Source organism: Ambystoma mexicanum, chromosome 8, assembly GCF_040938575.1.
Source record: "Ambystoma mexicanum isolate Mex_15411 chromosome 8, UKY_AmexF1_1, whole genome shotgun sequence".
NCBI classification, from domain to species: domain Eukaryota; kingdom Metazoa; phylum Chordata; class Amphibia; order Caudata; family Ambystomatidae; genus Ambystoma; species Ambystoma mexicanum.
In genome coordinates this window covers 540,441,367-540,729,724 of record NC_090929.1, presented here as the reverse complement: position 1 = coordinate 540,729,724, position 288,358 = coordinate 540,441,367, and the positions used below count along the sequence as shown (strand labels likewise).

General features: G+C 46.9%; 1 protein-coding gene across 2 annotated transcripts; it reads left to right on the top strand.

Annotated features, from left to right (window-relative positions):
* The first annotated feature begins 69,409 nt into the window (after nt 1-69,409).
* LOC138472198 (ephrin type-A receptor 2-like) lies at nt 69,410-266,909 on the top strand. 2 transcript variants are annotated; one of them, XM_069610246.1, is made up of 11 exons: nt 69,449-69,627; nt 162,436-162,503; nt 174,206-174,866; nt 225,845-226,000; nt 226,898-227,230; nt 227,660-227,784; nt 229,567-229,726; nt 256,822-256,946; nt 259,229-259,388; nt 264,392-264,516; nt 266,358-266,909. In XM_069610246.1, exons 1-11 carry the CDS (start codon nt 69,474-69,476, stop codon nt 266,529-266,531), a joined length of 2,241 nt encoding a protein of 746 aa, XP_069466347.1. In that variant the 5' UTR covers nt 69,449-69,473; the 3' UTR covers nt 266,532-266,909. The 2 variants fall into 2 exon arrangements, with proteins under 2 accessions (XP_069466348.1, XP_069466347.1); XM_069610247.1 differs by lacking the exons at nt 227,660-227,784; nt 229,567-229,726 and having other exon boundaries at nt 69,410-69,627; nt 266,358-266,678.
* Nucleotides 266,910-288,358: the final 21,449 nt, after the last annotated feature.

Sequence of the window (288,358 nt, the reverse complement as noted above, 5' to 3'; positions counted from 1 at the left end):
GGCTCGACCGGTAGAGGCCTATACTTCTTAGTAGTGACAGACCAGTGGTCGAGGTACCCGGAGGTGGAACTCGTGGAATCCACCGCCAGCGACCACACCATCCTGGCCATGGACAAAATCTTCGCCACCCACGGCTTCCCACTCGAGATCTGCTCAGACAATGGAGCCCCGTTCCAAGGGCAGCGTTTTGCCAGATACTGCGCAGAACGAGGCATCAAGCACCGCAAGGTGACCCCGCTGTGGCCGAGGGCCAATGGAGAGGTTAAGCGTTTCATGCGGACGCTTAACAAAATTTTTCGCATCTCTGTCAATGGGGGAGAAGACCTGCGCCACAACCTAATTGACTTTCTCCGTGAGTACCGGTCCACCCCACATCAGTCCACCGGAATCGCGCCCGCCGAGGTACTGTTCAAGCGAATACCCAGAGGGCTGATACCGGAAGCGGGTGAACGATGCCCTGGGGTGATCGACGACGCACAGGTGGCAGCAGACAGGGCCGCGAGAAACGAGAGTGAAACAACGAGGCGGAAGCTGCCGGAGAAAGAGATAGCAGTAGGAGACACCGTCCTTGTCCGAAACAGGAAGCCGGAGGGGAAACTCTCAATGACTTATGAAACACAACCGATGGGAGTAACCCACGTCAAAGGATCCATGGTCACGGCGGCAAACGCGCGTGGGACGGTGACCAGAAATGTGTCCTTCTTTAAACGCATAGGACCAACAACCTCAGAAGAAGAACGGGGTCTCGGCCAAGGGCTGGCGGCAGAAGCGCCGCCGGAAAACGTTGAACCGCCCAGAGATCCTGGAAGGCCAGAGAACCTCGAAAGGGGCCCGCCCAGATACCCCCGCAGGGAAGGGCGCCGCCCCCCACAAAGGTTCCAAGACTTCATTATGGACTCAGCAGCCTGAGCAATCAAGTCTGTTAAGTATAAAATGTTTTGAGCCACGTTGGCTCCCCATGTTTAGTGTTTTGTTGTTTGAGGGGAAAAAGGAGGGATGTTGTGTACGTGGTACACGCGACGCGCATGCGCGGCCCGCGAGCCGGCGCATGCGCGCTAGTTAATAAAGGCGACGCCCGGCGGCAGTTCGCGCCGGAGCGCCGGAACAGGCGGACGTCTCCAGTGTCCGTTCTTGCGCGATTCGCCTGCGCGCAGGGCCCAGATCTAGGAGGGCCCCGCACTCCACCACAGTGGGCCCTCTGATCGTAACACTGAGGATTCATGACCATGGCTGTGGGGCAGGCCTTCCGGGTCAAAGTGACATGAGATTGGGTGGCAGAGGCAACACACAGAAGCAAGCAGGTGATTACATTTTTGTATGTATGTGCGACTTGTAGTGCATATGTTTTTGTTTCAAGTTTCTTCTTAGTGCCAGTAGCAAAGAAAATAATTAGTATGCATAGTAAATAGGAAGCCTTCGTGTAATGCCATAGAATGTAAAGCCCACCTGTTCCCCCATGTTCGATTTCAGAGATATGAGTGAGAAGGAGGTCTCCTCACTTCTCCAATCCATCAAACAATCAAATTGTAAGGGTGATGCCTGCCCCGCACAAGTCATCAAGGACTGTGCACCCTCCCTAGTCCCTATAATCACAGCATTCATCAATGCCTCTTTCCGTTCTGGCTATGTCCCTGTGGGACTCAAGGAAGCGTGGGTTCGTCCGCTCCTAAAAAAGCCGTCCCTCGACCCCTCCAACCCAGGCAATTACAGGCCCATCACCACCGTCCCAATTCTGCTGAAAATTCTGGATAAAGCAGCCCACCTGCAAATTCAGAAATTTCTAGAAGACAACCTCCTCCTAGGACTCAGGCAATTGGGATTCAGACCTCGCCATGGGACCGAGACAGCTCTCCTTGACCTCAAAAACCAAATCGATGATCTCAGAGACGCAGGCAAACCTGCACTTCTCCTGCTGCTGGACCACTCAGCAGCTTTCGATCTGGTAGACCACAGAACCCTCTGCCAGTACCTCTCGTCAGTAGCCAATTTCCCTGATAGAGCCTGCCAATGGATTGACTCATTTCTTAAGGACCGAGTAATGATGGTCTTCTCTGACTCTTCTAGTGCCAACCCCAGCACCATCAAACGTGGGGTCCCGCAAGGCTCCTGCACAGCTCCCACCCTCTACAACCTCTTCACGAGGCCTCTGTTCATAATCCTGGATTCCCTGGGCATCTCATACACAAACTATGCTGATTACACCCAGGTACTCATCCCACTCTAAAGGGATTACCAGGCCGACCAGAACACCCTCAACTCCATCTACACAGCAATCCAATCTTGGATGGCAGAAAACTGGCTATGTCTCAACAGTGAGCAAACCGAACTACTGCTAGTTGGTTCCCCCTCCACCCTGAGGAGCAAATTGGATAACAAATATTCCACCTCCTCCATTGACAATATGCCCATCACTGTGTCACCCTCCATCAAAACACTAGGCGTTTACCTCGAACCAGACCTAACCATGGAGAGGCAGGTCAATGCCATAGCCTCCTCATCTGCCTATTATTCTAAACACATTAACGCAGTCAGACCATTCCTGTCTCAACAGAACTGTCTCTCCATCGCCAGGGCCATAATTGGCTCCAGGCTTGACTACTGCAATGCACTACTCATCGGTACTTCTGCCAAGAATGTCGCCAAACTCCAAATCGTTCAAAACAACGCACTTAGAGCCGCCACCGGCCACATGCGCAAAGAACACATTTCGGTACTTAGAAGACAGGTCCACTGGCTCCCAGTCAAGGAGAAGATCACATTCAAAGCCCTGTCTCTGACTCACAAGTGCCTTCACGACCTTACCCCCCCCCCTACTTGTCATGCAGAATCACCAAACCTGCCTCCCTTAGACCTTCCAGATCCCATTACTTCAACCTCCTTGCTGTCCCTAGAACCCACAACGCCCGAGCAGGCGGCTCCAGCTTCCCTGCAGTCACCCCACGACTCTGGAAAAGCTGCTCCTTGCACATGGAGTGCACTGCAGCAACATCGTCGGCATCGCTGTAGAAGGGCAGGCCTGCCTGACCCTGTCCCAAGAATGTGCCTGTATCCCGCATGCCGGGCGCCGCGCGGCACGACAACAAGGCTGAACCTCGTTTGCAGCAGATTTGAATTGGAAACATCTGCCGGTAGGCGGAGTCGCCGGTGGCCAGCCACGAAGGCCACACAAAGGCCCTGTTTTGCGCCTGTGTCCCCCATTCAATCCTGCTTCGCATAGGGCAGAGGGCAGGAGCCCCCCCATCCCTGAAGCTGCTCCTTGCACATGGAGTGCACTGCAGCAACATCGCCGGCATCGCTGTAGAATGGCAGGCCTGCCTGTCCCTGTCCCAAGAAGGTGCCTGACTCCCGCATGCCGGGCGCCGCGCGGCACGACCACGAGGCTGAACCTCGTTTGTAGCAGATTTGAATTGGAAACATCCGCCGGTAGGCGGAGTCACCGGTGGCCAGCCACGAAGGCCACACAAAGGCCCTCTTTTGTGCCTGTTCGGCGCATGGGAGGCGCGGCGTGGCCCACTCCTTTGTCCCTGCTTCCCAAAAATATCTCGCAAGGAACCTTGCTTTCCGCCATGATGGACCCACATAACCATGGTAAGCCTTGGGGATTTTTCTTGCACCTTTAGCAGGGAAACCAGAAATCTGTAAATTTGAGACTTATCTGCCACTCACTAACAAAGGGCCACTCTACAACCTTTGTTGCACTTCGGCAAGATGTGCTGATTTGCCCCTGCCCACTATCTTGCAGCTTATAAAGTACTAATGCATGAGGTTAGCCATGCCATAATGACCACTTTGCTTCACTAAGATCCTCCCCACCTGTGCTGAAACCAACCTCTACATAAGCTACCTATGGCTGCCCACTAAAGTACAATTGGGAGCCACACCGTGCTATCCCCTCGCCTAGCCAATGTCTTGGGTAACCTGCAAGCCTATGCTGATCTTTGCCCACTGTGCCTTTGTGTATTTTAGTCACTGCAGCCCACTGTGCCTCTGTGTAATTTAGTCATTGCCTATGCTGATCTATGCCCACTGTGCCTCTGTGTAACTTAGTCATTGCATATGCTGATCTATGCCCACTGTGCCTCTGTGTAATTTAGTCTTTGCCTATGCTGATATATGCCCACTGTGCCTTTGTGCAACTTAGTCATTGCCTATGCTGATCTATGCCCACTGTGCCTTTGTGCAACTTAGTCATTGCCCATGCTGATCTATGCCCACTGTGCCTTTGCACAACTTAGTCATTGCCTATGCTGATCTATGCCCACAGTGCCTTTGTGCAACTTAGTCATTGCCTATGCTGATCATTGCCCACTGTGCCTTTGTGTACTTTAGTCATTGCCTATGCTGATCTTTGCCCACTGTGCCTCTGTGTAATTTAGTCATGGCCTATGCTGATCTATGCCCACTGTGCCTTTGTGCAACTTAGTCATTGCCTATGCTGATCTATGCCCACTGTGCCTTTGTGCAACTTAGTCATTGCCTATGCTGATCTTTGCCCACTGTGCCTTTGTGCAACTTAGTCATTGCCTATGCTGATCTTTGCCCACTGTGCCTTTGTGCAACTTAGTCATTGCCTATGCTGATCTTTGTCCACTGTGACTTTGTGTATTTTAGTTACTGCAGCCCACTGTGCCTTTGTGTAATTCAGTTAATGCAGCTTACTGTGCTCATGCTATTTGAACCTTAGTCATTGTAGCTCACTGAGCCTATGCTACCTTCTGCCCATCTGAAGCTGCCTACCCATTCCACTGTGTTTACTGGAACTTAGTTCTACATCATGAGTAGCACACCTTGCAGCCTGCTATTGTACTTACTTCTAATTATCCTCCACCATAGAGAGGATAGTAGCTTCCCTACAGTGCTCATGAGACCCCTAAATAATTCTATCATGACCATCGTCTCTACCGACACCAGTATGGAACACCCGGGTCTGAGTCCCTCAACTGAGTTTCCTAGCAATGTAGTCTACTCCGTAGAGATTCCAGGCTGAGAGCTAGACTCTCGAAACTCCATGAGCCTCTGACTAGAACCCTACCTCCTACTAACAAAAGATCTAACACCAGAAGGCTAATACCGCCCATCTCAATAACAGGAGACTTCCTCCTACCTATACCAAAATTGAACCGTCTCATCCGATAGCACCCCCCCCTCAAAGGGTGATTAATAAATGCCAGATCCCTGACAGCACATGCTACAGACATCTGCGATTTGATAGTGCTCGATAACTTGGGCTTTATCGCTATTACAGAGTCTTGGCTGCATGACGCAGCAGGACCCATACTCTCCTTAGCTATCCCAGAAGACTTTACTATACTCAGGCAAGATTGAACCAATATGCGTGGTGGCGGTATTGCTATCATCGCAAAGACTAGCTTAGGTATGAGAATCTCACCTACAATAGCATCGGATTCATGTGAATCGCTTACCATTAAACTTCCACTAGCTAGCTCCCAAACATTGACTATCCACCTCATCTACAGACCACCTGGGACATTCGAGGATGATCTCCACAACTTACTCTCCAACAACATTAAAACCTCCTCCCAATTACTTGTCCTAGGGGACTTCAATTTGGGCTTCAATGACCCCTCAAACAAAAATGCCACCATCATTGGCAATTCCCTCTCCAATCTGGATATAACACAAAAAAACTCTAGAACCCACTCACAATAAAGGAAGAATCCTCGATTGGCTAGTAGACTACAACTGTACTGCCAACATCAAAGCCATTATCCCTCAACCTTGGACAGACCATTTCTTCCTGTCATTTGAATTATCCACCTCCACCAGCTCCTATCATGGCCCCGCCTTGCCTAACAAGAAATAAAAAGAGCATCACCAGAGATAAAGTGATCCCGGCCATTCTACCTACCCTCAACGGATTAGAGGATCATTTAGACCCAGAAACATTAGTCAATGAGTATAACAAAATTACGTTAACCACCCTGGACAACATCGCACCTCTGAAACTCAAAGTAAACCCAAATCTCACCTAAACAAATGGTTTACCCCTGAACTAAAGGATCTGCGACTACTTAAGAGGAACTGCGAAACAGCCTGGAGGCTTACCCCTTCAGTAGATCATAAAATGAAACTTACAGAAATCTCCTCCCAATGTAAAAAAGAAATCCATTTGGCCAAACAGAACTCTTTGAATAAGCCTATTTCCAACGCCAATTCAAGCATGAGGAAACTGTTCACCATCCTCAAGGAACTAGAGTCCCCCATTCCCATTCCGGATATATGCACCATAGGTAAAACTTGGTGCTCCGACATTCAGCAAGCCTTATCAAATAAAATGTCCTTACTCCAAACGAAAATAGCCAAAAAGAAAGCCTCCCTTACACAACCATCTAAGACCAACAACTCCAATATAGACCTTGCCCCAAAGGCTCAGGACCCAGCTATACGGTTCATGTTCTCTAAAACCTCTATTCTTGAGGTGGAGAAAGTCATCCTCTCTCTTAAACCGTCAAACTGCCAGGGCGATTCCTGCCCTGCCCAGCTTATAAAAGATGCTGCTAGGGATCTCTTCCCGTTTATTGCCAAACTTGTCAACTCCTCATTCACGTCCGGTACGGTGCCCACCAATCTAAAACAATCCTGGGTACAACCACTGCTCAAAAAGCAAACGCTAGACCCTCTTATACCCACAAACTACCATCCCATTACGACAGTCCCCTTCCTGCTTAAAATCTTGCATAAGATTGCCTATAATCAAATCCAAAGTTTTCTGGAAAAACATAAACTCTTAGGAGAGCGCCAATCAGGATTCCGTCCACAACACGACACAGACTGCTCTCATTGACCTAAAGGCACAAATAGATGAACTAAGAGATAAAGGAAAAATGGCTCTCCTCTTGCTGCTGGACCTCTCGGCGGCATTCGACCTCGTGGACCATGGGGTACTTTGCAGCCATTTAGACTCTGCCGCACATTTCTCCAGAGAGGCCATAACTTGGATTGAATCCTTTCTTAGTGACAGGACCATGAGGGTGTTCTCCCCATCGGCAGCGGCTGACCCAATCCCCATTCGGTGGGGAGTTCCTCAGGGCTCGTGTGTCTCCCCGACTCTTTACAACATATTCACTAAGCCCCTTTTTGATGATCTGGACCATCTCTGTATCACCTACACTAACTATGCAGATGATACCCAGATTCTCCTCCCACTTTACGGGGATTACAACAAGGATTTGGCCTTGGTGAATAGGGTGTATATCATCGTCCAGGCATGGATGGCAACCCACTGTCTATGCCTGAACGATGACAAAACAGAGTTGATCATCCTAGGGACACATTCTAACATTAAAAAACTTAGCCAGGACTATACCTCATTTGAAATTGATGGGAATATCATCAAGGTATCTAAAGATGTGAAGACGCTTGGCTGCTATCTGGATGCCACCCTCTCTTTCGACAAGCAGGTCATTGGCTTCGGCCACCGCCTACACATGCAAGCTCATTAGAGCAGGCAAGCACTTTCACTCTGACAACTGCCTTATCCTAGCGAGAGAACTATTCCTCTTGAGGCTTGACTATTGTAATGCCCTCTACATTGGAGCAAATAAATCCATCACCCACCAAATTCAAATTCTACAAAACAATGCCCTACGAGCCGCCCTCGGTGTGTCTAAAGGATCGCATATTTCAAAGATCAGGCGTCAAAACAACTGGCTGTCCACCCAAAACAAAATCCACTTAAAAGTAGCGTCCCTGGTTCACAAAGCCCTGAACAATGCCGCACCAATCTATCACTGTAATAAACTCACAAAAAGAAACCACACAATTACGTGCCAAAGAGAGCTCAGATAGCCAGAGACACACTTTGATCCACAACAGACAGGAAGATGGGTGGGTTTTAGTAGCACATGTTTTCACCCCTTTACCTTTCCTGTCGCAAAGTACTCTGGTTATGACCACCCGTATAACAGAAGATTGTTGGTGGGGACGTATGATTGGTTCCTTAAATTAGGCTTAGCCTGCACCAATCGCTGTGGCCCATTTGGCTTTAAAAGAGGGCTGAGCCCCTCTCTTAGCAGATCAACTGATGACTTTGAAAGGAGTAAGAATAATTACTCATTTGGACCCTGGCTGAAGGTACAGTCTGCCTTACAGCTTCCGCCAGTGAACAAAGGCCAGGATTTCCGAGGGGGAAGCAGGATCCCTCCCCTAAACATCTCCCAGGGAACATAGGGAGATACCAACCTCAGAGGACCTGTCCAGTAGCTCCAGAACCGGCACCCAGCCAGCACACAGCGTGCCCTTCTAGGTTCTGCCAGCAAGCTTCCTAGGTGGAAAGTGCCAGAGAGCCTCGGAAGAAAGGACAAGGCCGTTGCCAGCCAAAACTCTCCTCAGCTTTGGGCCGTCTGTCTTAAAGGACAACACGAGCCCAGCAAAGAAATTAGGAGTGCCACAACAAGCATCAACTAGCGTCCATCGGACATTTTCGAGGTAGTTGGGCCCTCGAACCGCGACTGGCTGCACCACTGACTGTTGTCACACTGCAGTCACTAAAGCCATCCGAGACGACTCAACCAGCTTTCCAGATCTGCCAACCAGCACAAAGACAGCGATTCTTGACCCTGAGCCACCGTGTAGGCCAGCCTGCAGTCATCCGTTCAGCCTTGCTTGCCGAACGGCCTGCTGCCTGATACCCGCAGCGGTCTATCGTCTTGAACTGTCACAGGAGTTGCAAAGCATCTTGGAACCGACTCGATGCTGTCGAGCATCAAGATCATCTCAAGCACCAGGTACACTGTGATTCTGTCCCCCTGGTCCTTCTCCGAAGGTGCCTAGGGACATTCACAACTTTTTGCTCACTTGGTGCTGAAACCAAATAACCTTGAACAGTTAAGACTGATTGCTTTGCTGACTACACTCCTGTCAGTATCCAGAGTGCATCCCTTTTCTTCGTGAATCCGACAACTCAGGGAACGGTAAGGAAGACGCCGGTCCTTGCCAACTTCTAAGCATTAAAAATGAGGCAAATACAAATAAAGGTTCGGGTATCACGCCGGTCCTTGCCAACTTCTAAGCATTAAAAATGAGGCAAATACAAATAAAGGTTCGAACATTTGGGAATTAATTTTAATTTTGTCGAAATCGAATGAATAGGAATTGGTAAAGAGGAAACCAACATTAATAAAAAAAAGTTACATCCATAACTACCAAATTTGCAAACAAAAGCTAGCACACAATAATTTCAATTGTGTATAAAGTCCAACATGGGACTATCCCTCCTGAAGATCTGTCATTCTAATGACAGTGAAACACGTGTAGAGGGTTCATTTATTTTGAGAAAATCAGAACATTTAATAAGTTTGACAACAAACAATAAAAAACTTTGGAAAAAATGACATGAGGACTTTTGTCTAAATTTATATTCACAGCAAAGCAGAAAAAACTACCAACGAATAGCGTGCACAAAATTGGGTTCTACTTATTAGCATTTATCAGTTTAATTTTCTGATCAGCCTCAGAACAAGAACCTAAGTGCAGCTGCTTCCTAAGTACAATAATTTCTAACAATTTTCCAGCACCAACAACTGTTAAAATCCTCAGAGTTCGCCATATGTTGTAAAAATGCTGCTTTTGGACTTTCACCTTTCCTTCGTGAAACTGTCTGTCCTCTGTGTTCCTTTGTCCTCTGTGTTCCTTTACAGGGTGGATTGTATTTTGTAGTGTGCAAACTGTCTGTTGTAATAATAATAATGTAAATATGTGTATACAACCTTGACTGAACAGTCCCTTTTATCATTGGGTAATTGTATTTTCGCTGTGTTGCAACTAGCCAATGATCCAAGACCTTGCAGAGATAAGCCTGCCGTAACGCCTATGTTACCAAAATTGTACAAGGAGGTTAATAATGAACCTGTGTTTTCAATCTGTTCTAATCCCTTCTGGTGTACTAGAGGCGTGGGAATGATTGGTTTAGAAACCGATATTCATCCGTGCACCACTGGTGCCCCGGAAGTTGATTCCTCACAAGCGTACCATTCGTAAAAGCAAAGTCTTATCTACATTGCTTTTACATGTAGCAAACATTGCCCAGCCACGTTAAACATGTAGAAACAGGGCACACTTCATCGAATGCTACTTCTACACACTGAGGAGCATTGCACCTCCAACAAGAATCTCTGTCTTTCCTAATGTTCCATATTTAATAAAATGAAACATAAATAACACTTGTTATTACAAAGCAGCAACTGATTTTGCAGAGTTTGTTTTATGTAAATGATTTATATGCCTGGCCTCTTCTTCGTGTGGCTGTCATTTAATAGTAAATGCTCAGATCAACTGATTAGATGGCTCAGTGGGTTTACATGCTGCATCCCGCATCTGTGTTTTAAAAGTGTTCAGTTTGAGCAGATGCTCTCTGCCTGCTAGTCCTTACAATTATTTTTGTAAGGTAATTATTTTTAGGTACGTATTCTGCAGGAAGTGAGAGCCGGGTACCTCTGCTTAGTGAACTAATTTCAACTGAAACTTGGTGGATTTCGCAACGATGATATAGGCAATCACGTGCCGATACAAATATGCATTGAATCACTTTTTGCTCCAATGATCGATCAGTGAGCCATCGTGTTTGAGAGAAAGTGTTTTGACCAATTTTCCAATTTAAATATCTCACGCGCCTTATAATCCTTCTGAATTCAGGCAGGGAAACTCATCCTTTCGTCCTTATGAGGATGGACAAATTTGTACAATTGTGCTAAGGTTAATTGTTATTTCTGTAAACCCAAAGGGATAATTCATTCATCCCACCACCTGACTAGTAGCCTCTAGGCTATGTACAGACCTTTGGTAGAAGTGTTGGATTCTGCCCTGCCAGTTGAAAACCCTTACTGACCCCTATCATCTGAAATGAGCCGTTGTCAGAATCTGAGCTTGCAATTAAAACTCCATCACAACCTAAATGTTGAATTTGCCTCTTGTAAATAGCACCAAACAGGCAGCTAACTGTCCTTTCAACATGTTAGCTGAAACTTTTAACCATGCCACTCGAATTCTAAAAATGTATGTTCTAACACTAACAATAACATACAAATTCAGGTAGCTGGGAGTTTACTGCAAGTGTTTTGCCTATAACTACTTGATAACTTTTGAAGCAGCACGTGGCAGAGGATGTGTTCCAGACAGCAACTTTCTTCCGTTCCATCATCCATGGAAGCACAATGTGCAACATCATGGTGGTTGCCACAACATTAATATTGGTGATGTCCCAAGCCACCTCTTCGGAAACTAGAGTAAAGTTTAGGTGATCGAAAATGCCCCAACATTGTTCACTAAAATGGCAACTTCCAAATCATGCAGGACCTTATTTACGGAAGGGTAAACTTTGCAACCTTTGCTGAAATCTAAGTATGCTTGTGTGTATGCATGCATGTGATGTGAAGGACTGTGTGTCTTATCTGTGTGCATATTATTTTATGAATCTCCAAAATGTGTGGCTTTAGAAAAGGTTGCTCTGCAGGGCGACACCTTCCAATCCCTTAAATTGGTAATGCACAACTGTTGAATCTTAGGTGAAACTTTTGTGTAGCCATCAAAGATACGATCCAGGATGTCGCGGGTCAACTGTATGTGGACGGTAACAAAAGCCTAACCATCACCAAAAACAGTATATAGTCGAAAAAGAATACAGGACTCAGCGCCATCAAGATATTTATATATATTTTATATCTTATTCCTTTGTTAAACATCAAACGTTGAGCCCATATGCGATAACATGTTTCGTCTCTGCTGAGCCTTTTTCAAATCCGGGCTAAATATAATTTTCAATTACATCCCCAACACATTATTATATGCGATGAGCACAAAGAAACACAACATCCCATGAGCCAAAAATCATTCAAATATATAACATTTTTAAAAGACCATTGCCCCGGCATTCAAGCATCATGCCTAACAATGTACATCATAACGTACTGAAAATGTGTGCCAAAATTAGACAGAAAAACAAGGATGGGCGTAGGGAAGGATTCATGGGTGTAGAAAGAAACAGACACATATCATGTTATATTATTAAATATGAGCAATACATAAAAGGACAAAACAAAGAGAAAAGTAAATCAAATCATTAATCTTAATACATCGAATTATAAATGCTGTAATCACATTATTCCAATGACCCATAAAAAGGTCCAGAAGTTTATGCAAACTAGTCTGATATCCTTACCCGAAATTAGATGTAACCAATTCGTAGGACTAATGTCCATGTAGTAATAACGGGGTATGATCCCCAGTGACAATCTAAAACAGGATGAAGATAAGGACAAGGATATAGTGTGGTATTTTACGCCCCAAAGTGCACTTCTCAAATGTTGGTCGTTCTTTAACATTGTACTAGTTCCTGGTCTAAATTGCATCTATAAGAATACCTCTGAATTCAAAGATGAGCATAACTATTATCACATGCACAAATATTCCTTTACCCGTTACAAACGATCAGATTAGCCAATGTAATCCACAAACCAACGCTGTATATCGGTGTGGTTCAGGAAATACATACTGTAACAATATAACTATGCCTGAGACGAAAGCACTGGATTCATATGGCTTTCTTTATTCCATGCCGTATACCATAATCTGCTATTGATGAAAGCATTTAAACGAACAGCAACAAAAGTATGCTTAGCTTTTAAAAATGTTATATATATGAATGATTTTTGGCTCATGGGATGTTGTGTTTCTTTGTGCTCATCGCATATAATAATGTGTTGGGGATGTAATTGAAAATTATATTTAGCCCGGATTTGAAAAAGGCTCAGCAGAGCCGAAACATGTTATTGTATATGGGCTCAACGTTTGATGTTTAACAAAGGAATAAGATATAAAATATATATATATCTTGATGGCGCCGAGTCCTGTATTCTTTTTGACTATATAATGTTATTTTATGAGTTCAGTTTGAGTGGCTGCATGTTATTTGTATTTATTTATTTATATAGCGCGCCTGGCCCGAAGGTATCTGGGCGCATTTCTTCAGGTTACAAGGAATACAGATAACATTAGAGGCATGCCACAATGAAGTCTACTTACAGGGTATATACAAGTACTTACACAGGTGAAGGTCAGCTCATAACCAGTACACATTACAGAGTAGTTATACAATAGTTACAGAATGAAGGTCGAGACGCAGGGCCGGCTGAACAGCCAGTCAAGTAACTAGCAAGCAATGTTAGTTGTTACCCTCAGTGGGGTAGATGTGTGCCTTGCGAATCCTGCTCAAGGAGCCATGTTTTGGTTTTACTTTTGAAAGCATGGTAAAATGGTTCAGATCTGAGTGGACTGGGGAGTGAGTTTCATAATTTGGAGGCGAGAACTGGATCGCTGGACCCCCCTGCTTTCTGGAGCTTTAACCTCGGCAGTGAAAGGCAGTGTGCCTGGGCAGATCTCAGACGGGGGATGGAAGTATGAGGTGTGAAACGGTTCGCCAAGTATACTGGGGCCTGGTTAGCAATGTTAATGTGTGCGATTGAATTTGTGAATGAATGATAATGTGTGTGAAGGAGCAGCGAGGGTTGGAGTTTGAGAGGAGAATGAAGAACGAGCTGCCGGCCAATCATGTATTTCATTTAGTTCTTGTTTAATCACAAAACCTAAGTAAATTTACATCCCCAGTGCATGGATTGGGTGTCATTCATTTTTATGAAAATCTGGTTGGCGCTATTGTTAAATTGGTGAAGTGCTGACCATGGGAGTGTCTGGTTCTTTATTTCTAATGCACATGTTACTAATTGTGACCATGCCTATATAATTTCTTTCTGTTTATTTTGGCTGTTTTGTCATGGAATCAAAAGTACTTTAACATACTTTTTCTTTTTTTTTATAGAGGAGAATCTCTGAATATACTTAGAGGTGGCTTGTTCCTTGGTGCTCCTAAACACTTTATTCAGTACAAAAGCTGAATGCTTGTGGTCTTCATTGTATTATGCTGAGCACGCTTCACTTCATGTTGGCAATGTTTTGTGTCCTTAAAATGTGCAAAGTTGAAAATCTGTTGCACCTTCACTACATTTTGTGGATATCACTGCACAACTGAATAAATTTAATAATCTAACAGTTTTCTCCTCCTCTGTGCATTTAAACTGGCAAAGTGAATTGCCTTAAGGATAAAGAACATGACAAACATTTTAGAACACGTTGCACCAATGTCAGGTGGTAATCCCAGTTTGTAACCACATCTGAAGTTCCTGAACATGTTTTCTGATGTAGCTACAAATTTGTTTTACACAAGAAGAATACTGGCACATATTGTGAGCCTAGGCATCATGGAACTGCTCTTGTGTGCTATTGGTGACCTGGCATCTGTTAGAATTGTTCGTGTTATCCTACAAACTGATGGTAAATTGTATGGCTTTTTTCGTAATTGTTTTCCAAAAATGGTGCTATTAAAAAATATTCTCGTTTAACTCATGTTTAAAAATAATTCTGGGAGGCAGAAGCCCTCACTCCTCCTTGCTCTGGGTGTTGACATTTTCCAAGATGTTTGGATCCAAGACAGTTTGTTGGTAAGGGGAGCATTATCTTGCTGTGACCAGTGGGTGGTACCTACATCATTGCAGAGCCTGGTTTTGAACCATGCCCTTGATGCAGCCACTGCATGTCCTAGTGGGCTTCACACATTTCAAATCTTGCATGAGGTTGCCTACTGGCCGCATATGGGCCAGGACCTTGACACTCACCTAAAGGGTGGTGGCTTGTGTGTGCTCAACTTCAACCCATTTCACTCGCACACAGAGCTTCCCTACAAAAGAGTGGAATGGCACTGCTTTTGCCAGATTTGCAAGTCAATTAAAATCGGGCCTATGATTCGCTTCTCTAGAGGAAACAAGTACATGTTGACTGTGACCTGCTTGTTCACAAAGTGGGTAGAATGTCTTCCAGCCTGGAAATCTAAGGCGGAGACAGCTGCTGCCCTAATAATCAACCACATCTTCTCTTGTTTCGGCCTCCCGCAAAGGATTGAGTCGGATTGATGAAGCCATTGAACAGAATCCAAGTGATTTGCCCGCGGCTGAAAGTACCGCGGGCAAAACGTTTGCATGAGAAAGGTGCGAACTACCAAAAGTTTGCATCTTTCTCATGTGAACACACTTAAATTCACACACCCACACACACAATACACCCATAACACCCCCTCCACCCACACCCTTAGCACACCCCCACCCCCAACATAAACAAACCCCACTTACCTTCATCTTCACACTGGTTCCCTGCAGTGCCAGTTCCCTTTCACTTCCGTGATCTGGAACCAGCGCTGCAGGGTCCTTTTCTTTTCTTTTTTAACAGAAGGCTGCGGGGGTGTCCCCCGCAGCTCCTGCTCACTATACCATAAAGTATAGTGAGCGGGGCGATGCGGGAGACACCCCTGCAGCCCCCGTTCCTTTTTTTTCTTTTTTTTCCTTTTTTTTTAAATGGAAGGCTGTGGGCCAGCCCCCGCTCACTATACCATAAAGTATAGTGAGTGGGGCGCTGCGGGGGACACCCCCGCAGCCCCTGTTTTTTTTTTAAGAATGCTACCACCAAAGGTTCAAACTTTTGGTGTTCGAACCTTTGGTGGTAGCATTTTTAGAACTTTTAGTTGATGCGACCATTATTATTAGGGAAAATCGTCCTAAAACATTGAACAGTGAGGTGATTGTGAAGATGTGGGAGTAAAAAGAAAGCTCCACATTGCCTACCACTTGGCCTCAAGCAGGGGGTTAGAGAGAGAGATACAAAACAATTGTGAGTATCTTGACGTTCGTAGCAGACTCTGGACCCAGTTGGGATATCCGATTATCACTTGTCCTGATGGCTATAAGGTCTACACCATCTTCTGCAACAAAGATGTCTACATTTGAGCTCATGATCATACAAAAAATTGTGTTACCTCAGCATCTGCTCTACAAAACTCTGGAGCAGATGCTGATAAATGCATCCACTACTCATGGGCACATTGAAAAGTTAAGGAAGCACCTCCAGCACACGTTTGCCTATGCTGAGCGCAATTTAGAAAAATCAGCTGGTGGAATTAAGACCCATTATGATCTAAAGACCACCAAGAAAGAGTATGAAGTAGGGGACAAGGTTTACCTGTACAATTTTCAAAGGAATGGGACCATGGAGCGGAAGTTTCTCCTGTCTTGGTGTGGTTCCTTTGAAGTTGTAGATAGAATATCCGCTGTTGCCTCCAAGATTCGTACTCCAAAAAGAGTATGGACAGAAGAAATATGGGTCCACATCAATCGGTTGAAAGGCTGTCATCCCAGACCAGCGTTAGGATTGGTTGAGGAGCCAAATGAAAGTCGAGCAGAGGAACCATCTGAGGAATGAAAGGATAAAAAATCGGATAAAAAAGACCTGTGTGTATGTATATATATATATATATATATAAGAACAAAAAAAGAAGAAAATGAAAGCGGAATACCGCTTCCTGGACGGCACTCTTCCTCAATCATAAAAATCCCCCAGATACGTCAAAAAAGGATCTCCATCAAACGTCCTTTATTTGTTAAGTACAGTGGACAAGTTGCTCAGGAGAGAACTAAAACAACTACGCGTTTCACCCAAACGGGCTTCGTCTGGTTGTAAACATAAATGACAGGCTTCTCATTTAAACACTTGTGCATACGAGAAAAGAGTCCTTCTTTGCTTTCCCTTGAGTTTCCCTCTCAGACCTAATGCGTGTTTCTCTGAGTGACATCTTGGAATGGTAAAAGGTATATACATATATATTTTACATCCAATGTGTTGCTTTTAAAGATGTTACAAAATACCAACCAAGATACTCATAGGCTAATATATTATCCCCATATCAATCGTATTTTTAATTATACATTATTTAGCAATATTTAGCGTTTTCCTGTGTTTTTTTTCATATGTTTTTTTGTTTTGACAACAAACATTGCAATCCCCAAATTGTCCATAATGACTCATTTATAGAGATACTGCCTTATCTTCTTCCCTTATTGCAATTTCCATATATCTAAAGTGCCTTGCGCTTTCAATAAAGTGCATTGTGCAATATGACAATATGTGTTTCCACACTTCTCAAACAATTCGTGCTGTCATAGGTCATGTATTAACAGGATATCAAAAATATGACCAACATTCTTTTGAGAGAAGGTCACTTCCATTTAGGTTACCACAGCGTAAAATCTCAAATGCCATTACCAAAGTGCAGTGTGCATTATAGCTGCCGATGTTTCCAATTTTTCCAAGTTTCTATTACCTTGAATAAAGTGCTTAGTGCATGATAGCATCGATTAAAATACTTTTGGCAACAAAATGTCTCTCAGTATTACAAGGGGTAAAAACAATCATTTTTCATCCTTAAAAATAGAATGCAGTATGCATCATAATAGTCAATATTTCACCACCTCCACTGTTGCTTAAATGCTGGGTAAAGTGCATTATGCGTAATAGCAGCAGATATTCTGTGTCATATAAGTGACAAATGCTACAAATAAAGTGCTTAGTGCAACACAACAATCTTGCAAAGGTTTTCTCTGATTATAAAAAAGGTCTTCTTATCAGAATAAAGTGCTTAGTGCATTCAGTATATAACTTGACTAGGATGTTTATAAGTACCATGTGTGATAAAACACAATATTCATGCCACAGTTTTCCCTGATTAATAAAAGCCTCTTTGCCCAAAATAAGGTACTTAATGCTTTCACTATATATGGTCACTCCTTAACCGGAGGGAAGAAAAGCAGACCTACAGTGGCCTCATGTTCTGGGATAAAGCATTCATATTCTTATATCTCTTCTCTATTTTGCTTTATGTGTGTCTATATATACACACACACACACACACACACACACACACACACTCACACTCACACTCACACTCTCACACACACACTCTCACACTCTCACACTCTCACACACACACACTCTCACACTCTCACACACACACTCTCACACTCACTCACACACACTCTCACACTCACTCACACACTCTGAATACTTTACTTAGTGCTTATTGTAAAAAGAAATACAATGAATAAATACAGTTTTGTGAAATAGTGAAAATCTCTTGTGTTATAATTATATGCTGTTGTTTTTTGGCAATTCTGTGTAAATCCTCTGGGGAAATATGTTGTGGGAAAAGTACTGAACCTCTTTTTTTCTTCTTCAATTTGCTAGATAATTAAATACTTTCACTTCCAGCCTGGAGACAAGCGGGGGCTCTGGGGAGGACCCCAGAGATGCCAGAAAGGATGAAAAGGGATGCCGTGCTACACCCCCAACCAAAAGATGCAAGGAGAGGCTGGAGTGCTCACTCCCTAATAAAGGAAATTGAGCTGGATGGGCTCCAACAAAAGGAAAAATATGAGAAGAAAAAAAAACATCTGTCCTGCTCTTCCCCACGAAAGAATCATGGAAAAACAGGGCGGGGGCATATGGGGTGTAATGAAAGGCCCCAAACCAATGGACCTGAAAGGCCCACTGGGAAAATTACCTGCCATCATTCAGAAACCTGCACGCTGAAAAGGGGCCTATTTAGGCAGAACATGTGGGTGTTTTTCTACAGTGGAAATCCTGCAAAAGCTAAAACAACCATGTAATCTGAGTGCAGATTGGAAAAGCACATCACATTACTGGCTGATAAATAAATGCAGCATTTTCACTGCCACTGCCACCCATTAAAGGGTGGTGCACTGTGGCAATTCATAGCTGCTTTTCAGCAGATAATTTAAAGTGTATTTTATTAATGACTGAAAGAAACAGCCCTATACTTTCAGCGCAAAATCAAAGTGAACCGTGATCAATAAAACACCCCATATGCCAAAGAATCGAGGCTGATGTTAGAAAATTGAATATGTGCATTCCTTTCAGCCAAGGACAAATGGTGGGTGTCTGGGCAAACTGCACAAAGGACTCCCACTCCCCGCCCCCACACTGAAAACGTGGTTTGTACATCCCAACGGTTTACAACTGTAATAAAATGTGGCCTGCATGAAGGGTGTTAAAATCTGAGTGTCCCAAGAATTGGAGCCTCTGAAAGCTCATGTCTGTGCAGGGCAGATGGCCTAGCTGGTGCATGACTAGAATGTAGCGGGGAGGTGTGAAAACAGGGGCTGCAATAAAGGCTGAACTTTGAAAAATAGAGGAAAAGAGAAGATTTTAAGAACACAAAGGGTCGTCCCCCTTCAGATAAGAGTAAGGGATGCAAGATGTCAGCGGTGGGGGATCTCTGTGTTGGCCAGTGCATCCCGATCTGCAGCCTACACTTCAAACAACAAAGAGATGAATGAAAAAAACTCTGGTCACAGGCTGGCCCAGAGTGTCAAATGGCCTCAAGACTGAGAGCTACAATTTGTATAACATGAAGATATGCAATTAATTTTAAGGGACTATTATCATTTAGCCATTTTTCTCAGCAACCATAAGTTGTACTGCCTTAATTTATGTGTAATTTCTTAGATAATTTTTTGGATAATTTCCAGGCGATTTTGTTGAAATAAAATTCCTACACCTGCGACCTCTCAAAGGTGTTCCTGGTTACTCTGAACATGTTCAAAATTTGAGAGTTTGTGAAGTGGTGGAGAATCAAGTTAGGAATGTGGGGAATAAATTGCATGTTCCTAACGATTATGCTTTTTGTAAAAACTGTGAAAAATTGCCAAACACCCATGCTAAATAGTGCAGACCCGGCTGTTGTATTATTTCATTGGCCATGATTAGCTGATTCGAAAAATATATATATTTTTGCAGTTACTACTAAATTCTGAAGATTTGCCACATAACACATTTTTGCAAAAAAAGTTGACTTGAAAACAAAAGGGTAAATTGGGAATTGTCATCTGTCTGCTCCAGACTCCTAAAGAGAGAGGCTGGACTTGGAGGTAGAGAGAAGGTTAACTGTCCAATCCTGGTTGCGAGAATTCCTGCAGGCCATCACCCAGTATTGAAATCTTGATGGGGTTATCACTGATATATAAAGTGGATGCACTATGAGGAAAGGGGAGAGCTGCTGAAAATGACCATCTGACAGCCACAAGTGAACACCAGAAGAGATTGCTGAGATTGTATGTTGGTGGAGCTGTCAATTTCTGGCGAGGCCTAAAAGCTGACTGGGTCTTATGGTGAAAAGCTGGGGACCATCCCTGAGAGTGGTATGACCATACCCATGCCCTGTCCTCCAAGAGAGTGCTAAAATGCAGCTGGCTTTCCTGAACTTTAAACAGGGACTTTCAATTTAAGTAGAATTGAGCCAATTGAAACCAAAAGTGGGGGAATCTGCTTGCCTTAAATCTTTTCCCTTTTTAGTGAGCGGCAGGAACAAAACTGTGTCGATCCTTCGCCTATTCAACTAAAAATATTGATGTAATTAACTCCCTTTGGCAGAACACCACGGGGTGATTTTTGTTAAAGTTTGAAATTAACAAAGTTTGTTCCCAGTGTGCTCTGAAAAATATAGACTGTAATTTAATTAGGTAATCCTATGGGTTCAGCTTCCCCAAAACAGGCTTTTAAACGGAGGGGGTCTGAAATCCTAAATTCTCAAATCCTACCAATGTTTACTGCCCAACTCTATTTGCACAACTCTATAAACCGAACTGCTAGCCTTTTAGGCACATAGGTAGTGCTGTGCAATTTCGATTTTCCTATGTAAATTGCTTCTGTTCATTGACCAGTTTTTCTTGAAGTGAATCTGTATGAAGTAAAGTATTGTGATTTGTGTTTTTCCCAACCAACTTGCGTGATTTATTTGTGTAACAAGAGGTTTAATTGTGTGTCTTTTTAGTGTGATCTCTATTACCTATCTTCCAAATAAATACAAATATATTTCCTATACCCGACCTGGTTCTTGGTTCACTGTGGGCACAGGGGAGGGAGATTTGTGAGACTGACTCTTCAGTAATGCCAGCGCTAAAACGAGTATTGCAGGGCTCCTTGATTGGGGGTGGGAAGGAACTCCCCAAGTTAAGGGTAGTCCCAATATAATGCAACAGCCTCCATTCCAGTCGGTGACCACAAACCCTACAAATGCAATAAAAGACGGCAGAAATGCAATTCTCTAGTTACAAAGCCTAACCTGAATGCAATCATAATGACAGAAATGCTCACTTCAATGATATTCGCGTAGTTTGTACTTCCTGTCATATTTGCTAAGTTTCCCTTGCATCTGTGCATTTCCCCCTCTAGTTGAGTTATCAACTAACCCACATTTCTCATATGTTTTATCAAAGACTGTTTCGGGCACCCACACATTAAAAAATGTTTTCATTCTCTTGTATTTTCTTCTGGGCTGCACTGTAATAAAGAACTATCACCATCAGCTGTTGGGCCAACATATGCTTCAATGTTGTTCTCAGGGTCATTTGGGCATGTTAATAAAGTTTCCTCAGGACCAATGGGGTGTTCTATTCATAGCATGCATGGAAGATCGTCCTGGGGGATCCATGTATCAGTTTGGGCATTTTGTGCAGGTAGTTCATTGACAGTCTGTATTGAGTGATATCATGGGTGTTACTTTACTCAGCATCTTCTTGCAACACCCTAGGAATAGTTTGCAAGTGCAGAAAATACCCAGTGAGCATATCTAGGACATAACAATTCTGTAAGGTGGTTATTCATATAGCCTGTGGTTCTTCCTTAATGGCATTGATCTCGTTCTGTGTGGTTTGCCAATTGAAGGAGTTCCCATATGGTAATTTGAAGCCATTTGGCATTCCTTCCTGTTTGCACTCCAGGAGCAAAAAAAGATGCAAAAACATTTTCGCATGGCTAAACAGCCTGTACTCCTGCAGGGTCACATTTAGATTGTTACTTGATTCTTGAGACAAATAGTTACTTCGTCTTTGATGACTCGGGCTCAAAGAATGGTGCACTCCCTGATGCAGTAGATACATGGGCTTGCTCATCAGATGCTTGTGGATGATTGTAAGATTGACGTCTGGTATGATCAACACAGGTGCTTGCAAAGTTGCCATGGCACAGACACCTCCCCAGGACGGTGGTATTTGCGTATAGGCCCGTCCCCCGCACACCCAATAAATGTCCATAATCTCTGCTATGTCCCCTCGGAGATCAGGAAGATCAACAATGGTGTTGCAATTATTATTCACCCCAGGACATGGTTGTTGCATGGCACCCCTGTGAGGGGCCATGGTACGTTCCATGGAGGTATGTGGTCACATGGTTACCCATGTGACCAACCTAATAAAAGGTCCGAGCCGCTTCCGGCTCGGCAGTCACGAGTGAACCTGACTCCGCGTGGTGTGTTGTGCTGGTGCCTGGGGGGGTGCCTCGCCACGTGTGCTGGGCCCAAGGTCGGGGCCCAGCTGGAGGACGGTGCCCCTGCCGGGCAACGCCGTCCGGACGGTGCCCCTGCCGGGCAACGCCGTCCCTGTGGGTCCCCCAACCATGTGAGGCGGGTTGGGGTGCGACCCCGGCCTGGGTGCCCCCAGAGCCGGGGCCGCGGTGGCCAGGTGGACCTGGCCACGTGTGTGGAGCTCCGGTGTCCCGGAGCGGGTGGGATGAACCCCCACCCTTCATCAAGCGGCGTGATCGCCGCACTGCAGCGTGTGTCGTCGGGTGCTGCCCGACCCGAGTACGGGGCTGCCCGGTGATCCGGGACAGCCCCCAACAATGGCGACGAGGTCGGCCCTGCGTGCCCCGAGGATCGAGTGCACGGGTGGGCCCATCATCAACTGGGCCCACTATGCAGATGGGTGCGGAGGTGGCCGCGCGGGCTGCCCCCCCTCCCATCTGGGGGAGGTACGATCTGCGGCGTCGGCCACAGTGAGGAGGCGACGCCATGCCCGCGATCCGCGGGCCGAAATGGGAGCGGCGAGGGACGCCGCATGAAGGAGGCGGGCCCAACACCAGCGGGGCCCGCAAGGATATCAGGGTGGGCGAGCGGCCCGCCCGTCCCCTGAGGGAGACGGAAGATGTTCGCGGCATCGGCCGCGTGGGTGACTGCGCCCTTCCCCCACCACCATCGGGAAGGGAATTGCTAGCGGCGTCGGCCGCACCGGGCTGGCGGAGGCAGCGAGGACTAGCACACGCGGTGGGCCGGATGGAGAGGTGAGCGGCCCCTCCCCCAGCATGCCAGCTGGCCGCCCACCACAGCGTGGCTGCCCCCATCGGCCCGCGGTAGAGGGAGACATGAGGCGGGCCCAAAACCAGCTGGGCCCGCGTGGAAAAAAAAAAAAAAAAAAGGAACGAAGGAGGCGGGCCCAGCACCAGCTGGGCTCGCAAGCACAATAGAGTGCTCGCCCCGAGGAGCGGGCGGAGAGCTGCCTGCCCCCCCACCCGCAGGCCGCGGCAAACATCGTCGCAAAAAAAAAAAAAAAAAAAAAAAAAAAAAAAGAGGCGGGCCCATCATCAGCTGGGCCCGCGATGAGAAAAAAAAAGGGGAGTGCTCGCTCTGAGGAGCGGGCAGAGGAGCTGCCCGCCCTGCCCCTACTGGCAATGGAGCGGCATCCGCCGCAGTGGGGAAGTCAGCTGCCCCTCCGCTGTCCCCACTCCCATCTGAAGGGGGACGGCCCGCGAGGGTGGGTGTGTGTGCCCACTCCGAGGAGCAAGGAAAAGAGGAGTGGTGGCGGCTGCAGCTGCAACAACGAAGGGGGGCCTCCTCCGGAGACTTTGGACTTGGCCGATGTGGCCCCTGGGCCTACCCAGGTGCGGCTTTGCCGGTGTTGTGTGACGGTGTTGTGACTGTCCTAAATGAACTCTGGTGAGGGTGCAAGCTGGTTTCCGGCGACTCCATACGGAAGGTGGACCTCATGAGTGACATTCCCCCGGAAGACTGTGAGCCGGCAGACATGGACTTGCTTAAAATGGTCCAGTTAGTGGGCAATGTTGTGTGGTGCCCACCTGCAGGCTCCGAGTGCTTTATGTGGTGCCAGTAGCCCTCACTGGTGCTGTTTAGTGACATGAGAGCCACTCACCCAGGTTAATAAAGGGTGTGTAAAGTAGTGGAGTGGCTCCAGTAGTAGTAGTGGTAGTCGTGGTGGAATTTTGGAGTTTTTGCATTGTGTTATGAAAAAGGAGGAGTGTTGCATGGCACCCCTGTGAGGGGCCATGGTACGTTCCATGGAGGTATGTGGTCACATGGTTACCCATGTGACCAACCTAATAAAAGGTCCGAGCCGCTTCCGGCTCGGCAGTCACGAGTGAACCTGACTCCGCGTGGTGTGTTGTGCTGGTGCCTGGGGGGGTGCCTCGCCACGTGTGCTGGGCCCAAGGTCGGGGCCCAGCTGGAGGACGGTGCCCCTGCCGGGCAACGCCGTCCGGACGGTGCCCCTGCCGGGCAACGCCGTCCCTGTGGGTCCCCCAACCATGTGAGGCGGGTTGGGGTGCGACCCCGGCCTGGGTGCCCCCAGAGCCGGGGCCGCGGTGGCCAGGTGGACCTGGCCACGTGTGTGGAGCTCCGGTGTCCCGGAGCGGGTGGGATGAACCCCCACCCTTCATCAAGCGGCGTGATCGCCGCACTGCAGCGTGTGTCGTCGGGTGCTGCCCGACCCGAGTACGGGGCTGCCCGGTGATCCGGGACAGCCCCCAACAATGGTGCCATTGCTTCTGAAAGTGAAAATCGAGACATTTTCATAATCTTAGCAGGGAGTTTACGTTGATCAATCCACGTTAAACTGTTTATATACTTGCCCCATGTTGCAGAGCAAGTTTTCATTTATTTTTAAAACCACACTCTTGGGTAGCCCAAACATCCCTCCTGCCCTACATTCAGCCAACCCTTCCAGCCATTTGCCCTTATGAAACACAGCACTTTTCATCTGTATCCTAGGTGCACCGCCACAAGCCCTATGTCATCAGAACACTTGGACGGATATGATGCTGTGAAAACAAACTCACCATTTCTAAGGCTTGTCATGTGTGCCTGTCCCCTTCCTTCATACATCTGTATGAGATCACTCAAACCCTTGTCCTTCATCACCTTCAACCTCACAACATTGTCATATGCTCTTGTGTTTATCCCCACCCACTGTATCTGCACCTGGTTTAGGGCTACTTGTTCGAAAATATTTGACCTTTTCCAATTTTACCTATTTTTTTGGGTCGGAAAATGCGGGGGGAGTCCCCCTGTACCTTCACCCCACTTCCCCCGCTGTAACATATTCCCGTACCTTTCCCCATATATTTATTTAATTTAATTTGACTGAAAAAATGGATCAAAAGAATTTGGTCAGATTGAAAAGGTCAAATGTTTTTCGATCAAGTATGCCAATACCTCTGCACCTTATGTCCCTGAACAGTGCCTCACACCCTGCATGAAGCCAAATTAACTAAACAACTTGCTACCTCTGGTGCCATCTCTTGAGGCAAAAAACAACCTGAGTGTGGCTACTGCATAAGGAATCAATATACAGACAAAACAGGGTTCTTTCGATTTCTCCCTCCCCACTGCCTGCATATGGCAGTACCCAGTATTATCTTTGGCATGGTGGTGTACATCATCAGATCTACTTGGAATAACACTTGGATTAGGACTATACCTCCTAACTCCATTCACAGAAACATTAAACTGATCAGTGTTAGTACTATTGTATTACCTAACATTCCTAGGATGAAAACACATTAAATATAACATGAAAATCAAGAAGATGCAAAAGAGCAAATAACAAAAGGCATAGAGTCTCTCAGATTTCTGTGTTTTTTCCGGTGTTGCAGTAAAATCTCCATCCTGTCTATACGTCCAAATGGATGCAAAGACGTTATTGGATTTAAAAATGTTAAGTAAATACTCTCCTTCATTCTCCAACCCCCCCCTCTCTCTTTTCCTTTCTGCTGCTGGAGTGGGATGATGGAACACTTGTTCTTGTGAACGTCACTGAGATGAATCCATTGTTTTCTTCCTGATACTTTGACGGTGGTGTGAGTAGCATAGACCACGTCACGTCGAATGTGCCGTCGAAGCACTGTACCTTCCACTTAAGCACAAAGTTCTGTTTAAATACTGTGTTGCCGGGGAATAGATGCAACTATGCTTGCGATGAGTCCTGTTTATGCTGTGATGAGGTGCTAGGCAGTGGTGGGTGGAGCTAGCTCTTGTCGTTGACGTCTGACATGGCGAGATGTAAACCTGACAGATTTTGTTAGTTCTCTAAGATGTCCCTGAAACTCTTCTCCTAAAATCTGTGCAGACTTATGTGCATCACATGCTGTGCTTTTGGGTGTGAGAGGAGTGTGCATCCTCCTGCCTCTTACTATTTCATGTGGAGTAAGGTGATGGTTTGACTCTGGCTGTTTGTGCAGTGCGAAAAGGGCAATAGGCAAACCATGTAATCAAGGACGTTTCAATGTATTGCAGAGTTTAGCAAGTCTTTTTTAGTAAGCTATTCATTCTCACAACCCTATTGACCAGGGGGTGATAAATAGAAGAACATTTGTTTTATTCCTTGCAGAAAGGACATTTCATTAAACATGCCATTAAAGAAATGGGGTCCATTGTGTAAATGGACAAACCACGAGAATAAGATACCGATAGTAACTGCACCTGTTAATCATGTCAACATAGTTGATGTGTAGGTGTCGAAGGATCCTCATGGGCGGGGCAAGGTCGCTTTGAGAGTCTTGAGGGTGCGACCAGTGGTATACTTTTGGCATATGATACAGTTTGTTACAAAATCAGCAACACGCTCTTGGAGATTTCGGTTAAACCATTCCTTCTATAAATCTGCAGCAGTATATTCCCTGGACATGTGTGCTGGGAAGTGTAATTGTTTGAGGGCAACAGTGAGCAGTATTTGCGGCAGAACAGGTTTCCCTGAAATATTTCTTCACCAAAGGTCAGTCGGAGAAAGAAGGCAACCTCTCTTGGTCCACAAATCCTTTTTCTTCTGAGGTGCTTGTTATTTGATAATGTGGGCTAGGGAAAGGGCATTGTAAGGAACTCTGATATCTACGGATTGTAAAGACAATTCAAGGAAAGAATATTCTATATTTTCTGGGGGTTTTAAGTATGCTGCTTCTTTGCCTGTGGAATAGGCTCTTCTATTGCCATAAGCAATGTGGTCTGTATTGTTTGCATGTGCCTCATATTTCACTACTACGACTGCTCTGGATAATGCATATATCAACCGGGATAGTAACATGGCATTTTAGACAGGTGTGCTGGCTGATTTTCTTTTTTTCCTTATTTTCTTTTTAAACCCCTCTGGCACCATCTAGATATGTATTATGGATGTGACATAAGCAGAGTATGAATATATGGCGTTGGGACATCCTTGGGATAGTTCTAATGTTCTTATTGGGCCACAAGCTCTGCTGCCTGCACAGAATAACTTGGTGGTAGGGGCACCTTCGCCAACACAATTTATTGCCCTTTCTCAAGACTCACTACTGTTGCCCCTGTGCACCTGACACCGTCACTCTGATTAATGGTTGATGAACCATCAACAAAGAGCACCTTCTCTCCTTCAAGCGCATCTTCCTTAACGTGAACTGGCTCATCCGTGTTGTCCTCATAGGTTGCGCAATCGTGTACTAGGATTTTTGCCAGCACCGGCTACACAATTAACATTGCTGGGTTGACTTGGGGGACCTTACAATGTGAATAGAGGAGTTTGACAGTATTATTTCATATCTTGATGCACGATGGGTAGTGAGTCTAGATTTTGACTTCCCTAGAATTGCAAAGACTGCATGCTCTACATATAGAGTTGCTGGACATCATTGTAATGGTGGCTGATTTCTGCATGGCAAATGCGGTGGCTGCCAAAGCCTACTTGCATGGGAAATGTCCCTGTATGACTGGGTCCAGGAAACCCCTGTAATAAGCCAGAGGCTTCTGTCCCAGTAATGCCTTCCATGCGAGGACAGCTTCATCACTTGACCATTGGAATGGGAGAACAAAAATAAATTTTTTTCATAATCTGGTGTGGCTAAAACAGAGGCACTGCTGATTGCTCTTTTAAGTTCTTGAAATGATTTGATCATGTGATCTGGCCAAACACTTGCCCCTTTCTCTTTCTGTGCTTCTTTTAGTCCTTGCAGTAAAGGTTTGGTGTATGTTGATTAGTCCAATATCTATGCTCGACAATAATTGCATAAACGTGGAAACTGCTGCATCTGCTTCACTGTGATCGGCTATTTTGTATTCTGCACTGCTGTATCCCTCTTCTATTATTTTTTACGCCGCTGTTATCTGTCCTAGATACACAACCTCTTGCTGATAATAATGCAATTTAGTCTTGTCTACCTTATAACTCTTCTCTGTCAATAGGGTCAAAAGGTCCACTGAGTCTCTCCTGCATAACTGATTAGTCGCGCTGCAGATCAAAATGTCATTCAAGTACTGGATGACTGTGCTTTGTACATGTAAGTTCCCTCAATCTGTTTGCAGTACTCTATTAAAGATGCTGGGGAATTCACAGTACCCCTGAGGCAAACAAGTGTGTTTGAATCTTTGTCCTCTATAAGCAAATGATGTGAGGTACTGGCACTCTGAGTACAATGGGATCAAGAAAAGGACATTTTTTAGGTGTATCACAGGAAAATATGTGGCGTCTGAGGGCTTGTTACACTAAATGGTGGCAGGGTTGCGGACCACTGAAAATTCTGCCTCTACAATGTTTAACAGGCTCAAATCCTGTACCATCCTCCAAATTGACCCTTTTGCCTTTTTGACAGGTTAAATAGCTGTGTTAGATGGTGATACTGGTGGCTGTATTATACTCACAATGCCATAATGGTGGAATAGATATCTTTCTCTGCTTCCTTTGACATGGGGTATTGTTTCACACAGGGCGAAACTGTGCCTGGTTTCAGCTTGATGCGCACCACCGCAACACTTTTTAATAGCCCTACATCATACAGGCCACTTGCCCACAACTGACTAGGCACTTTATGTAAATCTTCCTGCAAGTATGGTGATAGTCTTTAAGTTAAACGTAGGGTGTGGGGTACCTCTGTTTCTCAGTACTACCAGAGAAGGGATTGAGATCTGAAATACTATTTCCCCCTTTTCTTCAGTGTCCTCAAACAGCCGCTCCTCAAACATATCTTAATCGCTGTGCTCGGCCGATACACAGGCCCGTGCGCCACTCAAAATCCTCCTCGTCCAGACCGATGACAGGTACACGTTCTTCCCTGGTCATTATTGCCTCCAAGTGTAACATGATGGTGCCTGGCGCCCATTCTTGTTCGACTGTTGTATTGTATTTTGTTATTTATATAGTGCTCGTTCCCCCCTTGTGTGGGCTCAATGCTCTTTTTCCTTGGTTGAACGCCCTTGGTGACCGTAGTCGATGTTGTTGGAGAGTTCTAGGGGTTAGTTTAGGAGATGCGTGTGTGCAAGTTGCCGATCTAGGACTTGGGTGGCTGGCAAGGCTCGACTAAGCAGCCTGAGAGAGGTCAGACACATGAGTGGGTGCTGTTGAGGGTTAGAGATAGATTGCTATTGTTGAGAGTTTATGTGGGTCAGCTATACCAAATTCCTTTTGGGTGGTGGTCGCTGCATGCTAGTGGTAGAGGTGATGAGGTACGTTAGGTGTTTTAGTCTGGACGGCTATGTGTGCATTAGGCCGGATGTGCTTAGCCGTAGGTGTATTCTATCATGCATGGATGCTTGGCCGTGCCTGGGGCCTGTGTCCACGCTAGTGGTGTGAGATATACGTACCGTAGATTCGAGAGTCCTGTATAGTGGGAGAGAGGCTTTCACCTGACAATGCAATGGAGTACAAGGCTAAACAAGCTACAACCTACACTAACAGTGCAATTTGAGTAGAGGGCCAAGTAGGGAGTCCTTGAGAAGAGTCTCGGATATCCCCCTGCAGTATGTTTTGCCATATAGTAAGCCAAGAGAGCCTGCGCCAAAATTGAGAATCCTCTATGGTTGGCAGGCAGCCCCGGTCTCCTGGTGCTCGGGGGGTCTGCATCTAAAATGAACAAATGGAGGGGGCCACCCCATGATTCGTGGAGGTGGAAGGGGGCCCTAGGCATGAAAGGCCGTATGTTACAGCCTATTGTATAGAGAATATACATAATGTAACAGTCATCAAGGGCTTGTTGGACCTAGCTCGGGGAGTAGGGATGTGGAGGGGGATTGCTAGTGGTGGGTGCTTCCCAGGGTGAGCGTTGCGGGTTAACAGTGGCAGTGAAAAGTTAATGTGTGTGCTAGCCAGAGCCCCTATCTAATTGTTAATTGTCTCTCGTGGACTGGTGGGCAGGGTTTTGCGGTGAGTGTGATGCGACTGTAGCCACAGCGAAGGCTGCTGACTTAGCTCGGGTGTTTGTAGGGTTGGAATGTTGTTGTGGGAGGGATGTTGGTGGATCAGGAAAGCCACAACGAAAGCTGCCGTCTAACCTGGAGTTCTAGAAGGCAGGCAATGTTGTTGAGAGTGGTGGTGTGTCAGGTGAAACCGCGGCGAGAGCTGCCAGACCGCGGGTTGTGATCTAAAGCGGAGGCAGATATTAGTGTAGTATTCACGGGGTGCAGTGGCTTAGGAGAAAATTGAGAAGCGCCAGGTTTTAAGGGCCTTCCTGAATTTCAGGTGGTTTTCAATATTGCCAATGTGTAGGGGGGATGGAATTCCTGATGATTGGCGCTTCGATGGAGAAGGAAGAGCCGCAAAGTCTTATGGAGCTATGCAGTGGGATCACTAGGCGAAATGCATTGCGAGATCTGAGGTTCCTGGATGGTTGGTAAGGGACAAATTTTGTCTCGTAGGAATTCAGGGCCAGTGTTGTGGATTGCGTGATGGGTGATACACATGGCTTTGAAGGTGGTGCGTCGAGCAATGGGGAGCCAGTGGATGACTCTCAGGGTAGTGCTGATGGGTTCTCTGGCGGGTAGGTTAATGAGCAGGCGTGCTGCCGCATTTTGGATTCTTTGGAGTTTCCGTAGTTGAGATGCAGGGGGCTCCTAGGTAGAGGCAATTTGCATAGTCAAGGTGGGAGAGGATGATGGAGTTGATGGCCTAGAAACGGTGGGGATAGGTGAGGTAGGGGAAAATCCGCCTAAGGATACGTAAATGAAAGAAACTGGTTTTGGATAAGTTGGTGGTGTGTTTGGTGAGGGATAGATCTGAGTGGAATTCGCATACAAGGTTTTTAACCACGTTTGAGGGTGCTGCTGCTTGTCCTAGTGATTTGGGACAAGGGATAGGTTGGCGGATGAGGGATGTTTTCCCGCAGAGTCGGATTTCAGTTTTCCCAGGGTTGAGGATGAGGTGGTTGGTCGTCATCCAGTGATGAATATCAGAGAGGCACGATGCTAGGTCCGGGCTGCAGGATCCTTCGGAATTTGGGATTTTGAGGATGATCTGGTTATCATCTGTGTAATTGTAGCATGTAAGGTTATACGAACGGATGATTGCGGGAATGGGTTGCATGTAGAAATTGAAGATTAGCGGTGACATGGATGCTCCTTGGGGAACACCTTTGCAGACTGGACGTGATATGGATGGGAATTGGTCGAGGGGCATGATTTGCGACCGGTTAGGATCGAATGAAGAGATCCACTACAGGGCTGTGTTTTTGATTCCTAGTGTTTGTAGTCTGTCTAATAGAATGATGTGATCGATGGTATCGAAACTGCGGACAGGTCGAGAAGGAGGAGGACCGCACACCTGTCTGCATCTGCTGTTCTTTTTAGGTCATCCCAGATGGAGACTAGGGAGGCTTCTGTTCCCCTTAGTGGTCTGAAACCTGATCGGGCTGTTTCTAGGAGGTTATTGGATTCAGCAAAATGGTCAAGCTGTTTGTAAGCCGCCCAGTCAATCAGTTTGGTGATGAAGCGTGTATTGGAGATAGGTCGGTAGTTTTGGGGAAGAAGTGGGTCGAGCGTCGGTTTTTTAAGAATGTGAGAATGGGTTTGGTGTAGGATGTTATTAGGGCTTTCGGGAAGGTTCCTGAAGTGAGTGAGTGGCTAAGTATTGCGCGAGCGACGTTGCCTGCACAGGTGGCGCTTAGTATTTTCTTGAACAATGTCAGTGGTCATGTGTCTTCTGAGGAGCCTGACGGGTGGCTGGTCGCTAACAGTGAGAGGAAATCTTGGTGTGTGATCGGAGAGAAGGAGTCAAAAGAAGTTTGAGATTGGGGTGGGGTGAGGTTTGTGTGGGGCACTTTGGGTGGGTGGGCTTTATGGTGGAAGGATTTTGGCCTGAAGAAAAACTCAGCTGGTATGCACACTATTTTGTTCTGAATCCCTGACATGTGCTTTAACATGATTGTAATACCATAGAGGAACACATTTGGATGGAGTGGTACATCTCCAAGTGTGCCGTGGGCACAGAGTGCTTCTATTACTGTGGCGGCCCTTGTGTGGTACATGCTGGTTGTTGAACACACTTTTCCTTCAACTGCAAATGAGATGGTCACGTTCAGTTTGCTCATTAGGTCTCTACCCAGGAGATTAGTTGGAGAGTCTCTTAACTATATCAACGCGGCTGATGGTTCATGTGTACGCACGATAATGGGCAATTCTTCAGTATAAGGAGAGATACAACAGCCCCAGAAATCCCTGCATGTCCATTATTTTGTCTGACATAGGGAACAACACCTCCTAAATGCAGGATTTGGTTGCTCCTGTGTCGACCAAAAAGGAGAATGTTCTGTCCCCTATCTTCACTCCCACCTGAGGTTTCTTATCTGGGTTGGTAGTTAATGATAGTACCGGGCATACCAGAGCTCCTGGTGGGCTGCCCTATTGGGAAAATGCATTTGATCCTGGGAGCAGGAAAGGGTTGCCCACTAAAATGCTTGCCCCCATGTTTTGAGCTATTGTGCCCTGTGGCAGGGAGTTCTATTCCAATAGCTGAGCAGGTGTCTCAGTGAAATGTGGTGTTGTGGATTGAATTTGCTGCTGTACCGGGCCTGAGGCAAAAACAAAGGAGTTTGAGGCCTATGGGGTGAACTGCAGTTCTGGGCTGTACGAGGCCTACGGGGTGAACTGCAGTTCTGGGCTGTACAGGGGCTGTGGGTGGGAAGCGGGCAGTATGCTGGGACATTGTAATTGAAGGACACTGCTTGTTTGCTCCTACATTCTCGTTCAAAATGACCCATCTTCCCACAGGACAAACACTGCCCCATTTGAGTCCTCATGCTACCAAATCTGCTCCCTCTTCCCCTTTGGAAACATCCTCTTCCTCTCTGAACCCCTCCCTCACCCCATTTCCCTCCTAACATCAGAGTCCTTCTGCACATCCCTGTGGGGCCCTTATTTAGGTGGTTCTTCTGTAGTTCTAGTTATTACCACCCCTTCCACACCTATCTTTTTCGGCACCAACTTTGCCTCTGCCCTTTGTGCTTGCTCTGGCTGGTCCTTATCCTTCTCTTGAATTTGACGACAAAATGTGTGCCTGTATCTCTGGCCACCCTTTGGCTTACAATCTTATTTAAATCTGCTTGTACGTCTGCGAGTTGACCACAGCGCAACAATAATATTCTTGTCCCATGCCTCCCCTGTCTCTGTCCGATATGTTTCCTGAATCTGCTGTATATAAGCTGCAGTGTCTTCATCTACCTTCATTGTGAGGGCCATGATGGAATGCAAATCGGCTCTTTCGGGATACATATCCCTCCACTCTTTCCACATGTGCGCTCTGCACTTATAAAATGGTAAAACGGGCGCCATCATGAGTGGTGTTACTTAAAGTTACTCCTGCATACCCGGCCTTTCTCCAAATTTCATCTGCCTGTTCTCCTAGCAGGGATGCAAACCTACTGTTCATGTGTCTCACAGCTAAAGTAATGCCTGCTGTATGTTTCTCCAGGGCATAGATCTGCTTGCCTGCTCCCACGCTAAGGCCCACATCTAGTTTTCCCAATCCATGTGGGGCAGACACTGTTGTCTCCCAACCCCATTTTGAAGCAATATTAACTGCATTCCCAGTTTTTTGGGTCGGATGACCCGCATCCGCTTCTTTGTTTTACCTAAGACCATCTGACCGGGCAGCGGTCGAAGACTTCCCCTGCATGGTGTTACTACCTCCCCCTCGGTTTCGCACCCATCTTTGTTGTCCTCTTTTCACTCCCCAAATCCACTGTCCCTTTCCTCGTCCATATCCATCTCTAGCGATCCCTCACATGCGCTGCACATGCTACCAATATCGTATAGGGACGTCTGGGCAGCAGTCATCTGGGGGTTGTTGACCACTTTACCATCGTTCTTAAGAGTATCTGTCCTGCCCTCCTTTGATCCGCGCATATAGGCGCCCAATGCCCCTCCGCTTGTCTCTGTTGTATGCTTTGATTCTGCACTGCTCGTGATAGCTGCCTCTCTATGATCTGTATTGTCTCCTCTAACTGTTGGTGACCCTTGTTTTTGATTTCTGCAATTAACGAAAGTTGGGTGGCTGTACCCAACTCCCCCCCCTGCTGCTTTACTTGCAGGTGGAGAACACTGGGAGTTGGTATATCCTATAGATGTCTGCAAGGGGTAGGACCCGAATGGGGGTGGCAGGGCACTTGCTTGTGGAAGTGGCAGGGCATTTGCTTGTTTAACCGCGATGGTGGATCCCTTCCTGCCACTGTCGGGTTTCTTTTCTACAAACATTTTCCATAAATCTAGACTTCTTTGCCAATTCTTCAACTGTTTCCCGTTATTGGTTGATGACAAATATGTATGCACACGTTCAATAAACTCTTATCATGTGTGCCTTCTTCAGGTCATGGTGTAAACATTTTCTCCACAGTGCCCTTCACCCACTCCCTGGGATTCTTCAAAATCTTTTCTTTATACTGCGAGAGTGCTTTATACATGTGCTCCAATGGTGTGTACTACTTACCACAAAACTCTGCCAATCTCCGGCCTAATGGTCACACCTTTTATCATAAAGTCACAAGTTCCTATCTCCAGTACTCACAATCTAACAAAAAAAGATTCACGCACATGTCTGCTAAAACCTCACCAACACAAAACACCTTTGTTTGCTCAATCACCTCAAATATCTGACTCCAAAGACTTTAGTCTACACAATTACTAACAATATCTAATAATCTGTATGTACACAAGTGCTAGCAGCCTATAACAATAAATGCTTTTCTCCAGCACAGGGGTCATACATGGATTCACATGCTGATGAATATTCCTCGTCGTCTGGCTAGGAATCATTGGTAACAAAAACCAGTTTAGCTGTAAACTAAAACTGCATGTCACTTGTATACCCTATTGCTGTCATTTTGGGTCATACTGGCCCAGCCAATGCCATCCGTCCACCTTAGGTCCACTCCTGGCGGCCCTCTTCAGATTTTTACTGCCCGTTTTGGTGTCTGAGTCCTCAAGTTTCGCTTTTCAGGTTCTTGTCTATGTCTGTATAAATTTATTTTGAAATGTTTCCATCAGTCATGTTGTGACTTGTGGGAACGTGAATCCGTTGCCGGTAGTGGTTTTGGGTTTTCTCAGTTGTATGGAGCCGTTGCCCCAGACTTGGGCTTACTACATGAGGTATGGTGGACGCATCGAAAAAGACTCTCTTCAGGGCATGTTCGAAACACGGTCTAGTGAACATCTTTTTGGGAGATTGCCATCAGATGAGCATCTACTGCCTTCATCCAGACCATGATGCAGATGGATGTCCGATCTGCCAGTCATCTCCAAGATGTGGAAACGAACCCTCTGACTCAGTGGCTGTGTGCAGTCATCCTTCTACCAGGACAAGCAGACCCACAGAGGTCTGGCAAGAAGACTGGCTACTTTCAGGACACTTCCAAGGATAAGGTGGCTCTGTCAATTTTCTGCTTTTTGAAGGCCGCACATAAAAAAGACAGATTTATTTCCATTATGCGCGGCCCTCAAAAAGCCAAAATTGCCTGAATTCTGGGGTTTTCAACCTCTATACGCCCCTTCCTCCTTTCATTCCCCCTCCACTGCCTCCTCTTGCCACAGGCATACACATTCAATCACCCACCATATTCACACTCATACACGCAAACCAGTTATATTTACCCCCTCCCCCTTCACAAACATTCCTTTTGCACACATACACACCAACATACAATCACCCACACACTCGCCTCTGTCTCCTGCGACTTCCTCTCAGTCCCTCCATGCCTGTCAGCCCCTGTGTGCGTCGCAGGGGCTAACAAACCGATTTAGAAAGACCGCTCTTTTTTCGAATCGATTTCCAGTTATCGATTTGTTCATTTAGTACCGGGGAAGATGGAGAAAAAGGCAAAGTTGTCCCACGCTCTGACTTCTTTATCAACAAGTACTGTGATTGCAATGTCTTTGTCAACAGGGTTGACTACGACCACAAAGATGATGCCTTCGCCGGAAGGCCGGGGATCATCAACTTTGTCACCAGTGATGGTTCAGGCAGTGTTGACGGGCATTCTGTCAATGAAACATAAGACTTCATCAACGACCAAAGAGGTGGTGCCAGCTTCTATCCCGTCTATGGCGGTTACAGTTTCCTCAGTGACGGCTGCTTCCAAGGTAACCCTGCCTCCAAGTCCTCAGTCAGCCACAACAGGGGCTACGCTGCCCATGCTTGCATCACCTGCTGGAGCACCAGTGATTGACTCCTTTCCTAGGGGTTCCAGTATAGAGAAAGAGTTGCCACCAGCACTTGATATTCTCCCTAGGCCAACCAGGCCTGTGCCACCCTGCACATTGTCTCTGGGACAGCCTCTAAAGGTGTCACCTCCTGCTCCATCACTTCAAACATCCACTCTGTTGGGGGGGCGTGGCTTGGAAGCCATGTGAGAGGACGCGCTCTTGGGAGAGCTCCCGGAGATCCTACATTCATCCTGTGCAATAGTGCATTGGCACTAACTCCCGCGGGCCAGAAACGAGAGTACCTGTCCATGAATATGAGCTGCACAACTATGGAAGAGCTGAAACCTCCACAAGCCCGGCAACGGTAGATAAATGCCATCGAAGTTCCTGGAGTCGCGGACCGGACGGAGTGAAAATGGCGGCCACACCGGACAATGGAGGGGACACAAACGCGTTGAAAGGAACACCCTCGCGGTGATCGGCGGCGACGTGGGCGGTGCAGGCCGTGGAGATACAGATAAGCCTTTGGGAGAGCGTCAGCGCGTCTCTGTGGGCACCGATGACCTAACGCGGGCCGGGGAAACGGTCGGCGACGGTCGGCGGTCGGCACTAGGACCCGCCTGAGCTGACTGGTGCAACGGACTACGTGCTTTGGCCCTGACCTTTGGGGGACACTCGGATAGTGGCTGATCCTACGACGGGGTCGCGTGTACGGGCCCACGGCTTACAGCGGCTGTGGAATGGCGAACAAGGCCGTCAGACAGAGAGCAAAACAGCCCACATTGGACGAGTTTACCAAGACACCGACGGGCCCAGAGAGTGCTCGGACCAAGGAGAAGCCACTCATGGCCGCGGCTAGCCCAAATCAGGACGTGCTGGCTGCTCTCGCTGAACTGAAAGCGGACTTGAAAAGCGCTTGGGAGGCCAAGCTTGAAATGGTGGTGGCGGACCTGAAAACAGCGCTCGACCTCAAAGTCGGAGAAGTTCGGGAGGAGGTGAACCTACTTCGACAGGATGTGAAGGCCCTATCGGAGCGCACAGAGAGTCTGGAAAAGGAGGGCAGCGCCAACACGGCAGATTGTGCCTCACACAAGGCCGATCTGCATATTTTGGAACAGAAAGTACGCAACTTGGAGAACAGGGCCGAAGAAGCGGAGGGGCGCGCCCGAAGGAACAATATCCGTGTTGTGGGCATCCCGGAAGGATTGGAGGGTCATAACCCCACGGACTTCATTGAAAATATGTTGCTTCAAGAGATCACCGGGGGTGCGCTGTCGCAGGGTTTTGCGGTGGAGCGAGCACATAGAGCATTGGCTAGGAGGCCTCCACCGGGCGGTCCGCCCAGGCCAATGATAGCCAAAATCCTTAACTACCGTGACCGGGAAAGGATTTTAGAGCATTTTCGTAAAGGAGGAACCATCAAAAGGGGGGAGGCCACTATAACGGCCTACCCAGACTACACCATGATGGTGCAGAGGAGTCGGATGAACTTCGGGGCGGTCAAGAGAAGATTGAGAGAGGCAGGGAAGAAATATATGCTCCTCTACCCGGCCAAATTAAAGGTGATCCACAATAATAGATCCCTGTTTTTTGAGTCACCGGAGGAAGCCATGGGTTGGCTGGACATGCAGGGCAGCCCCCAGGAGTCGGAGGTCCGGGCGGATGAAGGTGGCAATGAGAGATAAGTGCTCTACGACGAGAGAGGGTGTTGCCGGAGACTATGGGACTTGACTATAGTTATTGCTATGGCCTGGGGAGGTCGGGCCTGGAACTGGATGTTAAATGCACTGTTTGCACTGTAATTGTTGTCGTACATGGGAGCCTTTCGGGGCTGGTCCATTCACCCCTGTTTAGTATTTCTTAGTTAAGTGGCCGCTAGGGCGACTTTACCCTACTGGGCTCTGTGTGTAACAGCCGGAACTAGATGTGGGGGGGCCTGAGTTCCCGGGATGGAGCTGGGCAACAGTTGGGGAGGGAGTTGGGGGGGAGGGGATGGGCAGGGGGAATGGGGGGCGTGGGGGCAGTTGGGGTGTACATAGTGTTGGGAGGTTTGAATAGGATCGCGAGCCCTGAGGGAAGATTTTGGATGAGACTTCTGGATAGCATGAACGAGCAGGGATGGTCGGGGGGGAGAGTGCAAGATATCAGTACATCATGGGGGAGCTAAAATTGTTAACATGGAACGTCAGGGGCCTCAATAGCTATCTTAAACGGAACAAAGTTATGTTGTACTTGAGGCGACAAAAGATAGACGTCGCATTACTGCAAGAGACGCATTTGACCCGAGACAAATTAGAGCTGGTGAAGAAAAAGTGGGGTGGAACGGTGGTAGGATCCGCGTACTCAGCTTATGCTAGAGGCGTGCTGATCTGGGTGGCGCCGCATGTCCCGTTTCAACTGCAGCAGGAACGTGTGGATACTGAGGGTCGTCTGGCTATGGTGAGAGGGGTAGTTGAGAACAGAGAGATGTGTGTAGTGAACACGTATGCCCCGAACCAGGGCACGGCAGAGTACTTCCGGACCGGACCATGAGTACCAACTTGAGTTGGTGTGTGGGGAGTGCGGTGTTCTGGGGAGGGGATTTTAACTGTGTGTTGAACCCGGGGATGGATAGATCCGACGATAAGGTGATTAGGCCCGCCCCGGCAGCCCGGGTGCTGCGGACGCTGCTGCGGGACTTTGAGCTCGATGACGTGTGGAGGACCAAGCACCCCAATGAGAGACAGTACTCGCATTACTCGGCCCCGCAGCGGTTGCACACTAGGCTAGACTATATTTTTGCCACGTCGGACGTCTTGGGGGATGTGTCTAGTGCGGAATATAGAGCGAGGGTCCTCTCGGACCACTCGCCTATGGTGGTGGGATGGCAATATGGCCGCCCCAGAGCGCGGATCCCGACGTGGCGCCTGCGCGCAGAGGCGCTTAAAGACCAGGCCTTTAGGGAAGACATGCGGGAGGAAATAGTTAGCTATTTCGATACCAACACTGGCAGCGTTGACTCGGCGGGAACTATGTGGGAGGCCTTTAAGGTTGTGGTACGAGGGGTGGCGATTGCTAAATCGAAAGGTTTGCAGAATGGGGCCCTGGTCGATTTACAGAAGGCGGAGAGAGAGCTGGAAAAGGTGCTGAAGAGCGAGCATATAGATAACGAACTGGTGCTTAAACTGCAGCAGCAGTGTACAGAACATTGGGGGAGGCTCTGTAATCTAAATTACAAAAAGTATATTGAAAGGCAACATGCGGGAGGAGATAAAACGGGTCGTCTTTTGGCATGGTTATATAAAAGAGAAACCCCGAGGTCCCCGATTAGGACAATAATTAGAGAGGATGGGGAGCAGATAGATACCCAGGAGGGTGTCAATGAGGAATTCGTAAATTACTACAAAGCATTGTATGGGGATCCGGGTGGCGGCGACCGGGAGGAAATGTTGGAGACCCTGCAAGATATCGGGCTGCCCAGGATGAGCACGGAGGAGAGAGAGGAACTAGATGCCCCAATAACACTAGGGGAGTTGGAGGCGGTCGTCCGGCAGCTACCCACTAGCAAGACCCCAGGAACGGACGGCCTGCCCAGTGAATTTTATAAAACTTTTGGAGCGGAAGTACTCCCCCCGATGCTTGATATGCTTAATGAGGCGTTCGAGAAGGGGAGGTTGCCGGAATCGCTCAGGGAAGCGATTATTATACCGCTCCCTAAGCCTAATAAACCCGCGCATAGTTGTGGGTCGTACAGACCAATATCTATGCTGAATCAGGACAGCAAAATACTAACGGCTGTCCTGGCCAACAGACTGCGGAGGGTGATAGGCAAACTGGTACACCCGGACCAAACGGGATATGTCCCGGGGAGAAACATTGCCCAAAACCATAGACGACTCCACCGGGTGATTGAAATGGGATCTAACAGTGATGGGGAAATGGCGATAGTGTCGTTGGACGCTGTTAAAGCCTTCGACTCGGTTAATTGGAAGTGGCTGCTGGCGGCCTTGAGAGAATACGGACTGGGACCAGGATATATTAGATGGGCGGAGCTGCTGTACAGCGCTCCGCTGGCTAGAGTTCGGACGGGCATGATTATATCCGAGAGATGGCAGCTTAGTAGAGGCACTAGACAGGGGTGTCCTTGGTCCCCGATGTTGTATATCTTGGCCCTGGAGCCTCTGGCACTGTACTTGCGGCAGCAGTATGATATCGTGGGCATTGAGGTGGGGGGAGAAAACCATCTGATATCCCTGTATGCGGATGACTTGTTATTGTACTTGAGTCATCCGGAGGAGAATTTACAATATATCCTGGACGTGATGGGAAGATATGCGAGGTTGTCGGGCATAGCGGTCAACCCCCAGAAATCGTACATTTTCCCGTTGGGCTGCTATAGGGGTGTTCCCACGGAGCGGCTGCCGGTGCTCCAGGTGCCCTGGTCAGTCAATACATTCCGTTACCTGGGAATAGATATCTACCACACGGTGGAGGAAGAAAACAAGCGCAACACAGAGATGGCTGTTGAGAAGATACGCGCATGTATGAGCTTTTGGCAGAAGTTGCCCCTAGCGATGATGGGGCGTGGGGCGATGATCAAGATGGTAGTTCTGCCTAGGCTGCTACATTACTTTAGCAACATCCCATACATGATCCCTAAGGGTTTTTTCGCTAAAATAAATGGGGTTTGCAGAGAGTTTCTGTGGCATGGTACTCGTAACAGAGTAGCGCTCTGGAAGTTACAGAACTTTCATGAAAAGGGGGGAGTCAAACTCCCAAACTTTGAGGCGTATTACATAGCGAGCCAACTACAGTTTGTGTCTAAATGGCTGTCCGACGAAGAGACCCCAGAACTCAGACTATTCGGGCAAGATTGTGTCCCATTTTTCTTGAAGGAGGTCATTTGGTTGCCCGAGGATGTCACGAGAAGGTACCCGGCGATGGTGAAGCTGGGGTGGAAGGTGTGGAGACGGGCATGTACAATGATGGGTGACCCACTTCCGTGTTCTCCGCAAATTCCACTGGTTGCCCTGGCGGGGGTGGATGGACAGCTGAGGGAGATTATTAGGACCTACTGGGAATCGGTGGGGTTGGTGACATTGGGCGATGTGTGGCAGGAGGGCGCTATTAAGGGGTTTGTGGAACTTAGCGAGGAGATTGGATTGCACGAAGGCCAATATGTTACATACCACAGATTGGGGAAGAAAATTCGGGAACTGTGGCCTGAGAATATCATGGCAGACGAATCGGAGGTTACGATGGCGGGGATATATGATACAACGGAAGGGGGACATGAAATTTCTAGGCTGTATGAGATGGTGATGTTGAAAGTTGGGAAGGAACTGACATGCCTACGATTGGAATGGGAGAGTGAGGTGGGGATCGAAATGGGAGATGGGATGTGGGAACGGGCTTTGGGGTACCACAGGAAAGTGTCTCGAAATGCCAGACTGCAGCAAATACAACTGTACGTCACGCACAGAGCGTACATGACCCCTCTGAGGATATCCAAATTTCGGAATGCAGGCAGACAGGCGTGCCCCAAATGCGACGAAGAAAATGCGGACATGACGCATATGTTTTGGGCGTGCCCAGTGATTGAGGGGTTCTGGAGGGAGGCGGCGCGCAAGCTGAGAGAGAGAGGGGTCACGTTTGCCATAGACACCGCCTGGGCATGCCTTCTGGGTGGGTTTCCCAGACCTCGACAGCAGAAACATGTAAGCAAACTGAAAGACTTAGCGTATGTGCTGGCCAAACGACGAATAGCCATGGGCTGGAAAAAATGTAGCAAGCCACGGGTTGAGGTGTGGTGGAATGACCTACAGAAATGGGCGGAGGCTGAGACAGCGGTGTGGCAAGAGGCGAGTTGTATGTCTTGGGAGGAGGAACTGGGCTCTTTGATGGCATGGAAGACATTGATATCCTGCATATTCGGGACAGGGGTTTTGGGAGATCCAGATGATGACGATGCTCGCTCATGTGCAACAGAAGCGGAACAAGACATGGAAAATGGCTCGCGAGGGGGGAGGGATCAGGGGAGTAGTGCGCACTAATGGTTAAATGTTTATTGGAATATTGTTTATTGCACTGCTGTTTGGTTTGTATCGTTGTTTGTGTTGAAAAATCAATAAAAATCTATTTAAAAAAAAAAAAAAAAAAAACATCCACTCTGTTAGATGATGATTTTCCCGGAGGGTGTTTTTTTTCAGAGACGGTGGCCAGCATGACCCTCATCCTCTACCAACTCCGCATGATACACTGCCACCTCGTCCCACAAGCCCTTGGCCTCATGTTCCAATACTGACACCTGCTGCTCCCCAGGATGTGTCCATGGACTTTTTGACCACTCTCCATACTTTGGTCTCTGAGATCCAGCAGCATCTTCCACCTGTTGTTCCCAGTGCTCCAGTGCGTCCCAGCCGAGCTCCGGCAGGAAGCCCTACGAGACCGCCCTGGTCTCGTCAGATGCCACCACATCCAGATCCTACTGTTCCTCAACAGCCACCTGTTCCATGCCCCCCTGTTCTGGGGGAGCCTGATTTTACAGGCAAAGATAGAAACACTGACACCAACCTCGATACGGATGCTGCTCAGGGGACAGGTAAGTATGATTTCTACATCCATGCAGATGCTGTGCTGCCTGATGCAGACATGCTGACTGGAGACTCCCCTCTGGATGAGATTGGATCCTTTCAAGCCATGATATTTTGGTCTGTAGAGCTGTTTAACCTCATCCCTGGAGAGAAAAAGAAGGAAGGTTTTCTTTTTCAACTTTGTAAGTCCTCCAGGAAGGCGACCGTCTCTTTCCCCTTGCTTGACGACGTCTGGGAGGACAGCTTGGTGGTGATGAGAAACTCCTACTGTGATTCTCCCAAGAAGGATCATTTGAAGAAGAAATGCAGGGTCCCAGATATTGCACCCAAGTTCCTCAGGTCCCATCCCATGCCAGACTCTGTGGTCTCCACTGCAACAAGGAAAAGGCCAACCAGCATGTCTGTGTCCTGTCCTGTACTGTCCTGCCAGCTCAGGTGGGGAAGAAGTTAGATGCTGCAGGAAAATGCATCACTACGACTGCAGCATTCACTATGAAAGCCACCAATGCCTCACCCATTCTCTTGCGTTATGACCAAGAGCTTTGTTACAAGCTTGGCCCCCAGATGACAAGAAGGCATAGGCTCTAGCCATCTTCTGTGAAGGCAAAGTGGCCTCCGACCATGCTACCACAATTGTCCTAGACATCACAGAGTCTGGGTTCTGGCAAATGGGGAATGTAGTGGGTTTACGTCAACAAGGCTTGCTCAAAGCCACTAGTTTCCGCCCGGATGTGCAAGGTAAGGTGGTGGACATGCCGTTTGATGGGGACAACCTCTTTTCAGCAAAGCACTGGAGGAGAGTATTTTAGCGATCAAAACGGTCACCGAGACTGCCTGTTCTTTTAGCACCCTTCAGCTGAGGAAGCAGTCCTTTCACTTGTCTGGACCTCCAAGGTTCTCAGTACAGCCGACCGTCAACTTTCACAATCCTCCATGCAGGAAAAGTATAGGGGATGTTTGCATGCCTACAGGGGAGGGGCCCAACATCATTGCGCCTCAGTGGCCAGGATGCCAACTGCCAAAGAAGCCTGACCTGGCCCACCTTCGCACCCTGGTGAGAGGGCAGCTGTCTCAATTTGTCGACCAGTGGTGCAACATCTGCATGGACAAATTAGGGCTCAATATCATCCAACATGTTCACAACTTGAAGTTTCAAAGCAAATGCCCATGCATCCCTCCCACCGCAAGGCAGGAGCAGCATAGGGCATAGCTACTCAAGGAAGTCCAAGCCATGTTGCTGAAAGGGGAAATAGAACCTCTCCCTCTACGACTTAGGGGCTACGGAGTGAACGCCAGATGCTTTTTGGTTCAGAAGAAGTCTAGAGGGTGGAGACCCATCCTGGATTTAAAAATCCCAGAAGTTCAGGATGATCACGTTGTAGCTCGTGCTCGGGTAGCTAGAAAGAGGGGGTTTCCTGGCGTTCCTGGATTTGGAGGACATGTATTTTCACACCCACATCCATCCAAGACACCGAAAGTTCCTGCGGTTCATCATTCAAGGAAGACACTATCAGTTCAAGGCACTTCCCTTCGGCCTGAAATTGTCCCCAAGGTTCCTCACCAAGTGCTTGGCTCTGGTGGCAGATGTTTTTCGCTGCAAGGTGGTTTATGTCTATCCATACTTGGACTGGTTAATCCGATCCCTCTCTCACGACCTGGCAGTATGGCAGACAGCAGAAACTATCCAAACCCTGACCTCGCTGGGATTCTCAAATTATCCCAAATCCTGCACTGTGCCATCCTAGAAAGCACTATTTCTGGATTCCCGTCTCAACACAGTCTCATGCCTGGCAACTCTGTCGGAAGACAGGATAAAGACCATCCTGGGGAAGGTTCAGCAGCTGTCAGCGGCAACGATTGTGACAGTCTGGTCCATCAGGTCCCTCTTCAGGATAATGTCCTCTTGTATTCATCTGGTTCCTCATTGCAGGCTGCAGATGAGGCCTCTTCAGGAATTCCTGCATGCCAGAGGGAAATGGTTCATGAGCTCCTGGACCAACAAGATCGCCCTCAATTGGGCATTCTGTCAGGTCCTGCACTGGTGGTCCTTTTGCCGTACTTCTCACAGGGGGCACCCTTTCAGATCCCTGCGTATCACAAGACGGTCACCACCTACACCTCTCTGGAAGGTTAGGGTGCCCCCAGGGGCCTATCCTACTATCCAACTCCAGAGGCCTTTGGCTCCCGAAGGATAAGGAGTTGCACATCAATGTCCTGAAACTACTGGCGATCTTCTGCATCTTAACAGCCTCTGCTCCAGGTGAAGGTGGCATGAGTCTTCACAGAAAACACCACCACCATGTTTTACATCAGCAAGCCGGGGCAGGACACATTCACCTGTTCTCTCTCTGGAGGCACAGAATCTGTGGCTCTGGGCCATTGCTCAATGGATGTTTCTCGTTGTCATGACACGTTCAGTCTTACCTACATTACGGTCGGCTCCCTGAAGGCATGAAGGCTGCCTTGGCGTCTCGCGCAACGCCAGTATAGGAACAACTACATTTCCCTGCATTCCAGGGTAAAGGGCGAGCATGTGACTCGCATGCGACGTTCCCCTCATTTGCTTTACTGTGCATCTTTATATACAACCCAGGAACGCCGCTCGAGTGCTCCTTAACAGTTGCATTCCTGCTATTTCGTTAAGTCGTGCTTCTTTCCTGCCTGATCCATTGGTTTCCTGATTTCCGACTTGTGTACTGACTACGTGTTATGGATTGTCCTATAATTGTGTCCCCGGCGCCTGGTTTCCTTCCCCCTTAATTGCTCGCCTTACTACCGGACCCCTGGCTCCTCCATCTGACTTCTCTACTGCCTTTCCCCTGAATTGTATTTGCTGTTTTTTCTACGTTGCCATCTGAACATGAACGCTGCGCACTGGCCCCCACCCTTCTACTTTGTAAGTAGCTGCTGCGCTTGGATTCAAGATTCTGCTCGCTGTATAACAACTGTGTACAGCCCTGGGTGTTTGCTTCTGATTTCCACACACAAAGAACGTCTGGCTGTTAGTCCTATGCCAGCATAAAGCCTTCTACCTCTCAAGTGACCACTGGACGCTGTGCTGATTTAACACTTGGTCACTGCCTTTCATTTTTTGTGGATTTAATTTTTTGGGACGCTTTGCTGTTTTCTTATTGGGATTCTACTGAGGACGCTTTGCTGATTTATTTGGATATTCTTGGGACGCTCTGCTGTGACACCTTTGGAGTTGATTTGCTTTTGTAGTTGCGCCCTCGTGCCGTTCGGGTTAGTTATATTGGACTTTTCACTCCTGGGAACTATTGAACACTTACTCACCGTTGTCAACATCCCTTTTTTCATGAACACTGCAGGTAAGAGTGGGGTTTCTGAGGTTGGTGCAGATGGGACTCATTGGTGTAATAAATGCTCATGGTATCCATAATCTCTGTCTTTTTCCCTTAGCTCTGTTGCTGCTCCTGACTTTTCACCCAAACTCATGGCCTGTCAGGTGTCTTTAGTCCTGCAAGCTGCGCTCTTGGGGGGAAGGTTTATTCTGTCTACAGTCTACTGTTCATTGTTCTCGTTCTGAAAGCAAACAGTTACCCGAGGGAACGCTATTGTGATTGCCTTCACTGGATCACGACACTCGTGCCATTTCATTTAGCAGGCGTTCAAAACATCATTGCAATCCTGCCACGAGTGGGATCTCCAGCGAGTGCCTCATCTCTTCAACTAGTGGGGTTACCCTCAGATTGACCTCTTTGTGACAGTGGCCAACACCAAGTGCCAAAGATTTACCAGCAGGTATCCTCAAGCCAGTTGTCTGGGAGACGCCTCCTCATTCCCTTGGGAGGGCCTCTTCCTGTATGCTTTCCCGCTGATTCCTCTGTTGCTACGACTGAACAACACACTCCAATGGCAGGCAGATCTCTTACTCGGACCATCCCCATCTGTCTGCGGTTTCAGCCATCCGATTGCCTCCTCTTTCAGACTTACTCTCCAGAGAAGGAGCGTCAATACTGCACCATGCCCCAGCATCTGAGCCTAGCAGCCTGGCCCTTCCAGCCTTAGAATTCAGACACTATTATCTGTCTTCGGAATCCAAGGACATGCTAGCCAAAGCCAGAGCTCCATCTACACTTCTCTGCTACAAACACAAGTAATAGAACTTTACAGTGTGGTGTCAGTCTCAAAACATGTCTCCATAATGCATAACTGCACCGCAGCTTTTTCCTTATTTGCTCTCACAAGTCATGTTTGGCCTGGCCTATGCATCATCAAAGTACACATGACTGCCATTTCCCGGCACACCCGTACCCCGAGCAAGCTCTCCCTGTGGTTGCACAATCTTGTTAAGGAGTTCCACAAGGGCCTCTTCAGAAGGTTCCCTCAGGTGAAGGATCTTGATGGGTACTGAATGTGGTGCTGTCAAAGCTGATGGGTCCTCCGTTCAAACCTATGCATCAGACTTCCTTGAAGTTTCTCTCTTGGACGACCGTCTTTCTTGTAGCCATCACCTCTGCCAGGCGGGTTGGAGAAATACAGGCTCTCTCATGATAGCCTCAATATTTGCCGTTCCACTCTGCTAAGGTGGTTCTACAAATACATCCTTTGTTTATGCCAAAGGTCCTGTCGCACCTTCACGTTAAATGAGCCTTTAGGTCTACTGGTTTTCTTTGCACCCCCTTCTACACCTGCTGAAAGACCTTTGCTTTCACTGGACGTTCTGCGTGCCTTGAAATTCTATGTTACACGCACCAATGACTTTCGAAAGACTTCTCAACTTTTCATCAATTTTGGACCAGTGGGACCTAGGAAGGCCCTGTCCAAGACTTCCAGCTCCAGGTGGCTTTCTGGTTCATTCATTGCCATCAGCTGGCCAACAGACCATTCCTAGGCCAGCAGAGAGACCATTCGACCAGAGCCATTGTGTTCACAGCGGTTTTCCTCTCTGGTGTTCCCCTGCTGGATATCTGCAGGCAGCTACGTGGAGATCTATACACACCTTCACAAGATTCTACTGTGTCGTCAGGGATTCAAGGGAGGAGTCTCATGTCGGGAAAGTGGTGCTTCGCAACCTGTTTGCGTGAGGTAAGTCTGTTCCAGGGGTAAGTGTATTGCTTCTGTTGAGCCTTGCTACCTCACGTGGTTGTGTAAGTGTACTGCTGTGTAATCACATTCATGAGCATGTGAATCCATGTAAGACCCCATGCTGGAGAAGGAAAAAGTTACTTACCTGTAACTCTTGTTCTCCAGCATGGGTCTTGCAAGGATTCACATGCAAACCCTTCCTCCTTCCCATCTCCGCTCTTCTTGGTTCCTACTGCCACTTTATGTGCATAACCAAATCTGAAGATGCCCACTAGAGGTGGAGCTAACGAGGACTGATGTAATTCGCTTTGGCAGTATTACAAAACTTGACAGCAATAGGCTATACAAGCGACATGCAGGTTAGTTTAAAGCAAAACTGCTTTTTGTTACAGAGGATTCCCAGCCTGACGACAGGGAATATTCATGAGCATGTGAATCCATGTAAAACGCATGCTGGAGAACCAGAGTTACAGGTAAGTAACTTGTTCCTCAATTTACACAATGATGTAGATCCTTCCTCTGTCTCCTTACCTCGAGACGAGGGTACTCAAAACCTCCCAAAGTTCCCTTGCACCTCGGAACCCAGGGATATCCCTTCCTTTCAATATAAAGGAGTGTCATTATACTATGTTGTCTTTGCCCGTTAAGAAGAGCTTTCCCACACTATTCCATTCATATGCCTGCAATAGTAAAAAGAATATCAAGGAAAAGAGAGAGAAACTCAATGTATTTTGCTCAACAAGTGCACTCTTCTTACTATGTGATCTCCCGTCATCCTAACACTGCGCCGCTGTGTACAGCTTGCAAGGCCCGGCTTGGCGCTCTCTTTGCAGAAACCAAGCACACTTTTAGACAACACATCGTCTGCTAACCTTTCCTCAGGTGTGTGCACCAACTGCTTTCTGAAGGCAAGTGCCGGAGCATGTGGTTGGGGGACCCCCTGTGTCCTCCGGAGGCACCGGAAATCACATCAGGGTCACTATCTGTAGGCCCGTAGTGATTTTCGGGAAACAATGAGATGCACGTGTGCAAGAAAACAGTTTTAATGCAATGCAAAGTAATGATGGCCGGGAGGTCAGTTTGTCTCCTGAGACAGAAAGACTGAGACCTCAACCCGCCCATTCTGGGCTACAGAAGTTAGACAACATCCACAAAATTAGAATACATTCTGGACATTACATGTATGTTAATTTTCATTCCATCCCCTACCTAAGTAAAACATAAGTTGCCCTGCTCTAATTGGATAGTACTTTAATATGTGACATCAGATGTGTAACCCACCAGGTGTCCAATTAAGTGAAGAGTGGAGAGGGCGTAACTTACCCCCACCTCCCTCCATGGTAATAAACTAGATAGAGTGAAAGCTACATCACGTGTGACCAGACATCTTGCTATTTGTTTTGCTCACAAATTCTGGGTGTCGGGTAATATTATCCCCACCAAAAATATCACTGTATGTATGTTAGTCAGGAACGGCCATAGGTGATATTTTTAGTGGGGATAATATTAGGGTTTTTTGGGAGCAGGGTTTGCGGGGGTGTCCCCCGTTCCTTTTAAAATAATAGGGAGGTTGAGGGGGTGTCCCCCGCAGGTTCCATGCCTTAATATCGCCGCAAAAATATGGCAATATTTTTGTATGTGACATTTTTGCAGGGATATTAACACATGGAACCAAATTCTGCAGCTGCCCTTCAGCCTATTGGAACCCGTCCTTGCCACTATATCTTTGTCTGCATATGCCAAGGACACAAAACCCATCCGCTCATTGTGCCTTAACTATTATTTCATTGCATAATTGAGTTTCTGTGGAAAGGTGTTCTTGGGAAATGCAACTATGTCCTAATTCTTCAGACATATCTCATACTTGCCCTGCTCCCATTCAGCCACAAACATGGCAACCAATTAAGGATCCTTTTAATGCTGCAGAAATGAAACCTAATTCAGTAAATGGCAAGAACAGTAAATGCAATAAAAGTTGGTGGAAATGCAATTCTGTAGTTACTGCCGAACATGGATGTAATCAAAATGGCGGAAATGCTCCCTTGGTTTAGGACGTTTTGACCGCATGCAAAAGTTTGCATGATCAGAAAGTCCTAAAAATGCTACCACCAAAGGTTCGAACCTTAGGTGGTAGCATTATAGGTAAGTATAACAAAAAAGAAAAGACTGCGAGGGTGTCCCCCACAACACCCCGCTCACTATACTGTGTGGTATAGTGAGTGGGGTGTTGCGGGGGAAATCCCTGCAACACACCCGAAAAAAACCAAAAAACACGGGGGCTACAGGAGTGTCCCCCGTAACACCCTTGCTCACTATACTTTAGTGAGCAGGGGTTGCGGGGGACACCCCTGCAGCCCCCGTAGTATGTAAGTGTGTTCGCATGAGAAAGGTGCAAACTTTTGGTAGTTCGCACCTTTCTCATGCCAACGATTTGCCCGCTGTAATTTCAGCCGTGGGCACATCACTCGGATTCGCTCCCTTCAATAATATTCACATAGTTTGTACTTCCTGCCAAGTTTGTGACGCTGCACTTGCTTCTGTACAGATGGGAAGGTAGGGGGTCAAGTAGGGATGAGGTGGGGTGTACACGAGAGAGAAAAGAGGCGGCTGTCAATGTCAGAGAGGATTGAAATACAAATCAGATGATGGTGCAAAAGGAAGGGAGAGGTACGGAGGGGGGCAGCAGAGGAAAGCGAAAATGAAAGTAGACCGATTTTGTTCGTGAAAAAGTTAGCAATATCTGAAGGGGAGAATGAACAAGACAGAGAATGCGATTGAGGATTGAAATACACAAGTAAGGAGAGAGTGACAAAGGATGAGTCTACAGAGTGCTTTTTTGCCAGTGATGAGGGATCAATCGTAGTCAAAGGCGCAAGGGCCGATAATTGAATTTTTCCACCTTCTCTCAGCACATTGTAGCACTGAGTGACTAACAAAATCTGGAGTAGTCCAAGGTTGATCAGGTTTGTGGGAAGTGCCAAAGGAATGGGAAGGAAGTAGAGAATCGAGAGTCAAAGTTTTGCCGAATTGAGAGAGCAGACACGATGGGGAGTAGTGACAATTCAGAGAGGAAGATAAGGCACAGATTGGAAGGAATCCTGGAGGAATGAAGGGTTAGGCGTTAGAATGCATCAGGGGAGTCTGAGGGTGCAAGATCAGAAGAGGCTGAAAGGAAAAGTCAATGAGGTGAGGAAGTAAAAGGAGCCAGATAGACTGGACGGGTCAGAAGGCTATTGGACAAACTGGAATGAGTCAAGGAAAGAGACAAAGGAGGTTGGAGCATGTGGGGTAGAAGGGTGGAGATTGAAAATCAACAAGGAGGGAACATGGAAAAGGAGAAGGTAGGAAGTAAGGAGTGAGTCAAGATCAAAGAAAGAATAAAGGGGGCTGATATAGGATGAAGTTTATGGAAAGAGGCATAGTGAAATTCAAAGGATGAAGAAGAAGGCAGAGGTGACAGTGGAGCACTAGGAATGTAAACAGAGTGATGAGTTGAGGTGGCAGAACCAGCATTCTCTATCCTTCAGTCATTCTCACAGGGTGGAGTGGGAGACATTCAAAAGAGAGCTGGAAAGAATGGCTGCAGTGACAGAGTTCGAGGAGGGTAGGGGATTCCAGGTATCTGTAAAACAAAGTGGAGATTGAGTCAAATAATATGCCTATTGTCAAATGAAATGAATACCAGAAGGAGTGTTTAGACGCCCAATAGAAACTGTGGGGAAGGCTCTGAAGCGCTGTGAACTAAACAAGCCAACAATAATCCAGGGGAAGGGAACTCCTATTTCAATAATGTTCCAAATTAGACCATGATTGAATTAGGTTGTGGGGGCACTCACTCGCCTGCAGTTGCAGGAACGTGGCTTCCTGTCCAATGCTCGAGGCAGGTACCCTGTGCTCCCTTGTGTGTGGCAGGGCAGAGAGGGTCCTGCGTTGCAGAGTTTGTTAATGTTGTGTTGCTCGAACTCCATTTTGTGCGTACACTTGATGCTCCGGAGACCCGCACACTATCTTCCACAGAAAGCAACTCACAGATTGCCCGCACTCACCATGCAGTGTTTAATATCATTTTCTGAAAGTGATCGCACCCGTTTACGCCCCAAAATGACAGACGTGGGAAAGAGCCAGGGAGACCTTTTAATAGTTGGCGTGCTTTCGGGCCTCGCTCGCCTTCATGGCTTTCCCGTTACTGCTGAACCCATATGCATGCATACTTATACATTACCGATCCCATACCCTCACCCAGAATATGTCTCACACATTGTTTGTCAAGTGTTGGCAATAAAAGGCCGTAGGTTATATTGTACAGATATAGTTATGCAGATAACAAAAATCACATATCATGATAGTATCATACTTTTGGGCACCGGGTCTTGCGGTTATCCTCTCTGGCTCATGCCGCCACACGTGGGCAGGTTGACGGCTGACCGCGTTCCCCCAAAAGTATTTCTTATTTACAACCCCTGGAGGCTAGAGTTGCTGTCATTTCTCGAAAGAAGTATTCCATACCCTTGATAGATAAGTGGGTGCCGTCTTTGTGAAAAAGGACCGGGTCACCCAATGTAATGGCTGGGTGCTTTATGAAGCCCAGTCCTTTTGCTGTGCAACATTTTTCTAACCCCCTGTTGATTTTTCATCTAGAAATGTCTACAGATTTGTAGCAGTTGGCCCCTTGCCATTTCTTTCTGGGTAGGATGGCCGAGGAATATATTTCCAGTCCTTTCCAATTGTGTGAGATACCTGCAAACGAGGAGCACATGTCCTCAAATAACTTTCTCCTCCCAAAGGATACTAGGTCTTTGCCCGCTAGGTGTATGATCAGAAATTCTGGCGGGTCTCTGTATGCGACCAGATCTGCTAATGTTTCGTGGATTTCTGCCCATCGTAGGCCTCTGTAACCTCGCCATGATGAAATGATGTTCCTGAACGGTGGCCTTTCTTTGGTCTCCTCTGCCCATCGGCCCGTCCTGAAGATAAAAGAGTGGCCGACTATCCATGCTGATTGACGCGTGGTCTTCCCTTTGCCTGGTGTTTCTGTATGAAGGGAGGGGAGAAAGAAAAAGGGGTGAGGGTGGCTGGCTAGATTAATTGCGGTCTGATGTACCTTTTGTAACAATCTGATTTCCAGCCCCTATGTTTTTCAGTTGTTGGGGGCTAAACCTCCCTGCCATGCTGAGGTGGCGGCACCTATTCTGAAGGAATGGGTGCCAAAACCCCTGGGGTCCCACCTGGCATTGTTGATTGCCTTCATCAGCACCCCTTTAAATTGGTAGCGGCTTAGTGCCGAGGCATCCTTATGGATCAAGAACCTCCCCCCAACCTTGGGTCTTTGTGCATAATAGAGGTTGGTAATACATACCGGGCAGTTTACTGCCTCATTGATACAACAAATGTTGATGGTTCTTTTTGCCCCAGTTTTTGATTGTTGGATTTCTATGCTGATGCTCTCCTGTCTGACCCTGACTTCCATGACGCCCAGCCGTTGCTGGCCTTGGTGCTGGAAGCAATGAGTTCACCCACACGGAAAGCCCCGAAGTATGCCAGAAAAAAGGCTGTTCTGAACAGTAAGATCTCATATGGATGCCAGCATATGGCTTCCAGCTGGTTTGCAATTTGGACCAGTTTGCAGAAATCAGGGGGGGCGGCGGGTGTCTACCTGGGGCCCTCTATTCTGCCCCAGCCTTTTAAAGCATAAGTAATGAGGGGACTTTGGATGGGGACTGAATCACCCCGTATTTTTGAGAAATATGAGACTGCGACTAAATGTCTTTTAGCCCAGTCTCTCTTAAAGCCTTGTTCATGCGCCCATTTTAAGAATATTTCTATGTCTTTAATCGTTATTAACTCTATGTGTTTTATGCCTGTGGCTTTAAAAACTGTTTGCAAGCACTTACTGTACTGAGCTGCGGTGGTGCTTGCCAGTGCTTTCCCTGCCATCTCCGTGAGGAAGCCTAGGGAGTTGTTGGCACCCGTCTTTGAGGTGCCTGGTTCTTGTTGGACATCCCAGCCTTGGCTCTCTGGCACTGGCGTTGATGCCGTTATTTTATTGGCACCTGCTTTTGAGGTACCTGGTGTTTGTTGGGCATCCCGGCCTGGGCTCTCTGGCGCTGGCGTTGATGCTGTTATATTATTGGCACCCATTTTTGAGGTGCCTGGTTCTTGTTGGGCATCCCGGCCTGTGCTCTCTGGCGCTACCGTTGATGCCTTTTTTTTAATTTCCCATTATTTCTCAGCATTCCGCCGGTATCGGGTTCATCTGTTCCTGGGCGTGCGGTGCTAGTTCCCGGAATCTTGGCCACTGAAAGCGAGATAAAGCATCTGCTATGTTATTATCTGCACCGGCAATGTGCTTTGCTTTGACTACAATGTTTTCTTGTAGTGTGATTGCTGTGATGGATCGTAGGACTTTTAGCACTAAAGGGCATTTGGTAGACCATCTGTTTATGGAGCCTACTACTGCCATGTTGTCACACCAGACCAAGAGCTCCGTGTTAGCTAGCTGCCTGCCCCAGATGTATAATGTTAGCCAGATGGGAAATATTTCTAGGAGGGTGAAGTTTTTTTGTCCACCCTGTCTGTTGCCATGAGTTGGGCCAGTGTCCTGCCACCCATTCTGAGTCTAGTATGGCTCCAAACCCTTGCTCCCCGCTGCATCGGTGAAAAGGACCCTTTTTGTCCATGTGTTCAAAGGCGTTCGCCAAAGTGAGATCCCATTAAAATTTTTGAGGAAATTCCCCCAAATTTCCAGAACTTGTTTCACCTCTGCGCCTAGTCGGATGTGTAAGTGGAGTTTGGTAAATGATTTGGTTTTCAGTTCCAGGCTTCTGGAAAAAACCCTCCCTTGCAGGATTATTCTGGCAGCGAAATTAAGACTGCCTGCTAATGATTGAATTTCTTTAACTGTGCCCTTGTCTTTTATTGTCAGGGCTTGTATTTTCTTCAGGAGTTCTGCATTTTTTGATTTCGGGATCTTACATAGTCCTTGTGCAGAGTCACTCTCAATGCCTAAGAAAATTATATTGGTGGCTGGTTTGGTCGTTTTTTCTATTGCTAGAGGTATGCCCCATTGTGCAGCCATTCTTTCAAGTTTCAACAGGGCCCGTGGCATTCTTCTGAGTTTGCTGGGCCCCTAACCATAAAATCATCTAGGTAGTGTACTACTTTGGCCCCTGGTCTCCCTTTCTGAAAAGCCCATTGGAAAAAGGAGCTGAATTGCTCTAATAGGGCGCAGGATACTGCGCATCCCATGGGGAGGCATCTGTCAACATAGAATTTGTTGTTAAAAGTGAAACCTAACCATTGCTGGGAATCTGGATGGACTGTTAACAGTCTGAAGGCAGATTCAATGTCTAGTTTGGCCATCAGGGCGTTCCTACCACATTCTTGTATGAGTCTTACCGCCTCCTGGAATTGTGTGTAGGATTCTGCCGATACTGTGTGTGGAATGCCGTCATTCAGTGATTGGCCTTTGGGGTAGGATAGGTGGTGAATTAGCCTTATTTTCCCTGGTTCTTTTTTAGGGACCAGGCCTAAAGGTGATATTAAGTAATCCTTCAGAGGCATATGGTCCCAGGGTCCTGCAATCCTGCCTAATAGCAGTTCTTTCTTGATTTTTCTCCACAATTTGGGTGTTGTTCCTGGCCGACTTTAGGTTCAATGGGATGTTCTGTGACCCTGTACCCTTAAAGGGGATGCTAAAGCCCTTGGTAAGGCCCAGCCAGATTGCCTCGCTGGTTTCCCTGTCTGGGTAGTTGATGAGTGCTTCTCTAAAATTGTTTGGGTTGATGGGAGTTCTGCCTGGTGCCATTTTAGGGTTTGGGAAATGGTTGTTGCTAATCTTTTGAATTTTTGGCTGGCAGTCTGGTGCAACTGCTTGCTGCGTGGTCGCCGTTGCAGTTTGTGCAACCGTGTTTGTACCAGCATTCTTTACCCCAGGTGCACTGGTTCTTTCCAAAATTCCTGCATGGGATGTTGGCTTTTGCAGAGTGGTTTTTGTTCTGCTTGTGGGTATTGATCTCGCCACCCATGGCTGGTTCTTCCGAAAAAGCTGTTCGCCCTTTTTGTGCTTGTCATTTTCATTGTTTCTGGGACCTTGGGTATTTTTATTATGTCTGGAGGAGTTCTGTGGTGCCTCTTCTTCTGCTGGAGGCTCAGTGTTTAACATATATAAATCATTTTGGACCTCGTCCCATTCTATGGCTGGCCTCTCTGACATGCTTCTCCTAAACCTGATATCATGAGCTAGCCATGTCTTCCCTTTCTGAGCGACTTTCACTTCCCTTATTTTATCCATGTAAACCCATAGTTTTCTGCCATAATTGGGGAATTTCTCCTCATATATTGTTGCCAGGATGGCGAAAGCCTGCAGCCAGTTGTCCCAATTTTGTTCTACTTGGGCGTTTCTGGCTATGGCTTTCTCTTCTATTTTTTTGGGATCCCCGAAGGCATCCTTACCTTTACATTGGGCTTCTACCCATGAAAATATTTCTATGAATTCTTTGGCCCATATGGCTTCTTTGATTGTGGTATCAATGTTCCATGCTAGGCATCTTTTATATCTATTCAGTATTTCAGTCTGAAAGAATTTCAATTTTAATTCTAATTGGTCATTGCAGATCTTTGCTATGTCTGGATTGCAATTGATTTGTCCAGTTTGCCCCACTGGTTCTGTCCTGGGGGTTGCCCATGCTTTCAAAGCACCTGTTGGGTCTGCTGCGGCTGCTGCTGGATCAGTTGTGCTGACTGCAGCTGGCGTTGTTGGCGCTTGTGCCAATGGTGTGGCTGGGGCTGTTATATGTGTTGTTGTTGATGCAGGGGGGGGTCACCAATATGATAGGTTCAAGGGTTATATTGTGATTTGTGGGCCCCAGATCCCCTGGTTGAGGAACTTGCTTCTCCCTCATTTCCCGCAATATCTGTTGCATTTCTGACATATTATTACACAATTTTGCCCGTTTCTTTGTTACCTTTTCTGGGGCCATCTGTCAGTTTCTGCCTCTTTGATGGAGGTATGACGTCCTCTTGACTGGGCGGTGAGGGGGTCCCATCCCGTTGTAGGCTGTACATATTTTCCCTTACCCATGCCCAACCATAGTGTTCTGCTGCCTCGAGGGCTGCCAGCAGGTGGGGTGATTTGGGCTTCAGTGCTGGTGTTTTGGGTTCTCGTGCTTTTCGTTTGGGACCCATGCTTTCCTTTCCGCCTGTTTTGATTAAAAAGGTAAAATTGAAAAGAGGCTGTGTTTGGCCCTGTGGGATTTTGCACCCATGTCAGCAGTCTCTGTACAGATGTCAAAATACGCTTTCTAATTGCTGTGTAATTGCAATGGCTGTCATGCGCTTGTTTGCGTATAGTTTTGCATTTAACTAATGCTATGCGTTAAAAAAGGCAGTGTTTTTCCCAGCCGGGATTGGTTCTGCACGGATGTCAAAAGCGCGAGCTCTACTCGCTGTGCTATGTAACAATTCGGATTTGGTGCTGGGGTTACCCGTGCTGGGTAACTGCTTATGTTGTCCACAAAGGATTATTCGGTTTTACATCTCTTAAAAAATGTCAAGCTTGTATTTTTGGGAGCACACCGTAATAATTCGTGCGTGCCCGCTTTTGGCATGGGATTTTTTATAATCACCCGATCGTTGAATGCCAGAAGGAATTCATCTAACACGTGACCAAGTCTATATTCTTGAATCAAGTAGGAAGCTTGTTTCAGGATTTTGTTTTAACCAAAGAATAATGTCCCCCGGCCCGGGGTTTCCTCGCGGCCTCTGTGTGATCAAATTTGCTGCTTTTATAGTAAAATAGGACACGCTGCGTGCGGTCGAAACTCCGCCGGGGAAAGCGGCTGACTCGCGGATATTTATTTAAATTGTCCGTGATTGGAAACAGTGTTCCTATTGCGTGTTCGGCGCCCGGCGAGGTGGCTTACCTTGGAGATTGACACGTTTTCTTGCGGAGGCCGCCTCCGACGGGCTTTGCTGCAGGTTTCTTCATTCGCGCTGGTAAGTGGAAACTCCCTGCTCTGCCTCTGTGTGTGTTTGTTTCAAAAACGCTGCTCGTTTCCCGGCCGTGGAAAGTTCATGAGCAGTACAATGCTCACATGAATAAAGACGCTGCGAATACAGCGAACTTAAAGTTTGCTAAAGAAGCAAAGGTTTTGGAAGGCACTGAGTAAACGGTGCACCTCCTGTGTGTTTGGGTCCCCGTTCAGGGTCCACAAACTGTTTGTGTTTTCTCAGAGCATGTTGCTCTGTATTTATAAGACCCGGGGGAGCCCTGGATCTTTATTGTGCATAGTAGTGGGGGCTGTTCTGTTTCAGCCCCCGGCCAGATAGCCGACTATCTGGCCCCCCGTGGGGGCAGGTCTTTGAACCTGGTCCCTGCCTGCCTGTTGGTTTCCTTAGGTGCTTAGCACCTTGCTGCATGGAGGAAGGGTGAGGTGATTGCTCACACTTCACCCTTCCTCGGCATTGTGTTGCCCAGACTGCGTGTCTGTTTGACTTGGGGGGAGGAGAGGAGCAGTGAGGGGGAGAGGTTTGGCTGCCCCTCTCCGGGCCTGCTGATGGTAACAGCAGTTACCCTGCCTCGCTTTGTGCGGCACTGCAGCATTGCCCATAACTTCTGAACCCATATGCATGCATACTTATACATTACTGATCCCATACCCTCACCCAGAATGATATGTCTCACACATTGTTTGTCAAGTGTTGGCAATAAAAGGCCGTAGGTTTTATTGTACAGATATGGTTATGCAGATAACAATAATCACATATCATGATAGTAATATACTTTTGGGCACCGGGTCTTGCGGTTACCCCCTCTGGCCCATGCCGCCACACGTGGGCAGGTTGATGGCTGACCGCGTTCCCCCAAAAGTATTTCTTATTTACAACCCCTGGAGGCTAGAGTTGCTGTAATTTCTCGAAAGAAGTATTCCATGCCCTTGATAGATAAGTGGGTGCCGTCTTTGTGAAAAAGGACCGGGTCACCCAATGTAATGGCTGGGTGCTTTATGAAGCCCAGTCCTCTTACTGTGCAAAGTTTTTCTAACCCCCTGTTGATTTTTCGTCTAGAAATGTCTACAGATTTTAGCACCTTGCTGCATGGAGGAAGGGTGAGGTGATTGCTCACACTTCACCCTTCCTCAGCATTGTGCTGCCCAGACTGCGTGTCTCTTCGACTTGGGGGGAGGAGAGGAGCAGTGAGGGGGAGAAGTTTGGCTGCCCCACTCCGGGCCTGCTGATGGTAACAGCAGTTACCCTGCCTCGCTTTGTGCGGCACTGCAGCATTGCCCAAAATTGCAGCTTTGGATGTTACTGGGCTGGGAAGTGGGAAATGTGATGCACATGTGAGCAGACACAAGCACATGTCTGGGATCCCCTGGCCCATCTGCATCTTGCTAAGCACCTAGAATCTACCTGCTTAGTGGCATGCTGGTGCTGTGCCTCACACGGACAGCTGTCCTGCTGACTGGGGGCATTTAGGCATGCCGGGGGCATACTCCAGCACTACGCTTCACCAAATCTTCACTTGTCTGGTAGCTTTCTACACCACAAGGAAAGAGTTCAATGTGGCTCCAGAAGACCTTGTTTTAGGCAAAAGCCAAGGTGGTATTCTTGAAATGGATTCTGGTATTTGTAGTCTTTCAAGATGGGGGCTGGAGGATGTCACAATTGTACACGTTTTGCCTAACATATCTATGTTTATGAAAGAAGGCATGAAAAGTACACAAGATTAGGAGGTAGGGTTGGCACCGCATAATTATAAGATAATTCAGCAATTTCACTCTTTGTTCCTCAATTATTTATGGGGGCTCACCCTTCAACCTAGGCACCAGGTTACAGCAATATCCACAAAGAAGGGACGGACAACTTCCATCCCTGGATGAGCTCGCTCTCAATTCCCTTGTCGGGTTTCAATCAACTTTAGAAATAATTAGTTCTTCTTTAGGCAGTTATATTTCAAATCATCAATCCACAGTTCTTTGTACGGTTTTATCAAATATTCTTATTTATTGCTGACCAGTCAGTGTCACAATATCATTGCCAATGCATTTCGGACCTCCGTCCATCATCTGGGCTGTTAACACTACTATTAATAAATAAGTGACAATACCATCATTGTAATCCATTCCCAATTATTCACCATGAAGTGAAATCCGTAAAGAAAATTGCACATACCAGATTATAGTTGTGATCCAAAGTGAAATTCACAGAGAGCAGCAATACAAGAGACACAAAGAGATTCATTGTAGATCATTGTCATTAAGCGCTGTCTGTTATTATATTTGTTATAAGTATACACTTAAAGATCTCTACCTGTTTATCTTCTATTCCCCATAGTGTATGTTAACCTCTGTTGTATCTACTTCCGTTCAGCACGTGTTCTGTAAATTTAAATGTCCATGTTTAACTCTCCCATATGACTGAGTTATATCCCTTCTGCAACCCATTGTTTTGTCCTCCTCATCTTCATCCTTACCTTGTGCTTGCTTCGCTACACCGACACGCTGGGTGCTTAAAAGGAGCTGCCGCCGTCTGAACTGGCGTTTATAAACGCTACTCACTAACGCGCATGCGCGCAATGACCTGTTCCCTGCTATTACTCACTTTCGCGTGTGCGCGTGATGTAGAGTCCTGTGCTGCCGATCCTCATATTACAGAAGCTGCTTATGGTTGGCAGATTTGTGTACCCAATCGCATGTACATTACTTGTTAACTATTCTTTGGGGATTAAAGATTCCAAAGATATTGTTTTGTGTGTAAATGTTTCATGTATATATGTTTTACGTGCATGCGCGCACGTTATCCACTATATTAACGGGATCCCGAGTGTGCGCATGGGTCCCGAGTGTAGTGTCACTCCTATGTTCCACAAAGAGGAGAACCTTTATGAAATCACCTGTTTCTCTATCTATATTGCAGTACCCATTATCCTAACTTATGTATGTGCAGTTACCAGGGTAGTATACATTCAAAGATAGATTAACAACCTGTTCTAATCGTAAAAGGACTGAGTCTAGTGTTGTTCACATACCAATCTCTTAGTCTCGAACTCACTGATCCTAATCTAAGTTGTACACTTGGATGTACTATAGCGCTGCCCATTCCCCCTGTAAATACAACAGTGCACATCTTTCTCCCCCATTGACTTAAACAATTATATCCATAGTTAAATTATGGGCATCCACTACCTGGCAGTGGGACACTGCCTTACGTCCCACAGGCGGTTGATTCCCTGCGGAATATAACATGGATCCTCTATAGGTACTTTATTGGGCACACTGTATTACCAAACTACTGCAAACTCTCCTTCAAATTGTTCATTTTGTCTAAAATTTCACAGAAAACACATGAAGTTCAACTCCTCATTTATAACCCCTGGTCTCAGGGAGTCAAGTCAATCTATCCAAAATGACTCTCGTTGATTCAATCTTCTTCCCAAATCTTCATGTGTATTTTGTTGTCGAATAACTTCAAGAACCTGTATCCTCATCTGGCTGATATTATGCTTCATTGAGTTCCAGTGTCTAGCCACCGCTGAGTTCACATTATTGTTCCGAATGACGATCTATGCTCATTCCATCGCAGCTTTCCTAGGTCTCCTTGATTGACCTACATAATAGATGCCTGTTACGCTCACCTGGCTCCCACAGAGGCGTCGATCTGGACTGGACTGCTGCGGTCTCCACCAATGTGACGCGTAGGGCCGAGATGACGGACTGGACTGGCCCACCTAGCTTTGTTTGCTTGGCCCGTAGGAATATTCTTCTGCAAATGGAGAAAGGGGATTAACCACCCCTGGAGTTGAGCGTAAATCCTCCCACCCCGCTGTTCTCCCCACTGATCACCTTGGACGTCCCCTCTTATAGTCTCACCTGATGATTTGAAAAGATGAGCTCTCCATCCTGCATTGAGCGCAGGGGCGCGTAGATAACCAGTTGCTTCACTAGCTCGAAGGAATTGGTGAGTTCCAAGACAATATTGACTCCGATATTCCCGGCAAGATGCCGTAAGTATGTAGTTCGTAAGAGTTCAAATGCCTGACTTTCACTCTTGTCCGATTCCTTGCAGGTTGCAGCTTGACCCTACTGAAGAGTTCCTCGTGGCAACAGGTAATGTTCTGGTAAGGATTTGTATTATCCAACACAGTTCGCTAAAATAATGTCCATATGTAACCTGTTGCTTTCTCCCTTATTCAGGCGCTGAGAGAAAGTATGAAGTCTCGGGGAATAATGCCTCCGGCGGTAAAATCAGGTAAGTCTTTTGTGGTGAGGAGGGTTCCCCTTGTTAGTCCCTTGTTTCACCTTGCTGTCCTTTTGTTTACCCTTAGGGGCCGGGATTCGGCTAGGATGCAGTTGAAGCTGCGCCGACCCATGAAGAAGAATAGTACCCCCGGTGGTAAAATCAGATAAGTCTATGGGGGTATTCCTCTGTGTATTCCCTTGGCTCACCTTTGCTGTTCTTGTCTTCTCCTTAGGTGCTGGAGTGCGGGGGGATCATGCAGGAGGATGCGGTGAAATGTGAAGATGCTGTGAAGGCCGGTGTGTTCAGCGCGGTGCTGCAGCAGGCGAGGCGACGCACATAAAATAACTTCTTTCTTCCAGCTCGAAGGCGCGATGGATCGGGAATTCAGGTAAGGATCAAAGGTATTGCTCTTGTTCTTACCTTTTCTCCTTCTTTCTCCCTTTTTCTAGGAGCTCCAAACTCGAGGCGGGCGGGGCAGAAGACTGGATGCAGACTTGCAGGCACGGTGAGCGTTACGCTGCTGGATGCAGAATAACACGAAGCGTGTGCTGCTCTTCGGGCGTGGTTTAAATAGCCTCCAAAGTAGTCCCAGGTAAGTATTCCTCCCCAGCCCCACCCGAGTAAAAAAATAGTCCCTAGGTAAAATAGTCCCTTCCAATCCTTGTTTGGCTTGGGGCTCTTGCAGCATGGTCTGCATCAGGTAAGTTTGCAGCATGGTCTGCATCAGGTAGGTTTTAATGGTTTATAGGCATAATTTCGAAATCAAAAATTTCGAAAGTCGAAAAAAAAAATGTCGAAAAAAATAATGTCGAATTTATTTTTTATGACTTTTTTTTCGAAATGGGGGGTTCCCCCCTAACCCCCGTTTTTTCTTTTTTTTTTTTGTTTTTACCTATTTTTTTTATATAAACTAGAGCCCAAAAAAAAATATCAAAAAAAAAAATAATTCGACATTTTTTTTCTTCGACATTTTTGATTCGACTTTTTTGACATTCGAAATTTTGTATTCGATATTATGACTGGACACCGGTTTTAATCTATGAGCCTGGCGCCTATGGCGCCAGGACTGACTCTCCATATGAGCCTGGCGCCATTGGCACCAGGACTGCACCCAAATAGCCCCTAGCGGGGGTTGTTGGGCTTGCTTGGGGTAACTTGATGCCTGCTTCCGGGGTTGCTGGACTTGGTCTGGGTCCCCGGGGGTAGGCATCATGACAATGCCACACGGGCATTTGATCCCATATATTATGTTGGGTGTGTCACATGTAGCATATCCTCTTAGTTTTATCTTTTCGCCTGTACGGGGTGATCTTCGGTATCTCCTTTTGTTATAGAGTTACAGTTGCTACAGTGTAAACAAGGATATGTCCCTTTACTTGTTGTCTCTAGTGATTTCTTCCCAGGTCTTGTTTTCACCAATCTATCTCTTAGGTTCGCACTGCTTTTGTACGCAAAGGTGAGTGGTTCTCTAAACAAATGTTCAACTCTCATGTCATTTGTCAATGTGCTCCAATTTTTCTTGATTACACTCTTAATCCTGTTACTCTGTACTGAGTAACATGAGACGTGCACCATTTTAGGATCTTTCTTTTCTTTCTTCGTATCACTGTTTGGGGGTTCCCTCACACGCTCTTTGGCTGCCTCTATCTCTGCAAGTTTATACCCTCTTGCCTCAAATCTTTTCCCCATGTTCTCAATTTCTGTTTCACATGTCCTTGGGTCATTGACAATCCGCTTTACTCTCATCATCTGGCTGAAGGGTAGATTCCTGATTAGACTTGGTTGATGAAAGCTGAGACGGTGGAGTAGATTATTGCGATCTGTCTCTTTCCTGTAAATGTATGTCAAGAAACTGTTATTTTGAATTTGTATGGCCACGTCCAGGAAATTAATTTGAGTTTTCGACGTTTCATGTGTAAATTGTATGCGCTCGTCAATATTGTTGAGGCATGCAAAAAAGTCATTAAGAGCTTCCTCTGTGCCGATCCATATTCCAAAAATGTTGTCAATAAACCTGACCCGCATCGAAATGTAATTTCTCCATATTGCATGGTCAAGAACATAGTCCTTTTCAAATTTATGCATAAAGGTGTTTGCATACGTTGGGGCCATTGAGGCCCCAATAGCTGTGCTGGATGTTTGAATAAAGAATTTATTCCTGTATTGGAAATACGAATTTTCTGAGATAAATTGTAATAATACCAAGATGAATTCCTTAATTGCCTTCAAATCTCCTTCCTTGAGGAGTAGCCATTCTATTGCTTCCATGCCCAGATTGTGCGGGATAGACGCGTAAAGACTCTTTACATCAATGGTGAACATAATCAAATTGGCTGTATATTTATTCTTTCTCAATAACTCCAAAAAGTGAGTGGTATCCTTGATATAGGTATCTGTTTTTTGTATCAATGGTTGTAAGAATTGGTCGATATATTGTCCTAATGGTTGTAGCACGCTATCCACACCGGAAACTATGGGTCTGCCTGGTGGGTTGATCAGACTCTTATGTATTTTAGGCAGTGTATAGAAGTTTGGTATTCTTGGATGTCTGTTAGTAAGAAAAGATCTTGTTTTTTCACTTATCCATCCAAGTTCTTCTGCCTTCTCTAAAAGTTCTTCCAGGTTCTTCAGTATTTCACTTGTGGGATCATTATCCAGCTCTGAGTACACATCAGTATTCTTGAGTTAGTCCATACATTCGTTGTGGTAAACCTGACTGTTCATAATTACAAGTGCTCCCCCTTTGTCCGCTGGACGTATGGTTATGACATCAGTGGGAAGAGAATCTAGGGCAGCACCAATTTTTTTAGAACGAGAGACAGGAAGAAAAGAACGAGATGTGGCAAAAGAAAAAGAAAATCAAAATCAAAGAGTGGAGACCAGGGGAGCGAGACAGAAGAAAACTTAGTTGTGAATATATCATCAAGAATACTAACCAAGGACGAGGAACTATTACTCCAGAAGGGCCTAAGTTATGTCCCCACACACAGCACAACTTTGTTTGAGACTAAGATTGACTTATTTAAATTGGTCAGAAAACTGAAATTAAAAGTGTTTTTTGATGAACTTGACACGACCCAATTTAAAGAGCAAGATCCAGAAGAATTACAAGAATTTAGAAAGAAAAGCAACTTCATGCCACTGATTAGTGTTCCATCTAAAAACATTTTTCATAGACAGTACTCAAAGATTTGAAAAACATTTCATTTAAACAAACGAAGTATGGGAATTTGAAACCAAATGAATTCAACTTGCTTAAAGGTTTGTATGGAGATGATGACATAACTATACGTCCAGCGGACAAAGGGGAGCACTTGTAATTATGAACAGTCAGGATTACCACAACGAATGTATGGACTAACTCAAGAATACTGATGTGTACTCAGAGCTGGATAATGATCCCACAAGTGAAATACTGAAGAACCTGGAAGAACTTTTAGAGAAGGCAGAAGAACTAGGATGGATAAATGAAAAAACAAGATCTTTTCTTACTAACAGACATCCAAGAATACCAAACTTCTATACACTGCCTAAAATACATAAGAGTCTGATCAAACCACCAGGCAGACCCATAGTTTCCGGTGTGGATAGCGTGCTACAACCATTAGGACAATATATCGACCAATTCTTACAACCATTGATACAAAAAACAGATACCTATATCAAGGATACCACTCACTTTTTGGAGTTATTGAGAAAGAATAAATATACAGCCAATTCGATTATGTTCACCATTGATGTAAAGAGTCTTTACACGTCTATCCCGCACAATCTGGGCATGGAAGCAATAGAATGGCTACTCCTCAAGGAAGGAGATTTGAAGGCAATTAAGGAATTCATCTTGGTATTATTACAATTTATCTCTGAAAATTTGTATTTCCAATACAGGAATAAATTCTTTATTCAAACATCCGGCACAGCTACGGGGGCCTCAATGGCCCCAACGTATGCAAACACCTTTATGCATAAATTTGAAAAGGACTATGTTCTTGACCATGCAATATGGAGAAATTACATTTCGATGTGGGTCAGGTTTATTGACGACATTTTTGGAATATGGATCGGCACAGAGGAATCGCTTAATGACTTTTTTGCATACCTCAACAATATTGACGAGCGCATACAATTTACACATGAAACATCGAAAACTCAAATTCATTTCCTGGGCGTGGCCATACAAATTCAAAATAACAGTTTCTTGACCAACATTTACAGGAAAGAGACAGATCGCCATAATCTACTCCACCGTCTCAGCTTTCATCAACCAAGTCTAATCAGGAATCTACCCTTCAGCCAGATGATGAGAGTAAAGCGGATTGTCAATGACCCAAGGACATGTGAAACAGAAATTGAGAACATGGGGAAAATATTTGAGGCAAGAGGGTATAAACTTGCAGAGATAGAGGCAGCCAAAGAGCGTGTGAGGGAACCCCCAAACAGTGATACGAAGAAAGAAAATAAAGATCTTAAAATGGTGCACATCTCATGTTACTCAGTACAGAGTAACAGGATTAAGAGTGTAATCAAGACAATTTGGAGCACATTGACAAATGACATGAGAGTTGAACATTTGTTTTTCGAGAACCACCCACCTTTGCGTACAAAAGGACTGCGAACCTCAGAGATAGATTGGTGAAAACAAGACCTGGGAAGACATCACTAGAGACAACAAGAAAAGGGACATATCCTTGTTTACACTGTAGCAACTGTAAACAAAATGAGATACCGTAGATCACCCCCATACGGGCGAAAAGATAAAACTAAGAGGATATGCTACATGTGACACACCCAACATAATATATGACATCAAATGCCTGTGTGGCATCTATTATGTAGGTCAATCAAGGAGACCAGGAAAGCTATGATGGAATGAGCACAGATTGTGCATTCGGAACAATAATGTGAACTCAGCGGTGTCTAGACAATGGAACTCAATGAAGCATAATATCAGCCAGATGAGGATACAGGTTCTTGAAGTCATTCGACAACAAAATGCACATGAAGATTTGGAAAGAAGATTGAATCAACGAGAGTCGTTTTGTATAGATCGACTTGACTCCCTGAGACCAGGGGGTATAAATGAGGAGTTGAACTTCATGTGTTTTCTGTGAAATTTTAGACAAAATGAACAATTTGAAGGAGAGTTTGCAGTAGTTTGGTAATACAGTGTTCCCAATACAGTACCTATAGAGGATCCACGTTATATCCCGCAGGGAATCAAGCCCTGTGGGACGTAAGGCAGTGTCCCAATGCCAGGTAGTGGATGCTCATAATTTAACTATGGATACAATTGTTTAAGTCAATGGGGGAGAACGATGTGCACTGTTGTATTTACAGGGGGAATGGGGAGAGCTATAGTACATCCAAGTGTACAACTTAGATTAGGATCAGTGAGTTCGAGACTAAGAGATTGGTATGTGAACAACACTAGACTCAGTCCTTTTACGATTAGAACAGGTTGTTAATCTATCTTTGAATGTATATTACCCTGGTAACTGCACATACATAAGTTAGGATAATGGGTACTGCAATATAGATAGAGAAACAGGTGATTTTCATAAAGGTTCTCCCTTTTTGTGGAACATAGGAGTGACACTACACTCGGGACCCCTGCGCACGCTCGGGATCCCGTTAGTATAGTGGATAACGTGTGCGCACGCGCGTAAAACATGTATACATGAAACATTTACACACAAAACAATATCTTCGGAATCTTTAATCCCCAAAGAATAGTTAACAAGTAATGTACATGCGATTGGGTACACCAATCTGCCAACCATAAGCAGCTTCTGCAATATGAGGATCGGCAGCACGGGACTATACATCACGCGCACGTGCGAAAGTGAGTAGCAGCAGGGAACAGGTCATCGCGCGCATGTGCGTTAGTGAGTAACGTTTATAAATGCCAATTCAGACGGCAGCAGCTCCTTTTGAGCAGCCAGCGCATCGGAGTAGCGAAGTAAGCACAAGGTAAGGATGAGGGTGAGGAGGACAAAACAATGGGTTGCAGAAGGGATATAACTCAATCATATGGGAGAGTTAAACATGGGTATTTAAATGTACAGAACACGTGCTGCCGGAAGTAGATACAACAGAGGTGAACATACACTCTGGGGAATAGAAGATAAACAGGTAGAGATCTTTAAGTGTATACTTATAACAAATATAATAACAGACAGTGCTTAATAACAATGATCTACAATTAATCTCTTTGTGTCTCTTGTATTGCTGCTGTGAATTTCACTTTGGATCACAACTATAATCTGGTATGTGCAATTTTCTTTACGGATTTCACTTCATGGTGAATAATTGGGAATGGATTACAATGATGGTATTGTCACTGATTTATTAATAGTAGTGTTAACAGCCCTGATGATGGACGGGGGTCCGGAATGCACTGGCAATGATATTGTGACACTGACTGGTCAGGAACAAATAAGAATATTTGATAAAACTGTACAAAGAACTGTGGATTGATGATTTGAAATATGACTACCTAAAGAACAACTAATTATTTCTAAAGTTGATTGAAACCTGACAAGGGAATTGATAGAGCTCATTCAGGGATGGAAGTTGTCGGTCCCTTCTTTATGAAAAGTACACAAACCATAGTAAGGTACGTACACAAATATATAAATCTATATATTTATATATTTGTGTGCATACCTTACTGTTTTTTTTTTACTTTTCACGACATCTTTTATAAAGCAGAGGCTTGTTGAAAGCCAAACGGTGGCGAGGAAGGGAGATGATGACTGCAAGTGAGTCGTGAATAATTGCCCAGGATGTCACGTGGCAAGAGTTCTTGCAATTCTGGAGACTGCACCTCATCAGATGATGATGGGACCCCAAAGTGATTTTAAAGTGGCAATAATAATAATAAATAATAAATAATAAATGATAACATACTTTTGGGTACACCACTGCCATGGAAGTGATTTCAAGTTGAATTGTGGAGTTTGGAAAAGAAGCAGAATGAAAGAAATTTCACCATTTTAAAACTATTATTTTGAACATTTCCTTTGAACAGAGTTTAACTGCCAGCTGTGCCCCCTCAGAATCTCGCCTCCTACTTTAGGCCACGCCCATTAGGTCGTAGACCACGCCCATCGTGCAAGCCACACCCCCAAATGAGGACCCCCCCCCTCAATTTCTAACCCCACTTAAAGCACTGGGCACAAGCAAGAATCGAGAGGAAGTCCGAAGGGCTGGCAATGCTGGGGCAGCGTCGAGAAGCAGGGACGACGACAGAGGAGCCGAGGGGAGGCTGCCGGGGCAAGATGAGGGTCCCACGAGTGCTCGCTCTCCTCCTCGTCCTCGCCTTCCTATCCCCCGAGTCTGTTGGCGGATCACCGCAGAGCATTGAAGGTGAGCCCGGCGCAGATCAGGCTGGAGGGGGCGCTGCCGCGGGCTGGAAGGTGCCGGCTGGCAGCTAAAAGTCTAGGTGGACGAGTCCTGTAGCCCTATGTTTAAGGGGTCGTGGTGGGTCCCTGAATAGCTGGGGAATCTCGAGGCGTCGTGTTCCCTTCAACTTTCATATATACATGAGTCGGTGGGCGTAGAGCGGTAGTAGAGCCTTTAAATGTCTGACATCTGCTTATGAAACATACTGATTGCCCCGTCTCTTGGGTAAGAGGTGGCATGGAGAGATGCCCCCCACGCCCCTTCACGCTTCACAAAGTTTGCATGCTGGAGGTGAAATTGCTGGGTGAGGGAAGTTTGGGGCACCACACTCCAACACACGAGCACACACCTGGCGGGGCTTTTTGCCAGGGCCATCTATGGACAGACAATTGCCCCCCCACCCCTCCCCACTCAAGAATTAAAAGACGAATTAACCGCAGCTGAGGCTGCTCTTACCAGGCACAAAGAACGGCTGCTCCTTCTGGGCACGTTGTGACCCACCTGGTGTATTGCGCTGGTTTGGAAGTCTGAACCTTTTCTATGTTTGGTGCAATGGTGGCTTTTCGGCAGGATCCCAGTGTTGCTTCTTTGGGTCATCATTACTAACAACCCCGATATATGAATGCGCTGCTCGCTGCCCTGTCAAGTGGAGTCCCGAAAAAAGCGCGCGCGATAGGAGACACGAGTACGGCGCCCAACGGTGTCTGTGTAGGGTAGTGGCGCACCCTGCGATCGGTGGGACTTGGTACTTTTCCAGCTATTGGTGTATCTGAGACTGGGGTCTGTCGGCGCGGGAGCCTTTGGGCACAGCGCTGGCTGGGGTCTTATATTGGCGATATCGTGCTGGCCTACTCGAGGTTGGACATTGCTGGGAGCTATTGAGCTCCTGCACGAAGCGCCTAGTTAGCTTGAAAACGAACAGCTGCTAGGAGCTACCTTTGGCTCATCGGCAGCGCGGCTGCCTTTCAAATGCGCACATGTGGCCTTCACGTTGAGTATGTTAATAAAGAAAAACCAGCACACACCCGGTACACTTATCTCATGTGGATTTGCAATGCCATGGGTACTCGCCCCTGGTATTCCCAGTGGTAGCTCGTGTCTACTTGGTGATGCCCGATGCCCAGGAGTTGGTTTTAACTCCTGCTCAGCGAATCTTAATTTCCAACCCTGTATCCTGGCTGGCATGTGTGGCACGCTTGTTGCAATGGCACACTGGGGGTACGGGTGCAAGCGGTCACGTTTGCACCCGTGGCTTATTTTTGCTATAGAACACGTCCATGGGCATCTTGGCTTTGTTGGCACATCGGCTGCAGTGGCTCACTGGGGTGGTGCATTGCCATGGTGCATTGAGCATGATGCCACCTCGGTTACGTGGATACCGATGATTGGGATGGCATGTTGGTGCTGCGGCGTATGGCATGATGTGCCGGGGTGCTAAGCCAGTATTGGCATATGGGTTAGGGCAGAATAGTGCTTTGACTATGATGGCACATTAGCAGTGATGACACTTTGGGCATGTTGCCTTAAGGAGTGCATTGTCACTCTTTGGTCTCTGGGGCCACATTGATTTCAATGGCATGTTGTCTGTGATGGCACATTACCCATAGCACGGTGGCAATGGCAGGTGATTGGTTGGACTGTGTTGCTGGTTGGGTAGGGTCAGGTGGTGTGCTGCTACCTTGGCCACGGTGGTAATAATGGCGCGCAGGTTAAGGTAGCATGCTGGTCCTGCTGGAACAGAGTGGCAGAGGCTGATTTCTTTGTGCTATTGTATGGTGGTGTGGGGGGGGGTACTTTACGTGTGCCCCTCGCCCTCCACCCCTTGATCTCTACACCCACAATAGGCTTGATTTCTCTTTCTGATTTCACCCACTGCTACTATGTTCCCTTGCATGCTTATAAAGTTGACATGGGGTCCTGGTGCACCCCACCCCACCCCCTGCTCTTTCGTTCCCTTGGAAACAGGTCCTCGGCCCCTCATCAAGTTAGGAAACCTCTTCAAATCTCCCTGATGATAGAGTGGGGGCCACCCCTGTGCATAGGAGGCACATGTATTGCATTTGTCATTTGTATAGCGCCAATTTTACCATTGTTATAGTTTCAATGCGCTGTATATGCTAGCTAATGTACGCACAGGTCATGCTGTTGTTTTTAGCTCTTCTAGTGAGCGACCATTATTTCCAGGAATTGTGCATATAAATGGCAAAAGGCCTATCTTTCCAAGGACGTGTGCCAATGCGGTAATTTAAAGTTTTAGATGGGGGCATTGCCAAAAGCAAACAGTTGACGTCACATGTGTGTATGGCAATAGCCAGGCCGGCTGAAGATTATGTGTGGGGTCCCCTTTCGGCTTGATGGTACCCCCATTGCGGAAAGCAGCCCGAGGCACCCACGGGGTGCATACATTATAATGGAGACAGAGAAATGCAGCCAGGCTTTATAACCACTGATCACCAGATGGCCACCCAGCAGGGAGATGAAACACCAAATGCCCCTGAAAAGCTAGATCTCCTTCTTTGTCAATAGGTGGCTGATGTGGAGAAGCCAGTGTGCTCAGGAAACCAGGTGATAACACTTCTGTGTACCCTGAGGGAAGTGACATCCGGCAAACAGCTTGTAAGGCGAGTGCTGCCAAGCACCCATTTAGTTTAGTTTAGTTTGTTTATTTGTATACCACATTCAAACCCCGGGTAACTGGGCGCATTAAATTTGTGGAGCAACATGGGTTACAGAAGGTTGCACAGCAAAAACGATACTGTAAGATAAATAACGATAGCAATATAAAAATGAATATATTGCTATGTTTTAAGGCTGCTGACTGGCACCACTGGGGCAGTTGCTGCCCCCTCAAGCTCGAGGCTCCTTTCAACTGAATAAGTTGAAACTAGAGCTTTTTCAGGTTGACATTGTTTCTTATTAGGTACGCCGTCCCTGGCACCCACTGTCCTGACTTCCATTACAGCTCCTAGCAGGCCTGTGGAGCTAGCCTGGCCCTTTTTTTTTTAGAACTCTGCCAGTTGGCTTCGGCCTGGTGCCCCCATTATTCGGGGACCGGATCTTTAGGATATCCGGGCTTAGTGCGCACGCCGCCGGGAGTCACTCCTGCTCTGTCACTAACGTTTATTCAACGAGAATATGCGCCGGTAGGGCGCGGAGCGGGCCGTCTGATCCGGGAGGGTTCATGGTTACCTCCCTAGGAATGCCGAGGCAGGGGACGGGGATTAGCCGGTCGCTGTGGTGAAATTGGGAGACCCGATCCCAAATCAAACATGTTTATCGCAAAAGTTTTAGACAAACCATATAACGACTTTAACAATACAAATATGCAAACGATTACCCCATTGCATCTCCGCCTTTCTAAAACATTCTATGTTCCCCTTTAAACACCAGCGTTAATCCTGGCCTACCCAGATTCCTAGGAACTAACTGTGTGATGCGGGGCAAATCCCTTCAGCACTGCTGAAAAATGAAAGCTCCTACAACCTGGCGACCAAGATTCAGATTCATTTTATATAAACAAAAAAAATAAGGGCTCGTGGAGTGCCCCCGACAAGAACTCGGCTCTCGCATGACGTAGACCCATTTCATTTAGTGAATATGCCCTTCAGGTATGGAGAAGCACCAAGAAGTGGCCCATTACCCGTTCACCGACAAGGCATTTTGTGATGTTCATGATAGAGGCCTTCAGTACAAGAGCGTTTCTAAAGCCGGCTCATTGAATAATAACTACGCATTTAAACGCCAGAAGATAACTCCGTGTGCTCCGTTATTATTACATTTTCAAAGATAAAAGTAGGCCTTTTAAAGTATTGGCTTTTATTGTTCTTGAATCCTGCATTTTTTAAACCAACCTTAACCTGGTATTCTTGCTACAAAATGGGCCTCGTTGAGATAGTCATCTGTAAAAATCACCATATGTTTGCCTGGATTGCATATTGCAACGTTCGACTTTTTTTGCATTTGGTTTTGTAATGCTTACCTCGTATTTGTTCCATTGCAGCTAAGACTACCACTCCCACAATGCACGAGTTTGTTAAATGAAAGACCAGTACTGGAAAAATTGTGACGCTAGATGCTCCGCCTAGCGACTGTGCTTTGGGCAGAAATGACCCCTCCCACCCTCCCCCCGCTGTAGTCATAAAGGCCATAATAGTAACTGCTGAACCCATATGCATGCATTAGTATTGGCCGACCCCCAAGCCCTCACCTGTAATAATTGGCTCACAAGTTGTGTCAAGTGTTGGCAATAAAAGGCCGTAGGATTTTATTGTACAGATATGGTTATGGCAGTACACAATACCACATATCATAATAGTATCATTCTTTTGGGCACCGGGTCCTGAGGTTACCCCCTCTGGCCTGTGCCGCCACACACGGGCAGGTTGGGCGGCTGACCGTGTTCCCCCAGAAGTATGCCCTAAAGACAACCCCTGGAGGTGAGAGTGGCAGTGATTTCTCGAAAGAAATGCTCCATGCCCTTGTTAGATAAATGGGTGCTGTCGTGGAGAAAGAGGTCCGGGTTGCCTAATGTAATGGCTGGGTGTTTTATGAAGCCCAGTCCTCTTGTCGTACAAAATCTTTCTATCCCCCAGTTCAATTTTCTTCTAGAGATGTCCACAGATTTGTAGCAGTTGGCCCCTAGCCATTTCTTTCTGGGTAGGATGGCTGAGAAGTATATTTCTGTACCCCTCCAATTGTGTGAAATGCCTGCTAGGGAGGAGCAGATTTCCTCGCGTAGAATTCTTCTACCCGTGTTGACTAGGTCATTGCCCCCTAGTGGATGATCAGGAATTCTGGGGGGTCCCTGTATGCCACTAGTTCTGCTAGCGTTTCGTGGATGTCGGCCAACTGTAGGCCTCTGTATCCCCACCATGAAGCAATGGTGTTTCTGAAAGGTGGACCTTCTTTGGTCTCTTCTGCCCATCTGCCTGTCCTGAAGACGAATGAGTGGCCGACTATCCATGCTGATCGGAGTGCTGTCCTCCCTTCGCATGTCGTTTCTTTAAGGGGAGGGGGGGAGAAAAGATAACGTAAATTGAGGGAGGATGGCTATATCAGTTGTGGTCTGATATATCTTTTGTAACAGTCTGACTTCCATCCCCCTATGATTTTTAGTTGTTGCAGTGCTAGGCCTCCCTGCCATGCTGCAGTGGTGGCACCCATCCTGAAGGAGTGGGTGCCGAAACCCTTGGGCTTCCACCCTGCTTTGCTGATTGCTTTCATCAGCACCCCTTTAAATTGGTAGCGGCTTAGCACCGATGAGTCCTTGTGGATTAAGAAACCCTCCCCACCTTGGGTCGTTGTGCGTAATAGAGATTAGTGATGCAAACCGGACAGTTTGTTGCTTCATCAATGCAACAAATGTTAATGGTTCTTTTGGGACCCGTTTTTGACTTGCATTTCTATGTTAACACTCTCTTGTCTCACCCTGACCTCCATGGCACCCAGGCCGTTTGTGGCCTTGGTGCTGGAAGCGATGAGTTCTCTTACCCGGAAAGCCCCAAAGTAGGCTAGGAAAAATGCTGTTTTAAATAAAATTATCTCGTATGGGTGCCAACATATGGCTTCCAGCTGGCTTGCTATCTGCACAAGCTTGTTGAAATCAAGGGGTCGGCGGGTGTCCACTTGGGGACCCTCTATTCTGCCCCATCCTTTCATTGCATAGGAGATAAGGGCGTTCTGGGTGTGATCTGAATCGCCCCATATTTTTCTAAAGTATGAGATTGCCACCAGGTGTCTTTTTGCCCAATCTCTTTTGAACCCTTGTTCCCGAGCCCATTTTAAAAATACTTCCATGTCTTTAATCGTTATCAACTCTACATGGTTTAAACCTGTGGCTTTAAATACTTTTTGTATGTAAACACTTACTGTACTGTGCTGCGGTAGTGCTTGCCACTGCTCTCTCTGCCATTTCCGTTAGGAAACCTGTGAGGTTGTTGGCACCCGTTTTTGACGTGCCTGATTCTTGTTGGGCATCCCGGCCTGGGCTCTCTGGCGCTGGCGTTGATGCCAATGTGTTTTTGGCGCCCGTTTTAGAGGTGCCTGGTTTCCGTTGGGCATCCCGGCCTGAGCTCTCTGGCGCTGGCGTTGATGCCAATGTGTTTTTGGCGCCCGTTTTAGAGGTGCCTGGTTTCCGTTGGGCATCCCGGCCTGAGCTCTCTGGCGCTGGCCTTGATGCCATTATTCTTGTCTTCCCATTATTGCCCAGCATTCTGCTGGTATTGGCGTCATGCGTTCTTGGGCATGTGGCACTAGCTCTCGGAATCTTGTCCACTGGAAGCGAGATAAAGCATCAGCGATGTTATTATCTGCCCCTGAAATGTGCTTCGCTTTGACCACAATGTTTTCTTGTAGTGTGACTGCTGTAATGGCTCGTAAGACTTTCAGCACTAAAGGGCATTTTGTAGACCTTCTGTTTATGGAGCCCACTACAGCCATGTTATCGCACCAGATCAAAAGTTATGTGTTCGCTAGCTGCCTGCCGCAGATGTGTAATGTTAGCCAGATGGGAAATATTTCTAGGAGGATGATGTTTTTTGTCCACCCTGCTTGTTGCCATGAATTGGGCCAGTGTCCTGCCACCCATTCAGAGTCTAGTATGGCTCCAAAACCCTTGCTCCCGGCTGCATTGGTGAATAGGACCCTGTTTGTCCAGGTGTTTAAAGGCGTTCGCCAAAGTATAGTCCCGTTGAACTCTCTGAGGAACTTTGCCCATGTTTCCAAGTCCTCTTTAACCTCTTTGCCTAGCCGGATGTCCAAGTGGTGTTTGGTGAATGATTTGATTTTGAATTCTAGGCTTCTGGAAAATATCCTCCCTTGGGGTATTATTCTGAATGCGAAATTGAGACTACCTGCTAGGGATTGTATTTCTTTTACTGTCCCCTTATCTTTAGTTATCAGGTTTTGTATTTTTAACAAGAGTTCTGTTATTTTTGTTTTGGGGATTCTGCAAAACCCCTTTGCAGAGTCTATTTCGATACCCAGGAAAATTATGCTGGTGTCTGGCTTGGTGGTTTTCTCCTTCGCCAGGGGAATTCCCCATTGCGCGGCCATATGTTCCAGTTTTGCTAAAGCCCTGCCACATTCACCAGAGTTTGGTGGTCCCAATACCATGAAGTCATCAAGGCAATGTACTATTTTTGTCCCTGGTCTCTGCTTTTGGAAAGCCCATTGAAAAAAGGAGCTGAATTGCTCAAATAGTGCACCGGATACTGCGCACCCCATGGGGAGGCATCTGTCTACATAGAATTTGTTGTTAAAAGTGAAACCTAGCCACTGCTGTGAATCTGGGTGGACTGGTAAGAGTCTAAAAGCGGTTTCGATGTCCAGCTTTGTCATCAGGGCGTTCCTGCCACATTCCCACATTAGTCTTACCGCCTCTTGGAAATGTGTGTAAGATACGGCAGATTCCGTGTGTGGGATGCCATCGTTTAATGATTGGCCTTTGGGGTAGGAAAGATGATGGATTAGCCTCATTTTTCCGGGTTCTTTTTTGGGGACCAAGCCTAGTGGGGATATTAAGTAGTTATTTAATGGCATGTGGTCCCAGGGACCGGCTATCCTACCTAGTTGCAGTTCTTTCTTGATTTTGGTTTCCACCGTCAGGGGATTATCCCTGCTGACTTCAGGTTCATCGGGACGGTTTGTGACCCTGTGCCCTTGAATGGGATGGAAAAACCATTGGTGAAACCCTGCCATATTGCCATGCTGGTTTCTTTGTCTGGGTAGTTGTTAAGGGCTTCTCTAAAATTGCCCGGATTGATGGGTGTTCTTCCTGGTTCTAAAATTGGGATGTCATTCTTTCTTGGCTGGTAGTCTGGTGCAGTTGCTTGCTGCATGGTCACCTTTGCAGTATGTGCAGGTGTGTTTGTACCAGCATTCTTTGCCCCATGTACACTCGTTTTTCCCAAAGTTTCTGCATGGGATGTTGGATTTGGCAGCTTGGTTTTTGTTCTGTCTGTGGGCATTATTTTTAGCCGCCCATGGCTGGTTCTTCCAAAAGGGCTGTTCCCCTTTCTTGGTTTTATCATTATCATTGAACCTGTTACCCTGAGAATTTTTGTTATTTTTGGAGGATGATTGCGTGGTATCTTCCTCCGGTGGGGGCTCAGCGTTGAGGGTATATAAGTCATTCTGAACCTCATCCCATTCAATGGCTGGCCTTTCTGACATGCTCCTCCTGAATCTGATATCATATGCTATCCATGTCTTCCCCCTCTGGGTTACTTTTACTTCCCTTATTTTATCAACATATGCCCAGAGTTTCCTACAATCCATGGGGAATTTTTCTTCATATATTGTTGCTAGGATGGCAAAAGCCTGTAACCAGTTGTCCCAATTTTGTTCCACCTGGGCATTTCTGGCAATAGCTTTTTCTTCTATCTTTTTGGGATCTCTGAAAGCATCTTTCCCTTTGCGCTGGGCTTCTATTAACGAAAGGATTTCTATGAATTCTTTGGCCCATATGGCTTCTTTGATTGTGGTATCAATGTTCCATGCCAGGCATCTTTTGTATCTATTTAATATCTCTGTTTGGAAAGATTTCATTTTTTGCTCCAAATGTGCGTTACAGATCGTTACAATGTCTGTTGTGCTGTTGCCGGGTGTCCCTGTCATGCCAGTGTTGTCTGCGGTGGGGGTTGCCCATGCTTTTAATGACCCTGCTGGGTTTGTTGATGGAGATGTTGGGGCTATTGCATTTATTGCTGTGGGTGCTACTGGCACCTGCTGTACCTGCTGTGGCAGGGTTGCTGTAGGTGGCGTTACCGGGGTGTTGACTATTGTTATTGCAGGTTCTAGTGCCATGGTGGAGTTTGGGTCCCCAGGTTCCCCTGCGGGTGGTGTTTGTTTCCCCCTTACTTCTAGCATTAATTGCTGCAATTCCGCTACATTCTCGCATAGTTTTGACAATTTCTTGGTACCTTTTTTGGCACCTTCTGATAGTTTTCTCCTTTTTGATGGTGCAGTGCCCTCCTCTTGGCTGGATGGCCTGGCAATTCCTTCCCTGGGTAGGCCGTACATTTTTTCTCTAACCCATGCCCATCCGTAGTGCTCTGCTGCTTCAATGGCTGCTAACAGCTGTGGTGATTTGGGCTTTTGTACCGGTGTTGTGGGCGCCTGCGTTTTCCGTTTGGGCTCCATGTTCCTTTTTGGCCTGTTACAGGGAAAGGAAAAAAACATTTTACCAAGGTTTAGGGCTGTTGTTATCGGCGCGCTCCTTTGACCTTGTTCTATTTGTTGCCCGTGTTGGGTAACTGGTAGCTGTTGCCCTCATGTTGCTAGCATATGTTTCTGCTAGCTCTTTTGTTAAAGAAAATGCATCTACATTTGTTAATTCTATGGAGGGTTCAGGGAAATGTCTCCTATTACCCACCGTGTGTGGTGCTTATTTAACTAAATGGGCAGCCCCTAGAATTGTTTCGTGTTTCTCTGTTATTTAAATAAATGGTTTTGCTGTGGGGGCGCCCGCATAAAAATTTAGAAAATATTTTTTTTAGTCGGCAGTATTTGGCCCCCGCCGGGATTGAACTTGCGTCAGAAGGCTCTGTCTGGATTTCAAAGCAAACTCTCATCTCGCCGTGCTACTTGGCTGGCTGAGATTCTTTCTGTATTTATCACAGGGTTGTGTTTATCCTGCACAGCATACTTTGCGGCGCGGGGGCTCAGAGCAAATGTATCTCTTCCCGAACACAGTGTTTACTTTTTCCTCGCCCGTAGTCCCAGCGCGGCGGCTTATCTGACAAATGTTGAAACTGACAACGTCCGCGCTGGGTTGCTCGGGTGCCTCTTTTTCCTTCGTTCGAGACTGGGTTGAAGGTTTCACAAGGCACGCGCCCTTGTTTGTTTCAATTAGTTTCAGAAGCGCTCGCCACTCGCTTGCCCATTCTGCAAAGATGTTGAAACTGACACCATCTGCGCTGGCTGCTCGGATGCCTCTTCTTCCTTCGTTAGGGCTGGAAATTGTTTTTGAACAGTAACAATGTTCAGGAAGGAAAAAGATGCTGCGGAGTACAGCAAACCTTCATAGGATTTGCTAAAGAAGCAAACATTTTGGAAGACACTGAGTAAACAGTGAACCTCCTGTTTGTTTGGGTCCCCGTTCAGGGTCCATATACAGATTGTGTGTACTCAGAGCATGCTGCTCTTATTTATAGGACCCAGGGAGGCCCTGGGTCTTTGTTATGTATGTAGTGGGGGCTGCTGTTGTCACAGCCCCCGGCCGAATAGCCGACTGTCTGGCCCCTTGATGGGGGCAGGTCTTTCAACCTGGGCCCTGTCTGACTGTTGGTTTCCTTATGGTGCTTAGCACCTTGCTGTTTGGAGGAAGGGTGAGGCGACTGTTCACACCTCACCCTTCCTTGGCTTTGTGCTGCAGACACTGCGTGTCTCTGGAGCTGGGGGGAGTAGAGGAGCAGGCTGAGATACGGTTGGGGCTGCCCCTCGCTGAGGCTGATGATGGTAACAGCAGTTACCCTGCCTCGCTTTTGGGATGCCCTGCAGCATTGCCCAGACTCTGCCCCTCTGTGCAATCCAACAGTACCGCAGCCCAGGCGCAGAAACTCTGACCGAGGAAGCAAGGCACTCGGACTGCATGTCTAATGGTTTTGGACATTGTTGGACCCAGTGGGCGCTTTACTGGATCTAAGGAATCGCGTTGCCGATTGCATCGGCTTTTGGCGCATAACGTACAATGGCCCGAATGGGTAAAAGATGGGCACAGTTTAACGAACCGCTGAATGCAGCAAACGTTCTATTCCAGGGAGCAGAATCAACGTAATGGCCGGATTATTTACCGTCAATCTTCGTGACGAAGAAGCCCGACGAAACGGCACTGACGTTTTAGGTCCTTGTTAAGGCAGTTCAGGAAATGTTACACAGAAGGCTGTTGCATTTAGCGCCCCTGATAGCACAATTCTATTCCAGTATTCATCCTTAAAAATGGCTCCAACTAGAGCCACCCCCCACCCCCTCTCTGGCATCTGGGGCTGCTAAGACTAAAAGGTGCACACCTCTTATTCCTGAAAAGTTCACGCTTGGAGGAAATACCTACTTCAGACACTAGGCAGTCGGGCTGATGTTCTGATGTGAAGCACCGGTCTCAGATCCTTCGAGGTAGTACGTCTCCTCATGTCTCCCCCGTTAGAATAGTGCATGTTGACTTCAAAACTAGGCTCTCTTGCCTAAGCCAGGCCTCCATCATAGGGGGGTCTACCGGCAAGCGTGACATGCACGAGTATACTTAGTAAAGGCTCTTGTTATGTAAACGCGCCTTTAAAATACCTGGACACGGGACGTATGTTTTTGGGCTTACTGCACAAAAATAGCCAGACTCGCTCTTAAGTGGAAAAGGTCGCTTTAATGTGACAGGCCACAGCTCACAAAAACGCGAACCCAGCTCCTTGGCTTTACAGACTAACATATCCATTTTAACAAATTGCCAAACAAATAAATAAACAATTTCCATTCCCCCACACTGAAATAATTAAAGCATTTCAAATTCCTCTCTTACTATCCTTTGCTCCCTTCCGTCGTCTTAAAATCCTCTCAACCTTCCTTCCCGCTTTCTCCCATCTTCTCCCCGAGGCCACGCCCCTCCTTCTTCAATACCTCTTCCTCCTCTTTGTACCCCCGGGGTAGTCCGTTCGTGCAAACAGCCCCACCCCTTCCTTTACCGCGATAGTACCCCATTGTGCTTCTCCCACCCCTCCTCCAAAGGGCCATGTCCCCGGCACCAGAAAAGCCCTCCCCTGAGGTGTTCTTTCTGCCCCACATTTCCTACCCTAGGTTTCCTCTATTACCAACCTTTTATTATGTCTTCCACCGCCAACCTAAGTCCACTAGGTAATAACTGTTTCCGTATACTGAGAGATGCACTCCTCCCGGAAAACTGAAAAATCCTCCTAAATTAATTCCCGATGCACCAGCGCTTGCACTACAAAACTTCCCCATCTCCCTGTTATTCTTCTTCCCGTCCTTTCCACTGCCCCTTCATTCACTGCACCCCTCCATACTCTCCTTGGTAATAACTTTCTCCAAACCAGCCTTACCTTTGGCCATATCTCCCTTACCCAGCTAAGGCCCCTTTTCATCTTCCTTAACGGCGATACTCCTGTGTCTCTCACTATGTCATTCTCACCTGCATGCACAATTATTCCCTCTGGAACCCCATGGTGCTCCCTCAATCCCGCTAACATGGGCAGCAATTGGTCCCACCTAAGCCCCCCTACCCCCGACCATCTCGATAAGGCAATGTTGTAGCTGCAACCCAGTTGTGTCCCAAAAATCCTCTTTCCCGCCTTTTTCCCTGCCCATTTTACAATTGAATGTCCACAAATCCATATCTGCAGCAACTCACCCCTCCTCCGTGCCACATCTGCAAATGAAAAATTGTTATGAGTTTCTCTCCGCCACTGCCAAACCCCCCCTGTCCCCTGCTCTTGTCTACATTCCTACTCGTACCCTTTCCCAAAGTCTCTGATGTACCCCTTGTACTTTACCAAACTCCAGAGCCCCAGCCATTTAACCTCCTTCTCTGATAACCCCATCCTGCTACCTTCTGCTGCCGCCCACCATCGTGAAAGACTGGGTTTCCAAACCACAACTCCTTGCTACCTCTATCCAGAAGAACCCCAACAGCCCTTTCCTTTCTGGTCCGGGTTCGATCTTCAGATCTTTATCCACCTATCTATCTGCTCTCTCTTACCCAACCCTCCTGCACCGTACGTCCCTATCATCATGTTTCCCCCACTGCACCAGGTGCCTTCCGTGCGGCCCCGTCCATGCAGTTCCATCTCATCGCTGTTCCACTCCACTGCACCAGGGGCCAACATGCACCCCGTCCATGCAGTTCCCTTTCAATGCTGTTCTCCCCCCTTCCCCTATGCACCAGGGGCCAAACGTGCACCCCCGTCAATGCAGTCCACCACATACCCAGCCACTTCACTTAGCATCTCTGCACACTTATCCCCTTGTATGCCGCTCTTCTTCTGCTCCTTCACCCGAGCACCAAACTCTGATATAACCCCTTTATGCCCCCAGTAAATACTTCCAATACTAGCCAAACTTGCAATCCTCACTGACCGCTCCTGTCAACCTCCCCTTGTGATGTGGGTACTTAGCTCCCGCCATAGCCCATGCCATGTCTTCTACCAAAATGCGAACAGGCCCCTACCAGTCACTCCCAATTGGTATACCCCCTTAACCTCTGTATATCTCTAAGTATTATTTTCCAGGCCGCTATCCCCCTCTCGAGCAAACCTACAAGCCTGCTCACCTTGTCGAAGCGCGAGGTCCCGGCCCCCGCATACAACTCCCTCCCTAGAAAGGTCAACCCCCCCACCAGCTCTTCAGTTATGTCCTACTGCCACGGCACTCCCCATTCCTGCCTTAATGTCTGGCGACCTCCACATCCTCTGACATTCCTGTTCTCTGCCCGCTTCACTGAAAATCGTCCCGCTAATGCACCCTCCTTCAGAAACCAGACTGTAAGTAAACCCGCTGCACCAACAGAGCTAAAGCGTGTAACCATGCACCTGAAAATGCCCAACCCCTATGCAACTATTTGACCACATACTTTGCCCTTTGAACTGGCTCAGCCGCATCCTTGGACCTCGATAACTTACTTAAAACCGTCGAAAAAATATTTCCCAAAACTCTTGGCCCCCTCCCTCTCCAGGTAAACTGAGCGACTCCTGCAGAACCGGAACTTTTAACTGGAGTATGGGCCTCCCTGACTCCTTGCCCTCTTCTTCACCCTCTCCCTCTGTCCCCTGATTGGAAACATTGCATAACCGGATGCCGACCTGCGCAACTGCTGCACTCGTGCTTAAATGGCAAACCGTCCTCATGCAGCCTTCTTTATTGAAAGCCCAACATACTGCTGAGGGCTGACCCCTGCCTCCTCCACTGCTTCCTCCGAGGCGGGGCTACCATGCAAGGGCCGGTAAGGCACGGGTAACCCGCTCGCTGTATGCAGTGTTGGAGCTGGCCGCGTAGATGCCATCCATTGCAGCCAGAGATCCATGTCAATCTCTCCCCACATCGCCTGACTATCCTCCGACATCCTTGCCCTAAACTCTTCATCATATCTCACCCAATGCGAAACCCCCAAAACTTGTAAATGCCTTCCTTATTACATCCATGTATTTCAATAATGCTACACACCTCTTAGGGAACTTCTCATAGTAAAGACTTGCATATATAATAAAAGCTGACACCCAATTGTCAATCGTGACCGGCACCTTTGGTCTTGTGGCCAACTCCCTCTCTTTCTCCTTAGACCCTTCCTTCGCTCTCACTTCCCTGTGCAGGAGTTTAAAAACATCCACAGACTCCTCTGCCCATATCTTTTCTTTTCTTTTGTCATCCCCATCAAATACGCGGCCATATATGGCATTCTTTTATCCTTCCCTGTACCTTCTGCAGCCTTTTCCTTAGGAACCTGCATTACCTCTGGAGCCACAGGCTCCTCCACCTTTTCAGTTTGTACCTCCACCAAGATGCTCTTCTCCCTTTCCGAGGTCGCCATGGTCTGAAAACCCCTATTCCCCATGCCCCAGCTCCCTCCCTGCCTGTCTCCCACCTTTTGCCTGTGCCAGCCACTGAGCACTACCGATCCTGCTCACCTCTTTCTGCCCTGCGGTCACCTAGCCGCAGCATCCTGGCCTCCACTCCGACTCTCCTCATCTCTTTTCTCACAGGCTCCTGCTGCAGGGACAAAAAACATCAGCAGACTCCCCTAACCAATTTCCCCGAAGTCCTCTTGCACTTCCGCCCCCACCGAACCTGACTTTCCCCTTCAAGTCTTAGATCACCCTATCCCTCCCCTGTAAACCATTTTGTTCTTCATCCTCCCACTGTCCAACGTTCACCTCCTCCCATTCATAATCCCCAATGAAATACCATTGTTGTTACGCGTTCACGCTTGGGCTCGGCAGCTCCTCTTCGGGTGAGCCCGGGCGTCCGCCCCGCCGCTCCATTGACCTCTTCTCGGCGGGGCCGTGCTGACCACCGCCTGCTCCACTCTTCCTGGGCTAGACATCATCTCCTACACCCTTTGCCCCTCCGTGCTAGGGGCCATGCTGCACCCGCTAGTCTGCTCTCTGCATTCCGGAGGGGCCGTTCTCAAGCCCTCTCCTACCTCCATCTCAGGAACCACGGGGGCCGTACTATGCCCTCTGCCTAACACCCTGCGAGGCGGAGAGGCCACTCCACACCTTCTCCTTTCCTCACTGACGGGGACCGCTCCCACCTCCTCCCACCTGCACTCTTTTGCAGGTATTTCCCTGCTCTGCCTCTCCGCACGGCTACCACTCTAGGTTCGGCCCTGCTCCTACCCTGGCCCTTAGCCTGCTCAGTGCCAACCCCTGGGCACCCCCTCTACTAGGGGCCTCCCCCAGACCTTTAGCTCCCGACCTACTCCCCGACCCTTCATCTACCTCTCCCCAAATCCTGGACGCTCTCCTAGGTACCTCCCTCCTGCTCCTTCTGCCCCCTTTGTCCCATACCCCCCCACCTGCTGACCAGCTACAAGCCACCACTGCAGCGAGGGCCCCATCCGCTGCCGCTCTGCGCTATGGCCTACCTTCTCCGGACCCCTTTTCCCCAATAACTTCCCCCACTGCCCCTTCCAGCTGGGCTTTAGTTGCCCTGTTAATAATATTCAGAGCCTCCCTCAATGCCGGGCGTCCACAAAACCCTTACCTCCAGATCCTTTTCCTGCCATCCTTAGTACCTAAGACTAATTCAAATTAATGCTGCTGCCCCTTGCCTCCCTCCTGACTAAACTGGCACCCAACAAATCTGTTGACGCAGTACCAGGCTTTCTCCTGCAAACCTACTTCACTCCCCTGAAACTATACAAAAAAAACCTGCTGGCCTTCCAGCACTGGCCTATAGAAAAACAGGAGTGGCTCCTTCCAAGAAGAGAATGGAAAGGGAACGTGACCCCCACACTCTTATAATAATGACTCCTTGCCCATGATATTTTAACACATTTCTTTTTGTATTGTTCCCTCTCACCCACATCCCACAAAATATCTCCAAGCATGGTAAACAAAATGTACCCTACTGTGTAGCCCAATGCTGATGCTGCTCAGCCCACCACAATTCCCTGCCAAAAGTGTACAGCCCTATGAGGGCTTCGCACTGCCCGCTGGTGGCGGGAGGGCGGAACTGCACTGCAGTGCTTGCGTTGAGGGAAGCAGCCTTGGGAAACGCAGGCTACCGGGGATCCCCACTACAGCCCTTCCCACGCGTTAACAGCTGCACACGCCGTCCCCCTCAATTTCCTAGGAAAGATTGCTTGCGCCTGAACCGCAAGGTGCTGGCCCTTTAAGGCGGCCAAACTGCCCTCTGGCTGCAATGAACGGGCACTGCGCTCCCTTGCAATACAGAGCTACGGCAACCCCAGTGGTCGTCACGCTTCCCCAACGCTCCCGGGCTCCCAAACAACCCCCCTACCAGCACCCGACGGCTCCCTGCACAGACCCCACACCTCGAACAGGCACCCGGGCCCTCCAACGCAATCCACCACCAGAAAACCCCCCTCAGGGATGAAGTGGCTTGCACGCACCGGGACAGCCCAACCAGGTACGAAAGGAGATGCTTTATCTACAGCACTATGAAATAGCCGTGACCCGCTCATACCCTTTCTTTATATTATTTGTCCCAAACTATGTCTATGTTATTCTATGTCTAACCCCACCTGGCTAACTTCTAAACTACCTATTGCAACCCAACCTCACTGCTGCTAAAACTAGGCCCCAATGCAGGGAAGGCTCGGTAGCAACAACCGGGACACAAGACAAACGCTGTCCCAACTGTCTCTTGCTCCCGAACCTTCCGTGCCCCCATTTATACCCCCCTCGGCGCTCTATGCGCAGGCCAGCTTTCTGGCCTGTGCAGCACCCAAAATCACCCGGGGGGGGGAACGCTTGTGCGTTACCCCCGGCACCCCCTTCTCAGGGTAGCTCTCTAATGATTAAAGGGTGCACAGCCCGGTTGAAGAGCACAGTTATTGGGAGCACTGCTGAGGGGATAACAGCAGCTTGAAAGTGCGGACAAGTAACCTGGTGGGCAAGGAAGGCACAGGGGTAGGGCAGAACACATGCTCCAGACACAGGGTCTGCCCGATACCCCTCCCCTCTCCTTCAGCTACAAACAGACAGGAAGGATAGGATGGGGCCCTAGCAAGGTGCACCACAAGTAATTTGCTTATGCAGATAACTTTTCTTTTGAAAACATTGACCTGTTTTTCCCGATACATTGTGAGCTTTGCCTTGCTCTGATGGTTTTGCAAGCATCATGTCCTGCTGCCTGTGAGCTTTGCCATGCTCCGGGAACAAAATGAGCGAGGAGCTGCAAAACCAGGTGCTGGGCCGGCATCAGGAGGCAGCAGGAGGGGAAAGCGAAACAACAAGAGTGAGAACAGCATCCAGAGCGGGGCGCGGGTTGCTGAAACAATGAAGGCAGGAGTTTTTTGTTGCCAGGCAGTTCGAAGGCGAGGAACTGCAGAGCAAGTCCAAATCGGATTGATGAAAGGAAGGAACGATCACTGCGCAATGAAGCGCTCGACCGCAAGAAAAATAACACAGCCAGGAATAAGAAGAAAGGGACGGAGTATCCGATTCACCAGTGTCAAACAACAACGTAGCAAGGCACTGTTTTCAGGAACCGCAGCCTGCAGCAGCCAGACGGGATCAACACGTGGAAATGAGGGCCGGAACACGATAGGTGGTGCCAGCTGGAAGAGAGAGCTGGCCAGGGTTGCTACAGCCACCATGCAACTTCAAAGAAGAAAACAGTCGTTTCGAACGCTGCAGCCAGAGGCGTTGCTAGGTGTTAGGGAGAATTCTCTCTTTAGGCTGAATTTCCTAACCTAGTGAGTTGCTGGATTTCTGGAGTTTGTTTTTTTTCTCCTGCCAAGAGTGAGACTCTTTTTCTCCCACTCTTGGACATGATTTATGGTGTTCCTTTGACTGTTAATGTGTTTTATGGGCTATGGTGTCCTTTACTCCATAGGGTCTCATGTGTTTTTACAATGTGTGTTACACAGCACCCTCCGTGCAGCAACACAGGGGTGTCATAGTGACACCCCACCATAGACTCCATACCCTGGGACTGACTACTGTCTCCCAGGGCATGTAAAGTCACCATTGGCTTTACTAGTCCCAAATTATTAACAGAAACCAGTACAAACCATCATATTGTGGACGTACTGGTCGGGGCAATTCGATTGCCCCGGGGTCTGTTAGTCGAGGGGGCACGTCTCCGTCCCCCCTGATCGAGTTTTGGCTGGTGGCAGTGGAAACTTTTTTTTATATTCGACCGCGAATATTTCCCTATGGGATTTTCCCATTGTTCGAGGCTACCAACTTTAATTATTTAATTCTCATAGCCTCGAACACACCGCCAGTTTATTTAATTAATATTAATTCGCCGGTTGGTATTTTTTGCCAGGACTCGATTCTAAAATGGCGTTTGTGTTCTCTTCTATGACTCCAACCCAAGTCGAGCCCTTTGTTCCACTTTTTGGCGGGCTTCTCCACAGAAGCCTCCAAAAGTGGTGCCACTCTGTCTGGGTACCACAGAGGGTGTGGGCGGGGGTTTAGGCACCCTGGACTGAGTTACCTTGGTAACTCAAGTCGCACTCTTGTGTGATTGGCCCAGGCAGTGCAACAGACTCCTGTCTTCCTCCCTGACAAGATCCTCTCTTCCCCCGGACGAAGCACCGACTTGCATCCGGTGCCAGGAACAAGTGCCCCCGCTGGAGTGTCCTCACCACTTTAAGGTACCGTGTCCGCCAGGCCTCCCTTTCTAAAGATTGCTACAAGGTAATAATAACCCCTTAACCTTCTGGACTGAGCTGGCCGCCTTGACCCTCTAACTGGTCCCTTTCTTTGGTCCAACTCCTTGTTTTGAACCGTTACAAGACTTTTGTGCACTGCAACCGTGTGATCTTGGACACATTTCATTTCGATCCTCTTAAAGCGGATCCAGCTGTAACGCTCACCTGACTCCCACGGGGGCGCTGGCCTGGTTCGCGCTGCTGTGACCTCGTCTAAGGTGATGCGCAGGGTTCGGAAGACGGACTGGACCGGGCCCCAGATCTGGCTTGTCTGACTCGCAGAAGTATCCTTCTGTAGGTGAGAATATGGGGTTAACTGTCTGCGGGGTAATGCAATCGGCCTCCCACTTACCCCTCTCACCCTCCTCAAAACCCTTCTGTGCTTCCCCGTAGCGTCTCACTTTAGGGTCTGGAAGGACGAGCTCTCCATCCTGCTTCTGATGCAGGGGCGCATTGGTATCCAGTTACGTCACTGGATTTTCGGATGGGTGAGAACCAAACTTGCTTGGCTTCCAGGTAAGTTTTCTATAAGTGGTTCCCCTTGTGTCCATGCATTAATGTTCTAATGCTAGTGTCTTTTTCCCCATAGGGGCCGTGGTACGGAATGCCGGGGAACAGGCACCGACCCGAGGTGAGCGGTCAAATCCTTGTGGAAATCAGGTAAGTCTTTAATGAGTGTTTTGGTAATGTCTTTTCATTCACTCATTAACGCTGATGTCTTTTTCCCCTTAGGGGCCGGGGTCCGAAAATGCCTGGATGCGGCGCGGACCCGAAATGAAAAGGGAATGACCCAACAGGTAAGTCTTGACATGGAGTTTTAGCTTCCCTTTTCCCTTCTTTCTCTCAGCTTTGTTCTGGTCTTTTTCTCCCTAGGCGCGGGGGCGCCACTGCGAATCCGGATGGTCGCTGCTGGACATGGAGGTGCCCTGTAAAGGTGAGTAGAATGCGGCGCTGCAGCGATCGATGCTATGTGCTTTTAAAAATAAATGTCTTCCTTTTCAGGATTGTCGGCGAAATGTCTCTGGAATGCAGATTTAGCAGGTGAGGCCTTTTCCTTCTTCTGTTCTCTTGTTCCCTTCCTTTGCAGGTGATTCAGGATGCTGGCAGGTGTTGCAGAAGTCAAGATGCAGGAGCAGACACGGTGAGCGTCCAGCTGCTAGATGCAGAACAACGCGAAGCACGTGTGGCTGATCGGGTGTGGTTTAAATAGCCTTGGAAGAAGTTCCTAGAATGTGTCCTTCCTCCAATCAGGTATGTATCCTTCCCCGACCACGCCCGGGTGGTAAATGAGTCCCACAGGTAAAGTAGTTCCTTTCAGGCCTCAAGGAGGCCGGGGTTCTGCAGCATGGTTTGCATCAGGTAAGTGCACCCAAACACTTTCATAATGAGCCTGGCGCCTATGGCGCCAGGACTGACATTTTCTATGAGCCTGGCACCATAGGCGCCAGGACGCTGTCCAAAGGGCCCCTATAAGGGGTTGCTGGGACCTTCCCCGGGGACTTGATGTCCGCTTTCGGAGACGCAGGGTCTGAGCCGGCTCCCCGGGAGCGGGCATCGTGACAGCACTCCCCCCCAAGGCCCCTCCCAAGGTTGTTCCCTCTGGGGGTTTTGGTTTGTTTGGGAAGAGTCGGTGGAATTTCCTGACTAATCGAGGTGCATGCACATGGTCACTGGGTTCCCACGACCTCTCCTGAGGTCCGTACCCCTTCCAATCAATTAGGTAGAAAAGCTTTGACCTAAACATTTTTGAATCTAAAATGTTCTTCACTTCGAATTCGGGTTCCCCATCTATTTGAATAGGTTCTGGAGGTTTGAGTAGTCGGGTTCCGGGGACCACTGGTTTCAGAAGTGACACATGAAAAACAGGGTGAATTCGCATATTAGCTGGTAAATCAAGTTTAACCGCTACTGGGTTAATTATTGCCGTAATAGAACAAGGTCCCAGATATTTTGGGTTAAAAGTTCGAGGCCCTTTGAGCTGTAAATGTCTGGTAGCTAACCACACTTGATCCCCAATCTGATACGGAGGTGCTTCACTCCGATGTAGGTCAGCATTCTCCTTGTATTTTCTCTTGGCTTGTTGTAAATGCGTGGTTGCCTCTTTGAAGGCTCGGGTAATGGTAGAATGCAGATGTTCTACTGCGGGCACTCCGAGGTTCTGAGGTGAGTCGAGGTTTGAGGTTCGGGGGTGATGTCCAAACAAGGTATAAAAAGGACTATGACCAGTTCCAGAGTGTACCGAATTATTATATGCGTATTCGGCTATCCAAAGAATGTCTTTCCAGTTGCTTTCAGATTGCTGTAACATACACCGTAAGTACTGCTCAAGGGTCTGATTTGTCCTCTCGGTCTGACCATCGGTCTGAGGGTGGTGACTGGTCGATAATCGTACGTTGATTTGTGCCATTTGACAACATTTGCGCCAGAAGTGGGAAATGAATTGGCTTCCCCGGTCAGAGATTAGTATAGATGGGAATCCATGTAGCCGAACAATATTTTCGAGGAATTCTTTGGCTAGGACAGAAGCTGAAGGTAAACCTTTCAAAGGAATGAAGTGGGCCATTTTGGAAAACAAATCCACAATTACCAGAATGGTATTGTATCCCGAACAAGGAGGCAAGTCCGTAATAAAATCCATTGATAGGGTGTGCCAGGGTGCTGGCGGTATGTCTAGAGGTTGAAGGAGACCGGCTGGTCTTTTCTTTTGACCTTTATTTTGGGCGCAAACACCACAGGACATCACAAAAGATTTAACATCTTTTCGCCAAGAGGGCCACCAGAATTGTCGTTTCACCTTTTGCATTGTCTTGGCAATACCGGGGTGTCCCTCTATGAATGTATCATGATAACCTGAAATAACTAGTTCGTGTAAATCCTTGTGCGGCAGGAATAAGCGTCCTTGGTAATAAGGTAAACCATTATCTATGGTAAAGTCTGATCCCTTTTGTATCCAATCCTGTAGGACTGTAGGGTCCAGGAGTTGTTTCACTCTGACTTGAATGTCTTCAAGCGTCTGTAACAAAGTCATGCCTAGAATTCTCTGTTCGGGAATTATTGGTACTGGTTCTGAGTTTGTATCAGATTCTCCCATTCCAATTCGGGATAAGGCGTCTGCTTTGCCGTTCTTGCAGCCAGGTCGATAGGTAATCACGAAATCAAATTCAGCGAAAAACAAAGCCCATCGGAGCTGCCGTGATGACTGAGCCTTGGTGGTTTTCAAATACTGTAAATTCCGGTGATCAGTGATCACCGTGATGGTATGTCGAGCGCCAAGCAGGTAATGCCGCCAGGCCTTAAAAGCGGACTTTATGGCTAACAGTTCTTTGTCAGTGATTGCGTAATTAATCTCTGGTGCCGAGAATTTTCTGGACCAAAATGCTACGGGATGCAGTTGGTTGGTTTCAGGATCTCTTTGAGACAGAACTGCTCCCATGGCTAGGCTGGATGCGTCCGTTTCGACGACATACGGGGGATCTGGACGTGGGTGTTTCAATATAGGTGCGGAGGTAAACTTAGCTTTTAAATCCTGGAAGGCCTGCTCGGCTTCTTCAGACCATTCAAAACGTTTATTTTTCCTCAAGAGTGCAGTAATGGGTTGTACTATGCGTGAAAATTCCGGGATAAACCTGCGATAGAAATTGGCAAAGCCGAGCATGCTTTGAACCCCTTTTACAGAGCTAGGTGATGGCCATTTGAGGATGGCATCCACTTTTCTTGAGTCCATTCGGACTCCTTTGGGTGTCAGGATGAAACCGAGAAACTCAACTTCTGTGGTATGGAAAACACATTTCTCCAGTTTAGCAAATAGTTTGTTTTGGCGCAGTTTTTCCAGAACTGCCCTAACGTGTTTTCTGTGATCTGATTCCGAAGAGGAGTACACTAGAATGTCATCGATATAGACGACAACACAAACATCGATGAGTTCCCGAAGGACATCATTCATGAAGAATTGGAAGGCAGCAGGCGCATTGCACAACCCGAAAGGCATTACCTGGTATTCGAATAATCCATATTTTGTACGGCAGGCTGTTTTCCATTCGTTGCCTTCTTTTACTCGCACCAGATGATATGCCCCCCGGAGATCTAACTTGGTGTATATGCAAGCGTCCTTCACCTGGTCAAGGAGTTCAGGAATCAGAGGCAGAGGATAACGTTTTTTAACCGTTATCTGGTTCAATGCGCGGTAATCGATACAAGTTCTAAGGTCGCCTTCTTTTTTAGGCATGAAGAACAAAGCCGAGGATGCCGGGGACTTTGACGGGCGAATAAAACCATTGGCGAGGTATTGATCCAAATATTGTCTCAAATGCAGGTTCTCAGGTTCGGTAAGGGCATAAATCCTGCTACAAGGGGGTTGTGCACCGGGCACCAGATCGATTTGGCAATCGTACGATCGGTGAGGAGGTAACGTGTTGGCCTGTTCCTTTTGGAAGACGTCCTGAAAGTCCTGGTATTCCGGAGGTAATTGCATGGAGGCAGAGGTTACAGATGCTAGATTAATCTTCAGGTTTTCTGGGTAGCATGTTTGTGCACAATCCGGGAAGGTTATTCTCTTAGCTCGCCAATCAATTCGAGGATTATGTGTCTCTAACCAAGGAATTCCAAGAATAACCTGAAACTGTGGAGCCTTGATTACATCAAACACAACTGCCTCCCGATGTCCGTCAGGACCAATAAGAGTCACCCCAGTAGTGGAATGTGTTACCGGTCCAGAGGCAATTTCAGTTCCATCGACTGTGGTGATGACATCTTTGCTGGTTTTAGGACGGAGAGGGAGGTTAATCCTAGAGGCCAATTCACGATCCACATAGTTTCCAATAGCCCCACTATCGATGTATGCCTTTATTGCATGCAACCGCTTAGGCTTTTGTGGATCTACGAGAACCATTGGCACAATGAAATGCGAGGTCTGAGAGTTAGTTTTCAAGCTCGGCAAGCGGACCCCTACGCTTGTCGGGCGAGTCGTTTCCCGAAACAGAGTCTTCATGGTTTTTATCAGCGGCTCCTACCGCTTTTCGGGGCGGTTTTGCCGGGAAATCTCGTAGAAAGTGTCCAGAGTTCCCACAATAAAGACATAATTTTAACTGCCGCCTCCTTTCACGTTCTTTTTGAGTTAAGGGTTCTTTAACCCCTCCAATTTGCATAGGCTCAGAGACATCAACTCCCTTGGGGTTAGCATGGGTCTTGACCAACACCCGGGTCTCAAACCTGGACCGATCTGTTTTTCTGTTTTGAAGTCTGTGATCCAATTGGACCACTAAGTCTATATATTCTGTGCATTCTTGGGGCGGATTTACAACTTGTGCCAAGACATCTTGAAGTTCTCTGCGTAGACCTCAATAAAATAACGTGACTCTTTTATCCTCTGGCCATCCCGTTTCCACAATTAGTCTATTAAAGGTTGCAATATAGGATAGGAGGTCCTGATTGCCCTGTCGCAGGGATAGAAGTTCGTCATCCAGAGCCTGCCCCTGAGAGTGTTGAGCAAATAACCTTTCCATGCTTGCTTGAAATCCTTGAAAATCACAGAGAATCGGGTCATCTTGAGTAACCAGTGGAACTGACCAATCGGCAGCGCAGCCGCTGAGATATGACAATACAAAGGCTACTTTGGTCTGACCATTAGGGAAGGCCCAAGGTCTGCATAGGAAGTGCAAACGACACTGATTCATGAATACGGCGAATCGTTTGGGGTCCCCAGCAAAGCGTTCAGGTGGGGCCAGCGGCATGTTTCCAGGTAGATTAATCTGCACAGGGTTACTGGGAACCACAGGAGCGGGGTTCGCTCCGGAATAGGATAGAGGAGTTTGTCCAGCTTGACCTTGCAAAAGCTGTCTGGCCAGGTCATCAGTTCTTTCCTTTGATATTATTAATTCCCTCTTGAGGGCTTTAGTCTCTTGACGAGCGGCATGTACTTCGGCCCGTAATTCTCCCAGTAATTGGGCCAACTGATCAGTCTCAGAAGTTTCCATAGCGCCTGGGTGGGAATTTGTAGGAAGGCTTCGCGTTCTGTAACGCTCACCTGACTCCCACGGGGGCGCTGGCCTGGTTCGCGCTGCTGTGACCTCGTCTAAGGTGATGCGCAGGGTTCGGAAGACGGACTGGACCGGGCCCCAGATCTGGGTTGTCTGACTCGCAGAAGTATCCTTCTGTAGGTGAGAATATGGGGTTAACTGTCTGCGGGGTAATGGAATCGGCCTCCCACTTACCCCTCTCACCCTCCTCAAAACCCTTCTGTGCTTCCCCGTAGCGTCTCACCTTAGGGTCTGGAAGGACGAGCTCTCCATCCTGCTTCTGATGCAGGGGCGCGTTGGTATCCAGTTACGTCACTGGATTTTCAGATGGGTGAGAACCAAACTTGCTTGGCTTCCAGGTAAGTTTTCTATAAGTGGTTCCCTTTGTGTCCATGCATTAATGTTCTAATGCTAGTGTCTTTTTCCCCATAGGGGCCGGGGTACGGAATGCCGGGGAACAGGCACCAACCCGAGGTGAGCGGTGAAATCCTTGTGGAAATCAGGTAAGTCTTTAATGAGTGTTTTGGTAATGTCTTTTCATTCACTCATTAACGCTGATGTCTTTTTCCCCTTAGGGGCCGGGGTCCGAAAATGCCTGGATGCGACGCGGACCCGAAATGAAAAGGGAATGACCCAACAGGTAAGTCTTGACATGGAGTTTTAGCTCCCCTTTTCCCTTCTTTCTCTCACCTTTGTTCTTGTCTTTTTCTCCCTAGGCGCGGGGGCGCGACTGCGAATCCGGATGGTCGCTGCTGAACATGGAGGCGCCCTGTAAAGGTGAGTAGAATGCGGCGCTGCAGCGATCGATGCGATGTGCTTTTAAAAATAAATGTCTTCCTTTTCAGGATTGTCGGCGAAATGTCTCTGGGATGCAGATTTAGCAGGTGAGGCCTTTTCCTTCTTCTGTTCTCTTGTTCCCTTCCTTTGCAGGTGATTCAGGATGCTGGCAGGTGTGGCAGAAGTCAAGATGCAGGAGCAGACACGGTGAGCGTCCAGCTGCTAGATGCAGAACAACGCGAAGCACGTGTGGCTGATCGGGTGTGGTTTAAATAGCCTTGGAAGAAGTTCCTAGAATGTGTCCTTCCTCCAATCAGGAATGTATCCTTCCCCGACCACGCCCGGGTGGTAAATGAGTCCCACAGGTAAAGTAGTTCCTTTCAGGCCTCAAGGAGGCCTGGGTTCTGCAGCATGGTCTGCATCAGGTAAGTGCACCCAAACACTTTCATAATGAGCCTGGCGCCTATGGCTCCAGGACTGACGTTTTCTATGAGCCTGGCGCCATAGGTGCCAGGACGCTGTCAAAAGGGCCCCTATAAGGGGTTGCTGGGACCTTCCCCGGGGACTTGATGTCCGCTTTCGGGGACGCAGGGCCTGAGCCGGCTCCCCGGGAGCAGGCATCGTGACACCAGCCTACTGACTGAATTCACGGTGTTACTTTGCTTTCCTCTCTTGTGTGTTCGTGAAAAAACTGTTGGGATCTGTTTCAATTTATTCTCTGCTTTTTCTCTCCCTTTTTAAAACAAATTATTAGAGTGCCATCTATGTTAAGTGCTCACCGCTGTCTGAAAATAAGTGGGGCTTTACTTAAGACTTGTCTAATATTCTTTTAAGGGAGTGTATATCTTTTAGTGACCGTGTTTTTGAATTGCTTACTATAAGTGCCTGTGTGTTTTTCTAGATGTGGTTTTAAAATAAATAATTATATCTCTTTTACACCAAGCCCTCGTCAGTGTTTACTTGTTCGACTGTGTTCTCTTGACCTATTGTGAATACTCTGTATAATGCCTAACTCTTCTTGAGGGAAGTTTGACTGCTCAGCCACAGCTACCAAGTGAATCTGTGTGGTACAGACTGCTACCAAGTGGGTTCACTGCCAAACACCTGTAGTCTTAAACCTTTTTGCAGTGGTCCCAGAGGGAACTGCACAGGTTTCTGCTTAACACTAGGGGGGGCTGAGGGGGTTATAGCCCCGGTTCTTTTGGTTGTAGCCCCGGATAGAAGCTCAGGAGCTACAACCAAAAGACTAGCTAGCCCTGCGTCTCGACAGTCCCGACATTAGTGTAGCCCCGGATCTTTTCCAGACCTAGCAACACCCCTGGCTGCAGCGCTCGTGATAGGCAGTGGAGGACAAGCTCTGAGGTGGAACATTTTTGTTTGTCAAATAGAGAGGTCAAAACTCTAGCATAATCAATAAAGGAGAAAGGAGCGCAACACATACAGAAACGCGAGTTCAAGAAGCTTTTTACAGGGAAAATTAGTATCAGACTGCTGCATGCACAAAAACACATGGCCAGTCACAATAGCATAGCGAGTAGAGTGCTCGTTTTGACATCAATGCAGAGCCTGCCAACGCATACATCAAAAGGAGAAACATACTGCTAAGTGTTGAAACCTAGAATGCTGTTATGTTGTAAAGTTACAAGATATCAAATGATGGGTTTGGCCAACAACAAAATACCAATATGAACATGTGTTGTATGCCCAAATACACAGCCTACGGTTATGTTGAAAAAAGGAAAATTATTATTGTTCCTAACACAAATGATAAATGTGAACAACAGTACAGAATATAAAGTTATTAGTACAATAAAAGTAAATGTAAAAGTAAACTATAAATCCATTAGTCATACTCTGGAAACTTTAATCTACATGAATCTATATCCTAAGTGCGAACAAACTACACTTAGATGAAAAAACAGAAACAGAATAGTTAAGTGGACAAGATAAGACCCAGTGTGGAGACGGTGTGGGTGACCTGAGGAATGGTCAAATGACGTACAGAAAAAAGAAACCGAGTAGGAGAACCATCAAAAATATAGGACAGCTGTTTGTAATTGAATCAAAACTATTCATTAATTGTAGAGCTAAGTTACACTTCAGACTTTTTAGAGTACAATTTCTTTGTCCAATTGCACGTCTCTAATAAATGGAAACAGTTTGAAAAGCAATGAATTTCCTTAAATATGGCTGGAGGCCATTCCACTTCCATTTACGTAGCATTCCAATGTCAATGCAGCAGCTATTTGGAAGGGAACCCCCATTGGGTCTGCCAACGTGGACAGGGGAGACAGAACTCGTTGAAAAGGATAGAACCACCAAAGTTCATATAAAATAAGGGTGGTCGAGTCAGAAGGACCACCTGTGTCCTCTTTCAGTGTCGCGTTTCGATGGTGGTTAGGATAGGTGGCGCCACCTTCTTCAGGGCATAAATTAAGGGGTAAAGGGGTGGCACGGTTAAAAAAATATATTAATGGACTGTGTAGAAGTGGTGGCAAAAAAGGAGTTGAAAAATCTAATGGGACGGGAATGAAGCTAAATAACTCTGGTTACGTGCATTCATAGGACTCCCCCATAGGTGGTGAATAGTTCTTACCGTGAGGGGAGAAGAGAGACCCTTGGATTAAAGCTGGTCCCCAATGTAGCGGAGGAGGCAAGAATGGGGAAATCAGTAAAATCACTGTCGGGGAGGGCCGACTGCCAATGCAGATCTGCAGTGTGTGTATTCATAAGGCTACAGGCACCGGAACAAATGTCATGCAGAGAGAGAGAAAACAAACAACCACTATGTTGAAGTAGCGTCAAAATACCTATGATAGCATATAGAGCAGCATTCAATAGAGAAGGCCATTAAAAAGAAGGCTAGCCGTGTGTCTCTTGCCCAAATTTCACACGTGATGAGTCTGTGGGAAAGGTGGCGAACATTCTTGGGGAGAAGGACGGCGTGTCCCAGGACAGGAGGATCCTTGGGACTGTGTGGTCCGCCCAACCAGTAATGAGGCCGAGATAGTAAGTGGCGTGTATGAAAGATGAAGGAGAGAGCAAGCAAAGGCCAGGGTGCAAGATATCAAATTAGACATGTCTACTCTCCTGCATTAGTGAGGGGATGAATGAAGGCATTATCAAGCCAAAGGCTTTTGAAAGCGTTACCTGCTGGTCGACTGGTGCAGATAGCCATCGTGCTGCATTATGATTTCCAGTCAGCGAAGTCAGGTTCGTGATAAAAGGACCATGTTCGGAGAAAAGCAGTGCCATGAACTCCAAGGGCCAACGCGGTTGCTGTAAACGAGGCGAGCGTTCAAATTGCCATGGATATTCGTACCAAGCCCAGGCATTGCTAGGATACGGAGAGGGGCAGAGGGAGGCAACCGGCTTCGTGGAGAGGTGTGTCACCGGTAGGCCAATCAAAACCTTGGGAAAGTTCCCTGGTAGTGGGTGTGTAAGCAGGAGCCAATCCACAGGCTCCTGTTGCACTGCCCGTAGTTGCTGTCAGAATGGAACAGCAAAATGAAGGAACGCCAAAAGAGGACAGACGGCGAACACAATTGGTATGTGGGTGGCAAGCCCGGGGTTGTAAATTGAATATAAACATAACTTGGTTCATATTATTTGTCTTGAAGTGTGTAGCCGAACACATCAACCTGCAAGGGCACATTTCTATTGATGTCTGATAGTAGCGCTTTGTACAAAAACATAGGTGCATCTGAGGCACATTAATGGTATTTGTCTTAGAGCACTGTGAATGTACTAGCAGTGGATGCAAGACAGTAATCCCTACTGAGCTTGACAGTACATAGGGGGGAAGCTGCCCCTTAAGTGGAGGGTAAGAAACCGTGCCCCTGCAGTTGTGGCTGGCAAATAATGGAACTGCTCCCAAAGGGTAGCAGATAGATGGCACCCTATTAGGGGATGATTAGAACACTGGGGGCAAATATTGCTTATTTAGACCCTTGCACACACTGTCCAACCTGTGGATCCATCTACACTGTAGGTTTAGTAGATGTCGTTGAATATTAGGACCAGTCTTGAATCTCTTCAGCACCCACCAGGAAAGGTCATTGGGTGAGTGACCGGCAGTCAATTATGTTCCACTAGCGGTGAAGAAGTGTTCTTACAACGGATTCCAGACTGGTGTTCAGAGATGCGAGTGTTAATGTTGCGCAGAGCCCACACAGGCATTCCATACAGTACACCACGTGGGTGGATTTGCAATTGGTGAAATGTTTTAGGGTCCAGGTCCTGTTCTCGATCTGGAAATGTTGCATTTTCATGGTATATTTACAGGCTGTGCACAAACCGCACGGGTAATGGCCAGCTATTGCTCGTAAATTCTAGGGGCCTGCTCATGGGGTTTCTCTGGTGAACAGGGAATGCACTAGATGTTCCCGTAAATTCCAAGATCTCTTGAAGACAAACCTTGGTACTGGTTCCTCTGGTAGGTTTAATCTTGCTAGTAGCCAGTATTTACGGATGATATTTTTAATATCAAACATGTGGGGACCATGTGTGATCACACAGGTTAACCTAGTTTCCTTATCCTTGTGTCGAGGTTCTTGTGGGTTGAGAATACTTTCACGGCAGGTAAACCGCACACGTTTTATGGATTGGGATATGAGTTTGTTGGGATATCCTCTGTGTTTGAGACTTTCACCCAGAGCTGATGCATTACTGTAGTAATCATCAATTGACGTACAGTTATCCGTAATCGTAAAAATTGCCTATCGGGCAAATTCTCCTTGATGTGTACTGGATGGTTACTGGTGAAATGTAGAAGGGTGTTATGATCCATAGGTTTTCGGAATAAATTGCAATTAAGTTTGCCATTACTGTGGCTGATCTTCAAATCTAAAAAGTGTATTCTTTGACTGTTGTACTCCATGGTAAACTGGATATCAGCATCACAGCTGTTAAGCCATGAGAAGAAATTTGTGAGCTCTTCTTTGCTGCCCTCCTATATACAAATGATGTTGTCTATATATTGGCGGTGGCGCCACCGCTTGACAAGGGTCAGCCAAGGAATCTGCGCACTAGAAATGTATTTCTTCTCAAATGCGGCCATATAGAGGATCGCCATACTTGGGGCGAAAGTTGCACCCATGGCAGTCCCTTTCATTTGCAGGTAGTATTGATTGTTAAATACAAAGAAATTCTTGCAGAGGGCCAATGTCATTAACGCAATAATAAATGCAGGTGGAACTCGAGACTGCAGATTGTTCTCTGTAAGGTAGTCATATATGCAATCAATAGCAGCAAGCTAGGGAATACTAGTATACAGGGACGTAATGTCCATTGTTACCAGAAATTGGGATGCAGGATCAAAAACTAGATTCTCAATGACCTGGATCGTGTGGGTCGTGTCTCTCAGGTAAGAGTCTGTCGTAATACTCCTAGGTTTAAGAAAGGCATCTATGAAAAACGCAGGGTCGAATGCCGGCAGCGCTCAGATGCCCGAGGGTTCACAGCAGTATATAAGTGCAATATTATTATTCAGCATCGGGCATCCTACTGCTACTGACCCTGCAAATATGGGGCGTGGACTAAGACGGAAGCGGCAAACCAGCTATTGCTGTCACGCACAAAAGTGAACAACAAAGTCACCCAATGGTTCACAATATGTTTCTAGCTAGTTTTGCAGTGTACTCTGCTAAATGCAGGGGGCGTCAGCGATTTTCTTTAGTGTCAGTCTGAAGTAAGCTGGCAGCCAAAGTGGATACCCCGCAATTAGAGCGGACCCCCACAGCTGTAGAGAGAACGGCATGCACATTTTAGGAAAACAAATCAGCAGTCACATCGAGGGGAACAATGAAGCTCTTCAGTATTGTAGAGCATGGCACAAGGTGCACAGGTGCCAATCAAAGACGTACAAAGGCGACATATAGAAACGGTCGAGGGAAAATACAATTGCCAGCAACATAGAATTTGGAGCATCAAGACGTGTACTTTCTTGCATAAGCAATGAGCAGCAAGCGGGTCTGGGAGGCAAGACCACAAGATCATTTTACAAACCACAGGGCTTGGAAGCAAGACCACACAGAATATTGTGTGAACATATAGGACAAACCTAATATCATTCTTAAATAAACAAAGGGCAACATGCTGGTCTTGGAAACAAGACCACGCAGAGCATTGCAACTTGAAGAAATAGGAAAAGCCTAAATACAGAAAAGAAAACAAAATTAGTTTAGCCATAAAAAACCGGGAGGAAGTCGAGAGGTGTCAGAATTTAAAGTTGAATGGGGCCAGGCCAGAGTCATTCATTTCACCAGCTGATCACAGCATTACCATCCCTGCAAAAAACAAGGCTTTACAAAAGGAATTTATTTTCTTTCTGGGAATCCAGGGCAATCCACAATGGAGAAGATATTGCAACATCAGCACTGCGCACACAGGGCAAGATTCGCAGACATGGCGAAATAAACAGAAACGGAAACAGCAGAACACAAGCAACTAACAATTCATACCAAGGCTGTCGTTTGACAGGAGCAGGGATCCCACGGTGAAAGGAAAGACAGCCTGGCACATCTCGGCATGACACGCTTTGAGGGCAATTCAAGAGTGGAACAGCAACCATAGCAGAAGTCAGCTACAACATCTGCATCAAGAAACTCAAGCACATTGTGAAGAGTTTTTTTCCCGAACCAATAAGGGATACAAAATTATAGAGGAAGCAATCCAGACAAAGGGAGGCTAATAAAGGGAGAACCCAGAAGAATGAATCTCCAGTTTCACGCAGCACTCCGAATGGAAGGCAGAACAATTATTAGGAGGGTGTTGGTTACCAGGATCGGAAAACTCACAGCTAATCCGACCAGCCAGACATACTCCTACATTGACACGTGGAAGGCGGTATGAGAAGTTGGACTGCAGTGATGGATACCAAGAAGGTTTGACCAAACACAATGGCAGAAGACAGATAACAGCTGCAGCAAATGAACAAGCATGTGTCAAAGGTTTCCTGGGCTAATAAGGGAACAAAAATCACAAAGAAAGCCAGCCGGATAATGGAGGGCAAACAAAGGGAGAACCCGAGTGAAGGGTTTTTTCCAGTTTTTCATGCAGCATTCCGAATGGAACACAAAAAAAAAGTTCTGCATATGCAGAACAAGAAAAAGAACCCTGAAAACGGGGTTTGGAACATTGCACAGTTTGTTGGTGTAAATTTAAGAAGAACCGATAGAAGGTGGACCCAGTTCACGCATCACAGCGTTAAGAAGCGCATAAAAAGCAGGCAGGCGCACACTGAGTTCCAGAGGTACAATAGCCAGAGGCACCGAACAAGGCGGCAGCAATCCAGAAGGGAGCACAGAAACCAGCACAACAGCCGGCAGTGCTGAAGGAGGTAGCGGGCCAAAGAGGGTAAGTAGCCAATGATATGAGAGGCCCGAGCCCACCAAAAAACTCAACGTTTGTGCTTTACATCCCACTAGCCATGGGTGGCAAGAGAAAAGGTTTTCTCGCATAACAGGGTGCCAAAGCATATTTACAAAGCCGCCTACACAGGAACAAGAGAAGCAGGTAAAGGGCAAAGGGCACAATAAGGGGCCACTTGTCGGCGAGTGCCATCCGGGGGCTCTAGAATGCCCCCACAAAATTATACATGTTTAGCCCAGGGCAAAGGTACAGGAAAAGGGAGCCACTGGGAGGGGGGGGTGAAACAGTTCACCAGTACCCCACACGGAACACCGCAAGGAAGTGGCAAACTTACCCAGGGATATTTAAGATAGGTCAACAGATGACATAACAGGGGCAGGGGATAGTACCAGAGGCTGGCCGGCTAGTGCAACAAGACACAGGCAAGACAGTGTTTAATAATAAGCAGCGCACGGACACGGGAAGGTTTACAACATGAGATAAAATGCAAAGTACTAGGGGCAACATTACCCCAGATGACAAAAACACAATGTATATGCACAGATAAAGGGAAGTGGAAGAAAGTGAGCAGAACCGGCGGCAAGGCCAGGGGAAGAGGCAGCCAGTAACAACAATAGCAGCTCAGAATACCAGACACTGAAAAGGATCCTCAGCAAAACCAGCCTGGAGGTGTTTTTCGCTATAAACAAGGGAGCCACATACCACCTAGCAGCCACACCAGGCAGTGACAGAGATATGCTTGAAAAACATAGACGTTTTAAATATTAACATAGCAAATGAACTAACGCATAAACACAAGGAAACAGCGCTACAGCTAAAAATGTTGGGAAAGTTTGAATGAAGAAATACTGAAAGGTAAAGACTACACCAAGTTTTGAAAAGGCAGAGGGAAACACAAAAGGGGTTGCAATTACAAGCAACACTTAACAGGAACTTTGCACAAGCACACAACAGTGGAGTGCACAGTGTTCTTTTCAAGAACGGTGGTCAGAAAAGGTGAGAATAGGTATGCCAAGCACGCCCCAAATAAAAGCGGGTCACAGCAGAAGGGGGCAGGGATTTGTCCCAACAAGGAGAAGCATACACAGGGTGCCGAGGTGGCACACGGAAGTGCTGTTAAGTTAGGAAAACACCCCAGAACCAACACACTTCTGTTTGGGGGAGGAGAGACATACCAGATGCAGCACGTTGTCATAAACAATAAACTATGTGGCATAACTAAAGTGCATCTCCTGAGTCTATACTCAGAAACCATGCATGGGTATTTTGGCGCAAGATAACAGAGCTATAAATATCCAAATAATGATGTACGGATAAATACCCTGATAACTACCATGCAAGGGGGAAAAGAGTAAAAAAGACCCCTCACAGAAGATATCAAGTCAGATAACGGCATCTATGAAGCTTAGCGGAATAGGGCCCAGAAAAAGTCAGCAAGGCAATGCCAAATGCTGACGGAAGGCTTCAAGTAATAATTAGGGGGGGTCATTACGAGGTGGGCGGTAAGGGGTTAACGGTGCCGGTTATGGTGCCGGCGCCGTTAACCCCTTATCGCCCTATTACGAGTCTGCTCGCGGGACCCGCAAAGGGCGCCTGGTAAAACCAGGTGCCCCTAGGTGGTCCCGTTAGCAGACCAGGGAGCTAACAACGGGCACCGTTATTAACGGGCCCGTTGTTAGCTCCCTCCCCATTCCCATTGAGCCCTATGGGGGCTCGAATGGGAATGGGGATGTACCGGGTCCGAGTTCCTCAAATGAGGAATTACCGGGTCCTCCATGGTTGGAATGGCCCGGTAAGTGCTCATTTGAGGAACCCGAACCCGGTACCCAGTAAGGAGGTAACCATGCTGCAAATTGCGGCATGGTTACATCCAACCTCGTAATGACTCCCGCAGTATCAACAGGCCAACACTAAACGGCCGGGGCCAAAGAGCTACAAGTAGCATGGACCCTGGAAACGGGGTGTATTGTGACGGGGGAGCTCGCTCTTGCTGAGACGACATTGGCGAGCACTACCCAGCGCAATGTAACAAGTGGCTGAAAATGGCACTACTGAAGCTAAAACTTTGTATAATGTAGGCTCGCCAAGGGACTTTGGCAAATAGTACCCAATGCAAAACGGAAGAGGGCTGAAAACAGTACTACCAAAATTAGTAGAAAGCACATGGCTATCACACATAGAAACTGTAAAAAGCAATCAGGGGCAGGCCCAACTCGCAGCTGGCGCATAACCAGACAATGACAAAACCCTCACGGGGCAGTCAATGGTCAAGGGAATTAAGAAGTCCCAGGTAGTATTGGCAGACAGCTTGGCCGCTGGTAGAGATAAATGAGCAACATTTGGGGGAACCTGGATGGCCGGTAACCCATTCAGGTGTGGCGGCACAGGCCAGGGGGCACAACCCTGGACCTTGTGCCCAAAAGTGTCCATTATGTACGATATGGTTATTATTATTATGACTATTATGTTGTGTAATATCACGTAATGTACAATAAAAACCCACAGCCTTTTTATTGACAACACTTACACAATGTGTCAGTAATCATTGGGGAAACATAATATGGGAAACAGTCGCCAAAGATCTTGGCTCCACTGGTTATAGGCAGCGCTGCTGAGGGGGTACACCGCAGCTTGAAAGCGCAGACAAGTAACCTGGGTGGGCAAGGAGGGTGCATGGGTAGGGGCAGAACACATGCTGCAGACAAAGGGTCTGCCCCAGACCCCTCCCCTCTCCCTCAGCTACAAAGAGACAGGAATGAAGGATAGGATGGGGCCCTAGCAAGGTGCGAAAGCACATTAACATGTGCCGCACCCACAAGAGAGATCCAACGATGGTCACCAGGCGGCACTAACTGCCGTCGGCACCAGCTTGTCGGGCGCAGGGAAAGACGCCCCCGCACACATGCAGTGTCTAGAGCCATTCTGAGGGAATATAATGAACTGCATGGGCAGCAAACAGCATAAACCTGGGTGCTCCGTACGGAACACCACAAGTAATCTGCTTACACAGATAACTTCTCTTTTCCCAAGAACCCACCCACCCAAGAAAAGGACAAAAGGGGAGAAGAAAAGAAATACAGGGCCACGAACGGGGTCCACATTACAGGGCCACGAACGGGGCCCACATCGTCATGGGAAGAGGAAGCACAACCCTAGACCTCATGCCCAAAAGTGTACCTCATGTATGTCATGGTTATTATTATGACTATTATGTTGTGTAATATCACGTACAATAAAAACCCACTGCCTTTTTATTGCCAACACTTACACAATGTGTCAGTAATCACTGGGGAAACATAATATGGGAAACTGTCACCAAACATCTTGGCTCCACTGGTTATACCTCCCACAGCGTCTGGAAACAGGCTGCCTTTACTTTCGGTGGGTTTAGCCAAGCGGGTGGGCTACTGCGAGAAGGGACCCTGCCCCTCACCTGCACACAGAGGGCATTCAACCTAGATTGATTATCAAGGTTCAGATTGCGTCTGAAAATGCAGTTCTTTGACGATTAGTTGCTTAGTGTTTCATTCGTGTGGTGCGATGTTTAGCGCCAAGAGGCAGCCCCAGTCCGTAGCGTGTTTAAATTAAGTGAGCACACCGCAATCGTTCCATATGAGATGGGCCTGTGTACTCTGTTGTCCAACTTGCCTGGTACAGACAACTGTCGCCCCGACCCATTACAAGAATTGCACAGGGTCTGGAATGTTCCCACCCCCATTACTGCATGAGACCCAGGAAGGCACTTCCACCCCAGCTGCACCAGGCGTGCCTCCCCTAAAAGCCATAAACCGACCCATTGGGGGATTTCAGCATGAAAGGGCCTCCCGTCTGCTCTTGACATCCAACACTTTAGGAGGTTTATAGCTTTGAAAACTTGGGTGGGCGGTTTAATTGCAACTTCAAAGTTCACGCCTGTGCACCCCTCCCATGTCCTCCCTTTTACACCCACTCCCAAACTGTCGGGGCAGGTGGAACTGCACTTGTGTGTATTTTTCACTGCAGGAAGAATCCTGACTGTGCGTGCACTCAAGATCTCCTTCTACCCCTCTCCCGCCACCTTTACTTGGGATCCTCAACCGACTGGCGGATTCTCCACATGCCAGTAATACAAACCCGCGACTACTTCCAGTTTGGCTTTTGGGCTAACTTTTGGGCTAACTGCACAAAAATACCCAGACTCGCTTTAAAGTGTAAAAGGTTGCTTTAATTTGACAAGCCACAGCTCATAAAGAAACGCTAACCTGGCTCCCAGGCTTTGCAGACTAACATAATCTTTTTAACAGTTTGCCAAACAATTAAATAAATAAACAATTTCCATTCCCCACAATTAAATAATTAAAGCATTTCAAATTCCTCTCTTACTATCCCTTGCTTCCTTCGGTCTCCTTAATATCCTCTCAACCTTCCTTCCCGCTTTCTCCCATCTTCTCCCCGAGGCCACACCCCTCCTTCTTCAAGCAAACAGCCCCACCCCTTGCTTTACCACGATAGTACCCCATTGTGCTTCTCCCACCCCTCCTCCAAAGGGCCATGTCCCCGGCACCAGAAAAGCCCTCCCCTGAGGTGTTCTTTCTGCCCCACATTTCCTACCCTAGGTTTCCTCTATTCACCAATCTTTTATTATGTCTTCCACCGCCAACCTAACATCCACTAGGTAATAACTGTTTCCGTATACTGAGAGATGCACTCCGTCCTCCCAGAAAACTGAAAAATCCTCATAAATGATTTCCCGATGTGCCAGCGATTGCACTACAAAACGTCCACATCTCCCTGTTAATCTTCTTCCTTGTCCTTTCCACTGCCCCTTCATTCACCGCACCCCTCCATACTCTCCTTGGTAATAACTTTGTCCAAACCAGCCTTACCTTCGCCCATATCTCCCTTACCCAGCTAAGGCCCCTTTTCATCTTCCTTAACAACGATACTCCTGTGTCTCTCACTATGTCATTCTCACCTGCATGCACAATTATTCCCTCTGGAACCCCATGGTGCTCCCTCAATCCCGCTAACATGGGCATCAATTGGTCCCACCTAAATTCCCCTACCCCTGACGATCTCAATAAGGCAATGTTGTAGCTGCAACCCAGTTGTGTCCCAAAAATCCTCTTCTTCCCCTTTTTCCCTGCCCATTTTACAATTGAATGTCCACAATTCCATATCTGCAGCAACTCACCCCTCCTCCGTGTCACATCTGCAAAAGAAAAATTGTTATGAGTTTCTCTCTGCCACTGCCAAACCCCCCCTGTCCCCTGCTCTTGTCTACGGTCCTACTCGTCCCCTTCACCAAAATCTCTGATGTACCACTTGTACTTTCCCAAACTCCAGCGCCCCAGCATTTTAACCTCATTCTCTGATAGCCCCATTCTGCTACCTTCCGCTGCCGCCCACCATCCTGAAAGACTGGGTTTCCAAACCTCTGCTCTCTCCCCCCTGGCCATCAAAGTCCTCCTCATGACCCCCCAAAACTTGTGCTGCGACACTGCCACCTCTTCCACGTGCTGAAAGACTCACCCTCTCACAACTCCTTGCTACCTCTATCCAGAAGCACCCCAACAGCCCTTTCCTTTCTGGTCCGTCTTCGATCTGCAGATCTTTATCCACCTAATTCTAATAACTGACCATCTCCCCACCTTAGACCTCGTTCCCCTGCTATCCTGTTCCCCATTTGCTCTCCCTTACCCAACCCTCCCACATGTTACGTCCCTATCATCATGTTTCCCCCACTCCACCAGGGGCCCTCTGTGCGCCCCGTCCGTGCAGTTCCATCTCATCGCTGTTCCACCCCACTGCACCAGGGGCCAACATGTTCCCCGTCCATGCAGTTTCCTTTCATTGCTGCTCCCCCCCCTCTGCACCAAGGGCCAAACGTGCACACCCGTCAATGCAGTCCACCACATACCCGGCCACTTCACTGAGCATCTCTGCACACTTATCCCCTTGTGTGCCGCTCTTCTTCTGCTTCTTTACCCAAGCACCAAACTCTTATATAACCCCTTTCTGCCCCCAGTAAATACTTCCAATACTAGCCAAACTTGCAATCATCCCTGACCGCTCCTGCCAACCTCCCCTTGTGATGTGGGTACTTCGCTCCCACCATAGCCCATGCCATGTCTTCTACCAAAATGTGAACGTGGCCCCTACCAATCACTCCCTATTGGTATACCCCCTTAACCTCTGTATATCTCTAAGTATTATTTTCCAGGCCGCTATCCCCCTATCGAGCAAACCTACAAGCCTGCTCACCTTGTCGAAGCACGAGGTCCCAGACCCCGCATACAACTCCCTCCCTAGAAAGGTCAACCCCCCCACCGGCTCTTCAGTTATGTCCTACCGCCACGGCACTCCCCATTCCTGCCTTAATGTCTGGTGACCTCCACATCCTCTGACATTCCTGTTCTCTGCCCGCTCCACTGAAAATCGTCCCGCTAATGCACCCTCCGTCAGAAACCAGTAAGTAAACCTGCTGCAACAACAGAGCTAAAACGTGCAACCATGCACCTGAAAATGCCCAACCCCTATGCTACGCTTTGACAACATACTTTGCCCTTTGAACTGACTCTGCCGCATCCTTGGACCTCGATAACTTACTTAAAGGAATGGTTCGGTCAAACATTTTTATTGCCCCTACGGGTCGGCCATGTGTTTTTAAGCCTAAGTCGCTCGATTTTAGAAAAATGTCCTATGGACCTTAACTGAGTTTTCGTCCATTAAACGCACGCGAAAACGGGCACCAGGGAGCTGCCATTTTGTGATAATCCTATAATTTCCCCCATCGCCCTGGCTGACCTGCTTTTGCGGCACTAAATCATATCCCCCGCCCCTGAGCCTGTCATCAGCAGACGCGTACCGCCCATTTCACAACGCCAAAGCACGTCTCGTGTCAACATTCGCTGCGCTTCAGCTAATGACGTGTCGCCATGGAAATGGCAGGACGCCTCTTTCCTTAATAAGTATAAACAGACCGTTTCACAACACACAGCAGCAGATTTTCGATTCCATTCCTCTCTCTGTGTTACTTTGAGTATTCTGTGACTCGTTTATGTGCTCTGGTCAGCCACCTTCGTTGCTTGTAGCCCGTGTGGACAGATACCAGTACCACCGCTATCAATTATTTTAATTTGTGCAACACACAATGGATACAATAATGCCCTACATGTACGAGCCCGAGTATACCGAGGAGGAACTACTGGAAAGGGAAACACGCGAAAATGATGGGTCTTCGGACGGCAGTTGGGAGGACGATTCAACAGCTGAAGATCCTGGACCTAGTCGCATGGACAGTGTTTCCACCTGGTGCACATGCAATCGGTGCGAGCTAATGCCAACCGAGGACGAGAACTGCTACTGCTGTCAAAACTCGGGATGCGTGGCCTACATTTCAGAAGGCGAGCCACGACCGCAATGCATCACCGAGCTGCCAGACTTTTCAGGGCAGCCTGCCTCACACGGTCCGTGTTGAGGATAATGATGGTGCTTATGCACGAACTTCGTGCAACTGTTCGTCCTCGTAATCCGAGTAACGAGTAAGTATACTCTGCTTGTCATGCCACTCCTATTTCATGGTCTTCTACTATATCCAAAATTACATCTACATATCATTGTAACGCATGAAAGTCGCTCAATAGTGTGCAGTGTCTAGATAGCATTTGTCCGAGCAGAATGCCATTAGTTACAAGAATTGTCATTGACAACAAATGTTTATTAAACTTATCTTGGTCATTTAAAAACAGTTTGTTTCATTCCTTTTCACAGGTGGTACAGGCTGGTGGCCTATCGTTCCTTTACATGGTGGCTTCACGGGAGGCTTGGATACTGCGTTCGAAGAGTGATGCCCGCCTGTGCCGTTCGTGCCATAAGAGAAACGTTCCCGAGTGACAGCGGTCAGTACAGGGGATTTTCTCTCGCTGTGCTGCAACCTGAACTGTACAATGTGTAAAGTTTTGTATTTTTGTGTCATCAAAATAAGCTACAAAATAAAACACCACATATATTTTAACAACGGTTGTTTCGATTTTTTAAATCAATCAAGTGTGTCTCCATTCAAGGATGGACGTCAGACACCTGTGCTCGGAATGGGTGAAGTTCAGGTCGCTGTGAAGCGGGGTGGTCACTATCTAAGCTAACATAATATATTATCAATAATGCATGCACTAAATAACACTTGTTCAAAGTCTTTCAGTCGGTTATGTCTCTATAAAAGTCACACATATATCAATACTATCAATTAACATTGGATTATACAGGCCTTAGGTCAAGGGTCTTGACCACTATAATACACTGTTTGAAGTGTGGGTCTGTGCTCACAAGAATCTCCGATATGTGGCATTTGTTATTGATAGGCAACGATATACTGCAGTAGGGGTCTAATGTTAGTTGGGGATCTGCTAAGTGGCCATCATGGTGTGGTCAGTGGTCTGGCACATGAAGAGAATACCTTGCAGGGACACAGGGTCAGAATGGCAGTAACTTTCCACTGGCGAGGGTGCGTGGGCAAGGACACGTTTGTGGAGATGAACGAGCCATGTGCTTGGTTCAGGCCGGTTCACATGCAGGACCGTGATCTCAGAGAGTGATGTGTTACATTTATTAGCTGTTCCAAATACCTCTGGAGTTTTCCAGTCAGAGTGGGAACGAGGCTGTGGGCCATGTGCCCTGCGCGCTGTACTATCGCAGTGAGGCCTGGTCACCAAAATGGAGTGGAAAGGGGGTACAAAAATGGATGCCCCGTGTCTTGCTCAGTGTTCCTATCTACGCAAATGTCATGCAAAGTTAATATCACATAAGGGCAAGGGACGGGCGCAAACGGCCAAGGTGCCAAACAGTATGTACACTTCAAAAGGTATCCCACGCCCAGGGGCCATCGCTCACATGGCCTCCTCAGACCCTGTGTCTCCAGGCAGGCCTCCCCTAAGGCAGGCCGCCCCCCCTGCAATCCACATAAGTGTGTCTCCATTCAGCAGTCTTCCTGTGCCTTATCTGCACGCCCCAGGCCCATCCATCCCACCCCCTCTATCAAAGGTGGTTCGCACCCAGGGATGAGCGCTGTCATGGGGGGCTGTGACGGGCGCAAACGGCCAAGGTGCCAAACAGCATGTACACTTCAAAAGGTATCCCACGCCCAGGGGCCATCGCTCACATGGCCTCCTCAGACCTCGTGTCTCCAGGCAGGCCTCCCCTGAGGCAGGCCTCCCTCCTGCAATCCACATAAGTGTGTCTCCATTCAGCAGTCTTCCTGTGCCTCATCTGCACGCCCCAGGCCCATCCATCCCACCCCCTCTATCAAAGGCGGTTTGTACCCGGGGATGAGCGCTGGCATGGGGGGCTGTGAAGGGCGCAAACGGCCAAGGTGCCAAACAGCATGTACACTTCAAAAGGTATCCCATGCCCAGGGGCCATCGCTCACATGGCCTCCTCAGACCCCGTGTCTCCAGGCAGGCCTCCCCTGAGGCAGGCCGCCCCCATGCAATCCACATAAGTGTGTCTCCATTCAGCAGTCTTCCTGTGCCTTATCTGCACGCCCCAGGCCCATCCATCCCACCCCCTCTATCAAAGGCGGTTCGCACCCGGGGATGAGCGCTGGCATGGGGGGCTGTGACGGGCGCAAACGGCCAAGGTGCCAAACAGCATGTACACTTCAAAAGGTATCCCACGGCCCAGGGGCCATCGCTCACATGGCCTCCTCAGACCCCGTGTCTCCAGGCAGGCCTCCCCTGAGGCAGGCCGCCCCCCTGCAATAAACATAATACCACGACATACACACCTCATTCATTCACAAACACACCCCTGTTTCTAATACTTTATAAACCACTTGATATATCTCATGAGAACATCTTTGTGCTTTGCAAGTCAACTCCTGAACCTTCTACCCGAGAAGCACTGAGCTCTATGCTAATCTGCTCGTCGCCGTGCTATCTGTGACCGCTTCGAGCAAACTCGTCAGTGTGCTACCTGTGGCCATCTACCTGTTCTCCTGCACCATACTGCTCGGCCTGCTGAATCCAACTGTTTGTTGGTCAAGGTAAGGCCATGTATCCTAGTCATATTTCGGTCATTTTTACATTTCAATCTATTTGCTATTACAGTACCCTATCGAGCTATGGTCATTGGTCTCATTGCTATTGACTTGAGTTTCAATTGTTATGCTATCAATAGATCTATTTATTTTCATCTGTGTCAATTGTCATCGAATTGAATCCTTTGGGGGTCCAGTCTATAATGTAAGCATGGTTCCTTTTCGTGCAAGACAAAACAGAAATTTCTGTAACTTATGCAAATACTAAGCCGCACATGATGAACTGGTATAGTTCCGGCGACCAAAACAAACCTTGCATTGAGCATGGTATGGTTCATTTACTTTTTTATGACATTTTTATTCATCAAGGTTTTATAATAATCTTGATATTTACTTTTCAGAATTTTCAACAATGCCTGCCTGTTCAATTAGCGGTTGCCCTTCGAAGATCCATGCTAAATCTGAAGGCACTACAATGCATGTATTCCCGAAAACTGTTGATCGAATAAGAGAATGGGTCAGACATTGCGGATATCGACTGGATGAGCTGGAAAGTAGAGTCCAACAAGTCTTTGAGGACAAGAGGGGTGATCGATACCGCATCTGCAGCCGGCACTTTCCCTCGAACATGTACACCACATCTTGGGTAACAAAGAAGAAGAAACGGCGATCGACCCGAAAATTGCTCGCAAACGCTATTCCCACTCTATTCATCCAAAATCCGCCACTGGTGAGTCAAGTGTCCGTTTTTAGCTTTAAGCCTTGCGGTAGTGTGTAGGTAGCCGAATGGATTCATTGATATTTAGGTGTTGTTTCCAAATTGTAATACTTTCGACATTGATATGAGTGTATAGCTTTTTGAATAATGACATTTATCAATATATTATTTTTAGATTTCATAACCCACAAACAAAATCTATATGTGGGCACAGGGAACTTTGCTATATTGCGCATTACTCAAGTATTCTGTCTCCTTACATGGCAATTTTAAATATTGGCATTTCATTATCAAACAATAATTTACCTTTACAACTTCTTGACTATCCCCTGAATCTGAAGCAAGAACATTCTACTTCCGTCACGTGCTCGCAGTTATCAACCACTTCTAGCGCGTATCAGGTAATCATACTTGGCTATTCCGCTACAGACTTGTTTTATGCATGTCAAGTAATAGTTTGTATGTATCGTGTGATTATTTTACCAATTGTTTGGTTAGTGCTTTCCAATTGATATACACCTTAGTTGTCGTCCCCTGGTGTTTGTTTTCAGTTATAATTAGTGTTATCCATACTAATGCAAGTACTGTCTTTCAGGGAGATGCTGAAGTGTCCACCACATTGACAACAGCCCTAGATGTTCTTCAGTAGCCCGAGGTATGGATACTGACAGCTCAACTGACCGTGATCATCAGGACTGGAACACTTGTCGTTTGATTGTTCTACACCATGTTTCATTTGTGGTTAGCCGTTGATATGTACCTGTGCGGTCGACCCCAAGCGTGTGTTGTGTTTTCAATATTGTAATCCTTACTAATGCAAATACTATGTTTCAGGCAGTTGTTGAATCGTCAACCCACGCACTTGATGCAGAGCGTGACATTCAAGCAATTCCGGTGGAAGGGGGACCATGCGGATACGAATCGGCACAACAGCTTTCGGAAGTGCGCACCACATTGACAACAGCCCTAGATATTCTTCAGCAGCATGAGGTATAGATACTGACAGCTCCATCGAGCGTGATCATATAACGTGATTCCATTTGCTATACTTTCTTCCCTATTAACGCAAGTACTGTGTTTCAGGGAGATGATGGAGCTTCCACTACAATCACAAGATCCCATTTAGATGATGCAGATGTAAAGAAATCGGAGAAATAAGTCGATTAAATCTGATCATTTTTAAATATTCCTTGATTCTTTTAGACAATGCAAGATTTGTGGTTATCTCTTTATATGTACCTGTGCCGTCGACCCCAAGTGTGTGTTATGTTTACGATATTGAAAACCACACTAACGCAAGTACTGTGTTTCAGGGAGTTGCTGATGCCTCCTCTTCAATACAATCATTCGTGGCAGTCCATGTAGAGCCAGAGGTATGGATACTGGCATCTCCATCGAACTAGGTCATCAGAGCTCGAATACTTGTCGTTTGATTGTTCCACACAATGTTTAAATCGTGTTTGGCTATTGAGATGTACATGTGTGTTCGTCCTCACGTGCGTTTTACGCTAATAATATTTTGATACACAGTAATGAAAATACTATGTTTCAGGGAGTCGATGGAGCCTCATTCCGTGCTGTCTATGCGGATACAGAAAATATAGTCATTGCAGCGCAAGAGGAAGGGGAGACATGCGGATACGTATCGGAGCAACAGCATGCAGATGTTGAAGGTCGAGTCAAAAAAGTTGCAAAGAAAAGAAACAAAAATAAGGTTAGTTACAAACAGTTCATAACTTTAAAAATATTTTTGTGCTGGGGACTATTTTATGTTTTTTTCCAGTCAATTGTACTATACTTTATCTTGTGTTTAAACTGAACATCCCTTTTCCAATCTGTCCTCTAGTTACCCGTGGGTCTACGAACTATACGTACACAGACAGTGAAGCAAATGAGAGATGTTGCTTGCCAGACCATTTACACTATGGAGGAACTATTAATTCAGAGGCGGCATGTTGAGACTCGGGGTGCTCATGTCCAATGGCCAGAACATGAAATGAATGTGTCTGGAGAATCCAGCAAAGTTGTATTGGACCATTGCTACAGTACGACCGCACCGCCGCAACAACATGATACTGGATGTATTGAAGATAGCTCTGAAGTAGTCGCAGATCAATTCACACAATCTACACCCGCCAAAAAATTGCCACCAAAAAAGCTGTCGACATTGTTGTGTTCTCCCATCAATGTTGAGGTAGCAGATGTTGAAATGACAGAAAATGAACCAGCAGCAGCATTCACCGACACATTAGAACTTGATAGCAGCGATATTTCTTTCAAATGTGGTGATATGTCCTCAACGTCACAGGCCGAAACAACTTTGATGCAGGATGACAGTCTAATAAAAGAGGGCAAATACATAGTATTCGACAGTTGTTTGATGGATATTATAAGTATGCTGAGATGTGGGCATTCCGTCAGAGGGAAAGTATGTGGGAAGCCATTGATTCATGTGACTCATCAAAAACAAGGCAGTAACGTCACAATACATGCCGCCTGTAGATTACATCATACGTTCTCATGGTCTGCACAACCGATGCTGGGGAAACTGCCAGCAGGCAATCTACTGTGTGCAGCTGCATCACTTTTTAGTGGCTCCAGTTTTAGAAAGTTAGAGTCTTTCTTTCAGATTGTGGGACTCCATTTCATTTCAAAAACGCAGTACTACAAATCCCAACATGATTATCTGTTTCTGGCCATTAGTGATGCTTGGAAAATTGAACAATTGTCTCTAGCAAGTACATTCGAAGGCAAACGATTCAGGCTAGCTGGCGATGGACAGTGCGACAGCCCTGGATTTTCTGCCAAGTACTGCACCTACCACTTTCAGGACATGGATAGTAAGAAAATTGTGAGTTCGGTGGTCGTGCAGGTAACACAATGTACATCCTCAGTGGCCATGCAGAAACTAGGATTTATAAAATCTGTGGAATATCTACAATCGAGGGGAATGCACATCGACCTCATAGCCACGGACAGACACGTTTCAATTGCCAAGACAATGAGAGAGCAGTTCCCACATATTAAACATCAATTTGACGTATGGCATCTTGCTAAATCAATCAATAAGAAAATCTCGGCTGCAGGGAAGAAAAAGGTTTGGAAAGTATTTCAGAGTGGTCCCAGTCTATCAGCAAACATCTTTGGTGGAGCTCCAAAACTTTTGAAGGGTCAGTGGAAATACTACTTGAAAAATGGCGGTCACTGATGCACCACTGTACTAACGTGCACCGCTGGTCAGAAAACCTACATTTCCACCAATGTGAACATGGCCCTTCATCCCCAGTGGAGGCACGGAAGAAGAAGTGGTTGAATCCATCTTCACCGACACACAAAGCCATTGAGCAGATTGTTTTCGATAAAACTCTATCAAGAGATTTGAGGGGACTGACAGAATTCTGTCACACAGGAGGTTTGGAGGTGTTCCACAATATGTGCCTAAAGTACAGGCCAAAGCGCTTGCATTTCAGCATATATGGCATGAGACATAGGACTCTACTTGCCGTCTTGGCCCATAACGAGAATCTCGGCCGTGAACAATCTAGGACTAAGGGTAATGTAAGGATGCCTTGCTACACTAAGGCCTTTTCAAAAAGAAGTAAGCAATGGGTGATCAAACCAGTCTATGAGGAAATGGAGTTCGACTTTGTCAAAAGCCTTATTGTTGCTGTAATAGAGAAGCACAGTTATGGAATTTTGAACGTTTCTGTGCAGAGCACTGATCCATTGCCACTCAACATTGCCACTGTGCCATGTCCACCCAAAGGAGAGCTGGTTGTGAAGTACAAATCCCGGTTTAAATAATTGTAATACGATTGTCTTTTTGTAAATACATTTTATTGTACAGTGTGCATACAAAGTACGCTAACCCTAACCCCTACCTTCACCATCCTGGGTGCCGAACTACCTGGGTGTCATCTTTGAATTCTCTCTCTATTCACCTCATATTGCTGACCTTGTCTATATGTGAATGTATATATTTTTGTTGATGTAACTAATTTTCGCAATCTCTTATAAATGCTGGGCATTGTTAACCGAGGGGAGGCTTGCATATTGCAAATAATAAAACAAACAAACAATAAATCTCACTTTCAACTCAACTCCTCGGGTACTTTATACTTTCCCTGACCTTCCCCAAAAAATTAAAAGTCTCAATAGTTATGGTTCTTTGGGGCTTCAAAGCTCGCAGACAACGCGGACAAAACTGGGGCCTTAGAACGCGCCAAGCGAGCCGTTGCAGATGGGAGAGAAGCCAGTTCGCATTTGCACATTGAGGCGCACTACATAGATGGATTCGAAACTTCAAGTTCTCACAGATGGCTTTACTACGGGATGTTGCAAGAAAGAATGTATGCTCATTTCTAGTGAAGGTCAGCGGCTTTGATTTTCAGCTCGCGCCCTGAAGAGGCCCACAACTCGCACTGGCAGTATAAGGGTCTTTTGTTTTTTGACCTTGAGAGACAGGGACCATGCAGAAAGAACTTCATTTGAAGAGGGGCTTGGGGGTGCAATAACGTAAGAGACGATAAGGCAGAAAATTCTTAAACTAGACCGAGTTTCATGTTAGTTCAGTATACGAAAAATCATTGTCAAGAGCACAGTGGGATTTACGGACTGCATTACGCAGAAACACAATGGAAATTGCAAATATAATGGAAGTAACTCTTTTTAGACGCTTTTATACCGGAATGAAGAATTAATGAATGGCTGCATGAATAAATGAATGAATGAAGAGCTTTGAAAAGGTTTGTGGGATTAATGAATGGCTGCATAAATAAATGAATGAATGAAGAGCTTTGAAAAGGTTTGTGGGATCGTCCTTGTAGCGGGCACATGGGCATGCAGGTCCACATTCCACACGCATGTGGACAAAAAGTCGTTTCTCATTGTGTACTAACCTCGATTTATTTCGTTAGTTTTCACATTGATTTTAGAGCCGAACATACTCCATTGCACTATCCTTGAAAGCAAATAGTTTCAGCTCGGCCGTAATAAATAAAATGAATAATATTAATAAAGATCGGCTGGCGAGACTATTTATAAATTTTATGTTTTCAAAATAGGTATATCTTTCCCTTTTGCCCCTGCCACCAGTTTCAGACACCGGCAGATGGTTTCTTCAGCCGCCAGCTGCAGCTTAATGTAAACAACTGCACCATTCTGATGATCTTATGGGACGATCGCCAAGGGCCCATATGCCCTTACGCGGTACTAGCGGCTAGAAGCAACATATCAACCTTTACGCTGGCCTAGTGCCTACTTGATGTAACAGCCTTGCGGTCCAACGTGCGTCAAAAGTGCTTCTTTGAACGAAAACCAACACCCTGTGTACCATAAAGGAACAGCGCGTGACTCACAATAAAATTTTACGGATTTGCGGATAGAGATAAAAGAAAATAAATGACTTTCGAAGTTCATATGGCAATTGCAGAATATTCTATAAACATTTAATGTCAAATAAATGTACTTCACCAAATTTACCGTGTTGCTGTTTGATTTTAAAGTACAGTTTCATATTCCGAATTGTGGCGCGCTGTGTTGTGAGCTGATCTGTGTTGGTTTCCGGGTTCTGTGTGAAGTCGCGTAGAAGACGACTGGGAGCGTTTGCCTACGCAGCACAGAAACGTCACAGAGAGAGGCGGGGAATATGAATGTTTTGATAATGTCAGGCTCAGGGGTGGGGGATATGATTTAGTGCCGCAAAAGCAGGTCAGTCAGGGCGATGGGGGAAATGATAGGATTATCACAAAATGGCAGCTCCCTGGTGCCTGTTTTCGCGTGCGTTTAATGGACGAAAACTCGGGTAAGGTCCATAGGAAATTTTTCTAAAATCGAGCGATTTAGGCTTAAAAACACATGGCCAACCCGTAGGGGCAATAACATTTTTTGACCGAACCATTCCTTTAAAACCGTTGAAAAAATATTTCCCAAAACTCTTGGCCCCCTCCCTCTCCGGGTAAACTGAGCCACTCCTGCAGAACCGCAACTTTTAACTGGAGTATGGGCCTCCCGACTCCTTGCCCTGTTCCCTACCCTCTCCCTCTGTCTCCTGATTGGAAACATTGCATAACCGGATGCCGACCTGCGCATCTGCTGCACTCGTGCTTAAATGGCACACCGTCCTCATGCAGCCTTCTTTATTGAAAGCCCAACCTACTGCAGAGGGTTGACCCCTGCTTCCTCCGAGGCGGGGTGACCATGGAAGGGCCGCTAAGGCACGGGTAACCTGCTCGCTGTATGCAGCGTTGCTGCTGGCCGCGTAGATGCCATCCATTGCAGCCAGAGTTCCATGTCAATCTCTCCCCACATCGCTTGACTATCCTCCGACACCCTTGCCCTAAACTCTTCATCGTATCTCACCCAATGCGAAACCCCCAAAACTTGTAAATGCCTTCCTTATTACATCCATGTATTTCAATAATGCTACACATCTCTTAGGGAACTTCTCATAGTAAACACTTGCATATATAATAAAAGCTTACGCCCAATTGTCAATCGTGACCGGCACCTTTGGGCTTGTGGCCAACTCCCTCTCCTCCTCCTTACACCCTTCCTTCGCTCTCACTTCCCTGTGCAGGAGTTTAAAAACATCCACAAACTCCCCTGCCCATATCTTTTCTTTTCGTTTGTCATCCCCATCAAATATGCGGCCATATATGGCATTCTTTTATCCTTCCCTGTACCTGCTGCATCTTTCTCCTTAGGAACCTGCATTACCTCTGGAGCCACAGGCTCCTCCACCTTGTCAGTTTGTACCTCCACCAAGAGGCTCTTCTCCCTTTCCGAGGTTGCCATGGTCTGAAACCCCCTATTCCCCATGCCCTAGCTCCCTCCCTGCCTGTCTCCCACCTCGTGCCCGGCCTGTGCCAAGCCGCTGACCATTACCGATCCTGCTCACCTCTTTCTGCCCCGCGGTTACCTAGCCACAGCATCCTGGCCTCCACTCTGACTCTCCTCATCTCTTTTCTCACAGGCTCCTGTTGCAGGGACAAAAAACATCAGCAGACTCCCCTAACCAATTTCCCTGATGTCCTCTTGCACTTCCGCCCCCCCGAACCTGACCGTCCCCTTCAAGTCTTAGATCACCCTTTCCCTCCCCCGTAAACCATTGTGTTCTTCATCCTCCCATTTTCCAACGTTCACCTCCTCCCATTCATCATCCCCAATGAAATACCATTGTTACGAGTGCACGCTTGGGCTGGGCAGGTCCTCTGCGGGTGAGCCCGGGGCGTCCACCCCGCCGCTCCCTTGACGCCTTCTCGGCGGGGCCGTGCTGACCCCCGCCTGCTCCTCTCTTCCTGGGCTAGGCGTCCTCTCCTACACCCTTTGCTCCTCCGTGCTAGAGGCCATGCTGCGCCCTCTAGTCTGTTCTTTGCATTCCGGAGGGGCCGTTCTCAAGCCCTCTCCTACCTCCATCTCAGGAGCCACGGGGGCAGTACTATGCCCTCTGCCTAATACCCTCCTAGGCGGGGAGGTCGTTACACACCTTCTCCTTTCCTCACTGATGGGGGCCACTCCCACCTTCTCCCACCTGCACTCTTTTGCAGGTATTTCCCCCCTCTTCCCCTCCGCACGGCCACCACTCTAGGTTCGGCCCCGCTCCTACCCTGGCCCTTAGCCTGCTCAGTGCCCACCTCTGGGCACCCCCTCCACTACGGGCCTCCCCCGGACCTTTAGCTCCCGACCCACTGCCCAACCCTTCATCTACCTCTCCCCCAATCCTGAACGCTCTCCTAGGTACCTCCCTCCTGCTCCTTCTGCCCCCTTTGTCCCATGCCCCCCCACCTGCTGACCGGCTACAAGCCACCACTGCAGCAAGGGCCCCATCCGCTGCCGCTCTGCACTATGGCCTACCTTCTCCGGCCCCCTTTTCCCCAATAACTTCCCCCACTGCCCCTTCCAGCTGGGCTTTAGTTGCCCGGCTAATAATATTCAGAGCCTCCCTCAATGCCTGGGCTTCCACCAAACCCTTACCTCCAGATCCTTTTCCTGCCATCCTTAGTACCTAAGACTAATTCAAATTAATGCTGCTGCCCCTTGCCTCTCTCCTGACTAAACTGGCACCCAACAAATCTGTTGACGCAGTACCAGGCTTTCTCCTGCAAACCTACTTCACTCCCCTGAAACTATACAAAAAAAACCTGCTGGCCTGCCAGCACTGGCCCATAGAAAAACAGGAGTGGCTCCTTCCAAGAAGAGAATGGAAAGGGAACGTGACTCCCACACTCTTATAATAATGACTCCTTGCCCACGATATTTTAACAAACATTTTTTTTTATTGTTCCCTCTCACCCACACCCCACAACATATCTCCAAGCATGGTAAACGAAATGTACCCTAGTGTTTAGCCCAATGCTGATGCTGCTCAGCCCACCACAATTCCCTGCCAAAAGTGTGCAGCCCTATGAGGGCTCTGCATTGCCCCCTGGTGGCGGGAGGGCGGAACCGCACTGCAGTGCCTGCGTTGAGGGAAGCAGCCTTGAAAAACGCAGGCTACCGGGGATCCCTACTACAGCCCTTCCCACGCGTTAACAGCTGCACACGCCGGCCCCCCCAAAATCCTAAGAAAGATTGCTTGCGCCTGAACCGAATGGTGCTAGCCTTTTAAGGTGGCCGCACTGCCCCCTGGCTGCAATGAACGGGCACCGCGCTCCCTTGCAATACAGAGCTACGGCAAGCCCAGTGGTCGTCACGCTTCCCCAACGCTCCCGGGCTCCCAAACAACCCCCCTACCAGCACCCGACGGCTCCCTGCATGGCCCCCGCACCTCGAACAAGCGCCTGGGCCCGCCGACGCAATCCACCACCAGAAAACCCCCCTCAGGGATGAATCGGCTTGCACGCACCGGGACAGCCCAACCAGGTACGAAAGGAGATGCTTTATCTACAGCACTATGAAATAGCCTTGACCCGCTTATACCCTTTCTTTATATTATTTGTCCCAAACTATGCCTATGTTATTAATTCTATGCCTAACCCCACCCAACTTCTAAACTACCTATTGCAACCCTCCCTCACTGCCGCTAAGACCAGGCCCCAATGCAGGGAAGGCTCGTTAGCAACGACCAGGACACACGACAAACACTGTCTCTTGCTCCCGAATCTTCCCTGCCCCCATATATACCCCCCCTCGGCGCTCTATGTGCAGGCCAGCTTGCTGGCCTGTGCAGCACCCAAAATCACCCGGGGAGGGACGCTTGTGCGTTACCCCGCCCCCCCCCCCTTCTCAGGGTAGCTCTCTAATGATTAAAGGGTGCACAGCGCGGTTGAGGAGCACAGTTATAGGCAGTGCTGCTGTGGGTATACCCCGCAGCTTGAAAGCGCGGACAAGTAACCTGGTGGGCAAGGAAGGCGCAGGGGTAGGGGCAGAACACATGCTCCAGACACAGGGTCTGCCCGATACCCCTCCCCTCTCCTTCAACTACAAACAGACAGGAAGGATAGGATGGGGCCCTAGCAAGGTGCACCACAAGAAATCTGCTTATGCAGATAACTTTTCTTTTGAAAACATTGACCTGTTTTCCCCGATACATTGTGAGCTTTGCCTTGCTCCGATGGTTTTGCAAGCATCATGTCCTGCTACCAGTGAGCTTTGCCATGCTCCGGGAACAAGATGGGCGAGGAGCGCAAGACCAGGTGCTGGGCTGGCATCAGGAGGCAGCAGGAGGGGAAAGCGAACCAACAAGAGCGAGAACCGCATCCAGTGCGGGGTGCGGGCGGCTGAAACAATGAAGGCAGGAGTTTTTTGTTGCCGGGCAGTTCGAAGGCGAGAAACTGCAGAGCAAGTCCAAATCGGATTGATGAAAGGAAGGAACGATCACCGTGCAATGAAGCGCTCGACCGCAAGAAAAATAACACAGCCGGGAATAAGAAGAAAGGGACAGAGTATCCGATTCACCAGTGTCAAACAACAACGTAGCAAGGCACCGCTTTTGGGAACCGCAGCCTGCAGCGATCATCACGTGGAAAGGAGGGCCGGAACACGATAGGCGGTGCCAGCGAGAAGAGAGAGCTGGCCAGGGTTGCTACAGCAACCATGCAACTTAAAGAAGAAAACAGTCATTTAGAACATTGCAGCCAGAGGCGTTGCTGGGGAGGCGCTGAGGGGGCTAAAGCTCCGGTTATTTAGGTTGAAGCCCCAGATAGAAGCTCAGGAGCTACAACCAAAAGACTAGCTAGCCCTGAGTCTCAACAGTCCCGACATTAGTGTAGTCCCTGATCTTTTCCAGACCTAGCAACACCCCTTGCTGCAGCACTCGTGATAGGCAGTGGAGGAAAGCTCTGAGGTGGAACATTGTTGTTTGTCAAATAGAGAGGTCAAAACAGCATAATCAATAAAGGAGAAAGGAGCGCAACAAATACAGAAACGCGATTTCAAGAAGCTTTTTACGGGGGAAATTAGTATCAGACTGCTGCATGCACAAAAACACATGGCCAGTCACAATAGCATAGCGAGTAGAGCTCGTTTTGACATCAATGCAGAGCCTGCCAACGCATACATCAAAAGGAGAAACATACTGCTAAGTGTTGATACCTAGAATGCTGTTATGTTGTAAAGTTGCAAGATATCAACTGATGGGTTTGCCCAACAACAAAATACCAATATGAACATGTGTTGTATGCCCAAATACACAGCCTATGGTTATGTTGAAAAAAGGAAAATTATCATTGTTCCTAACACAAATGATAAATGTGAACAATGGTACAAAATATAAAGTGATTAGTACAATAAAAGTAAATGTAAAAGTAAACTATAAATCCATTAGTCATGCTGTGGAAACTTTAATCTACATGAATCTATATCCTAAGTGTGAACAAACTACACTTAGATGAAAAAAACAGAAACAGAATAGTTAAGTGGACAAGATAAGACCCAGTGTGGAGACGGTGTGGGTGACCTGAGGAATGGTCAAATGACGTACAGAAAAAAGAAACCGAGTAGGAGAACCATCAAAGATATAGGACAGCTGTTTGTAATTGAATCAAAACTATTCATCAATTGTAGAGCTAAGTTACACTTTGGACTTTTTAGAGAACAATTTCTTCGTCCAATTGCACGTTTCTAATAAATGGAGACAGCTTGAAAAGCAATGAATTTCCTTAAATGTGGCTGGAGGCCATTCCACTTCCATTTACGTAGCATTCCAATGTCAATGCAGCAGCTATTTGGAAGGGAACCCTCATTGGGTCTGCCAACGTGGACAGGGGAGACAGAACTCGTTGAAAAGGATAGAACCACCAAAGTTCATATAGGGTGGTCGAGTCAGAAGGACCACCTGTATCCCCTTGCAGTGTCACGTTTCGATGGTGGTTAGGATATGTGTGCGCCACCTTCTTGAGGGCATAAATTAAGGACCGTGTTGGGAAAGGGGTGGAACAGTTAAAAAAAAAAAAATAATGGACTGTGTAGAAGTGGTGGCAAAAAAGGAGTTGAAAAATCAAACGGGACGGGAATGAAGCTAAATAACTCTGGTTACGTGCATTCATAGGACTCCCCCATAGGTGGTGAATAGTTCTTACCGTGAGGGGAGAAGAGAGACCCTCGGATTATATGCTGGTCCCCACTGTAGCGCAGGAGGCAGGAAAGGTGAAATTAGTAAAATCACTGTCGGGGAGGGCCAACTGGCAATGCAGATCTGCAGTGCATGTATTCATAAGGCTACAGGCAAAGGAACAAATGGCATGCAAAGAGAGAGAAAACAAACAACCACTATGTTGAAGTAGCGTCAAAATACCTATGATAGCATATAGAGCAGCATTCAAAAGAGAAGGCCATTAAAAAGAAGGCTAGCCGCGTGTCTCTTACTAAAATTTCACACGTGATGAGTCTGTGGGAAAGGTGGCGAACCTTCTTGGGGAGAAGGACGGCGTGTCCCAGGATAGGAGGATCCTTGGGATTTGTGGTCCGCCCAACCAGTAATGAGGCCGAGATAGTAAGTGTCCTGTATGAAAGATGATGGAGAGAGCTAGCAAAGGCCAGGGTGCGAGACATAAAATTAGACATGTCTACTCTCCTGCGTTAGTGAGGGGATGAATGAAGGCATTATCAAGCCACAGGCTTATGAAAACATTACCTGCTGGTAGACTGGTGTAGATAACCGTTGTGTTGCATTATGATTTCCAGTCAGTGAAGTCAGGTTTGTGATAAAAGGACCATGTTCGGAGAAAAGCGGTGCCATGAACTCCAAGGGCGAACGCGGTTGCTGCAAACGAGGCGAGCGTTCAAATTGCCATGGATATTTGGCTCCTGGCTCCTGTTGCACCGTCCTTAATTGCTGTCAGAATGGAACAGCAAAATGAAGGAACGCCGAAAGAGGACAGATGGCGAACGCAATGGGTACGTGGGTGGCAAGCCCGGGGTTGCAAGTTGAATATAAATATAACCTGGTTCATATTATTTGTCTTGAAGTGTGTAGCCGAACACATCAACCAGCAAGGGCACATTTCTATTGATGTCTGATAGTAACGCTTTGTACAAAAACATAGGTGCATCTGAGGCACATTAATGGTATTTGTCTTAGAGCACTGTGAATGTACTAGCAGCGGATGCAAGACTGTAATCCCTACAGAGCTTGACATTACATAGGGAGGCAAGCTGCCCCTTAAGTGGAGGGTATGAAACCGTGCCCCTGCAGTTGTGGCTGGCAAATAATGGAACTGCTCCCAAGGGGTGGCAGATAGATGGCACCCTAGTAGGGGAAGATTAGAACACTGGGGCAAATATTGCTTATTTAGACCACACACTGTCCAGCCTGTGGATCCATCTAACCTCTAGGTTTAGTAGATGTCGTTGAATATTAGGACCAGTCTTGAATCACTCCAGCACCCACCAGGAAAGGTCATTGGGTGAGTGACCGGCAGTCAAATAGTGTTCCACTAGCGGTGAAGAAGTGTTCTTACAACAGATTCCAGACTGGTGTTCAGCGATGCGAGTGTTAATGTTGCGCAGAGCCCGCACAGGCATTCCATACAGTACACCACGTGGGTGGATTTGCAATTGGTGAAATGTTTTAGGGTCCAGGTCCTGCTCCCCATCTGGAAATGTTGGATTTTCCTGGTATATTTACAGGCTGCGCACAAACCGCACGGGTAATGGCCAGCTATTGCTCATAAATTCCAGGGGCCTGCTCATGGGGTTTCTCTGGTAAACAGGGAATGCACTAGATGTTCCCGTAAATTCCAAGATCCCTTGAAGGCAAACCTTGGTACTGGTTCCTCTGGTATGTTTAATCTGGCTAGTGGCCAGTATTTACGGTTGATATTTTTAATATGAAACATGTGGGGACCATGTGTGATCACACAGGTTTACATAGTTTCCTTATCCTTGTGTCAAGGTTCTTGTGGGTTGAGAATACTTTCACGGCAGGTAAACCGCACACGTTTTTTGGATTGGGATATGAGTTTGTTGGGATATCCTCTGTGTTTGAGTTTCTCACCCAGAATTGATGCATTACAATTGACGAACAGTTATCCGTAATCGTAAAAATTGCCTATCAGGCAAATTCTCCTTGATGTGTACTGGATGGTTACTGGTGAAATGTAGGAGGGTGTTATGATCCATGGGTTTTCCGAATACATTGCATGTAAGTTTGCCATTACTGTGGCTGATCTTCAAATCTAAAAAGTGTGTTTTTTGACTGTTGTACTCCATGGTAAACTGGATATCAGCATCACAGCTGTTAAGCCATGAGAAGAAATTTGTGAGCGCTTCTTTGCTGCCCTCCTATACACAAATGATGTAGTCTATATATCGGAGGGACCACCACTTGACAAGTGTCAGCCAAGGAATCTGCGCAGTAGAAATGTATTTCTTCACAAATGCGGCCATATAGAGGATCGCCATACTTGGGGCAAAAGTTGCACCGATGGCAGTCCCTTTCGTTTGCCGGTAGTATTGATTGTTAAATACAAAGAAATTCTTGCAGAGGGCCAATGTCATTAACTCAATAATAAACGCAGGTGGAACTCGAGACTGCAGATTGTTCTCTGTAAGGTAGTCATATATGCAATCAATAGCAGCAAGCTGGGGAATACTAGTATACAGGGACGTAATGTCCATTGTTACCAGAAATTGGGATGCAGGAACAAAACCTAGATTCTCAATGACCTGGATCGTGTGGGTCGTGTCTCTCAGGTAAGAGTCTGTTGTAATACTCCTAGGTTTAAGAAAGGCATCTATGAATAATGCAGGGTCGAATGCCGGCAGCGCTCGGGTGCCCGAGGGTTTGCAACGGTATATAAGTGCAGAATTATTATTCAGCATCGGGCATCCTACTGCTACTGACCCTGCAAATATGGGGGTGGACTAAGACGGAAGTGGCAAACCAGCTATTGCTGTCACGCACACAAGTGAACAACAAAGTCACCCAATGGTTCACAATATGGTTCACAATATGTTTCTAGCTAGTTTTACAGTGCACTCTGCTAAATGCAGGGGGCGTCAGCGATTTTCTTTAATGTCAGTCTGAAGTAAGCTGGCAGCCAAAGTGGATACCCCGCAATCAGAGTGGACCCGCACTGCTGTAGAGAGAACGGCATGCACATTTTAGGAAAACAAATCAGCAGTCACATCGAGGGGAAAAATTAAGCTCTCCAGTATTGTACAGCATAGCACAAGGTGCACAGGTGCCAATCAAAGACGTACAAAGGCGACACATAGAAACGGTCGAGGGAAAATACAATTGCCAGCAACATAGAATTTGGAGCATCAAAACGTGTACTTTCTCGCATAAGCAATGAGCAACAAGCGGGTCTGGGAGGCAAGACCACAAGATCATTTTACAAACCACAGGGCTTGGAAGCAAGACCACACAGAATATTGTGTGAAAATATAGGACAAACGTTATATAATTCTTAAATAAATAAAGGGCAACATGCTGGTCTTGGAAACTAGACCACGCAGAGCATTGAAACGTGAATCAATAGGAAAAGCCTAAATACAGAAAACAAAACAAAAAGAGTTTAGCCATAAAAAACACAGAGGAAGTCGAGACGTGTCAGAATTTAAAGTTGAATGGGGCAAGGCCAGAGGCATTCATTACACCAGCTGATCACAGGATTACCATCCCTGCAAAAAACAAGGCTTTACAAAAGGAATTTATTTTCTTTCTGGGAATCCAGGGCAATCCACAATGGAGAAGATATTGTAACATCAGCACTGCGCACACAGGGCAAGATTTGCAGACATGGCGAGATGAACAGAAACGGAAACAGCAGAACACAAGCAATTAACAATTCATACCAAGGCTGTCGTTTGAAAGGAAAGACAGCCTGCCACATCCCGGCATGGCAAGCTTTGAGGGCAATTCAAGAGGGGAACAGCAACCATAGCAGAAGTCAGCTACAACATCTGCATCAAGAAACTGAAGCACATTGCGAAGAGTTTTTTCCCGAACCAATAAGGGATACAAAGTTACAGAGGAAGCAATCCAGACAAAGGGAGGCTAATAAAGGGAGAACCCAGAAGAAGGAATCTCCAGTTTCACGCAGCACTCCGAACGGAAGGCAGAACAATTATTAGGAGGGTGTTGGTTACCAGGATCGGCAAACTCACAGCTAATCCGACCAGCCAGACATACTCCTACATTGACACGTGGAAGGCTGTATGAGAAGTTGGACTGCAGTGATGGGTACCAAAAAGGTTCGACCAAACACAATGGGCCTCATTACACGGTAGGCGGTAGGGATTTACCGTTACCGGTAAGGGATTACCGGCATCGGTAAATCCCCTCCCCAATTACGACCCGGACATACCGCTATTAGCGGCACCGCTAAGTATGGTGGCACTATTAGCGGCAAGTCCGTGAGCGCGCGCCCCCTCAGTCTGGAAATAGCGGCATAGCGCTAATATCACGCCATCACGAGCCATGCGGACATGGAAATACCGGCATGTAGTAGACCCAAAAACCCCTTACCGGCAAGCAGTGGCGTAACACAAAATGTGGGGGCCCCCCTGCGAGCCATGCTGAGGGGGCCCCCCCAACTCAGCAACAAATCACTGGTCGCGCCAAACTCTGGGCCGGCATAGATTATCACGCTTGCGAAATACGCACAAACGTGCTGCTGAAGGAATATGCCACACACTGCACTAGGAGAAAGATATAAATATGTGTTTTATTGCGATATACAGCACACTTTCTGAGAAAAATTGCCTAAAAAGCCAGAGTGTTTGATATTGTTTTGTAGGGTAACACCAATCCAATAGATGCAAGTCACCAACAGAGCACAGGAACATTAATACTTTGTTATTAAAAATGCCATGCCACAATGAAAACATGTCCAACTGGCTACACAATGTAAACCAGTGTAGACACTTAATATTGTTACAGTAAAGCATGCCAGGCCACATTTAGACATACCTAGACTGGTTGCGTCAAAATGTCAGTGGAAGCATTAACACTCATCAAGAAGAGAACACACATTCAAGCCTGTGGCCTCTAACAACACGGCCAAACTCTTTAAAATCTGCAAGGAACTGATCAATCCTGTTGCGGTCTTTACCTCTCCTGTTCCCTCCCAGGCCCTCTGTCATCTCACAACTCTGCTAAAACTCCTGTCCTTCATCTCCTCTTCCGCTACCTCTTCCTCTCTCAGCCCCCCCTTTGGCCATCTCTACCTCTCTTCCTCCTTTCTCCTCTTTCTCTCTGACAACACCGGAGAGAGGTTTCTAGACAAGTCTGATCTATGAAAGTGTCATCCAAACAGGTGCTTTCCTGCTCCTCCAAAACCGTCAAGGACCATATTGACACCCTCGTTCTAGCCTTGGCTGATTTCTGTAATCACTCTTTTGCCACTGGAACGTTCCCCTCTCCCCTTAACCACTCCCTTATGCACCCACTCCTCAAGAAGCCATCTGCTGATCCTGCCTGCCCGGCAAACTAGCGCCCAATCTCCATCACCCCTTTCCTGGCCAAACTGTTGGAAAAGCTGGCCATCTCCCAGCTTACTCTCCACACAGAATCTGGTGGTTGTCTCCATGACCTTCAGTCTGGCTTCAGAGCTGCCAGAGGCACGGAAACTGCTCTCCTGAACACCTGTAAAGATCTGCTCCCTAACCTTGATTCCAGCATTCTTTCTGTCCTTATCCTCCTTGATATTTCCTCTGCTTTCGACACGGTCAACCACGCCATCCTGCTGAACAATCCTTATCAATCGACTCCATGAGAACCTGGACATCACGGATCAGGCCCTTGAGTGGCTGACCTCCTTCCTCTTGGACAGCCCCTCCCAGGACCAACTTGGTCCCTTTCTCTCCGCTCCATCCTCTCACCATGGTTTTTCAACCTCTACTTGGCCCCTTTGGCCCACCTGAACTCTACCTTCTCCTCTAACTTTCAGTGCTATGCGGCTGACACTCTGCTTTCCTTCAGGCTCCCCTCAGACTCCTCTACTCTCTTGCTCGTTCCTGACTGTCTATCCACGATTCAGGATTGGTGTGCCTCCAACGATCTCTGCCTCAATGTCAGTAAGATGGCGATCCTTCTCATTTGGACTCCTTCCCCTGATTTCCCTGTCTCTCTGGCTGCCCACCTTGGGACCTTCCTGTGAGGCAAACAACCTTGGTGTCATCTTTGAATCCACTCTCTCTTTCTCTTTCTCTCCTCCCATCTCAGATGTCGCCGAAAAAAGTCCCAATACCAGCTGCTGATCCTCAAAGGAACTCTTCCCTTTCTCATTTTCCCTCAGAAGCTTACGGTCTCCAGAGCCCTGGTTCCTTCTAGGCTGGCCTAGTGCAACAGCCTCTTTCTCAATCTGCCTTCGTCTACTTTCCACCCTCTGCAACTAATCCAGAACAGGACTGCAAGACTTATCCTTGGCCTCAAGCCCAGTGATCGTATCTCTCCAGCCCTGAAATCTCTCCACTGGCTCCTAGTTGCTGCAAGGATCAAGTTCAACACCCTTTGCATTGTCCACAAGGCTTTCTGGGCCTAGGGTCCGCACTACATCCAACGCTCTCTTCCAAAATATCTTCCTTCTCAAGCCTTTCGCTAAGCTACCTACAACTCTCTAAGGGTTAGACACTTCTCCAGGCAGAGAGTGGGGGTAGATCTCTCTCCTCTGCAGGTGCCTCCCTCTGGAATAGCCTCCCTGCCCCTCTCAAACAGCTGGACCACATGAAGTTCCGGAAGCAGCTCAAAACGTTCCTCTTCTCCTCTGCTTTCTCTCTCTCCCTCCCCTGCTGGCCTACCTGACCTACCTGTCCGCTGTACCAACTGGTTGCTTGGCTACCCTCAGAGTCTCACAGAGTCCAGACTCTTTCTTGATCAGTCACCCTTGCACTGCCTCTGGGCCTACCAAGCACTTAGGGGCTGTAACTGTAACCCTACAGTCCCTTGTTCGCCTTGCAATACCCAGAGCCACACTGCCCTGGCTGCACTTACTCTGAGCATTGCTGCCCTGTTTTTCCCTCCCCTCTCCCTTGCACTTCCCTCCTCCCTTTCCCCTTGCACTTCTTGTTCTCGCACTTGCATGATCTGAATGACACAAGGCTTAGTAAGATCGTTTGTCTTGTCCTCCCTCTATCTTCCCTCCCTTTTCTTGTCGCGCCTAGAAACACTTGCGTACCATTGCGTTATAAATTACTTATATCATATCATTTGATCACAGATGCCCAGAAAAATATACAATGCCGCAATAAGAAATGGCTAGACTGGCAGCACCCAAATGGCAGTCTAGCCAGGTAATTCACTTAGCAGGACTGCTTTATCAGAAATGCCCAGTTAAAAAAAAGTCATAACAAACTGAGGAATGACTAGACTGGCTGCACCAACATGCCCCTCTAGCCACTAATACCACATATCATGCCTGCTTAACCTGGACATGGACAGCATTATGATTTGTTGCACAATCCTGCACACAATTCGCTCTCGCTACCACCCCTACCCCAACCTCCAAAATCAGCTCCTTGGCCCAGAATTACCTCCATGTCACTCTTCCTTGTCCCAGAGCTTACGTATGAGGCTCTTTGCCTCATAGGTAAGTACTGGGATGCGGAAGAGTGGGACTAGGAGTAATGAAGAGTACAGGTAGCTAAGTCAGGCATTGCCTCCATGTACCTTTACCTCATCCAAGTACTTGTGTATGAGGCAGAGTGCCTTATACACAAGTACTTTCTCATAAACACCACTGGGAGAGGAAGAATAGGGTTAGGAGTAATGAACAATCAAAACGTTAAACACAAGTATTGGTGCAACACCATTGAATTGACTGAGATTCAGAACTCCCCCTGAAACTTTGGGCTATGTTTGTTGATTCGACCTGGCTGACCTTTAAAGCAGTTGCCAGACAGAACAGGGCACAGATGTTAAATAACACCTGGGTTTCCCTGTTAACAAGAGCCCAGCTAATACTAACATAAAGAATTTCACAGTTAGTACCCGCTTTCAAATGCCAAATGTTTTATGCAATTGAAATCGTGATGTGGGTTTAATACTTGCATGCCAGGGGAGTGATTGGAAGGGTAGAGAGGGAACAGGAGACCACTCATTCTCACAGCAGTCCTTAAGTGGGTGCTTTCACCCTTAAAGGAGAGAGTTAACTGCTTGTAACATTGAAGATACACTACAATAGTCTCATTAAAATGAGTAAAGAAATGAGATGCCCCCAAACAAATAAGTTTGCCCCTCCCCCACCGCCTATGAAGTTAGCGCCTCTCCTAACATTTGAAGGGTTAGCCACCCTGAAATGTAGGTTTTGTTGCTCCCCTGAACGCAAACACACACACACACCAATCACCATATACACACACGCACACCCAGCCATCCATAAATTTAAGTGTGCACCCTTTCACCATATATTCACAACCAGGCAGCCATCCGTACATTTAAGTGTGCACCCTTTCACCATACAGGCACACACACCCAGGCACCCACCCATACATTTAAGTGTGCACCCGTTCACCATACACTCACACACATCATGGGGTTAATGGGAGCCCTAATACTTCAAAATGAAATTGGGCCTCATTAGAAATATGCCCGTCTGGAAACAACGGTGCCGGTAAACTTACCGGCACAGTTGTTTCCGGACAGGCATATTGCATCTCTCGGGCGGTTGCCGTCCCACCCGGCAGGTCAGACCTGCCGGGCAGAATGGTACCCACCCGCAGAGTTTTCATGGAAGCACCGGCACCATTGTTAACGGTGCTGGTGCTTCCGTGGTCCCCATTCCCATCGAGTCCAATAGGACTCGATGGGAATTGGGACTTACCATTTGCCGGCACCTGACTTCCCGGACCGCCGGGGTTGTAATCCCCTGGTGTTACTGGGAAGTTGGGCACCAGTAAATCATTAGGGGTCCAGCGGAAACCTGCCGGTAGCACGGTTACCGCCAAACCCATAATGAGGCTGTCTGACTTCATAAAGAAATGATTTCCGTTAAGGACCAAACCATAACGGAAATAATTTCTTTGTGAAGGCAGAGTGACTTCAAAAATAAACAATTTCTTTTTGAAGTCATAGGGCTCCACCCACCCCATGACATGGGGGCCTCAAGCCTAGCGTCTTCCATGCCGTGGGGACGGTGGAGCCCTCACACTTCAAAATACATTTTCTTTTTGTAGTCACTCTGCCTTCATGAAGAAATTATTTCTGTTACAGAAATCATTTCTTTATGAATGAAGACTGAATTCAAAAAGAAAAAAAATAATTTGGAAAAAAAATTTAAAAAATAAAATTCTCTTTTTTTCTCCAGTGGGGCCCCCTCCTGGGACATGTGCTGGTGGGCCCCCCCGCACTGCGGGGGCTGCGGGGGCCCCTGTTACGCCAGTGCCGGCAAGGCGCTAATACCGGCATCGCGAACCACACGTTAAAAGAGCACAGCAGTGTTCCTACCTGCCACAGGTTGACAAAATCAGCACAGGTGGAGGCAATGGAGACTGGCAGCACAAAAGAGCACACCACACCCCTTCCCACACCAAGATGGATGCAATACTAGCAGCATTACATGGGCTAGAGGACATGATTGCAGTGCAGCAGCTACAACAACAGGCAGCACAGAGGAGACGCAGGAGGAGGAGGAGGAGGAGGAGGAGGGCAAGACAGGCGCAGCAAGCACCACCAGTGCACCTAGTGATACCACAGAGGCAGCCACCAATTCCCAGGATCAGAGCCAGTCCAGTCAACCTAACCCCTGAGCAGATAAACACCCTGTACCGTCTGGACCGGGATACCATCACCACCATTGTAGACATGATATACGACGACATCGTGGGTCTCATTGACATCTGTACTGCCATCCCCCCTCTACTGAAGGTGGTAACTGTGCTCCACTTCTTGGCCACAGGCACCTACCAGCATACGGTAGGTCAGATGCATGGCATATCACAACCAGTATTCTCACGCACACTGAACCAGGTGCTCGATGCCCTCCTGAAGCACACAAGTCAACACATATACATGCCACGGACTGCCCAGGAGATCTCCAACACCAAAGTTGGCTTCCATTCACTGGCAGGCATCCCAAGTTGCATCGGGGCCTCGACTGTACCCATGTAGAACTGGTGGTACCACATGCCAATGAGGTAGTGTACCGTAACAGAAAGCAATACCACTCCATCAACGTCCAAATGGTATGTGACTCCAATAAGATCATCACACATTGCTGTGCCCGATATCCCGGTTCAACCCATGATGCAATGGTCCTGCGGAACTCGACAATACCACGATACATGGAGCGACATGCTGGACAACGTTCGTGGCTACTTGGTGAGTAGCAGGCCAACCACATGGCAGTGTGATGTGATTGTGAGTGGGGGGGGTAGATGCATACTCCAACTGGGTGTGATTGGGGGGGGGAGATGCATACTCCAACTGGGCGTGATTGGGGGGGGGATGCATACTCCAACTGGGCGTGATTGGGGGGGGGAGATGCATACTCCAACTGGGCGTGATTGGGGGGGGGGATGCATACTCCAACTGGGCGTGAACTGGTGTCAGGAGAAGAATGGACATACATATTTGCATCACTGTACAGTGAGGCAGCCCACAATGGACCAGACACAAAACCACATGCTAGAAGTGAGTGCCATGACAAACATATCTATCCATTACGCCAAACAGGCCATTCCAAACAACATGCACACCGCACAACATACCATTCCCCCATTACACAAATCAGCAACATGCATATAAAAATCACATCTGAAATGTACGCTGAACAACATCAGAAATTATCCGCGCACATGAGTGCATACAAATGGATCTCCTGTAGCCATTGTAGTGAGCCACACCCGTACCCCACCACTGAATTGCCATTGAACAGCATGGGGACATCAACTAAGGAATGGCAGTGTACTAGCAGTGTGGCACTAACGTTGCCAGGGCCAGGAAACACAAATTACTTAAACTCAGACGGGACATGGCAATCCCTGACGTATGCATGCATGGTGCATGTCCACTTGCAAGGACCACCTCACCTTCCCACATTGCAGTTACCCTGATTGCCATGCGTGCTTGGATCAGTGGATGTCGTTGAAAATGCTATGTTTGTTTGTGTGATATGTGCAGGCTCCACTTTATGTAGACACTTACACATACCCATTGTTGCACCCATGCAGGTGATGCAGGTTATCCCCTGAAGAGGTGGCTCCTTACCCCTGTGCGGAACCCACAGAACAGGCACGAAGAGGACTACAATCATGCACACACCCGTACCCGCGTGGTGATCGAGCAGACATTCGGCCTATTGAAGGAACGCTTCCGGTGCCTCAGCAGGTCGGGCGGGGCACTCCTGTACGGGCATGAGAAGGTGGCCAAGATCACCATGGCATGTGTCATGCTGCACAATATGTGTATCAGACGGAATGTGCCAATGCCCCCTGACATTGAACTGCAACCACCGTCTGAGGATGATGACGGGGATGAGGATGGAGGAGAGGGGGCTGCAGGTCATGCAGGTGGCGATGCCCATGAGGGACGTGCTGTGCGGCAGCACCTGATAGACCATTGTTTCTGATGCACATGGATTAGGAGGGTGCAATTGATGTGGAGCTCAGGGCACGGGGTGTATGGAGGATATTAACACAGTGCACCCTTCAACAATAAAGCACACATACACAATAATCAATGTCCAGTCATGTGATTATCCATGCCATTACGTGTGTATTGAGCATTATGTCATTCAAACGTGCATGTACCCTCCACCCCAAACACCCTCACCCCCCTGCCCCCACAACTCCACCAAACACCCTCACCCCCCTGCCCCCACAACTCCACCAAACACCCTCACCCCCCCGCCCCTACAACTCCACCAAACACCCTCACCCCCCTACCCCCACAACTCCACCAAACACCCTCACCCCCTCCCCCCACAACTCCACCAAACATGGTGTGCACATCAGTGCTGCATTAGTCTCCAAGTGTCAACAGTGACAGGCTGGCCCTACTTCCCTTCTCCACCACCACCATTGGGGGGTTGTGAGTCTGACCGCCGCAAGGACCGGCTGGACCTGCGCAGGATGGTTGTTTGGTCAGAGCTAGTAGACGAGGGGGTGGCTGGTTGATCTGCTCCCTGTGTGTGACGCATGCTCTCCATCGCCTCAGCAATGCATGTTAGGACCTGCCTCACAGCGGCCATCTCGTCACATAGGCGCGTCGTGTTGCTGTCCAAGGCAGCTTTCATGTCCCTTGATAACCCCCGGATCTCCTCCCTGGTCGAGGCAGCCTCGCTCACTTGCCGGGCAACCAGGGCATTGAGCTCCTCCTGGCGCTGTCGTATCAGGCTCATGCTGTCGTCTGCGGCCCTGCCCCTGTTACTCCTCGGCGCAGCTTGCTGCATGTGGCCGACATCAGGTGAGCTTGCCACGGGACTGAATGACCCATCCATTGAATCTCCGGCATGCACCTCATGGATGCTGCCATTGGATGTGTTGCATGGGCTGTGGTGTGGGGACAGCTGGGTGCTGGGTGTACGCTGCCCTTCCGGTGTCAGACATGGGTCGTCCACATCACTAATGGGTGCCGTTGCTGCTGCTTCCCCGACGGAGCTATTGGCTGCGGACGTCGTGCCTTCTGGCACTGGCTCCTGAGTGGTGGGGGTGGGTGGTGTGGGTGCTACCACAGTGTCGGATGGCATTTCGACCCTTGGTGTGGTCGGTGCGTGTGTGGCTTGTGAACCCTGGGCCACTCCAGATTTCCCAGTGCCCCTCGATGTACTGGGCCTGGTGCCTGCATCCTTTCCCTTGGCCTGCTTTTTGGGTGGTGGGGCCTGCGTTGCAGAGTCCAGCTCCTCACTGTCAGAATGTGACCCTGTGGGGGAGCAAGACAGGGATAGCATCAGTGATGGGTCAACGTGCATCATGCATATGTTGTTGTTGCTGCAGTCCTTTGGATTTGGACATCTAGTTTGGACATGCAGGTTGTTGGCCAGATGGGTGGGTCATCCGGACATGAGTCAGGGTGACACGTGTGTGAGGTGCTGCATGCATGTGGTTGTGTGGGAATATGCACGGCATATATGCAGGGTTGTGTACATGTGTGTGTGATGACCCCATCCATTAGCTAATTCCCATTTCACATTTGGGGGAGGAACCCATGCTTTGCATTGCAGTGTTTTGCGTGGACACTCACCTCCGTCTGACGTTGTTGCCACACCGCACTCCATTCGGCCCACTCCCTCGATGGATTCGATGCCAATGGTGCTGGCACATGTCTCCTCCCGCTCCTGCATCTTCATCGGGGATCCTCCTCCGCCTCCTGTGCCCATGGCCAGATTCCTGTTGGCCGATAATATGCTGCGTACACGGAGGCGCAGATCATCCCACCGCTTGCGCACGTCCTTTACGGTGCGGGGGGTGGAGCCCACCGCACTGACTTTCTGCGCCACCTCAGCCCAGATCTCCTTTTTTCTCAGGAGTGCAGAGCGCCGCATGTCGCTAGCAAACACTACGTCTGCATTTGCAGCCAGGGTGTCTGCCAGCATTTTCAATTCGTCGTTTGAAAAGCGTTCTTTGCGCTGGCGCGCATCAGCTTTCTTTAGGGCCTTGGGCATTGTTTGTTATTGTGGAAAGTGGTATTGCCAGTTGTGGTGTTGCTGCAGGTCCTCAGTGCAGGGGATGGCAATGGATTGTGTTTTTAAAGATGGCCGCCGGGCTCTTTCCCGTTCCTGTGCGATGACGCTATTTCCGGTTCCGGTGTTTTACGGTGACCGCTAATAGCAGTGCCCGCTAATAGTGGTGACCGCTAATAGCATGCATCATGAGGGCGGAGGTGCTATCAGCACTTTGGTCGGAGCCGGTCAGGTGCTTTTGCGCCAGGGCGGTAGGGTCATTTACCGGCATGGCCCTATGCGCGTGTCCGCTTACTCGTAATGGAACACTATTTGCGGTCTCCTGCGAGGGCGGACACGCTAATAGCGCCATGCCGGTAATTCGCATTTTTTACCGCCTACCGTGTAATGAGGCCCAATGGCAGAAGCCAGATAACAGCTGCAGCAAATGAACAAGCATGTGTCAAAGGTTTCCTGGGCTAACAAGGGAACAAAAATCACAAAGAAAGCCAGCCGGATAATGGAGGGCAAACAAAGGGAGAACCCGAGTGAAGGTTTTTTCCAGTTTTTCATGCAGCATTCCAAATGGAACACAACAAAAAGTTCTGCATATGCAGAACAAGAAAAATAGCCCTGAAAACGGGGTTTGGAACATCGCACAGTTTGTTGGTGTAAAGTTAAGGAGAACCCGATAGAAAGTGGGCCCAGTTCACGCATCACAGTGTTAAGAAGCGCAGAAAAAGCAGGCAGGCGCACACAGAGTTCCAGAGGTACAACAGCCAGAGGCATCGAACAAGGCGGCAGCAATCCAGAAGGGAGCACAGAAACCAGCACAACAGCCGGCAGTCCTGAAGGAGGTTGCGGGCCAAAGAGAGTAAGTAGCCAATGATAAGAGGGGCCCGAGCCCACCAAAAAACTCAGCGTTTCTGCTTTACATCACACTAGCCATGGGTGCAAGGCTGGGGAGGGGGCAAGAGAAAAGGTTTTCTCGCACAACACGGTGCCAAAGCATATTTACAAAGCCCCCACACAGGAACAAGAGAAACAGGTAAAGGGTAAAGGGCACAATAAGGGGCCACTCGTCGGCGAGGGCCTTCCGGGGGCACTAGAAGGCCCCCAGAAAATTATACATGTTTAGCCCAGGGCAAAGGTACGGGAAAAGGGAGCCACTGGGAGGGGGGGTGAAACAGTTCACCAGTAGCCCACACGGAACACCGCAAGGGAGTGGCAAACTTACCCAGGGATATTTAAGATAGGCCAACAGATTACATAACAGGGACAGGGGATACTACCAGAGGCTGGCCGGCTAGTGCAACAAGACACAGGCAAGACAGTGTTTAATAATAAGCAGCGCACGGACACCGGAAGGTTCACAACATGAGATAAAATGCAAAGTACTAGGGGCAACATTACCCCAGATGACAAAAACACAATGTATATGCACAGATAAAGGGAAGTGGAAGAAAGTGAGCAGAACCGGCGGCAAGGCCAGGGGAAGAGGCAGCCAGTAACAACAATAGCAGCTCAGAATACCAGACACTGAAAAGGATCCTCAGCAAAACCTGCCTGGAGGTGTTTTTCGCTATAAACAAGGGAGCCACATACCACCTAGCAGCCACACCAGGCAGTGACAGAGATATGCTTGAAAAACATAGACGTTATAAATATTAACATAGCAAATTAACTAACGCATAAACACAAGGAAACAGCATTACAGCTAAAAATGTTGGGAAAGTTTGAATTAAGAAATACTGAAAGGTAAAGACTACACCAAGTTTTGAAGGGCAGAGAGAAAACACAAAAGGGGTTTCAATTACAAGCAACACTTAACAGGGACTTTGCACAAGCACACAACAGTGGAGTACACAGTGTTCTTTTCAAGAACGGCGGTTAGAAAAGGTGAGAATAGGTATGCCAAGCACGCCCCAAATAAAAGCGAGTCACAGCAGAAGGGGGCAGGGATTTGTCCCAACAATGAGAAGCATAAACAGGGCGCCTAGATGGTGCACAGAAGCGCTGTTAAATTAGGAAAACACCCCAGAACCAACACACTTCTGTTTGCGCGAGGAGAGACATACCAGATGCAGCACGTTGTCATAAACAATAAAATATGTGGCATAACTAAAGTGCATCTCCTGAGTCTATACTCAGAAACCATGCATGGGTATTTTGGCGCATGATAACAGAGTTATAAATATTCAAATAATGATGTAGGGATAACTACCATACAAACGGGAATAGAGTAAAAACGACCCCTCAGAGAAGATATCAAGTCAGATAACGGTATCTATGAAGCTTAGCGGAATAGAGCCCAGCAAAAGTCAGCAGGCACGCCAAATGCTGATGGAAGGCTTCAAGTAATAGATAGGGGGGGATCATTATGAGCTGGGCGGTAAGGGGTTAACGGCGCCGGTTATGGTGCCGTTAACCCCTTAGCGCCCTATTACGAGTCTGCTCGCGGGACCCACAAAGGGCGCCTGGTAAAACCAGGTGCCCCTAGCGGGTCCCGCTAGCATGCCAGGGAGCTAACAACAGGCACCTTTATTAACGGGCCCGTTGTTAGCTCCTCCCCATTCCCATTGAGCCCTATGGGGACTCGAATGGGAATGTGGATGTACCGGGTCCGGGTTCCTCAAATGAGGAATTACTGGATCCTCCAAGGTTGGAATGGCCCGGTAAGTGCTAATTTGAGGAACCTGGACCCGGTACCCAGTAAGGAGGTAACCATGCCGCAAATTGCAGCATGGTTACCTCCAACCTCGTAATGACCACTGCGGTATCAACAGGCCAACACTGGACAGCCGGGGCCAAAGAGCTACAAGTAGCATGGACCCTGGAAACAGGGTGTATTGTGACGGGGGAGTTCGCTCTTGCTGAGACGACATTGGCGAGCACTACCCAGAGCAATGTAACAAGTGGCTGAAAATGGCACTACTGAAGCTAAAACATCATATAATGTGGGCTCGCCAAGGGACTTTGGCAAATAGTACCCAATGCAAAACGGAAGAGGGCTGAAAACAGTACTACCAAAATTAGTAGAAAGTACAGGGCTATCACAGATAGAAACAGTAAAAAGCAATCAGGGGCAGGCCCAACTCGCAGCTGGCGCATAACCAGACAATGACAAATCCCTCACGGGGCAGTCAATGGTCAAGGGAATTAACAAGTCCCAGGTAGTACTGGCAGACAGCTTGGCCGCTGCTAGAGATAGATGAGCAACATTTGGGGGAACCTGGATGGCCGGTAACCCATTCAGTTGTGGCGGATCGGGCCAGGGGACACAACCCTGGACCTCCTGCCCAAAAGTGTCCATTATGTACGATATGGTTATTATTATTATGACTATTATGTTGTGTAATATCACGTAATGTACAATAAAAACCCACAGCCTTTTTATTGACAACACTTACACAATGTGTCAGTAATCATTGGGGAAACATAATATGGGAAACAGTCGCCAAAGATCTTGGCTCCACTGGTTATAGGCAGCGCTGCTGAGGGGGTACACCGCAGCTTGAAAGCGCAGACAAGTAACCTGAGTGGGCAAGGAGGGTGCATGGGTAGGGGCAGAACACATGCTGCAGACAAAGGGTCTGCCCCAGACCCCTCCCCTCTCCCTCAGCTACAAAGAGACAGGAATGAAGGATAGGATGGGGCCCTAGCAAGGTGCGAAAGCACATTAACATGTGCCGCACCCACAAGAGAGATCCAACGATGGTCACCAGGCGGCACTAACTGCCGTCGGCACCAGCTTGTCGGGCGCAGGGAAAGACGCCCCCGCACACATGCAGTGTCTAGAGCCATTCTGAGGGAATATAATGAACTGCATGGGCAGCAAACAGCATAAACCTGGGTGCTCCGTACGGAACACCACAAGTAATCTGCTTACACAGATAACTTCTCTTTTCCCAAGAACCCACCCACCCAAGAAAAGGACAAAAGGGGAGAAGAAAAGAAATACAGGGCCACGAACGGGGTCCACATTACAGGGCCACGAACGGGGCCCACATCGTCATGGGAAGAGGAAGCACAACCCTAGACCTCATGCCCAAAAGTGTACCTCATGTATGTCATGGTTATTATTATTATGACTATTATGTTGTGTAATATCACGTACAATAAAAACCCACTGCCTTTTTATTGCCAACACTTACACAATGTGTCAGTAATCACTGGGGAAACATAATATGGGAAACAGTCACCAAACATCTTGGCTCCACTGGTTATACCTCCCACAGCGTCTGGAAACAGGCTGCCTTTACTTTCGGTGGGTTTAGCCAAGCGGGTGGGCTACTGCGAGAAGGGACCCTGCCCCTCACCTGCACACAGAGGGCATTCAACCTAGATTCATTATCAAGGTTCAGATTGCGTCTGAAAATGCAGTTCTTTGACGATTAGTTGCTTAGTGTTTCATTCGTGTGGTGCGATGTTTAGCGCCAAGAGGCAGCCCCAGTCCGTAGCGTGTTTAAATTAAGTGAGCACACCGCAATCGTTCCATATGAGATGGGCCTGTGTACTCTGTTGTCCAACTTGCCTGGTACAGACAACTGTCGCCCCGACCCATTACAAGAATTGCACAGGGTCTGGAATGTTCCCACCCCCATTACTGCATGAGACCCAGGAAGGCACTTCCACCCCAGCTGCATCAGGCGTGCCTCCCCTAAAAGCCATAAACCGACCCGTTGGGGGATTTCAGCATGAAAGGGCCTCCCGTCTGCTCTTGACATCCAACACTTTAGGAGGTTTATAGCTTTGAAAACTTGGGTGGGCGGTTTAATTGCAACTTCAAAGTTCACGCCTGTGCACTCCTCCCATGTCCTCCCTTTTACACCCACTCCCAAACTGTCGGCGCAGGTGGAACTGCACTTGTGTGGATTTTTCACTGCAGGACGGATCCTGACTGCGCGTGCACTCAGGAACTCCTTCTACCCCCTTTCCCGCCACCTTTACTTGGGATCCTCAACCGACTGGCGGATTCTCCACATGCCAGTAATACAAACCTGTGATTTCTTCCAGTTTGGCTTTTGGGCTAACTGCACAAAAATACCCAGAAGTGGAAAAGGTTGTTTTAATTTGACAGGCCACAGCTCACAAAGAAATGCTAACCTGGCTCCCTGGCCTTACAGACTAACATAATCGTTTTAGCAGTTTGCCAAACAATAAAATAAATAAACAATTTCCATTCCCCACAATTAAATAATTAAATAATTTCAAATTCCTCCTTTCCTATCCGTTGCCCTCTTCCATCTTCTTAAAATCCTCTTAACCCACATTCCTGCTTTCTCCCATCTTCTACTCGAGGCCACGCCCCCCATTCTTCAATACCTGTTCCCCCTCCTTGTACCCCCGGGGTAGCCTGTTTGTGCAAACAGCACCACCCCCTTCCTTTACCACGCTAGTACCCTATTGTGCTTCCCCACCCCTCCTCCAAAGGGCCATGTCCCCGGCACCAGAAAAACCCTCCCCTGAGGTGTTCTTTCTGCACCACACCCCTAACCTAGGTTTTCTTCTATTTCCAACTTTTTATTATGTCTTGTACTGCCAACGCAATGTCCACTAAGTAGTTACTGTTTCCATATACTGGTAAATGCACTCCATCCTCCCAAAAAAAAGAAAAATCCTCAAATTATTTCTCTATGCTCCAGCACTAGCACCCCCACCGCACTACAAAACTTCCCCCATCTCCCTGGTAATCTTCTTTCTTGTCCTTTGCACTGCCCCTTCATTCACCGCACCCCCTCCAAAGTCTCGTCGGCAATAACTTTGTCCTAACCAAACTTATCTTGGACCATATCTCCCATAACCAGCTACAGTCCCTTTTCATTTTCCTTAACAATGATACTCCTGTGTCTCTTACTAAGTCATTCTCCCCCGTGTGTACTATTATTCCCTCCGGAAACCCATGATGCTCCCTCAATCTCGCTAACATGGGCAGCAATTGGTCCCACCTAAGCCCCCCTATTCCGACCATATCACTAGCACAATGTTGTAGTTGCAACCCAGTTGTGTCCCAAAAATCATTTTTTCCACCTCTTTCCCTGCCCATTTTACAATTGAATGTCCAGAAATCCATATCCCATATCTGCGGCAACTCGCCACTCCTCCGTGCCACATCTGCAGAAGATAAATTGTGAGTTTCACTCCATCACACCCAAACCCCCTCACCCCGCCCCCACCGCTTGTCAACATTTCTACCCTGCCCCTTTCCCAAACGGTCTGATGTACACTTTGTACTTTCCCGACTTGCAGTGCCCCAGACTTTTAACCTTATTCTCTGATAGCCCCATCCTGCTACCCTCAGATGCCGCCCCCATCCTGAAAGAATGAGTTCCAAAAACCTCTGCTCTTTCCCCCCAAGGCCACCAAAGCCCTCCTCATAACTCCCAAGACCTGTGCTGCCAACACTGCCGACCAGTCCTCGTGCTGAAAGACCAATCCTTCTCTTCCCCCACATGTCTCCTTCCACGATAAACCTATCCTCACTGGGCACAACTCCTTGCTACACCGACCCAGCAGCACCCAACATCCTTTCCCTTTATGGTCCGTCTTTGATCTCCTGATTTTGATATCCACACCTAACTCAGAGGAATGAATATCCCCCCACCTTAGACCTCCTTCCCCTAATCTTCCCCCCCCACCAGCTCGGACACCCTTAATGCCCCAAAGAATAACCGAGTGAAACATGTTGAAAACATGTCCCCCTCCCATGCTGACCAGCACACCCCCTCTAAAGCCTTACATAACCTAACCTGCAAAGCCACTGGGATCGGTCTCCTGTTGTCCCTTTCCCTCCTACTCTGTCTTGCCCAACTTTCCAACATTCTACTTGCCATCTCTCCGCCACTTGGCTGAAAGCCCCAGAACCACTTCCCGTTAAAAGCAATGCCTGCTAGTTTCCCTGATATTGTTGCCTTGGACTAGACCTTGTCCATATACTCCTGTAGAAAGTTAATCACATCATCCCTTCTTCTCTCCTCCACATCCTCCCTGCCCTTCCAGCTGCACCGCTCCTCCCATCATAAATTCCGACCATGCCCTTTTGTATGCTGCCCTTGACGCCAGGGTTAGCGAACCCTCCACTAAGGACAGTGCTCTCATTCTCCTATCCTCCACAGCTCTCTGCCACTGAAAACGGGATAATGCATCAGCGATGCCATTATCCTTCCCTGGGATGTGCGTTGCTCTAAACAGCACATTCTACTTCATACAACGCAGTGCAAATTCTCTCATTAACCTAGCCACCCTCTGGTCCTTTGCCGATTGCCTATTAACCACGTTAATCACTGCCTCGTTATCGATATTGAAATTAACTTTCTTGTTCCTCAATTCACCTCCCCACAACTCCATTGCCACCAACAAAGGGAACATTTCCAGAAAGGCTATTCTTCTACCTCCTCTCTGGCACTGCTCTGGCCACCTCTCCGCACAACCCCCCAACCCTCAGAAAACCCCCAAACCTCCTGATCCTGCTGCATCTGAAAAGTTTTGCACTTCCCAAGAAGCTGGATCACTCCGAAGCCACATGGTCACCCCATTGAAACCTTCCAGAAATCACATCCAAATCCTGCAGTCCTCCCTAACCGCTCCAGACAACCTTACCCTGTGGTGTGGGCAGTTAGCTCCCGCCATAGACCGCGCCATGTTTCTACAGAAAGTGCGCCCCGGGGCCACTACCCTAGACGCTAAATTGAGATGCCCCACTAGCCTTTGCATGTCCACCAATGTCATTTTGCGTGCTACTATTGCCCTCTCCAGCAAACCTACCAACCTGCCCACCTTGCCGTGCGCCAAGCGTGAGGTCATGGCCACCAAATCCAATTCTATCCCTAAAAAGGTCAACACCACTGCCGGTCCTTCAGTTGTGTCCTCCGCCAATGGCACTCCCAACTCCTGCATCAGTGTCTGAAAGGTCCCTAGCATCCTCTGACATTCTTGTTCTTTATCCGCCCCACTAATAAACAAAAAATCATCCAAATAATGTAACACTCCTTCAGATCCTGAACTGTATGTGAAAGCCCATTGTAGAAAGGAACTAAAATGTGCAAACAAGGCACATGAAATTGCGCAACCTATAGGCAAAGCTTTGTCTATATAAATGTGTCCTTCAAACTGCATCCCCAGCAGCCAAACATCCTCCGGATGCACCGGTAACAATCGGAATGCTGCCTTGATGTCAAACTTTGCCATGAACGCCCCACAACCTTCCTTCCTTACCAAACCCACCACCTGGACCACACTCACATAGGTCACCCCGCAATCTTCCGGTGCAATAAAATCATTGACTGACATGCCCTCCGGCCATGATAAATGGTGTATTAATCTAAATTCCCCTGCAACCTTCTTGGGCACAACCCCCAATGGAGACACCACCAAGTCGCCCAACAAATCTGTAAATGGCCCTACCACTCTCCCCGCTGCCACCTCCCTGTGCAGTTTCACCCTAACCACTTCAACATTTTCCCTCGCCGACTTCAAATTTTCCGCCCACTGTGGCAAACTTGGCACCTGATAATCCAACCTAAAACCCTCGCGAAAATATTCCCCCAAAATCTTGGCCCCTTCTCTGTCCGGGTAAAAGCTGAGCCACTTCTCTAAAAACACCACTCTCATTGGAGTATAAGCCTTTCCCCACAACTTCTCGCCCTGCGACACACCCTCTCCCTCTGTCCCCTGGTTGGAAACATTGAGTAATGGGATGCCGTCCCATGCATCTACTGGACTCGTGCTTGAACTTGCACACCGTCCTCGTGCAGCCTTCTTAATTGAAGACTCAACATGATGCTGAAGGCTGAGCCCTGCCTCCACCCCCACCCTCTTCGGGCGGGGCGACCATGAAAGTGCCGGTAATGCACAGGTAAACTGCTCCCTGTACGCAACGTTGGTGGTGGCCTCGTAGGCACCATCCATTGCAGCCAGAGATCCATGTCAATCTCTCCCCACACAGCCTGGCTATCCTCTGCCATCCTCGCTCTAAACTCTTCATCGTATCTCACCTAAGCGAAACCCCCAAAACTCGTAAATGCCTTCCTTATTACATACATGTATGTCAACAGCGCTACACACCTCTGTGGAAACTTCTCGCAGTAAACACTTGCATATATAATAAAAGCTGACGTCCCATTATCAATCGTGACCGGCACCTTTGGTCTTGTGGCCAACTCCCCCTCCTCCTCCTTAGACCCTTCTTTCGCTCTCACCTCCCTGTGCAGGAGTTTAAAAACGTCCACAAAATCCCCAGCCCATATCTTTTCTTTTGTTACCCCCATCAAATGCGCACCCAGTGGCTTTGTAATGCCCATATAAGGTATCCTTTTGTCCTTCCCTGTACATTCTGCAGCCTTCTCCCTAGGAACCTGGAATACCTCAGGTGCCACAGGCTCTTCCACCTTGTTTGTACTTCCACCGAGGATACGCTCTTCTCCCACTCCAAAACACCTGTGGTCCGAAACCCTGTTTACCCACCTATCCTTGTGTCCCAGCTCCCTCGGTGCATGCCCCCCACCTCGTGCCCGACCTGTGCCAAGCTGCTGACCACTCCCGTTCCTGCTCACCTCTTTCTGCCCCGCCGTCACCTAGCCGTGGCATCCTGGCCTCCACTCGGACACTCCTCATCTCTTTTCTCACCGGGAAGGAAGCTTCCTCCAAGGCTTTACACGCCCCTTCCCCTTGTGCCTCCTCCCTGGGAACCGGTGGGTTATCGGGGTGCTGCCCCCGTCATTGTTCTGGAGCACCAGGCCCAGGGTTTGTGACCCAGATCCCGTGCCATATTTTGGACCTGGCGCTCAGGTTGATACGGGGTTCTGTTTTCTCCCCTGGGCTGATCCCGGGAAGGGTAGCTATCCCTTCTCTGGTAATACCCTGGGTTGGGAAGATTTGGGTACCCCTCCACCCTTGGCCTCCCCTCTCCCGGATTAGGTGGTCTGGTCTCAGGGAATTGGGGAAAGAAGGATGGATGGTTTTGGGGTTGGAAATTGGGTGGATACCTGGGAAAAAAGTTCTGCCCAGTGTTTGGGGAATTTCTGCCCTCCTGTGGGAAGTTAGGAGGGAAGTTCCCTGGGTCAGGTGCTTGGCTGGATCCCCCCCCTTGGGCTGGGGGAGTCCACACATAACCCAGGATTGGTCTGTTTCCCTTGTAGCGGGGACTTACATAGTCAGGGGAGCGGGGGACCCCATTTGTGGGACTACCTCCTCGACTCCCTGTCTGTGACTGGCCCGAGGGCCTTCTGGGCTGTGAATTATTTGGCGCAGGCAGGTTTTTAGGCCCCCCCATCTCCAAATCTAAAACGGGGGCAACCTTTACCTCCGCCACCTTGGCAGCAGCAGGGGTGCTGCTGGTTTTGGGGTTTTTCTGCGCATTACTTTTATTTTCTATGGGCTTCTGCACCTCATAGATCCGGGTAGCCTGTTCAATGACCCAGTCTAGTGACCTCTTCTCGTGAAAATCTCTCACTAGCTGGGTCATGATGTATTTGGGCAAGGCATGGAAAAAAGTATTGACAAATTCTCTGCTGTCCGTGCGCACCTTTCTGGTGGTCTGCGCAAAGGCACGCTTCAATTCTTGCACAAATTCTTGTGGGGCCTGATCCTCCCCACATTGCAAATTGTAGGCTGCCTTACGAGCCTCTTGAGGATTTCTATGAACAGAAAAATGTTTCAAGATGGCCACCCTATATGCGGACCATCTTGAATGGTTTTGGTCCTCCAGCCCTGCAAAGAAACTGGAGTATTCTGGGGAGAATGTCCATTTGACGTACTGGATGCAGCTACTGCTGTCCTTCAAATGGAAAGTCTCCATCATTTGCTCATAGAGCTCCAAGTGTTCCCAAACAGAATACGTGGCGTTCTTATGATAAGGCGTGATGACACTCCTTATTGCCTTTATTTGTTTCAATGGATCCTTAAGCAAGGCCCTTTTTGCCTTATTGGCCTTTTTGGTTCGGGTAACCCTGGTCCATTCATCCTCTGACTCCGAAGCACTGCTCCCAGAGGTGCCCGTCTGATCTTCCAGGTTTTCCCCGATTCTGCGAGCCTGGGAATGGCTGGCAGAATGTGGGGACCTGGTCTCCTGCGTCCTGTAATGCTCAGAGGAGTCTTCACATCCCTCCTTGCTGCCAGGATTTGATGGGTACCCCCCCCACTGACCTAACTGGGCAGAGGTTTTCAGGATGCCCTTAATGGGCCTACTCTCCTGGGGTTCCCCACTAAATTGCACTGTGCTTGGGTGCCCATACCCGGATGCCCGCCTCTCCATTCCTGGGTGGTACTGGCCTATGAGCCCCATACTTTTGGCTGGATAGTAATCTGCCATCCCTGTGGCCCTGTGCTCATGTGCGCCAGAGGACATGGGGGTGGCAGAGTCCAGGGACTGAGAGAGATGAAGGCCTCCGGTACTAGGTCTCCTGGGGTTATGCTCAGGCGTTTCCCTTTCCCAGCGAACTTCATCTCTGTCAGCCCCTGCTCCCTGTTGCAATGCAAGAGCCTGCGCCTTCAGTTCCTCAGTTAAGGCCTTACTAGACTCTAGCAGTCTCTCCTGCATCGCTACCTGTTGCTGGAGCCTATCATTGTGCTGGCAGAGAGCCTCATTCTCTCTCTGTGCCTCCTGATTGGTCCTGGAGTACTGGGCCAGTCTCTGCTGCAGGAGGGTTACCTCCTGAGTCCCATCCCTACTGGCCTGCTCCTTTCTTGCCAGAGCCTCCTCCACCCTCCTGGTGTGCTCTAGCAAGTCGTGATGCTCTTTTTGGAGGTCACCCAGCCCCTGGAGGGCCAGGTGATTTTCTTCAATTTTTTCTTTTAATCGGCAGACTTCCTGGCCTAAGGTGTCCCTTTCCTGACTAAGAGCCTGCATCTGTGCCGCCAGGTCGTCCCTCTGCCTTTGAAAGGCACCAGCTTTCTGGCGCTCTTCCTGAATTTCTGTCTGGGTGTCCAGGTCATTCAGAATCAGTTTATTGCTCTCCTCTTTTTCTCTATCCAATTGGCTTTGCAGGGTGGCTACCTGCTTCATGCATGCCCTGTTGAAATCTATCTGTTGCTCCAGCTTTTTCTGGCTCTGCAGTAAGGAGTCCAAACTGTCTTGGTGCTCCTTCTGCAAAGCCAGAATTCTGGTATCGTGGTCTGCCTTTTCCTGGTGCATGATATCCATATCCTCCTTCATTTTAATGATGTATTGTCTACTCTCGTTTTCTGACTCCTGGCTTCTGTGCAGCCTCTGCTCAGAAGAGACCAGGTCAGATTGGGCCTTTTCTAACGCCATCTGTTGCCTATTTGCCAGTTCTTGGCCTTCAGCACATTTGTCCTGCATGGCTCCCATATGTAAATATAAATATGCCGCTACCCTGGCAATCTTGTTGTGCTCATCCTTGGCCTTAGGGGCCATATATAGTTCACTCAGGGCCACATGTAAGGGACCCTGATCTCTCCACATATCTGACCCAGTTGTAGTGACCTGTTGTGTGATCGCCTGCACCCATACATTTTGGTCCTGTTCAGACCATTCACCTCTCACAAACAGTTTATGTAAGAGGTGCTCCCTAGCTATCTTCATATCTACCAAGGTCGTCATTCTGGAATTTGAGTTCCTTCCTGACTTACAGAAGTTTGTATTTTATTTTGCAAAACAGATCGTTTCCTTAGAGCGTTCCTTTGAGGAGTGCTTTCACAGTGTAAAACAGCGTGGTGATCTAACCGGATATGTGTATCCGGTCAGTTGACACACTGTATTAAGATGCACAAGTGGTAAACCTAATCCAGAATATCCCAGCTACGAGCCCCCACTTTGTAAGCGGATTCAATTCAACACTACAGCTAAGTCAATGCCTAGTCTGGGATGCTGATGGAAACCCTTATTGATATATTTTTATGCCCAGTTCATGTACTCTGGATGACAACCCTTATATCACACCCCTCTCTTAGAATCCCCCTGACCCCACTGAGCCAAGAAGTAGGTTTGTTTCGCAAATTAAAAGGTTTTATTTGAAAAATTAAACAATATATATATCTATCACACTTCTATAGTAAATTAATATTTGATAGCACACTTGTGAGGATGATAGTGATCAACAATGGATAATGTTACAGTAGTACACTCTTTTTGATGGCTTAGAAGTGATATAGAGAGGATGAAGTAGCTGAGAATGCTTTTATGGCTTCAAGGACAATGCAATGATGAATAAAATGCAGTACAGAAATAACTTGATATGATTTAGCAAAAGATAATATAATCACTTTTTCTCTGGCAATTCACCCCCCCCCCCCCCCTTTGCAATGTAAGAAATGGAAGGAGAGCACACAGTCTTCAAGAATCCCAACAAAATGCAATACGAAATGCAGTTCCCCCCTAGCAAGCTTAGAGAAAAACAGGTATGATTTTAAAACACAGGCCCAAAATGCTTTGAATGTGGTGGCAATGAAGTGAAATGATTCTAAAATTGATTTTAATTCCCTGTAGGAGGTTCAGGGTAAGTGATATCTAGTTTATATTAGTTCAGGCTCACTTTAGCAATGCTCTATGAGTAACTAGCAGGTTAAAACGAATTTTAGCAAAGGAAAGCAAGGAGCTGCTGATTTTTACACGTGGCTGAAATTGTGCAAAATGTCAAATCGCAGCAAATTTAATCGCGTGCGTCGAGCGTAATTACGGAGGCACTATAAGGAGTAGCAAGTTGGTTCTAGGTTCGTTGGAAAGCCTAGAATCTTAGCTTTAATTTCGCTCCTAGCACAAACGGTCCCGGAGATACGGCCGATTTAGTCAAGATAGTTTTTCGGATTTGAAATTTTAAAGCTCAGAATGACAGATGACAGTTTTCAGTTTTAAAGATGACAGAATGACACAATTCTAGGAGGCAGTTCTAATAGGCTAAAATAGCTTGGATTAGATTATTTTAAACTAAGAGATTGGTTTTGGCACAGTGAGTACTCACACTATATTTTTGAAATAAGCCGTCAAGGTCTGGTCAGGTTGGACGGGACGTCCGGCGGGTGGTTCTGAAGTCCCGGCTATCTGGGCAGCTCTGCTCTCTGGGTCTGTCAAGCACCGGTTCTGCTCACAACGGTCTGGCTTGTGGTTCTCTCTGGTTCCGGATACAGCACTGCTTTCTGGATACTGCTACAGGTTCTTGCAAGAGTTCTTGGCAAAAAATTCAAACAGCTCGCCCGGCTGTTGAATAGTTTGGTTGGTTTTGAGGCCTGCTGAAGAGGATTCAGCTTGTGGATTCAGGCCTCTCTGCTACAAATTCTGGAGTTAATTTCTGCTACAGGTTCTGGAGATTGATGGATTTGAAGTCCGGATCTCTGGATGTGAAGTCTGAAGTCTCCCGGCAAAGCGTCCCGCAAGAAAGTGGAAAGTGAATCTCCCTACCTGGGTTTCAATGTTCCTTTTTATGTGTTTTGAAAATGGGTGTGTGCCTGGCATAACTGAGCCTGCCCCTCTCTACTTGTCATTGGCCCAATTCTTCCCTCTCCCATGATTGGGGGAAGGAAATGGATTGTCATCATGATGAGGTCTGTTTATGGATCAGAGGATCCTCCCCTGGTCAATTTGCCCACAAATCTACATTTGATTCAAATACCTATTTCCCAGATACACAAGTGGTTGACATTACATGTACATATTACAGATGAATTAAGACAGGTCTCTGTTCAAGCCCCATGTTCCTGCGAGCTGGGATTCAGAAATGACAACATTTTGCGCTTTTTGGTCGGTTTACCAATATCGGACATTTACCAAAAATTACACAAATGTGCGCAAGGAGTATGGACATTAATTGATGAAGTGTCAGATTTTTAACATGCAGACATTTGGAGTAAGACCCTATTTTCTGCTAGCAACCCCCCAGAATACACCACAGGGTCCTAACACCTCTTAAAATGTGCACGGAAAAATCCCAAGAATAATGATATTATTTATATAATTTTGACCAGTCCGCACTATGAGTTATCTATCTTTTTAAAATTATGCCCTGGTCAACAAGGGGTGTGGCTTCCCACATCACATGGTGGAATAACTGGTTTATCCACTTCCCCCAAGCTCAGCTTGCTAGCAGAGGCACTGTCCCTCCCAGTTTCTCCCAAGAGGAAGCCACTTACGACCCCCCCAATATAACATTTGCCTGAGTCCAGGACAGGGCTTTGTTCAATTTCCTGCAGTCTGCAGGTACCCCTCCCTTAATTCAATCAGAGAGGTGTGATCTCCTTTTGGTGGGGGCAGCAGGATGCAGCCAGGCCTGGTAAGAGTTGTTGAGCCAGTTCAACTCCCGTCAGGGGTAGTTGTCAGGCAGAATTCAATTTCTTTAAGTCAAGCTTCAGCTAAATGTCCTGTTTGTTCCCAGTTTAAATCAAACTTACAATTGTTACACATGCAGCTAGAATGCTGATTCTAAGTTCAAAACCATGACATTTAACAGTTGCAAACTATGTGACACTCAAAAGTAGGTCACTCATTTAATTTAAACATTTCGATTTTAGTGGTTTTAAATCCAATTTCAATTAAGCTGCTGACATCCACAGCTCAGCCAGTTTTGTTATAAACATTGTTCTGGGCTCTTCATTTTCCCAGATTTTGTATGCACACAACACTTCATTCTGCCAGATGTCTGCTGGTGTTCAGTAAGATTTTTGAATATCCTGCAATGTTCGAAATAGGCACTTTGAGCTTGCATTCAGGAAAACAAAGGTGATTTTAAGGTGCTTTTGGTCTAACAACACTGTTATTTTTCCTTTGACACCACCTTTCACCCCTGGCGCTTCCGGTCCATCATGCTGGCACTGGTGGGTGGCAGGTTAGACTACCATTTTGGTGTGCGCACAACCGCGCGGTTTTCCTGGTTCTGGGATGGATGATGGGCGGCGACAGCTCATCCCCACATCCACCCAGTCTATTGATTTAGTTTTGTTCTAGGAAAGAATGATGGGCGGCGACAGCTCATCCCCACATCTACCCCGTCTAATAATTCAACATGGGTCAAAACCCTTGACACTCTGCGGAACTCTCTAAATTCCAATGATACGAACTGTGATCCATTGTCTGAGACCAGTTCTTTACGATCTCCTCCCCTGTTGAATATGTCTGTCAGAAATTCTGTGATTTTTTTGTGGTTACATTCATTTCTGATATTCCCCACTCTGTCCATTTGGACGTATAGTCTACAAGCACTATGTTGTAGATCTTGACAGCTTCCAGATTCTCGAATGGCCCCATGGTGTCTATTGCTAGCTTGGACCATACGTTTTTTGGATTTTCTATTGGCTGTAATGGTGTTTTTCTTATAACTTTGGATTTGTCGCTTGCGGCACAGGCAGGACAATTCTTGACCAATTCTTCTGCTTCTTTCCACATGTTTGGCCACCAATAGTTGCTTCTCAAACGGTTCTTTGTTAAACTTCTCCCGAGGTGTCCTTCGTGTGCCAGGTCAAGCAATTTATTTTTGAGTTGTACTGGCGGAATTATTCTATCACCTCTATAGATGTGTTCTTTATCCATGGATATTTCTTCCGTGATGGGCATGAAATTTGTTAGATTTTGAGATGATGTTCTCCAGTCATCGGTTATTGCTTTCCTAATTTCTTGTTGCTCAGGGTCAGCACTTAAGTTTTTCCACTCTTCAATGGGAATGGCTGAATTTATGGTCGCTATTATGTCCCCATCTGGACCTTCAGATTCAGCATCTTGATTGGTCGATAATCTGGAGAAACAGTCAGCCACTTGATTTTGTGCCCCCGGAGTGTAACATACATTGAGGTTGTATTGCATGATATCAAGGATCCTACGTCTGATTCTTGGAGAAATAAGGTGAGGTGTTTTAGACTGGAGAACATGCACTAACGGTTTGTGGTCTGTTCTGAGTGTAATGGGTAGACCCCAAATTAAATTTCTAAAGTGTTGCACGATCCACCTTACTCCTAGCGCCTCCCTTTCTATTGTGGAATAATTCAATTCTGCTCCCTTCAGCACTCTGGACGCGAAGGCGATCGTTACCTTACCCTTATTCTGTATTTGTTCCAGGACTCCGCCCAGGCCGATTTTGCTGGCATCTACTGATATGATTGCCTTTGCCTTGCAGTCAAACATTCCTAAAGCAGGTGCTTGATTGATGTCAAATTTTATTTTTTCAAACTCCACCTTGCATTCTTCGGACCATTCAAACTTATTCTCCTTCTTCATGATATTTATCATATTCTTGGTCTTCTTGGCGTAGTCACTTATAAATTGGGAGTAATACTCCGTCATTCCAAGGAAACTCCTCAACTGGTCTTTGCTTCCTGGTTCTGCGATGCTCAGTATGGTGTCCATTAATTCCTTCTTGGGGCTGATGCCGTTGGCAATCACATCGTGGTCTTCCTCTGAGAAGGCTGAAATGAGGATATCGTCCTGGAAGCAGTGTACGCCTTCTAAGCCCCCGAATAGATGTGACATTAGCCTCTGAAACACTGCTGCGGCTGATGTGAGGCCAAAAGGTATTCTTTTGAACATAAACGCCCCCAAAGGAGTGACAAATGAGGTGAGGCTTCTCGAGTTTTCTTCCAAGCTAATTTGATGATAAGCCGAGGACAGATCCAGGGTACTGAGGACAGATCCAGGGTACTGAAGTATCTTGCTGGTTTCATGGTTGTTAATAATTCTGATATATTTGGGAGGGGATGTTTGTCAATCCAGATGTTTTTGTTCAGGTCCCTTAGATCGACGCACATCCTTATGGAGTTGTCCGTTTTGTTTACGAGTACTATCGGGGCAAGCCATTCTGAGCTCTCAATAGGTTGTATGATGTTCTGTTTACATAGGCACGTGAGTTCACTTCTTAATGCTTCTTTGGTTCCAATGGGAACTCCACGAACTCTGTGAGCTATTGGAATGGCACCTTTCTTCAGGACGATCTTATGCTGGAAACCTGCCAGGAGTACAATTTTTCCACTGAACACTTTGGGAAATTGTCTTGCTAGAGGTGTTTTGATGTCAACCTTTTCATTCAAGACAGTTAATATGGGGGGTCTCTTCACCAGGATGAATTCTCACACGGAGAGCAGCTTGCTCTTCCCAACCCACTACGGTCGAACCTTTATTCGCTATGAAGAGTCTGCAGTACGTTTCTCTGTCGCGAAATTTGAGCTTTAACCATGTGTACCCAATGATGTCTATGGGACTTTTTCCATATCCTGTCGCTCGTACTGTAGTGTCTTTTATGTCATCCATCTTGCCGGACAATTCACTTAGGAAGGTCTTCACATCCACCATAGTATATGGGGACCCAGTGTCCACCATTATGGGCAAGGATATTTCGTTAATCTGCATGTTAACCCACAGACCCTTGGTGTGTTGCAGGGACGTGACGGTGAGTATTTGTATGGGTGGACTCCTTTGGTTGATGGTCAGCATCTCGTTGCATCCCTGATCAGCTTCAATGGCCCGTACCATGCTTCTCATTGACCTGGCAAATGGTCTTCTGGTGAACCTGCTAGATCTTCCTCGCGTGTTCCTACAAACCTTAGCGAAGTGTCCAGTTTGGTTGCATCTGTAACCCGCAACAGCTGCCGCAGGGCATTCTTTGTCGACATCACTGTGTCTCTGCCAACCACACTTTTGACAACGCCCTTGATTTTGATTGGGACGTCCTGAATTTCTTCCTCTTCCAGAATAGGGTCCCGGGGCATATGAAGATGTTCTCCTCACAAGCGCTACCGAAGGTTCACCCATATCCTCTTCAATGGATTTGACCTCAGAAATTCCCACCTGGTTGAATCTTTCCTTCATGCAGCGGTCGCCTAGTTCCATGCTTCTGGCGATTTCAGTGGCTTCTTCCAAGGATGGGTTCTTTGATTGCCACAACCTTTGTTGGATTCGTGGATCGGCAACGTTCAGTACTAGCTGATCTCTCAGATATTCGTTCCCAACGGCAGTGAAGCTACAAGTCGACATAACCGTTTTGAGACATGCTATGAAAGTGTCGATTGACTCGCCTTTCAGCTGTTTTCTAGAGAAGAATCTGTACCTCTCCAGCACAACATTTGTCTTGTTACCAAAGTGCTTGGAGAGTTTGGCTAGTGCGTTCTCAAATTTGCGGTTGCCATCTCCTCCTGCATCATCGGATTCAGGGAGTGCCCTGAATATCCTAAGGGCCTCTGCCCCTGCACAATTTAGTAGGGTCGCTTCCTTGAGGTCGTCATTGAATTTGTTACCACCAAAGGCCCTTAGATATACCTGAAAGCCGTCTAGCCATTGTTCCCATGGGCATGTAGGGTTACCGGGACATGGAAGAAACTTTGTTGGTGGTGGGACGTTCAGCATTGTCGTGCGAGTGCCTATAGCAGAGCCCGGTAGCAATTCCCAAAGTGTCCTGTACCAACAATGCTGAAGCTGTCTTGTTAGGAAGGATTGACTGACAATATTATGCTTGGGTGAAACTTGTACACATAAAAGTTTGAATCTTGAATTTATGAAAAATTGATCACACTTGTACAAAACTTCGGCCCGTGTATGTCTTTTGTGATGGTTCCGTGCCTCAATATGTGTTTCACATCTCACTTTGTGCCTTGGTAACAATCATGCGCTTTATGGGCTTTTAGATGAATCATTTCTTATTGTGCTCATCAATGGATATTCTCCTTATTGCTCGCTTGTATTGGCCGCCCCTTGGCAAGCTTAATTGGCGTGCCGGCTTAGTAATGTATCACAGGTCCAATCGGAACAGTTTCACAAACGTCAACGCTCGTATTTCGTTCCGTGTTCAACTCGTATTGCCGTTGCTATGGTAATGGGAATACAGTCTTATAAAATGGCGGCACGCAATGCTGATGCACTAGGGTCCTTTCCTCGAACCGCCAGCCTGCCGTTGGCTAGCGATTTGAAAAATGCTCCTCCTTTTGTGGGTGAAACATGCACCGGCGCTGCTAAAATGCTTCCTCTATCGTTACATCAGCATGCTTGTGCTAAGTTGGTTCTTCCTACCTTCATTGTCCCAAACGGTTGGCCAGGCCTGGATAGTGGAGACCGCAGCGGGATCAGGAATACCCTCAAACGCTCGTCTTGGAGCAGAGCGCGGCACTCATCGGCTGCACAGTGGGGCCAACCCCGGGGGCCTTATTGGGTGCTCCTCGTCGCCATTGTAACAAATGAGCATACCCAGGTAAGCTTTGAATGTAAGCTTTATTAGTGGGCCCCTGCTAGGTAAGCCGCCGGGATAGGAATGACCTGAACGCTCTTGCAGAAAACGTTCCATGAACAAGTATTCCACTGACGTAGTGTCAGTGTGTGTATAACATCTAACAACACGACACACAAATGCCTTTCGAAAAATGATTGACGTCTTCTGCCATGAAAGGTCTGGATTTAGGTGTTCCTGGGACTCGAACAGGTATCTTTGAAGAGAGGGGCATTGCCTCACCTGTTATGTTGTGTTGATTTATACCATGCACCGCTACCACCCACGGGCAGTCTCCAGGCGCTCGCATGTCTCTGCAAAAGAGGGGGCTGCGGGGGTTAGTGAGGATAGGATGAGAGGATAGGTTCAGAACCAGGAGGAACTGGCGCCTGTGAGTGTTGTTTGCCTGTGGGAGTTGATACGGGAGTCCCCGTGCGTTGTAACCGCATGGGTAAGACACAGTGCCTCAGGGGTGTGCCAGTGTTTGTGTGGGCGTTAGTGTGTTGCCTGATGTTAGGTGGGCTGTGCGCAATGGTTAGATTGTATCCATAAGGGATCCAGAGTCGTGGGTGGCTGTTGCTGTATGACTATCTGGTGTCTTGGTGTGTATTTGTGTACACTAGTTTTATGGACTGGGGCGGGTGGTTTTCTCTAGGTATGCTTCCAGAATCTCAGAGATGATGGGGTGCGATCATTGAATTGATTCTTTGTGTGTTTTTAGTGTGGCAGCGTTGGTTATGTTGCAGGAGCAGGAAGGGGAAGTGGGTTGTTGGTTGGTAGGTCGGTCGGTTTCGTGGAGCTGGCAGTACAATTTTATTTTGGTCATGTATTTTCCTGCTTTCTTCTTCTTCTTCATTGTGTAGGGTTGGAAGTCTGTCGGTGAAGGTTACAGGTGCCACAGTATGAATAAGTGTTGGCATCCGACCTGTGGCCTTGAGCTGGGTTATCTTCTCATAGGAAACTGGCACTGCCTCCTTCAAGGTTGGAAGATGCGTATGCCAGACGTGTGCCTCATGGCTGCACACAGCACATCTGCAAGGACGGAGTCGTCTTCTGACCCCTTTTTTCCTGGCTCGGGCGGTTCACAGATCACGCCAAGGAATTCATTGTCAGCAAATGGCTGAAAATAACTTTAAACTTCTTTAAAACTTCCACCTGTTCCCTATTCTGTTTCGCACACTCAAACACTTGACAGCAGTTCACGTTAGGACAGACGATTTCCAGAAGACCCTCGCAGAGTATTTTGTTTTTGTTCCTTTTGCTTTGTTTAGTCCTGATAGAATTGCTAACGAAAGAAGAATCTTACCATCCATGGAAGGACACGTTGCAGTAATTCTGTGCGTTTCAGGCAGTTTTAGGACCACTTTAATCTTTTCATGCATATGTTATGTATGTACCAATTTCAAAGATATTTACGCAGGGATTGAAATCAGATAGCATAACCCAGAGCTAAAATAGCTCCTGTGTATCGAGCATTCGCCAGTGACCAGGAGCTACTTCTGGGGAACGAGGAGTTAGTACATAGCATTCCACAGTTCTAACTTCCACTTGAGATACAAAGCAACTATGTAGGACCCCTTATGCTTTAAATGTCTCCTATATGTGCCGTAATGTTTATTTATCGGTTGTCTGAAATGCACAGAGTTAAATTCACATAGGTGTGTTTGTTTGGCATCACTTGGCCCTTGGAGGCAAAAGTAGCTCCTGGTAGATGGTGGTGTCAAGCTAACCAGCCTCTTCTAGGCTAAAAGCAGGAGGTAAATTGCTTCCAGCTCCCCTCAATTTCCAATCTTGTTTATGGTGTGTATCTGTTCATCAGTTGTGGAGACACTCGTGGGTTTGGGGACTGGGGATGCCACCCTTCTCAATAAAGACCTTTCTTCTGGGAGAGGTGCACTTGTCCAGCTCCCGCAAACTGCTCATCGTTCTCCCCTGGCCCGGTTGGCTGCCATGCTGTGCCGTGCGCAAATCCTCAGATGTATGTTGGGATTTCTTCAGAAATATTTCACCAAATCCATTTCACCGAAAAACGAAATCTACTTTTTAGTTTTTCTACTTTTAAAAAAAATGTTTTTTAATTGAATTTTTTTTAATGCAGGGGGAGACCCCCACATTTACCCTTACCCTACACCCCACCTATTATGCATTACACATACATCATTTTTCCTACCATTTTTCGGTGAAATAAATTCAGTGAAATCTAGGTGAAATGTTATTCGAAGAAATCTGTGGTAATGCAAATCATCATAGCCTCTGACTGGTTCAACCCATAGAGCTGGTCACACAGATTATTACTTCACAGGACAGAGATCAAATTGGATCATTATTAAAGCACAAACAAATAGGTCAGGACCATAATGTATACAGATGTACCTGTTAGTGGCCCAACTGGGTCTGCTGAGGCGAGTAGAGGCCTTGTTGGGCCTGAGAACGTGCTGGGAGATGTGGGACAGAGCGGCCTCCTGAGGTGCAGACGCACGGTTGGGCTGGCTGACGTGCATGGAGAAATGCCATGGTTTCCTGAACTAGCTCTAAACTGTGTCACCCACACAGCACTCCTGAACCGTATTGGACAAGATTGTATGCCCCCAGCACAACTTCCCCCAAACCCTATTGGCAGGATAAAAAGGTGTGGTGGTGCCCTGCTACATCCCTCCTTATTCTGAGGCAGTTAGACACGAATTATTGGTACAATGTGGGGTGGCCCAGTTTGACCACTTCACCATCATCCCAGTACACAGGCCTTAAAATGTGCACTCGTCTTTAGCCAGTGGCGAGTAATACAATGGATGTGCTGTGTGCATGTTGAGGCGGCAGTGACTTTTTTTGCTGGGTTATTGCACGCAACTTGAAATGCTATACCCCTGCGGTGCAGCAGCCTCTCTTCCCTTATATCTGACATAGAGGGGTATTTACTGTCTGAATAGAAACCCCAGTGCTTCTCGCTGCAGCTATCCATCCTGGCTAGGTGCCCAGAGCAGGGCTGGCAGTTATCAAGGCCTTCCGAAATGGATGGGATGGATCACTTGTTTAGTGTTAACCAATTGTAACCCACTGCAAGAGGGCATATGCGCCTCCATCTACGACACCTTCCTAACCCTTCCAGTTTTTTCTTTTCCTCAGTTTATCCCAGGTCTCTGCCTCTTTGATAATTACCTCCTTTTTGTTTGTGTAAATGGATTTGAGATCTGTATTACTTACCATTGTGGATTACCCCCCTAGCTATTGGGCCAAGACCAATTCTCCTGTGAATCCGATCAGTTTGCTCAATGACAGATGTCACCTGACTACTTTTGTTTACCTGTCAGCCATTTTGGATTCTTTCCTCTGGATTTACCACCACTGCTATTACAAAGCACCTATGTATTTTTTAGGCATTTGATAGCTGGAAGGCTTGGCCTGCGTCCATCCGATATTGTCACATCACCTGCTACTCCCTGATTGGAAAGCTTGCCTTTGCAGGGTTGCTGAGCCTGGGCATTGCTAATGCCTTTTCCTTTGCATAGCAAAGGGACATAGCTTCGAGAAGCAACGGAACACTTTACAGAGCAAAGTTATGCATTAATACAGATACACAATGGAACGCTGCATAGAGGTATACACCAATACAGATAAATAACGGAGCACTTTACATACTCTACCTCAGAAGGGAGTCGATTGGGAGAGAGACCTTAATGGGTTGGGGAGGCTCTGAAGGTTTTGACACGAAGCTGGTTGTAGGCCAGTGTGCTTGCGTCTCTGGTCTGTCCTTGTCCGCTAAATATCTTATGTTTTATTGTTGCCCTTTGGGTCTGATGTGTGGAGTCGGGGGTGTTCTGCCTGAGGGGTGATTGTGTTTCTACTGCATCTTGGCGTGCCCTTGTTGAACGGTATGTGTGTTTTATTGCCCTCCAATGTTTCATTGTCTGTATTTTTCTCTTTCAGTTGAGCTCCTGAATTTTGTGAAGGCCCATGGGGTGACTGGCTGGCTCACCCATCCCTACGGCAAAGGGGTAAGTGAAGGGATGCTTGGCGATTGGTATAGGGGGCTATGCGCGGGTTGGGTGCCAATGCTTTGAGATGTGGGGACGGTCCTTGATGAGTGGCCAGGGGGAGGATTGGAAGCCTAATGCTGTAAATAGGGCCCGAGCCGAGGGCATGGCTCTTCGATAGGTGACACAGCTGTGCGAGGTGTTTGGTTGTCTGAGGGGCTAGGGATGCAGGAGGTGGCTTGGTTGCTGCTTTTAATGACCACGCTGCGCTTGTTTCCGTGTCATTTATCGGCCTCGTGTCAGGGGGTTAGTTGCTGTTTGTTTTGGCCTCCTTTATCCTAACCCTGTTGACAGCGTTAATCCTCCAGCCATGGCTAAACCCTAGGCCCTCCTGGGACCTTCGCATGGAGGCTGACATCCTGAGGTCACACTGTGAGCCGCAGGCCCGTCCTGGGCCCTGTGAGCGCTAGTGGGGCTGCCAGGTGTTGTGAGCTTACAGCCAAATAAGTGTATTAAAGTGCAGACTCAGTCCTTAACTGGGAGCCATGAGCATGGTCGGGGTACTTGGTCCCTGTGAGCTACAGGCCTGGTATTCCCCCCAACCCTGCAACCCTGCTGTCCCTTGAATGTGTCTTACTGGTCTGCTGTCAAGGTACCACTTTTGGTCTCCGCAGTTTTTTCTTTTCCTCAGTTTATCCCAGGTCTCTGCCTCTTTGCGGGAGCGTTTCTTGCTATTCGCCGCTTCATCGCTTTCTTCTCTCCACACCAGTCCCCACTCTTTCTCTGCTGTCTATCCTTTTCCCCAACCCTCTGCAGTACGCGTTTGCTTTTAAAAAAATGTTCAGTCACTTTTTGTTCTTCCCAGTTCCCAGACCCCTGACTCGTTTTCCTTTCTGGCTCGATCCCCAGCCCCTGCCTTTCCACTATTCTCACTCTTCTGCTTCTTTATATGTGGGAATTGCAGGGGAAGCAGACATGGGCAGCACCTACCAGGTGCCTGCCCATTAGCACCCAGGTGAGTAGGATGGGCCACCAGCTCCTGGGACAAAAGGATCCCAGACTTCTGGGTGCCCCAGCCAGCACAAAGGTGACGGGGGCAGGTGACAACCACCTGCCAAGCAGGTAGTCACTGCCCCTAGCACCCACATCAAAGGTCCCACTCCCATCCGGACAGACGTGGGTACAAAGGGCCTTTGATACTTCAAAGGGGGCTACCTGCCCTCAGGCCAATTTTGACCTATATCTGAGGAGGGCAACGTAGCCCCCATCCATCTTTCCCCCCTCCTCAGCATTGCAGAAGCAGTGCTCACCACTGAGGTCCTCTCAGCAGAGAGGTGAAAATAATTCAAAACCTCCTCCCTCCCTCCCTCCCTCCATCTAATTAGATCAGGCCTAGGTAGCACCTGCTTAAAACAACCCCAGCCATAAAACTCCGACCAGAGAAAAGTAGAGAAATAGAGCAGGACCAATTAAAAATATAAAATTCGCAGAAATGCTGAAAGTATGAAGTTAACATACGCCTCGCAGAAGAGAACTAAATCACCAAATCACGCGGGCGGATGTGCTGAACATAAGGCAAGTATGGTGAAAGCGGAAGTCCAGTAATCCATAAATAAGGAGGAAAAGGCATAAATTAACCAAAAATGCAAACGCCTCACAATGAGGAAAAATATGAAGACATGGTGAACTGGACAGAAGGAGAAAGCCTGTTGCTAACTATCTATTAGCTACTAACGCCGTTCAAGAGGCAAAGAATAAAGTATTGGGGAATGTGAAGGAAACAGATCAAGGAGCATGAAAAAAAATGAAAAGAATAAAATAAAATACCATCGCCTCTCATGGGGCCAATCCTAAAATGGGATGATGTATCAAAAGGAAGGCTAATAATGCCTCAAAATGGTGAAAAATGCTTAAAAACGGGAAAAAGGCAAACGCCTCATCAGGAAGCATGGAAAAAAGAATAACGCCTCGCAAGGGGCCGATCCCAAAAAGGGATTATATTCAAAAGGAAGGCTAATTATGCTGTCACCAAAATGGTGAAAAACACATAAAAGAAAGGGACAAAAGGATCCCAGACTTCTGCGTGCCCCAGCCAGCACAAAGGTGACAGGGGTAGGTGACAACCACCTGCCAAGCAGGTAGTCCCTGCCTGACACCCACATCAAAGGTCCCACTCCCACCCGGATGGACAGACGTGGGGTAAAGGGCCTTTGATACTTCAAAGGGGGCTACCTGCCCTGGGCCAATTTTGGCCTATATCTGAGGAGGGCAAGGTAGCCCCCATCCATCTGTCCCCCCTCCTCAGCAATGCAGGAGCAGTGCTCACCACACCGCGGTCCTCTCAGGGAGAGGTGAAAAGAATTCAATGGCATTCGAGAATCCAGAAAGCAGGAGCACTATGGGATTCCAGAAGTCGAGCTGAGGAAGGCGAACAATTAGCATTCTGTCCGTCCAAGTCAGAGGGCCTCATTACACGGAAGGCGGTAATGGTTAACGGCCACCGTTAATGGTAACGTGACCGTTAACCATTACCGCCTTACTACGAGGTCCCTTAGCGGGTTGGTGCTTTAACGCCTGCTTTTTGCAGGCGTTAAAAACCAACCCGCTAAGGGACCTCGGAGCTAATTACGGCACCGCAAAATTGCGGTGCCGTAATTAGCGCCTTCCCCATTCCCATAGAGCCCTATGGGGCAGAAATGGGAATGGGGAAGGGCAATGGCGGAAGGGGGATTTACCGCCCCACCAACCTTGGAATGGGGCGGTAAATCCCCTTTCCGCCAAGACGGTGCCGGTATTTTACCGGCATGAGCCATGGCGCTAATAGCGCCATGGCTCACCGCCTTATTGGAAAGCAGCATCGTGCTGGGCGCTGCAGGCTAGAGTAGGGGAGGTAGCCGGGAGCACAACACTGACGGTAAGTAAATAAACCGGCGAAGCCAGGGCCTGCTCCCTTAGCAATGTGACGCCCAGACTGGTCGGCCCGAACGTGCTATTTCACAGCATCCGTGCCAGCCGCTTGAGAGAGCACAAGCAGCAGACCGGTAGAGCGGACAGAGAAATCCGGTGAGGTGGCGCACTTGGGAGCAACGACCTGGTAGGATGGAATTGCGGAAAAGCGCTGGTAATAGAGACCATTGGAAGCAGGGCTACACGGGGCAAACCCACGTTGGGTCACAGAGCGGAGGCAAGTACATTTATAAAGCACTAACTTGCCCTATTCAACGTCCTCACAAGAGTCACGGAAAAGAAAAGCCAGTGACAACAAAAGGGGAAAACCAAGTGGGCAAACACACGGGCAGTCAAGGGGAGTTAACCTTGCCTGCATAATGGTGGAATCCACGGCCATAGCAAAGAGGCTGCCATTTACCCTCTGAATAACAGCTTTAAACAGGGCAGGGCCCAGACCAGTACCTCAATCGAGGCGGGTTGGAAAAATGCAACGGCAGAAAAATTAAAACAAGGGCCACCAACAAACACCTCACACCCAAAGCAAGGGTGCAGGTCGGTGGGTCATTATTCCCACATAAGGACACAGCAATTTCCCAGAGAAAGCACTGCAGGGCCCAGGCCTTCTGAGTAAAAACCCACGAACACTGCAAACAAGCAACAGCCAGTGCTGGAACAAGGATGGCGGACATGCTTACTTTAAAAGAAAAATCGCTATTGGGATGGGCTAAGGAGGTGAAACCAGCGCAAGGCATGGACGTGGTCAAAAAGAAGATGGCAGAAATAGCAGCAGCCAACAGGGAATCGGATGCAGATGAGGCAACAGATGTAGAGGCCGGTGAAGAAGATGTCCAGGCAAACTAGAAGCGCAGGTGAAGAGAAAAAGATGCCAAGATGTCTACAGCATGCCAGCCACAGCAGATGTCCACCCAGGCAGAAAAAGAAAAGACAAAACGGGTACTGTGCAGAATGACTTGGGGCCAATGTTAGAGCAGTTTTTTAAATGGCATAAGGAAGGGGGCGCTGGGAAAAAGAAGAAAAGGCACAGGGAAGACTCTAGCCGCTCCAGCAGTGAAGGGTAAAGTTCAGACACTGGGTCTGAAACTGAGAGCGAGGATGACCAAGGCCATATCAGGGCATGGGTTGGGCCCAGTAGCAGCAAGGAGATCGCGGGGCTCAAAACGACTAAATTTGGCAAGCGCACAGCGGGGGAAAAATGTGAATAGAAATGTGAAGAAGACTATTGCATGGCAATTGAGTGCAAAATTAAGAAGAACATATGGGAAAAATGGTTTATAGAGTTCTTCTCCCTGTTGGAATATGAAGAATTGGGCTTTGACATTGGTAAGAAAAGACAGAAAAGAGGAAGAGAAAGAGAGAGCAATGAGACTAAGAATAGAAAAAACTGTAAAGAATTTGGAAGCAGCATTTCAAATATTAGCTACAATAATTTTAAAATAATTCCCAGAGGAAGGTACAGCTGTTGATTGCATACCAATCCAGGATCTTGGAAATCCGCAATACATTTTGGGGGTGGAGGGATCCTGGCTGAATTATGATGGGGGATTCAGAAAAGAGTTGCAAAGATTCCCTGACCTTGGGTGGGAGGAAGAGGATCCAAAGCTTTACATGTTTTATGTCCTAAAAGAGAACTCCTCTGACAATACACAGAACAATAAAGGCTATGAGTCACAGGGTCACAGAAGGGGCGGGGGGTACAGGCAGCGCAGCTCGTGCAGATACCAGAGTGGAGGTTCGCCCCAACATAAGACAAAACACCCCTTCCAGAAGCCTGCCACATGGGGTCAGAGAGCTGGGCAATAGACCCCTGGGTACACAAGCCTGTGCTACTCTGGTGGGGCACGGGGGAACAACACCCTACTGTTGGAATTATGAGAAAGGTTCTTGCAGTTGGAGAGAAAAATGTAGGTTCAGACACCAATGTAGCACACGTGGTGGAGAACACGGCAGTGGCAAATGCACCAAGTCCCCCGCCGCCAGGCCAGGACCCAAAATCACAGAGGGGAAAAACACTCACTAGCTTTAAGATGGGAGCGTCACCAGTAGCTAAGCTACAGTAGCTAAGCTGATGATAATGTTACAAGACTACCCTGATGTAGCAGCAAAACCCTTTTTAGGGCAAGGCTTCAAAGAAGGATTGAGAATCCCATTTCATGGACATGGATCCCAGCACATCCCCAATAACTTGAAATCAGCCTCTTCCCTACCTTTTAATATTTAGAAGAAAAACATTGAGAAAGAGTTGGGGTTGGGCAGGATAGAGGGGCCATGTGATAGTCCTCCTTCACAGAATGTTTATGCTCACCACTGGGGCTAGTGCCCAAGAAGGAGTACGGGGAGTTTAGAATGATCCACCACCTGTCTTACCCTCCAGGGAGTTCCTTCAATGATGGCATCCCCGCCACAGACGCAGCAGTTTCTTACAGCAGCTTTCAGGATGCAGTTGATTTAGTTAGGTTATCAGGGCAGAAGGCTCTCATAGCCAAAGCAGACATTCAGTCAGCTTTCAGGCTGTTGTCGGTCCATGAGAGTGCTTACCAGTGGCTCTGTTTTCACTTTGACAAAACATTTTATATTGACAAATGCCTCCCATGGGTTGCTCAATTGCATGTGCACACTTTGAACTGTTAAGTTCCTTTTTGCAAATGGATCCCACAAAAGGCAATGACAGGGGTTAGAGTAGTTCACTACTTGGATGATTTTTTCTTTACAGGACCAGAAGGATCCACCCAGTGCAGCTCTGCTTTTAACAAATGTAGTGAAATTATGGTCTTTTTAGGGGTCCCGCTCGCGGGAGAAAAAACAGTAGGCCCAACACAGATCCTGTCATTTTTAGGGCTTGAAATTGACTCCATCAAGGGGGAATGCTATATACCCAAGGAAAAAATAGATGACTTATTAGGGGCAATCAAAATAATTGCAGGCAAAAACAAAGCAACCCTTAAAGAAATACAGTAATTAGCGGGGAAGTTCAATTTCGCAACCAGACTTATGCCACAGGGCCGGGTGTTTCATAGGAGCCTAGAAAGGAGAATGAGAGGGGCAACTAACCAGCATCACCACATACGGCTGGGCAAAGAAATACAACATTGCTTAACAACTTCAATGGGAAAGTTATATGGCGCAATACTGTAAATGACACTGCCAAGAGGGCCTTGTTCGCTGATGCTGCAGGGGGCAAAGGTTTTGGTATGTTTTGGCAATAAATGGTGCACAGACCACTGGCCCCCCAGCTGGAGAGATTTAGGTTGGACCAAAAATATTACTTTGCTGGAAATATTTCCCATATGGATGGCACTTTACATATGGGGGGATAAGCTGAACAACCCAGAGCTGGTCCCGTGGTCTGACAACTTGGCAGTGGTGCATGTGCTAAACAAAGGTTCCACATCTTGCACTTTGGTACTAAAGGCATTGAGAGAAATAACAAAACTTAGCCTAAAATGCAACATTGTTATTAATGCATGGCATATTGCCGGTAAGGAAAACAAGGCCGCTGACGCACTGTCCCGTTTTAAGTTCCATACTTTCAGGGCAATAAATCCTCAGGCAGAGGAAAGGATGATGGCTGTAACGGAAGAAGTTTGGGCAATCTTGGGATAAAACAATTCCGGCCACAGCATCCCAAAAAGAAAGGACCCCCGGGAAAATACACTGCTCACGACTGCTCCCAAGTAAAGGGCACGGCAGGAAACAATTCACAGCATCATACACTAACAGGTGAGCCCAGAGGGATCTTGGGGGGACCTGGCAAAGAATGCTCTGGCCCAGAAAACAGCAAAGCTCTACAGTAAATGCGTCAAGGAATTTGCCAAGATAACTAAAATCAACAGCATCAACGAAATCCAAGAAAGACACGTCAATGATTTCATGGAATGGGCCTTCAGACAGAATAACAAGAAGGCATGGGTATCCTCCTATTTGGCAGCAGTGGTATATTGCACCAAACTGGCAGGGGGGGGGGTGCTGACCCCATGCATAGCGCATTGACAAGGTATGCTTTGAAAGTTTGGTCCAAACTATAGGGGGTAAAAAGAGACACTAGGCGCCCTCTTAACTTCGCTAAATAAAAAATCCTAATACACAGCTTACAGAAGGTATGTAACAACATCTATGAAGCAACCCTATTATGGGCAGCCTTTACACTAACCTACTTTGGGGCTTTTAAAATTAACGAAATTGCATTAAAAAATACCAGTTCAGAGGAAGGCTTGGCTGTATCTGACATAAACCTGGGAAAAGAAACAATGACAATAAAACTTAGCAGATCTAAGACTGACCACATGGGTAAAGGAAGAATTATCAACCTTTATTGCATAGAGGAGGCAGAGTATTGCCCCATTTGCAACACCAGAGCCTTCCTTGGCAAACGCCCAGGGATGGGTGGCCAACTCCTGACACATAAAAATGGCTCTGCCTTTAGCAGATTCCAGTTAAGGTCTGTGCTTAAAAAAGCCATAAGGGCAGAGGGATGGGACCCAGCAGAATTTGGGTCCCACTCTTTCAGGATCGGCGCAGCAACATCTGCTTGGATATGAAGCGTACAGCAATAAAAGGGATTAGGGTGGAAATCTGGGGTATACAAAATATATATTAGGAAAGACCTAATACAACAGTCCCCTCCCCCCACCATCCCCATTTTCTCACCCTCTCCACACAGGGGGACCTCCATTTAAAACTGCATGGATTGTGGGCCATTCTTTCATAAAAAAGGCCCAGCAGATGGCTCGAGGAAACCAAGGAAGGCCTGCATTTTCAGAACAAAGTCACTTACTGGTGGGGCAAGCCTGGCATGCGCTGTGGTTACCTGCATGACAAACTCAACAGTCTACTGGGAGTCAGCGCTCCACCCCCTGACTTCCTGATAATCCACCTTGGGGGCAATGACTTGGTCCAGTTAAGAAGAAAACCACTACTGACAGAAATGTGCTCCTCACTCAGGATCATTGCACAGTCTCAAGACTCAAGTTCATAAAACACAGGATCACATTGTATAATAAAGCCCAATTTATCAGTGACGGGGTCCACCTCTCCATAGAAGGTATGGACATGTTTACAATGGACATCTTTTGGACATTGGTAGAGAGGGGCTGTACATAGTTCCAATTTTGGGGGACCTGAGAGGCCGTGCACCCCCTGAGGGTGGCTGCAGGGATCAGCCTCGAGTTGGCCCTACGTGGGAGTATGGTCCCTGCTCAGCTCATCCCTTGTTCCCCAAAAATGTGTGTTGTTTTTCATTTTGTTTTGTTGGTTGGTTTTTCTTTACACATAGCTCATGATACAATAAAGCTTGTGGTCAAAGTTTGTTCAACCCTATTTTTTGCGCTTCAACATTATGGTACTGTCATTAATGTCATCTGTTACACTTTGCACCCATTCCCCACACTAAAACACTTGCCGGCATGTTTACATGGGCCCCCCCGGAAGTGGAAAGCCCAGGGGCATAAGATGGGAGGTGGGAATTGCAGGGGAAGCTGACCTACCAGGTGCCTGCCCATTAGCACCCAGGTAAGTAGGGTGAGCCACCAGCACCTGGGACCCACATCAAAGGTCCCACTCCCATCCGGACAGACGTGGGGACAAAGGGCCTTTGATACTTCAAAGGTGGCTACCTGCCCTCAGGCCACTTTTGGCCTATATCTGAGGATGGCAAGGTAGCCCCCATCCATCTTTCCCCCCTCCTCAGCAATGCAGAAGCAGTGCTCACCACTGCGGTCCTCTCAACGAGAGGTGAAAATAATTCAAAACCTCCTCCCTCCCTCCATCTAATTAGATCGGGCCTAGGTAGCACCTGCTTAAAACAACCCCAGCCATAAAACTCCGACCAGAAAAAAGTAGAGAAATAGAGCAGGACCAATTCAAAATATAAAATTCACAGAAATAACTGAAAGTAAGAAGTTAAAATACGCCTCGCAGGAGGGAACTAAATCACCAAATCACCTGGGCGGGGTGCTGAACATAAGGTGAGTATGGTGAAAGAGGAAGTCCAGTAATCCATAAATAAGGAGGAAAAGGCATAATTTAACCAAAAAGGCAAACGCCTCACAATGCAGAAAAATATTAAGACATGGTGAACTGGACAGAAAGAGAAAGCTAGTTGCTAACTATCTATTAGCTACTAACGCCGTTCAAGAGGAAAATAAAGAATAAAGTCTTGAGAAAAGTGAAGGAAACAGATCAAGGAGCATGAAAAAAAATGAAAAAACAAAAAGACAAATAACAATGCCTCTCATAGGGCCAATCCTATGATATATCAAAAGGAAGGCTAATAATGCCTCAAAATGGTGAAAAATGCTTAAAAATGGGAAAAAGGCAAAAGCCTCGTCAGGAACATGGAAAAAAGAATAACGCCTCTCAAGGGGCGGATCCCAAAAAGGGATTATATTCAAAAGGAAGGCAAATTATGCCGTCACCAAAATGATGAAAAACACATGAAAGAAACGAAAAAGGCAAACGCCTCACCAGGAAGGAAAACAGAAACAAACTTTAAAGGAAAATGAAAGGCGGGGCGAAGCAATGGAGTCGATTTGTAACTAAATATTGAATTGGAGAATGACGCTCGAAAGGAGTAAAAAAGTAATCGAAGATAACCCGGACACAGCTCACACGCTGGGTCCACAGAATGTCACAAGCTTTAGTATGGTGGGCGACAGGGATCAGCCTCGAGGTGGCCCTGCGTGGGAGTAGGGTCCCCACTCACCTGATCCCTTGTTCCCCAAAAATGTGTGTTGTTTTTCATTATGGTTTGTTGGTTGGTTTTTCTTTACACATAGCTCATGATACAATAAAGCTTGTGGCCAAAGTTTTTTCCACCCTATTTTTTGTCAGGTCTCATCATTATGGCACTGTCATTAATGTCGTCTGTTACACTTTGCACCCCTTACCTGCACTAAAACACTTCCCGGTTTATGAGGTTGGGTCCGGTTTTGCATACATGCCATGACAGGACTGACCTTCATTCCTGAGCCAGGGTATGTTGGGTTGGTGTCTTGTGCTGCCAATCTCCCCAGGCATCTGCAAGTGTTCTTCTTAAGGCCTGCATTATGCCAGAGACGCTTCTTCTTAGCGTTGGAGACTGCTTGTCTAGGTGTGCTTGTAAGGTTTGCGTTATAAGCCCTGTGTCATTTCTTCACCTTGCAAGTGTCCCTGCTTTTTCTTCCTTGTGGTGCAAACCTCCAAATGTTCTTCCAGGTACTTGACGATGTGCCTTTCCATGCTTCGGGCAAAGTAATCCCTGGCAGCCGATAAACTCGCTTGGATTGGCAGCCCACGTACCCCCTTGACTGGGGCCTTTTTTTTTACCCTTGTATGGGGTGTTGGCTTTCTAGCTTTACCCTGGTATGGGGTGTTGCTTTCATGCATTACCCTGGTATGGGGTGTTGGCTTTCTAGCTTTACCCTGGTATGGGGTGTTGCTTTCATGCATTACCCTGGTAGGGGGTGTTGGCTTTCTAGCTTTACCCTGGTAGGGGGTGTTGGCTTTCTAGCTTTACCCTTGTAAGGGGTGTTGCTTTCATGCATTACCCTGGTATGGGGTGTTGGCTTTCTAGCTTTACCCTGGTATGGGGTGTTGGCTTTCTAGCTTTACCCTTGTAAGGGGTGTTGCTTTCATGCATTACCCTGGTATGGGGTGTTGGCTTTCTAGCTTTACCCTGGTATCGGGTGTTGGCTTTCTAGCTTTACCCTGGTATCGGGTGTTGGCTTTCTAGCTTTACCCTGGTATGGGGTGTTGGCTTTCTAGCTTTACCCTTGTAAGGGGTGCTGCTTTCATGCATTACCCTGGTATGGGGTGTTGGCTTTCTAGCTTTACCCTGGTATGGGGTGTTGGCTTTCTTGCTGCCCTGGTGTGCGGCTTCTTTGGGAGTCCTACATACATGCAAATAATTGGGGTATTACCCAAATTGACCTTTTACAATTGACATTTTGCACAAGTGAGCTAATTATAGTGGTCCTAATTGACCTCCTGCACAATTGACCTTTATATTATTTTAGTCATCTTATATATGTATTGGGTTGGTTTTGGATTATAAATAATATAAGGGGATTAGTTGGGGGGTAAAGGGGTTTTTGGATTGGGTGTGGGAGTTGCAGGGGGTTTCCCCCCCGCATATATGCCCTAATTGACCTTCTAAATTAGGTAAATTCACCCGAGGTCAATTGTGAAAAGGTCAATTAGTATACAACCAATAATTGGAGGCGCCCAAGAGGAAGGTTTGAATACTGAAAGTGAGAAAATTGTATTTTTCCAATCATTTGGATTGGCATTGTTGACATTTTACAGGACGGGGGTGGGTGATGAAAAAGGGGGGGAAATTACCAGCATTTTTATAAAAAGAAAAACAGGAATCCCCCTCTTACACATGAAGCTGATGCTCTTGTCTAGATGCTCTAGTGTAGATCAGATGTTGACCCTTATCATTTGAGGAGGGGTAAGTAAACTGTTATCCTTCTGTTGAGTGTTTGGGAGTGGTGGTGAACACCCTCTCTGAGGCCTCTATTATCATGTATGGGGCAACTTTTTTTAATTGCTCTCTGACTTGTAACTTCTGGTCTTGAGCTTTTTAATATGCCTATAGCCGTGCATCTGCTAGCACAGGTGATCTGCAATTTAAAGCTGAGTGGTTACTCTAACTCCCTAAGTACTTGTGGGTTTTGGGGGTCTTCCCTTGTCTCTTTCCTTCCCCCAGTGGGTGTTGGGATTTTGCGTGGTGGTGAGTAGGCCTCTCTGACCTTCATTTCCCTCTCTACCTCTTGCAGTGGGACCTCCTCCAGAACTTTTCGAATGGATCCCAAATCTACATCTACTCTGTCTGCAATGTCATGGAAGAGGATCAAGAAAACTGGCTGCGCACAGATTGGATCTACCGCAGCGAGGCGCCCCGCATCTTCGTAGAGTTGCATTTCACAGTGCGTGGCTGCAAGAGCTTTCCGGGAAGCACGGGAACCTGCAAGGAAACGTTCAATCTTTACTACGCAGAGTCCGACGTAGACTATGGCACCAACTTCCAGAAACGCCAGTTCACCAAGATTGACACCATTGCCCCCGACAACATCACCATTAAGGACGACTTTGCCACTCGCAACGTGAAGCTAAACGTGGAGGTGCGTGCTGTTGGGCCTCTTAGCCGTAAGGGATTTTACCTGGCCTTCCAGGACATTGGTGCCTGTTTGGCACTGCTGTCAGTGCGCATTTACTACAAGAAGTGTCCTGCATTAGTGCAGGGCCTGGCGGCATTCCCTGAGACCATCGCTGGGGCCGGCTCGCAACCGCTCACCAAAGTGCGTGGGGCCTGCGTGGAGCATGCTGTGGCCTCCGAAGAGCCCATAATGCACTGCAACGGTGACGGAGAGTGGCTGGTGCCTATTGGACAGTGCCACTGCCAGGCTGGCTATGAGCGGGTGCTGGACGCTTGCCAAGGTAACAAAGCTGAACTATTGTGTTGAAGAGGAAAGGCTGTGTGCACATAGATGAAGGGCTTACAGGGTGCGCGGGGGACTAAAGGGAGAAGTGTTGGGCAGGGGGCTGAGTGGAACAAAGTGAGGTGGGCACCCTCTGAAGGGGGCCATACGGACGTGTAGCGAGGTCATGAAATTAGCAACCTGTAAGTCATTATTATAAAAATCACAACATTCATTAAACAATACACGCAGTGCTCATAAAGGTAGATACAAAATTGTCAATTAAGCTTAGTGAGTCAAAACTTGCCAAAACAATTTGCCCTACAAATCCCATTGTATAAGGTGCCATCAAGTGTCCAGGCCCTAACAAGTCCCGTTGAGCGTCTAGTGATCCAGGCTAATCAAAACTCATATTTAAAAATTTGGCACCCAACCCTTTCCCTCCTGATGGGTACGTAATACGTGGGGCACGATACTCTGCAATGGCACATGCCTTCATCTTGTCCCATATAACTGCCCTAACGCAGTGAAGCGGCGCGTTCCGGAACCGTTCGAGACACGCACGTCTATGACTGAGATCTCATAAGAATAGGGAGTGTTTGAGGGGTGGGGGGTGACGGGGGTGAGACATGCAGGCCCTACTTCTCAATAGTGGCCTTTATTGTGCCTTCAGCAAATTATAGTCTTTTGAGAAATGACCTCCTTCCCCCACCACCCTGTATTGGAAACACGTGCCCCCCTCCACCTTTCCATGCCCCTTCTGCACCCGTCCTCCCACACATGCCTCGGTGGTAACTCCCCGGTGAGCGCAGGGCTGAGGAATGGGGCCGGATGAAGGCGCCGCAGATAGCAGAGTGGTCAGTGGGAGTGCTGGCAAGGCCCTATCTTACTCCCAGCTCACCTGTCCCCCTTCACACAAACCTCCAGGAAAACTGAGGTGCTGGTCTTCTATTATGTAGACATTGCAAAGCAATTCACTGCTGTTGGTGTGGCCCCGGAGCTCTTAGGCCACCTGGATCGCACAGCATTACACAACCATGTATAATATTGCTATTCTATTTGAACATAGTATGCAAATGTGCGACCATAGATATTCAACGTTACTATGAAGAATAATGTATTGCGCGTCTAGCAGGGCGGCCCTAATGTATGCACTCTGGCTGTGGTGTTTCCATGCAGGACGAGGTGCAAATGTATTTTGCACATTTATTTTTTCCTGTTGTGTTTAGTGCACCTGTATGTTTTTCAATGTAAGCACCTTGAAGCGATTAACTGGCACATTTTAATACATTGCAGTAAATAAGGATGACCTATTCTCTCATGCCACATTCACCATTTGTAGTGGTTAAGGGGGAGCATGCTGTCAGGGTGTGCACTTTCAGTGCAACTCTTATTGGAGCAGCATGGACCAGAAAGTGAGCCCAGGGTTCAGCTGCACTCGGAGTGAGGGCAGTTGCACCCCCCTATCCCCTGCCCCACACACGCAAATACATTTGAAGGGCTAGACCAGGCCTGCAAAAAGGAAGCTGACATGGCTCTAGCTTAAAAAAAACCGCAATGTCTGGCAAAGGTTGAGCAACTGATTTGAGGTCATTGTGTGTGGAGTCTGCACGCTCCTCTCACCACCGCACCATATGTCTGTTCTCCTCACCACAACACACTGCCACAAGCTTGGCTGCAGAGTAGAATTTGGATGTCCTCCACATAAGGGTAAAAGCTGAGGCCAAATGGTTGCATGAATCTATGCAAAGGACAAATACAAAGGTTGGAACTAATCAACTAGAGGGAAGAACCCTGGGGGACCCCACAATACAAAGTTTATTCCTTATCGGCCCACAGATGAATCCCTAATTAGTGGTGTGAAAGCTGTGAACCCCTGCATTGTGCGGCTTGTGGGCAGTTTGTGGTAAGGCATATCTCTGCACCTAGCAGTAGCCACTTGATGCTTTCCCCCACCACTTTCACCGGTGCCACACCATTTGCAGGTGTGCCACACTTTGTCACTATGCTGCTGTGTGCCACCCCCCTACACCCACACACCTTTTGTTAGACGTGTACCTCTAGTCTGCATGAACACCCCTCTGCCCCCCTATACCCTGCCAGTTCTGACCGGCCCCTTGGGTGCTTCAATAAATGGCATGCAATCTCTCTGGTTGAGTTTGGTATTTGACTCTACCTGATTGACATTGTTTTGGGCTATAATTAGGATAAATATAGCTTTGAACCCTTAGGTCCAGAAGCTGGTTAGTTAAGTGAGGTTCAACAGCGTCAAGGCCTCTGTTTAGGGATTTTATGAGCATATTCGGAGGAGTGTGGGCTAGGGGGCGCTGTTTGTACCTGCAGTAAATTGAGTGGTTTTGGTGTCAGCCTCCATGCTCAGAATTGTGAGCAGGAAACACTTACTGTGGAACATATCGTGGTATGACCATCATTACTGGAGCATGCAATTCTGTGGCATTCCCCACTGGAATGTGCAAAGATCCATTACTGCCTATTGCAACAGCCATGGTACGATATGACATGTTGCAGTGAACCGAAACATCTCTGTATTCAAAATGTGCCCTTTCCATTAGACAGTGGAAATTGATAATGTACTGTTGGCGAGTAAGACATGGATTGGAGGTTTGGAAAACTGGGACTCGTGCCAGGGGCGAGTGATTTATGCCAGGCTGGTTGCTATAAACATTACATTTTTTACACCCAATTATGCCCTCAAAAGGAGACACTTGGGGGCAAAGGGATGAAGGCAGAAGATAATCTGAGGAGAAATGGCAACCAAGTTAGTGGGCATTCTCTTTATAGATGATTCTGTAGTATATCAAATTGAATAAAGGGGTTTGGGGAGCCTGCATGCCGGGAACTTGAGCTAAAGATGAGTGAAGGATGGCAATGGAAACCGGTTCAGAAGGAAATCTTTGTATTTTGTATGGTTCCTGTGTATAGTGTTTGGAAATGTCCTTAAATTGTGACTTTAAAACAAATATATATACGTGTATGGCATACTCTTGAAAAATGTAGCTTAGCATGTGGCTTTAACTGTGTATGTGCATTCAACAGACATATGCAGACCATGTGTGTCTCCATACTTTATGGAGTGTGTGCAGAGTAGTTAACGCTTTACTATGGTTCCTGGCAGCGCTGCTGAGGGGGTACGCCGCAGTTTGAAAGTAACCTGGGGGGCAAGGAGGGCGCAGGGGTAGGGGCAGAACACATGCTGCAGACACATGGTCTACCCCATACCCCTTCCCTCTCCCTCCGCTACAAAGAGACAGGAAGGAAGGGATCTATGTGATCATTGCGCCGCCCATAACTGCGACGGCCAAATGCCGACGCCAGTTACGGCGCGGCTCAGTGATCATATAGATCACTGTGCTCGCTTCCCCGGCCTGATTTTCCCTTCCCACCTCCCACCCCCAACTTACCATTCACGGCGGCACACTTCTGTGTGTGCCGCCTGCACCCTGCTATACCTGCGGAATCAGCTCCACTTACTAACGTGGGTTAGAGCTGACGCCGCAGGGTGCTTTTCTTTTTTTTTCTTTCGTGTCCCGCGCTTACCAAAATAGTAAGCAGGGGACACCCCCACCTCCTGTTATGTCGCCCAAGCAGAGCGAGGGACACCCTCGCAACTCCCGCTCTGCTTGGGCGCAGTAAATGTCGCCCTTGTTTTGTGCGCCCCCAAAGTCACAGTAACTGCGGGGTCGCACAAATGAGGGTGACATTTTTGTACGATTCCGAAGGAAGGATAGGATGGGGCCTTAGCAAGGTGCGAAAGCACATTAATGTGTGCAGCACCTACAAGAGAGCTACAAGGGGCAGGAAGTAACAGCTGGTGATCTGCGATGGTCACCAGGAGGCACTAACTGCCGTCGGCGCCAGCCGGCCGGGGGCGGGGAAAGCCGCCCCCACACACATGCAGTGCCTAGGGCCATTCTGAGGGAATATAAGGGGCTGCCTGGACAGCAAACAGCACAAACCTGGGTGCGGAGCGCCACGAGCCATCTGCCTACGCAGACGACTTTTCTTTGAAACATTGACCTATTTCACAAGACTTGGTCCTCGACACTAGAAAAAAATAAAAGCTTTGCCTTGCTTCGTGGAGATGCCTTTCGAAGCGTGTTTTTGTGTGCTTTGCCCTGCTCCAAAAAACAGCAGTGGTCAGAGTGAAGAGCTGCAGAGAGACCACCATGAGCCTACCGTGCCCCACCAGAGCAAATAAAGCAGAAGCAGCCACGTTCCAAAAAACAGCATTATTCTGGGGCAGGAACTGCCGGCAGAGCACAGAGAGGCACCAGTGAAAATAAAGCAGAAACAACCGTGAGCATTAGGGGGGCTTTACCAATTCTGTTTAAAAAACGAAGAAAGCAGAAAACAACCAGGAACTGGGCGACCTACCTTTCCATCGTTGCACAGGGCAGCACCGGTGGACGAGATCCGCTACAACAAAAAGGGACTTCCTAAAGTTTCAAAAAGCAGGTTGCGGTGGGAGGAGCCAGGCGCTCAAAAGGGAAAACCCGGCCAGGGTTACCACGACAACCGAATAGTAAAGGGCACGAATACTGTATAGCAAAAACAGTGGCAGGTGGGGAAAAGCGGAGTGGCTATGGAAGGGGGGAAAAAGGAGATAAAACTCAGCACATACATATTTGATACCCCTGGAAAAACGCTTTTCACAGCCGGAAGGTAACATCAACAAGCAGAGCACTTGTGACGTCATGGTATATTGCACGGCACACACCAATTAGGGAACTCCTTCCCCTACAGTGGAAGTGGTGCACAATAAAGTGCATTTTATTTGAATAAACAATGGATTCTTTTTTGAGTAGGCCACCAACCCATCTCGCACCCAACCCCCACAAACACACATGTCACAATGGACTAGGAACCGGGCCGGTGTGTATCAATGAAATATTTTATTAATTTATTATTTAATGACAAACGAAAATAATAAATATACAGTAGCCACCAATGTTGTGGGAACAACAATGAAATGATCTCTACAGAACAATTAGGTTAAGATATCCTATGACAATTCACACAGTTCTTTAGCAGCAAACCAAAAAGAACATTTTTTATAAAGTAATAGCACCAACGGGTGTGCATTCCCCCTGCAACACTCACACCCCAAACATCAGCTAAACTTGATTCCTTTGAATGGAAGGCAGTGGCAAGGAGTCGGAATAGAGAGAGGAAATCGGATTTGGGGTAAAGCCCATCACTACAAGATGGGAAGCTAGCAAAGAAAGTGAAAACCTGTTTTTTTGTGTGCAAAATGGCAGAATGGGATTTTGATTATTACTCACAACTACTATGACAGAATGAAAGGAAGTTTGAATTGCTTACACTTTAGGAGATGGGGAAAGTTTAGAGAATACTAATCAGCAATATAGACATGAAGTGGGAAAATCAGTTTTGGGAGAAAGCAAATGCAAAAGGGAAAAATACAGTGGCAAATGGAAATTCGTTTGAACTGGGTTTACAATGACAGGCAGCACAGGAGCGGGGTTTAGCTTAAAATAGGAAAATCGTTTTTTAATGACGAGGACAGAGGCAAATAACAGGTGGACGTCTAGGGAAAGGGGATTACTCACAATGGAACAAAGGTTTGGGGTTCAATAGGACAGATGCAAATGGGAGTTTGTTTGGTAATGCACACAATACACAGACATTCTGTTTTCAGTTACAAGGAGACTAATTCTATTGGGGCAATACTTCAATGACAATAACAATTCAATACAACACCAGGGACAAGATGGTTGATTTTGAACTTCAACAATCTTGAACCGTGAATTTCAATGGGGCAATTAATTGATTTACTTAAGAAAAATACTAAGGATTTACACAGACAACTGAGAAGTTTTTCTAAGGAGATCTGCTAGCATACACAGGCTAATAATACATTTCTCTCTGGGAAGGTGACTGAATTACACTGGCAATTTTGGGGGGTTTCAATGGGGTTTTCAATGGGGGTTTCAATGGGAGAAATATTGGATGCAATGCTACAAAAATTAAGGGTTTATGCAATTTAGGGCTGGGGTTATTTGCTACTTACAAATTATGCCTTGGTTTGGGATTCTGGAAGGCCAGCTGGATCTCAAAACACTTTGGACAGCTAGGGCAAGGGGCCTGGTCACTGCACTCTCAAAGATGGTAAGGTTCAGCCGCCTTCTCTCAGTCCTCCTTCTTCTGTCTCCCCGGATTTTGGTGTGTGTTCCCTGTTAACTAGTACAGTCCCACTTATATAGCACAAATTACATCACTAACTTTACAATCTAGGGGGAGTACCCTGTAATTATCCCTGTCACTCGTATAGGACAGTTTACCATTCCTCTCTCCACTCCCTGGCATGATTGGTTCAAGGGAAGACAACACCATCTGTCTGTTTGCATTTATTACAATTCTTTGCTTTCATTACCACTTTTTGACAAAAACTGTTATGTATCATAACCTCATAATTCTACTAGCCCCTGCCATATTCATAAGATAAGTGGTTTTAATTGGTCATAGGGAATTAAATAAGCCAATTGCCAACTCCGTACAATGTAACATGGTGCAGTGGCATATTTTTGTCCTTTCAACTAAATGTATAAAAGTTATAACTCTGCAAATTATCAAGCATTTTCATAATCTAATTTGCCATCATTCCATCAATTGTCATATTGGTCCCATTTTTCGATCAGCCAGAAAACCGTTCTAACTGGCCGTTTCATTCCCCAAAATCCTAGGAAAATGCACTTTATCTCTTAAAAACCGCCTGGAAATTACATAAAAACATAGCATAAAATGAAATTATTTCTCATTTTAATTACTGCGAAAATGTCTAAAATGAAATCAGTCCTTTAATGTCAATTGGGAGGATCTGTCCCCCTCTGTGGGAGGGACGCTTCATCCCCCACACACAACTGTCTTCCCTGGCTCAGCCGGTGGCCAAAGATTTTTATGACCCCCTTTGAAGTTGTCAGTTTGTTCTTTTGTAGTGGGTGCAGGAAGGAGCTCACACATTCTAGTCAAGATTTAGCCACACTTGCTTTCTTTGAACTCCCCAAGCCCCTGCCTTCAAGTCTGGCAGAGCAGGGAATTATGACACCCTCCGTAACATCACATTTGACTGCGGGATGGTTCACTGGTAGGTGCAACTTCCAGTGGGAAGCGGGGCTTTTAATTGTTAGTTTCCTGCTTTAGCCCAAACTGTTTTTTCCCCGTATTGTGTGCCTCTTAAAAGATGACTGAAGTCTTGGTGGTGGAAACATAATGAACATTGCTTTAGTCAATCCCCCTTCCCCCAACAGCATATTTCCCTGAAGCAGTGCTATTTTTTTCACTGTGGCTTTTTAAAGTCATTTTTCTTTTTCACATTTGTGCAAACCGTTTTTGTATCTAATGTTTGAAATCCGGTCTTGGAGGTCACGGGATTCTTTAATTTCTCCTTTTTGAGAGAGTTTGCTTTTACTGCTAGTCCATTGACAATGAGGGCTAGGCCCCCTTCCACATGGCTCTTTGATTTGACCTGCACAGGAGAAAAAGCCAAGCCGTTTTTCGTTTGTAGTGTTTGGGGGCTGTTCAAGTGACATGGAAAGCAAAATCCATTTCTAGTTGTAGTCTTGAAATTCTTGCTTCTCATGTGAATTAAAAGTAAAACGAGACCGTTTTTGGATGCAATGTATGCTTATTTGTCATTCAGGTGAAGTAAAGCACAGCAGGGCCGTTTTTTGGGTTTCAGTGTTCAAACGCTTGCCTCTCATGTAAAGTAAATGCAAAGCAAGCTGTTTTTGAAGCACTGTCTAACTTCTGGTCATTCCGGTGAAATAAAAGCAAAGCAGGGCCATTTTTGGATGTAGTGTTTAAATTCAGTTTTTCAGGTGAAAGAGATTTCTGTGTAGGGCCTTTAAGTGCACCCCACAGCGAGCACAGAATCCACAATACATTCAGTGCCGGACTGGGGTGCATTCCTTCTAATAAGCAGAAGCAACATTTATTCAAAAGGAGTTGATGTTTGGATAAAAAAGAGCTGCGTCTTTTAAAGTAAGTTCGGAACTTCGTAGCTCAGACATGCTTTACACAGCATAATGCAGTATGCAGGGATAACACGTGCAAGTGAACGGACGCTCAGTTAAATTCAAATGGGCATGTTTGGGCAAACACGGCCCTCAAGAGACACAAGGCGCTTATTAATGATAGGCAAATAAATCAGAAAGAAAAAGGCAAGCAACGTTCTTTATAGCAGCACAGTGCACACAGTGGCAGAAGAATGGTAGATCTAAGTTATCAAATCATGCAAGATGAGAAGACTTGGCAGTGTCGGAAGGCTGCTACCCAGATACGGAGGCTGGGTGAAAGGGGGTTACTTAGAAAAACCTGCGACTCGCCGAAAACCCTGAATCTGCAGTGCTGCAGAAGGAAGTTTCATTCCTTGCACCACTACAGATTAAACATAACTGGGAAAATAATAGCTAGATGCATGTGTCGCGATTAGCCTAAGAGAAGTGAACTATCTAGATTCTAGGGATTCAAATTATTGCCGACACAATAAAGCCACAAGGGTGGGCCCACAAGCATGACAACACGCTCGCCTTGGAAGCAAGACGATGCAGAGCAACACTGACTTTATCCCCGGTTCACGCTTAGAAATCTATGGGTTTCAAACACAGTATAAATGGTGTAAGGCTAGAAGCTTTAATTACACCAGCTGACCATAGCATCACCATCCCGGCAAAAAACAAGGCTTTACAAAGAGATTTTAAATTCTTTCTTTTGGGTATCCAGGACAAAGCAGATTTTAAAAGTTGGACTTTTAAACACAGGAGCTAGTGGTCTAAGAAATATCGGATGGGTTTTTGGAAATAACAGCAATAAAGTTATTTGGCAAGAAGGCTGACTGCACTGGGTTATAAAAATGGCATATCGACAGAAAAGGGGCATAATACAACAGAACCCGCATGGTATAGGAAATCAACCAAGAGAAAGGAAAATCAAAACACAGCATCAACTTTCAGGGTCGGAAGACGACAGAAAGCATGCCAAAACAGAGACGCTGGGATACTAAACATCAGAAATATAAAACAGTAGCACTGAAGAAAATGTTCCAGCCTCAGCGCTGGGCACGCAGGGCAAGAGTCGCAGGCATACAGAGGTAAACAGCAGCAGAGGCAGCAGAACACACCCAGCGGACAATTCATACCAAGCCTGTCAGGAGCGGGGAGCTCACAGGGAAAGGAAAGACGGCCTGGCATATCCATGCATGACACGCTTTGAGGGCAATGCACGAAGGGGACCGCAACCATAGCAGAAGTCAGCTACAACATACGCAACAAAAAACTCACACAAAGGGTGAAGAGTTTTTTTCAGGACCAACAATGGATCAAAAATTCCAGAGAAAGCCATCCATATAAGGGGGGTCCAAGTAAAGGGAGAAACCGGAAGAAGGCATCTCCAGTTTCACGCAGCAATCCAAACGGAAGGCAGCAAAATTATTAGGAGCGGTGAACTTACAGCTAATCCGAACCAGCCAGGCATACTCCTACATTGGCACGTGGTATGTGGTACAAGAAAGTGGACTCCAGCAACGGTGAACACGTTTGACCAAAGCATAACAGAAGGCAGCTACAAGATCCACAACAACAGAACAAACATGTGTAAACGTTTCCCGAATGAATAGGGGAACAAAAAATCAAAGAAAATGCCAGCCAGGCAATGGAGGGCAAATAAAGGGAGAACCCAAAAAAGAGGGGCCTCCATGTCATGCAGCATTCCGAACAGAACGCAGCAAAAAGTTAGAACATCGCACAGTGTGCTTGTTGCCTCAATGTAAGGAGAACCCGTAGAAGGAGGACCCAGTTTCACAAAACACTCCGAAAGGAGTGCGACAAAAGCAGGCTGGGGACACCTAATTTTTCCACGGGTACAGCAGCACAAAGGCACCAAACAAGGAGAGGCCAATCCGGCAAAGGAACATGCAAACTGGTAGGACACCCGGCAGTCAGAAGACGCTAACGAGCCAAGAGGGTAAGTTGAGACGTGCCAAGCACCAAGGTCAAGGCAAGCAAGAAAACAACCAGGGGTAAAAAGAAGGCACTCATGGTGCTAAATGCCATCCGCATCAGCTGGCTGGGGGCTGAAAAGCACCCACACAGGCAGACAAAAGCCAGGGCTAGTCCCTGGAAATTATAAAGAGCTTCCCAAGCAGCACACAAGTTCATTCAGTGTTGGACCTGCAAAGGGCACAATAAGGTGCCATTTTTTGGCTGCCGGTGCCAACCAATAGAAAGCCCCCACAGAAACATAAGGGCAGCCACAGGGGAAAAGGGGAAGCAAGTCAAAGCCAGCCGGACTCCACAAGGAGCACTGCAAATAGGTGGGTGAAATGGCCCTGGGATAGTGAATAGAGGCCAATAGATAGCATAATAACAGGGACTAAAAGAATAGTACCAGAAGCGGGTTGGTCAGCAAAGCGAGACAGAGTCGAGCTAGGCAAGACCAAACCCAACCCCCGCACCCCTGTGTAATAATAAGCAACGCCCAGACACCAGGATTGTTTCTTCACAAGCACGAGATAAAAAAGGAATGCATATGGTTTAAGAGCAAGCTTACCCAGATGACAGAGTTAGGAAACAGGCACAACCCAACAGCTTAAGAAAGCAGCGTAAGAGGAGGCGGTCACACAGCACACAATCGACCGGTTTGTAGGCATATTGAGTCACTTACCAAGAGGCAGCCAAATGGGCAGCAGCAGAGATAGGCTCTAACAACATAGACGCTATTACAAAACAGCGTAGTGCAGAAAAAATGGGGGAAGATAAATGGGTTGTAGGAATATACAACCAACCCCCTCTGGGAGCAATACAAAAATTTCCCCTCTCAAAAACCTACGGGCAAGAGAGGCAAGAATGGGTATGCCAAACAAACGCCCACACTGCAAGTAAAAACAAGACAACAGCAGAGGGGGTCGGGGGGTAGACATTTTTTCCCAACCCTGACGGGAATTAGCGGGATGCTGAGGAAAAACTGCACCCCATAATCAAACACACTTTGGTTCAGAGGGGCGAGTGGAATAGCTTGGGGGCAACATGGTCGCCTGAAAACGCATAAAGATTGGCATAGAACAAGGACGCCCTCCCCTCCACCTCCTGAACCCACGCTCGGAAACCACTACAAACGTACTTAGGGACATAATAACAGAATGGTAAGTAAAACAAATAATAATTTAGGGGCAACTACCAAGATAATTACCATGAAAGGAAAAATGAGTATAGAATGCACACGCAGACATTTGCAAGCCAGATAACGATAGCTAGAAGCTTAACGGAACAGAGTCCAACAGAAGCCTGCAAGACACCGATAAGGACAGACGGAGAACTTCAGGATTTATCAAGGGAAAGGGGAAAATGAGTAAGGAGACAAATCACAGACCATAACTAGACAAATAAAGGTAGATAGAAGTTTAGTAGAATAAGGGCAGTAATAGCCTGCAAGAAAATGGCGAATACAGGTGGAAATAATTTAAGAAATAGATATGCAACATCAGGCCAACGCCGGACAGCCAGGGCCAAGGGGCTGCAAGTAGCACAAAACCAGAAAACGGGTTTAAAAAAATGACGGGGGCTCGCTGTTAAGACATTCGCGAACACCACCCAGCACAATTTAACAAGTGGCCAAAAACGGTACTACTAAATCCTAAGTTAGTATTTGGGGGCTCGCTAAGAGAACATGTATAAATAGCACCTAGCACAATACAATAAGTGGCGGAAAATGGTATTACAATAATTAAGAGAAGGTACAGGGCTAGCTCACATTGAAAAGAGTATAAAGTCAAACTGGGGCAGACCCAAACCGCTGCGCACGCAGAACGGGTGCAGGGAAAAGGGCCAGGAAAGTTGTAGGCCTGGCAGAAGGGCGAGAGGACCATGTTTTCGGGGGTCAGAAGAAAGTACTCCAATAGGCGTTAGAAGTAGAAGGACACTCAGAACCAGTTGAAGCAGAAATGGTTAGAGCATAGCAAGCTATAGTCATAACAAAGGACTAGAGCGATAAAAGGGTATAATTTGCAGCAGTAGAAAACCCCCCTGCACGAGCAAGACCAGGTAATGACAAAACCCTCACAAGGCCAAATTACTGGTCAAGGGTATGGGCGAGTCCCACCTGGAATTGGCAGATAGTTGGCTGCTGGTAGAGTTATATGAGCAACTTTTGGGGGAACCTGGATGGCCGGTAACCCATCCAGGTGCGGCGGCATGGGCCAGGGGGCACAACCCTGGACCTCATGCCCAAATGTGTACATTATGTATGATATGTGGATTAATATTATGACTATTATGTTGTGTAATGTTACGTAATATACAATAAAAACCCACTGCCTTTTTATTGCCAACACTTATACAATGTGTCAGTAATCATGGGGGAAACATAGTATGGGAAACAGTCGCAAAACATCTTGGCTCCACAGCGCTGCTGAGAGGGTACCCTGCAGCTTGAAAGCGCGGACAAGTAACCTGGGGGGCAAGGAGGGCGCAAGGGTAGGGGCAGAACACATGCTGCAGACACATGGCCGTCTCACTCGCATTCTTTTTCTGCGTCCCTGTTTGTTGCCTCTGTCTGCATTCCTTTAATGCAGTCTCTCTCTGCAACTTTTGTTTCTCGTTATCGTCCTGGGCATCAATCTCCCTTCTCAGTGCTTCTCTCTGGCCCTTTTCCAGTAACAGTTTTGAAGGTGACGACAGAAAGAAAGACAAAATGGAGTAGGCATCCCGATCCCCCTCCCCTCTCCCTTAGCTACAAATAGATAGGAAGGAAGGATAGGATGGGGCCCTAGCAAGGTGCGAAAGCACATTAACATGTGCTGCACCTACAAGGGAGATCCAAGGGGCAGGAAATAACAGCTGGTGACCTGCGATGGTCATCAGGACGCACTAACTGCCGTCAGCTCCAGCCGGCCGGGGGCAGGGAAAACCGCCCCCACACACATGCAGTGCCTAGGGCCATTCTGAGGGAATATAAGGAACTGCCTGGGCAGCAAACAGCACAAACCTGGGTGCTCCGTACAGAGCACCAGAAGTTATCTGCTTATGCAGATACCTTCTGTTTTCCCAAGAATCCACCCACCCAAGAAAAGGAGAAAAGGGGAGAAGAAAAGAAATACAGGGCCACAAACCGGGCCCACGTCGTTGTGGGAAGAGGAAGGCGGCATGGGCCAAGGGGCACAACCCTGGGCCTCGTGCCCAAAAGTGTAAATTATGTATGATATGGTTATTATTATTATGACTATTATGTTGAGTTAAATTACGTAATGTACAATGAAAACCCACAGCCTTTTTATTGCCAACACTTACACAATGTGTCAGTAATCACTGGGGAAACATAGTATGGGAAACAGTAGCCAAACATCTTGCAAGGGACCCATTAAGATGTGGAATGACTGCTAAGGTGTTTCCTGATTGGTTATTCAAATATCTTTCACCATTCCATCTGCCTGTTAACAATACCAGCAGCCGCTGTCATTAGGTGGTACCGTAGCAGAGCCGGTTTCATGCAGAACATTGCAAGCTCTCCCTTGTGCCATGGGGAGTGGATGTGCATGTCCGTTTCATGCCCTCCCCATCCTATGGTGTATGGTGGGGTTGAGGAGGAGGGTTAGGGCAGCTGTCCTTGGCACATGGTGTTCATTATGCTGGCTCAAGCCCTTATCTAAGTACTGCCCCTCTCCCACCAGAGAGACCCTGAGAAGCCGTCTGCTCTTTATTCGATATGCCACAGTTGGGCTGTATAGTCGATAACAATGCACACTCTGCTGCCCAGTAATGGCCCTATCTGCATACCTGCACAGGAGGCACCACCAGTCCACTCAGTGGCAAAGACTGGGAGGATGCGGTCGTGTTGGATGCACCCAACCTTTGGGTTTTACTCGTCACTCCTCCTACCACCCATCCTAAGCCCCTGCTCTTATATCCTTCCTCCCCACTCCCGCTCTGGGCCTCTCTATGGCTTTTACTCCTACATTCCGTCCCTGCAACCGCTTGTCCGTGCTGCTTCTCTGGACACTGCACACTTCTTGTTCCTTGGTGCACTCCACATCTTAACACTAAAAATGGCAAAGATCTACCTATCTGAATCTCTCCTGTGCAGCCCTTTCATGTAACATGTCAACTGTTTCACCATTGTTACCACCTCATCACTAATTACAGTCCTTTCCACCTCTCAACATCAATTGCATGCCCCAATGTATCCAATGTGTAAATCCACCTTGGATTTACTTTTGGGGTAGAGGGGGTTCTGTGTCTAGTCTCTCCCTCGCAATGTGTAGCTCCTAATGCTGTCATTGCCTGACTTTCCGCAGCTACGATTGGTACTTTGTGGCTATATTCCCCACTAGTCAATGTCCTTGTGATGTGGCTTTTGGTGTTTCTTGCCTTGGCTTTCCATAGTTCTGATTGGTGGTTTGTTGCTCTTGATAAGGGCTTCCCTGTCTGGAGCTCTCCTTTTCTATTGTAATGGGCATGGGTGGTTTTCCATGGTATTCTTGCCTTGGGAATCTCGTTTCTTGGTTTGTTCTTTCTATGCTACTTTGTCCTTGCAGTTAGTTGTATGTGGCACTAATGCCCACCTTTCCCAGGGCAGAAACCCATATAATTAGCCGAGCTGGAGATGCTTGCTGCTCGAAGTGTGGCCCTAGCCTTTTCTTTTCCACTAACTCAGATTGTATTGAACCAAAGGAGTCCCAAATGTCGATGTAGCGTTGTGTTGTCTTTCTGTGTGTGTGTTTTTACCTCTGCCTCCTTTGCAGGAAAGGGAAACATTTTCTCGTGCTGAACACGCAAAGCAACACTCATGCTCTTTTTCTCGCATGCTGTCTCCCATTTCTGTGCCTCTGACTTGCTCACTGACCTTTTCTTTCCCCTGCCTCGTACCCCGCTTCCATTCTTTCCCTGTGTCTGTCTCTGCCCCGCTCTTTCGTGCTGTCCGTCTCACTTGCATTCTTTTTCTCCATCCCTTTTTATTGCCTATGTTTGCATTCCTTTAATGTAGACTATCTCTGCAACATTTGTTTCTCGTTATTGTCCTGGGCATTAATCTATATTCTCACTCAGTGCCTCTCTCTGGCCCTTTTCCTGTAACAGTCTTGGCCTCCGTCCCCTGTCTGTCCCATGCACATCCTGCTCTCGCCACGCTGCAAATAAAGTTTGGATAGGTACAGAGCCTGGGGGTTTGTTTGTTTGTTTGTTTTATTCACTTATAATGCGCACCAGACCATGATGCGCACCAGACCCGAAGGTAACCGGGCGCATAAGTACAGAATAAGCGAGGCTTAGGGTTACAAGGTTACAGATTACAAGCAAAAACAAAATATATACAGGCCATAGAAGGTCAGTTACAGATTCCATGCAAAAACAAAATATATATAGTCCGTAGAAGGTCAGTTACAGAATACAAGCAGGATGGAATATATACAGGCACGAGCAGGTTGTCACAGGCACGAAGCACGAGCAGGTTGTCACTAGCCTAAGGGAAGATGAACACATGAGCAACAGGATGGTGAACATATATGTATATACACTAGGAGGTGTCAGGAGTCTGGAAGGAGCTAGTGAGCAACTAAACGTTAGCAGACTTCAGTAGATTGATAAAGTTGAATCTGAATTTCAGAAAGGGCTGCTCCTGACGTAGAGGATGTGGCAATTAATTCCATAATTGGGCTGCTCGGACCTGGAAGCTGCCTCCACCAGCCTTAGCCAGCCGGAATCGCGGTATGATAAGGCTATTGGCATTGGTGGTTCTTGCCAGTCGGGTGGAGCTTCTCTTTAGGAATCTGTCCATGAGATAGCTAGGACCAGAATTATTCAAAGCTTTGTGAACAAGAGATGCAACTTTTAAATGGATTTTGTTTTGGGTAGACAGCCAGTTGTTTTGGCGCCTAATATTAGAAATATGCGATATTTTGGACAAGCCAAGAGCCGCTCTTAAGGCATTGTTTTGTAGGATTTGAATTCTGTGGATGATAGATTTATTGACACCGATGTATAGGGCACCGCAATAGTCGAGCCTAGACAAAATCAGGGCTCTAGCTAAAATAATGCAGTTGTCATCTGAGAGAAAGTGTTTACATGCTCTAATGATCTTACACGTGTAAGCTGTGGCTGATATCGTGGATTTCACCTGTTTATCAAGGGAGAGGGTGGAATCCAGATAAAAGCCAAGTGTCTTCACCTCCTTGGACACCTTGATGATCTTGCCATAAATCTCAAACGAGGTGTAGTCTTGGCCTAATTTTTTAAGATTTGGGTGAGTACCCAGGATGATTAGCCCTGTTTTATCATCATTCAGGCATAGACCGTGGGTTGCCATCCATGCCTGAATGAGGAGATACACCCTATTTACCAAGGCCAAATCCTTGTTGTAATCCCCGGAAAGTGGGAGGAGAATCTGGGTATTGTCTGCATAATTAGTGTAGTTTATACCAAGAAGGTCCAGATCATCAAAAAGGGGCTTAGTAAATATGTTGTATAATGTGGGTGAGACGCAGGACCCCTGGGGAACTCCACATAGAATAGGGATCGGATCAGCCACTGCCGAAGGGGAGAACACCCTCATAGTCCTGTCACTCAGGAAAGACTCAATCCAGGTTATAGCCCCTTTGGAAAAATGTGCAGCTAAATCTAGGTGGCTGCAAAGGACCTTGTGGTCGGCAAGATCGAATGCAGCTGAAAGGTCCAGCAACAGGAGAAGGGCTGTTTTACCTTAGTCTCATAGTTCATCTATTTGTGCCTTCAAATCGATGAGGGCAGTCTCAGTACCATATCGGGGACGGAATCCTGATTGACGTGCTCCTAAGAGCGTATGTTGTGCCAAGAATGTTTGTATTTGGTTATAAGCAATCTTGTCCCGGATTTTAAGCAGAAATGGGACTGTTGTGATGGGACGGTAATTTGTAGGTATAATTTGGTCTAGGGTTTGCTTTTTTGAGCAGCGGTAGTACCCAAGATTGTTTCAGGTTGGTAGGCACATTGCCCGTTGCAAATGAAGCATTGATAAGTTTTGATACAAATGGGGAGAGATCTCTGGCAGCGTCTTTTATAAGTTGGGCCGGGCAGAGGTTGCCTTGGCAGTTGGATGGCTTGAGAGAGAGGATGACTTTCTCTACCACGAGGATAGAGGTTTTTGAGAACATGATCGCACAGCTGAGTCCTGTTCCTTTGAAAGGGGGTCGGTACTCCAGTTGTTGGTCTGGGATGGTGTAACGCTCACCTGATTCTCGCAGAGGCGCCGGTCTTGACTGGGCGACTACCGTATCTTCAAAGGTGATGTGTAGCACCCGGTTGGCTCTTTGGGCTGGACCTCTGTGCACTGTATGCCTGACGTGTAGAGTAAGATGTCTGCAGATAGAAAATAAGGGGTTAATGAACTGGGGTTATTGGGGTGTCCCTATCTCTTTCCTCTTCTCCTCTCCTGTAGACCCCCAAAGGTTAACGCTCTCACCTTAGGTAAGTGAATGCCGAGCTCTCCATCTGCCTCGGGGCAGGGTGCTGTAACCAGTTTCTTCACTGGATAGGTAGCGCAGGCCTCTTGACTTCAGAGGACTGCTGTCCGTCGTTTACTGCACGAACGGTAAGTTTCGAGTCATTCAAATGTCTGTAAAGTCTTTAGTAATGATGTCTCTTGTTTTGCAGGGTTCCGGCGATGGCGGATGACGGGCTGAAGTGAGTTGAAGATGGAGCCCGTGTGATGAATAGAAGCGCCTGGAAGCACGTAAGTAAGCGCTTGTTGCCTGCTTCACGATGCGCTCTAGCTGTCTTTTTATTTTGCAGGTACGAGTTCGGAGCGGCTGCAGGGTGCCGGAATACCCACTGGATTAGATGTGGAAAGGAGTAATGGCACGTGAGTATTAAAGTTCCCCAATGTCTTAAACGCACCTTGTTTTGTCTTTCAGATGCGGGATGCAGCGCCGAAGGCCTCCGGAGCGTGCGAAGAGTTGGTAAGCTTTTGTCTTTCAGATGCCGGAATGCAGTGTGAAGACCTCCGGAGCGCACAAAGAGTAGGTAAGCCTTTGCCTTTCAGATGCCGGAATGCTAACCTGTTCTTCCTTGTCTTTATAGGTGTTGCTGAAGACTGGATTCAGGATGGTAAGCCTTTGCCTTTCAGATGCCGGAATGCTAACCTGTTCTTTCTTGTCTTTATAGGTGTTGCTGAAGACTGGATTCAGGATGGTAAGCCTTTTTCCTTAGGCCCAGGACCGGATGCAGAAGACACGATGAGCGTTCTGCTGCAGAGGTTGCAGAATAACGCAAAGCAAGATTCATCCACCGGGTGTGGTTTAAATAGCCTCCTGTAGTGCTTCGGTCCCTCCTTCCACAGCCACGCCTAGGTAAGAAAAGAGTTCCTGCTTTCCAGAAGAGTTCCAGTGTTCTGAATCTAGGGAGTGGCTCCAGCCCCACCCAACAGGAAAAGTAGTTCCAAACAGAAGGGGATCAGAGGCTCAACTGGCAGGTAAGTAAGCAGCATGGTCTGCTGCAGGTAAGTCCACCCAAGCATTATGAGCCCGGCGCTTCCAGCGCTGGGACTGGGCATATTTATGAGCCTGGTGCCACTGGCGCCAGGACTGGGTCCAAAAGGTCCCAATTGGGACTGGTTGGCACTCGGAACCTGGGTTATGGATCTGCTTCCAAGGGAGTTGGGAAAACCCTGACCTTTTGGAAGCAGAGATCATGACAGATGGTTGATTGAGAGAGGCTTTTTTCTTAGATATTTTCTTTTGGAGCATAGTTACTTTATTTGATAGTGCTTGTTGTATATCTGCACACCATATTTTATCTTTGGAGCATGTGTCTGGGATGGGGATGGGTGACTCTAATCCCTTGAGGATGGTGAACAGTTCCCTCATACTTGAATTAGCATTAGATATACACTTGTTATATGAATTTTGCTTGGCCATGTGGATTTCCCTTTTGTAGTGGGAGGAGATTTACATTCGTTTATTTTTGTGGTCTTCTGATGGGATTAGCCTCCATGCGGTTTCACAACTCCTCTTAAATTGTCATAAATCCTTTAGTTCAAGGGTGAACCATTTATTTAGATGAGATTTGGGTTTACTCGGTCTGGGTTTTAGGGGGGCAATGTTGTCATGTGTGGTTAACATAATTTTGTTGTACTCGTCGACAAGTGTTTCTGGGTCTAAGTGATCTGCTAATTGGTTAAGGGTGGGTAGGATAGCGGGAATCACTTTATCCTTAGTAATAATCTGTTTATTCCTTGTTGGACATGGCAGGGCCATGGTGGGAGCTGGAGAGAGTGGTCTGGAGGTGGAGAGTTCAAAGGACAAGAGGAAATGGCCTGTCCAAGGTTGTGGGGAGATGGATTTGATGTTGGCAGTGCAATTGTAATCTGCCAGCCAATCAAGGATTCTACCTTTGGTATGAGTGTGTTCGAAGACTTTTTGAGTTATGCCCAGTTCAGAAAGAATATTGGCAATGGTGGTGGCGTATTTGTCTGAGGGGCCATTGTATCCCAGATGAATTTTCCTTAGGACAAGTAATTGTGAAGATATTTTAAGGTTATTGGAAAGTAGGCTGGGAAAATCCTCCTCGAATGTTCCTATGGGTCCAGGTGGTCTGTAGATAAGGTGGATAATCAATGTCTGGGAGTTAAGTAGAGGAAGTTTGATAGTGAGCGCTTCACATGATTCAGACATTAGGGTGGGTGTAGTTCTCATACCTAGGCTAGTCTTAGCGATGATGGCAATGCCGCCGCCTCGCATATCAGTTCTATCCTGTCTCAGTATGGTGTACCCATCCGGGATTGCTAATGAAAGTAGGGGTCCAGCTGCGTCATGCAGCCAGGACACTGTGATAGCAAGAAAGTCCAGATTATCGGCCGATATTAGGTCGCAGATATCCATGGCATGTGCTGTAAGGGATCTGGCCTTTATCAATCCTCCTTTAAGTGGGGAGGCCACTACTGTGGATTGGGTAGGTTTTATTTTAGTGGGAGTAGTTAGAGGTCTCATGGTATTAAGGTGGGTGATATTTACCTTCTGGTTATTGGATCTTTTGTTGGCGGGATAGGGTTCTAGTTAGGGGCTCCTGGAATCTTGTGAGTCTCACCCTGGAGTCTAGAATTTCTAAGGGGCAGACTACATGGATTACACTGAGGCCAGCTTGAGGGACTCGAGTCAGGGCGATCCATAGTGGTGGGGGTTACTGAGAGAAAAATGGTAGAATTGTGTAGAGCTCTCTTTTTGGTTGTAAGGTGGCTACTGTGAAATGTCTGAAGGATAATGAGCAGTAGACATATGTGGGTTAAGAGGCTACCAGCTATAATGCTCATGATGTGGTGTTGCATGGACGGTGGCTTATTATAAGTTAGGATGCACCTTCTAAATAGTGGCATATGAGTGCACTAAGCTAAGTTTATAGTTCGGAGCACGAAAGCGTACAAGTGTCACTGAAGGCAGTTAGTACGAGCTACAATAGGCTGGATCAAATAAGCTCAAGTTAATACCTAGTTGGCGTAGGCTAGGTGAGGCTAAATTCAGCATAGGTATGGTGGGCTGCGATAGTCTACATTCAACATAGGCACAGTGGGCTAGATTCAGCATGGGCACAGTGAGCTACAAAAGGCTAAATTCAACATAGGCACAGTGGGCTAAATTTAACATCGGCACAGTGGGCTAAATTCAGCATGGGCACATTGGTCTGCTTTAGGCTAAATTCAACATGAGCACAGTGGGCTGCAGTGGGCTAAATTCAGCATGGGCACAGTGGGCTAAATTCAACATAGGCAGATTGGGCTAAATTCAACATAGGCACAGTGGGCTAAATTCAGCATGGGCACAGTGATCTGCAGTAGGCTAAATTCAACATGGGCACAGCAGACTGCAATGGGCCAAATTCAGCATGGGCACAGTGGTCTGCAGTAGGCTAAATTCAGCATGGGCACAGTGGTCTGCAGTAGGCTACATTCAACATGGGCCCAGTGGGCTAAATTAAACAAAGGCACAGTGGGCATAATTCAGCATGGTCACAGTGGGCAGCAATGGGCTAAATTCAACGTGGGCATATTGGGCTAAATTCAACATAGGCGCAGTGGGCTAAATTCAACATAGGCACAGTGGGTTTAATTCAGCATGGGCACAGTGGGCTACAATGGGCTAAATTCAACATAGGCGCAGTGGGCTGCCGAAGGGCAGTTCAGGATGGGCACATAGGAATAGTGTTGCCAGGCACATTGGGCACTGAACAACTGAGGGATCAGTGGGCTCATACAGTGGTGACATAAAAGATTGTGGCAGTCGGGGTTGGGGCAGTTCAGTGAAGCACCCGGTAGTATGCAGCTGGAGTTGTATGAGTTGCAATGGAAATAACTCGTTAGATTAGGCAATCTTGCATCAGAGTGGCTGCAGGTTAGAGAGGAATGCTTGGGCGTAGTTTGACGTAATTGTAAGGTGGCAAAAGTTAGTTGCTGTGAGTTATGTAGAGCTTACCATCAGCGGCTCTAGATTGTAGCTGTAGGAGAAGGCCTGGGAAATGGTGTGTTGCACTGCTGTTTCAATGTTTGGGGTTGCTGGTTGTAGAGATAGAGTGGGCAAGCTGGTCGGGGATCCAGGCCATGGGGTCTTAACGGCCCGGACAGGTCCAGACAGGTGGGGCCTTCTACTTACGGGCCTTAGACGTGTTGGGCCCGGCTAATGCCTTCCGGTTAGCTTTGCTTCCCTATGAGCACTTCGGAGGCTGGTTGCTTAGCAACCAATGTAAAGAAAATGCGAGCAGGTTGTGGCGGCCATCTTAGGGGCTGTGATGTGCGGTGCAGAGGGGTCTTGGAGCGGCAGCTCCACAAGGTTAATGGCGGCTGGGTGGTGGAAAGCAGGCCAACCCCTGGATAGGGTGGTCTTCCAGGATGCAGACAGATCTAGCCAATTAATACTCACAGTAGACTCTGGATGCGTATGGTTGCGCTCGGCTCCCGTGAGTGATAAGATGCTCCGGCAGCGCTCTTGTTCGTGGGAGAGAGGAGAAGCTACTCCTGTAGCTACTGCGGCGAAGGCTCCAGCCCAGGGTCGATGTTGGCTGAAAGTACTGTTGGGTGAGGGCCATCTTTCCATTGCCACATCGCTGGCATTACCCACTGCGAGCCGAGCACCACTTCCACGCCGGCTGCTTCACTTCTGCAGTTCCTGGACTGCTTGCACCAAATGCTCAGCCCGGCACCTGCACGGCCTGCCCCTTGGTGTTTGGGTTTGTGGTCTGCCCTGACTAAAGGATGGCCTTCACACTGTGATAAGAAGGTTTCTTTGGAGAGTAGCCCTCTAGTATTTCATCTATTTAGGCGGTTACTAGCAAATATTTGCCCTTTCTGAATGAGGTCACCTCTTACTGTGACATCATGGCAGAGGATTATGGAATTCATAATCACTGTAATGATGTCGCAGCAGTGGGATACAAGGTTTTCTCTGCTGGGGGTGAGGAGAGAGAGAACTCGATATGTTTTTATCTTGCATATATAATCTCGGCATGCGATCACTCTACACCCACTGCAACGCTGGTCATAAAAAAGAGCGCAGTGATGGAGGAGGAGGGAGCTGGAGGGGAGTATTCACAATGTAAAATTATAGCCTTCTAGCTTTCAACTACAGGGTGGATTCCATCTCAGAGGTCCGAGGCACATCATACACCACTTCTCTCCTCGCCCCTCTGCCCATCGAATAATCCTCAATTGATTTAAAAACCACCTAAAGACGCATAGAATTGTGGGTGTCTTGTTTCCATAGTTTCGTTATGGAGGGGTTTTCTTGTGTCCTATTTTCTTTGAAGGTTCTTTTTTTTATGTCCTTGTTTCTTTGAGTAGTTACAGTTCGTATGAGAAGTTAGTCTGTTGCATCAAACTTTATTCTGGCACTTTGTCTCTTATGTCATGGTATTTATTTATTTTTTTGCCAGGCCTCCTTTTTTATTTTTGTGTGTTTTTGTTTTCGTTCTCCTTGTGCTGATTATTCTCTTATGTCATGGTTTGGTCTGCATTGTGTTTTTTGGGAGTAATTATCTCCTGTCATGGTTTCCTTTGGTGGTGATTCTCTCAAATCTTTGTTTATTTGGGGGTTCTTCTGTTTTGCCAGTGCTTTTTTGGCAGTTATTCTCCAAAATCCTGATTTTGAGGGGGGTTAATCTGGCATGGTGTCTATGGAATAACCCTCTAATATCAATATTTCTTTGGGGATTCTTTTCTTGTTCTATTATTTCTTCTAGTGCTTAATTTCTTATGTCAAGTTTTCAAATGTGCTTATTTTAAATGATAATCTAGATATCTGTTAAAGTGTGTTTGTATGTTTGTGGTTGGCTCCAGCCCCATAACAGTTGGTAGGCTGAAATGTTGGCCCACGGTCGGCATACCAGTCTGGGGTGTACTGGCGATAGTGAAATTTGACCAACCCCACCCATTCGCCCTGCACAGGGGTGGAGCGGGGTCCGGACCTGTGCTATCTATTTAAGCGATTTTGGGAGATTGATGATTTTCTTCGATTTTTGAAATAATAAGTTATGACACAATAAAACATACACAAGGCTATAGCAAAGCCCCCACGTGCATGTCCACTACAAACATGTGCAACTCTGGGTGGTACTGCTAATTCATATTATTTCGGGTGTTTTTATACTCCATCGTAATCACCTGGAAACCAGTTTACAACACTTTGGGCCTCATTACGACCCTGGCGGAACGGGTTAAACGGCGCCGTACAACCCGTTCTGCCACATTACGAGATCCCCTCGCGGGACACGGTAAGCACGCCTGGGAAAACCAGGCGTGCTTACCGGGTCCCGCGAGGGGAAGAGGGAGCAAACAACGGGCCATCTCGTAATGGCCCGTTGTTTGCTCCCTCTCCCATCCCCATTCTGCCCTATAGGGCAGAATGGGGATGAGGAGCACAGCATTACCGCCACCCGCGAATGGGCACTTACCGGCCCATTCAACTCGTAATGGGCCGGTAAGTGCCCATTCGCGGGTGACAGATGCGAGTTCGGCGGTAATCGTGCCTGTAATGCAGGCACGGCTACCGTTCAAACTCGTAATGAGGCCCTTTGTAACCAATGTAAGTTGGCCAACAGTAGCAACTACAGTAGTTGGTTAGTAGCAATTAGCAACTCTTACCTCTGCGTTTATTGCCAACAATGTGGCACTCGATGTATCAATCCAGGGAGTTTGGAGGAGTGTGAAGGGCTGAGCTGGTCCAATTTGGGCACGTACATCTAGAACAACCACTATTATCCTATCCCCAAGGTGAACACACCCAGCTGAGCATATCCCCAATTTCAATTGCACCCCGATTGACTTTTTTAATTTTATTTTTTAACGGGGTGGAGGTTGTTTTTATTTCATGTGTAGGTGGCCTGGAGGAAGGCAGGGGGGTGTTTGTCTATGAAATTTCTTTGGAGGGGGCCATCATTTTAATTCAAAGTTCTTTGACAGTTTGGGGGAGAATTCCTCTGCATTCCCCCCACCCCCGAGAAACTCTACTGTGGTGACAACAATTCAAGGATTGGCTTTGTCCCCTGTGATTTGCATTCTTTGGTTGAAGGGTGGCAGGTTTCTCATGTGAAGGGTTTTCTCTGGAAAGGGGGTGTTGTAATTTCAAGATTTTGTTGGTGCTATTTTTCTTTAATCCATGTCCTGAATGGGGAGGGCAGTGAGGTGGCTTGGCTGTCACTCTTATTTTTGGGCCGGCAGCCTCTGCCCGATATTTGTTTTAGGCTGATATTCCTGGCTTCGGTTTTCACTAGAAGGCCTTCCTTCCACAGCCTAGCGAAACTCGTCCGGTGCCGATACCATCTCATTCTCTTGGAAGAGAGTCAACATTTCCTCTCTTCCTGTTGGCTGTGTCCACGACCTCATGCCGTATTCATGTTTCCATTGTGCTGCTTAACCCCTGAAACGCAGTACTTCAGTGATTTTCAATGTTAATTAGGACATGTTCAAAGCCACCCGCGGCAAGGGTTAAAAGAGCGCTCTTTGCTTTCAACCTCATCTCATCTTGTACTGTAACCCAGGAAAGTCTTTCTTTTTCTATTTTTCTTTCTCTTTCTCTGCCCCTCCTGTTTTTACGCAGAAACATTTTTACCAGTTGTCTATGCTGTAACTATTTAATTACTCTTCCATTTTAGTTGTATGAACTTAATAGTGCTCCTTTGAAAGGATCAAGTGGGGGTTCAAACCTGTGACACAGAGCTCTCTGATTCGTGGTTGATCATGCTTGCCCGCCACCATTTCTACATTCTGTTGACGTGTTGGTCCACACTGAGGACATCTCCTCTGACCATGGATACTAACCCAAGCTCAGATTTTCGTTCTGGAGGGTGTCCCCCTCCCTATGACAGGAGGGAGCTGTGGGCAGACCAGGGAGGGTGTTGCTCCCTGTTAGAGCACTTTACTTTGCACATTTGCAGCAGGAAACTGGCCTCATTTTCGAACTGTTTGTTCAGAAGCGTTGGAGACGGTAGGCTTTTATTTAATACATTTATGGCACGTTACATAATCCTGTGTCAACACAGTTTGAAAATGCAATAAGCCATTTTATTAGTATGTGGTGGGAGCAGATGCAATTACGCCTGATGCCTCACATACTTTGGACGATTGGAGGGCTGCTGGGAAACCGTTCTAGGCAGGGCCTCAGAGGAGCAGGGTCTGGGCTCTATGGGACCTGAGAGACCAGGCTCTGTGCCTTCTGGTATACAGGCTACAGGCTGGGGATCCAGGGTGGGGCCTAGGCGGCCAGGGGACCTGGGAGCTTAGGTGGCTAGTCCCCGAGGGGGGTGCCTGGGGTCCTAGTGGGGGAGGGGAGGTTCTGGGATCCTGGATGGCTGAGGCTTGAATGGGGGGATGGGGCTTGGGTGCCTAGGCACCCAGAGCTCGAGGGGGGGCTTAAGAGCCTAGGCAGCCAGCACTCCAGGTGGCATGGGGGGACACGATCCAGATGATTAATGAGGTTGAGGGCCTGGCATTTGATCCTAGTTGTGAACTGTTGGTTGGCCTAGATGTGGTCGCCTTATACACTAGCCTACCGCAAAGGGCGTCCCTTGACATGCTCGAAGAGCGTTTACCTCTTGAATATCCTTGCTCCACGACCCCAATGTCGTTTGTGCTCTGGTGTGCTGAAATGGCACTCACAGAGAGCTACTTCCATTTCAATGGCGAGTATTTTAAACAAATACAGGGCACAGCGATGGCCGCTATCCTAGCACCAAGTGTAGCCAACTTATATATGGAGCAATTCGAAGTGAACAAAATCCTATCGACACTGAATCCATTTAAATATAACATCAGAACATGGAAAAGATATATTGATGATATTTTCGTCATATGGCTGGTCAACTCCGAAGAATTGACTGAATTTTTTGGTTGGTTGAATTTGCAGGATCACTACCTGAAGTTTACATACACTCAGAGCAATCTTGAATTGAACTTTCTAGACATCACGATTCTGTCTAGTGTTACCAACAAAGTGCTTAGTGTGAAGCCTTTCCACAAAAGCACAGATAAAAACTCCCTGTTACACTATGAGAGTTTTCAGCCTAGACACGTGAGAGATAACCTGCCAGTAGGCCAATTCTTGCGCCTGAAAAGAAACAGCACCTTGACACAAGATTTCAAGAAATAAGCAGATGTTCTAAGCAAAAGACTGCTATAGAGGGGTTATCCCGAGAAACTGACATACCTGGCAAAGGTACGCACCCACAATAACAACAGACAGGCTCTCCTTGAATACAAAACTCATCCTAAGACCAATGAGGATGATAAATTGGTATTTGTTAATACTTTTAGCCATATTTCTAATAAAATTAAAACCATGATGCTCAAAAATTGGAACATCTTACAACAAGGCCAAAAAGCACTTGTCAAACCCATTGTTGCGTTTAAAAGAAGTTGCAACCTAAAAGAACTAATCTCGCGTAATGACGTGAGTTTGACACCCTCGACGCAGAGTACCCTCCCTGAAAAAATGGGGCCTTCCAAAATGTATAGGTCACTCAGCGTGAGGGCACTCATGTGCTGTAGTTCAACATCCAGAAGCACAGCACTTAACTTTGGTCTTAACACTATGTGGCAGCAACACCAATTTAGCAATTGTAACTCCAGTATGCTGATCTATGGAATTTGGTGTCCATGTGATCAACTATATGTTGGTAAAATCGAACGCAGGGTAAAAATAAGGATTGGAGAACATAAGAGCTGCATTCGGAACAGGACACAGAACGCCCCTTTGGTTGAACACTGGGTTGAATTTGTGCACAAAGTTGAGGACTTGCGCTGGAATGTGATTTGGAAAACCAGCCCCTCAGGCGATAGTAATCGAGATAGGATCAAGCTATTACAGAAGGAACAATGCCTAATATTCCTAACCCAAAGCTCAGGCATTGGACTGAAAGAAAAATTAGAGTGGGGGGTTTAATTGTGGTTTAAGCTAGTCATTTTAAGCTAGCTACCACAGTGCGACGAGCAGTGTGCTGAATCAAGTGCACAACTCATTCCGTTATTTATTCTGGACCTTGCACCCCATTGATGATTCCATTGTGAGCACCCTTTTGTGTCACTAACGTGTCCATCTTGAGTTACTGAGTGACATAATATTTTTCCACCGTGGCTATGATGGGACACTTGGTGTTTTCCAATATTATGGGGATGCTCCGACGAGGAGACTACCCATTCAACTATTTTTGCTTCTGGTATTGGAGTAGACACCCAGAGTAATAAACAATCTAGTGAGCTGAATACAACTACAATACATTATACCCTTTCCGTGCGTCTACATAATGTCTGCAGACCACATTGACCATGAAGATCAGCGCGAGTATGCACACCGGACAATAGTTTTCCCCTGCTGAATCGGATGCAATGAGATCACTGTGTATCCGTTCCGCACTTCTACAGAATGCCTGTGTACACCATTAACTATGAGGACCTGCATGAGCGTACACCTGACGAGAGTTTTCCCCTACTGAGTCGGATGTAACTATAACACTGTATATCTGTTCCGTGTGTCTACATAATGTTTGTGGACTCCGTTAACCAGAAGGACCATCATGAACCTGCACACCTGAAGAGAGTTTTTCTCTGCAGTGGTGTGCCGCCTTTTCCGCAGCCACGGAACTTAGCCCTTTAGCCTTCATTAGCCCTGTGACAGCAAGTGAGGCTTAGTTGCTCCGCTTCATTTCGGGATCAACTCTGGACGTACGTTGAGTCAAGTCTGACAAGAGGAGGCGCCACTACCCTCCTGTCTCGCGCCACTGCCAGTCAAATTCTTTGGTAAATTGTGCTTCGTGTAGTTCGCGCCATTTTGAATAGTCTGCCATTGTAGCTCCTTTTTTCGTAGCAAGCAACGGCGCCACGTGTATGAGATGTTTTCTGTAGCGCGTGGCTTTGTGAACAGCCTGCTTTCCAAATTTAAGCACTGCTGCAGCATGTCATTGTGTTACAAAGAAGAGATGGTATAGGTACGGATACAGCCCATCTCAGTAAATCTAACTGTAGTGCCTATACCTTTTATGCTTTGATAGGCATGTTGACTTGATGACTACTGATCGGTCGTTACACTGTAGACACAACTGATGAAGAGAGAGTTCATATAGCGGACATCGCGAGTCGCGTGGTGGAGTTTGATGCAGACTTTATCAAGTTGTCTCTACAGGTTTTTAGCCCTTTATTACATCTTGATACAAATGCTCTTTGACGTACTGCGGCACCTCTAAAGATAGGACTTTTTACATTCTGTACCATTCCATCAGCTTAACTTCAAGCCTGGCTGGTGTTACTACACATACTGCTTACTGAAGGAGTTTGCCTCAGTGAAGAATCCACAAAGACACCGTGCTGAAAATCACTAGTGAGGTATGGATGAAGGGATCTTCACTATGGGGATAAACAGGGAGGTGCATGTGGTTTTCTTGCGCCCTGTAGTATCCTGGCATCGCCAGGATGCTGTTTACAGAGGGCACTTTGCTTTGACCATAGGTCTATCCGAATTCACCTTTGGGGGCATAATTGTACAGTGTTTTTCTGGTTGCACTGCAGGGCGCTATTCTGAGAAACACGCCTGCACATGTCCTGGAGACAGATATATTCCCTCTTTGTGTTATAATGGAGTGCTAATAAGCCAATTGAGTGCCAACAAATTGCCGGGGAGTTTGGTGTTTGACTTGAACTGCCCCCAGAAGTGCTAGGTCGACAACAGCCATTAGTGATAGGCCGACTCTGTTGATTGAGTCCACCTTAAGGATGGAACCTCAGGTGCTGGTTATGGAACGAGTGTTTGACATAGACACTCGTTTATGTCACTCGGTTGTACCACATGAACCGATTAGTGTTACCTTCTTCAAGAACAAATGTGTGTTCATGTATTAGATAGCCAATGTGATGCAGGGATTTTTCAGTCATTTTTAATTACTATTAGATTTAATTAAAGTGCATCAACTGGACTTAGTTTAAATGTCACACAAATTGAGTAATAAAGGGAACCAACAAAAACATTGGAGGAAAGCAGTTGGTTAGAACAATAGGCAGAATATTGGCCCCTTTACCTAGACACAGTTCTGTGTGGAGATCCCCCCACCTGTGCAACCTGAAAATAAAGACATATCGTACAAGCCCTGTCCATATATTGTTCACAAGAATCTTATTTCCTTCTAAATAGTTATCCCACCCCAATGTACCTGGAATAGCAGAGTTTGACGTCGGGTCGTCGACGGATATTTCTTGAGCTCCTCCCTTTAAGGCAGGAGTCACGGATCGTCGAGATCCCAAGAGGAAAAAGGGTGAACACTGTCATTGCGGCAGCAACTTCGGTTCTTGTGGTGCTCGTTGACGATTCGTCGAAAAACGTCCTGCAAACGAAGGCATGCGATGCATCTCAATGACGAGTGTTTGTTGCTGCAAGGAGCCAATTAAGAACTTTGGCCCAGCAAGGGCGCCGAGTCGTCAGCGTCTCTGCGGTCTTTGGGTGGCGGGAAACCCACCAGTGGATTCTCTTTGGTCGTCAGCTGCCTTCACTTTCTCCGGCAGGACGAAAGTGGTCGACGAGGATGAGCAAGGGAGTCGTTGTTTCAATTTTCTTAGGCAAGGGAGCACTGCGGCTCCGGTCATCGGCGGTCGTCGACGGTGATGGACTTCAATGTCTGGGCGCTTCTCTTCGTGATTCTGTGGCGGTCCCCATTGTGGTCACCAGCCTTTCGTAGGTCTATCTACCAGGGAGTTTTGGCAAAGATCAGTTGGTGCACGATGGTCCCTCGTGGCTCGGGAAGAGGTCTCCTAGCTAGGTCCTCTCTTGGATCAGTTCCTTGAAGGCACAGCAACATTCAGATTAGCGAAGGACAGCAGCAGCAGTTCTTCTTCTTCCAGTGGGCTTCAAAGTTAAGCGTCAGTTTCAATGTCAGTTTCTACTTCAGCTTCTGAATGATTTCTAGCAGTGAGGCCCCCAGATATACTGTTAACCTTCCATTCACTCTGCTGGGTCCCACTCAGGCAACCAATTATTCAGAATGGCATTCAGGCAGTCAGGCAGCCAATCAGGCTCACGGTGGCATTGAGGCCATTCTTCTCCATCCAGACACTCAGAACACAGAATGTGGATTCGGACAAGCACTCTGCCATTCAGCACTACACACTGCATTCATACCAGTTTTGGGCAGTGCTATCTCAGTCATTGTGTCAAACACCAGATACTAGACACCCATAACACAGAATGCATATTCGTCACACACTCCACACACTCCATTCACCCAGGTCCCACCCCACGGGCGTACCCACAACATACAGTCAATGGGAAGGCTCCTGTCAGTCTGGCCTGGACTTCCCCACAATACCATATTTGGAACTTCCACCCAACAGCAAGTCAGGGGAAGTGACAGAGTAGGGCTTTCGGGGACTTTGGGAAAAGTAAGGTAACAGGCGATAGAAAGCAAGAGGCCACAGGGGCTATCTTGTTTACTATTGGGAATCCACTTATTCCAATGACAGGGCCTGGGCATCCCAAAATTGAGGATGCGCAGGGCACCTGTCAATTCAGCACAGAGTTGCCACCAGTCCATACCCTGCTGTGCATACAGGTGCCCAAAAACATACACATGGAGTACAGGGTCGTACTCCCATCCATGGGTGCCATGAGGGTATCTCAAGGGTCTGTTCAGCAAACCAAAAAGAGGTAGAGCCGCACCGCCAGGAGTCCCACATGAACTCCTGCTCGGAAAATAAGACAGAACATACACAAGGCAATAAAGGGCAAAGATTCGGAGGCCTTGTCCCTCTGATGCATTTCCAGCATCACACTAAGTCCCACCAATCTTTCTGTCTGTTGTGGATCAAATGTTCTCTGGGGTTCCCCTGCGGGGATGACTACTGTAAAGAGCTGTCCCAGACATGACAGTCCACTGCTGTTGATACTGAAACGCGGGAGCTGGCTTCAGGTTGACAGATTCATATCAAAGGTTGTTGGGGTTTCCTGTCTCCTTTGTTAATCTCTGCAGCCATGCCCCATGTGGGCCTGTTTGAAGTGTACTCTGTTAGTATGTTAATTGCTGCCGCCAGGCTGCAGGGCTCAACAAAAGGGCAGAGCGGATCCATGGAGCTTTTGATATAGTTAATTAGGCTGTCCCGGGCAGGAGGAAGGTTTTGCCCTCTCCCTTCTGAGCGGACAGGGTGTAATGCTGTCTGTCATATCCCAATTAAAAATTACCAGGGGGGGCACCTGTAGGCTATGTCCACCCAGAGTACACCAGTCTGGGTGTATGTCGTGTGGTGAGCATAGAAAAATGTGTGCAAATTAGCCCCACACATTATCCGGCGGTTGATATACCATCTTTCAATTTCATTTAGAATTTGAAAAATGCCAGATGAGTGTACACCTACCATGTAGAATAGATGGTCGAATTCCTCACACAGGAGCCCCCCTAATACTAAAGTCTGGTTTATATGGTTGTAACAAGTGCTTTAAATGGTCTGGTCCTACCCTGCCCTCAGTACCTGCATTTTAATTTTTAGCATTTGAGTATCTGCACTTCTCAAAGCCTGAAAGAAAGTACCGGTACTCAACTATCTGACAAGGTATAATTGTATGAGTGGTTATTTATAACATGCTTAATGCTGAAGGTTTCTATGCGCAGACCCCGGATTCAAACATAATTCTACTACTTCTTTTCATACACTTTGACCAATGTCCACCGCCCACAGGGCCCAGGGGTCAAAAATAAGATTGGCTAAGCAGGAGCTCAAAGCAGCTCCTGCGTATCGAGCATTAACTAGTGACCAGGAGCTACCATTGTGGACCAAGGAGTTAGTTCTGCGAATCTAACTTTTACATAGGATGCAAACTTAGCATTTTGTTCATTACTAGTGACCCAGTATGCTTCAGATGTCGTATAGATGTGGCCTAATGTTTATTTATAGATTGTCCGAAATGTAAAGAGTTAAATTCATATAGGTGTGTTTTTTCTGAATCCTTTGGCCTGGGGAGCCAAAAGTAGCTCATGGTAGCTGTTGGTGTCAAGCTAACCAGGCTCTTGCAAGCTACAAGCAGGAGCTAAATAGCTGCCAGCTCCCCTGAATTTCGAACCCTGAGTGCCCATAACGTCTCCTTCAGGACCCACCCTGCAGAACAAAAGGAGAGACAGGCTTCTCGGCACGTTAGGCGTGGAGCGCCATTTCGCTAAGTGGGCTTTTCCTGTTGCCCATGGGGTCCTTTGAGAATTTGCATATGGAGCCTGGGTTGATTTTGAAAGCCTGAGCAATTACTTTATAAACAAGTTTCTTTGTTATTAGCAGTGCCTTTTCCAATATGTAAATGTTTAAGTAATTTGAGTTGTAATGGAAGGTTTCGGACTGGAAACTCACACACTGCTCCAGTTACCTACCAAATTCCTTATAACACAATGAAAGCAAGCGGTTTACAGCTATGTTTGCTAGTTTGAAATGCGAAAAAGAAACTCCTTTATATGGACTAACACATTCCATAACAACAAACAGAATCCCTGATACACTGCTAAACCCAAGTATGTCATCCTTGGCTAATAATTATATCTCACTGTGCATAGCATACAAACATTGGTAGTTCTCAAAGCATGCCATCTTTTATACATAACCCTACTGGTGTCAAAACAAGTCAAAATCAGCCTGTAAATGATGTGTGTCTTTGAGAGATGGTTGCACTAGACTGACAGAATCAAATTTAAAGGTATGTGCCTTACATTAAACCCCTATAGTGAAATGTTGGTTTGAAACACTGAGATGCTTCAGCAGAGCATCCTCCAAAGGCCAGTCTCCACAGAGAGTTAAAAAGGAATGGTGTGCCGCCAATGACCTCTGCCTTAACGCCAGTAAGACTGAGATTCTACTCATCGATTCTACACCCACTCCCTCCTTCCCTTCAGCTCTCTGGCCGGCCTCCCTTGGCCCCCCTCCTGCCCCTACCTGCAAGGCTAAAAACCTCGGGGTCATCTTCGACTCCACACTCTCCTTCTCTCCTCATATATCTGACGTCTCTAAGAAGTCTCACTACCAACTGCACCTCCTCAGAGGTATTCTTCCCTTCCTCTCCTTCCCCCAGAAGCTCACTGTCTCCCGAGCCCTGGTTCTCTCAAGGCTGGACTACTGTAACAGCCTCTATCTAAATCTGCCTGCCTCCACTCTCCGCCCTCTGCAACTTATCCAGAACAGAACTGCGAGACTTGTCCTTGGCCTCAAGCCCAGGGACCGTATCTCTCCTGGACTGAAATCTCTTCACTGGCTCCCAGTGGCTGCGAGGATTAAGTTCAAAACCCTCTGCATTGTCCACAAGGCCTTCTGGGGCCTGGGGCCTAAATACCTTCAACTCTCTCTTCCTAAATATCTTCCTTCACGAGCCCTTCGCTCATCCGTCTCCAACTCCCTCATGGTCAGCCGCTTCTCGAAGCAACGAGCTGGGGGTAGATCTCTCTCCGCAGCAGGGGCCTCCCTCTGGAACAGCCTTCCTGCCTCCCTGAAACTTGAGGAGAACCATCTCCGGTTCCGGAAGCACCTCAAAACCTTCCTCTTCGCTTCTGCCTTCTCTCTCCCTCTCCCCTGCTAAACCTGCTTAACTCCCCACTGAATTCTGCACTTAACCTGCATCTGGGCCACTCTCAGCGACCTCGGTCCAGGGCCCAGCCACTCTCCACTTGCACTGCCTCCCTTGGCCCCCCCTGCACCGTGGGACTGTCACTGTATCCCTACAGCCCCCTTCCCAGCACTTGCTCTGCACTTACCTCGCACTTGCCACCAGCTGGCCCTTTTTATTCATTATTTATTTTACGCTACTTACCTTGTACTGCACTTTCCCCCCCACCTCCTCCCCTTGCACTTTCTCCTTTTTCCCCTTACCTGGGCACTTGCGCGATCTGAATGACACCTGGCCTAGTAGGATCGTTTGTCTGTCTTTCCCTTGTTTCCCCCCCCCCCGCCTCGTCGCGCCTTGAAACACTTGTGTATAGGCGCGTTACAAATACCATATCATATCATATCATATCATAAAAAGGGTGTGGTGACATAACTGAAGTGACTGTGGGGAGTGAGACATATAGAAATGGATACGAATAGAGAATGAGACACACATAAAAACCGAGACAAATGGAGAATTAGGAAAATAGATGTGTAGAAGTACACATAATGTGACATTGATTTAAATGGGTCAATGAGCCTCCAGCGTAAGAGCAATATTAAGACCCTCCTGGGCTGATCCCCAGCCCACTTAAAGCCTAGATTGGCGAGTACCTGCACTTCTTTTTCCATTTAAAGTACTGGTCGTAACACTGCGTTTTGCTCCACTGTACACGTGTACCGTGGACTAGTCACACACCTCTGACTAGTGGTCCCTGATTTTCAGAGGCCAGGGTATTTGCAATTTTTAGAGGGCAAAGGCAGCAAAGTTAACAAAACATCATGTAATGCTTTCTGTGTTCAGTGTGGTATACATAGTTTGTATGTTCCTAATGGCACAACTCTGTGGCATTCTTTCCTTCCTGTGGGAATTATGTTTATCATGTGCAACAGCAAAAGTTGAAATGCATATTGATACATTGAATGCCACAATCGTTTAGAAGTTAACTCAGTGCGTCAAGCACTCATTGCAGAGATATGTGTTCATATGCAAGATTAGAATAGCACATTCCAACAAAGCTGTGGGAGCCTTTCCTATGTTTGAAGTTTATAAACCTACCTGCAAATGTACTTGGTATTTTAGCACAGCAGGTGCTATTATCAGCAATGTACCTCTTCCAGATAGGGGTTGCTATAAAAACAAACATATCATCTGTATGGTGAAGGTCTAGAAATTGGTTTGTTCAGATGGGGTGTTGTAAAACCTAAATAAGCACCTCCAACGATGATCATAAACTGTTAGTCCAAGAGGTGAATAGGTATACAAATTCAAGACTGTGGAACAAAAACATTCATGCTTGTATCCTGTCTTTGTCAGCAGACGATACAGAGATCCTGGCCAAATCATCTAATATATTTTACATTACTGTGCTGTCTTTTGTGAGGTTTGCCTTCCTGCATGCAGTGGCATTGATTATCCCATTACTTGATCTTTCTTCTTATGTAGGTCATTTTACTGGAAGGGGGGGTAGACAGAAGAGAGCGGACCAGATGTTGCAGGCCTCGGGGGAGCATAGTTTAAGGTTTGATCGTTTGACCCAAAAAACGGTTTCCTTTTTTGTGAACGTCAAAGGTTTTTATGCGCATTTATAAATGACAATGTCACAGGCATTTAAAGCTTTAAAATACGAAAGAAAAACCCAGATTGAAAGTGTTAAATCACATTGATTGGTATGCTAGTACTTATATACTTACCTTGGTGATGGAGAGAATGAAGCTAGAATCATTCCCATTTTGCGTAACACCATTCTATAATATTTTGTTTTTATAAATGGTCATTCTTTGGTAATGTGATTTGTGCACTTTCCAAGTCAGTTTTATGAAATTAGATTGTTTTAGTTCATGATAAGAACTGGGCAAGAAATTGCAGAGTTGGTACAAATCCACTCCTTAACCAATGTGTGATCCTGGGCATCTCACTTAATCTTGTATTGCCTAACCTCTCGAAATTGCCAGTCCCTAAAACGTTCAAAATTGTCATCTCTTCAGAGAGATTTCCTTCACATGGTATGATCTTCATAAAAGCCTCACTCATAGTTTCACTGGCTGTAGTGTTGCTTCCACTATAATAGTGAGCATTGATATATTGCGCCCCACAGCACTTGTTCCTTTGATCTCTAACAGCAACACTATTTGAAAACCATATCCCACTTCTTATCTCAGTCTGTCTGAATACAGACACCTTCCTGTTGGCTTCTAATCTGCATCCACTATCCATGCCATCGTATGTGTAGATTTTCCTCTTTCCAATTGGTCTCCTCTATCCATGCTTAAGCACTTTTGCATTCTGTGAGGCAGCTAATGTGAGTTCTCAGTCTATTCTGGGTACAGTCCTGCATTAATACTACAGGGTGCATACCTTCCTGGATAGTATTGATAAAAAGTATACTGTATCTATACTAGAACAAAAGTAACCTCTTCATAGACTGCTAATGTTGGCCTTCAAATGCTATTTGTGTATTGTTCTGATTAGAGCAAGAATGAGGAGGGTAAGGGGACTTAAAGGGAGTAAACATGCTTATTTTGAATGTTGCAAGGCAGCATATCAACCTATAGGTTGTGATCAGGATAAGGAGGATGGGGGGTGAAACCAGATATTCTTGATCACTTAATTCCTTTGGTTTGGTGGAGGGGGGCCCAAAGATGTCCATGCCCAGGTCCCAAAAAGTGGGGCACGGCGCCTCGGCCATTGTCCCCCCCCCCGCACCCACTCCTCCAGCTCATTCATCTTGCTAATCCCCTACACTTGTTCCTGTGTGTGCTCGTCTGTCCCTGAATGGAGGTCAACCACTCTGCCAATCTGTCCTGGGAAATGAGGGGATCAGCTCTTGTCACTAATTCCATCAACCCCACTCCCTAAAACAAATGTAAGTGGCGAAGACAGGAACACTGTCAACATAAGCTAAGTGGGCACTACTTCAGTGCATTGGAAGGATGCGAGGACAGTGACGGGGACTTGATGCTTTTTATTTCTTCACATGTTCCCCTCCCCCAATCTTTGCCTGTTCCAGAACCCACTTGGAATGTGATATAAAGTCAGCCGTTTGAAACGAAGTAACCGCTGTGTTAGCTACTCTCGGAGACCATGCTACACAGAGTGTAGTTTGGCTGTCGCACTGGGCCCTGGCAGTGAGCTGTGCCATGACACCAATACTGCAGTGCTGCCCAGGCTTCCGCCTGGCGGGAGGCGATAGATGCAGCAGAGTCTATATCGTTACAAATGGGCTCCTTTGGGCGTTTCCAGGCATACGCTGGCTGCTGTTCCCTTAAACATCCGTTCTGCATGCTAAGCAGAATACGCCCCTAGATCTAGGGCACAAAGTGGACGGCGCATGACCTTGGCTGCCAGAGAGCATGTTGGGGTCTGCACCTCCAGTGTTGTTTTTAGGGTGGCTTGGTAGCTTCTCTTGAAGGAAGGGAGGAGGGTACAATGGCACTGCGGGATGAAAATAGACCAAGCCCAGTGTGAATTGGCGATCTGCATGGGTGGCCTTGCTGGTAGGCAGAATCATATGCAGTACCCTTTGGGAACACCACACACAATTAACACTACAAGTGTAAGTACAATTTCACCTTTGGGACAAGCCTGTACTACACAGTAAAGTGGTAGCGATGGCTGTGCATATCAAAAAATGTTTGAGCAAGGGGGGTGTACTCTTTATTGGGGGGGGGCTGTGGCATACATGCCAACATTCAGACGCACCTGGGAGGGAGGTTTCCACAGGGAAATCGGGAGACACACATTTTCTCATAGGAATGCATTGGGGCTAAAGTTATTTTAGGCAGGAGACCATGAAAAATAGCAATATTTTTCACCGAAAAATCGGGAGTCTCCTGCCTAAATCGGGAGAGTTGGCATGTATGCTGTGGTGTGTGAGGAGTGAACATAAACAGCAAAGTAGCAAAGACAACACTAGCTACCCACCTCCACCACACATCAGATGTAGGTAGACTACTCGACAGATGATGTTAAATATCATCAAATTACGTGTCCTACCAAAGGCATGATATCAAACACATATTTTAATTCATATATCATAAAACATATTAATCATATAAAAACACATAAAACACTGATAATTACAAGCGTTAATTGAAGAACGACAGAGGGGGAAAAATGAGAAAATCACTTTCAGCTAGTTCTGTATCAAATGCAAGTATAACTGATGTACATTTATAATTACGTGATGTTAGTAGCAGTGACTTAAGCCATGTATATATTTTCACAAAACATGGATTATCAACGTCAACACTCAAATGTGTTTATGGGTCAAGGCACAGCACTTCAATGAACTGAATTTTGCCAGTGATATACCAAGACCCGTCTTCAGGACGCAGTTAATTAGTGAAGAAGGTTGACTATGAACAATGTACAGAAACATGTACATAGCTTTTTGGACCTAAAAACTATAAAAATAACTTGATTAAGAGATCATATGGAATGCCTTGTATGTAGTCACATATTGCTGGATGCACTGTGAGAGAAGAGTAGGGATCCTACTAACTTTTTAATTTTAATCATTTCTTTAAGGTGTGGAGGGAGAAGCAGTTTAAACATTAGTGTGCACGATCACATGAGTTTGGCATCTGAATGAATCCATAACTATAAGTAAACAAAATGGGTAGAGTACACATAGATGTTAATTAAATCTATTTCCATGTGTACAAAATCTAAAATTAAAAAGACTTCATAGGGTCTTTCACCAATTACCATCTCTGGTGGATGAATGAGACAGAATCCCTTCTACTGGTAGATTCGAGGGATCATGCTCCTTGTGGGAGAAGTGGTATGAACTACATCACCCATGATGCATCAGTATCTCCTAAGGGAGTGCAAAAAAGACATAATATATACTGTCATGATTCGCTCGTTGTCGGAAAGTAATCGCAAACAGATATTGCATGCATGTCGCATGTCACTTACTTGATGTACGCGCATAAAAGTGTGCGCATTGCCGGAAAGATTGAGGCGATGTATGTTTATGTGCCAATGTATCCGTTATTACGTCCAATAAGTGCAAACCTACAAGAAAGATGAAAGAAACATCAGAACTTCTCGTCTAGTGAATAACAAAGAAAGACAGGTGAAATGCCCAGGCGGAGTAAGTGGGACCTGCCTATTAACCTGCCTATTATCGGTGCTCGAATCCGAAATGGTGAGTGGAAATCAAAAAAGGACTATACATGCACAAAATGTTAGTTTAAGAGGCCAGCCGTCTATGACCATATCCGGGATTGTGTGCCAACAGGGAAGACGGACCACTAGGTATCAGATCTCGCCTGTTAGTAGTGAACCTTGCTGGATCTATGAGACAACATGGTCGCCATCTTGGAAAAGTGTAATATGTGTCCATCGATCCCATGGGGGCTATACAGGAAGATCTGGTTGTTATGGAATAATCTGTCAATCAATTCACCAGAGATGAGCTGTATCTAATACCTTTTGCCCACATGTGTGTGCTGAATTTACATAAATATGACGTAAGTGTTGCGGAAGACATACAGGTCAACAACCATTATGTCTCATAAGGCAAAATATATGTAAACTATGTGCAGTACAACATGGAAACCTCATGTGACCTCATCCGTCATATATATCGATTTAACACACATTAGGTCATTCTGGGATTGTGCAGATTCTAGGATCCAGGGACCCATGTCATCGTGGTACAGAATGGTATGTACCTCCTTACAAAGGCCCAAGTATGACGCATGCCATTTGTGATAGCCCGCATAGATGATCTGAGATAGGTACGCCCATGTGAACTCATCGATCAAAAGCCTATGTGTGTCAGGTGTGAAAAGGACACAAGAGGGATGGAATAGTGAGACACTGTGTCTCTCAAGAGCCCATATGGTCTGTTGGGGAGCTGTACATAGTTTCAGTTTCGCAAACCCCAATCACCAGTGGTGCATAGATATATATCCATGCTACTAAATGTCCCATGTGGTATTAGTGGACAAATAAATTCCATTCTACCGCTATGTTTAATCCAGTCTGGGCAGTTTTAAGGTCATATATCCATTTCTGTTCTAGCTTTTAGAGTGACAGATTTCTATCTCCCCCTCGTGGATGAGCTTTCATAGTTTATATCACGAACCAGAAAATATCTTCACAAGTGTGTCTTGCCTCTTTGAAGTGGGCAACCAGCAGCTTGTCTGCTGTCTCATTGCTGATTGCTGAACTCGTCTTATCGTTTTGCCAACGTATATGAGCCCACAGGGGCATCTTATACCATAGACTACCCATTTTGTGAGACAGTTGGAGAAGGATTTATATTTCCAAAAGCGGCCATTCAAGTCAATGTGTTTCATATTACTGGTGAGGTGGTAGACGGAACATTGTCTGCATTTAAAATGCCCGTGTACAGGTGGTAAGTCCCGCAATTGGTGCTGGTTTGATGTTGCATTTTTGTCACACGGTAAGTGTGTACCAATTTGTCACGAAGATTTGGCATCCTCTTGAATGCAAATCTAGGGCAGTTCGGTCTAAAGTCCTCTGTTTGGATAGTTTTCCAATTCTTAAATATGATCCTTCTTAGGTCATTACTTATAGGTGAAAAGGAGGAGATGCATGTTATTCTCTCTTCTTGTGATCATGTTTGTTTATTCAGACTGGTTTCTGAATTTACATTACGTGCTTGTTTCATCAATCTTTTTATAATATTATGTGGATATTGTCGGATCTGAAGTTCAAGACTCAGTTCTTGGCTATTTGTTTTAAAATCCTCGATCTCACTACAGGGCAAATTTTCCCAAAGGCTCTGAGGGTGGAAGCTACTGTACAATAACAGTATGTTCCTGTCTGTGGGCTTTTTGTATGATGTGGTGCCTAATGTGTGGTCTTCTTTGTTGAAGATCTTAAGATCTAGGAAAGCAATACTGTGTGTGTCAGATGTCATGGTGAATTTAATGGTGGGCGCTTGTCTGTTCAACCATGTCAAAAAAGTAATGTCTTCCTTGCTGCCATTCCAGAGCATAAACACGTCATCGATATAACAATGCCACAAGATCATTTGTCCATGAAAGGGATTGGTTCCACCGAAGATGACATTTTCTTCGTAATGGTCAATAAAGAGGTTGGCCAAGTCCGGAGCAAAAGTTGCCCCCATGGATGTTCCATGTCATTGTTGGTAATAGCTGTTGTTACACAAGAAAAAATTCTTGGTGAGGGCCAATCTAATGCACTCTGAGATAAAGTTGGAAGGTACTGAACGGTCTTCTCTCTTCTCGAGGTAATGATGCATTACCTCTATACATTGTTCTTGTGGAATATTCATGTATAGAGATTCGACATCGAGGGTAGCCAAAATGTCACTTATATCTAGATGAAGGTGCGAGATGATGTGGATCATAGTGGTGGTGTCTTGACTATAAGACTGCATGTTTGAGACACAAGGTCTTAGGAAAGAATCTGCATAAATTGATAGGGGTTCCAACAGTGAACCAATAGCTGACACTATGGGACGACCTGGCAAGATTTCTGCATTTTTGTGTAATTTTGGTAATACATAAAAAGCCGGTATCATCAGATTGGGCCTGGTCAAATATGCAAATTCTTCTTTACAGATCCAATTGTGTTCGTGAGCATGCTTCATGAGGCTCATTATCTCCTCCGTCAGTGTCACAGTCGGATTACCAATTAGTTTTCTGTAGAATTTCTGGTCTCCCAGTTGTTTATTAACCTCAATGTTATATGTTATATGCAGTAGTGTCCTATAAAACAATGCCACCATCTTTATCGGCTGGTTTCATCCCAAAAGAGAAGTTGTTTTCCAATTGTTTCCATCCCTCTTGTGTCCTTTTCACACCTGACAGACATAGGCTTTTGATCGATGAGTTCACATGGGCGTCCCGTGGTGCACTGCAATTCTATATGAGACATAATGGTTGTGGAACTTACCACCCTCGCAATACAATCAGTTACATCCATCTCTGATCATCTATGGGGGCTATCACAAAGGGCATGCGTCTACTAACACATACTTGGGCCTTTGTAAGCAGGTACATACTATTCTGTACCACGTTGACACGGGTCCCTGGATCCGAGAATCTGCACAATCCAGGAATGACTCTATGTGCGTTAAATCGATATATATGACTGATAAGGTCACATGAGGTTTCCATGTTGTACTGCATGTAGTTTACATATATTTTTCCTTACGAGATATAATGGTTGTTGACCCATATGTCTTCCGCAACACTTACGGTCATATTTATGTAACTTCAGCACACACATGTGGGCAAAAGGTATTAGATACAGCTCATCTCTGGTGAATTGACTGACAGATTATTCCATAACAACCAGATCTTCCTCTATAGCCCCTCATGGGATCGATGGACACATATTACACTTTTCCAAGATGGCGACCATGTTGTCTCATAGATCCAGCAAGGTTCACTACTAACAGGCGAGATATGTTACCTAGTGGTCCGTCTTCCCTGTTGGCACACAATGCAGGATATGGTCATAGACGGCTGGCCTCTTAAACTAACATTGTGTGCATGTATAGTCCTTTTTCGATTTCCACTCACCATTTCGGATTCGAGCACCGATAGAGGTCTTTGGAGGTAAGAGGCCGGTCCCACTTACTCCGCCAGGGCATTTCACCTGTCTTTCTTTATTATTCACTAGACGAGAAGCTCTGATGTTTCTGACATCTTTCGTGTAGGTTTGCACTTATTGGACGTAATATCAGATCCATTGGCACATAAACATACATCGCCTGAATCTTTCCGGCAACTCGCAAACTTTTATACACGGACATCATGTAGGTGACATGCGACATGCACGCAATATCTGTTTGCGATTACTTTCCGACAATGAGCGAAACATGACAGTTTATATTATGTCTTTTTTGAGCTCCCTTAGGTGATACTGATGCATCATGGGTGATGTAGTTCATACCACTTCTCCCACAAGGAACATGATCCCTCAAATCTACCAGTAGAAGGGATTCTGTCTCATTCATCCACCAAAGATGGTAATTGGTGAAAGACACTATGAAGTCTTATTAATTTTAGATTTTGGACACATGGAAATAGATTTAATTAACATCCATGTGTACTCTGTCCATTTTGTTTACTTATAGTTATGGATTCATTCAGATGCCGAACTCATGTGATCGTGGGCACTAATTTTTAAACTGCTTCTCCCTCTAAAGAAATGATTAAATGGTTAGTAGGATCCCTACTCTTCTCTCACAGTGTGTCCAGCACTATGTGACTACATATAATGCATTCCATATGATCTCTTAATCGAGTTCTTTTTATTGTTTTTAGGTCCTAACAGCTATGTACATGTTTCTGTACATTGAGCATAGTAGACCTTCTTTACTTATTACCCGCGTCCTGAAGACGGGTCTTGGTACATCACTAGCAAAATTCAGTTCATTCAAGTGCTGTGCCTTGACCCAGAAACACATTTGAGTGTTGACGTTGATAACCCATGTTTTGTAAAAATATATACATGGCTTAAGTCACTGCTACTAACATCACGTAATTATAAATACAGATCAGTTATACTTGCATTTGATACAGAAATAGCTGAAAGTGATTTTCTCATTTTTTCCCCCTCTGTCGTTCTTCAATTAACGCTTGTAATTATCAGTGTTTTATGTGTTTTTATATGATTAATATTTTTTGTGATATATGAATTAAAATATGTTTTTGATATCATGCCTTTGGTAGGACACGTAATTTGATATTTAACATCATCTGTCGAGTAGTCTACCTACATCCGATGTGTGGTGGAGATGGGTAGCTACTGGTGTCTTTGCTACTTTGCTGGCAATGGCTGTGCAGCCAGACCTATCTCAAGAGTAAAGTGAGCAGTACAAGAAGTTACACAAAGGACAGCAATTACTATGGTTCAAACAAACACTGATTCAAGGTTTCTGAGTAAAAGGATATACTTTTATTTACACCATCAGTTATAAAACAGTTCACTATTATAAAGCAGCAGAAAATCACAATCTTAATATACTTCAATAACACCCAATCAATTCTGGACAAGTTAAGCTCAAAATGAAATGTGAGCAAAATGGCACTCCAGTAATTTAAAAGGGAGACAAAGACAAGGTTATTCAAAATCAACAACACCAACAAGTTATAGGCAGGGCTATCATCTAGAAAAGGCTACTACAACTAGGATTCAAGTCAAAAGGCCTGGCCCAATGTTAATGGTTCAGAGTCTTTGCAGAGGATCACACAGTTCAGAATAGTTTGCGGTTAAGTCTTTGCTAAGATTTCAAAACAAAGTTGGTCGGAAGAAAAGTTATTCAAAGGAGAAGAGAAGGACAAGCCTTCGGAGAGGCGAAAGATTTCAAGCACTTTCACTGCAGTCGGATGGAATGGATGATTGGATTTGCACAGTACCTTAAATGGAGAAGAATGCTGTAGCTGAGGCAGTTGTTCCTGGCAGTTCCTGCAGGCTCATGGTTCCTGAAGCTTCAGTCGTGGTGACGAGAAGGAGGACATATGGAGGGTCCTGAACTGCCCAGGGAAGAAGCCAGCAGTGGAGCAAAACATTGAATAAAAGGTGCGCTCCTTAACACAAACAGGTTCCGTTCCTCCTGGCTATCCGGTTCACTGCAGCGATGGACAGCATAATTCGACCAGGAAAGGGAGGCCCGGCGTTTGGTGTTTGGCAAGCTGGTTGGTTCCACCAAGCTCAAGGGAAGAAGATTCCTTGCAGATCTTCTCTGTCGTCAGAGTTTTGGGTGATTCGGACCTGCAGCAGGGCTTCACCTGGATGTCCAGTAGTTGCAGCAGTCCTCTTCCTTCAGCTCCTCGTTGGTTCTCTTGTTCCAGTGGCGACTCTGCCTTCCAATCCCACAGACTGGCTTTTTATGCACCAAATCCCCCATTCACACAGCCTGGCTGTCAATCACACAGTAGGGTGACTGTCCTTGCAGGACAGCCACCTATCCAATCAAACTAGAGTTCGACTTGGGTCTCCAAGGAGACCCTGTGCAGGGGGCCTCAAACCCCTCCCTCACATCCTGTCCACCCATACAATCATGCGCCTAAGGAGGGCTTCTGGGCAGAAGCCTGCCAAAGGACGGAGAACAAAGGAACCAAACCTGGTTTGGCGCGCAGAGTAAAACACGAGAAAGACCTTTACAAAAAAGAAATGGTGAATAAACCCGACCGGTACCAAATAAAATAAAATGGGTCCAGTGGGTTAGAGTTTGAGGCTACCACCATAGCCTCTAACAGTACCGAGGCTATTTTCATAATCCGCAGTAGGATAAAAATGGTAGATACCACTGCCACCAGCCAAATTTTAGAGAAAGGGGAACGAAATAATGTTCCATGAGAATCAGACAAAAAGGGATAACTATTAACCCTTCCAGTACTCGTTGGGAAGATAGGGTGTACTGGGTCTGTAGATTTAAAAAGACTAGTAAAGTCAATGGCAACTTTAAATGTTCTGGGAGACAGTAGTCAGTCACAGAAAATGGAGTTTAAAGTGGGAAGTCTAAAAAGACAAACTTGTGTCACTGAACTAAAGGTGATGTGTGACACACAGTAAAAAGATGATGCCTATGGAGTGGGTGAGACTCCATAGTACATGAGCACAAAAATGTACAACACACAGCAAAACACATGTAAGAGTGGGAACAAAAGGCTCACACTCTTACCAGGTAGAAAAATTAAACCCTAGGAATCGAGCAAAGCTGCAGAGGGACTCAACAGGTAAGGGAAATTAGCCATTCTAGACAATTCTCCCTAACACTAGCTAATGCCTGCATTTAGTCTTGGGGTACTCAGCACTTTACACACTTTTTCATAAATGTATATTGACTTATAATATGATATGATATGATAGTTTATTTATATAGCGCCTATACACAATGTGTTTCAAAGCGCTTCAAGGCAAGGGAGGGAACAAGGGAACAAACAATGACATTCTTACAGGCCATGAACAGTAAGGATGTGAAATTAACTATCGTACTTGGCCTGATGACATTAAAGATAGTGCAAGAGCTAAAACATAGATAAGGAAGGATCGGGGAGAGTGGGAAGGAAATGGAAACAGACAGGCGACTACTGTACTAGGCCCGACGACATTTCTGGTAGAGCCGGAAAAAAAAACAAGAGGTGAGGGAGAGGGGTGCAGAAAGGGAGGGGAGGAACAAAACAAGCAACTATCATATTAGGCCTGACGACATTTCAGATAGTGCTGGAGGGGAGGAAAAAACCAGTAAGGGGAGGGAAGAGGAGACAGACGAGGTTACTATCATAGTAGGTCCAAGGACAATTCTGATAGGGTAAGGGCATAGAAGAAAGTAAGGGGAGGAGATAGGAAAAGGTAGAAGGGAAAGGAGGAGGGAACAGAGAGTTAGCAGTCAAAAGACTGGAGAAGCAAGAGGGGAGAGTGAATACAATTGCAGAAGTCAATAGTAACACATAATGTTGCAAGCCAGGATACAAGATGAAGATGGGAACAGCATGATTCAGGGCCACCATGAGTACAAGATGCAAAAGAAGTTCAGCATGAGAGTTGAGAAAGGGTGACACACCATGAATGAATGAAGTCCATAAAAGTCAAATCCAGCATTGACCATAAGACGGTGATAGTGAAACCAGAATGTATGAGGACAGACTCCTGCAGAAGTAGGCTTGAGTGGGGTGAGGGGGGAGCAGGGTAGAAGAATCAAGCAAAACAGGCAACACCTGTGTGCGAGAATGGGGGGGCACAAGGGAACATCACGGGGGACCAGAGGGAGTAACACATGTTGGTACATGCCTACCTGCTGTCTGAGCAGGGGGTCGGGCCCTGGGTCCTCCTGGTCCGAACATGTCCAAACAGGAATTCCCCTTTTCATCGTCTGCCCTTCGCTTAGGACGCCCGGGCGAGAGACGCCCTTGATCTAATAGTTAGGAGCAGGAAGGAAGAGGCAGGGCTAAGAAGGTGGGTGGTACTTGCTAAGTGGTGATAAAAAGCGTAAAACAGGAAGGCACCAGGTGGGTGGGGCTTGCGAAGTGGTGGAAAAGAGCAGCAAACAGGAAGGCACCAGGTGGGCTGGGGCTTAGGCCAGGTGACCTAGATCCACTTGCACCTGCTTCCCATCTGCAAAGGAAAAGAGGCTGGAGGGCTCCTTAAGTAGGAAAAAGAGCGGCAAACAGGAAGGCACCAAGTGGGCAGGACTTGCTAAGTGGTGAAAAAGAGCGGCAGGCAGGAAGGTACCAGGTGGGCGGGGCATAGGCCAGGTGACCTAGATCCACTTGCAACTGCACCCCATCTGCAAAGGAAAAGAGGCTGGAGGGCTCCTTAAGTAGGAAAAAGGAGCGGCAAACAGGAAGGCACCAGGTGGGCGGGGATTGCTAAGTGGTGAAAAAGAGCAGCAAACAGGAAGGCACCAGGTGGGCGGGGCTTGCTAAGTGGTGAAAAAGAGCAGCAAACAGGAAGGCATCAGGTGGGCGGGGCTTGCTAAGTGGGGAAAGAGAGCGGCAGGCAGGAAGGCACCAGGTGGGCGGAGCTTAGGCCAGGTGACCTAGATCCACTTGCACCTGCTCCCCAACTGCAAAGGAAAAGAGGCTGGAGGGCTCCTTAAGTAGGAAAAAGGAGCGGCAAACTGGAAAGCACCAGGTGGGCGGGGCTTGCTAAGTGGTGAAAAAGAGCCGCAAACACCCCTCACCGACCTTCCCCGGGGGCCTGCATTTGGTTTACCTTGTTACCAATTCATTTTTGTCTACCTTGCAGCCCCCCCCCCACAATTTATTCTTTGCCATACCCCCCTCAAACCTCCCTAGAAAAAAAAGACACTGACTCGGGTTGTGGATGTACAGGCCGCAGTTGCTTTATTTAAGCAGGAGATAGCTTACAAGTGCTTCGTTACTTGTTACTTAGTAATACAGCATCAGATTATTCTGCTCTGTGCTGCACACCCTTACACTCCCTACTTGATGGCGAGCAGCATCTGTTTAGCAGAACTGACGCCATTAACCTTTCCACTTTTATTAACTTAGAATGAACTCAAACTTGATGGCGGCAGCATCCATTGCGCGGAGCTGACACTATCAACCTTTCACTTTATTAACTTGAACTTCGAACACTCCCCTTTTCGGTTAAACAAAGCCGCTTTGTTTCATACCAAACGAGCAAGCCTACAACATTTGATTTGAAGACTGGTAAATAAAGTTCCTAAGCGATGAGGCTCAGGAGCAAGTCTCCTAAATGCATTGGCTTTTGAGCCATTCTTTGACATAGGAACTATTTTGCTTCACATAAACTGATTGGAACATATATTGATGTTGAATTAAATTAGTTTTCAACCAAAACTAAAAAGCTATGTGAATGACTCACTGTTATTTTAGAGAAATATTACACTTATGAGTGAACATATTTACCTACACACGAGAAATTGAAGTACCGGAAACCATAACGAAAGAGAAGTTTGATTTTGAGAAGTATGAGAGCATTAGGCATTGCTGGGGGGTTACGCTCAACTTTTTGCTTCTTACTTTTTGACTCCCTCAAAAATCATTTTGCTTCCAAAAATGAGTACTCACACTTCAACATCTTATCTGGGGCACTGGATGGCCTATGAGGTCGCTTCATTCTTCCTTTTTATTGTGCAATGTATCCCACTATGATTCAGACCCCTAGCATTTGCTCACAAGTGCCCCACTGTCATTTTTACTCCTTTGTTTCCCACTGCATATTTGCTCCACTGCAATTTTGTCCCAGGCTGTCACCCTTTCATTTGCCCCACTGGGGTTTGGCGTCCTACTATGTCCCTTATTTTGCTCCCTGGTGCCCAATGCCATTAGTGCTCCACTGCAATTTTGATCCTCAGTTTAATTCACGTGACTGGGTCTTGGATGTCGAACCTTAATCTTGTACCATGCTGAGTTGTTCCCAGGGACTTGACCAGAACTCTGCACTCCCTGAGATCCCCTCTCGGAACTAGTCTCACCCCATGTCTACTTGGTATGCACGCTCCCTATGTCTTCCACTCCTTCTCATAAATAATAATAATAATTTAGCATTTATATAGCGCTACAAACTGTCAGGTATCTGAGCACTGCCTATTATTACCCACGGTTTGTGGTGCTCATTTATCGACCTCGGAAGGATGAAAGGCTGAGTTTGGCCTTGCCCGGGATCCGAACATGCATCAGCAGGCTCTGCACAGATGTCAAAGCGAGCGCTCTACTCACTGTGCTATCCGACCGGCTCACTGTGCTATCATGTTCCTTCGATTCTTATCCAGGAGGAGTTATTGCATATTGTCCACCTATGGGGATACCAACAGACGCCAGTGTGCATCAGGATAACTCCGTCCAAGTACCTTTACCCAAAGGACACCACTATGGAGACATAGCCACACTGGGGTACTCCAGTCTCCCACTAACCTCTCCACACTAACATTCATTCTCTCATATGCTTGAACACTGTATATGCATACCAGCTAAGCCGCTAGCAGATGAAAATGAACCGTACCAACACCCAGCAAGCAGAATGCTACACCTCTACAACCCACTTTAAAATCACAGTCCAGACCATGCATCCCAACAAAATGGGCACACTAGGCTCCTCTCTCTGGACAAACAGACCCACACGTAGAGCTCAGGGTACTTACGGACTGCATGCATTAATACAGCAGCCACGCTATCTTGCATTTCCCCCCTCTGTTCCCCATTAACCCAACCTGCCCCACTCATTCAGATCCACCAGCGTGTCTAGAGACATGTACTGTGTAAATCCCAAAAGCACAACATAAATCGATGCATGGGGAAACCAGGCATCCTATGCAGTTTAGGTCTGCAATGCAAACAGTCGCTGTGTCTGAATCCTTGCAGTTCCACCTTCGCCAATTCATTAGTCTATGGATTGTTTTTCTGAATTTAGCTCTCGTGGTTGAGGTTCTGCCACTTCATGGGTCAAAGCAACGTTGGGATCCACTTGCCAGCTGAGGATTGCAGGCTTTGGGTGCACCCCGCCTTTAGGTGCATACCATTTGCTTCTCATGCAGGCTTGTCTGTGGCTTTAGTCTGTTGATGCAGGCACAAAACCTTGTGTCCTCATGCGTTGAGCCATGCTTGTGACCTGGTTCGGGGTATTGGCACAGGACTTTGGCCACTCCTGGTACAAATTGGCTTTGTTAAATGTTGTTTTGCTACAATTCTGCAGAGGCCAATGTAGCAAGACTAATTGGAATAATGAACCACTATATAGTTTAGTTTAGTTTAGTTTGTTTATTTGTATAGCACAGCCGAACCCTCAGGTAATTGGGCGTATTGTCTTAGGAACAGCAGTGTTACAGAAAGTTGCACATACATACAGGGTATAACATAGGAGGGTGTAGCACAATAGTTAGTATGAAGGACCCGGTAACAGAGTGGTCCGTGCAGAAGTATATATTAGTTACAATGGTATATGTCGCCTAAATGGTGATACCTCTATAGAACATGGAGAACATATGTGCCGGATTTGGCTGATATATACATATTGTTCTATTAGAAATGACCCTTTGGAATGCCACATGGTTTCCATGAACTTTGAGAGCATTCTAGAGTGTGGCTCCCCTAGAAAGAATACACCCCTCTTTGCAAAGGATGCTGTTCTAGTCTAGGAGACCATCTGCAGCCTTTAGTAGTCGGAATGTTTGGACAACTCCAGTCAGCCCATGCCAGCATAGTGAATTGTGAGGGTTCATGTGAATCGTGTTCCAAAACATCACGAGAGTCACAGGTGTAAGACCATAGCCCATCTTGTTTGAAATTAATAAAGCTCTAACTCACCCCTACTAGCATTAGGCCTTTATGTGGCACACCATCGTATTAATGGCTACATCAGTGGCACCGTTTCAAAGCTCGGTCATCCCTTGTAATGCCATGCCACCTTTTCTTTCTGAACAGCCTGCCTGCCTGACTTCTTCAAGGCCGATGTATCCGACAGTGCCTGCTTGACGTGCCCACCACACACCCTGCCTTCTGCAAAGGGTGCCACCACCTGCCCGTGTGAGGAAGGCTATTTCCGGGCCGCTGAGGATCCACTCTGGTTGCCGTGTTCTCGTAAGTTCTCTTCATTTGCTTTTGCTGTCATATGCTTCAATGTGTACTCGTCATTTCCAATGTGGTTGACTTGTGGTAGAACTTTGTAGCTAAGGTATTTCAGCTCAGGCAGTTCAGTATCTGATAGATGCGGGGATGGAGCTAGGGGCGGAGACTTGGCAGTCAATGTTAATCTCTGTTTCATTGATTCGCTGTAGTACTTGAACACACTGGAGTGTGGGGAGTGGTGCATATCTGGAGAAAAAAAATAGGTTCTTGCCCGTCTAGATTCTCCTTCCTGCAAAAGACCACTCCTAGAAGCCCCCTGAGTCTCAGCCCGTCTTCTTTAGGCAGCCGTCTACAAAGAGAAGGGCAGAGGATCAGATACCCAGCAGTGGTACACAACTCTTCCTTACCCTCCCAACACCCGCTCAACTGCGTTTCTACCAGGGGTGTTGCTAGGTCTGGAAAAGATCGGGGGCTAAGCTAATGTCGGGGCTAGCTATAGCCTTTCGGTTGTAGTCCCTGAGCTTCCATCCAGGACTACAACCAAAAGACCCGGAGCTATAGCCCCCCTCAGCCCACCCTAGCAACACCTCTGGTCTCTACCAACCTCCTTGCAACAGGTGATCCAGGAGAGGTGGGCAAGGGGCACGTTTGTGGCACCAGGCAAGTATGGGCGAGTCATCCCAGAATGGTGTGTTGGCTTAGATAGCCTTGACTGAGAGCTCCACCCCTATTCCAGCATTGGTCAGTGCCTTTTTGTTGTAGTTGTTTGCATTGCAGCTGTCATGTCTCTACTGTAATGTTTTCCGTCTATTGCTTTAGGTGTTCAGGGTTCACCTCCTCTGCTGAGTCCCAGCATTTTCTGTTGCAATTTGGGCTTTTCCTCTGACAATTTTTCTTTGCTTCCCACAGGGCCCCCTTCACCACCTCATGCCATCTTCGCTGTCGGCATGGGTGCCAAGGTGGAGCTGAATTGGTCTCAGCCGCGTAGCTCTGGTGGCCGGAATGACGTAACTTATACGGTCATCTGTGAGCAATGTCGTTCTGACTCCCGGGAGTGCTACCCCTGTGATTCCAGCGTGAGCTACTCCGAGGTACCCCAAGGGCTGAATGGCACAACACTGACTGTCTTTGACCTGGAGCCATACATGAACTACACCTTCTCTGTGGAAGCGCGGAATGGGGTATCTGCCTTCAGCTCTAGCCGCAGTCTGGGCACTACCAGCATCAGTGTCAATCAGACAGGTAAAAGTGATGTGGGCACTCTTGTGACCCTAGGGAGTTGCCATGCGGACCTTTGTGCTTCTATCTACACTTTCGCTCTGAATGGGGTCACTCAGCTGAGTCTTTACCACTGCCTTCGGGGGGATTGGAGGGGCTTGCTACAAAACAGGGGTCTGCAACCTTTGGATCTCCATATGTTTAGGCATACACCACCCATGATCTCTCACTATTGACAATGTTGGCTAGGGCTGATGGGATTTGTAGTCTGAAACATCTGGAGAACCAAAAGAGAGGGAACAGAGTGAGGAATGTAACTAAAGGCTGCTCCTGGGTGGGATGGAGAGTGTAGGAAAGCAGCATAATGCTTTTCAAAGGGGCGGGGATAAGGATCATGATTTGTTGTGCACACTTAACATTTGCATTCTTGTCTTTGCCTTGTGCATCCCACAGAACCCCCAAGAGTGACATCGGTAAACCTGGACAGCCGAAACAGCAGTACCCTCAGCCTCTCTTGGACTGTCCCCCAGCGCCAGCAGAGTCGAGTTTGGAAGTACGAGGTCACCTATAGCAAGAAAGTGAGTGGTCCTCTTCTCACCTAAGTAGACATGCTCAACACCACATCACCCAAATGCAGAATCACCTCCCCCCATCCAGTCTTCCCTCTGCATCTGCCATGTGTTCTGCTTCATGCTTCTAAGCGCTGTTATTTATCACAAATAATATATACCCAGTGAAGGGCAGAGCAGCCAATTGCATGGGGTCCCTGAGCACACTTCAACAAGCTTTATATTGTCTCCGCTTAGAGCAGCGCATAATGCACTGTTGTTAATGGTCCCACTATCTTGCCGCCATTAATGTCAATATTGCTGTTGTGAAAGGTAGAGTTGGTAATTTGCATCCGGTGATCTGCGATCAGCAGCACACTTCAACTAGCTTTCCTCTTACTCCCCTTCATGCTGTCTTCTTTACCAGAGTACTTTGCAAATGCCCAGATGACAACAGAACACATTCTTTTAGTCCTGCACTTCAGTTACAAGTTCCAGCCTCATTGGCGCCCTCTTTGCTGACCTTCCTACTCCTCCTACACAGCCACTGCATAATCCGGACGAATGTTTGAGGCCTGAAACCTCGGGTTCCCACAGCCCTCAATCTAGTGGAGTCTCTATGGAGCAGCTGAGGTCGCTAGACCTGGTCGCTCTGAATGAATCACAAGGTTTCCTGTAACATTCGGGGGAAGGGTGACCTCCCTCTCCCTCCTAGAAGTGGGTCTGCCTAGGGAAATGAAGGTGCATTAACTGGCAGGGTCTCCTGCTCACCCTCACTCTAGCACGAGTTCTGTACTCTACAGGCTAATGTTTCCATTTGGGGGTTGCTGTTGGTACTGTTCAGAAGAGAATTGCCTGGCATTTCGGTGCTGGACTGCCCATGGGCAGGACAAAGACTGATATGTCGTGGAAATTTCTCTTCTGTGAAAGGATGGTGAGCTAAATAATTCGGTTGAGACTCTAACCCGAGATATAGGCCGTTAGATAGACACTCCCAGAGCCTCCCTTATTTGTCCATTTGGGGGAGAGCGAGTTAAAAGAAAAAATCAATCAAATTGGGTTTTCATATCACTCATTATGTTGGGGTCCAGCTTCCAAGTGAGAGACCTGGTATTGAACCCATGCTGCTCTGCTTCCAAGACGAGCACTTTGCCCTAGAGCTATCCTTCCGGCTCTAACCAGAGTGGGACTTTTCTATAGACAGTGGATGGGGAAAAGGGACTGCACTCTTCACCTGGCACCTTTTCCAGTCCCCATCTTAGTACTGGCTAAGTACTAACTCGCTTTTAGGGCCTGATTTCTCTTCCAGTTTCGCCTCCTCTTCCCATCTCTCCCGTTCTTCTTGCTGTGTCCCTTTTCTCCTTCACACATTTTGCTGAAAGGGCCAGAAGGCAGTATTCATTACTTTGCAAAGAAACATTCGTACATGCAAGCATGCACCACCTGAATGTACGTACCGTACGTACGTACATACATCCATGCATGCATAGATAGAAGCTGGGAAAAGACAATGGAGACTCTTGTTGCCAATTCTTTTAGGCCTCTATAAGCCCAACTTCTTCGATTTGTTGATCTGGCCAGTCCCTTTGTTTGTTTAATTTGTATTACTAAATTATGCTGGGTACCCTTTAGTTGTATTTTTATTCAGTTATCCACCTTTCTCCTAGTCTACTAATCCTAGTGTGACAAAGATCCTTCAAAATTGGACTTGCTCTGCAGTTTACAAAATGGAAATGTACCTGCTGGTGAACGGTGCTTTCATGGTTTAACATTTTTTCTAATCTTATTTCTTGTGCTCTCCTCACTTTAAAGAATGATCAGAACAGCTACTCTGTGCACCGCTGCGAGGGAACCTCAGCCACCATCCCAAATCTGGCCGCGGGCACCATGTACGTTGTGCGTATCCAGGCCCTGATGCAGGAGGGCCAGGGCACCCTCAGCAAGGAGTATGAGTTCCAGACCCTCTCGGAGGGTGAGTACCGGTGACCTGATTTTCAAGGTCCTGCTAGCCTTAGCAAGGATGAACACTTCCAATGGAAACTAGTAGGAGTTATCTGAAATCTTCAAGCCTTCGAGTTACTTAGCATGGTTATTAAGACCCACAGTGAGAAGAGTAACAATTAAGCTAATATTTAGGAGAGCAGAGTTGGCAAAAATAAAGGGTAATCTTTACACTAGCCAATGAGGAAAGCAAGTGTGCACTTGCAGTGATGCCTCTATTGCAGATGTGTTTTATATGCATGCACTAAATTTAATAGAAAAGCATGAGGTCAGGAAGCACCTGTAAAGGTGTACAAGGAGGGGACTGAAACACATGTGACATTGTTATAAACTTTTATTGGTCAAGAAAATAAAGAGAAAACTAACCTTCCTGTCTCTAAAAAGGGGGTTCTGATGCTTGTTAATCTGCTTAGAATCACATGCTGTGCATATGGTCCGAGATCCAGTGGTAAGCGCAGAGTATTGCATCTTGTCTTTCGGGGACCGAAAGGGAATGTCGGCATAGGCGTGTCTGTAACACTATCTGTAGCCGTGTCAAGTGACAGTGATACTGCACAACAGGCCAGGCAATCTGCACCGGCACATGTCCAAGCCACCGCCCCTGCACAAGAGGATGCTGCCAGCAGTTCAGCATCTCTGCCCCCAGTGCCAACTGCAACAAATGTGCCGGCCATCACCACCAACATCCCCAGCGTCGCCACGCTGCCTGAGTTGACACAGGTGCCACGGGAACCCATCGTGCCCACCCAAACCAACACAGAAGGCAGCTGCACTGCAGAGGAGGCGGTCTGTAGTGACAACAGTGCCCCGGCAGAGCACTCTGATACTGGGCCACAAGGGGAGATGCCCACATTTGATGACCTGGGATCCTTCCATCAGCTGGAGTTTAGTCCCACATCACTCCGAAGTCCCATGAGGTCACCCACCACATCTATGGCAGAGCTTAATTCCCGCATGCAGCGGATGGAGGAGCAGCAGGCTACCCTCACCCAGCTGGTGGAGAGGCAGCTCGAGGAATCTAGGCTGCAAAGGGAGCGCTACAGCACGTCATTGCGTCGCCTATCAAGGTCCATTGGACGCTTTGCCAGCACTATTGTCACCCTGGAATGCCATGTGCGGGAGGGTAATGACAACACCTCCAGGCTCATAGAGTCCATGTTGATTGGGCAACAGGCAAATATTGCACGTATGCCATCCATACCTGATTCTGTGCCATCCAATACCACCACCCCATCCAGCTCCACTACTGCCAGTCCAAAGAGGCGCTCGAGTCGGCTAACGGGGCTCTCGGGCAAGGATGCACAGGCACAGAAGCGCACACGGAAGTGATGGCATGTGTGTGGGGCACTGCAGGACACACGTGGACTTGAAGGGTGTGAGGGGTGGGTACGTTTGGGTGGTGGGGGAGGTTGTTTTGGGTGTTTGAACATTGGGGCCTGGGTGGGGGTGGGTACGTTTGGGTGGTGGGGGAGGTTGTTTTGGGTGTCTGAACATTGGGGCCTGGGTGGGGGTGGGAATGTTTGGGTGATGGGGGAGGTTGTTTTGGGTGTTTGAACATTGGGGCCTGAGTGGGGGTGGGTACGTTTGGGTGGTGGGTGGGTACGGGTGTACAGCTTCCCTAACCATTGCACCTCCTTCCCTATTGTTAAATCATCAATATATCATCATTTGAAATCAAAACATACATGTGTGGACATCTATCATTTAATTTGCAGTACGACAAATCATTTATTGCCATCACCATGTCCATGCATTGCTGTGAATGTGCTGTGTCTCAAAAGTTCATCCCGTGCTCTTTGGCCATCAAGTGGACCACCAGGGGGAGGTGGTGCCATCCCATCCCCATCCCCATCTCCATCCCCATCCCCATCTCCATCCCCATCCCCATCTCCATCCCCATCTTCTTCACCTGCGTCTGGGGGCATTGGGATGTTCCTGCGCAGGCAGATATTGTGCGTCATGGCACATACGAGCGTGATTTGACCCGTCTTCACTGGGCTGTAGAGCAGTGATCCGCCAGATCTGCTCAAACAGCGGAACCGGGCATTCAGCAGTCCGAATGTCCTCTCAATCATTCCACGTGTGCGGACATGTGCCCTATTGTACGCCTCTTCATGCCTGTTCCTTGGTCTCCGTACAGGTGTCATCATCCATGGCGTGAGTGCATATCCAGCATCACCTACATAGGACGTAGATGGGGGGGACAAGTCAGTGTTTGTTGTATCATGTCTTCATCTGATGCTGTGCTATTTTGTATCATTGTTCATTCATGCATGTGTGCCATGCAGTGGTTGGAAGTCTTTATCGGCCATCATAGTGGATGTAGCCAAATGGATATTGACCTCCACATTTACGTGCATGTGTACTCTGCCCTGCGGGTGACATTTGATTGTGAGTATCGCATAGTGCAGTGATGTGCACACATGGCAGAGTCACTCCACTGTAATGAAGTAGTTAATGCAGGACGTCTCATTTACAGGCATCATGTGCATTGGGAGGACAGTGTTCCATTTGTGGGTGGGTGTTTGCAGTGGCACAAGGCGTATGGGACAGTGACAGTATCGGCTGTGTGTGTCATGTGGCAGGGTGTGTACGGGCATACTGTGTTGACCTGTCATGTCTTCCTTTGTGATGTTTGGGATCCGCTGTCTATTTGGTTGATGGCAGGGGGGGGATGCATGTGCGGTCACAGCGGCACACTCACATTGCACATTGGCCTGGAGACACACACACCACTTCAACAGGGTCGAAGCATTGTCAGCTGTACTCACCTAATAGCCATGTGTTTTGTCCAGCATAGCGTTCCATGTACCGTGGAAACGTGGAATTCCGCAGTACCATTGAGTCATGGGTTGAGCCTGGGAAACGTGCGCAGCAGTGTGTTATCTGTAGCGTGGCATCACATACCATCTGTACATTCAACGAGTGATACTGTTTCCTATTGCGGAACACCATCTCAATTGCACGTGGTACTGTCAGCTCAATGTGGGGGCAGTCAACTGCACCTATGCAATTTGGCATGCCTGCTATGGCATGGAAGGCCAACTTGGTGGCAATGACCTCGGGGAGGGTAAGGGGTAGGGCTATGTGTTCCGACACATGGCGCAACAGGGCATCCAGTATCTGTACCAGGATTTTTGAAAAACAGGGTTGTGATATGCCGTGCAGCTCACCGACCGTGTGTTGATAGGTGCCACTGCCAAGGAAATGCAGCACAGACACAACCTTCAGGAGGGGGGGGGCGGCGGTGGGGGTGTCTATGTGACTGCTGATGTTGTCCTCAATCATGGCAGTGATGTACAGGATTGTTGGACGGTCCAGCCGGTATAGTGTGTGGATCTGTCCTGGGGTAAGGTTCCAGGGTGAGGCCCTGATGCGTGGTATTGCAGGCTGCCTGCGGGGTTGTGCCGGCTGGACAATGGGGTTTGCCATAGGTGCAGGGTTGGCTGGTTGGCGCCTCCGCCTCCTCCTCTGCACCATTACTGCCATCATGTGCAGTGCTGCCTGTTGGTTGAGTAGGCCCAGTCCAAGTGCAACTAGAGCTGCTGCCTGCATGGTTTTGTGTTGTGTTGGGCTGGGTGTGGCCCTTTTGTAGGCTCCCAGTGTGCTGCTGGGTCCAGCTGGGCTAATCTGGTGCTCCTGTGCCCTGATTCAGTTCAGCAGGCACTGTTTAACATCATGTTCACGTTGGCGGCGGTACTGCCACCGTGATCACAGTTTTAACGCCATTTTTCTGGTGGTGTTTCTGTGTCCGCGCTAGTTGTGATGCTCGCGGTGTTTCGTATTGCCAGTAACGGAGGGATTTCCGTGCAGGTGGACTTTACGGGACCCTTAACTCTGCGGTGGCGGTTGGGGAAGGTGCTATTTCCGGGGCCGCGGGTCATGATTGGGTGGACGCGGAAACGTTGCCGGTATGGTTATACCGGCAGCGTTAATTCCAGACCAGAGCACTTGTAATGAGGCCCATTGTTTATCTTTATTCAGACTTTTTCGGTTGTTTCCTCTTAAGTCACTTCGACGGCTATTCAAGCAACCTCGACAGAGCCGACGGCGGTGGATTTCAGCGCCTAAGATCCGGCGGCTGAGCCATCCAAGTCGCCGAGCCCTCAGGCCGGCCTACACAGTTGGGAGAGTGGGGTCGAAGTGGCCATATCTTTCGTTATGTCTCTCCTCTTTGCCCCTCTTTACCCTCAAGGTCTGGTCATCTTTGTTTATACCTTTCGCTATGGAAAGGACTCCATTTAGGTTCTGCCCTAAGTGTAGGGTCCGGTACCCATGGAAAGATGAGCACAAAATGTGTAATTCTTGTCTACCCCTAGATCACGACAAGAAGCGGTGTGCAGCGTGTAAGCTCCTTGGGCCTAAGACATTTAAGGAGTGCCGTGTAAAGCAGTGGGCCGCATACTGCATGTCGCGGGTTGAATTCTCTTTCCCCACCGCCACACCCACCGAAAGTGACGGGGGCACTGATGATGACCAGACATCCGTATCGGATGCCATCGTCCTTGAGGCGGACGCTTCTAGGTCCACCACACCCATCCCGACCCCTCTAGGCCTGACGTAAGTCTCACTTTTGGGACAACACCCAGCAACAGGGGCGTACAAAAACCAAGAAACACTAAACGGACAACCCCCCCATCGATTTCAACAGTTCTGTCGAAAAAGGTGGTAGCGCCAACAGGCCCGCCAAAAATTTCTACAGAATCCTCTGATCTGGTGGATCAGCAGCCTTCCCCGCATCCGCAGCAATGTCCTGCGACTGGGAACTCCAAAAATAAGGGCGCTACTTCTAAATCAGGTTTACATGCCGAAGCGCGGTCATCCAACGCACTGGCACCCCCCTAAGGCCACGGTAGGCCCGAAACCTACTCCTAGGCCTCCTAGCTTTCCCACAGGTGAAAAAACAACCGCTAGGCCCTGTGATGCCGTGGTAGTCGGTAGATCTACCGCTGACCCATTGACTCATGCCGATTCGGCAGAGATTGAGGATAGTATCGCAAGGATTACTTGGGCGGTTGGGCTGACGCCTAATATACCGTCGAGACGCATGGAGCGTGCCGCGGACAAGTCTAAAGACACGCCATGGCGCCCCAGTACTCGCAAAACTTACGAGGGCAGTCAGGAGCCTCTGTCCAAGACCCTGGGGGACACATTTCGACGCCAAAGAGAGGAAGACAACATTTTTCCACCTTTGGGCCCTTCTGGTTCATCTAAGTGGACCAGGGAGAAATTTGAAGGATGCATGGACCATCTAGAAAGGTGTCATGATGCCTACCTCTAAGGAGCCAGGCCGGGCCCAGCAACCCCAGAGGCAGACATCATTTACTCCTGGGAAGTCTCAGCGGGCCCAAGTCGGGGCCCTTTGGACTCAGTCCTGGCGCCGTAGGCGCCAGGCTCATAGTGGACCCCAGTCCTGGCGCCTTAGGCGCCAGGCTCATAAAGGAGGATTTATGTGTAAGTGCTTGGGTGCACACTTACCTGGTGCAGACCTTGCTGCTTCATCCAGGCCCTCTTGAGGCCTGGATGGGACTACTTTACCTGTGGGACTACTTTCCACCCGGGTGTGGTCGGGGAAGGATACATACCAGATTGGTGGAAGGATACATACCAGGAACTTCTTCCAAGGCTATTTAAACCCCACCCGAACAGCCACACGTGCTTCGCGTTGTTCTGCACCTAGCAGCTGGACGCTCACCGTGTCTGCTCCTGCATCCTGACTTCTTCCACGCCTGTCAACACCCTGGATCATCTGCAAAGGGAGAAAGGAGGAGAATTGGGGAAGAAAAGACCTTACCTGATAAATCTGCATCCCGGAATCATTTCACCTACAATCCTGAAAGGAAGACATCATTTTAAAAGGCATTTCACTACGATCGCTGCAGCGCTGCATTTTACTCACCTTTTCCAGGCGCCTCCAGCTTCAGCGGCGACCATCCCGATTTCGCCACGTTCCGGCGCCTAGGAGAAAAAAGATAAGAACAGAGGTGAGAGGGAGAAAAGGAATAAGGAAAGCGCTATTTCCAGAAAACTTACCCGTTGGGTTTTCCACTTCATTTCGGGTCCTGCTGCTGCCGGACCCCGGCCCCTAAGGGGAAAAAAGGTTAAGACATTAAATGAGCGTATACAAAGACATTACCCGAGCGCTCATCTCGAACTTACCTGTCTGCACGTTTCACTTCGGGTCGGCGCCATATCTCCGGCATACCGAACCCCGGCCCCTATGAGGAAAAAGACATGAGAATTAACGCTTGCTGCAAGAAGAATACGAACATTATTACGGCTTGAACTTTTGAACAGAACTTGTACTACGTCTTACCTGAACAGTCAAGCTTACCTGAACACCAATCCTCAATCCAGTGAAGTAACTCGGTTTCAACGCGCCCCTGCATCAGAAGCAGGATGGAGAGCTCTTCCTTCCAGATTCCAAGGTGAGGCTTCACAGGGGAATCGTGGAAGTGGTATCGTGGAGGGTTGGAAGGGAGTGGGAGGCTTGAGCACCATTCCATCAGTGGGTAACACTCCCTTTTCACGCACAGGAGGACATTCCTGCGAGCCTGAGAAGCTAGAGTTGAGGGGCCCATCCTGTTCATCTTGGGAATTCGGCGCCTCACCTTAAGGAAGCATCAGCACCCGAAGCCGCGCCTCCGTGGGAATCAGGTGAGCGTTACAGAACGCGAAGCCGTACAATAATCTCCCACCCGGGCGCTATGGAGACTTCTGAGACAGATCAGCTGGCCCAGCTTTTAGGGGTATTACGGGCAGAAGTGCACTCAGCCCGCCAGGAGACTAACGTTCTCAGAAGGGAACTAATCCTATCCAAGGAGAGAACTGATGATCTGGCCAAAAGGTTATTGCAGGGCCAGGCAGGACACACGCCTTTACCCGAGTCCGGAAGCGCTTCTACATCAATGGGTTCGAATAATCCGGTACAAATCAATCTGCCTGGACACATGCCATTGGCCCCGCCTGAACGTTTTGCGGGGGATCCCAAGAAATATGCTGTTTTTATGAACCAATGCCGTTTACACTTTTTATGCAGGCCCGGGGCCTTCCCCAACGGCCAGACCAAAGTAGCCTTTGTACTATCCTACCTCAGTGGCTGTGCTGCTGATTGGTCTATTCCATTGGTAAATCAGGATGATCCCATTCTCCGGGATTTCCAGGGCTTCCAGACCAGCATGGAAAGATTGTTTGCTCGACACGCGCAGGGACAGGCCCTTGACAACGAACTATTATCCTTGCGACAAGGTAATCAGGATCTTTTGCCTTATATTGCCACCTTTAATAGACTGGTTGTGGAAACCGGATGGCCTGAGGATAAGAGGATCACATTGTTTCATCGAGGCCTGCGCGGAGAGCTTAAGGATGTTATAGCTCAGATAGTAGATCCACCCCAGGCCTGCGCAGACTACATTGATTTAGTGGTTCAACTTGATCACAGACTTCAAAATCGAAAAGCAGATCGGCTCAAGTACGAAACCAGAGTACTCATCAAGACCCCCGTTAACTCCAAGAGTACTGACATTTCCGAACCTATGCAAATTGGTAGTGTTCAAGGACCTTTAACCCAGAAGGAGCGAGAGAGAAGGCGACAAATGCAACTTTGTTTGTATTGCGGGACTTCCGGTCACTTTCTTCAAAGTTGTCCGGTTAAACCACCCAAGAAGGTGGTTGGAGCCACTGATAACGAGTTATTGACACCTGGTTCGGGAAACGACCAAGCCCGACAAGCGTAGGGGTCCGCTTGCCGAGCTTGAAAACAAACTCTTTGACCTCGCACTTTGTCATGCCAATGGTGCTTGTGAACCCAAAACAGCCTCAGCAGTTGCATGCTATAAAAGCATACATGGACAGTGGAGCTATTGGAAATTACATAGACCGAGAATTGGCTTCCAGGATTAAGCTTCCTCTCCGCCCGAAAGTAACCCAAGATGTGATTACGACAGTTGACGGAACCGAAATAGCCTCGGGGCCGGTAACGCATTCCACTGTTGAAGTCACACTGGTGGGTCAGGATGGGCATCGGGAAGCAATCGTGTTTGACGTGATCAAGGCCCCACAATTTCAAGTACTTCTTGGAATCCCTTGGTTAGAAACACATAATCCAAGAATAGACTGGCGAGCTAAGAAGATCACTTTTCCTGATTGTGAACCAACTTGTTATCCAAGAAATCCAGCTAGGGGTCTGGCCTCTGCAACCTCCACCCCTGTACAGCTACCATCCGAATACCAAGAATTCCAAGACGTTTTTCAGAAAGAGCAGGCTAACACCTTACCTCCCCATCGTTCTTACGATTGCCAAATCGACTTGGTACCCAATGCTTCACTACCTTGCAGTAGGATTTACGCTCTTACTGAACCGGAGAACCTGCATTTGCGTCAGTATCTGGATCAATATCTGGCTAATGGCTTCATTCGCCCATCAAAGTCTCCAGTCTCTTCAGCTTTGTTCTTCGTACCTAAGAAGGAAGGAGACCTTAGGACCTGTATTGACTATCGCGCCCTAAATCAGATAACGATTAAGAATCGTTACCCTCTGCCCTTGATACCTGAGCTCATCGACCAAGTAAAAGACGCTCGTGTGTACACCAAGCTAGATCTCCGAGGAGCTTACCACCTGGTGCGTGTAAAAGAGGGCGACGAGTGGAAGACTGCATTCCGCACCAAATTCGGGCTTTTCGAATACCAAGTAATGCCCTTTGGTTTGTGCAACGCACCTGCCGCCTTTCAGTACTTCATGAATGATGTTTTACGGGAACTTATCGATGTTTGTGTCGTCGTTTATATTGATGACATCCTGGTGTACTCTTCCTCAGAATCCGATCACAGAAGACATGTCAGGGCAGTTCTTGGGAAATTGCGCCAGCACAGACTATTTGCCAAGCTCGAAAAGTGTGTTTTTCATACCACCGAAGTGGAGTTCCTCGGATTCATCCTGACACCTCAAGGAATCCGAATGGACTCGCGGAAGGTGGACGCCATTCTCAAATGGCCGTCCCCTAGCTCTGTGAAGGGAGTACAAAGCATGCTTGGCTTTGCCAATTTCTATCGAAGGTTCATCCCGGAGTTTTCTCAAACTGTTCAACCCATCACAGCTCTCCTAAAGAAAAATAAACGCTTCCAATGGACTCTTGAGGCCGAACAAGCCTTTCAGGACCTGAAAACCAAATTCACCTCTGCACCTGTGTTGAAGCACCCACACCCAGATCTCCCTTACATCGTGGAAACAGATGCATCCAGTTCGGCCATGGGAGCTGTCCTGTCACAAAGAGACCCAGACACTAACCAACTACACCCAGTAGCCTTTTGGTCCAAAAAATTCTCGCCACCTGAGATCAACTACGCAATTACAGACAAAGAGCTACTGGCTATTAAATCTGCCTTCAAGGCTTGGCGTCACTACCTTCTTGGAGCTAGACACACCATCACCGTCATTACGGACCACAGAAATTTGCAATATTTAAAGACGGCCAAAGCTCAATCTTCACGACAACTCCGATGGGCCTTATTCTTTGCGGAATTTGATTTTGTAATTACCTATCACCCTGGCTGCAAGAATGGTAAAGCAGACGCCTTATCCCGGATTGGCATGGAGGAGCCCAATTCAAGTATAGAACCTGTGCCAATCATACCTGAACAAAGACTTTTGGGCTTAATTTCATTGCAAACTTTGGAGGACATCCAAACGCAAGTAAAACAACTTTTAGACTCTTCAGCCTTACTGGAATGGAGTCAAAAGGGTCCTCACTTCAACGTCAAGGATGATTTACCCTACTTCCAGGAACGGTTGTTTCTGCCAAGTAAAGAATTTCAGGAACTTGTCATCACCCGTCATCACGAATCATTAATAGAAGGACACCCTGGTATCGCGAAAACAGAAGCAAAGATCAAACGCCACTTCTGGTGGCCCTCTTGGAGAAAAGACATAAAGTCTTTTGTGTTATCTTGCGGAATTTGCGCCCAAAATAAGAGTCAAAAGAAAAGGCCTGCCGGTTTACTTCAACCTTTGGACATTCCACCAGCACCTTGGCACACCTTGTCAATGGACTTTATAACTGACCTGCCTCCTTGTGGTGGTTACAACACTATCCTCGTAATAGTGGATCTGTTCTCTAAGATGGCCCATTTCATCCCTCTAAAAGGATTGCCGTCAGCTTCCACCTTGGCCAAGGAATTTATGGAGAATATAGTGCGCATACATGTTTTCCCTTCTATATTAGTCTCAGATCGTGGAAGTCAATTCATCTCTCATTTTTGGAAGAAATGTTGCCAACTGGCACAAATAGATGTGCGTTTATCCACCAGCCACCATCCCCAGACCGACGGACAAACCGAGAGAACCAATCAGACTCTCGAGCAATATCTTCGGTGCATGTTACACCAATCCGAGTTAAATTGGAAAGACATCCTTTGGATTGCAGAATATGTGTACAATAATTCAGTGCATTCTGGAACCGGACAGACTCCTTTTTATATCTTATACGGTCACCATCCTCGGACCTCTGACCTAGATCCACCTCTGACCCTGGAAATGCCCGCGGTAAATCACTTACATTCCACAATCACCCGAGCCTTCATAGAGGCTACAACGCATTTACAGCAAGCCAAGAAAAGGTATAAAGAAAACGCTGATGTGCATCGAAGTAAAACTCCTCCTTACCAAGTCGGAGATCAGGTATGGCTGGCAACTAAACATTTACCCCTCAGGGGCCCGCAAACTTTTAGTCCCAGATTCATTGGACCTTACCCCATCAAGGCTATTATCAACCCGGTGGCCTTTAAACTCGATTTACCATCCAATATGCGGATTCATCCCGTTTTTCACGCATCTCTTCTGAAACCGGTACAACCCGGAACCAGACTGTCTGAACCTCCAGATCCTATCCAAATTGATGGAGAATTAAAATTCGAAGTGAAGGACATTTTAGATTCCAAAATAGTGAGGTCGAAACTCTTCTATCTTGTTGACTGGAAAGGATATGGACCTCAGGAAAGATCTTGGGAACCCAGTAACTTTGTTCACGCACCACGATTAATACAAAGATTCCATCGGAGATTCCCACACAAACCAAAACCCCCGGAGGAAAAGACCTTGGGAGGGGCCTTGAGGGGGGGTACTGTCATGATGCCTACCTCTAAGGAGCCAGGCCGGGCCCAGCAACCCCAGAGGCAGACATCATTTACTCCTGGGAAGTCTCAGCGGGCCCAAGTCGGGGCCCTTTGGACTCAGTCCTGGCGCCGTAGGCGCCAGGCTCATAGTGGACCCCAGTCCTGGCGCCTTAGGCGCCAGGCTCATAAAGGAGGATTTATGTGTAAGTGCTTGGGTGCACACTTACCTGGTGCAGACCTTGCTGCTTCATCCAGGCCCTCTTGAGGCCTGGATGGGACTACTTTACCTGTGGGACTACTTTCCACCCGGGTGTGGTCGGGGAAGGATACATACCAGATTGGTGGAAGGATACATACCAGGAACTTCTTCCAAGGCTATTTAAACCCCACCCGAACAGCCACACGTGCTTCGCGTTGTACTGCACCTAGCAGCTGGACGCTCACCGTGTCTGCTCCTGCATCCTGACTTCTTCCACGCCTGTCAACACCCTGGATCATCTGCAAAGGGAGAAAGGAGGAGAATTGGAGAAGAAAAGACCTTACCTGATAAATCTGCATCCCGGAATCATTTCACCTACAATCCTGAAAGGAAGACATCATTTTAAAAGGCATTTCACTACGATCGCTGCAGCGCTGCATTTTACTCACCTTTTCCAGGCGCCTCCAGCTTCAGCGGCGACCATCCCGATTTCACCACGTTCCGGCGCCTAGGAGAAAAAAGATAAGAACAGAGGTGAGAGGGAGAAAAGGAATAAGGAAAGCGCTATTTCCAGAAAACTTACCCGTTGGGTTTTCCACTTCATTTCGGGTCCTGCCGCTGCCGGACCCCGGCCCCTAAGGGGAAAAAAGGTTAAGACATTAAATGAGCGTATACAAAGACATCACCTGAGCGCTCATCTCGAACTTACCTGTCTGCACGTTTCACTTCGGGTCGGCGCCATATCTCCGGCATACCGAACCCCGGCCCCTATGGGGAAAAAGACATGAGAATTAACGCTTGCTGCAAGAAGAATACGAACATTATTACGGCTTGAATTTTTGAACAGAACTTGTACTACGTCTTACCTGAACAGTCAAGCTTACCTGAACACCAATCCTCAATCCAGTGAAGTAACTGGGTTTCAACGTGCCCCTGCATCAGAAGCAGGATGGAGAGCTCTTCCTTCCAGATTCCAAGGTGAGGCTTCACAGGGGAATCGTGGAAGTGGTATCGTGGAGGGTTGGAAGGGAGTGGGAGGCTTGAGCACCATTCCATCAGTGGGTAACACTGCCTTTTCACGCACAGGAGGACATTCCTGCGAGCCTGAGAAGCTAGAGTTGAGGGGCCCATCCTGTTCATCTTGGGAGTTCGGCGCCTCACCTTAAGGAAGCATCAGCACCCGAAGCCGCGCCTCCGTGGGAATCAGGTGAGCGTTACAAAAGGATTGTCTTGCGTTCTGAGCAGCCTTCCCCTAAGAGAGCTTGTGAAGACCCTATTTTAGGGTCAGCTTCATGTTTCCAGGAAAATCTTGACTCTCAGCCTTCGGCTTCTGCTCACCATGAAGATGTGGTCCAGATGGACACTTACCAGGACATCTACGATGAGGAAGAAGACCCCTCCTTCCTGCAGGACTACCCTGATGACCAGGCGGATTCCATGGACAACTGGGAAGAAACCCAGCAAGTGGAGACCAAGCCTTGGACGCTCCCCACACAAGATCAGGACACTGATGTCCTATGCCTGGATTCTCCTCCCACCACTCCGGTCTGCCAGGCCTCGCCTGTAGACGATCAAATGGCCTTCAATCCCATTTTAAGGAAGGCAGCAGAGCACTTTCAGATCACTACCCAAGAGGCGGTACCCGAACAAGAATTTGTGGAAGACATTCTCAAAGAGAAACCCCCGTCAAGCCAAGCCATTCCCCTCCTGAACTCTGTTAAGAGAAGGTTGGCCCCCTCCCTGGTCACGGCAGCTCAGACCCGGACAGCGAATCCAAGAGTGGAAAAACTATTTCGGCCAGCTCCTAGGGACCCTCAATATATTAAAGGCCATGCCACACCGACTCCTTGGTAGTCACTACCACCCGGAAACGAGCAGGGGTACCCCTTGCTACGGGTGAGGCACCTCCGGATAAGGAACCTAAGAGGTTGTACGCCTTAGGTAAGCGTATTACCTCGGCAGCTGCATACACCACACGCATATTTAATAACACCACGCTGCTTGCCAGTTATGCAGACGCACAATGGAACCTCGTACAAGAGGGTCTCCAGGAGGTTCCTGAACCCGCTAGGTCCAGACTTCTCACCATAGTGGCCGAGGGCAGGCAAGTACATCAGAATATAATCAAAAACACTCTGGACACTGCTGAGACAATAGGCAGATCCCTGGCCCAGGGCATTCTACTCAAGCGGCACGCTTGGCTCTGCAACTAGGGTTCAAGCCTGAAACACAGGCCGCTCTTATTAATAAACCCATAGAAGAGACCAATCTCTTCGGGAAAGTGGTCGACAATGCTCTGGAGATGGCCAAGAAAGAGCATGAGACTCTTGAATCATTACAACAAATAAATCAGAAGCGTTCCCTCCAAAGTGGAGGCGGTTCTCAGTGGTCCTTTCGAGGGCAATCCTGTGCAGGTCAAAACAACTACAACCCAGGAAATTGGAACTCTGGGCAAATATCCGGAAGCCCCGCCAACTACCCACCTAGGGCTCAACGACGCAGCAAAGGCAGAGGCCCCAACCCCAGAGGAGCCGCAGCTTCTGGTCAGAAATGACCAATGGATACAGGTCCCCTCCCATGTCACCCCGGTCGGGGGCGTTTAATATCTTTCCTTGCGGCTAAAGGGGATAACTTCAGACCAGTGGGTTATAAAGACGGTCGGCCATTGGTACTGTGTGGAATTCGCCCAAACTCTACAGTTCAGACCGCCACGCTCACGACACCTCTCGGCGGACCATCTGCAGATCCTGAATCAAGAGGTGGAAGCGCTGCTGAGAAAAGATGCCATAGAAGCCGTCCCTATTCTTCAGGTAAACAAGGGTATTTTTTCGGTGTACTTCCTTGTACCGAAAAAGGACCTCACCATTCGCCCTGTTCTAGACCTGCGCCCAGAAAACAAATTTATAAAACCTCAAAAGTTTTGTATGGTAACGCTACAGGAAGTGATCCCACTGTTGAAACAGGGGGACCACATGGCAACATTGGACATGAAACATGCATACCTTCATATTTCAATGTTGCCAGCGCACAGGAACTATCTAAGGTTCATGATAGAGGACAGGCATTACCAATTCAAGGTGCTCCCCTTTGGCATTGCCTCAGCGCCAAGGGTGTTTACAAAGGTCCTGGCAGTTTTGGCAGCACATCTGCGCAGATTATCCGTCCCAGTTTACCCTTACCTCGACGACTGGCTCATAACAGGGGACTCTTACGACACATGCTTTTTGAACACCCAGAGGACCGTAGACCTTCTGTTCAGTCTGGGATTCTCTATCACTGAGAAAAAGTCCACTCTAGTCCCCAGTCAAGTAAAACAATTTCTGGCAGCTCTAATCTGGCGAAGGACAGCTTTGTCTTCCCCTCCAACGAGAGGGTTCAGAACATGCTTCTTCAGATCCCTCAATATGTAGCCAGTCGGGTGGTGACAGTATGCAAAGCCATGCGCTTGCTAGGTATGATGGAGTCATGCATATACTTGGTTTCCCACGTGCGCCTGCGCATGAGTCCCATGCAAGAGTGGCTCGACAGCCAGTGGTGTCAGGCCAGCGGACAATGGGAAGATCTGGTAGTTGTCTAGCCAGCCCTCGTTCTCTCTCTGAAGTGGTGGTCGAGGGAAAACCTCTTGAAGGGGAAGTCCTTCACCACCCCCGCAGTGGAAGCCACTCTCACGACAGAAGCATCTCTCGCGGGTTGGGGGGGCTCACCTGCTTCAGCAGACGGCACAAGGAGTGTGGTCCCCACAAGTAGCATCCAACCATATAAATCTGCTAGAGCTATTAGCAGTGTCCAAGGCACTGAAAGCCTTTCAGACGCAACTACAAGGGAAAACAGTTCTGGTTCTGACAGACAGCACCACCGCCATGTATTACCTGAACAAACAAGGGGGCACACACTTTCCAGGGCTATCCACGCTTTCCCAAAACATTTCGATGTGGGCTCTCAAACACAAGATGTTTCTGTTGTCCCAACACGTTCCAGGGGAACTCAATCTTCTGGTAGATGTGCTCAGCATAGATTTCCCACTGCCCTTAGAATACGAATGGCGTCTGCACAAAGACATCATCTGCAACATCTTCGCAGAATGGGGCTTCCCAGAGATCGACCTGTTCGCAACTCAGGAGAACGCCCAATGCCAAGACTGTGGGATGTTTTAACCCACTCATCCAAGCCCTACAACAGAACTGTGCATTACTGGCAGCGGAAACATCATAATGGCCGCCGGAAAGCATGCTGCTCGCCAGAGATCATCCAAAAATGCGCAGTAAAATCTGAAAAATAGGCTGCCACACACTTTTGCCATGTCAGTGAGCACAGGAGATCACTGCCTATACCCACCATTGGGATACCCACACAGTAGCCTGAAACCACTTGGAAATAGCAATACTGATTGCCAAAAGCCACCCAGAGCTGTTTGGGAATTCATTTTCTTGATCGTCAAAATTGCTAAAATCATGGCTCACAAAACCACCAAAAGGATACAACTTCTGGTTGGGTGATCCACATCATTTACTGCAGAATCCACGTCAGTACAATATCAGCGAGAATCCTATGCTACCAAGCTAAATCCCTTTTTTAAAGACATTTAATTTAAGACAGCTGTCAAAAATGGGTGCAGTACCGGTTCTCGCCACTGCCAGGTGCTGGTGATTCCTAATCCTGACAGGAGCGCTGTCTTGCAGAAGCTAAATAAGCCAAAGCAGAGAAGTCTATCAAAATTCCATGTAGAGTGCCACACAGTGATTTCATATTGAAAACGACTTGGTTTAAAGAGATATTGCTTATTTTAAAGTTTATAATGTTATATTTTTTTACAAGGAACTCTGTTGAAATTGACTAGAAGGCAATCTGATTTAGCTGAGAGTTCAAAAGGCTTGCTTTTCTATGAGAACTCTTCACACCTACTCTTCCCAGGCCTCTCCATCAGAAGGCAGGAAATTGCATGGTCCTGATAATCAGATGGAGAGTGGCACCCTGGACTGATGCTCTGTTGGCAAGAAATACAAGACAATAGACTTTTTCAATTGAATAAAATATGCTGATTTTGGGTGTAACTGTCAACACTGCTCTAGGAAAAACAAGACATGTGATCTCTGAGTCAAGCCAAGCTTCTAGGGGCAGGGACAAACCAATGGGTGTACTGAAGTGAAGGCAAATATATGTTTTATAAGAATACTGATAACTAATTGTAACCAGCTGATAGAAATGTACAATTTTGAGATTCTTAAAATGACACCTTCACTCACAGTTCAAGACTAAGTTGGACGCCGTGGGATGTTCTGATGCCAAGCCCCGTATTTATTAATATTGCAGACACTGTGTTTATACTAGAAAATTGAAAACTTACAGTAATATGCGCAGAGAGGGTGTGTACCTCCGTGTAAGATTTGGTGCAAAACCAATATTGCAAAACCCACTAAAATCGTGAATAAGTTGTAATTTCTGAACCCAAGCTCTTAGAGAACAGAGACCAGGCTTAATTAATCCGTGATATGTACATGTATTATCAACAACTTGTGTATCAGGGAAACATGTTTTGTTATGAAAAATGTTTTTTCTAAGTAAAAGCAAAGGGGAGGGACTTCAGCCAAGCCATAAACATAGCATCACTCTGACTCATTCTGACTCACTACTCCTTTCTCCAGTCAGAGGACAGTAAATCCTTTAACCTATCAGAATCCTTAGCGGGTTGGGCATAGAAAGTCAGCCTCCACACCCCCTTTGGAAACACATTAAAAGGGACTGCGGAGACCCAGATAGACACACTCATTTTTCCACTACTCATCGATTCCTGCGCAGCACGCTGCCCGACCATATCCAGGCAAAGACTCCAGACTCCTGAGGCTCCAGATTCCAGACAGACTCCAGAACCAAAACTCTAGAACCCAAACTCTAGAACTTTGGAGAAGCAGAGGCCTAATCCACAAGCTGAACTCCTCTCAGCAGGTGTCATGCCCCGCATTCCTGTTTCTGGACGCTCGCGGGTGTTTACTTCCAGGTGGAAACTACCCTGGAGACTGTTTACCGCTCACGAAATCCGCCGCACTACAAGGCCCAGAATTCCATCTGCTTGCGGTCACATGAAACGCCCGCAACGTGACTCGCGTTCTGAAACAGACTCCAGTACTTAGTGTGGCGTGTCCCTGTAACGGGTGCTCCTAAAACTGACTATTCAGTTCGAGTACTCGACATTCTGTTACTCTGATTCCTGTTTTATTACTGACCCGGCTTTGTATCAAGGACTATTCTGAACGTCTTTTCCTTCGATTTCTGGCTCCTGACTCCCTCGGTTGTTTCCCCTGGTTAACGAACTCCTGGCTCCCATTTCGGATTTGTTCTTCGCCTGCTCCCGTATGTTATGGTATTTGGATTTATGCAAAATAAAAGACCTCCAGTGCTACTCTCTGCTGAAAACTTCCACGCACGTTTTCTCTATCCCTAGTGTGCTATCCCTCTTGCACGAGTTTCTTGCTTTCCTTCCCCTTCGCCTATTACACAGAACATATACAAACTCTTTACCACGGACAGACCCACGGCGCTGCCCGCCGCACAAGAAGACAACGCTCTACCTACTGAAGTGACCAAACGGACGCTCTCCTGTTTCTGGTGGTCACTCCCTGGATTGGTTACAAACACTTGGGGACGCTCTGCTGAATACACTTGGGGATTATTTTGAACACTACTAGTTGCGCCCTCGTGCCGTTTGGGTTAGGTGGACCATTGCCCAGACTTCCTTCCACTGGAACTTCCATTTTCTATCATCAAGTCACCATCCTACTGCACTCTCTGAGGTTACGGGACTTCCTGTCTTGCTAAGCAGGTAAGAGGGGGCAAGTACAGGGGGAGGGAACAAGTGCTGTAATTTCGTACCTCTTTGGCTGCTATCTTGAACTATCCTTTTCTTTGTTCCCTTAGCTCTGTTGTCGCTGCTCCTGCCTTTCCACTTAAGCCCCTGGCCTGTTAGCTGGTATACTTTCTACAGGCTGCGCTCTTGGGGGGAAAGTCTTGTGCACACTTAGCGTCCAAGATATCCCAGAACCATCTTGGTGATAATCCAGGACATCCCAGAGTGAAGGGGTTCCAAAAGCGGATGTTGGCCTTGTATCCTTTATAAATCTGTATCCTTTTTCCAAATTGCGTAAAAGTTGTGACAGCAGGCCTCAGAATCCAGAAACCTAACTAAACTATTCAACAGCCGGGCGAGCTGTTTTGCGTCTGGCTTGAACCCTGTGCCAGAACCAGATCCAGACCCAGAAAGCAGAGCTGTATCCAGAACCCGTCAGACCCAGACCAGACTGCTGTGCAGTGCCGATAGCAGACCAGAGAGTGTGTTGTGAGCAGAACCTAGAGGGCCTGAGACCGTCTGGTGGCGAGTGAAGTCCAAACCTGACCAGATCGGTGACGAGGCCCATTTTCCTTCCAGTCCAAAACTAGGAGTGAGTATCCAGCCTAGAACTGTACAGAACTGTACAGAACCAATCTCTTAGTTTAAAATCATCTTATTTAAACCATTTAAACCTGACCTGACCAGAACTGCATTCAGAATTTTGTGTCCATCCTGTGATTTCAAATCTGTAAAAGCGTCATCTGTCATCTGTCATCTGTCATTCTGAAATCGACATTCCAACTCCTTATAGTTTTTCCGTAATCACGATTTACGCACTCGGAAAAAGTGCAGCGAAATGCAAATTAGCTTCATTTCACCACTTGTAAAAATAGCTGCTTCTTGCTTTCCACTGCTGAAATTCGTTTTCAATCTGTTAATCATTCATGTATCATTGCTAGTGTTGACCTGAACTAATCCAAAGTAGCTATCACTCATCGTGAATCTTCTTTAGTGAATTAAAACCATTTTTAGCATATTTTCACATTCCCTGCAACCACCTTCAAAAGTATTTTTGCCTGCTTTAAATCATACCTGTTTTCTCTAAACTTGCTGGGGGGAACTGGGATTGAACTGCATTATTACTTGTATTCTTGAAACCTGTGTGTCCTCATTTCCATCTCTTCCTATTGCATAAGGGGGGAGTGAGTTGTCACAAGGGAAAAAGTGATCATATTATCTTGTGGTTGAAATCATATCAAGTTTATCCTGTGTTGCATTCTTTCATATCTTGCATTTCCTTGAAACCATCCAAAGCATTCTCTGCTACCTTATTCTTTCTATACCAACTCCTAAGTGATTAAAGAATTGTGCTATTGTGATATTATCCATTGCTGATCACTGTTATATTCATAAGTGTGCTATCAAATATTAATTTATTCATAAAAGTGTGATATATATATTGTTTTATTCCTCAAATAAATCTTCTAATTTGCAAAACAAACTTACTTCTTGGCTCAGTGAGGTCAGGGGGATTCAAAGAGAGGGACGTTATATAAGGGTTTATCATCCAGATTCAAAGAATTTGACATAAAAATATATTAATACGGGCTTCCATTGGGCATCCCAGACTAGGCATTGACTTAGTTGGATTGCTGGATTTAAGTCACTTACAAGACTACGCCTCCAGGTACCCCCAGAACCGCTCCAAGTGGAACAGACTCTGGATAACATGGTCAGGGAAATTTGCTTATGCTTTCCCCCCGACTCCCCTACTTAACAAGATAGTGCACAAGATGCACCAGGAACCAGTCACCATGATATTGCTAGCCCCCATGTGAGCCCACCAACCCTGGTTTGCTCATCTAATGGAAATATCCCTCTCCCTGCCAGTAAAACTACCCTGCCTGTATAACATGTTGTCTCAGGACAAGGTGGAGACCATACACCCATGCCCACAAACTCTGAATTTAGCAGCCTGGCTCCTGAGGTCATAGAGTTTGGACACCTTCAGCTCCCTCAGAGATGCATGGACATTCTCAGGTTAGCTAGGAAACCTAACACCCGCTATTGCTATTCCAGTAAATGGAAACACTTTGTCATCTGGTGTAATACCAAGGGCATCAATCCCATCAATTGCTCACCCACACACATTGTGCTTTACCTAACCCATTTGTTAGATGCAGGACTGGTCTTTAATTCCCTAAAGGTTCATCTTGCTGCTCTCTCAGCCTCCACAACGTCACAACAAAAAGTGTCATGGTGGGAAATACCAGTGATTAAAGCCTTTATGGAAGGGGTTAAGCGAATCCATTCCCCCATTTCCCACCCGCTCCTGGATGGGATCTAAATGTGATTTTAACCAGACTCATGGGATCTCCCTTTGAGCCAATGCATAAAGCAAGTCTGAAAGACCTTCTTAGGGGCTATCACTTCTCTTAGAAGGGTTAGCAAACTACATGCTCTTTCTGTTCTAGACCCTTTTGTTACAGTCTACAGGGATAAGGTAGTTCTGCGCACTCATCCTAGATTTGCGCCTAAATTCATCTCAAAGTTCCATGTTAACCAATCGATCGAACTACCCACTTTCTTCCAGAATCCCACTAGCATGGCCGAAAGAAGCCTACACACACTAGATGTGTGCAGGGCAGCAATGTTCTACCTGGAAAGAACAAAACCACTGAGAAAAACAAACCAATTTTTTGTCTCAGTGGCAGTCCATTTGCAAAGCGGCAACCTGGAGTTCTGTACACACCTTTACAAAACACTATTGCCTAGACACTCATTCTAGATCTGACTCTCAGGTGGGACAGGCAGTATTAAGACATCTTTTCTCTACTGTTTCTTCTCACAACCCACCTCCAACTCTGGGTACTGCTCGCTAGTCTATGCACAGCATGTGATTCTAAGCAGATTAACAAGCATCAGAAGACATGCATTACTCACCGTAATAGCATTTCTGATGATTGTATCTGCTTAGATTCACATGCGCCCTCCCTGCCTCCCCGCTCGGAGTGGAAGGAATATAGACATTTTTCTACTTTCTCTCTTCATGTACTCACTCACAATAGCCTTGGGCTCCCTCATGGCAGAAAAAATACAATCGGAGTGACCTCAGCGCGCAAGGGATTTTGGGTACACTACACCTCACGAAAAGGATAGTCTTACAGACACGCCTATGCCAACATCCCCTTTAGGTCCCCGAAAGACAAGATGCAATACTCTGCAGTTACCACTGGATGTCGGACCATATACACAGCATGTGAACCTACGCAGATACAATCATCAGAAATGCTATTACGGTGAGTAATGCATGTCTTCCCTGCCTCAACTAAAATACTATGGGTTTGGTCAGAATGCCAGTGTTGAACTCTTACTCCTAAAAGCCCTTTAAAATGAGGCAGCAATATGCCCAGGTGGATGGGGATGCAGAAGTTACTGAAACATCAATAATATAAATGACTCAGGAAGTTTGGCAAAGTGCGTTTCTGTTTATAATATCATTTATCTAAAACAGGAAGTACAACAGGCATCATCCGACACCGCACAGTTCGATCTCAACACATTTCATGAAAAACAACTCTTTTATAATGAAAACTTGTCGCTACTGATGTCACACTATGTGGCAAACTACAAAACTAGTACCCGTGGTTGGCTCCCAGTGAATATCTACATATATGTTTTATATAGCCACTGGTTATGATTGGGTACTTAAGTCAGGTGGGCATCAAAACCCACCCCCAATAACGGGTAACCATTGTTGCCACTAAATACACAACGATCCATTGGTTCTTCAAACTATAGGGCTCTTCATTATGTGACCCACTATGATTGGTTTGGCACCCTGATAGCCTTTTAGAATGTTCCACATGCTAGCAGCATGCAGGCTACCCTCCAGGTGCATGGAAGCTTGGCGTGATCATGCCTCCCCTCCAATTAACCCACTATCTATCTTCACTCCTTCAGTCCATCAAACAATTAAGCTTTTGAACTTGCCCTTCTTGCTGTTGACTTCTTCTGGGAAATAAAGTGACTGCAGCTTCACTCTACCCTTCAGTTTCAGTACAGCTTGACCAGTAATCCTCCTTTGTCCCGACCAACCGCAGAGGATGCACGCCCTTCAGGAGTATATTGACTGTGGAGCAGTCAGGAATTACATGCACCTGACTGTAGCCCAGTGGATAGGCGTTCCTATACAACCAAGGGAAAAAGTTAACAACATAGTCTTGGTGGATGGGACACAACTGTTGTCTGGACCAGTAGCCCAGTGTACAGTGGTGGTTGAGCTGTTGTGCCATGATGGTCAAATTCACCCATTAAGCAAAGTTAGAGGTACACTCATGGGTTTTCAAATGCAATTTCCATATATCGTCCTTCTTGTAATTTAAACAATTCCCGGTGCTCCCTAGTTGATCTGTACTACCAGATCTCAAATATTGTGTAAAGAAATAGGTATCTTGTACAAAACAAGATACAACCAAGGGCACACACAATAACTAACAAGTTGTAAATATTAGTAAAGCACATTAATCCACAGTTTTCCAAATATTTTTGTTTATATGATTTTTCATATTACCAATATTCAAAGTCTCATGCTATACATACACAAAACAATATATAAATACATGAATTATAGCAGCAACAGATAGCCTACTTGAACCCCTGGCTCAATATGCAGACAAAATCATACAACCATTGGTTCTAACGATCACAACATACATCAGGGACACAAACGATTTTTTGAGGAAATTAAACACAGCATCATTTAATAAGGAGACGGACATTCTATTCACCATGGACCTCACCAGCTTATACACAAACATCACACACCAAAGTGGATTAGAAGCATTAGAGTGGATACTACTGAATACAAGGGAAAGAGTGAGATCGGATCAAGTCTTCATCTTGAAACTGTTAAAGATTATTTTGAGCAACAACTTCTTTAGATTTGAGGACCATTTCTTCATGCAAACACCGGGCATGTCGATGGGTGCCGCCATGGCACCAAGCTATGCAAATATCCATATGGCACACCTGGAAGAAACCCAAATCTTGAACAATCCACTTTGGAATGGAAAATTAAAAGTTTTTGTGAGATACATCGATGGCTTGTTCGGGATATGGAGAGGCACAAATGAGGAACTCAACAAATTTTTCCTGAGTATGAACTCCCTATCGCCTAGAATAAGATTTACGCACAAATTCAGCAAAGAACAATTGGAATTCCTCGATGTACTAGTGTATTGTAAAGAAAACAAATTGGAAACTACTGTCTTCACAAAGAGTACTGATAGGAACAGCATACTACTTGCATCCAGCTTTCACGCTAAAAAGACCATTGAAAGCATTCCATTAGGTCAGTTAGTTAGATACAGGCGTATAATTTCAGAGGAGGAAGAATTTGAAAGGAAGGAAGTTGACCTCACCAAAAAGTTCTTGGCGAGAGGCTACAACCAGCAGAAAATTCAGATGCAATCAGAGGAAGTTAAAAGAATGACAAGGGAGGCAGCGTTAAAATCAAGCACTAAAACAACTGGCACGGAACTAGTGTATGTGACAATTTACTCACAACAAAGTAGCGAAGTGAAAAAAATTGTGAAGAAAAATTGGAAACTATCATCACTCGATCCTACGCTGGCCAGACTATTTCCAACAACACCTCTCTTTGCATATAGTAAAAGTAGAAGTATATGCGACTTTATTATTAAGTCAGAATTCAGCCCAAAAAAAAGTTGCACATCAGGCAACTACAAAGGCATGATCCCATGCAACAACTGTAGTTGTTGTCACAACGTGATAAAAGGAAACTATGTTAATCATCCACATAAAGGACAACCAATATCTTTGAAACATACATCAACATGTGACACGACCAACCTAATCTACAGGATTAAGTGCCCATGCGGACAATACTATGTGGGGCTAACAGGAAGAAAGGCACAGATTAAGTTTATCATTCTGGAACACGTGACTATGCCCATACGTGGGGGGGGGCTGATCTGACCAAACCTCTACAACAAAAAGAACTAGATTGGAAATTACTATGGGAGTGTTCAGTAATAACGTGAGTCACCTAATATTACACAGAAGGGTATAATGAACTCCTTATTTGATTATGAACATGCTGGAATACACTGCAAGAAATTATTTGCTTGTTTATACCAACAAGTGTTGTTGTGAAGTTCTTAAATGTAAAAATTGTAATCTCTACATTCTTCTTATGAACATATCTGTGGAATATTACAACATTCGATTGATTGTGCCAACAATTTCTAGCCACAAATTGCAGGTAATTGATGTGTAAACCAATGAACTTCGGAACTGGCAGATCGAACATTCAATTGACATTGGTGAGAAGTTGAGAAATAAATATGCATCCAACACGATTAAAAGTCAGTGTCCAATAAAATAGAAATATGTCCTTACAGGTAGTCTATCTATCTGTAAAATTGAAATTAAGATGCGATATTCACGGCGTATGACTCATTGCCGTGAATACGAGAGATTGAGCGCATTAAGTCTATTGACACACACCTAAAATGGCGGGTGACATGACCTATCCCTGTAACTAGCATGTCTGTACTTGACAGGAAGTAAATCAAAATACCCTGGAATTATAAGCACGTCGACTATGTCGGCACGAAAATAAACAGGGATATTTCTCAGCAAAGACTGATGGTTTCGCGCGCGTACGTGACCAACACCAGATGCTAAATAAACTCCTGGATTACGGAGGCCAGACGAGAGGTGGTAGCGCATATAGTGCTGGAAATAGGATTGCCGCATAACACGCATCAAAAACAACGGAACCGCCTTAGAGTTCAAAGTCAAGGACCACTATCTCGAATCCCCGCAACCTACTGGCCAGGTCAACACCATCAAAAGAGATCTCTTCACCAGACTGGAGGATAACGCTGAAATTGCCATGCCTGAGGTCTTTCTAGGTGTCAAGCAGATGGTTGAGGAAAGGATTAATCTTGCTGATTCCTGTGAGACCGAGGAGCAAAGACAAAAGCTGAAGCAGGTCTTGATATATTTTCACCGCACTTGTACTACTGTGGACTCGCATCCATTCATTCAAGCACCATTCCCACAGACCCCGAGATGGCTCCAGTATTTATGAAACAATACCGGTTATCTCTCCAGTCCATCACAGAGATTATTAAGAATTTAGAATCCTGTGGGATAATTTGTCTGATTCACAGTACCTTCAACAATCCGGTAGTGGGGATACTCAAATCAAAGAGCCAATTGAGACTATCTGCCGACCTGAGGGAGTTGAACAAATAGTTCCACATGTCAAGGTGGTCACTTCCCTACATCGAACAGGGCCTGGCACAGATCCAAGGGTCAAAGGTGTACACCGCCATTGACCTGACCAACGACTACTGGACACTACCTGTGAGTAGGGAAGATCATTACAAGCTTGCCTTTACCTTCGGAGGCAGCAATACACGTGGACCCAGACCCCCCCTTTTGGATACATAAACTCTGGCAATGAGTTCAACATCTTTATACATAAGGCCATGCCTGACTTGGGCAAAAAGGGAAACCTGCCCTATGTAGATGATGATCTGATCAAGAGCTCAACTGTGGTGATCTGATCAAGATTTTGACTGTGGAGGAACATATAGCAGAGATCTTCTATGTTCTAACACAGTTGCAGAAAGCCAGACCAAAACGGTCCCTTCAGAAGGCACAGTGGTGTAAGACCCGAGTGAATTTCTTGGGGCACGAGATCACCCATGAGGGACTTGATCCCCAGGCGAAGAAGATGGAAGCCTTAATGAAATTAAAAGACCCTACTTCTCTGCAAGAATTAAAAAGCCTTCTTGAACTCATTAATTACAGTCAGAAGTTTATTGAAGACTACGCAGAGGTCCCTCGACCCTTGGTCCAGTCATTAAAGACCGGAGTCAAGTGGGAGTGGGGTCTGAAACAAGCCGAGGCAGTTAAACAACTGAAATGAAGCCTCTCCAGGCTCCTTGTTTGGCTTACCCCATAAAGAACAAGACGTTCCTCTTGGAGACAGGATTCTCAGATACTTGCCTAACAGCGGTGTAGTATCAAAAGCCATTGTATGCGTGCAAGACTTTGTCCTTCGTGGAGGAAAATTTCAATGACTGCTAGAAGGCACTCCTGGCAACAGTGTGGGCATTGAGAAATGACGGCCCATTCATCCAGGGGGAGCACATCATTGGCAAGACTACTCACCAACCCTTGTAATATCTCCAAAGTGACATAATCCAGGCAGGGAACATCAGTAATCCCAGGACATAATGTATACGGTCGCCTGTGAACAACATCGTTCTGACTCCCGGGAGTGCTACCCCAGTGATTCCAGCGTGCGCTACTCCGAGGCACCCCAAAGGCTGAAGGGCACAACACTGACTGTCTTTGACCTGGAGCCCTACATGAACTACACCTTCACTGTGAAAGCGCGGAATGAGGTATCCTCCTTCAGCTCTAGCCCCCGTCTTGGCACTGCCAGCATCAGTGTCAATTAGACAGGTAAATGTGATGTGAGCACTCGTGTGACCCTAGGGTGCTGCCCTGCGGACCTTTGTGCTTTTATATACACATTTTCTCTGAATGGGGCCACTCAGCTGAGTATTTACCACTGCCTTCTGGGGCCTGGGGGGTTAGCTATAGAACAGGGGTCTGCAACCTTTGGATCTCCATATGTTTAGGCATACACCACCCATGATCTCTCACTATTGACAATGTTGGCTCAAGCTGATGGGATTTGTAGTCTGAAACATCTGGAGAGCCAAAAGAGAGGGAACAGAGCGAGGAATGTAACTACAGGCTGCTTCTGGGTGGGGTGGAGAGTGTAGGAAAGCAGCATAATGCTTTTCAAAGGGGCGGGAATAAGGATCATGAATTTTGGTGCACACTTAACATTTGCATTCTTGTCTTTGCCTTGTGCCTCCCACAGAACCCCCAAGAGTGACATCGGTAAACCTGGACAGCCGAAGCAGCAGCACCCTCAGCCTCTCTTGGACTGTCCCCGAGCTCCAGCAGAGCCGAGTCTGGAAGTACGAGGTCACCTATAGCAAGAAAGTGAGTGGTCCTCTTCTCACCTAAGTAGACATGCTCAACACCACATCACCCAAATGCAGAATCACCTCCCCCCATCCAGTCTTCCCTCTGCATCTGCCATGTTTTCTGCTTCATGCTTCTAAGCGCTGTTATTTATCACATATAATATAGACCCAGTGAAAGGCAGAGCAGCCAATTGCATGGGGTCCCTGAGCACACTTCAACAAGCTTTATATTAGGCCTCATTACGACCCTGGCGCTAATGGGTTAACGGTGCCGTAAAAGGCTGCGGCACCGTTAACCCATTAGCGCCTTACTACGAGGTCCCTTTGCCGGACTCGACCTGAACGGCTGGTCTAGATCAGTCGTTAAAGTAGGGACCCGCAAAGGGACCTTGGTGCTAAGTACGGTACCGCAATTTGCGGTACCGTACTTAGCGCCTTCCCCAGTCCCATTGAGCCCTACGGGGCAAAAATGAGAAGGGGAAGGGCCAATGTTCAATGGGGAATTACCGCCCACCAACCTTGGAATGGGGTGGTAATTCCCCATTGAACATTGGCGGACTCGTTACGATACCGGCACCAACCATGGTGCTAATATCGCCATGGTTTAGCACCAGTATCGTAATGAGGGCCACTGTCTCCGCTTAGAGCAGCGCATAATGCACTGTTGTTAATGGTCCCACTATCTTGCCCCCATTAATGGCAATATTGCTGTTGTGAAAGGTAGAGTTTGCAATTTGCATCCGGTGATCTGCGATCAGCAGTATACTTGAGCTAGCTTTCCTCTTACTCCCCTTACTTGAACTAGCTTTCCTCTTACTCCCCTTCGTGCTGTCTTCTTTACCAGAGTACTTTACAAATGGCCAGGTGACAACATAACACATTCTTTTAGTCCTGCGCTTCAGTTACAAGTTCCAGCCTCATTGACACCCTCTTTGCTGACCTTCCTACTCCTCCTTCACAGCCACTGCATAATCCCGACGAATGTTTGAGGCCTGAATCCTCGGGTTCCCACCTCCCTCAATCTAGTGGAGTCTCTATGGAGCAGCTGAGGTCTGCACTTCGGCTCTGCAGCCTAGACCTGGTCTCTCTGAATGAATTACCAGAGTCACAAGGTGTCCCGTAACATTCGGGGAAGGGTGACCTCCCTCTGCCTCTAACGTCCTGGTCCTCCTAGAAGTGGGTCTGCCTAGGGAAATGAAGGTGCATTGGCTGGCAGGGTCTCCTGCTCACCCTCACTCTAGCACAAGTTCTGAACCCTACACGCAAATGTATCCATTTGGGGGTTGCTGTTGGTACTCTTGTTCAGAAGAGAATTGCCTGGCATTTCGGTACTGGACTGCCCATGGGCAGGAGGCTATGTCGTGGAAATGCCTCTTCTGTGAAAGGATGGTGAGCTACAGAATTTGGTTGAGACTCTAGATAGACACTCCTGGAGCCCCCCTTACTTGTCCATTTGGGGGAGAGCGAGTTAAAAGAAAAAAACAATCAAATTGGGTTTTTATATCCTCTTTATGTTGGTGTCCAGCCTCCAAGCGAGAGACCTGGTATTGAATCCATGCAGCTCTGCATTGTTGTGCTTACAAGACGAGCACTTTGCCCTTGAGCAATCCTTCGGCTCTAACCAGAGTGGGACTTTTCTATAGACAGTGGATGGGGAAAAGGGACTGCACTCTTCACTTGGCACCTTTTTCCAGTCCCCATCTTAGTACTGGCTAAGTACTAACTCGTTTTCAGTGTCTGATTTCTCTTCGAGTTTCGCCAGTTTCGCCTTCTCTTCCCATCTCTCCCGTTCTTCTTACTGTGTCCCTTTTTTTCCTCCACACATATTGCTGAAAGGTCCGGAAGGCAGTATTGATTACTTTGCATGGATGTATGTACCGTGCACATCCATGCACGGTACATACATCCATGCATGGATGTATGTACCGTACGTACATACATCCATGCATGCATAGATAGAAGCCGGAAAAGACAATGGAGACTCTTGTTGGCAATTCTTTTAATCCACTATAAGCCACACTTCTTCGATTTGTTGATCTGGCCAGTCCCTTTGTTAGTTTAATTTGTATTACTAAATTTTGCTGGGTGCCCTTTTGTTGTATTTTTATTCAAGTAGGAGCTATTCTACTTACTGCTCATCCACCCCTCTCCTACTCTACCAATCCTAGTGTGACAAAGATCCTTCAAAATTGGACTTGCTCTGCAGTTTTCAAAATGGAAATATACTTGCTGGTGAACAGTGTTTTCATGGTGAACATTTATACTAATCTTATTTTTTGTGCTCTTCTCACTTTAAAGAATGATCAGAACAGCTACTCTGTGCACCGCTGCGAGGGAACCTCAGTCACCATCCCAAATCTGGCCGCGGGCACCATGTACGTTGTGCGTATCCAGGCTCTGATGCAGGAGGGCCAGGGCACCCTCAGCAAGGAGTATGAGTTCCAAACCCTCTCGCAGAGTGAGTACCTGATTTTAAAGGTCCTGCCTAGCTTTAGCAAGGATGAACACTTCCAGTGGAAACTAGAAGGAGTTATCTGAAATATTCAAGCCTTCGAGTTACTTAGCAGGGTTATTAAGACCCACAATGAGAAGAGTGAAAATGAAGTTAATATTTAGGAGAACAGAGTTGGCACAAAGAAAGGGTAATTTTTACACTAGCCAATGAGGAAAGCAAGTGTGCACTTGCGGTGATGCCTCTATTGCAGATTTTTTTTATATGCATGCATTAAATTTAATAGACATTGAAAAGCACGATGTCAGGAAGCACCTGTAAGGGTGCACAAGGAGGGGACTGAAACACATGTGACATTGTTATAAACTTTTATTCGTCAAGAAAATAAAGAGAAAAATAACTTTCCCTGCCTCAACTAAAATACCATGGGTTTGCTCAGAATGTCCGTGTTGAACTCTTACTCCTAAGAGCCCTTTAAGAGGAGACCGCAATACTCAGAGGTGGATGGGGATGCAGAAGTTACTCAAACATCATTAATATAAACGACTTTGGAAGTTTGGCAAAGTACGTTTCTGTTTTAATATCATTTTTTATAATGAAAACTCGTCACTACTGATGTCACACTATATGGCAAACTACAAAACTTTGAGTACCTGTGGTTGGCTCTCAGTGAGCATCTACATATACGTTCTATATAGCCACTGGTTATGATTGGCACTTAAGTCAGGTGGGCATCAAAACCCATGCACAATAACTGGTCACCATTGTCATCACTAAATACACTACGATCCATTGGTCCTTCAAACTATAGGGCTCTTCATTATGTGACCCACTATGATTGATTTGGCACCGTTATACCCTTCGAGAATGTTCCACATGCTAGCAGCACGCAGGCTACCCTCCAGGTGCATGGAAGCTCGGCGTGATCCTGCCTCTGCTCCAATTAACCCACTATCTATCATCACGCCTTTAGTTAATCAAACTATTAAGCTTTTGAACTTGCCCTTGTAGCTGTTGACTTTGTCTTGGAAATGAAGAGAGTGCAGCTTCATTCTACCCTTCAGTTTTGGTAGAGCTTGACCAGTAATCCTCCTTTGTCCCTACCAACCGCAGAGAATGCCCGCCCTTGAGGAGTATTTAGACTGTGGAGCAGTCAGGAATTACATGGACCTGACTGTAGCACAGAGGATAGGCGTTCCTATACAACCGAGGGAAAAGGTTGACAACATAGTCTCAGTGGATGGTGCGCAACTGTCTTCTGGACCTGTAACTCAGTGTACAGGGGAGGTTGAGCTGTTGTGCCATGATGGCCAAATCCACCCATTGCCAGTTGTAACATTTTCTTTACAGATTCATGATCCTCGACACAGAAAATTTGCCCACGATCACACAGTGTCTGAGTTCAATATGAAGAAAATGACCACCGGTCTGGCAAATAACTCACACTTTCTCTGCACCCTGGAAGAAAAAGAAGGCATATTTTACACTCCTGTAAGGTTGCGGGCTCAGTGTGAATTATCAGCTCTGGTGGATACTGGATACCAAGCCATCCTCCTGTCCAAAAAGACCTTTAACCAAATAAATTCAGGACGGTGGGGGGAGGGCCACCAAATTCCATTCGCACCACTTCCTTCAATCGGAGTTACATTTCTGTCGCAGAGACTGTGGTTCTGGAATTAAAAATTGGGTGAAGTCGACTAAAAGATCTGGTGATGGCCGTGACTCCATAGGGCACACCTTGTTTACTGGGGAACAATCTCCTGAGGAGGCTATCATCTCGACTGTTTAAACAAGGTCCTCTGGACCCAGACTAACCGGCCTACCAATTATGTTATCATGAATGGTATCTGTCAGTTAATTGATCGACTTTCTGAGAAAGTAGAATTTCATTTCAAGAATAACCAAGTCACAGACATCCGTGTCATCGCTGTAGGAGAACAAACTGATGATGGGAGCCTTTCTCCATTCTTGAAAATTAATCTTCCTCACAGTTTTAAGTGGCAATCCACACTCAAAGGGAACACCCTAACATTTTACACCACTCCAAAATTAGAAGAAATCTTTGAGTCCTGTGAAACCAGAAAAGGAAGAACCCGCTCAAAGTGTGATGAACATGCAGAAAAAAGGCGAACAGTTGTTTTTCCCCATTCAGTTAAATGAGGGTGAGGACCTAGTGCACATGCCAGAGAATGCCTAAATAATGGAAGGAGCTTCATCAATGAAGAATTAGCCAGGAAATTCACAAAAGATCTGACCAGTCCCACATTTAAATTGATTGACAAATGGGACGTAGGTCTGGAAACCCCAGATTCCAAACATCTCCTGCCTAGAAGGTGTATGATAAAAATGTCCATTGACAACAAAAGCATAGAGCATAATTGTTGGGTCGTGAGAGATGTTGCTTCCATCTTTTATCTGGAAAGTGACATTCTCAACTGGTTCGCAATCAATTTGGAACTAATTAAAACTAAAGGGCTGGTCATGACTCGGGGGTAACCCCGTGGACTTTGACAACTCAGAAAAAGCATTCCGGTCAGTTCAGTTGTTGACTTGTGCGGTTGAAGTTAAAGTGCGAGAAGAAGTTACCACTCAGAACAGGTGCGACAATTTACCATTCTCCTCAAAATTAAGTGAGGACAGGACCTCAAACAGGACACCTATTTAAATTCCTAACTATAACAAAAAGGTTTGTTTTTAAATCCGACACCTCTAGTAGACCTACATCACAACACCATTTTAATATTGGGGGATAACAGCAACCCTCAAAGTATCACCTTGGGCGCAGATTATTATTAGAATGGTGGTTGATTCCCAATATTATTCTTTTGATTTAGGTAATGAAATCATGGGTCCAATCCCAAACGACTGTTTCGACATCAGTGACAGTATTTCTTTAGAAAAGAATTTTACTAGGCATGGGGGAAATGTCATGGTGTACTCTTTTGCCCATTCAGGGTGGAAGAGATGAACTGTGACATCAGGAGGGAGGAGGTAGTATTCAAAGTCAAGGACCACTACCTCGAATCCCTGCAACCCACTGGCCAGGTTAACACCATCAAAAGAGATCTCTTCACCCGACTGGAGGATACTGCTGAAATTGCTATGCCTAAGGTCTTTCCAGGTTTCAAGCAGATGGTTGAGGAAAGGATTAATCTTGCTGATGCCTGTGATACAGAGGAGCAAAGACAAAAGCTGAAGCAGGTCTTGATATATTTTCAGTGTACTTGTACTACTGTGGACTCACATCCATTCATTCAAGCACCATTCACGCGGACCCCGAGATGGCTCCAGTATTTGTGAAACAAAACTGGTTATCTCTCTAGTCCATCACAGAGATTATTAAGAACTTAGAATCCTGTGGGATAATTTGTCTGATTCACAGTACCTTCAACAATCCAGTAGTGGGTATATTCAAACTAAGCGCCCAATGGAGATTATGTGCCGACTTGAGGGAGTTGAACAAACAGTTCCACATGTCAGGGTGGTGACTTCCCTACATCGATCAGGGCCTGGCACAGATCCAAGGGTCAAAGGTGTACACCGCCATTGACCTGACCAACTGCTACTGGACAGTACCTGTGAGTAGTGAAGATCATTACAAGCTTGCCTTTATCTTCGGGGGCAGCAATACACATGGACCCAGACCCCCCCTTTTGGATACATAAACTCAAGCAATCAGTTCAACATCTTTATACATAAGGCATGCCTGACTTGGGCAAAAAGGGAAAACTGCCCTATGTAGATGATGATCTGATCAAGAGCTGTACTGTGGAGGAACATATAGCAGAGATCTGCTATGTTCTAACATAGTTGCAGAAAGCTAGAGGAAAGCTGTCCTTTCAGAAGGCACAGTGGTGTAAGACCCGAGTGAATTTCTTGGGGCACAAGATCATCCATGAGGGACTTAATCCCCAGGCGAAGAAGGTGGAAGCCTTAATGAAATTAAAAGACTGTACCTCTCTGCAAGAATTAAGAAGCCTTCTTGAACTCACTAATTATAGTCAGAAGTTAATTTAAGACTATGCAGAGGTCCCTCGACCCTTGGTCCATTCATTAAAGGATGGAGTCAAGTGGGAGTGGGGTCGAAACAGGCAGTTAAACAACTGAAAAGAAGCCTCTGCAGGCTCCTTGTTTGACTTACCCCATAAAGAATAAGGAGTACCTCTTGGAGATAGGATTCTCAAATACTTGCCTAACAGCTGTGGTGTATCAAAAGTCATCTCGTATGCGTGTAAGACTTGGTCCTCCCTGGAGGAAAATTTCAATGACTGCTAGAAGGCACTCCTGGCCACAGAGTGGGCATTGAAAAATTACCGGCCATTCATCCAGGGGGAGCACATCATTGTCGAGACTCCTCACCAGCCATTGCAATATCTCCAAAGTGACATAATCCAGGCAGGGAACATCAATAATTCCAGGACGTAACTTATACAGTCACCTGTGAACAATGTCGTTCTGACTCCTGGCAGTGCTACCCCTGTGATTCCAGCGTGCGCTACTCCGAGGCACCCTAAGGGCTGAAGGGCACAGCACAGACTGCCTTTGACCTGGAGCCCTACATGAACTACACCTTCACAGTGGAAGCACGGAATAGGGTATCTCGTGTGACCCTAGGGTGCTGCCCTCCGGACCTTTGTGCTTCTATCTACACATTTGCTCTGAATGGGGCCACTCATCTGAGTATTTACGACTGCCTTCTGGGGGGTGGGTGGGGCTTGCTATAGAACAGGGGTCTGCAACCTTTGGCTCTTCAGATGTTCTGGCCTACAACACCCATGATCTCTCACCACTGACAACGTTGGCTAGGGCTGATGGGATTTGTAGTCTGAAACATCTGGAGAGCTAAAAGAGAGGGAACGGAGCGAGGGATGTAACTACAGGCTGCTCCTGGGTGGGATGGAGAGTGTAGGAAAGCGGCATAATGTTTTTCAAAGGCGGGGAATAAGGATCATGAATTGTTGTGCACACTTAACAGTTGCATTCTTGTCTTTGCCCTGTGCCTCCCACAGAACCACCAAGAGTGACATCGGTAAACCTGGACAGCCGAAGCAGCAGTACCCTCAGCCTCTCTTGGACTGTCCCCCAGCGCCAGAAGAGCCGAGTCTGGAAGTACGAGGTCACCTATAGCAAGAAAGTGAGTGGTCCTCTTCTCACCTAAGTAGACACGCTCAACACCACATCATCCAAATGCAGAATCACCTCCCCTCCCCATCCCGTCTTCCCTCTCCATCTGCCATGTTTTCTGCGTCATGCTTCTAAGCGCTGTTATTTATCACATATAATATAGACCCAGTGAAAGGCAGAGCAGCCAATTGCATGGGGTCCCTGAGCACACTTCAACAAGCTTTAGATTATCTCTGCTTAGAGCAGCGTATAATGCACTGTTGTTAATGGTCCCACTATCTTTTCTCCATTAATGGCAATATTGCTGTTGTGAAAGGTAGAGTTTGCAATTTGCATCCGGTGATCTGCGATCAGCAGTACACTTCAACTAGCTTTCCTCTTACTCCCCCTCATGCAGCCTTCTTTACCAGAGTACTTTGCAAATGCCAAGGTGACAACAGAGCACATTATTTTAGTCCTGCACTTCAGTTTCAAGTTCCAGCCTCATTGGCACCCTCTTTGCTGACCTTCCTACTCCTCTTGCACAGCCACTGCATAATCCCGATGAACGTTTGAGGCCTGAATCCTCGGGTTCCCACCTCCCTCAATCTAGTGGAGTCTCTATGGAGCAGCTGAGGTCTGCACTTCCGCTCTGCAGCCTAGACCTGGTCGCTCTGAATGAATTACTAGAGTCACAAGGTATCCCGTAACGTTCGGCGAAGGGTGACCTCCCTCTCCCTCCAACGTCCTGGTCCTCCTAGAAGTGGGTCTGCCTAGGGAAATGAAGGTGCATTAGCTGGCAGGGTCTCCTGCTCACCCTCACTCTAGCACATGTTCTGAACTCTACACGCAAATGTATCCATTTGGGGGTTGCTGTTGGTACTCTTGTTCAGAAGAGAATTGCCTGGCATTTCGGTAATGGACTGCCCTTGGGCAGGAGGCTATGTCGTGGAAATGCCTCTTCTGTGAAAGGATGGTGAGCTAAAGAATTTGGTTGAGACTCTAAACCCGAGATATAGGCCGGTAGATAGACACTCCAAGAGCCCCCCTTACTTGTCCATTTGGGGGAGAGCGAGTTAAAAGAAAAAATCAATCGACTGGGTTTTTATATCACTCTTTATGTTGGTGTCCAGCCTCCAAGCGAGAGACCTGGTATTGAACCCATGCTGCTCTGCATTGTTTTGCTTCCAAGCCGAACACTTTACCCTTGAGCTATCCTTCCGGCTCTAACCAGGGTGGGACTTTTCTATAGACAGTGGATAGGGAAAGGGACTGCACTCTTCTCCTGGCACCTTGTTCCAGTCCCCATCTTAGTCCTGGCTAAGTACTAACTCGCTTTCAGGGCCTGATTTCTCTTCCAGTTTCGCCTCCTCTTCCCATCTCTCCCGTTCTTCTTACTGTGTCCCTTTTCTCCTCCACACATATTGCTGAAAGGGCCGGAAGGCAGTATTGATTGCTTTGCAAAGAAACATGCATACATACAAGCATGCGCCACCTGAATGTACGTACATACATCCATGGATGCATAGATAGAAGCCGGAAAAGACAATGGAGACTCTTGTTGACAATTCTTTTAGTCCTCTATAAGACACACTCTTCGATTTGTTGATCTGGCCAGTCCCTTTGTTTGTTTAATTTGTATTATTAAATTGTTCTGGGTGCCCTTTAGTTGTATTTTTATTCAAGTAGGAGTTATTCTACTTGCTGCTCATCCACCCCTCTCCTACTCTGCCAATCCTAGTGTGACAAAGATCCTTCAAAATTGGACTTGCTCTGCATTTTACAAAATGGAAATGTACTTGATGGTGAACGTTGCTTTCATGGTTTAACATTTATTCTAATCTTATTTCTTGTGCTCTTCTCACTTTAAAGAATGATCAGAACAGCTACTGTGTGCACCGCTGCGAGGGAACCTCCGTCACCATCCCAAAGCTGGACGCAGGCACCACGTACGTTGTGCGTATCCAGGCCCTGATGCAGGAGGGCCAGGGCACCCTCAGCAAGGAGTATGAGTTCCAGACTCTCTCAGAGGATGAGTACCGGTGACCTGATTTTCCAGGTCCTGCCTAACCTTAGCAAGGATGAACACTTCCAATGGAAACTAGTATGAGTTATCTGAAATCTTCAAGCCATCGAGTTACTTAGCAGGGTTATTAAGACCCACAATGACAAGATTGACAATGAAGTTAATATTTAGGAGGACAGAGTTGGGGTAATTTTTACACTAGCCAATGAGGAAAGCAAGTGTGCACTTGCGGTGATGCCTCTATTGCAGATGATTTTTATATGCATGCACTAAATTTAATAGACATTGAAAAGCATGATGTCAGGAAGCACCTGTAAGGGTGCACATGGAGGGGACTGAAACATGTGGCATTGTTATAAACTTTTTTTGTCAAGAAAATAAAGAGAAACCTAACATTCCCTGTCTCTGAAAGGGGGTTCCCTGCCTCAACGAAAATACTATGGGTTTGGTCAGAATGTCCGTGTTGAACTCTTACTCCTAAGAGCCCTTTAAGAGGAGACCGTAATACTCAGAGGTGGATGGGGATGCAGAAGTTACTCAAACATCAATAATATAAACGACTGAAGAAGTTTGGCAAAGTGCGTTTCTGTTTTAATATCATTTATCTAAAATGGGAGTACAAAGGGCATAATCTGACACCGCACAGCTGGATCTCAACACATTTCATGAAACACAACTCTTTCATAATGAAAACCCGTCACTACTGACGTCAAACTCTGTGACAAACTACAAAACTAGTACCTGTGGTTGGCTCTCTGTGAACATCTACATATATGTTCTATATAGCCACTGGTTATGATTGGCTACTTAAGACAGATGGGCATCAAAACCCACCCCCAATAACTGGTCACAATTGTTGTCACTAAATACACAACGATCCATTGGTTCTTCAAACTATAGGGCTCTTCATTATGTGACCCACTATGATTGGTTTGGCACCCTTATAGCCTTTTAGAATGTTCCACACGCTAGCAGCAGGCAGGCTACCCTCCGGGTGCGTCGAAGCTCGGCGTGATCATGCCTCCCCTCCAATTAACCAACTATCTATCATCACTCCTTCAGTCCATCAAACAATTAAGCTTTTGAACATGGCTTTGTAGCTGTTGACTTCGTCTGGGAAATAAAGGCAGTGCAGCTTCACTCAACTCTTCAGTTTTGGTTCAGCTTGACCAGTAATCCTCATTTGTCCCGAGCAACCTCAGAGGATGCACCCCCTTGAGGAGTATATAGACTGTGGAGCAGTCAGGAATTACATGGACCTGACTGTAGCCCAGCGGATAGGTGTTCCTATACAACCGAGGGAAAAGGTTAACAACATAGTCTCGGTGGATAGGACACAACTGTCGTCACCACCATTACAACGCTGTGGAAGGTGAATGTTTCACCCCCCCCCCCCACCCTCCAGGCTCCATTTTGGCCCAATCTGTTTTTTTAAAAGAAAATTCTTGCTCCCCCATGCCCCTGCATCATCCCGAGTCTGTTCCTTCTTCCCGTCCACAGCCCGTGATTGGCCTACACTTCCTGGTGTTATGGGTCTAGCGACCCGTACAAACTTGCACACCCCCATTACAACACTGTGGGAGGTGAGTGTTTCGCCCCTCCAGGTTCCAATTTGGCCCAATCCGTTTTTTAAAACGAAAATTCTTGCTCCCCCATGCCCCTGCATCATCCCGAGTCTGTTCCTTCTTCCCGTCCACAGCCCGTGATTGGCCTACACTTCCAGGTGTTATGGGTCTAGCGCCCCGTACAAACTTGCACACCCCCATTACAACACTGTGGAAGGTGAGTGTTTCGCCCCTCCAGGATCCAATTTGGCCCAATCCGTTTTTTAAAACGAGAATTCTTGCTCCCCCATGCCCCCGCATTGTCCTAAATCTGTTCCTGCTTCCCTCCTCCCATCCCGCCACGCATCTGATTGGCCCCTCCTCTCCATATAATGATCCATCCCAGGGCAGCCCCTGCGGCCGAGGGCCCAAAGGCAAAGGACGGCTCCAACAATGGCAGCTCCAAACAGTGTCCGCAGGTGTCAGCAGGGGAAGCCAGGGACCTGCCGTCAAACAGCATCAACCACCCAAGTAAGTGTGGCATGGTTGGGGATTAGAGCATTTAGATGTCATTATGAATGTTAGTCTGCATCGCTTCTAGATAGAAATGTGAATGTTATCAAGTCCCACACTTGGATGGAATTCTAAATGTTGGCATGTGCCACACTTGGATAGAATTGTGAATGGTAGCATGTGCCGCATTTAGATGAATTTGTGAAAATTAGCCTGAGTCGCATCTAGATAGAAATGCAGTTGTCAGCATGCCCCACACTTAGATACAACTGTGAATGGTAGCATGTCCCACACTTAGATGGACTTGTAATTGTTAGCATGTGCCACACATAGATAGAATTATAATTGTTAGCATGTGCCACATTTAGATGGAATTTTAAATGTTAGCATGTGCCACACTTAGATGGAATTGTGAATGATTGCATATTCCACACTAAGATGGAATTGTGAATGGTAGCATGTACCACACTTAGAGATAAAATCGTGAACATTAGCCTGAGTCGCATCTAGAGAGAAATACAATTGTCAACATGTCCCACACTTAGATGGAATTGTGAATGGTGCACCAGAATGGTAGCATGGTGAATGGTAGCATGTACCACACTCAGATGGAATCATGACCATTAGCCTGCGTCACATCTAGATGGAATTGTGCATGTTAGCATGTCCCAGCATGTGCCACACTTAGATGGAATTGTAAATGTTAGCATGTGCCACACTTAGATAGAATTATAAATAGTAGCATGTGCCACACTTAGATAGAACTGTGAATGCTAGCATGTCCCACAGTTAGGTAGAATTGTAAATGTTAACATTTGCCACACTAAGACAGAATTGTGCATGGTAGCATGTGCCACACCTAGATGGAATTGTGAATGGTAGCATGTGCCACACTTAGATGAAATCATGAACGTTGGCCTGAGTCGCACCTAGATAGAAATGTGATTGTTAACACGTCGCACACGTAGATGGAGCTATGAATGTCAACTTGTCCATACCTAGATGGAATTGTGAATGTTAGCATGTGCCACACCTAGCTGGAACTATGAATGTCAACATGTCCCACACTTAGATGGACTTGTGGATGGAAGCATGTGCCTCACCTGGATGAAGTCGCAAACATTAGCCTGAATCGCAACTAGATAGAAATGCAAATGTAAATGTTAGCATGCCCCACACGTGTGTCACTGTTCCCCATGCTGTTGCTCTATATCCGTATGCCCCTCCTGTTGCTGTAAGCCCAGCCCCCTGCCACTGTGTGTCCGTGTGTCGCTATATTCCCTGCCAACCTGTTACTGTGCCTAGTCTCTGGCGCCTTAAAGATAAACATCATATACCATCACTATGCTTACTCTCTACTATACTTATACTCCATCAGACAACTAGAACACAGCTATACCCCTGAGAAAAACCGGGCTAGCTGTTCACATATGAATACTACCCCATGAACACCTCATCACCCTAATAAAACGCAGCTATCCAATGACATTCCTGCCTAGTTGCTCACATAAGCGTCCTTCAGGCCTAACGCAGCCAGAACCCAGTCTGGGTGTCTACCCACCAGAGTGCACACATCCTACTGATACCTTCGGCAACACACCTAATGCTAGGCTGCAGCTACCATCTGGCAATTACATCAGCTGCACACATCTGGTGCACCTATGCACCCTACGACTCTATCTATCTCTCTCTCTCTACTGACCAGAACTGCGGTTCCCAAGGGCGTTCATCCTACCATTGCTTTGAGATCATACCAATGATATATAGAGCGCTATATAAATGTCAAGTAACATAACATAACAGTAACCCATTGTACAGGGGCGGTTGAGCTGTTGTGCCATGATGGCCAAATCTGCTGATTGCCAGTTGTAAAATCTTCTTTACAGATTCCTGATCCCCGACAAAGAAAATTGCCTATGATCACACAATGACCACTGGGCTGGCAAATAACTCATGCTTTCTCTGCACCCTGGAGGAGAAAGAAGGCAGATTTTACACACTTGTAAGGTTGCAGGCCCAATGTGAATTATCAGCTCTGGTGGATACCGGATACCAAGCCACCCTCCTATCCAAAAAGACCTTTAACCAACTAAACTCAGAACTGTGTAGGGTCACCAAATTCCCCTTGCACCACTTCCTGGACAACTACAAAATTTCAACGGGAATGACATTTCTGTCGCAGGGACTGTGGATCGGGAAATAAAAGTGGGTGATATTGACTGAAACATCTGGTGATGGCCGTGGCTCCAGAGGGCACACCTTGTTTACTGGGGAACAATCTCCTGAGGATGCTATCACCACGACGGTTTAAACAAGGTCCTCTGGACCCAGACTTACCAGCCTACCAATTATGTAATCATGAATGGTACCTGTCATTTAATTGATCGACTTTCTGAGAAAGTAGAATTCCATTTCAAGAATAACCAAGTCGCAGACATCCGTGTCATCTCTGTAGGATAACAAACTGGTGATGGGAGCCTTTCTCTGTTCTTGAAAATCAATCTTCCTCACAGTTTTAAGTGGCAATTCACACTCGAAGGGAACACCCTAACAATTTACACCAATCCAAAATCCGAAGAAATCTTTGAGTCCTGTGAAGCAAGAAAAGGAAGAACCTGCTCAAAATCTGATGAACAATCAGAAAAAAGGCGACCAGTTGTTTTTCGCCATTCAGTTAAATGAGGGGGAGGAGCTAGTGCACGCCAGAGTATGCCTGAATAATGGAAGGAGCTTCATCCAAAGAAGAATTAGCCAGGAAACTCCCAAAAGATCCGACCATTCCCACATTTAAATGTATTGACAAATGGGAAGTAGGTCTGGAAACCCCAAATTCCAAACATCTCCTGCCTAGAAGGTGTATGCTAAAAATGTCCATTGACAACAAAAGCATAGAGCATTATTGTTGGATCGTGAGAGATGTCCCTTCCACCTTTTATCTGGAAAGTGACATTCTCAACTGGTTCGCAATCAATTTGGATCGAATTAATACTAAAGGCCTGGTCCCGACTGGTGGAGGTGGGTAACCTCATGGACATTGATAACTTTGAAAAAGCATTCCGGTCAGCTCAGTTGCTGCCTTGCGCGGTTGAAGTTAAAGTGTGAGAAGAAATTACCATCGCAGGACAGGTGCGACAATTTACCATTCTCCTCAAAATTGAGAACAACACTTCAAACATCAGGACGCCTATATAAATTTAAATTCCCAACTCCAACCAAAAGGTTTGTTTTTAAATCCGGATTTAAAAACAAACCTTTTTGTTGGAGATTATTATTAGAATGGTGGTTGATGCCCAACATTATTCTTTTGATTTAGGTAATGAAATCATGGTTCCAATCCCAAACAACTGTTTCGACATTGGTGATTGTATTTCTTCAGAAAAGATTTTTACTAGGACTGAGGGAAATTTCATGGTGTACTCGTCTTGCCTCTACAGGGTGGAACAGCTGAACTGTGACATCAGGCGGGAGGAGGTAGTGTTCAAAGTCAAGGAACACTGCTGGGAATCGCTGTAACCTACTGGCCAGGTCAACACCATCAAAAGAGATTTCTTCACCCGACTGGAGGATACCGCTGAAATTGCCAAGCTCGAGGTCTTTCACGGTTTCAAGCAGATGGTTGAGGAAAGGATTAATCTTACTGATGCCTGTGAAACAGAGGAGCAAAGACAAAAGCTGAAGCAGGTTTTCCGGGAATTCCATGATACAATTTTAGTGGACTCGCATCCATTCATTCAAGCACCATTCCCACGGACCCCAAGATGACTCCAGTATTTGTGAAACAATACCGGTTATCTCTCTAGTCCACCACAGAGATTATTACGAATTTAGAATCCTGTGGGATAATTTGTCTGATTCACAGTACCTTCAACAATCCGGTACTGGGGATATTCAAATTAAGCGGCCAATGGAGATTATGTGCCGACTGGAGGGAGTTGAACAAACAGTTCTACATGTCAGGGTGGTGACTTCCCTACATCGATCAGGGCCTGGCACAGATCCAAGGGTCAAAGGTTTACACCGCCATTGACCTGACCAACGGCTACTGGACAGTACCGGTGAGTAGGGAAGTTCATTACAAGCTTGCCTTTACCTTCAAGGGCAGCAATACACATAGACCCAGACCCCGCTTTTGGATACATACACTCTGGCAATGAGTTCAACATCTTTATACATAAGGCCATGCCTGACTTGGGCAAAAGAGGAAACCTGCCCTATGTAGATGATGATCTGATCAAGAGCTCAACTTTGGAGGAACATATAGCAGAGATCTGCTATGTTCTAACACAGTTGCATAAAGCCACAGCAAAACTGTCCTTTCAGAAGGCGCAGTGGTGCAAGACCAGAGTGGATTGGGGCACGAAATCACCCATGAGGGACTTAATCCCCAGGCGAAGAAGGTGGAAGCCTTAATGAAATGAAAAGATCCTACTTCTCTGCAAGAATTAAAAAGACTTCTTGAACTCATTAATTACAGTCAGAAGTTAATTGAAGACTACGCAGAGGTCCCTCGACCCTTGGTCCAGTCATTAAAGACCGGAGTCAAGTGGGAGTGGGGACTTAAACAAGCCGAGGCAGTTAAACAACTGAAATGAAGCCTCTCCAGGCTCCTTGTTTGGCTTACCCCATAAAGAACAAGACGTTCCTCTTGGAGACAGGATTCTCAGATACTTGCCTAACAGCAGTGTTGTATTAAAAGTCATCTCGTATGCGTGCAAGATTTTGCCCTCCATAAAGGAAAATTTCAATGACTGCTAGAAGGCACTCCTGGCCACAGTGTGGGCATTGAAAAATTACCGGCCATTCATCCAGGGGGAGCACATCATTGTCGAGACTCGTCATCAACCCTTGCAATATCTCCAAGGTGACATAATCTGGGCAGGGACCATCAGTAATTCCAAAATTACTTCCTGAATTCTGTCCATACAAGGCTTTCCTGTGGGCGTCTAATATGGCCAAACCAAGAAGAGTCCCCTAGGGCAAGGGTTGGCGGATTTGCAGTCTTGAAGACGAAAGTCTATTTACCAACAACACCATGGAGGCTTACTTAACTTCCCCATATAAGGTCTATGAAGAAGACGTGTGTCAGGGGATACCCACAGTTTACGTGGATGGCTGCTCCTACCATGTTGATAAGGGGGGAAAAAGAACTAGTGGCTGGCATTGGGAATGCCTGGGTGAATGATACCCCGGAACCCTCTGCTGGTTACAAAATAGGACCCTGAAGGAGTCAGGTTGCAGAGTTGATGGCCATTCACCAAGCCATCCTTACTGCAGTGCACCATCAACTCTATGAACTGGTCATAATCACTGACTCAGATTGTCAGGAATGGGTTTGTGGAGCACCTGATTAACTGGAAGAATCGAGGCATGCTTTGTGCCAACAATAAACCCTCAAAGCATGCCACACCGATCCAGTCAATTGACGATCTGGTGACCTCCAATGAGATGGCCATCTATTAGAAGAAGAGAAGAGGTCATTCGAAAATAGAGGTGCCAGATAAGACCGGGAATGACCTGGCTGACCAGCTAGGTGAAACCGGAGCCGTGCAGCGAGATTTCATAGAAACAGAATCGATGCTGGGCGAAATCCAAGTTGCTTCTATCACCAGGTTGCAAACTCATGCGAATAGTGAACTCTTGACTGCCCAGTGGAGTAAAGATACCCCAGATGCAGATTTGAGCATGGCACAGAAAGCGGACGCGATCATAGGAAAATTCTAACAACACATTGAAGACCCAGTGAGTTTTCGTCTAACAGATTTGGATTATACCATTAAAGAGGAACTCTGGGTGTTGAGGTTTTCCAAGAGGTTTGGATCCAAGACAGTTTCTTGGTAAGAAGGGCGATATCTGGCTGTGACCAGTGGGTGGTACCTACCTCATTCTGGACCCTGATGTGACCACGCCCATGATATAGCCACTGCTGGTCATAGTGGGTTTCACACAACATTTGAAATCTTGCGCAAGGTTGCCTACTGGGCACACATGGGCCAGGACCTCAGCACTCACCTAAAGGGGAGGCTTGTGTGTGTGCTCAACTTCAACCCAGTCCACTCACACACAGAGCTCCCCTACAAAAAAAGGGAATAACACTGCCTTGGCCAGATTTGCAAGTCGATTTCATCGGGCCTATGATTCACTCCTCTAGAGGAAACCAGTACATGTTGACTGTGACATGCTTGTTCACAAAGTGGGTAGAATGTCTTTCTGCCCCAAATTGTAAGGCAGAGATGGCTGCTGCACTAATGATCAACCACATGTTCTCTCGTTTCGGCCTCACGCAAAGGCTTGAGTGGTATCGATTAAGCCATTTAATAGTGAGTTGATTGCAAAGATGTGGGAGTAAAAAGAAAACTCCACATTGCCTACCACTTGGCCTCAAGTGGGGGTTGGAGAGAGATACAAGACGATTGTGAGCACCTTAAAGGAGTTCATGGCAAAGTGTGGACCCAGTTGAGACATCCGATTACCGCTTGTCCTGATGGCTATTAAGTCTACACCATCTTCTGCAACTAAGATATCTCCATTTGAGCTCATGATTGTACGAAAAATAGTGTTACCTCAGCATCTGCTCTACAGAACTCAGGAGCAGACGCTCATAAATGCATCTACTATTCATGAGTAGATTGAAAATATAAGGAAGCACCTCAGCGTGCTTTTTCCTATGCTCAGGGCAAATTTAGAAAAATCTACTAAAGACCACCAAGAAAGAGTAGGAAGTAGGGGACAAGGTTTACCTGTACAATTTTCAAAGGCATTGGACCAAGGAGCAGAAGTTTCTCCAGTCTTGGTGTGGTGCCTTTGAATTTTAGATAGAATATCCTCTGTTGCCTAAAAGATTTGTATCCCAAAAAGAGAACAGACAGAAGAAATATAGGTCGAAATCAATCGGTTGAAAATCTGTCTTCCCAGACCAGCTTTATGAATGGTCGAGGAGCCAAATGAAAGTTGAGCAGAGGAACCATCTGAGGAATGAAAGGATGAAAAATCGGATAGAAAAAAGACGTGTGTGTGTGTGTGTGTGTGTGTGTGTGTGTGTATATATATATATATATATATATATATATATATATATATAATATAGGGAATACTTTACTTAGTGCTCATTGTAAAAAGGAATACAACAAATAAATCAAGTTTTGTGAAATGGTGAAAATGTCTTGTGTTATAATGGTATGCTGGTTTTCAGGTCAATTCTGTGTAAAACCTCTGGGGAAATATGTTGTGGGAAAAGTACTGAATGTCTTTTTTTTCCTTCTATTTGCTAGTTAATTAACTACTTTCACTTCCAGCCTGGAGACAAGAGGGGGACCGGGGACAGACCCCAGAGACCCCAGAAAGGTCTAAAGGGTATGCTGTGCTACACCCCAACCCAAAGATGGAAGGGGAGGCTGGAGTGCCCACTCTCTAATGAAGGAAATTGAGCCAGACGGGCTCCAACCAAAAAGAAAAATATGAGACGTGGAAAAAAACACACTCTGTCCTGCTCTTCCCCCATGAAAGAATCATGGAAAAACAGGATGGAGGGCATGTGGAGTTTAATGAAAGGCCCCAAACCAACAGAACTGAAGGGCCCACTGGTGAAATGACATGCCATCATTCAGAAACCTGCACTCTGGAAAGGGGCCTATTTGGGCAGACTATGTGGGTGTCTTTCTACAGTGGAAATCCAGAGAAAGATAAAACAAAAATGTAATCTGAGTGCAGATTGGAAAAGCACAAAACAATACTGGCTGAAAGATAAATGCAGCATTTTCACTGAAGTGGTGCTCTGTGACAATTCAGACCCACCTTTCAGCAGAAAAATGAACAGCAGATAATTTAAAGTGTATTTTATTAATGACTGAAAGAAACAGCCCTTCCAGTGCAAAAGCAAAGTGAACTCTGATCAGTAAAACACAGCGTATGCCAGAGAATCAAGGCTGATGTTAGCAAATGCAATGTATGTGTTCGTTTAGCCAAGGACAAATGGTGGGTCTCTGGGCAAACTTCACAAAGGACTCCTGCACTCCCCGCCCCCCTCACCCGGATACAGAAAATGTGGTTTGTGCATCACATCACTTTATAACTGCAATAAAATGTGGCCTGCATTAAGGTTGTTGAAAACCCAGTGTCCCCCAGATTTGGAGTCTCTGAACGCTCGTGTCTGTGCAAGGCAGATGACCTAGCGGGTGCTTGATTGGAATGTAGGAGGGAGGTGTGAAAACAGGGGAGGCAATCAAGGCTGAACTTTGGAAAAATATAGGAAAAAGAAAAACTTTTCAGATCTAAGGGTGGTCCCTTCAGATAAGAGGACAGGATGCCAGATGTCTGCAGAGGGGGATCTCTGTGTTGGAAAGTGTATCCCAATCTGCAGCCTATACCTCAAGCAACATCCCAGTCAGTGTGCATAATCCTCATTCATGCATTCAGGCTAGGCAGGGAACATTAAGTCAACCAGGTCAAATGTGGGTGTTAGCCTGGCACACATGGCATCTACATCATTCTCTGCATACACTCCATAGACTATTGTGATGTTTTACAGTACATTCCATACATTTAACATGACTGCTGCACGATCCATTCATAAGTTGCAGGGGGTTCTATTCATATTGCAGATGGAGCTATTTAAGCCATGCCTCCGCTGGAACGCACGCTTCACGTCTGATCCACTGCCAGTGGGTAACGCTACCAGCTTTTCTCCTCACAGAACCTTTAAAAGGAGATAATAGGGACTTTAGCTTCACAGCAATTTACAGAATTCAATAGTTAATAGAAAAGGCTTACCTGACTAAGATTATCTCCAAAGTGACTATCTTCCATCAGAAGTTTTACCCTCAGCCACAGCATGTTCTGTCAGCAGTTTCCGCTTGTAGTCGCAGCATCTTCAGTCAGAAGTTTCTTCCACAATCACTGCATCTTCAAAGGTATTTTTTTCCTCAGCTTTCCGAAAACCTACAGACAAATCGAAAGGTATTTAATTAACAATATACAAACTTCATAGTTAAAAGAATAAGACGTTAAATAAGCATTATGTACCTGAAGGTTCTTAAAGTTTTCACCTCACAGTTGTTTCCGCGCTCATCCCTGAAGGCTGCAGTTACTCCATATAGGCAAACTCACATTTCATAAACGTTATCGCATTCTGGGTAACTCGGCAGTCCTTCTCAGCCATAAGCCTGTTTCCTAAATTCCGAGACATGCAAAAGAAAGAGGAAAAAAAGCAAGTTATTAGAAAGAAAGATCTCTCCAACGTAGGAATCTAATTTAAGCCCTCAATGATTACAGCATTTTCACCAGCAACTTACCCCAAGACTCATTCTTAAACATAAAAGCATTTTTATTTCTTCACCTAAATGCGCCCCTGTAGAAAAGCAGGATGGAGAGCTCCACAAAAAATAAACACAGATGAGAAGGGAGGGATCAAAGGAGCACACATGTCATGCAGTAGTATTTTAGTTAATAGATGTTATAGTGTTCTATTGTTGTTATTGTTTTAAAACAGAAAGAGAATCCAAAAGGTGTCAAGTACCAGGTCCCCAGGTTGAGACGGCATTACGCTCCCGAGGAGTCCAGGTAAGCATTACACAATGGGACTAATGAAGAAAAACCTCTCGTCACAGGCTGGGTCTCAGTGTCAAATGGCCTTGAGAAAGAGAGCTACAATTTGCATAACATGAAGATGTGCTATTAATTTAAAAGGGCTATTATCATTTAGCCATTTTTCTCAGCAACCATAAGTTGTGCTGCCTTCATTTCTGTGCCATTCTTTAGATAATTTCCAGGCGACCTTGTTGAAATAGAACTCCTCCACCTGTGACTTAGGAAATTGTAATGACCAGTTAAAATGTATTCCTGGCTGCTCTGAACATGTTCTGAATTTGAGAGTTTGTGAACTGGTGGAAAGTAAAATTAGGATTGTGGGGAATAAATTGCATATTCCTTACAATTCTACTTTTTGTAATAACAGTGAAAAATTGCCAAACGCCCATGCAAAATGGTGCAGACCCAGCTGTTGTATTATTTATTCCCATGATTAGCTGAATCGAAAAATATATATATTATGGCAGTTACAATTTCAAGTTTTGCCCCTTAACTTATTTTTGCCAAAAAGTTTACTTGAAAACAAAAGGGTATTGCAATTGGGAATTGCCATAGGTGTGCTCCACATTCCTAAAACAACCCTTGGAGAGAGGCTGGACTTGGAAGTAGAGAGAAGGGTAACTGTCCAATCCTGAATTCTTGCAGGGCACCGCCCAGTATTGAAATCTTGATGGTGTTATCACTGGTATATAAAGTGGATGCACTATGAGGAAAGGGGAGAACTGCTGAAAATTACCATCTGAGAGCCACAAGTAAACACCAGAAAAGATTGCTGAGATTGTATCTGGTTGGAGCTGCCAATTTCTGGGGAGGCCTAAAAGCTGACTGCGTCCTATGGTGAAGAGCTGGGGACCTTCCTTGAGAGTGGTGTGACCAGACCCTTGGCCTGTCCTCCAAGAGAGTCCTGATATGCAGCTGGCTTTTCTGAACTTTAAACAGAGACTTTCAATGCAAGTAGAATTGAGCCAATTGAAACCAAAAGTGGGGGAATCTGCTTGCCTTAAATCCTTGCCCTTTTTAGTGGGTAGCAGGGGTAAAACTGTGTAGATCCTTTACCTATTCAACTAAAAATATTAATTTAACTCCCCTTGGCAGAACACTGCGGGGTGATTTTTATTAAAACTTTAAATTAACCAAGCTTGTTTCCAGTGTGCACTGAAAACTATAGACTGTAATTTAATTAGGTAATCCTATGATTTCAGCTTCCCCAACACAGGCCTTTAAGTGGAGGGGGGGTCTGAAATCCAAAATTCTCAATTCATAGAAATATTTACTGTCCAACTTCCCCAACACAGACCTTTCAGTAAGGGGGTCTGAAAACAAACGGCTAAATCACCCTGTTATTTTAAAGCCAAAGTGTGTGGGAAATCATAATTGCCATATGCAATTGTACAAATCTATAAACCAGACTGCTAGCCATTTAAGCGCATAGAAAAATCGAAATTGCACAGCACTACTTATGTAAATTGCTTCTGTTCATTGACCAGTTTGATTATTTCTTGAAGTGAAATCTGTATCAAGTAAAGTATTGTGATTTGTGTTTTTCCAACCGATTTGCATGATTTATTTGTGTAACAAGAGGTTTAATTGTGAGCCAAAAATGTGGCGGTGTGTGTTGTTTTAGTATGATCTCTATTACATATCTTCCAAAATGAATACAAATATATTCCGTATAACCTGGCCTGGTTCTTGGCTTACTGTAGGCACATGGGGTTGGGGGGGAGATGTGTGTGACAGACTCTTCAGTAAGGGAAGTGCTAAAAATTAGTATTGCAGGGCTCCTTGATAGGAGGTGGAAACAAACTGCCCAAGTTAAGGGTGATCTCAATATAATACAACAGCCTCCATTCCAGTCGGTGACCGCAAACCCTATAATTGCAATAAAAGATGACAGAAATGCAATTCTCTAGTTACAAAGCCTAACCCGAATGCAATCAAAATGACAGAAATGCTCACTTAAATAATTTTCATGTAGTTTGTACTTCCTGTCATGTTTGCAACATTGCCCCCGCATCTGTGCATTACCCCTCTAGTGGAGTTATCAACTACCCCAAATTTCTCTTACATTTTATCAAAGGCAGTTTGGGCACCCACACTTTAAAAACATGTTTCTTTCTACTGTATATTCTTCTGGGCTGCACTGTAATACAGAACAATCGCCAACATATGCTTCAATGTTATTCTCACGGTCATTTGGGCATGTAAACAAAGTTCCCGCAGGACCAATGGGGTGTTCTATTTGAACCATGCATGGAAGCTTGCTCTGGGGGATCCATTTATCAGTTTGGGCATTTTGTGCAGGTAGTTCATTGACAGTCTGTATTGAGTGATATCATGGGTGTTACTTTACTCAGCATCTTCTTGCAACACCCTGGGACTAATTGGCAAGTGTAGAAAAAAGAACAAGCAGTATGATGATGAAAGGCAGCAGAACCTTTAAGATTGTCCTCATCCATGAAGGTACCAATTAAAAGATTTATGTGAACCAGTCATTATTCTGAACCCCACCTTTTTTCTTCATGGTGGTGCGCAAAGTGTGCAGTGTATTTATCACTTGTGATAGAGGTCATTATTTTCATTGTTAGTGGGTGTAAATGTAGAGCAAGACGTACCCAGTTTTGCACACACTCCACCTTCCGTGGCAGTGAGCATATCTAGGACATAACGATTCTGTAAGGTGGTTATTCATATAGCCTGTGGTTCTTCCTTGGTGGCATTGATCTCGTTCTGTGTTGTTTGCCAATTGAAGGAGTTCCTGTATGGCAATTTGAAGCCATTTGGCATTCACTCCTGTTTGCACTCGAAGAGCAAAGAACAATGCAGAAACATTTTTGCATGGCTAAACAGCCTGTACTCCTGCAGGGTCACATTTAGATTGTCACTCGGGTTTTGAGACAAATAGTTAATTCATCATTGATGGCTCGGGCTCAACAAACGGTGCACTCCCTGATGCAGTAGATACATAGGCTGGGTCATCAGATGCTTGTGGATGATTGTAAGATTGATGTCTGGTATCATCAACACCAGTGCTTGCAAAGTTGCCCGGGAACAGACATCTCCCCAGGACGGCGGCCTTTGCGTATAGGCCAGTACCGCCCACACCCAGTAAATGCCCATGATCTCTGCGATGTCCCCTCGGAGATCAGGAAGATCAACAGTGGTGTTGTAATTATTATTCACCCCCAGGACATGGTGCCATTGCTTCTGAAACACAGTGAGAATCTAGACATTTTCATAATCTTAGCAGGGGGTTTATGTTAATCAATCCACGTTAAACTGTTTATAGACTTGCCCCATGTTGCAGAGCAAGTTTCATTTATTTTTAAGGCCTCACTCTTGGGTAGCCCAAACATCCCCCCTGCCCTACATTCAGTCAACCCTTTAAACCATTTGCCTTTATAAAACACAGCGCCTTTCATCTGTAACCTAGGTGTAGCTCCACAGGCCCAATGTCATCAGAACACTTGGATTGATGTGATGCTGTGAAAACAAACTCACTATTTGTAACTTTTTTCCCCAAAGGTCAGTCATGTGTGCCTGTCCCCTTCCTTGATACATCTGTATGAGATCTCTCAAGTGCTTGTCCTTTATCACCTTCAAATTCACATCACTGTTGTCATATGCTCTTTTGTTTATCCCCACCCACTGTATCTGCACCTGGTTTAGGTCTACTTGATCGAAAATATTTGACATTTGTCAATTTTACCAATTTATTTTGTCGAAAATGTGGGGGGAGACCCCTGTACTCCCACCCCCACTTTCCCCACCATAACCTATTCCCTTACCTTTCCCCATATATTTATTTAATTTAATTTGACCGAATAAAAGATCAAAAGAATTTGGTCAGATTGAAAATGTCATTTTATTTCGATCAAGTATGTTAACACCACTGCACCTTATGTTCCTGAACGGTGCCTCACACCCTGAATGAAGCCAAATTAACTAACAACTTGCTATCTCTGATGCCATCTCTTGAGGCAAAAAAACTATTTGAGTGTGGCGGCTGCATAAGGAATCCATTTACAGACAAAACAGGGGTCTTCAGATTTCTCCCTCCCCACTGCCTGTGGCGGTACCCATTATTATCTTCGGCATGGTGGTGTACATCATCAAATCTGCTTGGAACAGCACTTGGATTAGGAATATCCCGCCTAACTCTATTCACAGAAACCAACCTGAACAGTGTTAGTACTATTAAATAACCTAACATTCCTAGGATGAAAACACATTTAATATAACATGAAAATAAAGATGCAGAAGAGCAAACATCAAAAGGGATACAGTCTCTTCGATTTCTGTCTTTTTCCAGCATTGCAGTAAAATCTCTATCCTGTGTATACGTCCAAATGGATGCAAAGAAGTTATTGGATTTACAAATGTTAAGTAAATACTCTCGTTCTTCAACACTCCCACCCCCTCTTTTCCCTCCTGCTACTGGGGCAGGGGGATGATGGAACACTTGTCTTTGTGAATGTCGCTGAGATGGATCCAGTGTTTTCTTCCCGATAAGTTGACAGTGGTGTGAGTAGCAGAGACCACGTTGAACGTGCCACCGAAGCGCTGTACCTTCCACTTAAGCACAAAGTTCTGTACAAATACTATGTTGTTGGGGAATAGATGCGACTGTGCTTGCAATGAGTCCTTTTTCTGCTGTGATGAGGTGCTAGGCAGTGGTGGAGCTAGCTCTTGTCGTTGTGTTCTGACGTGGCGAGATGTAAAGCTGACAGACTTTGTTAGTTCCCTGAGATATCCCTGAAACTATTCTCCCAAAATCTGTACAGACTTATGTGCATCACGTGCTGTGCATTTGGGTGTGACAGGAACCTCCTGCCTCTTACTATTTCATGTGATGTGGAGTAAGGTGATGGTCTGACCCTGGCTGGTTGTGCAGTGCAAAAAGGGCAATAGGAAAACAGTGTAACCAAGGATGTCTCAATGTATTGAAGAGTTTAGCTAGTCTGTTTCAGCAAGCCATTCATTCTCTTCACAACCCAATTGGCCTGGGGTGATAATTAGAACACAATTTGTTTTATTCCTTGCAGAAAGGATATTTCCTTGAACATGCCATTAAAGAAATGGGGTCCCTCGTGAAAATTGACAAACCACAAGAATAAGATACTGATAGAGACCGCACCTGTTAATCGTGTCAACGTAATTGATGTTTAGGTGTCGAAAGGATCATGATGGGCGGGGCAAGGTCACTTTGAGTGTCTTGAGGATGCAACCAGTTGTATACTTTTGGCATATGATACAGTTTGTTATAAAATCAGCACCAAGATCTTGGAGGTTTGGGTTAAACCATTTCTTCTGTAAATCTGCAGCAGTATATTCTCCGGACATCTGTGCTGACAAGTGTAATTGTTTGAGGGCAATAGTGATCAGTGCGTGGGGCAGAACAGTTTTCCCTGAAAAATGTTGTCGCCAAAGGTGGTCGGAGAAAGAGAGCAATCTCTCCTGGTCCACAACTCCTTTTTCTCCTTTGGTGTTTGTTATTTGATAATGTAGGCTCGGGAAGGGGAATTGTAGGGAACTGTGCTGTCTATAGATTGTAAAGACAATTCAAGGAAAGGATATTCTATATCATCTGGGTTTTTAAGTATGCTGCTTCTTTGGCTGTGGAATAGGCTCTGCAATTGCCATAAGCAATGGGGTCTGTATTGTTTGTATCTGCTTCATATTTCACTACTATGACTGCTCTAGGGAGGGATAATGCATATATCAACTGGGATAGTAACATAGCATTTTGGACAGGTGTGCTGTCTGATTTTTGTTTTTTCGTCTTTTTTATAAACCCCCTCTGGTGCCATCTAGATATGTAATATGGATGTGACATAAGCAGAGTGTGAATAAATGGCAGTGCAATATCCTTCGGATAGTTCCAATGTTCTCATTAGGGCCCCAAGCTTTTCTGCCTGCGCAGAAGGTAGGGGCACCTTCACCAACACAATTCATTGCCCTATCTCAAGACTCACTACTGTAGCCCGTGTGCACCTGACACCGTCGCTCTGATCAATGGTTGATGAACCATCACCAAAGAGCACCTTCCTTCGAGCGCATCTTCCTTAACGTGAACTGGCTCATCAGTGTTGTCCTCATAGGTGGCGCAATCGTGTACTAGGTTGTTTGCCTGCACCGGCTCCGCAATGAATGTTGCTGGGTTGATGGTGTGACACCTTACAATGTGAATAGAGGAGTTTGACAGTATTAGTTCATATCCTGATGCACGCTGGGTAGTGAGTCTAGATTTTGACTTCCCTAGAATTGCAAAGACTGCATTCTCTACATATAGAGTCGCTAGACATCCCATTGTAATGGTGGCTGATTTCTGCATGCCAAATGCGGTGGCTGCCAGAGCCTGCTCGCACAGGAAATGTCCTTGTATGACTGGGTCCAGGAAACCACTATAATAAGCCAGAGGCTTGCGTCACAGCGATGTATTTCCTGTGGGGACAGCTTCATCACTTGACCATTGGAATGGGAGAACAAAAATAACTGGTTTTCATAATCTGGTGTGGCTAGAACAGGGGCAGTGCTGATTGCTTTTTAAAGTTTTTTGAAATTATTCAATCATGTGATCTGTCCAAACAATTACCCTTTTCGCTTTATGTGCTTCTTTTAGTCTTTGCAATAAAGGTTTGGTGTACGTAGAATAGTCAAATATCCATACTCGACAATAATTGCATAAACCTGGAAACTGCTGCATCTGTTTGACTGTGGTAGGCTGTTTGATATTCTGGACTGCTGTATCCCTCTTCTATTATATTTGACACCGCTGTTTTCTGTCCTAGATACACAACCTCTTGCAGACATTAATGCAATTTAGCCTTGTCTACCTTATAACTCCTCTCTGTCAATAGGGTTGAAAGTTCCACTGAGTCTCTCCTGCATAACTTTTCTGTTGCGCTGCAGACCAAAAGTTCATCCATGTACTGGATGACTGTGCTTTGTACATGTAAATTCCCCCAATCCGTTTGCAATGCTCTATTAAAGATGCTAGGGAATTCACAGTACCCCCGAGGCAAACAAGTGTGTTTGAATCTTTGTCCTCTAACAGTAGATGCTGTGAAGTACTGGCACTCTGGGTACAATGGGGTCCAGAAAAGGGCATTTTTGAGGTCTAACACACTAAAATATGTGATGCCTAAGGGGATGTTACAGGGGGCCACTGAAAATTCTGCCTCTACAATGGACTCAAATCCTGTACCATCCTCAATTGTTTTTTTGACAGGTTAAATAGCTGTGTTACATGGTGATACTGATGGCTGTACTATACTCGCAATGCCATAATGGTGGAATAGATAACTCTCTGCTATTGGGGTATTGCTTCACTTGGGGGGAAAATGGTGCCTGGTTTCAGCTTGATGCGCACCACCACATTTTAATAGCCCTAGATCATGCGGGCCACTTTTCCACAACTGACTAGGCACTTTCTTTGAATCTTCCTGCAAGTATTGTGATAGTGTTTAGGTAAATGTAGGCTGTGGGGTAACTCAGTTTCTCAGTACTATCTGGGAAGGGACCTGAAATACGATTTCTTCCTCTTCTTTACTGTCCTTGAACAGCCGCTCATTGAACATATCTTAATTGCTGCGCTCAGTCAATGCACAGGCCCATGCGCCAATCAAAATCCTCCTCGTCCAAACTGATGACAGATGCACGCTCTTCACTGGTAATTATCCCTGGCACATGCTCTAAGAGGATTATTACCCCATAGAGGAAAAAATTGCGATGGAGTGGAGCACCTCTGAGTGTTTTGTGGGCACAGAGTTCTTCTTTTACTGTGACGGCCCTTCTGTGAAAAAGGGGGTGGTAGTCATGTGTACCCACGATAATGGGCAATTGTTCAGTGTAAGGAACAGATACAACAGCCCCAGAAAATCCCTGCATGTCCATTATTTTGTCTGACATAGGGAACAACCCCTCCTTAATGCAGGATTTGGTTGCTCCTGTGTTGACCAAACATGAGAATGTTCTGTCCCACTCATGGTTCCTTATCTGGGTTGGTAGTTACTGATATTACTGGGCATAGCAGAGCTCCTTGTGCGCTGCCCTATTGCGAAAATGCATTTGATTCTGGGAGCAGGAATGGGTTGCCCCCACAAAATGCTTGCTCCCATGTAGTGAGCAATTGTTCCCTGTGGCAAAAAGTTCTTGTTCAATGGCTGAGCAGGTGTCTATGTGAAATGTGGTGCTGTGGGTTGGATTTGCTTTTGTACTGGGTGTGAGGCATAAACAAAGGAGTTGGAGGCCTACGGGGTGAACTGCGGTTCTGGGCTGTACAGGGGCTGTGGGTGGGAAGTGGGGCAGTATGCTGGGACATTGTAATTAAAGGGCACTGCTGGTCTGCTCCTATATTCTCATGCAAAATTACCCATCTTCCCACAGGACCAACACTGCCCCATTCGAGTCTTCATGCTCCCAAATCCGCTCCCTCGTTCCCTTTGGAAACATCCTCTTCCTCCCCCATTTCCCTCCTAACATCTCAGAGTCCTTTTGCCCATCCCTGTGGGGGTGCCTGTTTAGGTGGTTCATATGCAACGCTAGTTTTCACTACCCCTTCCACATTTATCTTTGCTTGCTCTGTCTGGTCCTTATCCTTCTCTTGCATTTGACGACAATATGTGTGCCTGTATTTCTGCCCACTCTTTGGCTTACAATTCTACAACCTTGTTTAAATCTGCTTGTACGTCTGCGGGGTGTCCAGGGCGCAACAATAATATTCTTGTACCATGCCTCCCCTGTCTCTGTCCAACATGTTTATTGAATCTGCTGTCCATAAGCTGCAAGGTCTTAGTCTACCTTCATTGTGTGGGCCTTGATGGAATGCCTATCTGCTCTTTCGGGATAGATATCCCACAATACTTTCCACATGTTCGCTCTGCAGTATAAAACGGGGCGCCATCGTGAGTGGTGTTACTTAACGTTACTCCTGCATACCCAGCCTTTTGCCAAATTTCATCTGCCTGTTCTCCTAGCAGGGATGCAAACCTACTGTTCCTGTGTCCCACAGCTAAAGGAATGCCTGCTGTATGTTTCTCCAGGCCATATATCTGCTTGCCTGCTCCCACGCTAAGGGAGGGCAAGGACCACATCTAGTTTTCCCAATCCATATGGGGCACATACTTTGGTCTCCCAACCCTGTTTTGAAGCAATGTTAACTGCATTCCCAGTTTCTTGGGTCGGGTGACCAGCATCCGCTTCTTTTCTTTATAAAAGGCCATCTGACCGGGCAGTTGTCAGAGCCTTCCCCTGTATGGTGTTACTTCCTCCCCCTCGGATTCCCACCCATCTTTGTTGTCCCCTTCTCACTCCCCAAAACCACTGTCCCTTTCTTCGTCCATATCCATCTCTAGCGATCCCTCACTTGCACCACACATGCTAGCAATATCGTCTAGGGACATCTGGGCAGCAGTCATCTCGGGATCGTTGACCACTTTACCATTGACCTTAAGAGTATCTGTTCTGCCCTCCATTGATCCGCCCATATAGGCTCACAATGCCCCCCCTCACCCCCTTGTCTCTGTTGTATGCTTTAATTCTGCACTGCTTGTGATAGCTGCCTCTCTGCCATCTGTTTTGTCTCTGCTAACTGTTGCCAACCCTTGTTTTCCATATCTGCTATTAACAAATCTTGGGTGGCTGTACCTAACTCTCCCACAGCCCCTGCTGCTTTTCGTGCAGGGGGAGAAAACTGGGAGTTTGGTATATCCGATAGATGTCTGCAGGAGGTAGGACCCGAATGTGGGTGGCAGGGCACTTGCTTGTGGCAGTGTCAAGGCGTGTGCTTGTTTAACCGCTAGGGTGGATCCCTCCCTGCCACTGTCAGGGGGTTTCTCTTCTTCTACAAACATTTTCTATAAATCTAGACTACTTTGCCAATTCTTCAACTGTTTCTCCCTACAGGTTGATAACAAATACTATGCACACGTTCAATAGACTCTTATCATGTGTGCCTTCTTCAGGCCATGGTGTAAACATTTCCCCACAGTTCCCTTCGCCCACTCCCTGCTTTCTTCAAAAACTGTTCTTTATACTGCGGGAGTGCTTTATACACGCGCTCCATTTGTATGTACATCTTACCACAAAACTGTCAACTCCGGCCTAATGGCCACACCTTTTATCATAACGTCACAAGTTCCTATCACCAGTACTCACAATCTAACAAAAAAATGCACTCACACATCTACTAACATCTAACAAACACAAAA

Excerpts from the sequence above, each read along its gene's own strand:
- LOC138472198 (XM_069610246.1), top strand. The coding sequence starts at position 69,474 with ATGCTGGGGCAGCGTCGAGAAGCAGGGACGACGACAGAGGAGCCGAGG. Across the intron at positions 227,785-229,566 it reads AGGTCACCTATAGCAAGAAA|AATGATCAGAACAGCTACTC; the intron begins GTGAGTGGTCCT and ends CTCACTTTAAAG. Across the intron at positions 229,727-256,821 it reads GTTCCAGACCCTCTCGGAGG|AACCCCCAAGAGTGACATCG; the intron begins GTGAGTACCGGT and ends TGCCTCCCACAG.